Consider the following 288358-nt stretch of genomic DNA (forward strand, 5'->3'; position numbering starts at 1 on the left):
CCAGACCAGTGGACAGACACACCTTCGCTGTAAATCCAGCTCAGAGGACTTGTTTGCTGCACCTAGGTTTTACAGCTGTGGCCGAGCAGAGGAGCCTTTACTTATTGCTGCACACATCACACTGCAATTTATTTCATCGTGTTGTTGAAATATAACCACACCGAGTGTACGCAAAATTTCCAGTTGACCTGATACAGGGAATAGGTCACAGCCCAGTGTGTAAAAAAAAATCAGTATTTATAACGTCTCATATGACTCTGAAGGTTGTCCTGTTGATGTAATTTGGGCTTTGGTTTGAGAGTGGAATTGTAGGCTTTTAAAGAGAGTGGTATCAATGAGTAGAAGGCCAAATACCAGATGATACTGAACTGTTATTGAAAATAAATTATTTTCTAGCTTGTAGGTTTTTTTATATATATATACCAGCCTTGCTTAGATTTTGACCATTCCTTTTAAAGTCTCTTAACTTTATAAAAATTCTAGTACGAAATTGCAAGACAGTTACACTGGGGCCCCACATTCCCAGTACTCTTAAAACCTCAGATTTACTGCATACCAGTGGTTTTGTATTTTTCAGGAAGACATTTGGACAGGACTAATTCCAAAATCCATGATGACTGTTTTTACCTTTTTCTCTCAGGGGCTCGTTGGCTCACTGGCCCATCATAATGACTGGCTGATACCTGTGCATTTACTACTACAAGTCAAAAAAGGCCCATTGCTCAGATGAGGTGAAAGAACAGTGTATACTTAAGTTTAAATGCAAAGATTTAACTGAATTAAACAAACAGAAGTAAATGAATAAAATAAAATGGCCCAGGGATGGTTGCTGGAGCTAGGGCACCCACTTAAATTCTAAACTCATTGTTCCAATACTGATTCTTACAGTAGAATTATATGTTATCAAAGCTACACCCTCTGTGTCTACAGGGACCCATAGCTCCTAGAGACACACCTAAATGCCAGAAAAGTTGAACTCACAACAAGACAAGGCAAGTAAAGTGTTTTAATTGAGCACATATCATTCACAAAGGCACATCACCCTTCTATATAGTCAAATATTGTAAATGTAACACAAAATATTGGACCACAAATTAAATTAATCACTTTCAGATGGATAGGAATTAAAAATATGCAGAAAAAATAAAGTCCAAAGGTTAACACTGGCACAGTGCTTGGTTAAAGGTAATGGATATATACTTCAGAGGGTAGTGGACCTTTTAAATCCAGTCATATATCTTCTGGTGGGGTCTACTAGTTCTTTGGTGCAAAGTAACTAAACCAGAAAAGGGTTTTCATGAAAGGAACACCTCATTGTTATTCCAAAATATCTGAAATCACAGTAGATGTGTCCCATGCGCGTTGGCAAGTGATTGTGGCTCAGTATTCACCCACTTCAGACATAGTGGATCAAGTTTGTCCAAAAATAGGTCACTTTACAAAAATGCGATATTCATACATTTGCCTCTGGCTTTGTGTGGTGTATTGGGATTTTAAAAAATAATATCTAGTTTCTAATATATTATGCCGATATAATGAGATTCAAACAAGTCCACTAAATTGTGAAAGTCAACTGAATAAAACTCTCAAAATGTGATGGATACATTTTTTACTTTTTAAAACTAGGCCCGTGCGTTACTGTGCAAGCTTACTATTCTATTCTAATTTGCACCTACTTTTTCTGCAGATAGAAAAATAAAGATAAGCTGCAGAGATACTCAACATAAGCGTAGTCAAATGTCCTTGATGGCTGAGAACCTACATAGCAGAAATATCATCCAATCACACTGACCTCGGAAACAGAAGACAAATCATGTGGGAGATTATATTGTTTGAACTCCACCTGTGTGGACCCTCTCTCCCCTGAATGTGGCTTTTTGTACAATAACAAATTTGAATTGCTTTAAAATGAAAAATGTAATTGCATATTTATTGGGTTATATTTTTAAAATCCTTTGTGAGGATGACAGACATCTTAATTATAATTGTACATATTTGCAATATTTAATGCATTTTGCTAAATTACACAAAAATACATCTGCAAATAAATACAAGAAGTATTATGTAACAGTAAAATAGGGTAGTAATTATTGATATGTACGAACCAGACTGCAGCAAAAGGCCTAGGCAGATGGTAATCTATTTATCAGGGATTTTTGTAAGCATGGCAATTTCTTTTGGCTGCCTAAAATGTAATACCATCTACATATTTAATTGTACAGAACATGAAATATTGAACCTGCATTTCTAAGACATTTCTCAATGAGAATGTTACTTTCTCTTCTTGATTATCAGTCTTTTATAAACACATTCTAAAACTACTGTAACGTTCTAGGCTACCATGACCGATCACATCAAAGTTGTTAATTTGTGTTTTAAAACATTCAGAGACATCTTTGGAAAATGTCCAGTCCTCAGGCATTTCCTCTGGCGTTATCTGACCTCACATTCCATCTGAGACGTGGTTATCTGATATGTGAGGTTTTATATAGCTTCTTAAGAACACTCAAATGTACATAGTTTAGGTTTGCTCTTGTTTTTATCCAGTATATTATGGCTCTCTGTTCATTATTCTGTTGTCATTTGTTTCATGTTACTCCAAGATTTGGCTGCCATGAGGGCTGGAGCTGTCAGACTAGGAGACGCTTTAGTAGTGCCAATTATGGAGCACACGGTCTTAAACATTTTCTTTGAGTGCTGAAAGAAACCTTCCTCTTTTCCCCCAAAACAAGGAAAGGAAAACTATCCTTGAGCAAACAACTATGTTTTCAGTTACATTTGAACCTTGACATTCAGTATTTTATAATTATATGAAAGTTCTACATACCAGCATGAACAAATATCTCCCATATGAATTTGTGTGTGCCTATGAGGTTTGCATGTGTCCGGGTGTTTACCATTTCTACCTTGCTGGATCAGCTCCTAGCAACTATGGGTCTGAAAAGCCATATATACACAGTAAGTGGGCTTTCTCCCAGGAGGAACACGGCATGTCGTAACCAAGCCAGTGGTCCCTATAGCAACTCTTTAAACAGCAATGAATGAACACAAACCAAATGGAAACAGGAGCAGGTGGAGATATCTGGTGTGAGTAGCCAGTGGAACCTCTTACACAACCCCTCAAATTCAGTCCAATGAGGCACAACTTCTTGCACAAAAACTGCCATGATACTCCTCCTGGAGTTTTTCCTTCTGGTGGAAATATGTCTGATGTAAAAAAAAAAATAAAAAATGTCTTACTAGTGTCTGCCAGGCTGAAACTTTCCAGAATTCAAATTTCTTCTATAGCTTTTGTAATTCTGCAGATAAGTGCTCAATTCCTGAATAATAGGGTCTAAGAGAAGTGATTCAAAAGAAATAAAGAACTACAGTTTGTGTTGACATCCTCACACATTGTGTGCCAGTCTACTGAGAGTTGATGGTATGAAATGCAAAGAGTATGTGTGGTTTGCACTGGGCATGTCCTGGGGTGACCTCAGCCTTGCATCTCCACTATATACCTTAGCTTGGCACGGTTAAGGTACACTTCTTCTAGTTAGACCATCAGTGTCTGTATTTGATCAAAATACCTCAATAGATACAAGTACTCATGCAGACCAATCAACAAACTGTCTGAAACACCATGGCTTTCAAAACAACACCCACAAAATGGAGAAGTATACAATTCTGAGAACATCTTGTTAATGCTAAAAAGCCCAAATATTTTAGGCCTTTTGGTCTCAAACTGTAACCAAAGGGAGCTGCTAAGAGACTCTCCCTACCTTGTTTATAGGAAATGCTTCCATCTTGTGGCAGATAGGAATATGGGATTTTAAATATTGGTGTCAAAAACATCAGATGTTCATTTGCATATCTGTCCCCAAACATCTACAAAATGTCACTCAATTAAATAAAATGAAATCAAAAAACAAATAAAAAGTAATAGTAAAAAAAATAAAATAAAAAATAAAAAGAGCCGAGAAAAAAGTGAAACCCAGTGAGCCCTCTTATTTACAAAGATACATATTTTCTTATTATTTGTAATTTTAAGTGTATGTACACATTTATGAACAACATTAAAAAATAATGTACTGTTGAGTCCTGAACATATTCAACAGGTTATTGAGGCTCTCATTCTCTCTTGTCTGTTTCTATTTCCAGTGAAGACAATCAGATTCACACATCTGGCATTGCACAAAGTTCCACATCCAAGTCTTAAAGAGGTCATTTTACAGGAGTAAATAACAACCCCTTGGGATAAGTTTGGTTTTTGTTTAAACCCATTCAACTGAACAGTGTTAGTGTTTCACATATTGATTATCAAGAAATCCAAAGAAAAGATCTGAAATTATCCTCTAAATATTGTCTGTGTGTTCTGATACATGTAAGATTTGTGTTTGGCTTGATTAAATACATTTTCACATGCCAATTTCCATCAAGATCTGAATGTTGAATTGTATTTAAAAAATGAAAGTGTGAAATACATGTATACATGCAGAATAAATGTGAGATCTGATGCTCCATAAAAACTCACTAGCAGCAAGTACCTGGTTTGGTGGCAAAAATCTATTTTACGCTTTTAAACCATATTATGTCCTTCCTAATCTCAACAATTAAATTGTTGAGTAGAATATTTTTTCAGTTTGATGCAAATGCTAAAAACTTACTGTGAAATTAGTGTTAGTAATGCTTGTTGTTGCTGCTGCAAAGTCGAGGAAAAGACACCAACACTAACTTAGCTGATGGCTGGCAGCTTACCGATAACGTATTTACATTTCTTGCAGTAAGTGGGATTGATAATTTATCATGCTAACTGGATAAGCTTGTTGTGGCCTTATGACAGCTCTCAGTCGAGTTTAGTAAGGCACTGTTGTATTACGCTACACAGGAAGTTCAGAAGTTTTATTGTGAAGGAAACCGGAAGTTGCGTTAGGTTGCCGGTGTGTTAACCGATTTGATTCCCCCCCAAGTTCCGGTTCCCCTTTACGCTGATTTACTGCTGAGTCGTGCGTAGTTGCTATGTTACCGTGCGTACTTAAAGAAGAAACGCAAATAGAAATAGGATTATTTCTCCATAACGATCGGGTCATTCTTCATTATACATCGTGGCCGTATTATTACCTGAACACGCATTAGCTTATGGCCAGAGTTTGGATGTCTTCTTACAACAACACGGTCCAACTCCTCATCACAGAATACAGGTCTGTCTGTCTGCCTGCCTGCCTGCCTGCCTGCACACACATACAAAACATTAACAACGAGTAATGTCCCGGTCCTTGTGTGTGTTGTTGTGTCTGAAGCGGTGGAGTACTTCTTCTACATTTGCGGTCAATATCTTTGTGCAGAAATAAAGCCAACACGTTAAATAAATTCCTCTGGCCCCCATGTCACTTTCTCTGTTACCTGACTGCAGCTGGAGCCCTCTCTGTCTCTTCCTTTCTGATGGAGCTCCCAAACTCAGCTGTGTCTGTCAAAGATAACGTTTTGTGTTGGGCTTTAATACAAGCTAGGCTAATGGACGTTAGCATTAGAGCTGGCCAGTTAGCTTACATTACAAGCTAACTGCGCTGTTTCTTACCTTGCTCCACGTTTCTCGTCCCAGATTCGCCGTCACAACCTTTTTAAAAGACATTTGTATAGAACATTTCTCAACCCTTTATTTTCTTTTCCTTTCTTATCACCGGACTGATGCTGACTGGACATTTTAGTACCAAAGTTCAGACAACGAACAACAGGCTAGCATAGCAACAGTAACCAAGGGGCGGGGCTTAACGAAGGCTCGGTGGCCAAACCATTTTTTGGGGGGTACCCCTAATTGGGGTACAATTAGGAAGAAAACAAGTTAGAAACATCTCAGTGGGTGATTCCTTTGCTCTTTTTACTGGTCTAGTCTGTGGACGCGTCCTGTCGCCGGTCTGGTCTCGGTCCGTTCCTGGAGGGGTGCCGTCACCCGTCTGGTCTGGTTCGGCCTAGGTCCTGGGGGGGGCGCCGTATCTGCATTAGCCCAGTCCATCACTCGCAACCAACTAACTCCGTAGACACGTTCAGGTGCCCACACCGGGAATGGACCTTTACATACATACACATTACATACATTTGCATTCATATTCAACATTACATACATTTAGGTTACAGTTAATCATACAATCACCATTACATCATGTATACATATTAACATTAACATTGTCATCACTTAACCCCGGGGTTACATTACAGCCTTACAACATACATTACATCATATTATATTACCTACCCTAGCCGGGAATCGAACGCCTCCCACCTAGGTGCGGGGCGGCAGCGTTACCGCTGCGCCACAGCGCTGCTCGAGTTGCCGCGTACATTTGCGCTACTTCACCATTTCACATTTACGTCACCTGACCTAACCGTGATGACGTGAAACCCGGAGTGAGCTGGGATTGGCTCCAGCACCCCACGTGACCTCTTCTTCTTAGCTCCGAGTCCACGACTGTTGATTTGTTAATTTTTATGAGTAAATAAAAGGAGGAGCAGAAATATGTCATTCGCAGGCGCTCCGCCCGTTCCGTTTCGAACGATAAGCAATAGTAACGTTATACGTCAAAAATAATGTCATCAGTTCGTCAGTCGAGCATGCTAACCAGTTAGCTAGCAGTCCACTTCAAAGCGACTAACCGGTGAGGTTTACTTAACGTAGGCTACTCTCGCACAGCTATGCTAGCTGACATCCATTTACACAAAGATTGACAAAGAATGGCCGAACAAATGCATTCTCAACTTATTTTGTTATATAACAAATACCATACCAGTAACCTACACATTGGCTTCTTCAATTTGCATGCTGGACTGACAAATTGATGACTTTTGATTTTTCACCTATAACGTTACTATAGCTTACCATTCATTTAGAAACGGGCGGAGCGCCTACGAATGATATTCTGCTCCTTGGAAACACCCACCGGATAATGTCCGTATTTTTCATAATTCACGAACTCGTTTGTCCATTTTACCATAAAGAACATACACTCACATGACAAACGCTAATCCTGGCCACCCGAATATATGAATTTTGCGCCCTTTGGGAAACTGGGTTGGGAATTGGGTTATGTTATTGGGCACGACTCACCGGACACACCGGATCACTTGGACTGCTAGCTAACTGGTTAGCATGCTCGACTGACGAACTGATGACATTATTTTTGACGTATAACGTTACTATTGCTTATCGTTCGAAACGGAACGGGCGGAGCGCCTGCGAATGACATATTTCTGCTCCTCCTTTTATTTACTCATAAAAATTAACAAATCAACAGTCGTGGACTCGGAGCTAAGAAGAAGAGGTCACGTGGGGTGCTGGAGCCAATCCCAGCTCACTCCGGGTTTCACGTCATCACGGTTAGGTCAGGTGACGTAAATGTGAAATGGTGAAGTAGCGCAAATGTACGCGGCAACTCGAGCAGCGCTGTGGCGCAGCGGTAACGCTGCCGCCCCGCACCTAGGTGGGAGGCGTTCGATTCCCGGCTAGGGTAGGTAATATAATATGATGTAATGTATGTTGTAAGGCTGTAATGTAACCCCGGGGTTAAGTGATGACAATGTTAATGTTAATATGTATACATGATGTAATGGTGATTGTATGATTAACTGTAACCTAAATGTATGTAATGTTGAATATGAATGCAAATGTATGTAATGTGTATGTATGTAAAGGTCCATTCCCGGTGTGGGCACCTGAACGTGTCTACGGAGTTAGTTGGTTGCGAGTGATGGACTGGGCTAATGCAGATACGGCGCCCCCCCCAGGACCTAGGCCGAACCAGACCAGACGGGTGACGGCACCCCTCCAGGAACGGACCGAGACCAGACCGGCGACCGGACGCGTCCACAGACTAGACCAGTAAAAAGAGCAAAGGAATCACCCACTGAGATGTTTCTAACTTGTTTTCTTCCTAATTGTACCCCAATTAGGGGTACCCCCCAAAAAATGGTTTGGCCACCGAGCCTTCGTTAAGCCCCGCCCCTTGGTTACTGTTGCTATGCTAGCCTGTTGTTCGTTGTCTGAACTTTGGTACTAAAATGTCCAGTCAGCATCAGTCCGGTGATAAGAAAGGAAAAGAAAATAAAGGGTTGAGAAATGTTCTATACAAATGTCTTTTAAAAAGGTTGTGACGGCGAATCTGGGACGAGAAACGTGGAGCAAGGTAAGAAACAGCGCAGTTAGCTTGTAATGTAAGCTAACTGGCCAGCTCTAATGCTAACGTCCATTAGCCTAGCTTGTATTAAAGCCCAACACAAAACGTTATCTTTGACAGACACAGCTGAGTTTGGGAGCTCCATCAGAAAGGAAGAGACAGAGAGGGCTCCAGCTGCAGTCAGGTAACAGAGAAAGTGACATGGGGGCCAGAGGAATTTATTTAACATGTTGGCTTTATTTCTGCACAAAGATATTGACCGCAAATGTAGAAGAAGTACTCCACCGCTTCAGACAACAACACACACAAGGACCGGGACATTACTCGTTGTTAATGTTTTGTATGTGTGTGCAGGCAGGCAGGCAGGCAGGCAGACAGACAGACCTGTATTCTGTGATGAGGAGTTGGACCGTGTTGTTGTAAGAAGACATCCAAACTCTGGCCATAAGCTAATGCGTGTTCAGGTAATAATACGGCCACGATGTATAATGAAGAATGACCCGATCGTTATGGAGAAATAATCCAGGTAGGATGAGGATTATACATCATGGCCAACTGGAACATACGTGTTCCAGTTAAGAATATGGCCACGATGTATAATCATATATCATGGTCGTATTATTACTTGGTGTGTATCACCACGTTTCTTCTTTAAGTACGCACGGTAACATAGCACCTACGCACGATTCAGCAGTAAATCAGCCTAAAGGGGAACCGGAACTTGGGGGGGGGGGACTGAATCGGTTAACACACCGGGGAAAAGTGGACAGGTGTGTGAAGAAAATAAATAAAAGTGGGCCCTGACGACGGCAATTGTGTTTTGTTATTTTATCATTCACCCAGTATAGGCGCCCTTTGCACTCAAAAAATTAAATCCTTTCATTACTTTTTCATAGGTAAAACCAATTAACAGTCAACAAGTCAAAGTGACAATGTGCTTAATGCATTTAGCTGCTATATACACAAATCCTGAAAGATAATTTTAACAATCTGAATATAACTCAAACGATGAAAAACTTAGCCCTTTAGACCTTTTGAGTATTGTATATTGTATCACAAAAATCCTGCCTTTTCAGATGTTACATTCTAACTTCTTGATGTCACTTCAACCCTGACTGTGATACAGAAAATGCATTTTCATTACAGAGCTAACCCGAACACACCTTTTATTTCAAAGATGTTTTCTCATTTCAGATGTTCTAAGTGGACTCATTTCTAAACATGAATCTCATACATGTTTCTGTTTTGTTACTAAAACATTGTTTTACCTATCTGATTTGCTGTCAGAATTTTGAAACGTGACAGCCTGTTAAACCTTACAATGTGTGTTTGCTCATGAGTTACTTCACAACAAATCAACGCTTGCCATTTTCCAAACAATAATTTAATAATGATATTCAAAATCCATACTATGCTAAGTTATTCCATGCTGCATTAGTAGGTCTTCACATTTTAAAAAATTCAACATATACATTTAACCATAGATCCATGTGAAAAAGGAGCAATGAATTGCTCTTTGTATTGCTCAAGCAGGAGTTTTTGAGAGCACATGGTAGCCTGGAAAGTCTGCAGGTGCCCAGAGCATGGACTAAAAATACCAGATGCAGGAGATGATATTTCCATTTTTCCATATTTGATATTTCCAGAGGGCCAGGAAAAGTCATGGACATGGAGGAAACTGGTTAATAAAGAAAACAAAATAAAAAAAACACACAAGAAAACCGGGTACCTTTGTACTGTAAACATCAAGTACAGCAGGAAGGTGGACAGATCTTCTATAAGAGGGGAAAATGAAACAGAATGCTTGTCGCAGTGTTTTTAACCTCCACCTTTAGATGGAAAAATAAAAACAGTTCCTGAAGGCACAGCTAAGTTAACTGAAGATAACTCATTTCTATCGCTGGCCTGAAGAGAAAGTTTTACTACCTAATGCACACTAGTGCACCTTTTTACTAACAACACACCATTACACATCTTATTTTAACCACGAGCTGATGATCGGAGGATTGGTTATTTCCAGTTTTATATAAACATATAAAGGTTTTTTTTTTTATATTATTATGACTATAAAATGCATTCTCTCTCTCTCTCTTTCTAATCAGTCATCAGGACAGTCTGATGTTTGACTCGATCTACAGATTTTCTCTCCACCTCGCCTCTGCAGAACACTGTTGCCTTTTGTTTATTTTTTATTTTTTGGAAATCTTGTCTGCCTCATTTCCTGTTGATGCCGGGCAGGTGAGCAGCAGCAGAGGACAAGGCGGATGAAGTGTTGGTCCAGCCCCACCTTCCTCCTCCTCCTCCTCCTCAGCCGCAGAGGCAGCAGCAGGATCGAAACATGGTAGCAGCGCACACTTCCTCACATTCATCGGAATCTGCCGAGTGGATTATATGTCTGGATAAAAGGTAATCTCCTCACACAGCATGTCACTGTCGCTGCTTTTGGGCCGGCATGGGCGATGGGATGGTAGCGATTCCTCCACCACAGCCTGGGCGTTGCGCTTCAACACCTGACTAAAAACGCTGATTACGACTGAGTAGTTTTAATTTCCCAGCGGAACAGAAACTCGTTGATCAGAGCACGAACTGGGGCATCCGTCCGACAGATTGTAGCCCTCATACTGCTGTTACCTTGCTGCTGCTGCCGCCTGGAGCTTTGAAACAACATCCGTCTGAACAACTGTAGCTGTGGGCAAAATAAAATGTTGGAGCAGAGCCTGAAAACACGAATCCCTCTGTCGAAGCCGCTACCTTTAGGCAATTTGATTTTCACCCCCTCCTCAATGCGCCCGCCGACATCAGGTAACTCTAGTTATTGTTAAAATCCAGGATAAACACTGTAATGATGTTTTCCCCAAAGCTGTGCAGAGACAGAACTGCCACCACAGCATGAATTAGTAAAGAAGGCTTTTAAACTTAAGTTTAAGAGAAGACAAGCCCCTGTACAGCTGGTAAAATGGTTTTAATGAGCAGTACATACAATCTAATGAAGTTGTACATCATGCAGTCATGGCTTTTGTGCACACTGCCTGGAAGATTGTTGATTAAACATTTTGATGGTTAATAAAAAAAATAAGCATGCAATGCTTTCCTTGGTAAAATTATATGCCAATGACACAAAGCTTACAAGTCCAAACTCTCAATAAGCTATCAAATATTCCAAACAAAGTGAACAAATCCCTGAAGAACAATCAGTTTGAGTAGCAGTCATGTGACACTTTAGTCATGTGATTTTCTTTTTTACTTAAAGTGTTTTAAAGACTTTACATTTGACAAGATATTTCTGAATCCTCATCACCAGACAGATGTTTCAGAGGGGCTACATGGTATACAAATTTCACGCTGAAGATGGTTGCAGGTTTGCAGTGTGTGTCAAGCAGGACACAGCTCCAATGTAATGGCCAACTTTGGGCATGCTGAGTGAACGACGGCCACATCACAAAGGTTCAAAGTACATTATCTTTGAAAAGCAAAGTGACGCTGTGTACTAGATGTGTTTACACAGCAACATTGTCTGGTTAGTCGTAGGTTTCTGGTTACCTAGCAGATATAATTAGTGTGTTGCCTTATTCTGTTTTCTATTTTGAAAATGGTCATGGTGAATAAGAAATACAAAACAAGGGTGAGCACAGAAACTGTGCGTCATTTTTAGCAGCTCATATTATTACATTGAGCTTGGTAGATGCGGAAATATACAAAACCTCTGTCTAGTAACTGAACTGCACTGTAAATTAGAAGCAGTCCATTACTGTCTGTTTGGTACATTGTGTACAAAGCTGCCTCAGGATGGAAACATTGTGTCCTTGCTTGGACTCTATATCAGCTTGTTTGAAAGTTTTTCTTGCTGTTTGACTTGGTTGATTTCCAAAGAAACACCTTGGCTTCATATTTGAAACCCAGGCTCCCACACATCACCCTCTCTCTCCCGCCTTGCTGTCCGCACTTTATATTGTGTGTGTGTGTGTGTGAGTAAGTACACAATGCTGAAATAATGGAGAGCAGACTTATCTTCGTTTCAAAAGGGGCCAGGGGTTGTGACACATAACATTGAGATGTAGGTGTGATTATACGCTCTTTATCAGGAAGGATGCAGGATGGCGATAATATTGTGAGGTGAGGAAGATGATGCACGATAAGGAGTCATTTGCTTGCAAGCTGTTTCTCAGTGAAAAGCCTTTTATTGTACTGTACAATGAATGCTTCTCTGATGCCAAAGGATTGTTGGCAGTGTTGAATGAAAAGTTTGTTTCCCTTTTTGAATTATTGATATTTTTTGGATTCACTTTTAATGCAGCTAGATACGGATTCAAAGTTGATATAAGCTATCGAGCAACGACTCGCAAGTTGCATCAGAGTTTCTGTATTTAGTGTAAAAAGCAGCGAAATACATAAAACACAGGTTCAAAGCAAACTGTGGTGATGTGAATTTGATTTGCAATTACTGATGCAGTGAAAGATCAAACCATTTGATAATGGGATAAAAAGAAGTATAATTTACTATTAGGCTTTGGGTGACTTTTCATTGTTATGTTAATTTTAAACAGACTGAATCTATTTTTCATTTCAATCTGTAGCCCTTTCTGTGTTGCCTGTTATTTGCGGATTAATTTACAGAATTAGTTTGATATTGAGTACAAAATGGATGACAACTCTACCTATTGTGTTGCTTTCATGCAATATTAGAGTCTTTATAATTGTAAATCCAGGGAGTGCAAACAGTGTCATGTCAGTGTTGGAATTGTTGGAGACTGGAGATTTCTCTGAAAGATTTGACTTAGCAGTGGGTTTGAATTTTGCATGTCGTGCATTTAAAATCCAACTTTCATGGATGTGGTGTTGAGTTAGCAATGCACAGTATATTATTCTTTACCAAAAAATAAATAAAAATTGTACAACTTGATGATATGCAGCATGTGTTTGTTAGTTGTCTGACCTCAAGAAATGTGTATCAGATTGTAGTGTGAAGTCTGAATGTGGGGCCACTGAGCAAGTATGAGTGCAACTTAAACCATACTAAACATAAAACTGACTGAAACTGTATAAAGAGATGGACCAAGTCTCCCTGATGTAACCTGTGTATTTCTGAGGAGCAGTTTTGCAGCTGTGAGTGGGCTGACTTAGTCGAACTCGTGGCTGATTCTAAAATGGGAAAAGAGGCCTCTCGGCAGAAATTTCATAACCCATGTACTCATTCTTTGGCAGATACCTGTACATTGACATTGTCTTCTTGTTTCCCCAGACCAGCAGAGCGCTCTGGGGAGGACATTGATATAATACTTGCACGTCTGAAAAATTTGAAGGCCTTTGAGAGATTCCATCCCAGGTTGCTGCAACAGATTTGTCTGTATGGTTTCTATGACTGCTTGGAGAAAGGCATCACCTGTAGGTCCAAACATATGCTCAGAAATGGTCACACATCAAGCACAAAATAGTTCTTTAGAAAATTTCACAATATAAATGGGTTTTTTTTTACTTTCATTGCATATTTTCCTCTTTTCCAAAATGTTTCCAGTGTATCGCCAAGGAGACATTGGCACCAGTTGGTATGCCGTCCTGTCTGGTTCGTTGGATGTTAAAGTATCAGAGACTTCAAGGTATCAGGTATGACTTATATGATTTCACAAGCATTATGATATCCCAGTTTAAACCGTGAAATGGTTAAACAAATGACTGAGCTGTCAGCCTATTAGCATATGACTTATCAGCTTATGCTCATTTCAATAAATGTGCAAATTTTTTCAATTTGAACCGTCTTCCTCCATCTTTCTGTGAAGACTTTAATGGTTTTTTTTTTTCTTTTAACCCCCCATCTGTAATTCATGCAAAACAGTCCATATGCAGCCTAGTTTTGAGTGCAGGCTGTAAAAACCATTTTACTCTTACTTATATTTTTTAATGCTGCAGCTTAATGTGCCTCAGTTTGTCTGTGAGTTGATTGGAGTAATTGTATTGCAGACTGGAGTGTCTGCGTCTATCAAACACAAGTGTTCAGGTGATTGCCTCCAACCTTTGGGAGTGATCGCAGACTTGCTTCTCAAGTGCACTTCACAGCGCTTTACTGTTTGAAAGAATAAGGACATTATGGTAGTAGACCACAGCTGGACGTTTTAATCCAATTATTCATTAGCTGCACTCTCTATGTTTATGTTAAAGGATGCTGTCACTATATGCACTCTGGGAACTGGTACAGCTTTTGGAGAGTCGATCCTGGATAACACCCCCCGACATGCCACCATTGTTACACGGGAAATCAGTGAACTCCTACGCATTGAACAGAGGGAGTTCAGGTCTCTGTGGGAAGTGAGTACCTCTGTCTGCACCATCTGTAGGTGTATCAGACTACACAAATGCTCTGGCTACATTGCAAGTGCTGACGCATCTGAGACATAAACTCAAGGTAAGTGCTTGCGTCAGAACATCTGAAAAGTTTGGGAGTTTGTTTGTAAGAGGACTTAGATTAGAAACCTCACACAAAGTGTGAGTGCACATCCCTGAAAAAGAAAATGTGACTACATTTTTTTTTTCTGTTTTTATGAAGCTATCCTGGCTGATTCAAATCTCAACACTTGAAGGAAAAATTCTGCTCGAAGAGCATAATGAAGAATCCTATCTTTTTAATAGAGTCCAAATCACCCTTCATCTGCTGTATATGTTTCTCATCTACTGTGGAGGAGGCTTTTTTAAAGCCAGGGAACAGACACCTGTCTTAGTCTTCTCCTGCTGGAGATGAAATGCTGAATCTTAAAAACCGTCATGGGCATGTGAGAGTGAGGGGGTGTAGAGCCAAGTGTCATGTGGATTAGTGAATTTATTGTGGGCCTCCTGAAGGATTAAGACTATTATTATAGTCCGTTTATCGTATTGTAATCTGCTCCCAAGTTTAGGTGCACGTAGGTCAAAGATATTGGCTTTATTTAGATGTAGTAAATGTACTGTGTTTGACCACTAGATGGAAGTACAGTGCCAAGGATGAACAGTTTCTCGGACCCAGTGTTTTTAGTCTTAATCGATACATTAGTTCATGTACTGCGTTTCTTGCTGTGCTGGAACAAATATGAAATGCAACTTAATATGCATAAGAGCATCAATAAATCGTTACAAGATACTAAGGAAGCATCTTTGTTTAGGGACAAATTAAAGTAGGTTGCTGTTCTCAGCCTCAGCGCACCATCTTCTGCTCATGTTGGCTTGTAGGTTTCATGCTGTGCAGAAGCCCCTCTCCTCTCTCACCCCCCCCGGTACTAGGTTGGTTTCCTAAGAGAGACAGCCCATTTCCTCTGGGACTGAAAGGCACCACACAAGCGTGTTAAATTATGATGTGCGTGTCTCTGTCTGTACACTGGCCAGCTGCAGTGTGCTGGGGATACTCCTGGTTGGTCAAGGGTTGAGACTCACGTGGAAATACTGCCGAGCTCCACATTTCACTTCTGCCCCGGGGCAACCTCTTCAGTAAGGTTTGTTCCAGATTAGATTTTATGGCTTCTGGCTCTGTTGGCCAAATTGTTTTATGCTGTTCTCAGATCTTCTTTGATTTCCTTGTTATGTAATATAATGACTGTGTGTCAAGTGACTGTGTTAGGATCTAGTTTGCCAACTGCCAACATAATGTGTAAACAGATAAGTCTGGCATGGCTACAATTTTATTTCTGTGTAGGTATGAAGAAGCAAATTCATTTTTGAATGACAAGGGCAGTCTTTGTATGTTGTGCCAATCTTGTATTTTTCGGTTAGATTCAAGAGAAATGGGCAAATAATTTCGGATTCGACCTTTACCACCTCACTCACTGAAGGAACTAAATATCAAACTATTACAGGAAGGTCTTTCTGAAATTGTCCTCTCTCCACTCCTGATACCTTTTGTTTATACAGTAGTTTCTTGGCTGTTTTCATCTGATTTTCATTAGTCAGAATGATGTTTGACATGAAAAGCGATTTTCAGTTCTTTCTACAGTCATTCTGAAAGTTTCTTTTTGTTCCAATGTATCACAGTTTTTTTTACACAAGTCATTTAGGACCCTGAGGAATTCAGTGCGTGAGAATTGACTGATTGTTAAAATATAAATCATATCTAATAACCTATGGATATTAATATAAAATTATTCCAGTATTTTTTAATATGGAAATAAAGTGTTTCCACTTCACCACCTGGTTACCCAGATCAATTTGTCGAACCCAGATGTTTGACAAATTGGCAAAACCGAGACTGACGTGCTGTTGAGTCAAAACTCCCATAATCAGCGTTTGGACAGGTAGTTTGGAACTCACTCATGGCATTTCACAATTTGTTGTCCTTGCAGCACTTTTACCAAATTATTATGTCTGTTAATTGTAATTTTTTATTCCTCTGTTTATGCTGCCATGCAGAACATCTGTTCTGATGTTGGGCTGTTTCAGCGGTGGCATGAAACTTCAGACTGATGTACTGTGGCCACAAACTCCCACAGGTTTCCTTTGGCCCCACCCTTCCCTGCGCAGCTTTTCTGGCTTAGGACGTAAATGACATGCAGCTAATTCACACATGCTTTGTGAAAACTGAACTACATTTTGTGATGCACGGAAACGCATAGTTGAGGGAGGTCAGTGTTCTTGTTGCTGATGGCCCTGAAAACCAGAGATTTCCTTCATACCAGCTGATACACACAGAGACAGTAAAGGAGTGGCGATGAAGGGGAAGGTACCGATTACTGTCTTTTGCTGGAGAGGAAACCTGAGGAAGCAACATCATATCTGTCCTCCTGCCTGAGGCGAAGCACTCTTACAAACTATGCCAGAGTGAGCAGAGCTTTGCTTTATGGAACAGCCTATGGATACTATTTTAATTTATTTTTTATTCTTGGCTGTCCACATCAATTATTCAGTTTATATGTTTCTCCTGTGTGCTTTTGTGCTGTACATAGAGCTTTTCACATGGCTGTGGCCAGTGACAGATACAAAGGCTGTCTGCTTGTATGAACTCTCATCGGACATCATCCGATTTAATATTTATTTTCTTATGTTGCTGACTGCTGCAGCCACCACTAAGAGCTTTCATGCAGCTTTGCACATGACAGAATCTGCGTTCTGTTACTGGGAATGAACAATGTGTGCGCGTTGGTTTAGTGCAAGCTCAGGACACACGGACACACACACACACAGTGACTAAAGCTTAGATGGCTTGATCGTCAATTCACTCTCTGCTCTTCATTTTGTTTCCTGCTTCCGATGGCCACTGCGACTGAATCAACACAATTGTAATTTGTGTTTTTAAGGTTGTAAGCTGGCTCTTTTATAGTCACATCAGCATTCGTGTTGCCTGGACAGGAAGCTGTGCTGTTGTTTACAGATGTGCACAAGCGTGTGTCCTGCACATGCTTTGAGTAACACTGCATTACATTTTTGTAGTTTTATACCTACTGCATGTATGATGAGTACGGGGGGGTTTGTGTGTCACTATCAACAGTCCATAGAAGCAGCCTGGAAAGCTGATGAACAGGAAGTGGCAGGGACGCAGCATGCCCTCTGGTGTCTGAGGATTGGGTGGAGGGGGTTGGAAAAACAAGGCCACATGAATTCTCTGGCTGTTCAACATCCAAGTACCATGTCACATCCAGAGTCAAGAGTACAGCGGATATGTGCACAAAATGAACAGGAAGATTGTATCAAAAACATTAATTCCCTTATCTCTGTTCACAGAGTCCTACATCATCAAAAGTCTGGAAATTGAGCTTCAATCTGTCAAATGAAACCAAGCTGTGTATTTATTGGATGAAATTGGCAATGCTACTAAATGTTATCAGTTCATCTATACTGTGATGTGGCTCTATGGAGGGCTATGCTGTAGATCTTAGATGATTTAAAATCAGCATTACAGTCTTAAAAGGGTGTTGGCATGACTGTAGATTTTAGGTCTTCTTTATTTCTTTTGAGCAGGATTCAGTTTAAACAGCAACACATTATGTGAATCAAAAAAATTCAACCAGCAGTAAAGAACTAGGTTGAACCCATATCTTTCAGTTAAACCACGTCATGAGTTTCAAAATTCAAATCAAATATATGAGTGAGATGAGAAGAGAATAAGGAAGATGGAATATGTTCCTCTGTCCAGTGTGATATCTTCAGTTGCTCCAGTCAAGATGTTAAAATATCATGTAGTTAATTCTGTTCAGTACAAGTCTTTGTTGCAGCAAATTCATGATGGCGACCAATTTCAAATCCAAAAGGAGGCACTACTTTCTGTACAGGTTCCTGAAATTGTAGGAGCTAATCTGTTTTGATGTGTTGGGAGAGTGAAGTGACATTGACTCCGATTCGGCAAAGTGATGCTGTAAACAACATTAACCTTCTTTGTTTCTGCCCCATCACTTTCTTTGTCATTTCTATATATTAAATTTTTTTCTTGTTTTCAAATGAGCCATTTTTTATGCTGTCAAATCTGTTAATTTGATAAGTGCAGAAAGAGAAACTTGGTCCAAACTTATGAAATGCTTCTGGTGTGAAATTGAGGATATAGAGTTGGGTCTGTTGTAAACAACTGACTTCATCAAATCTGATTATTTTCTACTTTCTGTACTCACATGGGCAGTAATCTAATACAGTCGAATTCTCACTAAAGCTCTTCTGTTGTCAGACAGTGGAATAAATAAGAAATAGTGACTGAAGTGTGGCCCATTAAGACTACATGCTAACTTTAAGGCCATTTCCAAGCTGTTGCTCTGCTGCTGATATCCTGATTTTATAACCATAATGACATGCAACAAAATCCCCAAACGCATAAATGTTTTTCCAGAGAAAGGGTTGGAACAGCAGAATATCAGCACTGCTGTTTTCTTTGAGACATGAAACAGCAGAATGTTACAGACAGATATTCCAGGAGTGCATCATTTTAGTGCAAAGCTTTGTTTTGCATCTCTCCTGTTTTGGAAAACTTTACTGCATTATGCTGCAATATTAAATGAATACATTTAATAATTTCAAATTAAGTCCGCCAGCATTTACACAAAAAGAAATCTTTTGTTTCCTAAAAAGACAAATTTTAGTTCATGTTGAAATTGACGAATTGATACTGTGCTTTAGTGGTGTAGAAATTCATAAACAAATCTGCCCTAAATTGAATAAAAATACTGTACATTAGAGTCACACTCTTGGCTAGTTTTTTGCTCAGGAAGTTTAGAGTTTCAGCTGTCTTATGTCTTTGATAAATGACAAGGTCAAAGATAAGACACCATCTGGTATCTGTCCCTGACAGTCAGGGGCTCAGCGACAGCCGCAGGATGCTGGTGCTGCCCGTACATTTGGATCAGTTGATTCTCCCTGCATGTCCACAAAGGGAAATGATGGTTATTATTACTTCTTTATTTCTTTATTTTTCACATTTCTGCTTGTTGATCAGTTAATAGGGAGATAAAGACAGAGAACGCGTGAGAGGGAGGGAAGATTGAGCATGCTCTCCTGTGTGCTCACTGACTGGAGTTAAGTAATCACCTAGCAACTGCTGCTCAGAAGTGAGCAGCTGACTGCCACTCTGCTGGTCTGAGGCGGTGTGCTCGCTCTGCTCTGACTGAAACACAGGCTGTGGATCCACTCCTGGATCAGGGTGACAGTCTGACACCCTGGGAATCTTACAACTGGATATATTTACCTGGATAAGGAGGATTTTGAGCACCATCCAGCCACTAACAGCCATAATAATCTGCATGGGACACCGGTAGCATCTTTAGGTAATCCTGTTTAAACTTTTAAAGAAAGACGTATATTTGATTGATGAGAAAATATTGTTGGATCGAAATTGTGACTGAATTGTGCTTTATGTTGCACTACTGTTTGCAAGTTCAGACTTTGTGTTCAAAATAGTATAATTCTGCTTTTGACAAAAAAGTGATGAAGCTCTGAGTTAATTTCTAACTAACTGAATTCCCCAGAGGACTGAAGAAGCTGTAGAGAAGCTCAAATGAATCAGTGGATGCTTCGAGGACAGTTTGCACTATGTTGCTTATGTAATTTGGGGTGAATTATTCAAAAAAGAAGAGTGCATTCATGCACATTAATCCTTGCTATGCCTAATGTGGTCAAGCATGAACATCTAAAGATGAGCTGGAACTGAAAAAACCTTTTTGTGAATTCTACCACACTTTAAGGAACCATGTGAGACATAGTCAACAGTGTTTCACTCCATGGTGACAGTCTTTACAGCTTTAAAACAAAATATACTGACATGAACAGTGAAGTCAGAGTGCAGTGTTAGTGTATGTTTTATGTAAATAAAAGTTCTTTACATAAAAGATGAAGTCAGTGAGGAATATAAAGGTGAAAAGAACGGAAACCTCATCATGTTACCAAGATTAAACCTGATTGTATGTAGAGATTATGCTTTGCAGAACCTTATAAATACACAGAACAGTTACAGCTGATTCCCTCTCAAATGTTGGGTGAGTTTTGGATTTATTCAGAATTTTCTATCCGGTGATTTGTTCCATCTTCAGATCGGTTTTGGCAGGATCTCATCCACACTTGCAATTTCATCCAACACCAGAAAAATGACAAAAAAAATCAAATATTTATCAGGCTTTAATCATCTTGAAATAGTCTCAAGCAAACAATGGAAAGTACATTTAAATCCACTGATTGATGAACAGACAGATTGCACATCACTTTTCAAAAACAAAACTTTCACTGTGGCATACATTTTTACATTTGTGTGTTAATTTGTCATCTTCCATCATGTTTTTTTTTTCTTAACTATATGAGCTGATAAAGATCTAATAAGATCTGGTATTAGTACATAAAACAACAACAAAGTTATATTGTCTGCTTATCTTTCTTAACTTCTTATCTTTGTCTTATATTTGGAACACATTTCACTGGAAGAAATAGACAAAAAAAAAAAAAAAACACAATAGTTTGGTGGAGATGGGACATTGAGACACTGTAACCTGTCTCACTTTAACATTGTGCTCACTGTCTGCATTTCTTATCCGACGCAGTACAATTATCCTAAAGGTCTATCTCATTAAACGCTCGTGCCACGAATACAAGAGAAGACATTGTGTGCAGAGATGATTGTTTTGTTTTGGACTGTCCATTTGCCAATAAATTATGATGTGTGGTAACAATTTATCAATCTCAAAAAGCTCCTAAAAATGATGTACTACCCAGACTACCCAGACTACACCTGGAGGTAATGGACGATAAGGAAATATGTCAGTTTTACAGTTATAAAGTGACAGACTTTATGGAAATGGATGCACAAATGTCACCCAGTGGTTGTTTTATTGTTACATGAAGTATTGCCAGATATATTTTCCTCCCTGGGAAACATGGGAAGTGCATCTAACTTTTGATGCCTTTATAGACAGAACAAAAGTCAACATGCCTTTATGTGCTTATCATCACACTCTCCCACAAATCATTGTAGTGTAGGACCTACAATAACGAGACTGGTATTATTTTTGCCATTCTGCAACATCCCTCTCAGCATTTGTGGAAAATTGAGGAGCAACCTTTTTCATAGATCAAGACTCCCCCGTCACAAAGAGACCAAACTAAGGTTTACAGAAATCTTCTGTAGTTAGTAATTAACAAGCAGATAAGTCCAACGTTTTGATTAGGAATGTAATTATTTGCTGTTGGGGGGAAGAAGAAAAGCACAAACTGGTACATTTTGAGTACAGTATGATGAACATACTGTCAAATCATTTTTGTGTCAGTTTTTAAAATTTAAAATGTTCACTGGTTCATGTCGCTCTTCTTTATTAGCTGATGCCTTTGTATATCTCTAAAAACCTACATTACAGACTGAAAGGACTTAATCAATTATCAATTACCTATTGATTTTCTAGAAACTGCCAATTAATGTTCTAATGGTTTTGACTCACAATAAGGCAATCAAAAAGGCAACTATAAGATGAAATGCTAATGCTGAAAATAATATACACGTAAAGGGTGAAAAGACAGTGAGCTGGAGGGTGAAAAACAGGTGAATTGTGGCTCTTAAGAGGCAGAGGCATCATGACAAACAAAATGGAAACAGAGTGCTCTGTACACACCTGACGATGGTCCTAATCTTCCTCTAAAACAACACCCCTCCCTGCGTACGGGATTTAAGCCCTCAGGGAGTCTGGCTTTATTGGCTCTGGGGGTTTCAGTTCATTTGTTCATGTGCGGCTCAGTTTAAGTGCTCCTCCCTAATCTTAAATCCATAAAGTGTCAGCAAATACAAATAGACTTGTGTAAGCGACTCCGAAGACTTCACATCTTCTGCACTGATAAATTTAATTTAATTTTTGTGTAGAACAACCCTCTAGAGGGTTAGTACAATCTAAATATAGTGTTGACTTTAATCTTGATCTTTTAGCATCTCATAAAATTCAGTTCCCCTTTTTTGAGTAGACATACATAATTGGCATTGTTTTTAAGGACTGAGTTCGCAGTGACATTTCTGTTTTTTGATTGAGGGGGGAGAAGCTGTGTGCCCATGGGGGGGTTGCTAAATTGATTACCTGACTTCAGAGGGTAGAATTGAATTTAAAATGGGACCTCTGAAAGTACATTACTGTCGAGGAACAAATGGCAAGAGAGTTGTAGCTTTCACTCTGTGTCCTTTGACGAGGAGATAGGAAGGCAGAGTGAATCAGCTGGTCACTAAGAGGCTCTCAATCAGTTTTTTATTGACCTAGAAAATTGCTTCTGTGGCACATAATCATTTTCTCTTTGTTTTCACCCACAAAATATTCTAAAACTATTATTTGACAAATTGATAAAAAGAATCAGCTTCTGTTAGATTTAAATGTGGTGTGTTTAGGGTTTAACAAAATATACCAAAAACCACCAATACTGTTTATTTATTTGTGTGTGTGTGTATATATATATATAGGTGGCTGACAGAGAGAGATATTCTCTGTATAAAGTATACCTTTAATCTGTTTTATAGTGAAATATAACCTGATTGTAATATTTTATTTTCTGCCTTGACAATTTACAACTTAAGTCAAACATTTTCAACACTAAAGCACTGACGAGGACACAGTAGTGAATGACATCGTGGAAAAACACCAAGAATAATTTCTGAACAGCAGGTGAAATCAGTTCATCTATGAACAGATGCAGTTAGTCTTGAAAAAGCAGATTGCTAGGACTTTAATAATAGGAAGATATCGATTTGATCTTGGTGATGATTAAGATTGTGAATTTGCAGATCAAGGTTTTTATTTTTTTGATTTTGAGAATGGCTCCATGTTGGCAGAGAGTGGAATTGTAGTTTCACTTCCCCGCTTTGTCATGAGGTGCATAAGCTTGACATTTCTTTATGGCTCTGGTGCCCTCCTTGTACTGTACACCAGTGTCATGAAAAAACAAAAAAACCTTGACATTCATGAGTCCATGATGATCCTTGCATAACATCTGTGATGCTACTGGGCACAGTCTTGGCATGAGACATGGACAGTTGTACTGCTGCGCTCTGTTTGCTCTGTTGCTTTCTGCAGCTTGCACAACGTGAAGGATTATATTTGTTTGGTAAAGCGAAATGAGTTGCCTGCGTGACGCAGAAAAACAAATGAAAAGGTAGGATGGAAAAACAGAAAAATTAGAGTCTAGCAGGATATTTGATTTGTAATTTTTTATTTAATTGATTTTAGAATTTTGTTCCTAATAGTGATGCATTATTACCTTTTTTTTTTTTTTTTTTTTTTTTTTTCATTTTCCAGTTTTCACGTCATCATGTATTGTCCCCTCTTTGTGATAATTTCTCACTGAACCCGACTTACATTTGCATGTCTGGACTAATGAGGGCAAAATATCAGCAAACACCCCAAACTCTCACTGATTTTCTCTGCCTCCTCACCTCCTGGAGGGAAATGATGACAGAAGGTTTTTTTTTTTCTTCTTCTTCTTCTTCTTGGGAGAGACAGAAGGAAATGACATGCAACATCAACTCCCAGCCAGAAATGAGCCCCAGATGTTTCTGTTCCATGTTATTCACTTCTACATTATTTAAGGTGACAAACCTCTGTGCTTTTCATGTAATAGTGAACAGCTTTTTGGCTGACTTTAATCTGGTTCAGTCAGGAATAAGTGTTGGGGATTTACCGTAACATTGTTAAATGACACACAATGTTGTTGTCTTCTGATTGGATGTGATACTTTAGGCCTCAGAGGTGACAATATTCCTTACTGAATAATCTATGAATTGGTTTCAGATGAAATTTTGTCAAGCATCTGCGTCCTGTTGACACAACGATCTGCTGAGTTCTTTCCTCTGGTGCCACCATCATGTTGACATTTGTGTTTTTGAGTACAATGTATTTAAATTAAAATGCAATTGCACTCAACTGTGTTCAGCCATCGGCCTCAGCTGTAGTTTTTGTTGCCACCATTTAAATTCCTGACAAGCTTGCTGTGTTAGCATTTAGCCTAAAGCACTGCTGTGGCTAATCGAAGCCTAAAAGCCTAAAGACTTGTCGTATGCATGATTGGATTGGTTTAACCAAAGAAATGGCGAAATCGATGTTTACTGGTCAGCTACTAATCTCTATCTTTGATTTGTTCTTTCATTTTCTTTGTCTTTAGAGATATCATCAGTACATGGCTGGGCTCCTCACCCCACCCTATGGAGTGATGGAGAGCAGTTGTAGCGCTGATAGTAAGTAGCCCAAATGTTCACTATGCTAATGTGCAGCGGATCCTCCATTCGGTTGGGGAGTCCTTGCACAACAGACATCCTTCATCTGGGATCCACAGTTTAGTAATGTACCTTAACTCCAGAGGTGTTTGGTGTCAGTGGTTTGTTAGCACAAAAGCCTGTTCTGAGCAGCTCAATCTAACCATTTCTGTTTTCATACTATGTGTATAAAGAGGTTTAATTTTTATCAAATAACTTTGTATAACAGATTCTTATTTTGTGCAATTCTCAATGATATTTTTATTAGATTTTTTTTTTCTGTTACAAACTAACTCAATATTAACTCAGCTTGCTCGAACAGAGCACTTAGCTTGCTTTGAAGTCACATACCATAAACATGATGTACAGCAGTGAGAGCCCAGAGTCTCATAGCTTAGGGGCTCTGTTTATCGTATAGCCTTATCTATTTCTAAGCATATTTCATAAATGATGGACTAAGTTTGAAGAAAAATTCTTTCCCAGTTTATTTCCCCAACAGTTAAACTAAAAGTAGATTTGCCTGCTCTCATCTTCATCACTGTATTGTGCTTTGAAGCAGTGCCGTAACAGCAGCATACTATAAAGTACTCAGGGGATTTACAGTTTTGTGCTCTATATACAAAACTCCAAGACAGAAATCACACAATCATCCAGCGGCTGGAAGCTGATGTACTTTCCTGTACAGTACATCCACAGCAGCTCAGCAGTTTTGTAACTGTAATGGCTGAATCAAATGAATTAAACATTAAATAGTTTTCTTAGGTACAAAACAGCAGGTTTTTCAATGAGAAGCACATTTGTGTCAGTCATACATCTTAAAACACAGGCTCGATTCTTCCTCAGAAGTTATCAACACAAATCAACAACGTAGTTTTGACCTTGAAATATTCAGACCTCAAGTACTTTACTTTCCCTTACTTTTGACTGTTTGGCTGCCAGCCAGGGCCGAAGGCATTATGTGTTTGGGTTGTCTGTCTGTCTCTGTTGTGAGGCTTATCTTGAGGCTTATTTAATTATATCTTGATTGTTAAATTTCAAAGTCTAAGGCCACAGAAACCTCCTGTATTTTTGTGTGAGTGTAATATATTACCAATGCAGGGCATCAGTTACACAAATAACAAATTCATGTTACAATTATGGCAATTTAACAGACATCTAACAGGAAAAAATTATCATGCGGTGATGTTTTACATTTAAATGGTCAACAGTCAACTTCAATGTAATATCACATTGAAAACATTTCTGGAAAAAAATACTAAAACCCTTCTGGCCATTATTTACCACAGGAGGGGAAGATAATGACCATATTTGCTGCAACATGATTGGTTGGAGACAAACAAGTGTGAGGTGCTATTTCGAGGTCTCTCACATGCATTGTGTACAGTACATTCCCACTAATTTAACTGAAATGATGTGACACTTGAACAAATGGCATAATGTCACATGGACCACCATCACAGATAAACAAATACAATTTTTCACAACTGTTATTGTCCCAGTGCTAAATTTAAACAAGCAAAAATTGCATACAGACCCACACAATAAAAAATTTAAGAGCGTGAAAGAAGATGGCTGGCAGCAAAATAACTTGACTCCACTTTCATGTAAATACGACGCCAACAGCTTCATGTCCTCCAGCAAAAAAAAAAACAAACATTTAATGGTACACTTAAACATAAGGGGCCTCTGTTTCATACGTTAGCTTTCTGTGCCTTTCAAAAACACCCATGTGAGCATTTTGTGCTCCAACTGGAACAACAACATTAAGTGGAAAGGTCAGCCAAAATAAATGTTGTTCATAGTCATATTTCTGATATAAACAAATCTTTACCATCAGGAGGAAAGAACGAGTGACCTAGAATTCATTGTTATTTCCAATAGCCCCTGTACCAATCAATCGTTTTGTTTTTTCCTTTGTCTTTTTCTCAGTAGTCTGTATTTCCTCTGTGGTCTGTATTTAGCAAGGTGATTGAAACGCTAACCACAGAAACCACGAGCGCTCTACTAGAATGATGAGATATTAAATGTTAGAATAGTACGGATGTGTGGCTTTTGTTCCTGGGTGTGTAGGCACGAGTGTAACGTTTCCTAGCTGTGCCCTGCTTTCCTCTGTATTGTGTCAATTGTGTATCTGTCTTGTGGTATAAGTAGTCTGAGAGGCACATCTAAGAATAGATGAGATATGCCCCTGCAGATACATTTGTGACTGAGCCGCCTTGACTGATTCTGCTATTTGCCCCAGAGGGGAGGAGTACAGTACACGCTTAAATCTGAGCTCTGAGAAATAGCCACACCCCTCCAACCAATCCTCTGCAACACATTTTGCATAGAGAATACATTCCAGTAAAAGTGATTTTTCACTGGTTTTCAGGGTATCTACGAGAATTTTCTGTGCAGAAAGCAGCAGTCAAACAACATCTTCAGTGAGGGACAAATCTAAATTAGAATATGTAATATTTCAGTATACGGCTGCAGTCATTTTCATCTATTTATGATATTAAGATAACAATTGAAAATGAAACTGGATAGTTGCCCAAATGGAGAAAAATTAAGGGAGATGGCTTGAATAGCAAAAGAAAATAAATATTAGAAGTGAAATGTAGTTTCTGAATATGGTGGGGAAAAAAAACCTGACCAGGAAATAAAATGCAAATTAATAATAAACAGTGCATTTATTTCATTAGTGCAGTGGGAAACGGTAGTGTGGGTGGTACTTAATACATTTTTGTCATTAAATGTAAGAAGAACAAGACAGTATGTACCAAAAGTTTAGGCTAAGTGCTCTTTGGGTATTTCAGGTTTTAGAAGAGTCGTAATGAGATTTTCTAAATTCATATTCAATGATTAAATTGGCTTTTTGTGGTATATTAGCCACAACCTGTTTTGTATTTGCTCAAAGGAACTTTCATCATTGGTATGAAATTTCTGAATTACCTTATCAATTATCTTTAATGATGTCACCCTGCAGGGATCTCTTTGGATATGAGGAAGATTGCAGAGAAATGAGACAAACTTCTGACACAGTTGTAATTGATCCTAAAGTTCTTTTCTTGAAGTCACTTCACATGCGCTGTATAGTTAGATATCCTCTGTCTTTCCCACCCAGAAATGCCGGACAAAGGGAACAGAAGCAACAACTCAGTTGTTCCTCTCTCAAAACATCAGAACAAGGTAATTTCTCTGAAGATAACTCACAAATTTGAGACAATGCTAGGGGATTGGCCTTGTTCATACCGAGGAAAGACTTTTTTTCAGTCACAATAAAGGATGTAACAGCATCCTTTATTGTTGCTGGTCTCGTCAACAGAAATGCAGAAGTGTAAAGTTTGTTCAGAGTTGGTCTAAATATAAACTAGGACTGGAGTTCTTGTCCCCATCCAGAGCAGTTCCTGTCCCACCTTTCCTGGCCTCTGTGTTGATAATGTGGTACCACAGTAGATTTATGGTGCCCTGTGCTTTGTTCCTTCATATAGTTAAGTCAGAGTGTAAATACTAACAGGATTGTTCTGTTAGGTGAAAAACAACTTAAAATGACTTTAACACATGTATAATAATTATGAAAGCCAAGCTTCTCTGGCTGCTGAACGGACAAAATTTTCTTGTGAATAAATGATGAGGCTGTAAAGCCTCCACATAAATGTTTGAGTTAATGCCGCTCTCTGTAACATGCAAACCGCATTTTAAATGTCACATCCCCGCGGCCCACCCTATAGTCCCACTTGAAAAAAACAAAAGGAATATCTGAGTTCCATTTAAAGAGCCAAATGCATCAGCCAGGACTTTGGGAACACACCATTACTTTAACTCAGTAGCAGCATACAAAGCCCAGAAGATCTGTTCATTTTCACAGCTCGTAAACGCAGGATGTCAATCGTGAGTCACATAGGAGCGGTGAGAAAGACGAAATGTTGCTCACAGTGAGAGGATTAATAAATAAATACTCGCTATTTAACTCTATGAAGTCTTTATTTTGCATAAGAACTCTTGTTTAGGAACAGCAAGCATTTAATTTTGCTCAGTGTCTGTGATATTGATTTCGATCAGAAGAACCAGAGTGTCATTGGCATGCATGATGTTTTTTTATGTCAGTTTCACTTATTTTTTGTTTCATTTTATTTCGCAGAAGTCATTCATTGAAAGCCCCGTCACACCCCACCCCAAATACATTTCTCAGGTAGTAAACTCGGTGAACTGTATGTAGGCATCAATCAGGACCTGTTAATGTGGTGCAGGCATTCAGCAGGACTCTGCTGTGCTTTGATCTGATTTGAATTGTACGACGCAGGTGCCCTCAGAAAAGATCTTGAGGGCTGGGAAGATTCTCCGTAACGCCATCCTCTCCAGGGCGCCTCACATGATCAGAGACAGAAAGTACCATCTGAAAACATATCGGTAGGTTGACCGTTTGTAATACGTTTTAATGCAACCAGCGTGTGAAGGACTGGATTACATCAGGTGGGATTTTTTTAAACATAAAAAAACCCCAAACACAATCTAAAATACCAACATACAGTCGCATTACCTTCCATCTGTACTGGGCCAGTCTTTGCATTGATCATCTGTATCATTTTCAGGCGCAGCTGGTAGCTGTTTACAGAAAAACATTTCTAAGAGCTCATTGTACACTACCTCGCCAGAGCAAAACATTTCCATTTGGGAAAACAAAAATAGAACAAAAGGAGAGTGAATGTCTCAATTTCTCAGATGGATATAAACGTGTGTGAACAGGCAACTCTTTGCAAAAATGTTCCTTATATCAATATATTTAAGTCACATTACTGTACTTATAGCTTATTGATTGAATAATTGGATGTGTGTGTGGTCGCTGACAATTGCATGTCCCTTATTGTATGACTACTGTTGTATTACATAATATTTGATTTATTGTTTAGAAATAAGATTACAGATTAGGAGAAGACCAACAATAGCAAAAAAACAAGAACATCGATGATTAGGACCTAATGAAATGAAAAATAAACAGTCAAGCAAAATCACAAAAAAGGCACGTGACATGAGTTATGTGGACTTGTTTTGTTTCCAGGCAGTGCTGCGTGGGGACAGAGTTGGTCGACTGGCAAATGCAACAAAGCTCATGCATTCACTCTCGTATTCAGGCTGTGGGCATGTGGCAGGTGCTGTTAGAAGAAGGTGTCCTCAACCATGGTGAGACGCTGTGTGATGCCTGTGTCTGCACACAGTTGGTTATGTGTGAGGCCGAGATTTTAAATTTATGCCCTGCTGTCTGTGCTGTGTTGTTGTGACGCAGTGGACCAAGAGCTGAGCTTCCAAGACAAGTACCTCTTCTACCGCTTCTTGGACGACGAACAGGAGGATGCCCCTCTGCCCAGCGAGGAGGAGAAGCAGGAGAGCCAAGAGGAACTGCAGGACACCCTGCTCCTCCTCTCGCAGATTGGACCCGATGCCCACATGAGGATGATTCTACGGAAACAGTAGGACTTTAAATCGCTAACCTGCAAAATATTATCAAATGAAGCAATCCACTAGCTCAAGCTCTTATGTGTTTATTTATTTCATGGTTTCCAGCCCATCTGAGAGAACAGCAGATGATTTAGAGATCATTTATGAAGAGCTGCTCCATATAAAGGCCTTATCTCATCTGTCCACTACTGTGAGTAGAAATACTGTCTGAACCAAATCCTGGTATCACTCTGTGGATTCTGAGACAACTGCTGAGAATTTTGTACCTTTTTTTTTTTTTATTGACATTATAACTTACATAAAATTTTAGGAAATTTTACAGAGAAGAATTGAATAGCAGAAAAGTGAACTTTGTATGTTTGCACTTCCTGTTGCACCATGACAAAGTGTCCCCCCTTCCCCGCTGGCCAGGTTAAGCGAGAGTTAGCAGGAGTGCTGATCTTTGAGTCCCATGCAAAGGCAGGAACAGTGTGTAAGTATTGTGATTAAACAGATGAATGGGAATGTGACTCTAGAAGTCAATACAAAGTCACCATTAAACCAAATCCTGTAACTTTATGAGGCTGCCAAAGCTTTCGTCTGTTCCTGATATGATTCATTTTCTTTCTTTCTCAGTGTTCAATCAAGGAGAGGAAGGCACGTCATGGTACATTATACTGAAGGGCTCAGTCAACGTTGTCATCTATGGAAAAGTAGATATTTCCTCAAGTAGGATCAATAAGATTCGGGCAGTTTCAGCCGTCAGTAACTGAGCATCATGCTGTGCTCCTCAGGGTGTTGTTTGCACACTTCATGAAGGTGATGACTTTGGAAAGTTGGCCCTTGTCAACGATGCTCCCCGCGCTGCCTCCATTGTGCTTCGAGAAGACAACTGTCACTTCCTTAGAGTGGACAAGGAGGACTTCAACAGGATTTTGAGGGTGAGTTTCTGACTACTGTCTGACATTTTAATAGTGACAAAGCACTATTGCCCTCTGTTGGCAAAAGCTCAGCAGTGCAGCCTGTGAGAGGCCACAACAGCCTTCAGCAGCCATTAGTTTTTTTTCATCACACTAAAAATGAAATATGTGATTTGTGTTATTTCAAGAAAAAAGAGATAAAATGCAGAGTTGGCCTTAATTATCTGTCAGTATAAACACGTGTCGAGATCCACTGAGATCTTCAGCCATCATAGGTTTCCTGCTCCATCTACAACAACACATCTGCAAGAACTAATTCTCTTGTGCTTTACATTACTTATGACATGACAATGACTACATCATAAATGGCAGCAACATGTGGTTGTTCTGAATTTTAAAATAAAAACATCCCACTGGGAACAGTTCAGTCCATTGTTACACCGTCGGGAGCTTATTTTGAAGTTGGTGTTGTGTGCTGACTGTTCATCTAAGCCAGTGTTCTGCCACTGTTGCTGTGATACAAACAGCCAGATGTCAAGTTTGAACACCTTCATGGCTATTTCATATTCTTCAGCAGACTCGGTTGGCTTGCTTGTATTCATACAATCAAACAGCATTTTGTTTTGAGTCTTTATACACACAGGTTTGAGTCTTAAAAATGCTGTTTTGTTTTGTTTTTGTTTTTTTTTTTTCATTTGTATTATGTGTGTATGTGTGAAGGATGTGGAGGCCAACACGGTGCGTCTGAAGGAGCACGGTCAGGATGTTCTGGTGTTGGAGAAGAGTCTCAGCAGCTGCCGAACATCCGTTCAGGGAGCCTCATCCTCACATTACAAGTAAATGCACCCACCACAGCAATACATACATTAATGCTGAACAGAGCTTTGTCAAAGCGCTTTGAAAACGGTAGAAATCCCTTGTAGGGCACTGGAGCCTATCAGCCCAGTGCGTGAGCAGCGAGGGAAAATGTACCCTGACCATACAAAGGCATCACAAGCGTGAAGCAATCCTGTGCACTGCAGCCAACAAGAGTTATCTTAATAGAGGCATCTGTCACAGCAACGTGGTCTCTGTAATATGGAAAGACACATTAATGGTAATGATGGCCTAGCTCCAAGGGGATGAAGAAGGCCTGGCAAGTCACAATTACTTTCTCAGGGTCGACCTCTAATCAGTTCTGCTCTCCTCACACATGAGAGTGTCAAGACTGTGTTATTCCCCATGAGTGGGGGGAGACACAACGCTGCTCGTGTAGTTCGCTCTTTGCTGCTATCGAGTAATGAAAACAACCAAGGCTGGACTGTGTTGATTCTCCTTCACAGACAAGATGCCCGACATTTTCGTGGCTTCTCTGACAGCTCTTAGCCCAGACTCCCCTCAATCTTCAGCCGGCCAAGAGCTCTGTGATTGTAAATAGGATTGCTATCAAATGAAGCAATCACAGACACACGTTCAAGTAACACAAATCGGTCGAGGGCCATAGCCATGTCATTAAGCATTAAGAGCCAGTGTTTCTTGATTAGAGAAGGGTGTGTTTTATTCTGTGTCGCTCCAGATACAAGGTAATGTCGGGGACGCCGGAGAAAATTTTGGAGCACCTCCTTGAAATGATGCGATTGGATTCTCAATTCACAGAGTCAGGTACTGCTCAGCATAAAAACATTGAGTATGACGGATTATTTCTGCTCTAACCTATCAATATGGTGACCATTTACTGTGAAGGGTTTTCCTACATGCAGTGTATTCATTCTGCCCTCTGTCCTCTGCTTGCTGCTCGGCTCTGACCTGTTTGTTCTCGTCTATAATTAGCCACACATCACAGAGCTGATGTAATTACTGCTGCTTGTGTGGATACATATGGTTTTCAGTTTGCCCGCAGAGGTGACAGAGATGGGGCCATGTGGATCAGCGGCCCGATGGCGCTGGACACTCTTTGATCTGCTCTTTGCTCTCCTCATCACAGGTGCTTAACATAAGGCTCTCTGCTTTTTCTCACAGATTCAGCTTTAGATGACTTTGTGCTCATGCACTGTGTCTTCATCCCAAACAGTCAACTCTGTCCAGTGTTGATGGCCCAATATCCTTTAACCAGAATGATGCCTAATGTGTTTTTCTGGCTGTGTGAGAACAAATGGATTTGATCTTTAACTGCTGTGCACCTACCATGCCCAGGCCTTGCAGGGCACTGAACAGGAGAAACTGGATTACACGCTTAACAACAAGCGCAGAGTGATCCGCCTGGTTATGCAGTGGGCAGCTGTTCACGGAGAGCACCTGCAAGAGGATGACAATTTGGTGGCCTTTCTACAGGTTAGCGGTTAGATATGAATGCTACAATAGCAACAGCAATACAAGTTAATAACCAATGCCCTGTGCAATAATGTCAGGTGATAAATATTGACTGCACCGTTTATCTCCTTTCATTTGTGACTCTAATCTGACTTTTGAATGTTTATGTGGTGCCCGATAAATTGAGGATTTATACAGTGCAATGAACTGATTGGTCATTATAGAGTATAAATAGATAAACAGATTTATTTTTACAATAATAAATATAACTCCAGACCCACAATTCCATCTTAAAGCTTACAAACAAACACAATACAGCAAAAGGATTTTGCAGAGTGTCTTTCCTCAGTGAAAGACAAAAAGATGGTATATCTCCATTAAACAACAAAACACTTTGTGCTACCCACTGCAGCTGCAGAAGAATGAACTGACAAATTATTGCTAAATATAAGTGATTTATTGCATCCTCTGAAATTCTCATCGGTTTCTATTTTTCAGGAGATTGTCATGGCGGTATCTAATGATGCCAAAGCAATTCCAGCCATCAGGGACCAGGTAACGGAGCTGGAGAGAATTGTAAAGTGCAAGTAAGCTATTGTTATTTTTAATTTTCTTAATTGAATCCTCATTGTTTACCCCGCGCGCACACATATACACACACACACACACACACACACACACAGACATTTTATGGACAGATAATAAATTCTCCAGAACTGCAAGTTTAATATATTTTCATGTTGTAGCATTGAAGATGCCAGAGTTTCTCAGAAAAAGGTATAAGGCACATATTTTTACTTTCAAATCAAGATTCACGTGTAGCTTTGTTATGTGGATACTTCTGAACCCAGATTTTTCCTTTATCACAGCACAAAGTCCTGCTGAGACACTTCACAATTGGAGAGGAGAAACTTCAGAAACGTCAGCCTATTAAGAGTTATGATGAAAGTAAGTAGACATGTCTCCACATGGGGTACTGTGTGCCACAGTTTTTTACTGCATCCACAACTTGAAATATTTAACATTATAAACAGGTGCGCCGAGCTTCTGTGTCATTTAAAGGAGCAGCAGAAAATGCCACTGCTATGTGGAGGACTGGGTTCATGACTAGAGATTTTCAGCTCCAGCTCTTAACACTGACTCAGAGACCAACAAATTTAATTTAGTGATAATTAATACTGACTGAAGATTTTTGGGTTTCAGATTATGTACTGAATGAATATTATTGATCTCGCTGTGAAGCACTTTGTGGTGTGTCTGTGCAAAAAAAAGTCCTATATAAATAGTAGAAACATTGCTGACTATCCCATATTTTCTTTCTCCAGTTCTGTTCAAAGTGTACTGCTCTGACCACACCTACACCACAATCCGCGTCCCTATAGCTGCCACAGTCAGGGAGGTCATCGATGCTGTGGCTGACAAACTGGGGTCAACAGAGGACCTGCTCCTGGTCCACCTTACTTCGGCAGGAGGTGAGAGCAGCAGCAGCAGTTGCATGTTAACCACTCGGGTACGAGCAAGGTGTTACACTATTTAATCCTGGCCTTATTTAGTGAGAAATGAGCTGCCTGATGCACTGTGAACGGCTGCAACAGGAGGTGCTAAATAGTTTACAAAGCACCTTGAGAGCTCAGTTTTCCCACAACACTCCAGCTATCACTGTGAACTTCCTATTGCAATGGCAAGTAAACAACAACAGAGCAGAAGCCGATCTCATTTGCTTGAGTGTGCATATATCGCTGATTGTGGAACCATATGCTGTGGATTAATCTTAACAAGGCTGAGACTTTTAACACGTATTACAACATTTTTTGAGATCAAAAGGTTTCAGCCAAAAGCAGAATGTAATAATTGACTGATAATCGATAATGGCACACATTCAAATAGTGACCAAGTGTCGTGGCAACTTGATCTGCAGTATCTCAAGATATTTCACTGGAAGCCATGAATGATCAAATAAATATAAATACATTTCATGATCAACCATAAAAGGTGTAACACAACTTTAGATAAATCTGAAGTGAGCTATTCCAATATTAATAACAAATGTAAATATGTTATTGAACCTCATGTGTTTCTTTTTTTTAATTTACAGAGAAAGTGATCTTCAAGCCTAACGATGTTTCAGTATTCTCCACTCTCAGCATAAACGGACGGCTGTTTGTCTGTCGGAGTGACCAGCTGGATTCTTTGGTGTGTTAATGTTTAGAAAACACACACTGCACAAATAGTTACTGAAGTGTCACAGTCAGTCAGCTGTGTCTTTTGCAACCACCTACATTATAGACTGAGTTGTTTGCATGAGTGTGCAGAGGTTATTATAGCCTTTGAAATGAACTGTTTTTAAAGTTACTTTATGTTGATGTGTTATAAAGAGCACATTTCATATTGTTTTGTGTGTTCATGATAGCAAAATATAAAATACCTAAAATATGGTGATTTCCCTGTGTTCTAGACCCCTTTACCTGAGCAGGAGGGTCCTTATTCAGGGTCACTGGCCAGCTTTGAGTTGATGAGCTCCAAGGATGTGGCTTACCATATGACTTCCTATGACTGGGAGCTTTTCCATTGTGTACATGAGGTATAAAATAGAGAATGTGCTCCTAGCAGAACTCATTTATTGAACAATGTCCTTTTAAAGGTTTTCAAAATGTACAAATAAATGTATTATTCATACCGTGATATGACAGATATTAGAGTTTAATTGGTTTGCTTTTATTACATTTGTCTATTTGATTCACCAGATGGTCTGATATATTTTTCGGTAAATTGCAGCTTGAACTCATCTACCACACGTTTGGAAGGCAAAATGTTAAGAAAACCACTGTAAACCTGGATCTGTTCTTGAGGAGGTTTAATGAAATTCAGCTTTGGGTGATCTCAGAGATTTGCATGTGCTCTCAGCTCAGCAAGCGGGTGCAGCTTCTCAAGAAGTTCATCAAGATTGCTGCCCAGTGAGTAGACCACTGGTGTTGTTTCCACATCCACTCTACGCTATATTTCATTTAACTGTGATTGCAGTGCAGTTCTGTTGGTGTGCTACTCTGTCTGACCTTTTCATGTTTATCATCAAAGCTGTAAGGAGTACAAGAATCTAAATGCCTTCTTTGCTGTCATTATGGGCCTGAGTAACCCAGCGGTGAGCAGGCTGAGTCAGACCTGGGAGGTGTGTATACGTCCAATGTGTCTGTTCAGAATTAGTCTTAATTATGAAATGTGTTAACCTCCCATGTTGTCTGCTTTTGCAGAAACTTCCCAGCAAATTCAAGAAGTTTTACAGTGAATTTGAAAACTTGATGGTAAGTGGAAACTTGCCTTTTCTCTTCAAAATGTCTCCATCTGTGATTAGTTCTGCATTCAGTCCAAACAAATACTGAGCAGAAAATCAGCAGTGCAACTGGGATTACACTGTCAGCTGGTCACTGGAGCTGAGTGTGTGTTTAGCCTCATCTCCCATGGCCAGGACTGCGACGGATCCATTTGACATAGTCGTGATGGCACCTCTCATAAGTGTGACTGTTTCCACAGGACCCGTCCAGGAACCACAGAGCGTACCGGCTGACAGTTGCCAAGCTGGAGCCTCCCATTATTCCCTTCATGCCACTGCTGATCAAAGGTCAGCCGTTTATTTGATGAGTACTTATTTTGTAATACAACATCAATAGTTTTGTAGTTTTAACCACAACACATTAACACATTGTTTGTTTTTCCAGACATGACTTTCACTCATGAGGGCAACAAGACATTTATTGACAATTTGGTCAACTTTGAAAAAATGGTGTGCAGACTTTTGTTTACCTTGTAGTGTAAATTTTTTTATTCATCATTAATTCCTGCTGTTACTGACTATAATTTTTGTCTTTCAGCGAATGATAGCAAACACAGTGAAGATAGTGAGATACTGCAGGAGCCAGCCATTCAGTAAGTGTTAAATGAGCACCTCTTAATGATTAGACGTTATGCTCATCATCAGCACTTTCTGTTTTTATGTCTAATCAGATCCAGTTTCACCTCTGGCAAGCAAGAGCCATCCAGAAGTTCAGTCTTATGTTCGCCAGCTCAACGTGATCGACAACCAAAGGACATTAACTCAGCTCTCTCATGGACTTGAACCTCGAAGGTCTTGAACCCCCTCAGGGACAGAAGTGTTACACTTTGATGCTGCTTTAAGTACATGATGCATTTTTATAGTGGGAGGAATTTAATCCAATACAGGCAATCACATGGAGGCGCTAACAATGTATCATGTAAAGTGATACTGTTTCAGATGCCTTTGCCCAACTTATTAAGCCTTTTATTACAGTAATTTGTGATATTCTGACAACAGTAATTGTCGGTGGGTGACGTACAGTTCTTTTCATTTTGCTGCAGATATCATCATCAACCCAAAAAAGACAGGCAATTGAAGTAATTAAAGATCTTTAGGGGATTCATCATTCATCAGATTATTGTGTAACATTTCCGATGTAAGCATCATGTGATGATACTTTAAAAATGCAAAGTCTCCATCATATTCCTGATATTCAGTTGTTTCATAGCTTTTGTATCAAACAATATTTATATACATATTTAATTTTGTGAGATTCCGATGTGTTGTAAATTGTGTACAAATATTTATTCTGACATCAGCATGCAAAGGATTATGTTTGTTTGACTGTTTGTTCTTGTGAGTAAATTTCTGTGTCTGGACATCTTTAGTGTGCTGTAAATACCAACTATTTTAGATGTATTTGTGTGGTATATTGTTTTTGTCAAATACCTTTATTTCAAAGACGTATAAAGTCATAATTTGTCATACAGTATACTTGGTTCCATCCAGAGAATTTGTTCATGCTGGTATGAACTTTAACAGCTTCAAGTCTTCATCAGAGCTGATTAAGTTCAGCTCTAAGTTTGGTTTGGTTCAGGTTTTGCCTTTGGTCCAATGTCCTTCACAGAAAATATTGATGAGACTTGTCAGTGTGTCTATGACAACCAGGGGTGGACAGTAACAAAGTAAATGTACTTGAGTACAGTTTTTGAATATTTGTACTTTACTTGTGTATTTTTTGGGGGATACTTGGGATTATTTCTCCAAAACGATTGGCTCATTCTACATTATACATCGTGGCCGTTTTATTACCCAGAACATGCACACCTGTTGTATTCAGATGAGCTTGTAGCCAGTGTTTGGATGTCTTCTGTGGACATTACCTAAAACACGGTCCAATTCCTTTTCAGCGGTGGAGTACTTCTTCTACTAAATTTGCAGTCAGTATCTTTGTTTGGAAACAACTGAAATAACTGCAGGACCCTCCCATGTCCCTCTCTCTGTGACCTGACTGCAGCTGCAGCCCTCTTGTTGAGAAAATTTCTTATTTTTCTTTCTTTTCCTTTCTGATCAGACTGATGCTGACCGGACATTTTCCTGCTGAACTTCAGACAACAGAAAACAGCCTGGCATAGCAACAGTAACCAAGGGGGGTGAGGCTTAGCGAAGGCTGTATGGCAAAACCATTTGTGGGGGGGTCAAACTTCGATGGGTGAGTTTGACAGATAAAATAAATTCATGAAGCACTGCAACAGGACAATGAAATAATTCAATAGTGAAATCATTATATATAGTTTTACATTTAATGAACTGGTATATTACAGTCTGTCCCCTTTCCCTCCATAAACAAGTTGCCTCAGCGGGTGATTCGTTCTGTTTTTTTCCCGGTCCATATTCTCTGGTATTCTCTGGTACTAGGCTTGGCCTCTTTTCTGGTCCTGTTTAACAGCATCCTCCATTTGTATTTTTCATTTATCCTGAACTGGGAAACAAATATTAATTTGTTTATTAAAAAAATATGATACTTAGCTTTGTAGCTAGCTAAATTAGCATAAACTGAGCTAGCTAAAGTGCGCAGCCGCGACTCTAACTCACTAATTCTCGCCTCCATTTCCGTCGTCATCCTGAATCTATGACAAGAAGTACTATCATAAAAGGAGGCAGAGGAGGAACTGGACATGGAGCACACGGACTTGACCCCCAGACCCCCCGGAGTTTGAGACTGTTTATTGCGTCCACATTAAATATGTTTTGTACAGAGGAGAGACTAGACTAAACCGCCAAACAAACATGAAAGCAAATCAAATATTTTTCTGCAATGATACGGATAGCTGAAAATAGAAATAAATAAATGAAATAATAGCAAATAACGGATATTTTCCAGTGTATTTTTATGGCTAAATAGGTCAAAGTGTTTGTAAAGCTAAGACGCTAAAGGTCACCAGGATGATCCTGGGGACCTCGACTGGTCCGCCGACCGCAGATTGCACAGCACCTTCCGGGACATTCAGAGACTTTAATCCGTGTTTGTGCCGCTTCCCTCCGGCGGGGGGAGCTGTTGTCTTTGGGATGGAGACCCGGGCCGGACCAGCCCAGCGGCTGCCAGCTGCTGAACGCACAAGTTGTGCAACCAGTAAAAGCACCGCAGCCCGAAGTGGAGAAATCAAAAATCACATGAGTCTTTCCGGAAGCTCCGTCCGTCAGCAGCAGCTCGACCGTCCGGAGCTCAGACCGCCGCGCTTCATGTCGGTACGCATGTTTCTGTTGTCAGACAGCCGGACAGCTTTCAGAGGAGGCATCTTCATCAAAGCTGCTATTTAGGAAATGCTTGAGATGATGTTTGAACGTGTTGACTGTTGTGTTACGGCCGGTTTCTGTTACTTTGCGTAATGAGATAGTACAATTAAAACACAGTGATTGTCATGTTTCCCTCCTTACCTGTTGGTTCAGTAACTTGTGCCCAATGAAACGCCGCGCAGAGCGTCAAGCGTTAACGCACGATGACGGCGTCAGTGAAGGTAACACGGAGGTTAAAGGTTCGGGTCCGGCTAACAACACCCTGTTAGCTAACCACACCGGACAGGGTGGCTCAAGTTATTGGATCTGTCATTTTTTTATAGTACAACTAGAAGAACAACGGTTGTCAAAGCGTAATGTTTCATCCTACAGCATAAACAGGCACTTCTCAACGGTTATTTACATCATGTAAACAGTCGGACTGTGGCCATGGTAACAGCGGCGAGGTAACGACGTCAGGCTCGGCTCGGCTCGGCTCGGCTCGGTCCGGTGTCTCCTGTGATGGAGGCCTGATCTGTGGCTCTGCTCTTGTGTCATTAAATATAAGCTACTGCGAATAAGAGATGGTGAATACCAGTGAGGCTGCTCACTCTGATTGATTACTTTGTCCACCTGCAGTCTGACATGTGTCTGTCAGGACATTGTTGCTGCAGCGCTTAGAGCAGTGTTTGCAATGAGCTGGCAGGAATGAGTGCCTTGAGTGCTACCATATCTCAGTAACCCTGGCTTCTTGAGTGGACCGACAATACCAGGGGGGCCGGTCCACTGAGCAGATTGCTATGAGGCTAAGTATAACATGAATACAAGTAAATCAGCACAAAGCGATGGCTCCCCTCTGTGACAATGGAGGCATTTCCTGCTGGGATGGATAGCAATCCCAATGGAGACCCAGGTAACAGCCTTTTAAAAGCTGTAATTGCTCAGCTGTAAATGGGAAACCTATGAACAATAACAGAGCTACAATTTCCTGTAATGATGGAATTATTTCTTTACAAGAGGCTTTTATGCTGTTACGGACAAACAAAAGGAAATGATAATCAATTTGTGTGGACTGCAGTTTGGGAGCATTATGCTCTTCCTAACCCCGGCTTACACAAATGCTGCATGTATGGCCTTTTCATGGAAAGGAACAGCTCACTTTATAGCTGAAAAGAAAAAGAGAATATGAGGGGTTCTCTAGTTTTTTTTTTTTTTTTTGTTTGTTTTTTGTTTTTAGCTCTCCCTGCTTGTGGCTTTACTTGTACTAAACAGAGGAGACTGTGCTGGAATAGTCTATGACTTTGGCTGTGTGATCACAACATACCGGGCATGCCATCATCCTTATATAAACAGAGCCTGTACCCTGAGCTCATTGCTTACTGGTTCTGATGATGCAGGCAATGCAGAAAAGAGAGGGGATGTTGAGTAAACTGCAGGGCTAAAACCAGGGATATTACATGGACACTACATACAGAATCAGCCAATGGCACTGTGGCCTCTTTCGGGTCTTTTGCATTCATGCTCACAATTGTTGTGGCTGAGAGTGAAGCTATTCTTTGAAAACACGTGCACCACTGGAGCAGGTTTGTTTTACCATAGAGGACTTGCTGAATGATTTAGACTTCCTTTCCTTCCTGTGATTCCCCAGAAGCTGAGTTGGTGCAGATTATCATTATGAGATGTCGTCTCCAAGAGCCTCCTTCGTGCAAATCAAGTTTGATGACATTATCTTCCACGAGAATTGTGGTGGCGGCAGCTTTGGTAGTGTGTACCGAGCCAGGTGGATCTCCCAGGACAAAGAGGTGGCAGTGAAAAAACTGCTCAAGATTGAAAATGAGGTAGGAGTCATAATTGCCTGGGCTTTACATATACTTTTTAATTGTCAGTACAGTAATCATTTTAATTGCTACTCCACTTAGTGGGATGTGATGACTTCTGTACCGATCATTCATGGTCATTATACTCCCCCTCTCTTAGACACACATGCTGCAAAAAAAAAAAAAAAAACATTATTGCAAAATGAAAGCATGTATTTGTCCCAATTATTGTAGAGAATGTTCTTGAAATCCCTTTGAAAGCTCTGTCTCATTGTCTTAAAGACAAAAAAGAATTATTATTACATGTATAGGCTGGTAAAAAGACATTCCAAAAATGAATCATCTTTTCTTTCATAAAAAAACATTACTGATGTCCTTTCAACTTCACTCAAGTGCTGGAGAGATAATTCTTTAGTGAAAATAATAACGTAATCTTTTCATAGTGAACCATTTCTTCCTTTAATTGTAGTGTTTGACTACAACTAAATGAATAGGTTTCTGTTCATTCTTTGAAAAGTGACACATTAGGCTCTCTTGGTCAATATATTACTTAAATAGGTCCCACTCTCTTTATGCTGAAATGTTATGTATTGGAGAGATTGCCATGAGGTTTGGTACAAACAATCTAACTTTTTCATCCATTGCAATCACAAGGTAAAAATATGAAGTAAATTTTTACCTTGTGATGGGAAAACGAATGACATAAAATTTAATACTACATTGTCTTTTTGCACTTTGTGTTTTGTGCTAATGATGAAATGCTGAATAACATAATGAACATTATTCTTCCTCAACAACAACTTACTAGCTCAGTGGTTGTAGGCAATTTGCCCGTTATTCTATTGTTTTCTTAAAGACTTATATCATGATGTATAAGATATAATGGTTTGCAATGGAACCTTCATTATGATGAAGAAGATCCAGTTATGTTTTGTCCTTGTGTGCTCATTGCTCAGGCTGAAATCCTCAGTGTCCTCAGCCACCGTAACATCATTCAATTTTATGGCGCAATCGTTGAGTCGCCCAACTATGGAATCATCACTGGTAAGTTATTTTAAATGATAGAGCATTCATACTCTGTATGTTGTGTAGTCTGTCTCAGCAATCAGTAAGCCTTATACATTGGTGCAGCTGGACTACATCATATTAGAAAAACTGGGAGCTGAACTTGTTTGCATCAGTTGTACAGTTTGCTCAATGGTGAAAGCTGCAGAGGTTTCTATGGAGGCATTAGTGAATGCCAGAGGGTTCAGGAAGTGCAAACATTGATACAATAGTTATGTGCCCATGTTTTTTTTGTCTGATTTAGAGGCTGAGAGGAATAATGCACCCTGTAAAAGTCATGCAGACATGGATTGTAGAAAACACGGGGCCCACAATGCCTCTGTACAAAGTTTCATCTCGCTGGAGTGTAGAAGTTATCCTGTGAAAATGGCATTTCTAATCTTCTCAAATATGTTTTGCTTCTATCAGCATTCTGTGTCTTCACAAGCTTTTATAAGCCGTTAACTGTTATATAACTGACACTAGCACAATGTAGAAGTGTGACAATGTCATACTCAGGCACAATTTGGATGAACTTTTCTGTGAAATCTTGAGTGCAGCAGTCAAAGTAACAATATATACACATTCATAAATTCTTGATTTTTGTTGATTAAAGGGGTGTAAATGTGAGTTTAAAAAAGAAAGGCAGGAAATCAGACTTTTTGTCAAAAGAATTACAAAAACAACTATCAGACACCAATTTTAATTCAAATCAGGGACCATTTGTATCATTCATTCATTCATCTTCTACCACTTATCCGTTTCTGGGTTGCGGGGGATGCTGGAGGCAATCCCAGCTCACTTTGTATGAGGGCGGGGTACACCCTGGACAGGTCCCCAGTCCAGTGCAGGGCCAACATGCAGAGACAGACAATTAACCTAAACATGATGTCTTTGGACGGTGGGAGGAAACCCAGTGTCTGTGTGAGGTTCGTCAGGGTACTTGGGAACTGAACACACACACTTTTTGTTGTCGGGTAACAGTATGCCGCTGTGCTTACACCATTTGTATCATTACATTAAATTGATAAACTGCTGGTGATGCTGCTGTGTTATGGCACATCATATGTAAATGGGAATGAGTGTTTTTACCAATCCTGATTGTAATAACAATTACAAAACAATTAATTATGAAAATTGTTATTAGTACATTATAATAATCAACATTTTGATTAACTCTTAACTCTTAACTTTTGATTAAGTCTTTTTCATTATGCTTAATCTCAGTTGCAACACTATGCTGTATAATTGAAAATTTCATTTTTCTGGTGGCAAAACAAAATGAACCCTTTATTTTAAACAACAGATCATCATTAAAGGTCTGAGCAGCAGCTCAGCAGACCTCAGTCTACATCGGAAGCTGTGTTATGGGTACTTAACATGTTTACTCACTGTACATACAAAGACTGAACCTCTGAGCCTATTGGGTGTGAACTCAGGAAGTTAGTTTCAGTTTGACTCTACCAACCTAAAAAAACACATGACATTTAGGTAATCGTGTTTCAAAAACCTTCTGACTGTCCCACAGGTCATATGTTTTTAATGCCTTGCTCATATGACTGCCAGGAAAACAGTAGAATGAAAATGTTCACAGTCCCCACTGAACAGGAAATATCTCCTCTAATCATGCAGACAATGTACAGCATTCAGAATAAATGAAATGAAACGCACAGATACAAGCCCATGGTGGCCCACATTAACTGAAATGTGTTATTCAATACAATGAACTCTGATTTGTCTCTTTCCTCTCACTATGGCCATTGCTGCATTTAGTTACATTAACTGCACAAGCCTTTCTATGGCTTTATGTCTGCTTTTGTTTTGTGGTTAACAACCCTGGGAGGCTGAAACAGTGGCATGATTGTGGTGAGATTTTACCTTCACGCAGCTGTTAGAGAAACTGCTCTGCAAAGTTTCTACGCCTTTGCCATCTAATTTGGTTTAGTCCAAATAAAGAAACACAGCGTTCGATATACGAAGCGATCACTGAGGTGTGGTGTATATATTGTAGCAAGATTGGAAAACATTTATGCAGAAACATCACTTCCTTGTCCCTTCATGTAATCATTATTTTTGCCTATACTTTTATATAGAGTGTGTTTTGTCTCAAGAAAGCATAAACAGGATAGAGAAATGGTGACTAGAAAGCATTTTGCTGTAGCTCTCTGATTGTTTTCACAAGAGGGTTGAATCTGATTTGAGGGTATTAATTCCAAAACTGGAAATGTGCAAATTGAAAACTAAAATAAAAATAGCAGTTGTAGATAAATAAACAAAACATATAAGGCCAATTCAATTCAATGCAGTTTAATCTAGCTCAGTTCAATTGTTATGATTCCAGTGAATTTATTTAAGTAAGAGAAACAACACAAGATTGTAAGATTGTAAGATTGTAAAGTGAAAGACTTGAAATAGCAATGAAATAATAAGTCAGATGGTGGCAGAAATTTGTGATCTGAAAGTTGCAGTGTCAGGGTTAGATCATGACATATGTAACAAAGACTGTTTAAGTCTTATTTATTATAATTACTGTATTATTATAAGTTTAGAATCACTGAAATGTAATCTGTAACTACAAATCGATTCTCAATACATGTGTTCAAATGTTTTACATATAACTATAGACATATGTAAGACTCTATGATGCAGCATTTCTTTCTTTTAAACATGTGCTTTTAAATCATTTTAGGGTCATTTAAAAAAGAAATTTAATTCGCCTGGAGAAGTCTCACATCCTCTATGTCACGATCACATCTAATGAGACGTTTTCCTGTGTTGACATGACCACATACTTCAGGTTACAGTTGACCTGCACTTGACATGTGTGTTTTAAAGTTTACATCAACATGTTAAATAAGCATCATTTTGCTGATTTTACTGAGTGATAGAAGGCTAATAAGAAGATAGAAGGCTAATGTTATTGGCTGAACTTAAGCGTCACACTATGATGGTACATACCACTAATGTCTAATATCACACTTCCACTTCTATGTGTTGCAGATGCATATCATCCTTTTCTGCTTTAAAATGTTTGGCAATGACTTTACATGTGATTTTGCGCAGAATCCAGCTTTTGAATTATGCTGTGAATAACGCAGTGACATTGAAACAGATGCTTTCAGTGTAACAGATGTGTGAAAAGTTAAAGAGGATTCTATAAACAGAAATGAAAAGAACTGGAATTTCAGGAAAGAGCCAGGAATCATTAACAGTAAAATGAAAGCATTTGAAGCTTCGATCTCTAAATTTGTGGTTTGAAAGTGAGACTTGAAAACTGTACGGACTTGTTGCTCCTGGTTCCTTAGGAGCAGCTGCAGCATTTCGCAGCAGTGTACGAGACAAGTTTTGCCTGCCTTCATTCATCAAAGCAGAATCTAATTAGCGCCTGATACGTGAAAGATGTTTATGGCCACCCTGACCATACCTTGTCCACACTTATCTGAGCAGTTATAAATATGCTTTGTCTGTTGACATATATTATGAGGTCGGGCCGTCCTTCCTTTTCACCAGCCTACCTGTCTGTAACCTGTTTGACAGGCCTGTGTGTTTCTGTTGACAGTCTCTGCTGTCAGTCAGGGCCCTCATAAACTTAATGAATTAAGGTTAGTTATCGGTTTGAAGTAAAGGTACATTTACCTGTTAAATTAATTGCAAGGCTGTTTAATAGAAGCAAATTAAAAATCTGATAGAAAATTGAACTAATACACTCTCTGGGGGTGGATAAGACTAAAATGAAGTTTACGACAGAGCCTCAAGTGATATTATCTGTGGAATGTGTTTGAGTGTATTTAAGTACAAAGTATAGGCAGACAGAGGTGAAGTTAGGTTAACTGTATTATATCTGCATGTTAGTGTATTTGAAACATCTGTCCTACATCTGCTATCATATTATGTCACAGCACAAGTAAACAAAAAGCCCATACGGAATTTAGACTCATTAAACCAAAAATCAGCCGACATGTTTTATGATTGTTAATTAGAGTCCTGTCTTGGTGCCTGCATATGTTTATACTACTATGTTTGGACGTGATTGGGTTATTATGCACAAACAGAAGTTTCCTGCTGTTTTAGTCAGTATGGTTGTGCTTGTTAATCTTCATTCAGCCACTTTACTCTGCAAGGTAGCTTACCAAAAATGTCGTCTCTTGTGATAGTCATGTGAAGAGGATTTTTGGAAATAGCGAGATTGTTGTCAAACGTGTCCCATTAGAAATGTGTGAAGCCTTTGGATACAGAATGCAAAGATTACTCTTTTGTGTGGTAGAAATATGAGCATTTGACAACACAGTCTGTCCTCAAGGAACAGGAAGACACAATTTTCAGTTTTCACAGTGATAAAGCTGTCCATGAGAATTTACACTATATTGTTTTATGCAATGTTGCATTTATGTGAAAAAGAAAGCATTAATCTCTATTTACTTGTTGGTGTCAGTCAGACCTGAATATACAAACTCAATCACATTTCTCCACAGAGTACGCAAGTGGTGGGTCATTGTATGACTACTTGTCCAGTGATATGAGTGAGAACATGGACATGGGACAGATCATGACATGGGCCGCAGACATTGCGAGAGGTAAAGCTGACTGTTATTTATAAACTTATTTATAATAACAGATAAACCGTTTTTCAGAAATAAAGTTAGCAAAGCTGTTTCCTCCTGTCCTTTACAAACTGAAAACATTAAATTCTGTTTCTAGTTATTACAATGTCTTTGTGTCTGATTTTACAGTTGTTTAAACTGAAGATATGTTCGTATGGTGTAGTGTGTGCAGGCAGATGTGGCAGTGTAGGTATACTTACCAGAAACTATAAGTAGGTCATTCAGGCTTTACTTTCCCTTTCAACGTAAGGCGGCAACCTGAGTGTTTCACTGCTCAATGATTCACACATACAAGCATGAAGGGTTCTCTCTTGTTCACGTGCAGCTGAAAGATATATCAATATCCCATATGATTCATCTGAGCTATTGAAATATATATAGATATAACTTGTTGGAGGCAGATCAGACTCTTCAACAGTGTGAGTTTACAGTGAAACATTTCTGTATTTTCTCTATAGGGATGCACTATTTACATTCAGAAGCTCCAATTAATGTGATCCACAGAGACCTGAAGTCCAGGAATGGTAAAAAAAATTGATGTAACTGTATTATTTTACCAAGCCCCAAATGAATATTCACTTGTTTTTACATTCTTCGAGATTCTTCGTGTTTACTAACCCAATTTTCCCTTTCAGTTGTTTTGGCTGCAGACAGTGTTCTCAAGGTAAGTTTTTGCCTGTTCATACTTAGCTCTTAGTCACGGCTGTGGATGTACTGTAAGTGTGTTATTTACCTACAGTATTTGGACACAAGAGGGCAGTGACTATCTAGCATGTGTTAGAAAACACTGACAGTACAGAGATTTTTCATCAAGTCCTGAGACAAAACAATATTTCACTCATTGCTTGCAAGAGCTTCAAAAGTCTTAAAAACTAGTCTTAACATGTACCCCAAACATATTTTGAAGCCTCTTCAGAGACATTCTTTGTGTGGGCCATTCATCATAGAGCCATATTTTCAGAAATCAATGATCATGTGTCAAACACCATTTGCCCATGACACTGCTGTGGTGAAAATAGCAACTGTGGCCAGGCCTGAATGATGTGATTACTGTCAAACCCCATATTTGCAGCATCTTCACACACTAGCATCTCCAAATGGAGATATTTTTCTTTTTCAGTAGAGAAAACTGCTACTTTGATTGGCTATTAAGTATAATAAACATAAAGTGAGTACATCAATCACAGCAGGCCAGGAATGAAAATAAATATTTACATTTAACAGCAATATGTATTCATGTCTCATCCTGTCCTTACTTCGTCAGATTTGTGACTTTGGGGCATCTAAGTTCTTGTCCCACACAACACACATGTCGTTGGTTGGCACTTTTCCCTGGATGGCTCCAGAAGTGATCCAGAGCCTGCCTGTTTCTGAGACCTGTGACACTTTCTCCTATGGCGTTGTGAGTCATGAAAAGGAAAGTGGGGGGTGGGGGGTTCACACTCAACTTGCAACGCTGTTTTTTTAGTTTACATTTTTTCATTTTGCTCCTCCAGTGAAAAAAAACGGGCCTTCATCGGACTGATGATCACTGTATGAGTGCAGGGCCTTGATTCTTACGATGAGCTGCTCTGCACAAATATAAGCTAAGCTATGCATTACGGTGTATCACAGACAGAATTACAACCTGAATTTAACAATTTAGACTCTGTTGTATATGTTACAAACAAATTGTGCTGAAGTCAATATTGGCTTAGAAAAGTTAACCAGCCCCACTCTTCACTTGACAATAGTGATGATTTTGACCTTTGCCGAGGGACAGATTCTGAGAGACCTTCTCACTTTCACATTCTTGAAACTTGTAAAGTGTCTTTCTGAAGACACGGTGAAGTACTTATAAAATTGAAACCATGACTGGTAACCCTCAACCAGCTTAAATCTGTGCTATGAGCGCTTTTTATACTAGATTGCAGATTTAAGTATTCAGTTTCCCACCTCAGACACATTTGTAAGGACCAGATTTCTATAGTAAAATACATACATGTAATGACAGGCAGCTGGCAAGTGCAGAAATGCAAAAATGTCCATATACGGTAAAAACCTGTAAAAAACACATATATGATAAAAACCTTGGGTCTTTGAAAAATGGCTGTTTTTCATCTTTTCATGATCTCATTTTTTTGAGATGTCAGCACAGGTTGTTATTCCCCATGCTGCTGAATACTGATTGAAAAGAAGAGAGCTTTTCAAGAGCGCATTGTTATTGTACTTTGGAGATCATGGCAGCTTTTAATCAATGGTAGAAATCTAAAATGATGGTTTATGCTGCAGCATTTGTTTTCCAAGTTTTATTCGTAGAATATATGACAACATCTCATTTTAAGATATAAAACCTTCTTAACTACTCATCAGTATTTATGTACTCAAGTCACAGAAGCTTATACATTCACGCATGTACAGTATGTGGACTATTTTACTGTTTTACTGGTTAGTGAATTTGTTTATTTCCTGACCTTGACTCTTGACTTGTGTGGCAGGTACTTTGGGAAATGCTCACCCGTGAGATACCTTTCAAAGGTCTGGAAGGTCTACAAGTGGCCTGGCTCGTCGTGGAGAAAAATGAGGTACTTTAGTGTATGATCAAATGCATATATATAACACAGACCATGAGAGCTGGGGGTTTTCACACTGCAGGTAAATAAACATCTCATAACTCACATTTTAGGGATTATCAGCATATTATGAATGATAAATTGCTATTAAAACCCACTTTTTTTATATCAAGGTGTTTTTAAAATGTGGACAGTGTTGTTGGCCTGAAATATCTTAGTTCTAAAGTTAAAGAGACAGTTTTTTGGTTTAGTACAGAGGGATGAATGAGAAGATCAATATCACTTTAATGTCTGAGAATTAAATCTGGAGCTGGCGCTTGTTAGGCCAGCTGATTGTAGACATATGGGGCAACATTGGCAGATACACAGTGCATAATAGCATACAAAGTCAAAGGCAGGATTAGACAGGGATTTTCCAGTGAAGTGAATTTGCCTCCTAAACTTACTGAGATAAGAATCCAAGGTTTCTGGTGTGCACATCCTTGGTGGGGACATTTCTAGCTAATGTTTAAACAATTAGCATGGCTGTGTGGAGTGTAAAAACACTGCATGAATGTTGCTGCAAGCAGGATGATACAAAGAGATCATTTTTTTCTGAATGTGCATGTAAAGCTCTCTGAATATCATGTCATTTATTCAATCCACACAAAAACTGCACTGTCGAAACACCAAGCTGAGGTTTTACTGAGATTTTATGCGGCTTCGGTACTTCTTAACTGGAAACAATGACTACTTTTAAGCTTTATAAGGACCAGGCTAAACTAGACGTTTCCAGCTGTTCCCAATCTTTATGCTAAGATAACCAAACTAAAAGTCTCACATGTAACAGACAGACCTGGGAGAAAAATTGTCTGATCTCACTCTCTGCCTGGAAGAAGCATATCTCTGCCAAAAAGTTTTTTTTTTTTTTTTTTTTTTTTTTTTCGTTTTATCAGCCCTGCTCCAGTTTATTGCTGTTTTCTAACCAGCATCTCATCTTTTGTGTGTTTCAGAGGTTAACCATTCCTAGTGCCTGTCCTGTCAGTTTTGCCAAGCTCATGAAAGCATGCTGGAAAACAGAGCCAAAAGTAAGTTATCCATAAAGTGATATTAACATGTGCCTGTAGAATATGTGTATACTTTCATTCGAACAAATGTTCTCACGTGTATTTAGGAAAGGCCAGTCTTCAAGGAGATCCTCTCTACTTTGGAGTCCATGTCAAATGACAGCCAACTTCCTCAACAGTGCAACTCTTTCCTTCACAACAAGGCTGAATGGAGGTAATGCTCTCATCCATTCTCCAGCACCAGCAAATATATTTATAACCCTTTTTTCACTAATATACTGCCTGAGCTTAAGGAAATGTGCAACTTTTTTCAAAGAATGATGTGGAAATGTAGCTGACAGGGGCCATGAAATACAAAAAAGACTTGAGATTGTGCATATAGATCTTTAATAATTACACTGATAGCTACATAAAGGCATGAAAACCTCCAAAGAATCATCCATCTGGATATACTTCCTCTCTTTACCCATAAGGCCCTAAAAATAATCACCATCTTTTTCAAGTAGAAGTGTTTAATTGGCCTGTATGAGCAGCTGGAGGTTTGGTGGTGTTCAGCACAGCCTGAGTCTCAGCTGTGACTTTATTCTCTGTCTGCCTCTCTGCGGGGCTTGTCTCTGCTCTGAGGTTTTTCTTCAGAAGTTGTGCTGGTTGCAACATGTCCAGGCAGACATCTGCAGGTGGAGCAGGCTGGAGTGAATCTCAGAGCTGGAAAACAGAAAGTGAGAATGTGTGACCCAGATAGAAACGCCTGTCTTAATCCAAATGGCTTTGGACTATAATCTTAACTGACTCAAAGTGCAAGCTGAGCAGCGTGATTGATTGGTGCAGGAGGTGGCTTTATCGGAGGTGGTAGAGAGAAGTTATGTTGAGAGAGAAGAGATTATACAAGCTCAGTTTGCTCAGATAGCTGATGTGCTTGACCAAGAATCAGACAGTATATGCTGGCAATACATATTGGAGCAGTTTGTCATTGTTTGTTGCGACATACTAAAAATGAAACATTGATTATGAGGTCAATGTGCCGACTCATAGCACATTTTAACTGTGAATGTATACCCTCAATAAATACAGCAAAAGTTACAATTTAACGGGAAAACATCACTTTAAGCTCCTAGTTAAAATTTAGTCTGAGATTCCTAATGATACATTGGACCGTACAATTGTCAAATGCCAGTAAAATAAACTCTTATAGTGCGTTGCTGAAAAGCAACCGAGTGCATCGGTTTCAGCATTTTTCAGTGGCTGTGATGTTTTAATTTAATTCTCTTAATATCTTGTTGTGAAATGATTTGGTTGGAAGTTACTGCTAAAGAGGGGCAGATTTCATGTAAAAATAAATAGCAGACTTGAAGTCTGACCACAGCCTTCAAGAGGGAGTTATCATTTCCTTCTTCATCTTGAAATTTGGTCCACAAGATGATGAACGTTTAACAGCACAAGGGGGAAGCGAGCGATCTAATAATTTGAGAGGTCAGGTAAGTGGAAAGTTGCTCCTAGTGGGAAACATCGGGGGTTTGGAAAGAAAGTGGTGACTTATGGATAGGCCTTCCTGCCGTGGCTTCATGTGTTTAATAAAAGAGAGTAAGAGGAGGCAAAGTTTTAGTTGGGCTGAAACTCAGCACAGATTTCCACAAGACACTGTGCAGCCCCACCTGCTGGGCAAAACAAACTTCCTCAGTGTGAAGTGAACATGAGACATTGTCCTGTCCTTGGCATCCAAAGCATCCGACTAACCACTAAGACTAAAACCACCGCCTGCCTGCAAGACATTTTTTATTTGGAGTTTTTTAAGGATTTTTTAAGATTGTTGTGTCACTACTGACTGTCCCAATAACGGTGTAACAAATCTGGTGTTATTCTATATGCCTCTAACTTTCAGCAAATCCCATGAAAACAAAAATAACTTCTGTCTGCGACAGACCCAGACAACTTTTTCAAATCTGGTTTCCAAACATTTATGGAATGATGCAGCCAGAAAACAAAAATGGCTCGTGAGTTTTGATTATTGGGTATGAATATTTCACATCATATAAGCTTCACGCAATTTGATACAGAATATATGCTACATGCATAAAAGATGATTGCAGTGGATAACGCATCCCTTAAATAACGATAATGATGAACGGCAGCTTTATTTTGAGTCATTTAAACGTACAGTAAATACCTACTAGTGCATCTGATGTGTTTTAATCTGTGACTGAAAATAGTCCTGAATAAATGAACATTTAAATTCAGTTGGAGTAACTTTTTAGGACATAAGTCAGACTTTTTTAACTATATACACTTGCAACCTATAAAGATTGAGTCCCATAAACAGCGTGGGGAAGCTGGAAAGTATTGAAAGAAAGACTAACTTTGTATTCTTGGTTTTGGTCTTTCCTGCTGTGATCTGTAGGTGTGAGATTGAAGCTACACTTGAGAGACTCAAGAAGCTGGAGAGGGACCTGAGCACTAAAGAGCAGGAGCTGAAGGAGCGAGAGCGGCGTCTGAAGATGTGGGAGCGCAAACTCATTGAACAGTCCAACAGCCCGGTGAGTTCCTCAGTGTCCCCTCTTCACTTTGGCTCACCTTGTTCCCCACATGGTCACAGCAACAGCACCCCACTTTTAGTTCGCTGTGCACATGAGTATTCTCTGGCTTCCTCACTCGCATTAAGAGAAGGGCAGAATTTTCCTGATCTCTCTCCGGGGTGAAGTGGAAATGGTAGAGCAGTGAAATGAAAATAAAAAGCGTGGAATGAGAACATTACGAGAACATTATGGGTAGTAGATGCCATTGGCAGTACTGCGTTTCTAGGCAGTGTAGTGCATGGTTGAAGAATTTGTATTAGACTGTGAGCATCGATTCTCTTCACAGTTTTGCTCTTTTCTTGCATGTCTGCATTTTGTTTGTTTTTTGCACGCTGAAATGTTTGATGTGCAATAACACAGATAAATCACTCAGAACATCATAGAATGTAATATTACTGATTGAAAAAGACAGAAATACATGGCATTTTGAAACGGCTTGCTTTTGTTTTATCTGACCTAATAAATATTTGTTTAATTGCTCTAAGTAACAAAGCATCAAATCCTCACTCATAATTGGCATTTTTGCTTGAAGAGTGACCAACATGATCAATTTACTATCAGAATATTTGAAGATTAGTGCTGTTCCTTCTTCAGTGGTGGATCTGTGAGCAGTGCACAGTGGTTTGTCACAGAACGCATGACACAATTGGGTACAGTGGAGATGTCTTGGAATATTCCACTCAACAACACACGATGTCTGTAGTTTGAATTTGATATAGTCAACCATAGCTTTACATCAAATACACTGAAATAATTTCCTGGATTTCCTTTCTTGTTCTGTGTTCTGGGCTTTTCTCTGGTAACCTCCCTTTACTGTCCTATTTCCTCAATCACATCTTGTGTTGGAGTTAAAATTTATCCTCTTATCTTATTTATACTTTATTTTATGGGTGGAAACTGATTACTCACTTCCTTTCCTTTTCTATCCTCTCTCTCTCCTTTTTTTTCTTTCCCTGCTCCTCACCTTTCTCTGCCTTTCAGCTCTTCTTACCTGCGGCAAAAAAGATAAGTGCTAAGTCGTTCTATCAGTCAAAGACGGAGGAATCAAACAGTTCAGAGATGTCGTGTCAGATCACAACCTCCAGTAATCAGGAGGCCAATCTGCAGTCCTTGATGAAAGGCTTTGAGGACATGTTTTCAGCGGACTTCAGCCAGCCTGTCCTGCACTCTGGCATGCAGGTGAACATGCAGGCCAAGCAAAACTCCTCCAAATCAAGCTGTGTCAGAGAAGGACACAAAATCAACGTCACTCTGGGAAGCTTCACTTGGTCTGATGACAGTGAATAAAGCTGTCTGATATTTCCTGCTGCAGCAGCTGCATTTGTTAAATACTGGGATGTCACAATATTGGTGTTGTGAAAGCATTTCTTCACAAACTGCCTGTTAAGTCACGTTAGCTATGTTGTCATTTAACATTTAAAAACAAGTTGTATTCGTGTAACTTCAGATCAATATAGCACAGAAGCACATTATAGAATATATTTGAAGCCCTCCACGTATGGATATTATGGACATCATTCATTGTATGCCTAATGTACTGAATGTATAGTGCCATGCTGTGAAGAAAAAGCCTCATGAGCCAGTTGCTTAGAGAAGGCCAGGCTTTTATGATGAAGTGACATTTTGCTGACATTAAGATTGGCCAATTTGTTCTGGATGTGGTGGAGTAGAGTTGTTGAGACACAGGATGAGAAAGTACATGTTTTTTTTTTTCTCTGACTGACCCAGGTTCAAAACAGCAGGAGAGGGACTATGCTGTGCAACTGTCAGTTTCACTCTCTCATTTTACATATTCCCTTTTCTGACAGATTTCATCCTGAGGCCAAAGAAACTTTACAATTATAAAAGAAAAGAATTATAATAAGAGCTCTTCTGCTCTAGTGGCTCAAGCAGGAGTTGCATCTTTACTCAAAAGGCAACATCATTTTTAATTAAATAACTTCCTTCAGTAGATGCACTTTACATGCAGTATCATTCTCTATAGTCTAACTGAATATTAGCCTCAAGACCTTCACTTTATCATAGAGGAAATCACAACAGCATGAGTGTTCAGTTAGGTATTATGCTTCATCTTGGAGAAGGACATGCTTCCCTGAGCATATCCCATTAAATTGTCCCCTTCACTTGTTATCATCGACGAGTCTCATGAGGATGTAATCCTCTGTATTCCTGTGTTGTTGCTTGTTAGCTCCCTGCCACGAGCTAATATTCCTGTTCAAACATTGCCTGTACTCTTGTGCCATCAGGCCCTCGACATATTAGACCAGACATAACAATTAACACACAGTTTCACTAACATTGTGAAAGTGAAATAAAGCCACTTCTATTCAAACCTCACAGATAAACTTCTACTAAACTAACATGACCAGCAGCTTCTGGATTTTTGATTTATTTTCCTGCATCTTTCACTGTTTTGTCAATAAATGTGTTTTTTTCCCCAACTCTCTGCCTACCTGTCTCTCTTAGGTTGGTTGTTTTACTTCCCTTGATAAACGGACAAATGATTTATGATGTTCTGTCACTGTTATTACCAAACTAGGCTGGATCACAAAACCCTGGAACCCTGGTGACTGGAACCCCTTTAATGAGACTGTAAAATGTATTTCTTCACTAGGCCTTCTTTTATCACTTTTTCTAGTAGTGCTAACTTCATACTACATGTCCGTGTCTCCCAGTATTAATGATCTGGTTACTCATTGTCTTTTAGTCCACATGGGGGCAGGATTGTGTGAACTAAACCCAAAGTCTTTTCCTTCTGCAGAATCCGCACACATATCATAAACATGTAAATTTGAGGTTTTGATTCATTTTCTTAACATTTCATGGATTTTAATAAAAGGAGCACAAAAGCATATTTCTGAAAGAGTATAGTCTTCTTCGTCACTTCAATGAGACAGCGGAGTGTTCTTTGAATCTGTTTTCTTCTGCAACTGCAGCAGTGGAGGAGGTGAAAAATGCTGCAGGGCTGAGCTGCTTTACAGGGTAGCAGGCTGCACCCAGATGTATGGCAGCAACCGCGTGTTGAGACCGGCATTCGTTCCCTGATCTGGGCTATTTTCAGATGTCGTGGGAAGAGGAGTGGGAATGGGGATTACTCATTCATTTAGTCGTCTTTCCTTCAATTTTCCATTGCATTATTTCTGCCATTACACACCAGTCTCATGATCACAATGATAAAATCTTTATTTTGGCCGGCAGGTTTCTGCCTGATTGCATTTAATGAGCAGTAAATGACTTATCATTCAAATAGATCACGTTAGATCAGTCAGATGGACATTTCGGTTTAGTATAGACCATTAGAGGCAAGTCTTCTTAATCACACAGCACAATAACCGAAAAAGTAATGGCTTTAAAGACATGAAAAACATGGCTATTTTCCATTTTAATAACATTTACTTAGGGTTTGTGATTTTTTTTTTTTTTGGTGTCAGACACACGAGATGTCTGTGTCCATCCATATCCTATAACTGTTACATCTGTTTGTCTTCTTTTTTTTTTTAATGCAGTTGCTGCCCACGCTTGACATCTATGCTTGGACTGAGGAGAATGTGGTCAGTGTCAGCGTATTTACTGTAGCCACTAACTTGTGTATTAGCAACTCTGCCATCAAAAACTAATCTGTTTTCTGACTGTTTTCTTCATTTAGTATTTCTGGCTGCAGCAAATATTCTCTGCAGGTGTGTGCGTTTACTGTATACTGTAGTTCCAGTTTCCACTATTAGATCATATTTAATCTGACTTTGGCATGTTTAGATACTTTATTTTGCCTTTTTATTGTAAAATGTATGTATGTTTAATTTTCTGTCTTAGGGGAAGGCACACATGACATGCAGCCATATGCCGAACTGTTTAAGGAAAATCACATCACCGGAGAGAGACTGCTGTTGCTCACAGAAAACGACATGCGGGACATGGGGGTCAAGTCCAAAGGTCACGTCATGCACCTTAAGGCAAGGCACAATCAACCATTAACCAAAACTATTATCAGTATCTGTATTTTAAGTCGCATTTGATTGACACTGAGGATTGTGTTCGTTGCTATTTGGAATAACAGCAAGTTTTACATTTTCTCTTTTGCAGGGAGAAATTGAACATCTCACAAATGATTACCTTGGGTTCATCCACTTCCCACCACTATTTAAGGTATGGGGATTCATCTCATTCATCAGAAAATTGTTGCTGCTTTTTAGTATGCCTGTCAGAGCTGTACACATCTCCCTTTCAGGGCGAGCTGGAAAAGGAGGTTGAAAGGACTAAAAAAGTAAATCTGGAGCTGGTGTTTGGGTACCACTGGAAACCAGGGACTGGGAAATCTGTAAGTTCACGCATGCAGACACACACACTGTGACTGCAGAGTCTGCAGCTGTGAGTATCTGTTGAAGCTCATCACTGGCTCTGTGAAATACAACTAAAAGATTAGGAACAGTTTCAAAAAATGTCTTATCCGCTCTGATCGCAGTTGGTATTAAATGCTAACATTTCCGATAAGTTTGGTAATAATTATTTTGCAATGGCTGAATCAACCTCCTCTTGCTGAGGCTCTTTGTACTGAAGATTCATAGTGATGGATGCTACACTGACCACTGACGGCATCACTACACATGAATAGAAAACAGAAAAATAAACATCTCATTCTCAGCCTTGTGCCACGTCCACCTCAACTTGTGCACAGCCCTTTGTTAGGGTCTCAAACTGTGGAAAAAGGGTGGCTCTTCACTTGCTGTTTGAATTTAATCAAAAATAGCCCATTTAGCCAGAAGTCATTTTCTTTTTAAAAGGCAAACGTTATTTATAATCTTTCAGCTGTTCATTGTCCCATCATAAATAGTCCTCTTTCAGTGTGTTCGGCAGGGCTGAAACGAGCCTGCTAATTGCCTCCCATTTCTTCTGACATGTGGTGGTTTAGTGGGTAGAAAACACAGCAGGGAGAAGGAAACAGGAGGCTGAGAAAATGAGAGCTAATTATTTTCCCCTGCCTGGTGTCAGGTTCCGTGTCAGCCTTGTTTTTACAAACTGGAAGGTTTTTTGCACTAAATAAAACAAACCCGCACTGCATTTTTTTCTTCGCCCCTCTTTGCTGGCGATGTCATGGAAGCAGCTGCACTTCTCAAAGACAAAATGAGGGCCTGCGATTGTGCGGCCACCATCTGACAGCCACTGAGGGTCCCCTACTAATGAGGATATCACCGTGCAGCCAAGTGAAAGGTGCTGAATTATGTATGAGTTGTCATTAGACGCACTCGGTTCCTAGGCATCATTACCAGACATTGTTTCTGCTGGAGTGATTAGACTAGCATGGACCTGGGAGGCCCGGTGCGACCGTCCAGGGCCGACACCAGGCCAGCGCGGGGGCTACTGGTGTGTTTCTGAGCCAGAGGCTTGCTGAAGCTTCCCCTTTGAGCCGCTTCCAGTCCCTGAGGACGATGCAGGAGAGGGCGAAGGCTCCACAGATGAGTGTGTTAGTGCCACTCCTCTGATGTCTTTCTCTGTGATCACTACACAATGGATTGGCCTGTGCCGTGAACCCTGTGTGGTTAAGCAGTGACCTGTGGCTCCGTGGCCGGCTTTTGGGGATTGGCACAATCATTACTGCTTCGTCAGCATTGGTTATGCAGGAGAATAGGGACGAAGAATTCAGATTTTTGCTTCCCATTGAGGATTAGATGTGTACCGCATGTAACATCTCACAAGGAAAATAAAACAGTTATCACCCTTATCGCCAAATATCCTGTAACAAAAAAAAAAGAACTGGCCCCATTGAAATTATTTAATAAATAAACATCAAATATTTACAAGTAATTCAAGAATGCCTTTATAAAAAATAATTCATATTACTGTCACTTTTTTTTCTCCTACCATAGATTTTATAAAACACCACAGCTTTCACTAAAATGCAACAACTTCTGAGTAAAGGATGAGCATTTTCTTATCAAATCTCTTTTTTAAATAAAGCGTTACCATCTGCAAATATTGCATAAAAATTGCATGTGAATGTCAAATTTTTTATTTTAATATCCTTGTTATTCATTTTATCTTATTTTCATGTTACTTTCCTCCCCCACCTTCTGATGTACTGGTCATTAACTTGCCACTGCCACTAAACTACCTCTAGGCTGTGCTGTTGGTTTATATACAATAGTAACCAAGTTCTTTATCCAAAATAGAGCAACTATGATATGTGCTATATAATCAGGTGTTGTTTTGTGTGAAGCAGGGAATCTACATCATAACTATTTTCTCTCAAGGACTGCAAATGGAAAATGTACATGGAACTTGATGGAGATGACGTCGCAGTAACCTACATCAAAGACGTCATCTTTAATACCAACCTGCAGGGTACAGAAGTCCTGCGGCTGACTAAGGTGTCAGCAGAAACACAATTCATAAATTGACACTCACAGAACTGCTGTAGTGTGGTTTCTATAGTCAGATTATTAATGAACTCATTTTCATTATTAAGTTTTTATCTATCTATTACGTTGCAGCCTCCCTTTGTGATGGACAAGTGGATCATTGGAATACAAGAGAATCAGAAAGTGGACTACATTGTGAATTATGAGGTGAGTCAATCCAGGAGCTGTCGGATGAGCCTCACAAAACAATGCAAATCTACATCTCATCCAGTTGAAATCGAAATGTGGAAATGGATCAAACACAAACAGTTTGACTACAAATATATCAAACATATCCTTTTGACTTCAGAATGATGTCATGTCACCAAAGTCTACGAGACATAGCTTCCTGATGACGTGGAGTCTCAGTGGTGGACAAGACCAGATCAAGAACGTGGAGCTGGTCATTGAAACGACACCGGTTAACAACGACTGGAACATCACGGACAGGTTTAACTCCGGTAATGTTTGAGTCATAGTTTTGTAAGACATGAGGAATGGATTTATAAACATGAAACATACAATATACTCTTATATTTCTCAATGTTTATTACATGTTTTAGATATTGATCCCACGTGGATGTACAAGGTAAGGTTAAAGCAGAGGATGGCCCAGGAACTGCAGCAGCCGACTGCAGCTCCCCTCAGCAGCCGCAATCTGCCTCAGTTCCTGTCTGCACATGAAAGCCAGAGCTTCTCTTATGCTGCAGCTGTGCGTCGCTCTCCAAACCGCATTGGTGCATCTCCGAGGGTTGACTCACAGAGCTCCTCGCCAACTGCTGGCCTGTCAGCCAAACTCTCGCTGTTCCATCTGGGGTCAAAGGGCAGCAGTCCTTCCAGCACTACATCAGAGAGCACCTCGGAGAGGGAACGAGAGCGCCCACTCAGTGCTGGAGCAGTTTATAACCAGCGCAGAAACAGCTACTTTGGCAGCACACTCACTGCGGGGAGGGAACGGGGCAGGGGGCATGCGTGGACCAACACAAGAGAATACAACTGTCATAGTAAAACCAGCAAAACCTCACGACAGTCAGCGAGACCTCGGTCTAACAGTTACAGTGCCACTTCACAGAACCGCCCACACATGATACCAGGTATGTTGTCTGTGGCAGAAAAGCCTAGTGAGGATAAAGAAGGGACCAAGTCCAGTGAGGGGGGGTGGATCAAAGTTGAGCGACAGAAAAGATCACCACGTCATGACAACAAACAAGTCAGAGGTCGACAGAGGAGAGGTGGCAGAGGAGGGCGCGGTGGTGGGGGAAGAACCTAATGTGGGCTACACATGAACTGACAGCCTCTTGTATGCTGAACATGTCATACATTGAAAAGATTTTGCATATGAATTATGTCTACTGACATGCTTAAGATGAACTGCTTGTAATAAAATCATACAGGCTTATGATATATATGTATGACCTAACACGGTTTTATTTTTAAAACCTGGCTTTTGCCTGGTTAAAAAAAATGACTTATTGAATTTGAGAATGGACAATTGAGTCCCTCTTCTTTCTTTCATTAAATAGCAAATTACATACAATGATAATGTTGCATAAAATATGTCTTTATTTATTACATTTATTAGTTTCCTACAAGTCACTTAATAAACTGTTCCATACAGCTACAACCAAATTTCTTATAATCCATGTTTTGTCTTGCATTATTTCATTTATTTTTTTTTTATTCTACCACTGAATGTATTGGTTCAAGCTGTTCAAGCTTGCTCTGCAGTTTTCTTGAGTTTCCTATCATCCCCCACTCAAACCTTATGGATTTGCTTACCTTGGTGCTTCAAGCAGCGTTCTGTTTTTTTGTTTTTTCATCTCAAATGAGTTGCTGAGCTTCATTGATATTGTTCCTTATTATTTTGTGTATCTGTATTAAATTCACTTTCCACATCTCATTGTTTCAAAGCCTCTTTTATCAATAAGTCCCCCCACGTAATTTAAGTGCTTTAGTACATAAAGCGGAACTGAATTTACATATTTTGACGTTTGATCAGTTTCATGTTTACTGCAGTTTGCCACAAACTGCTGCACGTTTGATCTGAAGCTGGAAAGGACTCAACATTTTACCCGCCTCGTAGGCAAATGAACAATCAAAAAAATTCGCGCCACTCCAAAGTGCCTGGAAGACACACTGCTGCCGTTTATGAAAAAGTGCCCCATTAATTTATTTCTTTACAAAGTTGGACTACAGAAACACACCGGGTCATATTATTGAAAACATTCACATCGACTCATCAGTTTTAATCTGACCTCCAGTTTTCACAGACAGCTTAAAGCTTCTGATGTGTTTTATGCGCCTTTCAGGACTTGGCTGTGGCGCGGGAAACGAACGGGGCGCGTGCAGCTGCAGGAGCTGCATTGTTCAGACTGCAGCTCAGCCTGTTTGTGCGTCCGCGTGCAGCCACGGAGGAAAATGCCCCTGACCCGCTCCAAGGTAAGAGACACCACCAGCTCCATCACACCAAACCGTGGGCTTTTATTTGTGTTGAAATAGTGTGTAGTAAATATTACCTACATTTTTTTTTAAACAGGGGTGTGTTTCATGAGCGCGCACTGAAACGTTTGTCTGCTAAGATTTCATTCAGTTTCAGAAAACTAACCTAAAGTGACAAGTAACTTTTACATAACCGTCTATAAATATACATAAAGCTGAGTTTTATCCTCCTGTTAAACTCGTGGTCTGAGACACTGATGCATCCACACAGTTGAATGGTTGATGTCCTCAGTGTCTCCAGGTCTCTTCATGACAAACTGTCCTCCTTCCTGTTTGGGGGTCACTGGGGACTGACTGTCTAATCTTCGTCCCTGGTTAACATTCATGTTTTCTAAACCTGCCTGATATCGACAGAAACTGGCGGTCCATCCGTCTCCGTCCACCAGGATGAGCCTGAGGAGCTTTCGCAGTGTCCCGCTGGTTCCCATGGAGACGTCCTCTTCTTCCTCTGATGACAGCTGTGATAGCTTTGGCTCCGATGGAGGCTTTGCAAATACGGTAACAATAAAAATACAGAGTCTTAACATAATTATAATCCCATCAAATGGTGGTGAATGTGCAGGATCTTTGCAGCACCATCTGCATCTAATGCCTGTGACTCTGTTTAGAGGAGCAGCTTAAGACAGACGAGGAGGACGGCACAGAAACCGAAGGTGTTTGAAGCCACATCAGAGGAGGACTCATGCAGCGGGTATGAGGAGAGAGAGATCAACAGGCAGATGAAATCCATGGTAATTTTTATTCCCTTTCTCTTAGGAAAAGTTCAATTTCTTGATTTAACTTAGAGACCACAAAACTTTCTATTGAGTTTAAACGGTATTTTCTTCCAGAAAGTGGACTCTGAACCTCCAAAACGAGGCCGCAGATCTGCCATTTTAAAGGTCGCCATGACATTCCCGACCAAGAGGCAGGGCAAGAAGAGGCCTGCGTCTGAGCCACTTCCTCAGCCCAAAGTACAGGACTCAGACTCTGAGGAGGAAGAGAACTTTATGGACAAGAGAGCCCTGAATATCAAGGAGAACAAAGAAATGGTAGAGAGTGATCCCGAATGACATTTTTTTTCTGAAATTTGATTGAAACTGCTTAAATATATTGTATTCTGTATTTATTTGCTCCTTCATTTATGTGTATTTGCAGCTTGCAAAGCTAATGGCAGAGCTGAACAAAGTTCCTGGACTCTTTCCGAGACGGATGGCGTTGTCAGGGTCCGCTATGGTAATTTCACTTGTAAACTAATAAACCATCCAAGTCTTTGTTTCCCACATACTGCTGAAGTGTCAGGTATCTTATCAGGACTTTGGCTAAACTGACAATGTTTTAAACTCTCCAGCCTCGTCAGGCACCTCGTCGCTCCACAGGAACACCTAGATCTTGCCGGAGAAATCCAGAGCGTCTCTCTCGACCCCACACACGTTCCCGAACGCTGGTGGACGGACCCCCCAGCCCGCCACCAGAGGAGGAACCCGAGGATAAGTTTAGCCTGGTTCGCAAAAGCCGCTACTACGAAGATGATGATGAGCGAGTAAGTCATTTCTCATGGTGCTTCCTCATACGTTGGCATAAATTCTGCTGATGTGTGGAGATGAATCACTTTTCTAATTAATGGCATGTATTTCTTGTTCAGCCTCGTCGCCGCTCCTTCAATGGTATCAAGGCCATCCCTCATGTGGTGCGGCCTGTAGAGGACATCACAGAGGCAGAGCTGCAGCGCATCTGCTATGTCGTGCGGGATAAAGTCTACGACAGCGCCACTGTAGGTCCCACATTCATTCTGGGGCTGAGAAGATCTGCAATTTGTTGTAAAGCTACACACCCGAGCATGGTCAAAACTTGCTCTTTTTCCTTCCCCTCAGGGATCCACTTGCCACCAGTGCCGCCAGAAAACAGTCGACACCAAAACTAACTGCCGTAATCCAGAGTGCGTCGGAGTGAGAGGCCAGTTCTGTGGCCCCTGTCTGCGAAACCGCTATGGAGAAGAAGTCCGTGACGCTCTGCTCAATCCGGTAAGATTCTAAACGCACAAGGTTGTGTTGTAATTTCAGAGTGTGTTGGTATGACTCATTTTCCTCTCATTGCTGGCAGGACTGGCAGTGCCCACCATGCAGAGGGATCTGTAACTGCAGCTTCTGCCGTGCCCGAGAAGGCCGCTGTGCTACAGGGGTGTTGGTTTACTTGGCCAAATACCACGGCTACGATAATGTGCATGCCTATCTGAAAAGGTGACTGGAGCAATTAAAACATTTTGTACAGCTTTTTTTTTTTTTTTTTTTTTAATGTCTCAGTGTGAATACTAAAGTTCTTGTTTCATTCTTCCTCTGTAGCTTGAAAAAGGAGATGGAGGAAAATGAGTGAGGAAGAAGCTGCTGCTCCTGGATCTGACTGACGTGACCATTTTGACATGCACACAGTTCAAATACGGTTCATAGTAGTTCTGGCATTATAACACAATACTTGTTGTTCCTGATTGTGTTCCTTGAGAATTGACTGACATCTGGAGGAGGCACATGCATCCAATCCTCCAATTTAAAGCTTTCATTGGCTTTTTCTTCTTCCACATAGTTTATTGTAAGTCTTGAGGGGGAAAAAAATCCTTTTTTTTTTTCTACTTGCATCAACAAGTTCGTTGAAAACCAATTTTAATGTTTTTACTTGAGCATGAGGCCTTAAATACTTTACGATGATTGCAATGTTCTCAAATGTATATACTTCCTATTAAATGTGTTTAAAAAGGAAAAAAAGCCCAACCTGCTGCAGAAATATTTCAGGCTTGTTTGAATGTTCTACTGTATTTTACATTGTTTTAAATGTATAGATTCTACACGGCCCTCTTGGATATGATATCTTTGTGCCTTTTTATATAATTTTTTTTTTTTTTTTTTTGGGGCAAGTGAACTTGTGTTTTTACAAGTTGTTGAGGTTTTTTTTTTTTTCAAATGTGCTGGAAAACAACTAAATATTTGCTTTGCTTGGGATGTCCTGTAGAAATGGCCCAATGATCTGCAGGCTACTCAAGTGGCGCAGGTGGAAAGGGCATAGACTGAGGTCCAACACGAGGAGCTGTGATATACTACAGCGCCTGGTTAAATATCCTTCATTAGATAACTGTCACTAATGGTGTGGAAACAATTAGCACACTCTAATGGGAATTTCATACCTGTAAATCATTTTATCCTGTTAAAGAACATTCTCGCTCTGCTTCAGTCTCTTTGGCTCATTTTCTGCCTTACACTGTTAAGTAGGAATGGGTGACGGTGCCACTGAAGTGGCTATAGAGTTATGGCGTTTTCTGTTCAGAAGTGCGATGCTCTACAGGAAATGACATGGAATTAACCTCTGTGTCTTTTCGTCTTTCAAATGTACTTAATTTCACCCGTAGCAGGCCATTCTCAGATTAGATGATATTGTTTCAAAATAAATGGCTGAGATTTCTTCTGTACTGTGATGACAGGTGGAGTTTGTTTATGAGGTGCTGCATCCCTAACAGAGAGTTATGCTGAACTGTGCAGGAGAATATCTGTTATGTTAATGCTTGCTTTGTGCTTACTGGGTTAACTGTACATTTTCATTAAAGCGTTAATCACTGCACAATCATGTTATCAGTTTCCTTTGACTTGACCATCACTCTATCCAGAACAGTGGCAGCTGTAATTACTGTTATTGAAACATGGAGGAGAAATCCTGAATGCTGCTGGTGATTGAAGATCTTAAGGACTGTGGAGACTGGAGGTTTATTAACATTTCTATCAGTGCGAGGCAGCCACACTCTTTGTTTATAGTGTGTCTGCATTCCTTCACAGACTAAAACTTGGGCTGTTGTAATCTGTTCGGTTGTCGCCGAACTGCCGGCACCAGAAAGAATGACTGAGGTAAGTGCTATTTTTTCCATTTGCCCCAGCTGCTTTAAAGTCAGAATACAAATAAAGGGTGTGCATTATTGTTTCAGGTTTAGATGAAGTGAATATGCGTACATTCACGTTATTTTGGTCAAATTCTCCCTGGTCTGAAACTTTTTTTTTTAATCTGGCAGTTAATTTGCATAATTTGTTATGAGAAAACATTGAAAAATGGCAATGGTAAACAGTACCGATGAAATGGAGAAAAATTTGATGAGGCAAGTAAACCTTTTAGGCATTTTTACACACAAACAATCTTAAAGATGATTATACAATATAATTAGGGATAAATTTAAAATCAGCCCCGATTAGGTTTTAAGGATTTGAAATCTGCAGATAGTATGACCATATCTGTCTGTTATTTGGTCCTTTAAAGGGACAAAAGGACTGAAGTTTCTTCCTGCTTCTCATTCAGGGAAGGTGCTGCTCAGCTTCACTGTTCACTATGATTCATATGTGAGTATACATGTGATTTTAAAAACGTCAGATGATCTCATGAGATGAGATGCAGCACTAAAAACCTGTAAAATGAAACAAAACTCACCTCGCTCCATCGACCAGCAACGATGTCACAGCTTTGGGTTCAACGCGTTGCACCCTCAGAGGAGATGATGTGTCCTCACGAAACTTCAGTCTCACATATTGAATTTCAGGTTAGCAGTCTAACTGAAAGGATCAGCACAGACAATAATATGCATTTAGCAGCAGGTGTCTTTTGTTTTAGTTTTTTGTTTTTTTTTTGTGCAAAATAAAAAGTGATCACTGAAGTCAGGTCAGAAAAAGTCAGGAAATTTTCTTAGCATGTAGAAATCGAATGAGATGAACCTTTAGGATGATGGCAAAACGCTGTGGAAAGTCCTGTTAAAGAACTTTCTGGGTTTATCCCAGATCGCTCTCAGAAAAACAGATGCTAAGCTTGGCAGACCAAAGTGTAATAGCAGTGATACATGGGCTGGAAGAAACCGAGTGAGCTAGCTCCCTTATATTTATTTACCATTTCTACACCAACACTTTGATTTCATGCATTTTATTTGTAGTCATCCATTTTTCATGCATGGATAAAAAGACTATATTTGGGGAAAAGCTGAAATAACATTTAAAAAGCACAGCTACAGCCGATATGCTACCAAGGGAAGGAAAGAAGTATAACTAGGTAATCCTGATCCTACTATTTTATTTACCTGAATTTATTACTAGCACTAAATGTGAACACCATCTGAGATAGAACGATGTCACTTGTCTCAAATGACCTGAAGTATTTATATATCTATATATGTTACAGTGACTGGACTCGGACTCTGTCCTCTTTAAAATGGCTGAATTGGCCATTAACATGGACCAACCACACTCTTGATGATTAATAATCAATGACCTTGACCCTTAGTCACATCTCTGACCCCTGAGTTCTCATTTCTGCTTCTAGCTAAAGATAAAAAGCTTAAAGTCAACCATTGCAGGTCAGCTGGTCACTTTGAATAAATTCTGACTGGAATGAAATTAGTGAAGCATTTTGACAAACAGAGATTTTTTTTTTTTTACATATACTTACAGGCAGCAGCATAATTACTGCAGGGAAATAGATCTACTACTATTACTAGCTCATACAGTTTTGTAATCAAATAATTGAGCCAGTTTGTTAATCCAACAAGTCATCTGCAGGTTCCAAACTGAGCCTGTAAATCTAGTGATTGGTTATTACACAATTATTGACACAACAATAAAACAAAATAATAAAATAAAAATATAATTGAAAGCAATAAACAACAAGAATAGGAAAAAAATTGCCTGGTAATATTTTACCAGGCATACAAAATATACACAGAAATACCATTTGACTGTGTCTGCATCTGTAAAATTTTAAACTGTTACAGCATGACCAGACCCATTTATATAAGGACAACAAAGGACTGAACTGCCTCATATTACAAAATGCTGAAATTCATTTTGGTCAGTGGTTACAGTTGAAATGATGCCTCTTTGGATTTCACATTTAAAAACAGAATCTTTTCCAGAGTTGGACTTAATGTTGTATTGAAACAATGTACCTTATAAAAAAAATTAAATCCTCTTATTCTCATAATTATAGGCTATATCAGTATAAATATAATACTCAACATAACATCTCTTCTTTAGTCCTTCTTTTTTATTTCTCCAAAAGGAACATTTCAAAAACTATTATTAGTATAATAAAGATGCACTTGAAAATACTAGTCCTGTATTAAATACCAATGATCATCCACTTTGGGGTGATGAATATTTAGGGAAGTAATTGTTTACAACGCTCAAGCATTGAGCTGATCTGGTAATCAGGCTATGAAATACAATATTTATTCATTAGAGCAGATTTAATGAGGCCTTGCGGCGCTAATTATGAAAACCAGTGTAGCAGTAAATGAGTAGCGCACGGTAGCGGGCTGCGGGGTACCTGTGAGGAGGGACGGGGGGTTGAAGTGCCCTGAGTGCCATGGCACACTGAGCAGCACCACACAGCCCAGACTGTGGCCGTCCAGCCCACAGCAATACATCACTGGACATGCAGACAGGTCGCAGATGGGCCCCCCATCCCTGCATGCCCTGCTCTCCCTCCTGAAATTAAGGCTGGATTTTCCCCTGAGCATCTTAATGCCCAGATTATCGGTTTTATTGGATGTCAACATTCAACACAGTAGCCAATCTCATCATAGCTGTGCTTCAGGTGGACGTGCTCAGCGCAGCAAGGCTTTAAAAAAAATGGTCTCAGACACTTAAAAGCTGAAAAAGGTTGAGTGCTTATTCTGCAGTTTCTATTTGTATGCAGGTCTGGAGATATGTGGTAGGATTTTGCAGCATAATATGGGTTTTGATTGACTGATATTTTCATTATGGCTGCAGGGTAGCGTGTAGACTGTTAATTTGCTTGAGAGTCCTGCAGGTCTACGGTGATTGTAGCAGAGCCAGAAGAAAAGCTGAATAAATGAAACTAACAGGGCACAATCACAATCTGTGGGTCAAAATCAACTGATTAATTATAATTTAGAATCAATCTGTCAGACTTCTGTAATAAACACCCTTTCAGGCTTGCTGCTTATTAACCAGCGTAACATGGCACACCACGGAAAACCAAGCTGTCACAGTGGATATGTACATGTTAATAAAAAGAGAAGAAACAATGAGACTGAAATTATTGATTGTTCCCACTTTCTGCTGCAGCTCAGCAAGACAACTTTCCACACAAGAATCTCCCTCTGGCTCTGACCTCTACAGCCTGTAAAGTGTGGTGAGGAGAGTGCTGTTAAATGCACAGTGAGTGACTCTGGGTGGCAGGAGGCTTATGACATGCTCCTTTCCTCCTGTTCCAGCCTGCAAAGTGATGGAAACAGCAGTCTGGTCCAGGTGTCAGGGACATTATCAAAGAAAAGGGCTGCCTGCAGTTGCTCCATCTCACAGGAAATTGCCAACTCACCCTAACAAAGGAAGGCATAAGTGCACTTGCTGCTGCCTTCAAGGGGAGTGTGATAAGATGACATTATAAATACAGAATTGTTCATGGAGGTGGAGGGTTAGGCACATCAGCCAGCTGAACTTGACAATTCTGTTTTTCATGTGCACGTCTCAAGCCTGTATGGGTTTATCTAAAACAAAATCTTCTTCTTATCCACTTGAGGTTCATACATTCCGTAAATGTGTTAAACTGTAATTGTGTATGTTTCATCTCAAAACTTCTTGAGGCAGCAGCCACGCATACTTTACAACTTCACTTGCAGGACAAACCCGTAAAGACATCTAAAAGAAACCCTGATGATCCAGAGCAAATTAAATTTATGCAAATAATGCACACTTTACTTGAAGTGAGGGTATAGTATATAATTAGGCTACAGCGGGCTGCAAAAAAAGTAAAAACTGTTCGGGACTGCTCCTACACATTTTGCATAATAAACATGGAAGAGGTTTTAATTGCAGTGTTTTGAAAATTAAATATCTTATTTGTACTTTTCAACAAGAGCTTAGTGCAGTTGCTGTGAAATACCTTTATAAAAATAAATAAAATGCCTTGGAGCATTAAAAATAGACTGTCATTAGTTAACTGTGCTTCTTCTGAATATGTGGCTCCTTCAGTAAAGTGATGCTGCTGCCTCCCATTGTCAGTTTCACGCTTGGTGCTTCCTGACACCTGAAGGGGGAGCTCTAATACAGGCAACTTGGCTGCACTTTTATCGTGCTTCAACTTTTTCAACAAGTCCTCAGGAGTGGAGGAGAAAGTGGAAGCTCTACCTCACACTTTGCTGTACATTCAATCAAATAAAACTGACACTGGGCACAAATAAGCAGCTCCGCAAACCAGAGAAGAGCTGGAGGCTTGTAACGGCGTAACGTTTTGATACACTATGTGTCTCAAAAAGAAAAGAGAGAGATCTGCTTCAATTCTCTAAAGGAGTCCAGCAGCAGACTTTGACTGTAGGAGGAGAAGGTGGGTGGGTGGAATGGGGTGGGGCAGGGGGTGCGGGGTAATTATGACCAGGGGAACACAGGGCTGTAATCTGTAAATCTATTCTTACCCTAAGTGAGAGCTGGTACATTGGATTGATTTTATTGAGATCATACATTATAAATGGGGCATGGAGGAGCTTACAGCCTTGAGATGGTGGTGCTCACGTGCTTCATTAATTTTTACTTCATTAACTCTCTCCTTCAGACCCTTCAACACACAATTCATTGCCGGCCATGAATCCAGGCTACAGGCAAATGGACAAGCGTGGGACGACTTTCAGTGAAGTGGATACACTGAGTAACACTGTCCAAACAAATCAGTAACACATGAATTATACATAACCTCACATCAATCCGTATTAACACACCAGGTCTCTTCTTTTGAACTTAAGACTATATTTAAAAAAAAAAAAAAAACCCACCATGCTCATAAGCACTAATAGCATTTGTTCCAGTCACAATAAAATGAAGTGCAGTATCAATTTAGCTGTCAAAAAGTCATTAGAGTCACAGGAACAAAAAGCATGGAGAGAGCTGACCAGACATCTTACGCATTCAGTGTTTCTGATTAATTCTTCTTTAACAATATCAAATTCTACTTTTGACAGCGGCAGATTTTGGAACAATGTCACAATCACTGTTTACAGAGGCTGATTAAAAAGCAGTGCAATCATTTTTGGTTACACACCCTCGTCCTTAGATGATACTGTACTTTTCCTGCAGTGTCCTTCGCCTGTTATCACTCACAAACCCAGAGGTGCAGCAGCTCAGTCCCTTTTTGGTTCACGGCGTGGATTTTCAAAACTCCCCCGTGGGCCCTTTAGAATGGACCATTTGGTTAATATTATAGCCTTATACCCAACAATATCAATCAGTCATGAAAGCACCTGTGCACGGCGATCTACGTTGCATCACCATTAACTCCAGACAAGTGATGGCCTCCGCTGGTTGTAAGACGAGAGAGGGGTGGATGTTGTGAGTCAAAATATAGGATGAATGGATGGTGTGGATGGTTCGGTTTAGACTTTTTCTTTTACTGATTGGGCTATTCAGTGAGGATGGAAGTGTGTATGCTCACCACAGTGCAAAATCAACAGTGGATACAGAACTCGAGAGAGAAGTTGCGATGAATGTGTCGGGTGTTTTCAGCAGAGCTGAAGGTGAGAAGCTGTGGCTGAACCCCTTCAGTCTGCAGTGAAATGACTTACTAAAATAACCCACAGACTTCCTCTGAGTCATACAAAATGCCTCACCTAAAATAAAATTTGTGTTTTATCTTTGTTTTTTCCCAGCAAAAACTTAAAAAGTCTTAACATCTACGCAGATCATTCCTCTAGTTCCTTCCTTGAAAGATCTGAACGACTGGATTTGCTCCACATCACACTGTCTAAGCTTCACGCTGGAGGATCATTAGCTCGTGTTGTAGTTCCACCAAATACATCCACCTCTTAATCTGAGATTTAATATTAACAGAGAAAATTTCCCATGTTCAGCAGGGGGAAGTGAAAATAGCCTACTAGCATCAAACCTCACGACATACTAAACATCGCTCTGCACTGTTAAGTGCTTTTAAAAATACAGACGTGAGTCACATGAGTTCGGTTCAACATAACAGTATTTTGAGGATAAAATGGCCAATGGAGCTGAATCTAAAGCTTTTCAAATAGACCATTCGTATGTAGTAGAGTGCATCTGTGTTGAATCCCGCGTGGAAGCGGTTCATGATTCAAACCTGTTGTCAGACTCTCACTGAGCATGAGAACAACACATCAGTGAGCAGGCGCTTAAGTGCTTTTCCTCTGAGGCAGCTTAAAATTCTTAACATTTCAAATCTGCTGCGACAGCTGTCCCAGCGCACATTTGCCAGCTCTGTTTCACCACACATGTTGAAATGATGATTCCCTCATTACATTTGCCATCAAACAATGTATCCAAAGCTAACAGTTGACAAAATCCAGTTAAAACATTCGGGGCAAGCTCTTAAAAGAAGAATTAATGGGAGCGAAAGAAAAACAGCTCTTAGACAATTAGCACCAGAGACCACTCTATAATCTTAAGATTATTTTCACCACTTAAAAGCAACACACATGGTTTGTGTTGTGGTGGGGCAGAATGAACAACACTTGAGTGGATTTGATTTGGTCTCCCTAATCTGCATTTCCTTTACATGCCTTTCTTCTGTTCCAAAATGTCAGTGTTGATCAACTCCAGATGGAATAGGCCAGTGTGTCATCCCAGTTGCAAAATCTATGAAAGGATTTTCCCAAGAGGATAAAATGAAAGGATTTGGTCTGAGACGTGTTTTGAGCTGTCGCCTGGGATGTTCGGCAGACTCAATAATCAGCAATGTTTTGTGTGTTTTTGTGAGCAAATCCTCTTGAAATGAAGATGCATATTATTAGCTTCTCTATACACTAAGGAGATTTTTCACGTTATAAACATTGCTACTCAGACAAACTCTTAATTTACTTAAATTAAAATGTATTCTCAATTATTAAAGAGATTATTTAAGTATCAAAAGCCTCAGCAAGATATATAGAGACGTCTTGTTGATGACCCCAAAACAGACACTCTCTTCTCCTTGTATGAAACTGAGTTGAAAAAGAGTGAAATTAATCTACAATTCATTTTTCTGGAGATCCCCCAGGGCGCGCTAACAGGCCCACGGGGGTCCCCAGATCTCACTTTAAGAACTACTATATTGGATCTGGTTACAAGAAACATCCCAAAGCTATGTTCATTTAAATAAAACATTTTATTTTTGTGGATGGGAAAAAAAAAACTGTAATTGCAAAATCTGAAATTTAACCCTGGGGCTGGTTGCTTAACCAAACATGCTCTGGCTGGTTAGACTTAGTCACAGAGGAAATGTCTGGCACACAGATTGAATTTGTTCTCTCTGAAGTCAAAGGCAGAAAAACAATTAAGTGTCTGCCACACATTTGACTGTGTACCACTTGACACAGTTTTTCACATCACTGGGGCAATTGTCTGCAGAGAGCGATGAGACAAAGCCATTACTTCCAATGTCTCAAAAAGATGGCATTGTTATTTTCTGATTTTGAAACATTTCAATTAAGCCACTGATGGAGTTAATAAACATAATGGTGTGAGACTTGCACTGTTTTCTTTTGTGCTGTCGAGTCCATTTTCAGGATGGTTGCTGCTGTTTAACCAGAGGTGCATCTCAGTGTGCTTTGGTCCAAGAGGTAGACACTTCGAAGTATATGTACATGTGTGTGTGTGTGTGTGTGTCGCTATCCTCCAGAGTCCCCTTCCCCTCCTCAACCTTTGTCTTTCATTCAACGCTGAGTCCTTTCAAAACAAGGTGAAGTTCAGCAAAGTTTCTCTGCAGAGATGATCAAACAGTCACATCACTAATGGCGATGGGTGACAGGGCCAGTGAATACAGATCAGCTTTAATTGTGGTGGGTCTTACTGCCACTGTCTGTCAATCTGAGCCTTTGAATTGGTGGAAATTTGCTCTGTTCATTCTGTTAAATGATGTATCCAATTAAATGCTTTAGAATTCATGATCTTCAGTCAAGGTTAAATGAAAGCAGTTACTCCTGTCAGTAAGGTGATTAAAAGCTGCCTACATCAGGCACATTTTGTGCAAAAATTTAAATTTGGGGCTAAAGCATGAATCTTTATTCATTATGTGCAGTCCTGCTATATAAATGTCCAGCACAGTCGCTCTTAATCACCTTGTTCATTTCAAATCTCACTCTAGTCCTTTTTACTAAATGGAATCGCAGAATTCAGATGATAGTGTTTTACATATTCACATTAAACTGTGGCCAATTTAAATAACGTCTAACAGCAACTCAGCTTTAAAAAGCCACTTTTGTTTTGCTCTTTTTTAGAAGAAAAATTCTTATTTATTATGAGAAAAAAAGCAGATCGTGACCTTTCAAAACACTTTCCAATTCTTGATGGCCAAGCAGTTTAATGTAATGCAAAATAATATTTGTCCCACTACCTTTTTAACCGTGATTGAAGGAATACGGCAGTTCATGCTCAGCAAAAGAAAAAAATAAGGTTTTGACAACGGGCTTAAATGAACAAGTGCACTACAGCAAGGAAATTAATTTTCCTCCAACAAGATGAATGTTGTACCAAGTTATTAATGAGCATTTAATGTGCTTGTACAAGTAAGTTCTCCGTGTCGTCGTGATGAATGTGACGATGGAGGTGAAGAGCGTGTTGACTAATGGGTACTGTGTCCAGGGATCAGATCTTGGGGTCCTCAGAGGAGAAAGCCACTGTCTGGATTTCACATATCACATGATGTCAATAACTGGAGATCTGCTAGCCAAGCTGCAGGTTAAAGAATCAGTTGCATCCTTTCTACACACTCTCTGACCCAAACAGGTTTGCTCTGTGAGATATAATCCAAAGTCACGTAATCACAGCTTCTGGTATATTTTGCTTTGAAACAATATAAAGTCCATGTGGTCACATTCAGACCCTTCTCCACCATCAGATTGTGTAACCTTCTTTGTCTAATTCTGACTTTATTTTGGTCCAAAAATTTTTTGCATTTGCCAATGACAAAGTATTTGCCACGTTAAATCAGGATCAGGTTAAGAGATCAGTTCTTGACTTGAAGTTGTATTTTTCAACATATATATTATCAAATATAATCCTACATGCATTTCTAACATTGTAGAACAGTCGCCCAACTTAGTGCGATATGGGACAAATGTTTTATTCCAAAAACTGTCCAAAGGGCAAATGTTTCTGTTTTTAAGACACAAAAACGTCTGAGACAGAACTGCTGTTGTCGTATTGTTGTTAGTGTTAAATTGGTTTATGCATCTGGTCATAAAAAATGACAGAGAAAAAAAGGAGCAGGCGCAACGTACAAACATTTAGGCGAAGAAAATGAAAACTTGATGGATTCTATATTGAGTCCTATAGATACATAATGGGACGCAGGCCTGAGAGCCAAGATGCACATTTGAATGACTGCCAAATACATAAACTCGGCTCACTCAGGGGCTTATGGTGAATAAATAAGGCTGTGGATTACATCAAATCTCTCCTCAAACCACTACTCCTGCCTGCCACTCCCAGTGTAGAGACCATTTAAACTCTAGAAGGGGCCAAACATCAGCAGTTGGTCTCCTTTAAACAAGTCTGACTAAAGTAGAAAAATAAATAAAGCCTCCGGCGCTCTACTTTAATGTATTCAATTAACTGGGGTCCCTCTAGAGAACTCCTGCGCACACTTGGATAAAGAGACAGCATATCGCCTGGAGATGAATACGCTGAATGCACTCATTCTGAAGACCATGATTGGAAATCTTCCTCAACAGGTTCTTACTTAATTAAACTTCCCTTCATCTGACTTTCTGTCGCTTTCGAGGGAAAATTGGGAGAAGCATATTGAAAGCCAGGGAAACTTTGTTCACTATTGCATGTTGTTTACAGGGCAATCGGGGCGACTTGTAGGGCCTGTGATAACCTCCACCATCACTGTGGAAAATCAACTCAGCCTGAAAGAACAGAGAAGTATATAAAATCTCCGATTCAATCATAGACAATTATGTGGTGAAATGAGAGAAATTCAGCAGCCGTCAAGTCTGAGTGGGAGGGATAATTATCTGGCAGTCATTACTGTTCCCATAATAGCATTTAACGACATTCATATACTGTATGAACATATTGCACTTGTTGGAAACATGTAAGTTGAAATTAATCAGGCCAACCGTTTCTGGAAAATATATGAAATCCTCTGTATGCTGAGAAGTGTAACATGTTCATCATGTCCTTGAGTGAATGATGTATGTTAGTGTGAAATTTATCTAATTATCTCAAATGTGTCTCCTGAGAATCCATTCAGCATCCCTTTGTACCTTATTTTCCCTCTACAGCTCCATTGTGTAGCAAAGCCCCAACAGAGTTTCCTATCTATTAAAATCAATCTCTTATCACATCACCTACATTCACCATTCACTGCACTTTTTTCAGAACAAATCAACTTAATCAAGCTCATTAAGTGTTATTATTAGCTATTTATTGTTATCTCCCTCCGTGTAGTGCTGACAGGTTCACCCCACCCACACATGTCCCCCTTGATACCAGGACCTTTGCTTGTCACAGCAGTTCTGCGCGCCGTTTTAATTGGCCTCAATTGTATTATTCTTACAAGAAAGATGGGAAAAAAGTTCCATCATTTTGCCTCATAAGTATCACAACTACATCACACAGAGCTCCTCTTTGCTGCTCTTCAGTCTGCAGAGGTTGCTAAAAGAAACCCGAACTTAGCAGGAACCAACACACTGACATGAAGTGAAGTCCTCCTTAACAGCTGGGAGTTTGGTGGACGGACGTGGACAATGGCCACAGAGAAGGTGCCCCTCATTCCTATTGTGTTTAAGTGTGGTGTTAAATACTGTGGAAGCTTCTTAATGCAGCATGGCAAATGTATTTCCACAGCTGTCAGGGTGATGGACAGAGGGGCGAGTTCCCCTCAGCAGAAGCGTGCTTCTACCTGCACACAATAGACCTGCAGGATGGGAGTGTGGACAGATGAGAGGATGGATGTATGTGTACTGCGGAGGAGGTGACGGTTGGAGGAGGGTGCGGAGAAGTTTGTCCCATCACAGGAGTTATTAAGTTTGTCTCTTGGACACACTTGGTTACACCAGGGTGCTCATCCCTCATTCATAATAGATGCTAATCTGCTCAGGGCTGACTGATGACAGAGCTTCCTGCCCTTCATAGAATTAATCCGCGGTTTTATCAAAGGACCCAAACTGCCTGCTAATTAGACTCATTTCCTCCAGCATGAATTATTTATTTCCATTGTAACTGATCAGAGGCGATTATGATGCATCATGCTGCCGCCAGTTTTCATACAGATGCGCATACCACTACAAGTTCTCAGAGTCTTGGCTCAGTATACAGCAATATATGGCAAACCAGCTTAAATGATACACCAAGAGACACCTTACAGGTAATAAGCAATCTCAAGATTGGCATTAGTATTTCCAGGAGAGGTGGACTCGCACACTCTTCATGCAGCAGTTCTACATCTTTTCAAGTCTGACCTTTAATATTTAAATGCTTATCTGCACCAGTATATGAAAACTATCTGTGGTCGTTTCTAAATATTACTCCTACTCATACCATAGAAACCCCTTCCCATTTCTATATAATAACACAAAGTCCACAAAAGTGCAAACACACTTCCCAAAGTCTAAATAAAGTCAAAATGACACTCTAGCAGTTATAATCAAATCAAGTGTCTTTTACAAAGTCATCATCTTAGCAGAAAATTAACTATTTTTGCAGTTTTGCCTCCCAGTTGTTTGGCAAGACAAGAGGAAGAGAGAATTACATCTAAAATAATCTAACAGGTGTCAGTCAACCTCATGATTTGACCAACTCATAGTAGCTTCAGCTAATCTTTACAGCTCCCTTTTAACACAGAATGATGGGAACAGAAAATACTTCAAATGTATATGTGTTACAAAACACAAACCTATCCTAATGATACACACCAAACAAAGTTACCAACACATGCTTCCTATAGCTGCTGTATGATATTTCTGACTGAAGGTTTATGGATATATTCCATAAGTTCTGTTCTCCTCATCAAAACATTCACTCCCTAATTACATCTACTTAAGCAATTTTGTGGAGGGAAAAAAATGTTGTGCTTAATTGCATTACTATCTGGAAGGCAGAAATATGCAGAGCGAAAAAAAAAAAAAAAAAAACGTATAGCAACGTGAGCGAACTGCTAATTAGTCAGATATTGGTTTGCATTACTAAATAGGATTTTACGCCCCACACAGATAGGAGGCTAAGGAGAGTGAGGCTTCTCTTCTCCAAACTGTAATCAAACAAAGACAGATGTACAGATAAACACTAGAAGGAAAGTTTGGAATAATTATTCATTGTGGTGCTGCATCTTCTGTGCAGGATTAGCTTGTAATAGACACTTCCCTCGCAGTGATTTCACATCTATAGGTGCCTGGTAACGGAAAAAGATTATATAGCTGAGATAAAATATCTCCAACCACAATAGCTGCTGATAAGGTTAATAAAAAGAGTCCAATTATTAGAATGGCAAAAAAAAAAAAATGCATAGCAGCTGAACAATTCATGATGGGCCATTGTGCTCCAAAAGCTTAAATTTACAAATAAGCACAATAGAAGGAGCTCCAGTGAAGACCAATACACAATAAGCTTCAGTTTTATCACACAGTATTAAAGTTTATTCAGACTTTGGAGCGCGATGTGAAAAAAAAGAAAAGAAAAGAAAAAAAGATAGCCTTCTCTTAACGGCAACACTTCAAATGCTCTTTTGGTTGCCATTTTCACACGAACAATGGGAAATTATGTTGAGGCAAGAAAGAAAATTTCTTTTATAATGAATACCACCTTTAGTGATTGCTAATAATTGCGTTAAGTGGCTTAGGTCGGGGAGGGCGACTCCTGTATAACTAATATAAGGATCTGAACCCTCACCCTCACTGATGAGGCCTATTCACAACTCCGCTGCCCTGTGCCCCTTCCAAGCTCCTTATCCTGCAATGTGATGAGGAGTGTGTTGTTAAAGTTTCTGAGCAACGGTTTCACACAACAACATTCATCCCTCTGTTCTGTAGCAGGAAGTAATGGCTCAGTGTCGCTTCTGTCTTAATCACAGAGAAGGACGGTGGGAGCTCAATAACACAGCAGACAGGATTAATGGAGATACACAGTATATATACTGGATTCAAGACCTACAACGTGTTCTGTGCTTAAACTATATTACTAAGAAGAAACATTTTTATATGGCATCCCTCTACTTTTTTGGCCGAGACTACTGTTGTTATTTAAAATGAAAAATTGCTCTGAATTAGCACACATAACACACAGTGTCTTTATATTTAAATTACATCGTGTTATGTGTGCTAATCTTCCATTGTTAAGATATGTGAGTTAATTAGATGTAACTATAAAAGTCAGTGAGTGAATCCAGTAAATATGGCTGGTCCAATCACTCTGATGCATTCCAGAATACTGACGAGTATTTTTTAAATCTGAAATACTTCATACTCCTACTTTTCCTTTATAAAATACAATATTGTTTCAAACTGGGTAAATGTTTTTTAGTTAAGGCTGTACACACAAAATAAAATGTATTTATTAGTCATAGTGACAACTGCCCAACAATATGTGCACTGTAGTCAGAATTATAAGTATTTATCTTGATTTTTTTATTTTTACTGTCATGAATAATGCTGAATATCTTCAAACATTACTCACAGAATCAGTCCTCTTTTGTATTTTCGTTCATTTTATATCAAATTTAACTCTTGCTGGGAGCCCAACTGTCATGAAGAGAAGTGGATACAATTGTTTTCCAGTTTGTTGTACCTCACACTGAGCTATGTGCATCTGTTTGCAAGTGAAATAGAAACTTTGAAATGTAAACTTCATTACCAAATAATGTACTTTAAAAAAACCCAGCTTTTTCATATCCAGTCGACATCTGTTTATCTCATAGAAGCAATTTAGGATGATCTTGGGGCAATCTTTTGAAATAAATGGTGCTGTCTATTATCCATGGAAACACGCCATGAAACACGAAGCCTCAACTAAACACAGTTTCAAAACAAAAAACTTCATCTGTTTTGTTCCAGTGCTGACCCTTCCCATCCCATCTGTGCTCGGTTACAGTTTACCTTTCAGAAAAAGGCTTCATGGATTATTAGCAGTATTCTGGCTGATGATGGAAAACAAAAATATAGAAATGATTGCACACATTGTCCTCCATTTGAAAAGAGATACCCAGGGAAATCATCAAGAGAACAAAAAAACACAAAAATTTGGGGCACTGCAATAATTACTTTAGGGTATCCAGTGCTCTCTCATGGAACATATCAGTGGCCACCATATCTGAGGTTTGACCTGCAGTTGCTGCAGAAACCTCACACAAACAAGGGACAAGGAATGAACCTCCCACTAAACCGTCCCTGGGTAAGACAAGACAACCAAAGAGGAAGTAACCAGCTGGACGATGACCACCAGAGTATCAACAACACCCACTGTCAACTATCCTCTCTTCCAGAAAAAGCTTTATATTTATCTTCTAAACATCCGATGTTTGAACGTAAAATCAGATGTAGTATAAGAGTAATGAGTTGATGGCATAATGTATATAATGGAAGTCTGTCTTCAGGAGAGGAAAATAAAGCTATGGCAGAAGTAGCAGCAGTGCAAGAGTTTATTCTGCTGAAACTATCAGTGAAATTCACAAAACTTAACAGGATACATAAATTTTGCATGCATAATTACATTAATTTAATGTGTTTTGTCATCATCGGTGCGATTAGTGCAATATAGTGAAGTTTTTTTTATCTATTACAAACAAATTAAAAAGGTGATTTTAGATAATGAACTTGGATGAATTTGGGTTTCATCAATTAAAAAATTGCAAATCTATATAAATAACATTCTTTGTTTTAAAAATAAATTTACATTTTCTTATTTTTGATGTAATAATAATAATGTATCTGTGATTTAATTTTTTTAAATAACTATTCTTAGAAGGAGGGTGATATATAGCTTACTTTTTACTTTAAATACCTGAATAAATTTTAGCTTGAAGCTGTGACACATTTACTTGAAATCTCATATATGATAAACATCAGCCATCTTCAGGATTATTTTAACTATATTCAAAGACTCTTTAATTTTACATTTAACTGGGAATACATCATTTTAATTTATAAAATATTGCACAACTCCTTGAAATAATTTGTTGCTTAAATGATTTTCTCTATATTTGTTCATTTAGAGATGATTAGATGAGAATATCTGATTGATGACTGACTGATGAATAATGAGTAGCTGGTGGTCACAGGGAGGAGAAGTTTTGCATTTCATATACAGTTCATGTTGTCACTGTAGTAGCCAGCGCTTAGCCTATTAGGACTACTCCTTCAGCAGCACACACTTAAATGTCTCCATGCAAAATGAGCACTCAGGTCATGTTTAATGACCAGAGAGCTAATAAAGGTTGAGCCGAACGGCAGGAGAGGTGACTTACCCTACTGTAGCAGCACAAAGACGGGAGCAGGTGGGGTCGCTGGTCGCTGTGTGGACTCCACTCAGGTAACCCTATCATCTTCTTGCACAGAGCCACATCACATCACTGCAGCTACAAGCCTGCCATGTAAATCTCTTCTCCTTGAAAAGGAAGCATATCAGACATTTGAGAGTGTATCACAGCATAAAAAGCTCCTTTCTACAAATACAGAAACAAACATATTAGTCATACATGCACTTAGATGTTTCTGCCAGCTGCTCTGAAGTTGTTAATATGACATAAGCTCTGTCGTAGGCATTATTGGTGTTGCCTTTGGTGTTGTGCATCATATTGGATCATGTATGCTCATGGATGTGCAGCTGTGTGGTTCGTAATTTCCCAATATCAGTGGAGACAAAGAGACAAGATGACATATAACAAAACGTTGAGTTGAGGTTTTGCTTTTAATGGAGAAAGATGGGAATATCAATACCTGCTCATTTACAAATGCATTTTGTTGCCCAGTTACTTATAGTTAATTGATTTTAACAGCCACATGGGAGACAAAGCAAGAAATCAATTGCAGGGCCAAGTTCAGTGACTGCTTGATAGCTCACATATTGTAACCAATCCAAAATAGTCTAATGTGAAAAGACAATAATCCAAAGGGGGCAGGCAGGAGGACTGAATATTACAGCAAAGGCTGACACACCACCTCACTCCACAGCAGCAGCACCAAGCTGTCTGGCAAGAAAACATGAGATGAAGTGGAATAAATTCTCCTGGTAAATGTTATTACAAACAATATGCCTTCATGAAAAAGAAAGAGGGAAGAGCAATCTGCACGGGCTGACCATTCTGTGAACCGTTTATCAGCTTGAAATGTTATTTCATGCATTAATACTTCACAAACTGCACCCCACCACCCTCCTCCCTCCCCGCAACCCCCCTCCCCAAACACTTGCAGTACAAAAGCCCACCGATTTATGATTACCAGTCAACTAAGCAATAGTCTGCGGCTCCCGCCGACATACCACTTCCTTTTACTTCCCTCACCGTGAGCTTGTCTCAGGGCCCCTGCAGGTTCAGAGACAAGCCTGTCAGGATAATGTGATCAAGGTGGATGCAGGCTGAGAGAAGCTAAATCGTGGCTGGGGGATGACATTCTTTGATTTTTAACCATTACAGAGTTTTCACAGAGCTGCAGTCAATTTATTTTATTTATTCTAATGAAGAGCATTAGGAGTGCCATAGTGTGCTGCACTGCACATTGATCGCCTCGTTAATCACACTTTGCAGACACTCGCAAATCAAGTTCTAACAGCAAGCACTGAATCAAGTGCAATGAAGCATAAGCTCCTTCACAATTTATGATCTTTCAAATTGCATCTTTTCAACCATTAAATTGCAAGATACCATAAATTTTTATCCTCTCTTCTTCAGTCCTAGTATTGATTCTGTCGCGTGAAAAATAGAAGAGTAGTAAATTCAGGTAGTTAGACAAAATTTAAGCCTTGTCTTCAGAAAGGAAACTGAATGGCACAAGGAGGGCTGTTAATTTGCCATCGAGAACAAATATCAGGAGTGATAAAAATTTAAAAGTCCAACAGGGGTTTCAAAGATGTGGATCAGATGGGTTTCAGTCCTCTGCAACCTTGAGCTCTTTTACTTCACTACCTCTCAAATGCCAGTGCACCTTCAGGGTCTTTTACCTACCATTTTTTAAGATTAGGTACCTGATGTGCTGCAGAATTAGAATTAAGTTATAACCATATATGAAAATGACTAGATCCACTTTTCACAGAGCAGGTGGCCACAGAACCAAAAGTTTAAAGGAAGAAGTTAACTAAAATATATATACATAGAGCCAGTATTTCACTTTCTTTCCTCAACCTGAGCAACAGCAGACATTTTGAATATTTAAAAAAAAAAAAAAACCTTTACAAACTCTGAGAGTGGTCATTACATTTAACCTGTGAAAATCTGAAATGGTCGTTACCTGCCCCATACTGTTCTCAGAAAATGGCATAATTGTTCTCAGATTGCATCTCACTCACACCAAGTTGCAAGGAACACTTGTCAAACAATACAGTCAAATTAGTTCTCTGTGATTGAGCTTGTTGAGGATCTATCCAGTACAATGCAATATCTAGGCAAAGAAAGAGAAGTGCTATGAAAATAGTCTCAATTACTGTGATAAAGTAAAGGAGAGGCAAGACAACTAGTCAACAGCTTGCAAAAGTGCAAAAGGGTTAACCTCTTCACATCTGCACCAACTCTTAACTTTGATGACTGGAAAGAAGGCCTGCTGTTACACGTGGCATGAAAATAATAATACCTGCAACATAAGTAAAGTCTAAAGTTCAGATGGAGGGAAGCAAATTGACGATGGAGGAACATGAATATCTCCCAGCTGCACGAGAATTCACACAATCTCATGACATTTGAAAATGCCTAAACAAATTTTTTATTCCTTCCAGCTACCAAGAGGAAACTCCTCTTCGCTAAGCCCTGCACAGAGCCAAGCGGGGCAGCATTAATCACACAGTGCTGTGCCAGACAACTGCTGAAAAAAGGAAGAGCGAAAACTGCAGCAGCGTGGCAGACAGGCGTGGAAGATAATGCTGCTCCAGTCACTTTCATGGGAGGTGCTGCCCAGCTCAGACAGCACACAATATAACTCCACATCCTGAGAGAAGTAACACTGGTCAGGCAGCAAAAGTATTTTTGACACGGACCCTCCCCAAGGGAAGGCCAATCAACAGAGGAAATAGCACGTAAGGAAAACAAACCATAATAAAAGGCATAAAAGCTCACAAACATTGGATTGATCAGACGATTACAACCCATCTGGCTTGTTAAACTCAATCTGCTATCACACACGCAGGCTGGCAGTTGGGCTTTTTGCAGTTGGTGGTGCACTGGGACTGTTCCCAGACCAGCTAACGACTGAAACTTAGTTTCACCTGGCAAATCACACAGACAGACACAACCACCCCAGAAAATCTGGGAAGTGAGACTTTATCTGACTGCTTCTGAACGGTCATACACAGTAACATAAAGGACCTGTTCGTTCTCCTGTTAGCTCTTTAACTAATCAACATTTTTCTTGATGTTTCCATCAGTAAAAGGTTTATTTTGTTGTCCTGTGCACTATAAATAATTAATCTGAATATCTTATGTCTTCATTTGTTTCACTGTGTTTTTATAGTGTCCATCTGCTAATGTTTTTGATGTTGCTGTAATAATAAATTTTAAGGCACAATAAAAGTATAAACTGAAGTATTTAAACTAATTAAATATTATAGGTGCAGTTAAAGTCTGATTAACCTTAATCCTCCCTGACATACTGTAAAAAACACTAACTGGAGCTCAGTGTATTAATCAACATCTTAGTCCTGTCTGAGTGACCATTCTTAAAAACTGAATCACCAACTATTTTAGGAAATTATTTAGCTTTTTTAAACTATATGTTTGTATTGTAGACTGTTTAAAAATAGAAGTGTTTGTCTAACTGGCCCAGACTAAGAAAGTATAATTAGTGTGAGTGAATTGGATGACCTTTAATGGGATTTATTGAACATGTAAAAAAAAAAAAAAAAAAAAGAATATATATAAATATATAAATAGAATATCTCAAGTCGTGTGATCTAAGATGTAAGAATCCACAGTGAAAGACTGAATTTAAATCTGGGGGCATCGTACACTCAACATCTCTGCCACATTACAACAAAACAAGCATCATTCAGATCTTAATTTGATGATCAATGACTAAGGAATCATCTGCTTTTCTGTCCTGATCTCTATTCTCATCTGAACTGTACACAATACACCACAATGCACACTCCTCTTGTGATGACTCACAGATAACTGGACCAAAACACAGTCTGACTCTATAGACAAGCACATATCAACAAGCACACAATAGTGCACTCAAAAAGACACTTTCACCAGCCCAACAAAGGAAGATGCTACGGGGTATGACAACTTCTTGTGAACGACAAAATGCCGTCTGACAAGCTTTCAAGGGATGGTTGAGCTCTGGCAGATTACAGAGATCTTTATCTTTTCATAAAACGGAGTGCAGCATTTAAGTGCCAATGACTGAGAATACAATCTGAATTGTAAAGTGTGTCACAGTCATTACATGGAGATGTAGGGCCAGTAATGGCGAGAGTAATTGTGTGATGACAGTTTCACTGCACAGTGACATTCTCTAGGGCATTGTCATCATCTCTGACAGGTGATACGGGTCCACTGAGAATTGGGTATGTCTTACAGTTAGAGTTTCTTCTTCATAAACACCCCCCCAACCCCATCTTTACTTACAGCTTTGTCAAACCCCAGAACTCACTGTGGCTTTTTCAATATAGCTGCGGGTCTGAGTGAGGTAATTAGATGTTAATGTGAAATAATGGAATCATGGCGGGTTGTTACATAGGGAGAAATGCAGACCTTGGCATGATCTCAGAGTGAAAAGCACAATTGCTTAAAAATCAAAACATGCTGTCAGCGGCTCACCTAAGCAGCAGAAAATGCCCTGACTTTGGAATACATTACAATGGTAATTGCTCTGACAAAATTACCTTGTCTAAGATGAGCTCCACCAGACATCTGAGATATGCATGTCGATTGGCTCAATTTCATGATCATTGGGAGGCTGAAATCAAGGCCTTTATGTGAGGGAAAATCAACAGGGAAATTGACATAAACATCTCATTTAAGACATAACACTGAATGCTAGAGATAGCTTCATTTTCACGCCGCATTGCTGTGAATCTATTTAACTTTGAAGCTATACTTTAGAAAGAACCATTCTTCAGGTGGAAACTGTTAAGTGTGCGTCAATGCAAGCCGTAAATATAGAATGAATGAAAATGGAAATATCGTGTTTAAATCATTTACTTGCTGTTCTTGATTAGCAACCAGTGTTGCTCCCTCTAGTGGCTAATTCACTTAACCATTAGAGGTGGCTGAATATTTAATAAAATGCATTCAGTGAAATCGTTACTTTGCACAGCTGTCAAACATATGAGTGACTGAAGTCAAACATGCTGCTCTCTTTTTCGCTGCTGCATTTGTTTCCAAATCCGAGCTTCTCCATCTTTGAGAGTAACAAAGGATGCTGAACAGCAGTGAGGTGACTTAATAAACAAAAACACAGCGTCACATGAGGACTCCACCTCTGATTTTTAGTTGTGCCGCCTTCCGTCTGGGCTTTTTCTCACACGTATCAGGACAGGGAGAGTTAAAATGCCTCTCGTGTCTGTGATCTGATGAGGATCACCTTCATCCATTTGAAAGGTGATTTCTGAGCAAAATTGTTTCTCCGAACACATGCTGCTTGAGCCGAGAGCACATTTTTCCAGCATGTTAACAAACATGTAATTTCCATAAACACGTCCAGTAATTGACAGCTTGATTTGGGCTCTGCCAGGAAACTGACAGACAGTTCTTGGCTGCTTTAATGCTGCCAGCACAGGCTTAAGGCCTCACCAGGCTGTAATGAGCTTCTCAGGGCTTTGTCTGGATTAGACCAGCAAACAGACAAAATCGCCCACAAATCCCATCCAACTTTCTTCATCTTGTTAGATGATATCATATACTGTAAATCGAAATTACAGTAAAATTAAAAAAAGAATTGAAGTGCCAAATGCCAGGAGTGAGAAATTTCACATTGAAATCTTCGTAAGTGAGTGAGACAAAGGGCTGACCTACAAATTTAGTTCAGGTACAATTTAACAGCTTGATAACCTTTTAAAGATTAAAAATAAAAAAAAAACAATCTATACTGCCTTATACACACATCTTGGAGGAATATCTTTACCTTTTTTTTCTTTTGAAAAGGAAAATAAATATATTGCAGACTAAAGTGTTTTTGTCTTAATTTGATTAATTAGGTTAGTTAGGTTAATGTAGTGAAAATATTGGACACTTTTGCAAAAAAAAAAAAAAAATAAATAAATTGTCCAAAACCGTTTTGTAAGATTTTCATATATTCAAATATAAGACTATTTAGGAGTGTTGAATGTTATTTGTAACACTGCTTTTAGTACATTTTGAGCATGCAAAGAACATGGTGATAACAGCCTAATTACCATGGCACACTTTTCAGTTTTGCCATGGTCACAAAAAGGAACATTTCTTTTTGGAGGGTAATGAAAAATGTCTTTGAACAAATGAATAATAAACTATGGCAGACTTGGCTGCAGACTCAGTGGGGTCTATATTGAACCCTGCTGAATCTCCAGGCAAAGGTTTTGCTACTCGGACATCGGCAACATATTCAGGTCTGATCTCTTCTAAAAAGCTGGTTGAAGAGCAGCAGAGACGATGGTGAGCACAAGGGGAAAAATAGAGTCTGATAAATCTGTATTGAACAGTGTGTGAAGGATGTTAATACATATTAATGGTGACAGGAATATTTGCAAGTGAATACACTGGCAAAAGGGATTAAACATAACTCTCCATAGAAGGGGAGGTATCATCACTCCCATTCTGGCGTGGGACTCGGCCGTATCAGATTCATCCCCATGCACATTGCCAGCAAACACTAAGCCCTTATCTCTCCACTGGGCCTCTCCGGAGAGTTTACAATTTCTCGCTTCGCTGGAGCCTGAGCTGAGCTTGTTACTGGCACAAAGGCTGAGAGGTGGCCTGGTTGAGAGCACAAAGCCGCCCTCACCTCTGGACGGACACATTTCCCTCAGATAACGGACGACTTGTTGGACAGCGGCACTGAAGTGTCCCTATACATTGGTATGACAGCCACACATCCTCCAAACATTGGGACTCACAACAAAGTTAAAGTGATGAAAAAATACATGACACACTGACATGGCTCGGGTAAAGGATCCTTATTAATGAATTCTGTTGGCGGTAGCAGAGGGACGTGAACCCAGCAGATGTGATCTGGTGTCTGGGAGACACTTACCCGTCCCAACATGGACGTTATTCTCTGAGGGCACAAGCATCCCAGACAATGTCCCATTTGCTCCTCCGCTGATCGCAGTAATTCCTGAGGGGACAGACGATACACACAAATGTAGAATTTAGGGTAAATATGCCACACCAATATCTTTGTCTGATCATTTTTAGACAGATGAATCCATTTGGAGGTTTAACTTATCAGCTTTCTGAAACTTCCTGTTTATTAAGCTTCAATATGTAAACAGCCAAACCTATAAATACCATTAGTTGTGAGTTTTAAAGAACCAAACTCAAAAACAAATTATTTCCTATTATTTCCTAAGCCATAGCCATAGCAATAGCAAACTAATCAACACACAACACTGACTTTGAATTAAAACATAAAGTAGCAAATTACAATTTCACTTCAGTCTGATATTAGTGATGCAAATTGATGCAGTCTAAAGTGAAACATACTTGTGTGCTTAATCAGTAGTTGATTTTACTTGAAAAAACAAACAAACAAACAAACAATACATACAGAAATTAAAATGTGATTTCATTATGTAAACATGGCTTCTTCTATTAAAGCAGGCCTACATTTTTCCCTGAGACATAAACATTGTTTATATCAACTTCTTTGGTAAATAAATAGATCTGAAAATGGTGAATCATTCATATATAGGTGGGTCAGATTACCAGATGCCAATTTGAACTTGAATATGGAGGAACATTTCTCAGTTTACGGCCCATTCAAAATAAGCAATTCTCAAACTTTCTAATGTCCAAAGATATTCTGTATGCATGATCATTCTCCCATTGATTGCCTGAGAAGCAATCCAAAGATTAATGACATCCCAAGTTCAAATGTTGATTCTGTAATTTCAGACTTCGGGAGATTTTTTTTTTAATGTTCATACTGATTGCATTGTCTCAGGCCACAGAAACAGATAACTTGTAAAACTGAGTGATGATAGATGGATGCATTTACCCAAGACAGGACACACAGAGGCCCATTAAAAAAAAAGACTGGGTCATATAACACAACAGTGAGCACATTGATAAAGCTCTAAGTGCTTTGTTGAAAAAAGGTTTGCTGCAGTGAGGACAATGACAGCATGAAAAATGCAAGTTATTTCATTCTCTTCCATAAAAGAAGAGAATGCCAATATGGTTTCAGTAGGTTTTAAGTTGACAAGCAATATTGGATTGCTGCTTGTCGTACAGTAGGTCTCCCAGTCACGGCAATTTCAGCAGACATGTTGCTGAGACAGCTCTGGCATTGTTTTCTGGGACACAGTGAAATTCTATTTTCAGTTTTACTTGGTGCAGTAATTATCTGCATTGTTGGTGAGAATAAAGAAAATAAAGTGCATGAATATGTGCCGGTCAATTGGATTCTGTCAGTTCAAGCAGAATTGGGTACACAAGCGAGCAGCTTGCCAGCTTGTAATAACGATGGTGTTTGCGTGGAACAATTTCCCCTCTAAAACAGCTCATCAACAGCAGAGAGAGTCTGTCACCCAGGGTACGGAGTGACAAGTCTTCTGCATCTCCGTCTGTTATTAACATGTCTCTTACGACAAGCTCAATTATCTGACACTGCCCGTAATTTCCATTCCTTTTTCTGGCACAATGTAAAGTTCCTCTCCTTCATTTTCAAAGCTGGTCGTTTTGGATCCGGCAAATACTGATATAAGACATGTGTGGGAGGAAGAAGGGAAAACTGAGGGAAAAACATCTGCAAGTCACAGAAAAGTTGCCAGAGGCCTTGATCATTTCTGATATTTGTTGTACAAAAAGCATGAATATTGAACATTTTATCTGTAGTCAAGACAAAATAATACAAATTCATAAAATAATCTCGTGTGTGAGAATTATTACCAGAGTTAGAAACCAGATTTTGTTCTCTAAGACCTGTATTTGTTGGAATATTTGTCCAAGTCAGACCTGTGATTAGGAAATTATGTAAATTGGATTTGGAACACTGCTAAATGGACTTTGTGGTAAGATGGGGGAGGGGATCCCTTTTTGTTTGTTTGTTCAGGATAATGCTAGTGAACCTTGACCAGCTTGGTGTTATTATTTAACTACTGTTTAAACTAAAATTTTAGGTGGACATGTTGAGTAGACTTGATTTCAGGCTTTGTTAGCAGTAAGATGTATGTGTGAGCTGTTTGTGACCTTCTCAGTTCAGTACAACAATTTTCTTAGGGATTATTATTATTATTATTATTAAATAAAAAAAAAAAAGCTAATTATATTGAAGGACCTTCCTATAATCATTATTGCTGTTTTTTAATCAGCAATTGAACTGCTGTATTTTATTTGTTTGTTTAGTTTACAGAATAGCCTTACAATTATTTTTAGATTACATGATTGCAATACTTTTGCACAACAAAAATAAAACATTGGATAAATGTCATTGATGAAAAATGTCATATTACTCTAGTCTGACAAAGAGAAAATATATGGACAAGTTTAAGGAAGCGTTTTCCCTAAAATTTCTTTCTTTTTGGTGAGCATGGTTCTCAATCTGAAAAGTTCAAGTCAGAATCATAGCTGGTAACTGGGGGCTATTTTGGAAACATTATGTTTTAGTGCGTACCCCAAAGGCCTGATAGAGGTTACCTTACTACTTTGAATCTTAAAGCTAGATTGCCTCCACTTGCGTACAGAGTGATGCATGATAAAAAGTGAAAATGTTCCACCAAAGTGAAATATCGCCGTAAGTGGGAGTGTCTGGGTTGCTGCGGAGGGAACGTTAGAGGAAGTGGTAATGATGACAGCTCTAACTCAGTGCAGGTGCAGTAAAGCATGGCAGGTTGGTCAATTGCCCAGAACCCATTACTTCTCCCTCGAGACCAACCTTGTAATGTGCAGGGTACCTTCTGTAAAGGATTGACCTATTGTCAACAGAGAAATCTCTCAGGTTTTACTTAAAGACACAAGTGTACCTCACAAGGTTACACAGACAAGTTGAGAGCATGTCGAATGCCTGAGTGTTTGTTAACATTGTATATTATGCAAGAAAAAAACAAAAACAAAACAAACAAAAAAATAAAGCGCTATGTGTCACAGTTAAACTGAACTCTGTTTTTCCGGAGATCACCAGAATATTAGATGCATATATTCTCTGTCTGCATGTCATTGGTTGTGTTGGGAAGGTTTGGCATTGGCCTGTTGAGCTGTACAAGACACTTTTACATTCACCAGCTTTTTACTGGTGTCTGAAAAATTCATTTTACTGTAGATGTTTCACTCTTTGTGAGCACCTTTGCAGCAGCTTTCAGACATTTGTGACTATGCTGAAGATGGGAATAGGACGACCTTGGGTGCCAGATACATCTCTGTTCCTGTGTCATCTTCCGACAGCCACTGTTTGACCACTATCTACCAGATGCATTCTATCCGACACTTGTAACAATAGTGTAAATGGGACGAAAATTGAGCTCACCTTAAAGGTGGACTTCAGTCCTCTTGAAGGCTGAAAGCCCTGGATGAGCCCAGTGCCCAGTGGCAGCTCAGAGCCCTTGTTTTGCTCCCTGAGACGTGTGTAATCAGAGAGAAAGTCCAACACAGATTACAGTCTTCAATCAGTCAGCGAGGAAAATGATATGTACATCATTGTCTCTGCAGCACATCCCAGGCACTGTCAGCCTGCATGCATATTACCTGTGTCAAGCCTGCCAGGGACATCACCAGAGAAACTGAGAGCCATCACAGAGCCGCCACTCAGGGGGGTGTCGAGTCTTCGAACACGGCTGCCAGATTCAGTCTCCATGGGGACTCTATTCTGACCTCCAGGATGTTGTTGACACCATTTAATGTACATTTTCAGATACAAAACGTCTCCTTTCAAATCTGAAATCGTTTTCAATGGTCTGAGTAACGATGAAGGCCAGCTCTTGTCACCAAAAGAAAATATTGAGTGAACACACAGTTTTTCCCAGACTTTAGTCCAAGGAAGCTGTTGTCACATTTGACCTTGAGGTGGAAAGGAAAGACAAAGAGTTATTTCATACGGTGGAAAAACTAGGACTGCTTTAATGAATGGCTAAAATGATCCGTTCTAATCTTCTCATACATGTATAACATCATCTTATGCAATTGTCTCCTCACCAAAGCAGACACACGCTGTGTGAATACAAAGGACAATATAATGTGGGGAATTTGACGGTGGTGTCTCACTGTTGTCAAATTCAATTTTCACAGTATGATCAGAGGAAGAAAGAGGGAGAAAAGTTCGCAATAAAGAAAGCAAAAAATGATTGCACTTGAAATAAGTAAGACCATAATTTCTGCAAAACTAGAGTGTTTAGTTTGAAGCTATAACTGGCACTTTTGCATATAAAAGGATGATGGGAGATGAATTGCAGGCAAACTGACACATATGCACCGTACTTTTCTAATTTGCTGTCCAGCTTTAACTTTAACCAACTGCCCTGACACCATAAATGACAAGTGAAGATACACAATAAACTAAATTCTCAAGCATGCGACTGCTGGCCATATCTATCAGGTTTGCATAATAGCCTCCCAACTCCCCCACCAGGTATGTGTTCACCTTGAGAAGTCCAGGCCTGAATGCAATGTCAACAAAAGCACTTTCTAGCTCAACCATTCTGTTTGTCTCCTCTGATCCTGCTGTGGCTCCAGAGGGAGGTCACCAAATCGTCTCTGGAATAAAAAAAAAAGGCGCTGACCTTTGCTAAATTGGCCACATTCAGTAGACAGAGAATATCAGGTTATTGAGTTGATCCATGCTGTGTTTCCTTGCCTGGGGAAAATGATCTGCTCTATTGTCTGTAGTTCTCCAGTTGATCAAGGGCAACAATGTGTCAGGAATGAAGAAACACAAGACACTTTTTTAAAATGTACTTTCCAATGTCCTAATGGTTTAAGAGAAAAACACCATTAATGCAGTGCTGTAAACAAAATACGAAACAGGATAGTAAGTGCTTTTCACTTATGAAGAAGCTTGCAGTTTATATCCAAAAGGAAATTAAATAAAGGCTTTATGCTCTAAATTGTGTGAGATGCCTCACAGAAAAGACATATTGTAAATGAATGCAGCTGCAGAGACCCAACAATTCATTGCACTGTACTTTGAAGTTGTTGATTCCTTGAGAAAAGCAAATAATAGTCATTTTGTAAAATTGCAGGCCTATCCTTCAACAACTGAGGAAAACTGTTAAAATTGGGCAGGGATAGGGAAGAAGCAGCCCTCTCACTGAAGTATTTTGTATATTTGGGACAGTATAATGAAATAAGTCATTTCTGCCAGCAGTTCACATTACCTCCCAATGCTTAAGAACCATAATCCCAATAGCATTTTGAATTTTATCACACATACAGTCGGAAATGTTATTGCTTGATTATAGTGTTCCTCTCCCTCTGCAAAGTTATTGTATTTATGCATTTTGCACATGAATTGGAAGAGAAGTTGAGCCCTGTGCACAATTACACCACTATTCAAACTGAGCTTCGCAGCAAACCAAAGCTATTTGCCACAATAAAAAAACACAAACAACTCGTAGTGTAAGCACTGTTTGAAATGATACCTGTCTGTCACCAAAAACACAATACTAAAGCGGCATAATTGAAAAAGCTTTCCTTTTACTCTGCAAAATAGGACTCAACTCGAATTGTGTCTCACTCTTTCGCAAGATTTGCTCTGCACAATGTTCAAATAATTCATACGTCTGTTGTAAAGGTGTATTTACCTCAGAAAATCAAAGCCACAAAAAGTTTTACTTGTCTTGCATCAGTGTCTGTGTATTTCTTTTAATGCTATAACAACTGACTGAAGCTACTGAGACCTCTCCAGCTTCATCAAAGCTCAGCTCATTCCTCTATGCTAAGATGATGCTGATAGAGATATTTAAGTGCCACCACAGTTTGTTGACAAAGTCTGCCTGTGAGGCAGGTGGTCATTGTGGACACTGTCATTCATGCAAAGCAGCCGCATCGTCTCTCACTCTCTCTCTCTCATCCCGCTTTAACATGCTGAGCTGCTGGGCAGGATCACCCACTGATGGCAGCTTTTATCTGCCGTGGCCAGGAGATCCATGCCTGTTCCTGTTACAAGGAAATGGCACTTTGTCAAGTGAGTCAAAGTTATCCTCCTGGCTCTGACACCAGCTATCCTCCGTTCCTCCTTACATTTCCATCTGCGCGGTGATTTGCATCATAAAGGCTTAAGGCAAGTTATAAGGGGGGGGGGGGGATCAAGCATAGGGAATACAAGGGGGGGATAAAAGGGGGGGGGGGGGGGGGAATAAAAGTCCTGGCACAGAAACATTCTCGAGTCCCTTACCTAAAGAATATTTCAAGCACTCACATTTTTCAAATCTGCCACACTTCCCAACTGGAAGAACGACGATTCTCAATTCTGATTGTCCCAGAGGTCTGTGTATCATAGATTTCATTCCTGCAGGGGAGCAAAGATTATTATAATATTCAGATTACCGAGCAGGGGAAATTAATTGGACTAATTAACATACAAGTAAATGATGATACCGTTAACACATTTCATTAACTCAAACTGTCATTCTATGTTCCTGCTGCACTTGGTATTGCATTACAATGAATTGGATTCATTAAATTATGCAAATGAAAGGAACGGCAAAATGGACGAATTCTTTTTAACGTTATAGGTAACACTGACTCGTTTTCAACAAATTGACTGCGAGTCAAAAAGTATGTGCTTCTCACTCTGATTTACCAGATAAATCTTTTCATAGATGTCCATTGTATACATGTTCACAGCCACAAATAGGCAGGCTATAATAGATTTCAACAGCCTCGAGTTGATGTCTTGAGGCTTACATCAAAAAACAGCAACAATAACTGATTAATAAAATAACCCATTTAGTGTAAGAGAAAAAACATATCTAATAAGCATGTGTTGTTTCATATGACAAAATATTAAGCAATTGCAATTTTTAGCAATAAGAAATCCAGGTAAGAAGCTTTTAGCTTTCATGCCTCTGCAGGGTTTGTTCAAAGTCACGAGACTACATTTTGTTCTCCAGCAACAGAATATGTTTCTGACATTTCTGTGTGACATTAAGTTGTGGTTAATTGAGGGTCCACACCTCTCGCTGGCCCCAGTGACTTCTGCCTTCATCTGAGCTGCAGCTATAAGGGAAGGTCTTGGGGTCAAACATACCTCTCGTCCTGCTCCCTTGGCTGTAGTGACATCTACTGGGCTACCGACCCGCAGAATAAGTGGGGGTGGGGGTCTCCTCCTGGCTGCATGACATGACTTAAAAAGAAACAATACAAAAGATTTTGAGAGCATGGAAAAATTCTGTGTCTCACATTTAGTCCATTTAGTTTAAAATTTCAATCTGCCCTCAGGAAGTCAAGGTAAAACATAGATACAATAAACAAGGGACTATCAAATAAAACAAACAAAAAAAAAGTAAGGAAATTCAAGTGTAACAGAAAAAGTTTATATTTATGAAGTTATATTGACATATTTATACAGACGATTTGAATGAGGTTATAACTTCAGTGTCTTGTTGTCGGACTTAAAGGCTGAAGGACTATCAGAGGGTGGAAAAATCTTGCACTGCGTCTGTATATCCATGTGACAATTCAACAGCTGAGGGTAGGGATAAAAAAGTTAAAACCGAAAAAAAAAAAAAAATAAAAAAAAAATAATGCAATCAACACTGAAGAGGCAAATGCAACATACAGAAAATGAAAAGAATCAACACAGACAGAAACAATGTACATTTACTGACAGTGCATATAAAGCAGTGTCTTGGAAAGATACAAAACGTTTTTATACAATAGGATTAACAAATAAATGAAAATAATGAGAACATTGTTGATGAAAGAGTACCTCTTTTGGTAATAGACAGAATTCCAACTGCATGACAGGACTGATAGAGCAAGATACTGGTGGAGGATTCTGCAAAGCTGTTTCCACAGCATTGTTTGTCCTTATCACTGAAACTAAACATGATATTAATAGTGGGATTATATAAGCATAGATAACATGGCGACATCTTAATTCATCTCAGCTTTTGGTCCATCAAACTAACATTTCATAACACCGTAACACCTTCCATAGTCCAAAAAGCTACAGGGGTGATTTACTTTACTCACATCACACAGCCACAAGTCATCCTGAGTTTGTAGTCAAATTTGGCAATTACCTTCAAAAAATGGCTTTTCTCTTCACATTACAAGACATGTTTTGTTATGTTTTTGTTTTGAAGTCCCCCAAAACAGGCTTAGCAAAAACACGTTTTAATCACATAAGATGGAGCAATATGAAATATTTTGGATTTTCATATCACAAATGTATTTTCTATGTAAAGTCTGATATAAATAGCAGTTCAGTCAAAATATTTAATAGGCAAATAATGTGTATCATATCAACAGTATATGTTCAAGAGGAATTACAATACAAAATTTTGATTGTTTCTTATTTCCACCTGCAAAATGCAGTCGGTGCGAGCAAAGTTTCAGAAAAATAAACGGAGGAAGCAGGTGTTGCTAATTTGCAAACTGACTGGTTGACTGACTGCAATCAAAACTGAAAAAAAAAAAAAAAAAAAGCATAACATGAAGAAATTTGCATTGACATAAGCAATAACATTAATTCAGATGGATACAGTTATCTGTTGTAAGATTTAGTCTTTGCTTAAAGTAAATATGGAACAAACCTTATTTACCAAGGACATCATCAGATTACACCATCAACAAAAAAGAATTGCTCAACTTACCAATAATTTTTCATGAAAAACACATTATTAACAAATAAGTTGATTTAAAACAAAATGACATCCTACAACTGCAACTACACAGTATTGTACAAAATAAGGCATTTCCTTGTGTATTTACTGCAATGTCTTTTCCATCTTTATCCTTTTTCATTTTCCAACGCTAGTTTTTCCTCAGTAAAAACTGAGTATGGACATGGACTGACTATTTCTGTGTTAAAATATATATATTTATATAGATCTATCATTTTAGTTTTTCTTCAATTTGAATAAAAATGCAGGTAGGAGTATACAGTATGCGAGAGTTTGCCAAAGTTCATAAGTGGAGTAGAATCACTCCATGACTTCACTGGCTGCTACTGTGGTGACGAGCTGGAGAGGGATCTCTGCATTGGCCAGGATGTCCTGGGCGGCGCTGGAGCCCTGCTGGATGTTGGTGAGGATGAGGGTGGTCCCGCCTGCCGTGGTGATGATACTGTCTGAGGACCCCGCAGATTCCATTGAGGCCACCACTGAGCTGCCGGAGTTCACACCTTTTTTGTTCTGATGAGTTTTAATGTGCTTTGCCAGGTGGTCGCTCCGCATGAAGCGCTTGGAACATTCTGGGCAGACAAACTTTTTTTCTCCTGCCAGAGAGAAAATATAGTTTGAAACATAGTTTGAGGTTCAATACATCTAGAAATGGTCAAAAACATGGCATCTATCTGGAGGTTATTCTTCACAGGTAGGGAGACAAGTTTAAAACAGCTTCAATAAACTTTACTAGGTTTGTTTCAAGAATAAAACAAAATAAAAAGAAAAGACTTAATGTAAAATAAACTGTCATGTATGTATAAAATTGTATTTTATACATACATGACATACATTTATACATTGTATTCAGCCAAAGTTAAATCACTGTACAAGGTGCTAAATGCCAACCTGCCCCATGAAGAAATAATACATGAATTTGCTACATGTCTGAAGTCACTGCAATTGTAATTATAGAGATCAGGTGAGTCGGCAGAAAGCTGGGTCCTGACTCAGATGCTGAAAATTATGTGATAAAAATAAAAGAGAAAGCTAAATACTGGAATCTCTTAAAAGGTTTTTGTTATGTAATCTGATGTTAACAAATTTTGTAAATGACAGTGCAGAACAAACAATTTTAAACATTCTGAACTGTAAAATTACCACCAACTCTGTGAAATCTGGATGTTTTTCATAATGAGCGTCAATCCTAACCTGACATTTTACATGGAAATCCAATAGAAATGGGGCAGGGCAAACACTATTATTTCCTTACAGGACTCACTTTGCAGGGCACAAATTAACACATTTTACTGATTTTCCTGATGTTTTCCTGATGTGCAAACACCAAGGGAGAAAAAAAAGGGCACCTGTGTGTGTTCGCCTGTGTCTCTGCAGCTCATCACTGCGTGTAAACCTCTTCCCACAGAACATCCAGCTGCAAACAAAAGGTCGCTCCCCTGAATGCCAGCGCAGGTGTGCTCGCAGGTGCGATGTCTTCCCATATACTTTCCCGCAGCCTGCGATGTGGCAGATGTGCTGCTTCTTTTTCCCCATGCTGGATCCTCTGAAAAACACATGCACTGACAGTTAGGGTCCCCAAGATTTTTTTGCAAAGAGGTCAAATCATGCGTACTCACCTTCCCCCCGACTCTTTACAGTTGGGGCAAGTACATGCTACTCTGCGCAGCCTCTTGCCCTCCTGGCCCAACTGATCCTCCTCATCCACTAGCCTGACACGAAGGTGGGACAAATCGTTGGTGTTTAAAGTGGAGTCGGTGCTCAGCTGCCACTCTCCAGAGTCTGGCTCTTCCTTTATGTGAATGTCTGAAAGTAATGTGTATGTTAATAGCAAAACAAGCACTGGTAATTACATGCCAAAAAGCCTGAACAGTGAGAGGTGTTTCATAATTGTGTGTGACTGACAGCATGGCAGAAAATTTCATGAGTAAGACTCCATTTTAAGCACAGTGATAAAATAATTAGTGGATTGACAGAAAATGTATCAGTGACAATTTTGATAATTAATTAAACGTATCCTGTGGACCTTTCAGGCCATGTGAGTGGCAGAAATTGATAAATGGACTTAGCTACAATCAAAACTTCATTATGTTTTGATAGTTATAATTACACAAAAATAAAAACATAAAAGCCACAATGAAAACTAACTAAAATTAACTAAAAACTATCTGGCCTTTCATTATTTTGGCTTTCTTCCGTTCTGATGACTTCATATCAGCTTTTCATACAACTGTATGTGGGGTTTTGGGTTTTTTTTTTTTTTTTTTTGCTTTTGCCATTACTGTGTTGACTACACTATGGACCATTTTCACTGCAGGCATTCGGATTTGTCATATTAGGAAAAGCACAGGTGTAATTAATAATTAAAGATGTCTCTGCTCTGTTCGAGTGTCTCATTAAGACACGACAGTGTGATTGTCAGCCAGCATGAACGATACCAGAACCCTGAAGCAGGCAAACAGAATTTATTTTATTATTTACACTTGTGCGTTTCCTACTGCGACATGTTAAAATGTCTCCTGGGTGGGTCAATTAATTAATCGTTGAAAATAAAGAATAGAACTTCAGCCCTTAAAACCATGCAAAATAATTTCAGGCAAAAACATACATCAAATAAACTTGATAGACAAAAATCCTTATAGAGTAAACTGATGTCACAAATGATGACTAAATAAAGAACACTTTTGCTAAAGATGCAGCCTTCTTAAAAATGTCAAATTGGCAAAATGTATAATTTAAAATGCAAGATGATAAACATTAAGAAGGCGTGTGCTCAGGTGAGATGCACACATTCCTGAGATGAAACACTGTGTGGGAAAACACCTGTGTGAGTGTCAGTTGGCTTCCTGTGCTTTTTCTGATAGTAAAAAGAGCTACTCTACCACCAGGGGTGTCCGTGTCTCCCTCCTGTTGGGCCACTGAGTTGACCGTCACTGTTTGAAGGTTGGGGATCTGTCCTGTGCTGATGCTGACTGGACTGGACCCCAGGGACAGGGTCTGGACTGGAGCCAGGGTGATCTGCTGTGGTGGAGTGGTGGGCAGCTGAAGGTTCTGCAGGTTCTGCACTCCCTGCACCTGAAATGTCTGCCATTGAATCTGGCCTGATGGTGTGACTGTCTGGGCTTGGATGATGAAGGTTCCCGGGTTGATCAGCTGCACGTTTTGCAGGTTCTGCCCGCTTGTTGCCACCGACTGCATCACCTGACCGTTGGTGGTCTGAACGGGCACCTGCTGTAGCTGGATTATGGGTGTGGCTGAGGACACCTGGACACTCTGCTCCTGATTTTGCTGGATGAAGCCTTCTTGGAGACCAGAACTGGAGTTAGCTTGTTCTGTAGCCACTGATGACAATGAAGACTCTTGCGTCATCAGACCTGATTCATTTCCTGGAACGTGCAGCTGAGAGGAAGAAGTTGGCACAAAAATCTCCGGATTTGTATTGGAGTCACTGACTGGTATTGTCTGTGAGAGGTGAGCATCAGTCTTCACCTGACTCTCTGAGCCCTCAACAGCCTGATTTCCCATAATTAGCTGGCCATCAGCAGTGACCCCTGTTGCTATAGTCTGAGCTCCAGATAAGCCCAGGGAGTCCAAGTCCACACTGTTAATAGGAACAAAAGTAATGTTCCCAGGCAAACCCACAGGCACATTAGCAACAACCTGACCCTGGTTGTTGAAGGTGGGGCTGCCAATAGAAACCCCCTGGATCTGCTGGACACTGCCAGTCTGTGATATGAGGTTCTGGTTGTTATTAAGTATTATGTTATTTGCAGTTGATGTGACATTGAGACTCTGGCTTCCATCTGGCAATATCTGAATCTGTCCTGTGGCATCCTGAGTCAGCGTTGCTCCTTCCACGCCAGACGTGGAGAAACTCAACTGTCCATCTGCTGTTTGGATCTGAGGGATAACTTGGTACTGAATATTAGGCACTGTATTGGCATTGGAGGTGGCCGTTCCTGATGTCACAAAGATTGGCTGACTTTGTAAGTTCTGAAGAGGAAGAACATACTGTCCATTTGATGTTAATATTCCTTGACTTTGGATCTGTATCATTCCAGATTCCTCTTTTGCTGTTGTCGTAGGTGTTAACACCTCCCATTTATCAGTCCCAGTAAGGTGAACAGATGGATCAGATGTCTAAGAAAGAAAATGACTGATGTTAAAAAAAAAAAAAAAAGAAGCAGCTCAAACACTTATTCATAAAATGGATTGAGCAAAGAACAACACTCTATCATGTGTTTACTTACAACCGGCATTTTTAATTGATAGAAAAGTTTAGTTTGTACTTGGACTAATATTTTCAGAAAAATGGCAGCTCAAAGAAGTAGCATCAGAAATAATGGGAAGCAAATAGCAAAATGAGCAAACTTGTTTGAATCAGAAGAGGCTGAAAGAGCAAGAAAAGTATATGACAGTATCTGACAGTAACAGCTCTGCAATTGGACAAAGTCAGAGGCCTGTCATCCTGCACGTGGTCAAGGCTACACAGGCACACAGGGGAAATGTTATGGCCTGTAGCATCCTATGCTGCATCTAAATCCATTGAAAGGTTTTATTTATCTGCTCTGGCTCTCTGAACTGGCTTTCGACCATCTTCAGTGCATTTGTTAGTTTCATACCATTCTTAGCCGTCTAAGTTACCAGAGCAACTGGATGAACATACCAGGGTTTGCGCCAATACCCACACAGAAACCTTGTTTCCTTTTACTTTCAACCAGCATTTTACAACAGTTTTAATGAAGTGTTCATTCACTATAAACTCAACTCCACTGCTGCTCCTTTAAAGTGTAAAATTTTACAATACCAGACACAGCACTTAGACCCTTTTGAAACAGAATCAAAACACAATAGGACAATTTTCTCTCTCAAAAAAAAAAAAAAAAAAATCAAGTTATGTGGTTTACATCTTGACTGACCTCAACTAAATTTTCCCAAATTCAACAGTGGTTCATGGCTAATGCTACCGTTTTAGCAGCACACCTAACACAATAAGCTTAAACTACAGTATTATTTACCTGTCAGGTAAGTCAGGTAATCAAAGCTAAACTGTTCTGCTTTCCCAGTAACTATTTACATTCAATCATTCAGTCTTATCAATTGATCATACCGTCTAGCCATTAGACTGATCCCCAGGAGCCCCGGTAGTCTGTTCAGGACTTGTCACATGAGCACAACTGAATGGATTACCTTAGTGGGTCTGCTTGAATTGTTATAGTGATAAAAACATTTTAGTTGCAGGATTGAGTTATCTTTATGTGTTGATGCCAAAATGCAGTGGCTGCATTACTCTGAAAGCAAGTGCAAGTGCTTGACTACATCCCCACCACCAATTTCGCTCAGCTGTGACTGAAGGCTTCACTTCGGCTGTAGCAGTGTCGGATGCAGCAGAGGTGCCGACTTACCACATCGGTGGCAGCACCTCTGTCCACCTCTGACGACGGTGACCCAACCTTAGTGCAGGTGGTTGCTAGCAGGTCAAGGGGTGACGGCTGAGTGTCCTACCCACAATGAGCGAATTTAAAAAGGAGACAGTGCGTGGCCATTAGTCTGGGGCCACAGAAAGCGTGACTCATTGGTAAAAGGCAGTCTGAAATTTGGATCTGTCTTGTCCCAGGCTGATCCCCCTCAGGCAGCACACACAATAACCGCCTGCTAATGTTTAGGACCTGCTTTTGGGGGGTTTGTACAATGTGTCGCATCAAACCCAGCAGAGGAGGCGGGATTTGAAAGCAGCCTGGGAGGAAGTGTTGCCTGAGAGGATCAAGCCAGGGTACAATACCCCCTGCAAGAGTGAACCGTGTGGACGTCTGAGAGCGCCACACTTAGACAAACTCTGCAACTCCGTGTTGTTGAGTCCTGACCCGGAGGGAGAAACAGTACCTGGCTGCTCCTGCCGTCCTCCTGCTGCAGAAAGCCGCTTTGACCGCCGTCCACTTCCAAGGCAGCCATATCCTCTGGTTTCATCGGCTGTTCAGGAGCTGTGCAGTTAAAAAAAAAACAAAAAAAAAAACACAACTCACACAGTGGTAGCAGCTGAGGCTACCGCTAGCTAAACAAACCAGATGGTAACACAACATTAATACAACTGTTGTAACGCCAGCAACAACAACAGTCACAATCACATAGAGAGAACAGACATTTAGTCAGAATTAGATTAAAATGAACTGACTTATACTGGCGTCCTACACAAGCTAACACACTTAGCCGCGACTGCTAACTTTAGCCGGCGCTGATTAGCATTATCACAGGAGGCTTAGCCTGCTAGCGAGCTAATGTAGCCGGAGAGTCTGAGGAAGCTAGTTGGCCGCCGAGAGTGAGCAGAGACAGATGTTACATACCAGTCATTGCAGGACTTGTCGTGAAACGGAGGGTCCGGATGGTCACAAGCCACCGCACATGGTCGGCAAATTATAGTTATTGTACACGCGTAGCAATAAGTTGCTAGCTGTCAGATTTCTTTGTATTTTGATTGACGGGCGGTGGGAAACACAAAGGGTGGGGCCTGCACCGTTGACCGGGACTGTGTGCGTCACACACAGGAAGTCCCGCCGTCCTCCGCCGGCCCGATTGGTTCCCCGCTCCGTGCGTCGCGGTGCTACTCGTCAGCGGAACTGTCGCTCATCTTTTGTCGGCCTCTTCCTGTTTGTGATGCAGCTTCAGTTTTACAGTATTGGCGTTGGTGGAAATGGAGCTAGCCGGATGATCGGAGCGGCGGTACCTGCAGCCTGCGGACTGGTCGAAGGAATTAAAAAGTAAAAGCCACACGCGGAAAAGATTGAGACGCAGACGCGTTTCGACACTCTGCCAAATGTGTACACAATGCAGCCCAGGAGCAGTGACAAGTCCACTGATCCTCTGACACACAACGGCTGTTGCCAAGAAACACAACTTAAAGGTGCTATATGCAACTTTCCTGTGCCAGTAACAAGGAGTCTTGCTGGGAGCAGGTGGTGGGTCGGATAATGGTGGCTTTCCAAGAGCTTTAACCAATTTAAGGAGAAGAAAAATAAAGCCATAGAAATAGAAATAAAGCACATGATGTCTTGGACAGTGCTTTCCACCTCTGCAGGCACATTTTGTGATTAAAATAATGAAACTTGATTCTGAACTTGCAATATTTCTTCCGGACCAGTATAGTTATTACTGCTAAATAAGTCCTTTAACTTCAGCAGTAAACTATGAATCTGCACCTATTTCCTCCCATGTTGTTTCCATTTACATCACATCTTGCAGTTTATATGTGTCTTTAAAAAAACAACAACTTTGTAAGTATTGATCAATAAAATGCAATACTGCCGAAATGCACATAAGGAAATAACAAGGAACAACATGTTCAACACTTGGTTAAAGGTTTTTGTTGAAGATTGAAGGTGGACAAAAGCACAATGGATCTAATGTTGTTCTAAATTCACCAGTGCTCTTATTTCCAAATCTGTCACCTTATTATGTAGAACTTAGTGGTTTTTACAAACATAGCAGGCATGGGATAGCTGTGGCTTTAAAAGCGGAAACAATGCCTGCTGTGGCTGAATGCATCAGGAAAATTATAAAAATGTATAATTCATAGTGGTTAGCACTGGTGCCCACCAACAAGAAGGTTGCGGGTTCGATTCCCGGGCCAGGGCCTTTGTTTGCATGTTCTCCACTTTTCTGTGTGGGTTTCCTCCCTCCATCCAAAGGCATGCATGTTTGGGTAAATTGATGACTCTAAATTGCCTGTAGGTCTGAGTGTGATTGTGGGTGGTCTCTGTCTGTCTCTGTGTGTTGGCCCTACGATGGACTGGTGACCATTGGCCTTGCCCAGTGCGAGCTGGGATTGGCTACGGCACCCCTTGTGACCTGGAAACAGATAAGCCGTAGAAGATGAATCAATGAATGTTGATCAGTCAAAGCATGACTGATATCAGGCTAATATGTTAAATCAGCATATTCCTTGTTTTTATCTTTACAAAACAAATTTAATCTGACATGGTATCATTTATTCCTGCTGATCTGGTTTTGAGAACTCACAATTGTTAGTTGTTGTAAATTAGAAAGCAATCAGTAGTTTCACTTTTAAGATGTCTTTTGCCAAGATTGCTTGAACAAAAACAGACTATCAAGACACAATCTAAGTTGGCATTCAACTGGATTTTTTCCCTTCCATCTGATTGTGCACATTACAACATTGTGAGAGTGCATTGAAATGAGAACCTGCATGCTATTGTATCTGCTCTGTGCCCCATGATGCTATCAGGACCCCACTTCTGAGTATTATTTGTGGTGTGTCAGTTCCTCACAGTGCGCGACCGCAGTGAGGCTATTTCTCTCAACCTTCAATTCAAACTTGGGCCATTACAGCCAGACTACAAAAGCACTTTCTGTGCACTCAGGAGCTCACGGCAGTGAATGGTGGATATTTCCAATCACTCTGCTGTCAATCCAAGTGTCAGGTAAACACAGGCCAATGGAAACAGCTTTAGAAAAACCTTGCAGCTGTGTCTGTCTTACTCCAGGAGTCCTTGGAAACATATCAACAATTTCTACAAAGACCTCCAAGTTAAAGGAAAAAGTCAAATATCCTAAAAGCAACACAAATGCAACACTCTGGAGGACACAGTGGCCTACATGAGGCATATAAATGCCACGGTGTTTGTCTCCAGCCACAGCTGCAAACAAAGGAAATGAGACCATATTGACAGACCTTGTATTCACTCATAAGAGGAATCTGTAATCTGTTGACCAGTTACGCAGTGGGAGTTTAAGTACACCATTAAAGATTCGGTATGTTAGATATCATTACATAAGGGCGTCCGTGATCCTCTTACTGCATGCTTTCATAATTTCTTTAGGATTATCTCACGGAAATACAACACAAATTTTATTCTCTACTAATGGATCTGCATGGAATCATGGATGGGAAATTTTAAGCAAAAACATTAGGATTCAATTCTCAATATCCTCTTAGAGTAGACATTGTTGTTGCACAGTCCTGAAATATGAATGATAAAAGGAGTAACTGAGTGAGTCCACAATGGTATTTCAGATTAACATACTAACAGTTGTTTTCGTGAAGGCCAGTCCAAGAAAGATTGACCCCACGGAGAGAAACTGCCCTGCTGGAGGCACCTTGTGGGACACTGTAAATGGGACCTGAAAGAGAAAATTGAAACTGGTGCTACATGGGGAAGTGTGGATGGAATATCAAATGTGTGTTAGACAACTCTGAAGCACTTCAGACAGCAACAAGCATACTGTTCTTTGTCTCAGGTACCAAGAATGAACTGCTGTACAAGCAGCTGAAAGTCAAGGGCAGATCTGTTCACTGTTCACTTCATCATCAGGAAACATTCAAACAATGCTTATAACAAAGATGTATTCACATGCACATGCAATGTTACGATGAAATGGGTTGTGGTCTGATTTGTGGGGTGAAGCGTGGCGTTTATTACAAGAATGTGTGGCACTGTCAAAATCACTGAATAAATATATGGGTGAATACACATTATGTGTGTCTGTATGAGGTGTTACACAACATGTGTGATATGCTATGTGACTATAGAACTTGTATTGTGTGTGCATGAGTCAGTGCAACCAAGGTATTGTTGTTTTTGTTTTGTTTTTTTTACAAATTTTACTTTTTTATTAAATAATATGCAGGAAGAAACACTTTGAACAATTCCAATGCTTGAAAGTAATTTTCCTGCACTTAACACATGCCAACAAACAAAACAAAATACCACGGCACAGAGATACCATTTTTCCAGCAATAACAACTACAACAGAGAGACAGCCTGAAGTCACGATTTAAACATGGCTTCAGATGGCGATGAGCTGTTTAAGGCGTTCCTTCTTTCAACATTTTATTGGCAATGTGTTATCACTCTGATGGAGACAGCAACAAATCAAAGCTCAAAGTTGTGTCATGACAGCACAGCACGAATTAGGAGGGGACTGTTGCATAAATCTTCATATATGAAGTGGTATTTTTTGTCAAATCCTGATTCTATATTGATTCCATGTCTATTCTGTGTACAGTACATAGCACAGAGTCGGACAGGAGTTTCACAATGGCAATAATTACAGATTGCAACACATTTATTGTCATCCGAAATAGAGATTGTTTCCTCTCTGTAATAATATGATACAATGTATCTATAATAACCATTATATTTCCCAACACAACGCCTTGCACACATTTAATTCTCTGAAAAATGCCTCAGTTATTTATATGTGTATTGTAAAATCTTCTTCAAAGGCCTTTGGTGTACATGTGATTTAAAGCTACAGGCTGTCATCTTTTTTTGTTGTTTTTTTTTTTTTTTTAAAGGAAGCTTTCCACTCCGTGCCCTTCTTGGTTTGATGCTGCTGTGGTTTGACTCGGGGCAGAGTGGCACCACTTGACTGATGGCGCTGACAGAATATTTGTACCAACAGACAATCTGCCACATCCCCGGACTCGGTTTATTTCTCAGAGAGGATCTACCAATTTTAACAATCCACCTACGTGCCATGGTAATGCTTTTGAATACTTTTATGCTAATTTGTTTTCATCAGTAACTGCCGGTTGTGTCTGAGATTTGTTCCATGATGTTTGGCAGGGAAGGACAACCAATGAGTTTATAAGTCATCTTTTCTCGCTGCTCCTATGACAGAAAAATTATTGGTATCAAACCCCGAAACAGCCCGTTGAGGACGCACTCACAGAAAAAGGGACTTTGTTATGGTGTTTTGTTATACAGCATCTGCGTGATTCTAAATATCTTTATTACTCACCCTGAAAAGATTTATTGTCTCTTTATGAAAAACAAAATACTCCAGGACCCAGACCACTGGGAACAACTTGTCTGTCTCTGAGTTTCGAGACTACAGCAGATAAATAATCTTCAGTGTGGGCTTTAGGTTGGCCAACATCACCACCAGCCAGAGAAGTATGCAAAAACAGTTTGGTCACAAGCTCCTATTGTGCTCTCCAGAGGATTCGTATGGTTTCACTTAGAAAACAGTCGGCTAAAAACAGCCCATTGTTGTACAGAGGACTGCATGTATAAATGTTGGTAGCAAGGGCTTGATCTGTTGCATGAAAATTTGTTCAAGTGATTAAAATCAGTGGTTAATGCTAAAGCTACCAAGCGCAGTACACTTAATGTTATTTGATACACACATCGTTCTGTCTTTCGTTCCATCTAACCACAATAAACACCATCCTATATTTTGCCACTGATCTGAAACCTTAAAGACTATAATCCACCTTATTTCCATGACAAACACTGTGCTTTGTACTGCAAGGACAGACTCAGCACCACAAAACATCCTATCCAAAACTTGGATATGCAATAATATCTCTGTAAAATGACCATTTTTATTCAATTTTTTTGTTCCCATCAAAAGGCCATTTTGTTCTCTGCAGTCTTAATGGTTACAAGATATTCAGCAAAGCACTGTTGATCTAGAGCTCTTTGTTGGGACTCCTACGGAGAATACAATCTTACTTTGGAGCACTGCGGCTGAAGCCATACAATTCCATCAGCATAAACGTTTCAAAAACACTTACACACAAAGTATAGGGGCGAGAAAAACACTACTTCTGACAACAGGAATCGTTTTCTGGTTGTGCTTGTGGATTGTGTCAACTTCTATTTTCATACTACACAGAATATCATGAAATGCGGACAAAAAATGCTCTGGGAATATAATTTGAATGAATATTTCTCTCTTTTTTTGGTAGGTGTGTATTTGCCCTTTTTGTTGAGGTAAACCGTATACATGACGAAATTGCTATTTTAGTAAATTTTTTAAAGGTTATATGGACAATGAAGGTGAACTGAACTGAAAGATCAAGTAAAAAGACAAACAAAAAATAACTTAAACTGACCAAATCTTTTGGCCGAAACACCTGCATGCAGTATGCGCCCTTCAAAAAAATCATCATCACTTAACAGATTTAATTATAATTGTTCCCTCTCTGCTACAGTCAATGTCAGCTGTGTCTTTTAATTCTCTAATCAGTGGTCGGCAGGACTGCTATCACCATCCCCATGCAGCTTCCCCCTCAATACAGACATCCCAAAACACACAGAGACTGTTTTTTTCAAATGTTTTATTGAGTGTAGACATCTGGGCTACTGTAAAACATGCATTATCTGCAGAAGGGGGAGAGGAGCAGGTGGCATTGTCCCCGCTGTCAGCTGTGTCAGGGCTGGCACCCGTGATGGAGATTAATGAAGTATCTGGAGAGTAATATGCTCCTTCAAATGCTGCTACAATTTGGAGTGGGGGCCGATCCTGATCTTAAATAGCAAAGCTGTCAGAGTTTACTGAACCTGTGCTTTGGCACATGAGGGGGGTTTCAATCCTACAGGACAGAAAACAAAATGTGAGCGAGTGGCGGTGTGTATCAGCCCCAAAAATGAGGAACAATACGGTCATTTATGTAAACAAACAGATTGTTCTTGTGTCACTTTTTCTTTGGTGCATTTGGTGTGTTAAATTTGAAAAAGATGATGTCTCCATCCTCAACAGTGTAGTTTCTGCCCTGTTGTCTGTATTTCCCTGCTGCCTGTAACATAATGAAAAACAAATTTAAGTAAAAACTCACAACCAAAAAAACAAACCAAACGTTGTATAAAGTTCAGGTTACATTCTCTTATATAGTCACACTAGCTGTTAAACAATTAGCATCATTCTGAATATAGATTACAACACATATTAGAAAAACTGTAATTACAAATGTCATTTTGTCTCCAGACAGTCACACATTCTCTCTCTCACACACACACACACACACACACACACACAGGGGTTCCTGAATTCCCACTGAGTGAATAATCCTCTCTTCTGCCCATTGCGGTTTCATGTACACAAGCAATAATGTTAATAAGTCTTTGATTACAGCACTATCAAACTTGTCAAGGAAACAAAATAAGTTCTAACATTTCTTTAGTATACAGTAAGTGTTTGTTCTCCTTCCCGGCAAACTCAAAATAATTGACTTGAAGTGCTAATACGGACAGGTTTATGCATTCTGGTTCTGCACAGCGGACAATTAATTAGAAGAATCAATGTCCCTTTAAAGGCTCAGGAGACCATTTAATCCAAGCTCAATACCACCAGAAACACTGGATGGAGAGGGAGACGGGGGGGGAATCAATGGCTATTTGTGATTCCTGAGTATGTATTAAACCAGACATGTCTAACTGGTTCATTTGCACTTGAAAGCAGCCATCTGGAGCAGCAAGCTTGGCTTAAGCAGATATGATTACTAATAATGTGATATCCTCGTACACCAACCCTATTCATACAGCCTATTCCCACAACTGGCATTAAATAGCGTGGACCTTAATGCCACAGTCAGAAACGCTTCATGTTCTTATGAGGCTCAAAAAGGGATTAGTAAAAGAGCATGCAGTAAGGACCTGACACTCAGATCTCAACCTCGGATAACAATAGTGAAACACCCCAGGGACCGTCACATTTCACCCTCTGTTTGCAGCTTATGAGGGGTGGGGACAATACACTGCTGCTGCATTAAATATTAAAGGATTATTAAAAAAAAACCTGAATAGTGAGGAGATTTAAATGTTTTCATGGTGAATCCTTTCCACATTGGTCCCTGCAGGTCCTTGTGTTGTCACCATGATTGCACTCTGAAAGTGGACACATGGAGTTGATGGTGGTGATAGTGGCTTACAGCTGCGACTTACAAACGTCACATACAGCAAGGTTAACTTCAGGTTTAATTCAGACAAGTAGGAATTAAATCTAATAATGTGTGTGGACAGAAAATACATTTTAATTACATTAAATAAAGCCACTCTGTGGTTTTGATTAACTGATTATTAGCTCTGTACCTTTAATTACAGCTGTCACTGAATTGATGGCAATCCTAAAACAATGCTTGTTGCAGGGAAGAAAAGCATTTTGAAACCTTTTGCAAAGTACCTGCAGTAGTTGGTACCCAGTTATTGTCTTCACAAATTCACCATGAAATCAGTTATTACATTTGACAGGAGTATGCACACATCAGCCCCCAGCCCAGTTAAAAGGTCAAAACAAACACTGGCCATCGTCAAAAAATAAGATATGCAAGTCACATTTGTGTGCTACCCATCCATGAAACAGTCCTTATTTGAGGAATTTCACACTTTATTTAACTTGCCGTTTTATATCACTGTCACATGCCTGCAGTGGCTTGTGGATTTGGCAACAGAGAGCACTGAGCTAACAGTGCACTCTATAGATCTGATAAAATGCCTGGAGAGGTGAAGAAGCGCTACCTGTGAGCAACTTTGCAAAGCCCAGAGCAAGAACTACCATCAGCCAGTTAAGACACATTGTGATAAAGATATGCACAGCTGGAGCAGAATGGAAGTGTTTAGAGCCAGAATCAGCTGGCTTGTCAGGAGTGGTGCTGGAGTGTGTGCAGTAATTTCTTCCCCTGAGTAAAGGTGAAGAGCAGTTTGTAGTAGGAGCTGTGTGGTGACTGTCAGCTTCACTGATCACAGGAGACTTCCCCTCATCTCCTCCGGCACCCTGACTGCTCACCTTGACAGCGCTTTCGCTGCCTTCCTCTTTAAAATCCTGGAATTTCATTACTTCCGCCATAATGAAGCCCTTCTCAAAGTCTGTGTGGATCTTCCCCGCAGCCTGTGGAGCCTTAGTTCCTTTCTGTCACAAGGAAGGAAAAGAGAGGACGAATGAATTGTTTTGGAGAAGATGGATTGCAGCATGCGAACGACATCGTGTTTGATAGGGTGATAGTGTTGTGAGCATCACTCTGGGGTGTTTTCAGTCGGGGGTATTCTTGCCTCAGTCCTGATTTCTGGATAGCTTTCCACTCAGCTGTGCCCTGCTAGGGCGGCCTGGACACCGATAAGGACCTAGCAGTGCTATCAATGCCTTCTGATTCCCATTCCGTGGTGGTATTGATTTCTGTCCAAGCAATCTTGCCTCATTGTGGGTCGCTGCTCGGCTCTCTAGTCATGACAGCAAGAAGACCTGGTGTTGCAGTGAGAGGCCAGGGGTGTGCAGACCTCACTGCATCAGGTCTTATTCCTGTGATGCTCCAGAGTTTGGTCATTTATATCCAAACATTTCATTATTTGTAATTGTATATCGATAGATTCAGGGCTGCAGTGACGGACCATGTGAAAATTAAAAAAAAAAAAAAAAAAAAAAGTATAATGATTTTATCTTCAAAATATACATTAAAACACACCCCTGTAGTTATTTCAAACCAATTTAAGAAGCACAAAATAAAAATTTATTGGTTAAACTAATTCTTAGCAGTCTAAATCCTCTTTAACACTTCAAGACACAATTGGTGACTTACAAAATATGCAATTTATATGCACTGAAATAGTGCTGGCCAGAAATGACAAATGACCCAAATAAGTGACATGGCTGCTGTGTATCATTATGACTCCTGCCTGTCGAACCTGCTTGTTCTCTCTCTGCTCTGCAGCGCTGTGCTCAGGAACTGTTGAGCAGTTTTAATTATGTATATAATCAGGTTGGGGTCAACATATTTCATGCCAAAAGAATGATGCGTATTTAATGACTCTAATACATTACCATCTCTTTGCAATCTCATTGACGGAGTGCTTGTGAGTTTAACTACCATTAATCAGCATCAAGGTTTGTCTATCTGGAGAAAAATAGATTAGGGGAGGGATTTTTTTCATATGGTGCATTACAAGAGATCCACATTGTCCTAGTTAAGAGCTATGCAGAGCAGGCTGATAGATAATGGTCACCTCGAGGCTGCCTAATAAAGCATGTTAAAGGACTTAGGAACACGACATTACTGAGTGTAGTTTTTACAATGCAAGATGTATTGGCTTAATATAGTTACTCACTGATGCTTACCTGACTAAATGCCCCTCACACACAATCAAGGCTGGCTGTAATCAGTTATGCCGAGGAGGACAGGCATGTTTTTGTGGATGCCTTTGAAGTGTTGCAAGACTTTTTTTGTAAATAGCGAGCACATCAGTCATGCTGAGACGATGCGGCGTACAAACGCGGTGATGTCATCTGACTATAACTGTAATTTGTCCTGTGTTAAAGCAGAGGGAGTGAGCTCACCGTCCCCTCTGGCCTGCACACAAAATTATTTACCAAAGTCTTTGTTTGCATGTGTTTCCTATCAACCACAGCAATTTTTTTTTTTTTTTTTAAATATTAAGATAAAGTAACGTATAATAAGAGCAGGTTGTGTTTACTTTGAATGAACCAGGACTGTTGCATTTCTGATCAAAGTGTGAACAGTTGTCTAAAGCATCAGCATGGTGTATTCTGTTGGCAGGTGGTCTGAGGCTCAGATTGTATAAGTGCAATATCTTGTGTTCATTTCTGAAAAGAGATTTTGTTGCCTGCAATTCCCTTCACTTGTGCTTCCTTAAATTACTGTCTGTTTTTTTCACCCGTTTTTAAAGCAAAACCAGGTCCAGAAATAGTCTTCCAAAAAAAAAAAAACACTCAAATGTTTGCTAGGTAATTTCTAAATGCAGTTAATATATCTCAGTGGGATTTATACGGAGGAAAAACGTGTTTTAAACTGTGCTTTGTTTTTGTGGCCAATCGAAATTGGTGTCGTATTCTGTCATATTCAAGCTGTAGTTGTTCACCACAGCCTCTATTATACAGCAGTTTATGCCTGGAGAAAAAGAAATGAAATTATTCAGCGTTTAGTTTCGGTGTTGAACTGTTTACCACGCTCTGCAGCTTTTAGCTGAACAGAGTGTGCACATTCATTCGCTGCTAAGCTACATTTATACATATATCATCAGTCTTGTATCTATAGTCATCCATGATTCCCATTCTTACTGCGTCACATATTAAATCAGCATAACAAACTGATTCATACGTGTACTTATTTTAGAAGCTAATGCTAGCTCTTCAGATTCAAATTTTCTTTTGTAGAAAAAAAAAAAATCAGTGTGTCCTGCAACAGTTCATCATGAAGGTCATGATGTTTTTGCTGAAGTAGTTCGCTAGAGGTGTTGAAGTTTTTGGGAAAATGCATTTTGTGGGCTTGTTCAGTTTGTCAACAGCACCACAGCATATGCAGGGACTGCACAGAATAATCAACAGCAGGGTCTACTGCAGAACTATTTTATCAGGCAGTGCTGGTTTTGATTCGCTGTATCTAATAATCTGGCAATTTATTGTAGCTCATTGGACTTGATAAGTCATTTCAGTTTGAGATATTTTTAAGCATTATCTGTAATAGTCGTATGACTGGAAACCCCCTCCAGAAGACGTTTGCCTAGCTCCAAGGAATGCTTCCTGCTTCCAATGAATCGTATGTTAAAAAGAACTCTATTCAACAAAGATACTGAAAATATCTTATCAGAGAATCTGAAAAATGTTCTCACTATTTGTCAGTAAAATGAGAACAGCAAAGAGGCTCGCATTCAGGGAACAAAACGTTATTGATCTGCTTAGCAATAAGTTCGAACTTTGAAATTTGCTTTTGAAAATTGCCCTCCAAGTTATGTTAGGATTGAAATGGTTCTGCATTGTAAAAGTTTGATTTAAAATTTAACACCTTGAAAACTCAAATGGAATGACAGAATAGATGTGATTGAGAACAAGAGGATGCAAAAAAAAAAATATATATATATATATATATATTTTTTTTTTAAAGGTTTTTGAAAAAGTTACTACCCTGCATTAAACTGTCTACATGATTTATAATATATATCACCTGGCTGCTTAAGTACGCTATTATATCTGCACTTAATCCTATCTACAATAACCGCATGCAAAGCCAACATCTGTATTGATGTAAGTCCTACGATCCAAAGCTCTTGGCAGGCCGGGCTCAGTAAACTGAGACACACAGGGAGGGAGGAGCCCCCAGCAAGGCCCACAAACAGTTGAATGAAAAGCGACATCAATTTTGGCACAGACAACCTCCGTCACACAGATTAGGCAGGCACAATGCACAGGCTCCTTATCTCCAGCGGCAGGAGGAGGGCAGGCAGATCTGCACGGGATGGAAACATTCTCATGGACGTAATGGGCAAAATCAATTGTTGCCCTCCTCAATCAATGTAGCCCCCACTTTCACTGTTCAGCAGCTCACCAGTAATTGAAGTTATCCTTGGCCTGTAATGACTAGCTAAAGCACAACCATGACAAGTTGAAACCAAGTTGAAAATGTGTGATATCAGTGAGGGTACCAGCAGAGTGGAACATGGGTGTGTGTGTGTGTGTGTGTGTGTGTGTGTGTGTGTGTGTGTGTGTGTGTGTGTGTGTGTGTGTGTGTGTGTGGTACAGACCCCTAACCCTCATGTATGTGCACAGCAGGCGGCTGCTTCTTACCCGAATGGTCCATGCACGGACCTCATCTGGTCCAGCGGTGAAGAAGTACTCCAGCTGCAGGGCAGCGTAGCCTGTCTTGATGATTTTGATCAGGGAGCTGGTGGAGAGAGATTTCAGTTTAAAACAAAGGAAGGATCTGAATTGTTTAAGTATTCTTTATCGCCAGTGATGCCTAGACAAAGTTCACTTCAGTAGCAAGGCCCCATTCATTCCAATATAAACTCATTAAGTGAATAAGATGGGTCACTTCATTTCACATAAGACATTCAACTCTCCATTGGTTTCTTTGATTAATTAGAAAGCCTGTAGACCCATTTAGCATTTTTAAGAATTCAACTCGATGCCTCGTTCTGCACTGAGAGAAAAAAAAAAAAATCTGCTGTCACAATTTTTCTCTCCATAGAGGTTTTCACACGAGAACAATAAACCCAAAATGCCCAAGTTATAATTATACCTACAGATGACAGATGACAGTTAAAAACTTAATTTAGAGGAAAACCCTTTGACTGAGTTGTTCAGTAAGAAGAGGGATCCTTTGCTTTATAATGGTAATTACTCTGCCATTTATTATTCTATCAGCACATGCAATTAAAGGAGTGCATGGAGGACACAGCTGATAATAAAGTGTGGGGAGACTGAATGCTAATTAACCTCTGCGTCTTGTGCTCCGTGCAGTACTTCTGCCTCTCCTCTTCACTCATGTCCTGTAGCTGGCTCTCCAGGCTGCCACTGAAGGGGATGACCAAGGCTCCGGGGTCATTACTGTCCACCCACTCCTTGATTTTCACCAGCCTGGTATTTAAAAAAGAAAAAAAAAAAAATTGGAAAAAGGAAAAATAAAAGAAACCAAACTTGTTTGAAGACTTGATTAACATAAAAGTATTTGTTATCTACTGGTGCATGCATATTTATGAGAAGAGCTGAACATATTGAGAGTGTTTGCAGGAGACGGCACTCCAACGGTGGCATTTCTTCAACGGAGTTTGACTTGCGTTTCCTAAAAGTTCCCAACTGAATGTTTGATTCCACATGTGCTCTCAGCAGATTCAAAGATTTAATCTGGCTTTGGAAAAAGTATTTAGATCCGTTAGGAAGTGAAAATTATACCACAACAATCACTTATTTAATCTTAAATTCACATTTTGTATTCCTAGACTTATTAAAGTAAACGTATATTATTATTGGAAATTTTAGCAAAAGTATCACAGGTGCAAGGATTATAACTCCCGGTAATTTAATGAGTAAACTAAATTTTAATGATGGTTGGACAAAGAGAAAATAAATGCCACCACCTTATTCGTGGTTTATTTTGCAGATTCTGGCTTATTAGGCTTATTTTCCCAAAAATCTGGAACTGAAGGAAAGATATTAAGTTTTTTTTTTTTTTTAAATCACTTACTTATGACAAATGTTATTGAAAAGGATGCCTGCATCTTGAATCAACAAACAATGACACATTCCTACATACAAAGTATAAAAATATTTGAAAAAGAAAAAAGTTTGAATATTCTTAATGCACTTTTAGATTACAAATAAGGTTTTGAGGACTAGATTTCAGGCTAGATGACTTTATGCCAAGACAATGCTTTGTTTTAGAGGGCAGCTTTATATTTGAATGATAGAAAATCAAGAACTTAATACAAACATGAACTATGGATGCATTAGAATTGCACTCAATGAAACGTACCGAGTTCCTTTGCTCGACAGAACAAACACACTGCTGCTTTGCCAAATTTCAAATATGGAAGAAATAAAAATAAAAATAAAAAAGGCATTCACCTGCTGAGTGTCCGAGGCCTGGAGGGATCAGAACAGTTAAACACTAAGTCTTAACTTAATTATAGTTTTGTTTTGGGTTTTTTGTCTTCTGGTCCAGCAGGACACCGGACATTGCAGGACAAAGATATCCTTACACTTAATGGTGACTCGCAGTCAGAACAATATAAGGGGGTTATGGGCAATTATGAGATTAGCTGCAAAAGCTCTCAGGCTGGGATTGGACAGATCTCAAACAACAGCATCACACAAATCCATTTTCACACAGCGGCCCTGACAGAGCTCCTAGGCTGGATTGATTCCATGGGGTCCCTGTCATTATCTGTAATCCTAGTTTCCTGTTTAAAGCCCATAACAATCAAAGACTGGGAGGAACCTGACCACCTCAATACCACATCTATTCCAATAACAATGTCACTGCTTTATCACCATATCACTGCTCCCACCTAATGATTATCAATATACAATATATGAGAGCAGGAAGAGCACAGTTTTGATTTGATTGGATGTTTTTCCCCAACAAACTGCAATAACACTACAGGGTACATTTTAAATGTCCCATATCCCAGTTTGTCAGTCTGTTCAGACGCACATCTATTAAGAGCCGTAACCTCATATTTCCCTTTCTGCGCGCGCTATATATGCTGAGTTGATGTTTGACTACCGCTGCAATAAGGTGGTAGCCGATGTCTCTCCAACAAAGGACAGAAAAATAAAACACATTTAGGCAAAGCCGCAAACCTGAAAACACTGGAGATGGCAGGCGTGCCGAGAGGGGAAAAAATCCAATCTGAGATAATAACAGCTGTAGTTTGTCACTTTTAGCAGCACAGCTGTCTATTTGGTGGCACGTTATTTGCATTCCTCAGGTATTGCGTTCCCTACAGGCGGCTGAATAATGATTCACAAATCACTCTCTCCACACCAGTCAAGGGCTGTGATCCTTTGAATAGACCATTGTACCTGAGACTGTAATTGGTGAAGACTTGACAGAGCTGAGCCAAGGCAGCCAAGTAACAAAGAGGCTCTTGGTAGATGGCTGAGGGATGATTTTAATAATGTGAAGCCGAGACGGAGAACGTGAGCTGCAAATGAGCACGAGGGTCTCGGGGTCCCTCACTGAGTGACACAGGACCAGACAAACACCTTGCCAAAGGAACATGAAACTCCCCCTTCTCTCAACTCCAGAAACAAAGCACTGTCAATTAAGAGCTTTGATGCTCCATCAACATGACTCCCAAAACCAATTCTGTCAACTTCACCGCTGCCACCGTGCAATTTGTATTTATATCCTTTCCAATTATTTGTGCAAAAGTTTGTGTAAATTGGGTGAAATGTTTATGTAAAAGATGCCACAGACATTTTTTTCATCTTCTTGTTGTCTTCGTCATTTATGAAAGTCTAAATTACAAAAGGGCAATCATTTAAATCTGTATTGAAGTGAAAATAAAAGTGTTTTGTTTTGATAAATCAAGGCCTGTTTACCATAAAGTCTGCTCAATGTCAGAAACAGGCATGACTTTTTTTCTTTTTCTTTTTTTAATGGCACGCGTGTTGGCTGCTGCTTATTAGTGACATCTTAAAAGAAAACTTAAATTTAGAAAATCTATAGTCAAAGCATGCTGATGTTTTTTATGTTTTCCAAATCTGAGATACACAAAAAAATCCAATAAGAAATGTATTGTGTGTGTGTGTGTGTGTGTGTCATGTCAGTCACCCATTGTGTCCCAGCATTGAACGCCATCTCTCAGAACTAAGTTAATAGAAAGATTCAGCACTTTCTGGTCTTGATATCCCTCTCTGAACAAATGATGCCTGAAATTTTTATTCTTTTTATAATGGAATTCCAATGGCCTTTGCCGCAAATCAAGTGGAAATTTTTGCATATCAAGTGGGAAAAATTAAATGTTAACCACGTTTTAATGTGATTAAGGGTGACAGGGACATTATTTCTGCTAATCATTCACCAGCTTGAAGGCTCAAACAAGGCTAAAGAACAAACCATGTTTGTGATTTTCCTGCTGCTCTAAATTCAACGCCAAAAAAACAGCGTTCATTCCAATTCTACAAATATAAAAAAGCGTGCACTATTTATTTTAGTTTATGTTAACTAGTGAAAACAGGCCGATGCAAAAGCAACACAGTGAGTCTGTTAATCTTTCATCTAGAAAAAAAAAAAACATCTGTCATGTTCTTTATTCTAATCTTTAGATCCAATGCCGGTTATATTGACAATACATCAAATTTAAAGAACAAAATAAAAAACAAAACAACTGAAGCTTCCACAACAGACTGACTGTGAATGGAGACGTCCCTCAGGGGGCCACCCTCCGGAGCTAGTCTATTTGTCTTTTTTGTATGGGAATCCTGAGGAGGGGGGGGGGATTCGTGTGTTTCCACTTGCCTGGGGCTTCCCTGGGCTTTGTCAGAGCTTTGATCTGCTTAAATGGCTCAGGAGGAGAAAACAATGGGAGCTTCTATATTACAGGGGCAGCTACCTGAGACAATGACCTGGGCCTGTGTCTGACATACATTCATACAGGCTGGCTTTATTATGAGTGCTTATCCAGTTAAGCCCGTAAAAGGTGGGCCAACACCTCCAGTTGGAGTGTTCCCTTTAGATGTAATTGAACACTGATGGACCTGAAGTGTAATCCACTACATGCACCTTGTGACACACCCACAGAGGGACGCCCCAGCCCCTGAACCGGTCTGTAACAGGCATCCGCGTTACTGAGCTACTTCACATATCTTGGCAGCTGCAGGCTTGCATGCCGTGTACAGACTCATCAAGTAATAAACCTGGGGTCCCCTCTGTTCTGCCGGTCCCAGGTTGCAGGGACAAGCATCCTGGGGGGTTAGGATGCTGCGGCACACAGCCTGCTAACCCCCTCCTCTTTCCTTCCTCTGCGAAGGGAGAGAGAAATGAGAGGTATGAGCTCATGTTGGCGTTTGAGGCTGGGAAGCCGGGGACTCTGTGGGAAGCTTTTCATCCTCTCAGTGGTGAGCTCCTGAGCGACAATCGTGCAGACCCTCTCTGCTCCCTGCGGCCGAGGCCGGATGGAAAGGCATTACACATCAGTCTCTGAGAAGGAAGGAGATCTGACACACACATAGATACACATACACTCACACACTATTGCCAATATTGTCAACTTCTTTCAGCCTTCAAAGCAATCATGAGCTGAAGGAAACAGAACATGGTGCAGGCACAATGGGAGCAGCTTTAATTAAGGGCATCATCTCACATCATACCTCAAACAAACCTCGAGGGTGTGCTGGTAACAAGCTTTTTTGAAGAACTTTCTTTTCTTTGATAACTACACCCATTAAATTTTTAAAGACAATTCTTGTGACTTAAATGTTTGCACATGATAGATAAAAACCCCAAACAGACCATCATTTCCAGTTTTGTCTTTACGATGGTTGTTGAGAACAAACTATCAAAGCTATGTCCTTGTCTATTATTTGTGGGGGGTGGGGGTTGAGGATGAGGATGGGGGGTTGGGTGAAAAAAAAAAAAAAAAGGACGGGGGGGGGGGGGCAAACATCAGAAATTCAAACAGTAACCCAGAGGAGTATATTCTACATCACCCAAAATAATTCTCTATATGGGGTATCCATGCTGTCATTCACAGTAGTTGACTGGGCGAGAGAAAATAAGGGGGCTAGGGGAGAGTAGTGGGGGAGTCATCATGATGTGACAATTGTGACAAGAGCAAGCAAAGTGTAGCGCCGAAGAACGCCACACGGATTTCTCCATCTCTCTTTTTTTCCAGGATGACAGCTTAATGTCTACCACATGCAATATTTATTCTCATCGTGTGTCAGACTGTCTAGCTGTCCTAGGGAGTACAAAGAATGCCACTTATTAGAATAAAAGCAGAAGGAAGGTAATCAAGGACATATGTAACATCAGCCAATCATGCCCCCTTTCAATCCGGCATCTCTTTTTTTTTTTCTCTCTCTCCTCTGTTCACAACAGTTCAACAATAATCCCGATAATAAGCATTCAGGAGCTGTATGTGGTAACACTAAATTCATTTATTTGTCTCATTAGAGCTGCCAAGGCTGCAGGCTACTCACTGTGGCGTGTGTTCAGTCTTAACCTTATCACAAAGATAATAAAAAAAGTACAGCTCAACAAAGCCAAAGCTATCAAAATGTACCATTAGACAGACTTGAAACTCACAGTCATTTCTTTTCATGTCTGCAATGCCAAACTACAGGTTTTACAGCGGAACAATTCCCAGGGCGCCCAGGGAGAAAGCAAGCATGTTTTTCTTCTGCAGAGGTGTCTCCATACATTATGAACTGCAGCCAACTCACTCAGCATCAATGTCCTCAGGCTCAGGCCTGACAAATGAGGAAGAAGTGACAACCTGGATTGCATTTTGTAGCGCAAACAGATTTCTTGCAAGGTCATCAAAGAACAAAGACTGGAAAGAGTGTTTTTAGCCTCAAGTTGTGGGTCGGTTTCATTAGTTGCACCATGACACAACAAAAGACAGCTGGGTGACAAGTGACATGTCAACAGTGTCCTTTCATTACCTGGACTTGGGACAGTCAATAACCAGCCTCACTGTGGTTGACCAACAGGACTGTATTAGCACCATCTGTTTCAGTTTTACCATATAACCTCTCCTGTTGTTTTCTCTCATTGAAAGCTTGCTAAAGGCATCCATTAGTGGGCAGCGAGGTACACATCTTACCATGGGAAAGCGTTTTCTTAGGATCTCACACTGCACAAGGAGAGAGTGGACGGCTGTGCACAAAATAAAAAAGAGCAAGTGATCGTATGTCTCCCACACAGCTTTGAAAAGTGAACTCTAACTCCCTAGATAGTAGTTCCTAAAAACTTGGATGGAGCCAGTGGTTTTTCACTCAATAAAGTTTCAGTTGTGTTTATGGGAATTATGGTTTGGAGTAGCTGAAGTGGGCTGCAGTGACTGCTTTCATGGAGTGGCTTTCAGTGAATCATAATAGTCATTCCTCCCTCCCCTCTTCCTCTCAGTTTTTCTTCTGTGTCTAACTCCTAACGGGAACACAGACATGGCTGGCTGTTTGTCATAATGATCAAAAAGATAAAACATATTCATGCTTAACTTATTACAGGGATTCTTTAAAACCAAAACACAAAGAAAAACATTTAACAAAAGAAAAGGCATCACTAAAGCTGTGCCAATCGGGGAAATTTCCTCCATATTTTCTGAAGCGATCTTGGGAAAGTAGGTGTTAACTCTTAAAACAGAGGGACCGCAGGTGAAATTCTGGTTACTCCTGCCAGGGCACCCTTTACTTTAATTGTCAAAGCTCCTCCTACAGGCCAACTCGAGTAACTATCAGTGGTTTCCTTGCATCTCTCCTCCCTCTTCAAGTGTGGTTCGATTTCCTTTAACTTAGCACCACATATGTCACATTTTCAATGCTACAGTCCCGACAGTGAGACCTTTCCAGAGTTGAAGGATGAGGCTCATTTTCTGTCTAAACTCCAGCAATACTCCTGTAAATGCTTCCAAATGCAAGCATTCTCACTGAGGTAATAAATCTTATATACACACAAACAAAAAGTATATACGTATATAATATAGTGAATCATTTCCAAAAGTTTTAAGCAAAAATTACTAAAGTAGTATTTGCTGGAGACTGTTCCCAGTCTCAGATCGATATCGTCTACTTGCGAATATTTATGGCAGCAAGACAGTGTACGTGGGATTGACTGAAAATAAACTAAAGTGTCCAAGTTCTGTGTGGCTGACTGATGTGTTTTTACCAGTTCTAAAACAACAATGAAGATTTGTGCTACGGAGAAATAAGAGAGTACACACATAATTTTGGTGGATCAATTCATTGCTGGTTTTGGTCTTGTTATAGATCTGTTGACAGCAGGAAAATTGGTGATTATTTCTATCTTTAGCCTTTCACTTTCAGAGAAAACAATAGTATTAGGAGTTCAACAGGATTTGCTGAGATCAAATTGGGACTTATCACACAAAATTCTGTTGAAGCACTGAGACAAGCCTCTTGTACATAAACAAGCTGTTTTTGATTTATACGAACTGGCTAACGAGACTTTCCGAATGCCATCAGGCATATTTGTCTGGAACCGCGTGACATGCCGGACAAATATGCCAGGAATTAAAGTAGAGATCAATTTATGCTTTAGTGCCAAGAAAAAGAAATAATAATGTTGACTTGAAAAGCAGCTGTAGTATGTAAATTTCCCAGAAGTGGTTTTCTTGGCATATGCCAAGGCAGGGGTACCTAATGTCGTACAGGTTACAGGCAAATAATGTTCAAAGAGATTAAGTATCAAATAAGTTTGAATGAAATAACAAGACTCAAGAAAAGTCGATACAGACTAAAGAGGGAAGTATACACATAAATACACACACAGTTAATAAAAGCTTCAAGCAATGGTACCCTGCAGTTCTTCCACTCACCAAGAGAACCCACAGCACAGAGGCACTCACAGACAGGTCACACTTGCTAGTTTCCTTAAAGGTCAACGCATCTACTTAAAAGGCACCAATTTACTTAAATGCATGATGTCCAAAAGAAGAAAAAAATTCATGAGAAGAAAACATAACTGCCTGTCTTGAGTATTCCTAACTGTACCTTTTGCCTTTATAAAGTGTGACTACTCTTAGTTTGCTGAGGAGGATTAAGTGCATATCTGACATATTAAATCTAGCAGAAGAAATGAAGACTTAAAAATTATACAACTGGCTTAATAAAAGTGTGTTAACTGAAAAGTGAAAACACACTGACAGTGTGCAGGCTGCAGCCACCACATCATCATCAACAGTGCTCTAATGACCCTCTCTAACACACAAACTACGGTAAGTGACGCAGAGAAAAAGTCTTCCAGCCAGCTCACTGACGCCGAGCAAAGAGGAGAAAGCCTCTTGATAGACTCTTGTAGATGCCATTCCCTATCACGCAATGCCTCTCAGTCATAAACACATGACAAATGCGGCCTTAATCATTTTTTACGAGCGGGGATGTGCAGGGGGCAGTGCATGGCTAGAGGGGAGAGGGGAGCGGTGAGCAGCAGGCGGCCCCCTTTGCACAGAGGAGAGGGCTGTGTGGTAAAGTCTCCTCTGGAACATCACTCGACCAGCGAGCCTTTGATCTCCACACCGCAATTACGCCAGCATCCAAATGAGCATGGAGTCGCCTCTGAAACAAACTTCAAACATGCACATGTACGCATTCTCATACACATACACTGTATAGGATTGGAGCCATGTGCTCTTCTCAACAGCAAATGATGTACTGTCTCCAGCAGAGAACCTGGGGATGAAAGGAGGCCTTGCTCTTCGTCTGATCCCTCCATTAATGATGGCTTGCTAAAGGTAATACGGTGTATTCTTGTCTAAACAAGGGCAGCTTGGAATGTGGCTCCCATACTCCAAACATGATGATGTTGGTTAACCATGAACTGTTTTTGGAGGCTCAAAAGGTCTGATGAAACTACTGTAATTGTCCATGTGTGCTTAAAAAAAAAAAAACACCAAATAAAAAGGCTGCAATATTAAATATTATTCTCCCAACAGTCTCTACAACCTGCTATTAAATGTCTGTAAGAATACCCAACAGTGAAATAATGTTTGGGCAGAGCACGTTGCTAAAATAAATAACATCAACCTAAAGCTTGACTGGCAGCAAACACACAGCAAATATAAAGTAGTGCTTTAGAAATCACAGGTACTGAATGGGTGTCCTGAGAAACACTGATAAAATTGGCTTATTTGCCTCATTCTGGGAGTCGCCTTCTTTTCCTCCACACATTAAAGCTGAGATTGCAATTTGTCTTGCTGTTTGCTTTGAATAGTCCTTAACCGTGTCATCATCTCAACTGTGCTGGTGGAAAAACACGGGAGCATGGCGACAGCCAAATGGCAGTCTGGCGTCTGTGCAGCAGACTAGCTGCCATTAGGGCTGAGAGCAGCATTTATTGTACAATTAGGGCCAACTAGATCTACCTGTAATCATCTCCATACAGGTGTGAGCTCCTCTCTGGACAAGGGAAGTGACTCATCACCTGTCAAACATCAGCACTTTGATGTCGGCATTGTTCATCGCTGAGCCCCCAGGACACCTGAACACTACAGTTTGCCTGTTTAAAACACACAAAGATTTATTGCATTTCACCCGGTTTAAAAAATACACACACACGCAACATGAGAAAAAGGCTGCCTTCCCACTGATGACGGATGTTTCACATACCATGAATCATTTGATTTATGAGTCCTTCTCCTCCTCCGCCTCCTGCTCCCGTCTGACAGTCATACTTTCGTGTCAGGAACATTTTAACAAACAGTCACAGGTAAACAACTTCCCTTCTAATACAATGCTGCCAAGTAAAACACTAAAAACACATTTTGTAGGAACTGACACCACGAGCCTAGAGGGCAATTGGAAAAGTGCGATAACAATCCACAAGTTGGTTGTTATTGGCAAAATGGCTGTAGTGTGGAAAAGTAGCCCTTTTAACTATAATGGATGTCTAACACTGGCCTTCTAGATCCTCTCTCACTGTGGCCAGATCACAACATTACTATAAAAAGTAGAGGATCATATAGCTGGGAGTTTATGTTAGTGCAAAAAAGGCTATCCTCAGTCAGTTATAGTATAAACAGCGTTGGACCTGCAAAGTAAAATCTACTAAAAGTCCTTGTGTATTATCACAAAAAAAAAAAAAAAATCAAAAACCAGAGTTTGACTTTTTTCTTCTACTTGCCTAAGTCACACAAAAACTCTCATTGTGAGCTGTGGGAATGGGACAGCTGTAAACTGACACTACTTGAGCAACAACAAGTGATGATAAACATTTGCAAAGTTAAGTTCACTCCCTCCAGATGATATTAATTATTTCTTCGGCTGCTTTTTTTTTTTTTTTTCTCATTTAAAGTACTCACCCTCTTTGATATCATAGGGAAATGAGAAATTTGGATAGATAATTGAGACCATGTGTGAGTGTTTGCTTAATGAAGTGGAAGATGGTTGGGGTTTGCAAAGCTGGATGCTGTGTTTGAGTTTTTAGTTTGTGTCACATTCAGGCAGATCGCCTGACAAAGATATGACAGTCTCACAGTTCAACAAGCCAACTAACACATCCACGCGTGCACACACACACACACACACACAATTTTCCATCCCACACCCTGGAACGTGCATGTCCACATGCACGCACGCTTTTCATAGCTGAAATGCAGATTGAATTCAGGTTAGCAGAAATTAGTTTAACCTTGCACATGCATTGAACAAATTCTCTTTGGTGATTATTAATTAGTCCAACGAAATGATTTCAGCCCGTCTTCGAAACACTTACCATTTGTTCTTTCTCCTGATGTAATCTTTCTCAGACAGGTTAACAAGGTAAATCATCGGTTTGGATGTCAAAAACAAGTGTTTGTTCAACACTTCCACCTGTCAAGACAGACAAGACAAATGTTGACATTTTCAACTTTTTAAAGTGTCCTTTGAAGACAGCACAGAAAGTTATCAGTTGAGCCAAAACAAAATGAGGTTCTGGCATATAGCTTCTATCGAGATTTTAAATGAATATCAGCATGAGTGTGCATATAACATAATGCCAAAAAGCAACTAAAAAAGGGCATGCATATTATTACTTGTGATTTGCACAAAAGCCAAATTGCTTGAAAATTTGCAGTTGTACTATTAGGTCAGATTAAAAAGCTTAAAGATTAATCGCATTAATACATTTGACTGTAACATCAAAGGCTTACCTCCTTGTCGTTCCAATCATGATAGTAGCGGACATGTTTCTTTTCATCCACTACCCAGCTCTTGATTTTGCACATAACGTCCTGTTTGGGGTTAAAAGAGAATGAACAAGAAGCCATTAAAGGAGATGAAAAAGAATATAAACCCAGCAGGGTATGGGGTAATTATTTCCTAAATGCAAGGCATCCTGATGCCAAAATGAACAATGGCTGTGCTCGCATTGAGGCAGGAGTGGCCTGGCTTTGACAGGGATGGCATGCACAAGACCCCCTTCCCTCCTTTAAATCATGACAAAATGCCTTCTGGGGCGTCGTGCTCAGAGTCACAGTTTTATACACCAATATTCCAGCGGGACCATTAAATGAAAAGGATTGAGAGGGGAGACAAAATTGGAAAGAGCAGGAAACTAATTGGAAGTTGGTTAGTTAGGTGTAAATTATTGGTCCTTCCTCAGGCACTTTGCAGAATGTAGTCATACTGAATAAGTACTAGTGAGGTACAGAACAAATTATTAACTGTTTCCTCTGGAGAAAATATTGAGCATTTTCCGCTATGTATGCCACATTCATTACTGAGGTACTTGTGGGTTGAGACCACAGGCAAGACTGAGTCTTGACAGGATCTGGAAGCGGAAAAGGGTGGGAAAATGGGAGGGAGGTAGTTATAAAATTTGTAATAAAGAAATTGAGCCTATTATTGTTGATCCAGCCCCACAGAAATTAGCGGAACACATTCTTTTTGTTCCTGTCAACTTGACCTCCCCCTTCATATAAAAACTCCCCCACCCCCTGCAACACTCCCCCTACCTCCTTTTCCCTCCCCAAACCCTTGCAGCACTTCACAATCACACTCCCTTTTGAAAGAACTGAGGAAAAAATCCTGCCAGAGCCTCAATTACACAATGGCAGAAAAAGCTCCACACACTGACCCCCAGCCAGCTGCATTCACTCTCTGCACATCTCTCTCCACAGGAATTCTAAAGGCCTTTTAGTCAGGCAGCCAGAGTGCAGCCAGCGGGAGAGAGCGCAGGAAGAGCTGCATACACTCCGCCCGCGCCGGCCCAAGTCTTCACAGAGAGATTAATCATCTGTGAAATGGAAACAGCAAACGGCCGGTGACACAGGCTGAACCCGCTCCAGGTTTCCCTCATCAGCTCGCAGCCGCCGTGCAGTGTTCCTCTAACAGGCAGGTGTTAATAAAAGGCATATAGGTCCCACAGGGGTCAAACACATACGCCTGCCACCATGAAGCGCCACTGGTGGCCTGGCTTCTTATTATTGTTTTGTAAGGATAGGGATTTTGAGGATTCATATGGACAAAGGCAATGAAACATTGTTCCTGTAAACACAGCGCAGGCAAAAGGGATTTAAATCTTTGGAGCAATGCATAGTTATGAGCAATGTGCTCCTGAATACAAATACATTTGTTGAAAGCCACAATGAAATTATATTAAGTAACTCTTTCTGACTTATAACAGAATTTTGCCATAATTTACAGTTTTGCAGTTAATTGATCATTCTTGATTTGTTTTTGTTTTTTTTAATGATATTTCATTTTCTTTAACAACTCTACTTTCAGCTGGGAGCTCTTTCTGCAGGGGCAACTGAGTGAAAACGCAAACCAATAACATCTAAAAAAGTTTCTTATTTTGCTTTTTATTTTGCCCCATATCTTCCCCAACCAGTCAGATAACATCAGATATCCTTTTAGCTGACAATGTTAATCTTCCCCTTATGTGTTCTGTCTCCTGTTTTACTCTGACGTATATTCAAACAAGCTTCTCTCTAAACACCTCATGTTTCATTTGTGTCTCCAAACACTAATATTCAACATTATTCATGCTCACTATACTGTATAATTGTATACTATAATACACAGCAGCACTCCATTATAAGTATGGATTATTGTTTTTGTATCTTCACACTGTGTTTCGTAACATGATGATGTACAGTTTATTTGCCTCACTGCCCATATTTCTGCACAAACACACACACACACAAAATATGTAACTGAGTTGCATTTATCAAGCGTACTATATTTTTTAGAAAAACAAACCACAATTTGTTTGATTTTGTCATTAAAGTTGTGTTTTAACAGTAACACAATTCCTGATTTTCAGTGTAGCTCAAAGTAAACTACTGCAAACTACCAAATTAGCCCTCTGTGTGTTGGATCATCTCAGGCTAACTAATGTGATAATAGCCAGATATGGTAAAAGAAGTTGCCTTCTCATTTTAGTGCTGTGCACAAAATATACAACAAGCAGGATGAAACCCTTTTTACTGGTAAAATTTCAGATCCACATAAAAACCTGTAGAGCTTATGAGTGTGACAGTGGAAAGAAGATCCGAGTTAAAGCTAGAAAGAAAAATCTGAGAAAGTAATAACCATCTAAATAGTCTGACAGAATTTCCCCTCTATATCACATCATCATGTTGCTCTACAAAAACTGCATGTGCTGTTGTTTCTTTGAAACTGTACGTTTTTAGACATAGGGACGATGCACATGGTTGGCAAATAGATGCTGACATAAATGTGTGTATATCTGTCTGTGTACAGCTGAGCATGTCAAATGCCAGGCTCAGCCTGTGAGACAATCACACCCCCCATCTAAAAGCTTGGTGCAGCCTTTGAGAAGCACCATTCTTTGCCATCTAAAGAGGTCTTCTATAGATTGTCACTTGCCGACGTGTGCACAACCTTTGACAAGTAATGTAGATCATTTTTATTCATTGCCTAAAATTGTTAGCAATTATGTGCGTAAGCGGCCACCTGCCTAGCCTGAATGGCTCCTGTCTGTGGGGCTACAGGGGAGTGGGGAAGTACTGTTGGCTGGGGTGGGGGGGGCTTAGTCTGAGGGGAACCAACCAGGCAAAGGGCCTCTGCAGCAGGTGAAATAGCCCCTCTCGTTAGTGTAATGAGTGGTCAGAGCCTCGGTGTGTTGGGGCCTGAAATTGGGCACGCCGCTTCAAGTGAAAGGCCAGATCCCCTTGTGTGTTGGCCTATCTCATCCTGCTCCGATGATGGAAGGGCATCATGAGACATTTACAGCACAAATCGCTGCTAAAGTTGGGTGCTAAGCCTCATTACCTTAACAATATGACCACCTGAATGCGTGCGCATCCACATGTATTCCAATCTGACATTGAGGATATAGATTTTTTTTTTCTGATCTCACCCTTCAGTTTTGCCCTGCACCTCGCTGCATATAACTGAGGATCCTCTGTCAAAGAATATTCCAAACATTTATGGTATTCATAGCAGGGTATATGGCATACGTGTCACCCACTGTATGGCCTTATACAATTTCCGAGCTGCTGTAGGTGTATAAGCATGAGCAAAAGCTGTGCCATGATTTGAGTATTACTTTAGATAAAAAGAGCTGTGTGGAAACACTTTCATTAGCCCAGTGCTGTGACCCAGGGTCAGCAGCTGAATAAGTAACTCTCTATTAATGATTTCTACAGCAGAAAACCCCTGACCCCTGATCACTTTCAATCTCAGAGAGGGAAAAAAATGGGGCAGGGGGAGGGGGGGAACCTATTGCAGGGAGATTAAAAAAAACATACTTTTTTTTCCTTCTTGGCCATGTGTGTGGGAGGGTTATTATTTGTGCCTTGCTGTGAGGGAGAGCAAAGGGCCTGCTGGGACATTGACTCACATATTCTGGTTTGAGTTTCTTGTCACCGCCTCTAATGGCTGTCTTCTCCAGCTTGTCAATAACAGGCCCGATCATCTCCTCATCCTTCAGCCTCAGCTCTTCATGGATGATCTCCATATCCCTCACTGGGTCCACGATTCCTTCAACATGGATGATATCCTCATCCTCAAAAGCACCTGTGGAAATGGGACAACAGAAAACAATGAGCAAATGTCAGTATAGAATTTTCTTTTCAGCATCACCTGTTCACATGAACACACACACACACACACACACACACACACACATATATATATATATATATATATATATATATATATATATATATATATATATACATACAGCCAGCAGGATCAATATCATTGACTTCTTGAGATCAAATGTGAAACTGGGATTAGATTTTGCCCAAAAAAATCATTAGATTTTGTAGAGAATGTGGAAAAAACATAAGCACGCACATGAAAAATCACAGTAGGAGTCACTGGAAAATCACAAGAAAGACAATAAATGAACAAGAGGGAAAAGATTTTGTCCAAATGTCAGCGCTGTAAAAACCTATACATACATATATACTTACAATGACTAAGTTTCACTAAAACTGGCTTTAATAGCAAAAACCTGAACAAAGGAAGTGAACCACAAAGTGTGTGGTCATGCATTTTCAACCACGCTAACAACAATTTGCTGTTAAGGTAAAAAATATGAGAAAAGTGAGTATAATTCAAATGCAAAATGTTCACAATCATAAAAGAAAGAGGACAGTCTTCTTCTAATCATTTGCATCATAGCGGCGGCTGTGCTGGTGATTAGGTAATGAGGCTCTCAGACCATTTAGCCAGCAGCAGCTCTGAGGACTCCCTCTGATCTTCCAGCAGTGCTCACGGTCGAGGGGGTCGTGTCTGTGGAGGTGGGGGGGGGGGGAGTATTACATCTGTCACATGAGCGTGACAACCATTCACATTACTGTTACCCATGGTGGTGGCCTGTTCCTCTGAATGTTTCTGTAATCCATCCCTTTGCTTTTTTGCTTTATAATATCACTAATAAAAATTGCAGCAGTTACAAAATAAAAATAGTCCAATAAAAACCGCAGTCACACACCCCAATGTTAAAAATGTCACAAAAGTTAAAGTATCTTTTGCACATTCATGCACATTCACATATACAAATACACACAATTCAGAAACAATTACTGCCTCACTCTATTTCGTTATATATTTCTTTGCTATTATAGATTATTAGGTTATTTTTACTGATGCACATAAGTTACTACCGGTAGCAGATTTATGGGGATAGTTTAAATTAGTTAGTTCATCTTCGGCAGCACATCAGTAAACAGTACAATGTTTATGTTTCTATTTTTCTTTAAGGTGTATTGGCCAGATGACTGGGAAAAACACAGTGCTGTATTTGTGTAGTTCTGTGTAGTTTGAGTTGGAATATAGCTACACACTCATAAATCAGTTGGGAACAGTGACTTCACACTGTGGCATAATGGGAATGCCATGTCTTTCAATAAGGTAAGCAGATGTTAGGTGAATGATGATTGGCTTTGAGTATTGCTGTGTTGAGGGACACTGTGTTTGGTATGGTGGAGTTACTAAATGTTATCGACAAACCATATTCATAAGTGTTGACACCTGAGTGTGTGGGGGACTGTTGACAGGTGAGGCCCTGTGAGATAATAACGCCACTGCAGTGATCCGTGTAACTCTTCACGATGCTGTCACGCTGTCTTTCAACAAACTCAGACTGAGAAACATGCAAAAAATGTTGATGACTCCCGTTGAGAAGGGATGATTCAGAAGCTGCAGAAGTTTGTTGAGCCCTTAAGTCAGCCTATACTGCATTAATTAGTCCAGTGCCCTGGTTGTGTGTAAAGACTTCATGCTTGGTGTAAGAAACCCTGGAGTTCAAGAAGAGCAAAAGTGATCTGCCACATTGATCCTAAAAATTACACATCATTATCATTATTCCTGCTAAAGATCAGCATAACAACATTGTCACTGGGAGCAGATTAGGATGCTGGCATGTGCATTTAGCTCAAGACAATGCTATGCTGGAAAGTCCAGTCACATAGTGCAGCTAGCATGTTTGCAGCCTTTTATTCTTGTGCACTCACCGCAGTGCCTCTGTGACAGTCTGGTTGGAACAACAGGAACTCTGTAGTGATTTCTCACATGCTAGGAATATCATTATGTTCATCCTCTTGTTCCACTACAAGGTTAAGGAGGGATAAGTGCCTGATTTTCCATAGCACTAAACTACAAGGCTTTTTATAATCGAGCATCACATATCTAAAATGAAGAATTTCCTTCTGGGGATTGACAAAATGTTTCTGATTCTGACTGGAAACAAAGATAGCTGAACGATGGGAACACAGGAGACAACCAAGAAATCACAACCAGGGGCTTTATCACTCATGTAAGTCAACAGAAGATGTAGAGTTTTGTGCAAGCTGTCATCCAGTGCATTGTCCTCATGGTGAAATGAACTTATCCAATTACTCTTTGCCTAATCAGGCTGTTTTGGTTCCTCTCCTCTTGCAGAGGTACTCCACAGTATAAACAGTTCACTTACGCCACACAGAAAGGGGCTAATCAGTAGAATTATTGTTTTGCTGCTCCAATTTACCAGCTCCCTGTTCAGCACTGATTGGAATAAAAAAATTGCCATTGTGTCTGCATGAACCCAAAAAAAAAAAAAAAAAAAAATTATATATATATATATATATATAATGCTATGTATTAATTTTGTTAACTGCAAGAATATGTATACATTATATACAATAAAGACAATTGATACAATTGATACAATTGATACACTGTGTTGCCAATGGAAAATACATATAACATGTTCAATTTAGTATTCAACTATTTATTAATTAGGAGAGAAAGGGGTTTAAAAAAGGCTCACATGGTTGATAAACCATTCATGATTAGTGTAAATCATGTTTAATGAAAGCATTAGAAATGATTGTATGACAATCAATATTTCTTACTTTCTTAAATAACTAATCAACAGTTGACCTGACCTGACCATTGTTATATAAAGCGCTGATAAATCAAAATTCAAAGAGGCCTTGAAAGAGCAGGAGCAGCTGATCACTCACTATTTAGTCATCAGCTGACACTCAGCTCTGACGACCACATATTCCAAAGTAATTTGCTTTAATTAATTTCGCCTAATTTAACATTCACATCTACTTTAACGCCATCCCATTCAAGGCTTAGAGCTGGAGAACAAATGCATGAGGTGAAAGAGAGGAGAGAAATCTGAGGGGGCAATCTCTACAATTAGTCCCTTAACAACTGGGCCTGAGTAGAGCTCTGTGAAGACAGCTCTTATGAGGCTGCAGCGCCACACAAAGCCACACGCAAGACAGTAAAAACACATAATAAAAAGAAGAAGCAAAAGGTTGAAAAAGGCCCAGTCTCAGGAGTCATGTCTGTCTCACAATTTAAATGTTACTGCTTCATTTAGAATAGCGTATGTTATGAAGGCATTATTAACAGGTGCTCCTTTATTGACAGAACAAAAGGATTAATCTCCAGAGGGTGAGTGGTGTTTAATGGCCTGATTAGGGATCAGGCTAAGCTCTGCTAAATTATGGATTTACAGCAGCTCTGCAGGCTGATGTATCCTGAGGAGATAAACTCCATGAACTGACATTTAAAAATGAAAAACATTTTAGATAAATAAAAGAATATGCATATTTTTGCTTTGTATTTTTTACTTTTTTATTTTTTTACATTAACCTCCCTGTAGCACAGGGAAGAACGTGCAGTATAAACAAAAGAACAAAATGCGTTTTTGTTAATTAACTCTTTTAGTGCAACTTTAACACCTAAAAGCACCAAGTGAGCTCAAGGTAGCTCATATCATTACTTTTCTGTCAGGCACACAGACAAGGTAGTCATCTGAGTCAAGTCAAGATCAATACTGATTGAACTGCTTCCTGTGATGGTGCTACCTGGGAGGATATGTGGTCAACATAATTCAGTTAAATTGCAGTATTCATTGACTTCCAACTTCCTGTGCATGTTTTCACATGCAAGATGGGTAAGAGCACATCTAAAGGACTTGCATTCCTCACACTGCTTTTAAAATGTTCATGCAAACTCAGTGCCGCAATTCTCCTGGTATTCAGAGCAGTAAAAGCTATTTTATGAGTCTGTCAGGAAAAGCACATTATGGATGTCTCCCCAGCATAAAAACACTGGAAATGCACACAAGGGTATTTATGTTCATTCAGGAAATATCTTCGTGACATTCATTTTAGGATACATGAAATTAACAGCTATTTGTAGTGCAGTGCCTCTGTAACAGAGTTTGTAGCATTTTCAGCCTTGTTTCTTTGCATATGTCAATTATGGCAAATACACTGGTTGCTAAAAAGCATTTTCACACCAGAAAATGGTGGGTTTGAACCCTTCAGAGATACACTCATGTTTTCTACATGATCCCATCTTTCATAATAGATCACAGTGAAATCACAGTGCTCGATAGCATGAATCAGTACCTCACACAAAGTGTCTCCAATTCCTGTGTAATCTACTGTCAGATGTAGTGTCTCATACAAACCGAGAATTAAAGGTACATCTTTCCACAATGACTGATACTACTGACCTTGAAAAAACCCCAATATAGCTATCTATCTATATATATATATGCATATAATTATATATAACACATATATGGGAAAGCCGTTTAGACCAGCCAGTTTTGTGTGCAGTTGAAAAGTGATTGGGTTGGGAGGAGGTTTCCGTTTTCATGAACTCTGGCTGAAAACAACAGTGTTAATTCCCTTATCATTAGCTTAACCTCTGTCATTCCATTTATTTTGTTAAATCATGGAGCATGAGAGTGCCTTGATTGAAAGGAACTGTCATATGCACAACACTGTTGTCCCACATCATTCAGCGAACAAACCTTTTTAGATCCTTAACTACTATAGTGCTGCTGATTGCACAGGCACCAGCAATTTCCTAACCAACCGCCACCTGAACAATGATGTGTTCAGCTTTCAGGCCCTCCAGCCTTTCAAAGGTGAATCATTTCACAGTTTGGAACGAGATCTCCATAGCAACTCCTCTTTGAAGGGTTTAGAATCACCATCCAATAATTCTATGATCATCGGGCCTTGCCATTCCCAGTGGTTCTTTTCACAGTGGACAGGCAAGGGGGGCACGAGGAGGAAGCAGGAAGATTCTACAGTCTATTTCAGGCAATTCATCTTGCGGCCCCATTAGAATTCAAAATATTGCGACCTTCAATCACCGAGCATGTTATCTGAAGCTGTGGCGATCTCCAGTCAAGATGGGTAGACATTTTGCTCTAATCATCCACGATGAGTGGAGGCTGACAAAAACGCTTCATTCTCGCTGAAGCAAAATGCTCATTTAAATGCTGCGACAGCACCTCAGCTCAGCCCGAAAACAGACAAAAGGAGGACGATCCCTCCAGCCCAATGAGCTAGATGTAGAATTGCAGTATTGGTTAACCCAACAACTAATATAAACAAAGAGCTGCTTATTTTTCTGACTAATATAGAATGAAACATTACTATTTTTAAAACGTTAAACTACTGAGAACAGGGTGCTGTTTGCTTCCCTACTAGGTCCTATAGACAGCCATGTATTGAGCTATGTAAAAAAAAAAAAAAAAAAAAAGGCCTTTTCATTGACTGCACAGTTTATAAACCTTAGTTATGCTGCTTTGTTGTATTGTGAGCTGAGTGCTGTAATTATGATGCAAGCAAAGGAGGAAGTCGTGGCTGAATAAGAGCATTAAGCAGCGTTGTCTGGTTTCATGGGATTTCACGCCAGTGACAAATAAAAGCACAGCATCACTCTTATCCTTTCAACTGCATTTCAAGAAACGAGAAATGTTATGCAAATATATGAATGGAGCTAGTATCTATCTACTAATGTTAATAACTGACAACTTCTTATTTAAATTTATAAATCAGTGCAGCATCCGATTGTGCAACCAAACTGCTGATAAATTTTCTCTTTGCATGAGTTGTTTAGATAGTCACGCACAGCCAGTGGGCTGGTTGGATGTTTGTCACGTTTGAAAATTTGTGAGTTGCTGAGTGATAAGGAAAATATCCTGGAAAGAGGCCATTGCTGGCGTCAGTGAGGAAGCGGCATGGCCATAAATTTTCATCTGTCTGAATAGTCAAAACTGTAATTGCTCTTAACATCTGTAACTTAACAATCACCTTGATTTGTTTGTTATATGGCATTAACAAAGTGCAGACAGACGTCTGAATGGTGACTCTATCAAACCCAAATAAAATCTGTGGATTGAACTGAGAGAGAGCAATTTATAATGACTCACGCACTGAGGATATGAGCAGTCTTTAAACAGTGAAAGGTTATTTACATCATTGATAACTTGCACAAGGGGCTATGGTTTTGTTTTGGTTTGTTTTTTTAAAGAGGAATTTTTCGATCAATTTTTTGCACATTCGTAAATATTTGCTTTCTTAATGCTAATTATCTTATCTTAGTTTAAAGATTGAAAGGAGAGGGAAACTTCTTCCAGATAGTTGAGCTCTGTCAGAGTTGACAAGCATTTCTGAAGCTTTCTAAAAAGACACCTGATCATTTGTATGTTTAATCCATATAGAAGTTTGGAAATAACAATTTGCTGTTTTATGGCGTTTCAAGGAGGTGACAAGGTGTTTCTCCCATTTTCAGCTAAATGGTTGTTGCTCTTAGCTTTTTACCTCTGGCTTCCCAAATGGCTGTACTATTTTTATTTGGCCACAAATATTAAAAATGTTCACAGAGTGAAAGCTGCTGTCTGCAAATGTTTTGATTTTCCCAACCAACAGGGGTCATGTTTTCAATGATATAACAGGAAAGACAAATCCAAAAAAAAATTGTCCTGTAGCTGGAAATTTCCTTAACAATCAATCTGTTCAATTAATCATATTGACTAAAGGATGTGCTCTACAGAAGGATACAGCTAGCAGACATCTGCGCCGCTCTGCTGCTGAGAGCATATGAGCCTTATTTCCTGGAAAATATGGGGCACTCTTGTATCTAATTCAGGGAATAGAGGGGGAAGAGGGAAGAGCCTCAACTTAACCAGGAGTTCAGGTGGTGAAAGTATGACTATCACAGTGAGAAAAGAGCCTGTGCCAAAAATAACAGCTACTTTCCAGCCGGCTGCCCACAGCCACAGCCAGTCCCTTAAGATTAAATGTAACACAGTATCTTTAGGACAGATTCTTACTGAGTGCTGTGCAACCGTAAATAAGTCTTCATTAGAAGTGAGCAACAGGTTTACTACAATGATGTGGGGGACGCTCTGTGAGCATTCAAACATCTAATTGCTGGAAGCCAAACATCTGGGAATAAGGCCAGGTGAGCTGGCAGAATTGCTGGCGGGGAACAGAAGAGCAGATGAAGTAGAACATGTCAGAGCCTTGTCTCAGAAGCGAGAATTCAGCCACGTTCCAGTCACTGCAGAAGCACTCGTAACACTTTGCTTATGAGACCAATCAACAGAATCAGCTTTCAGGATGTCATCACGCACCCTAATAGATTATGGAGGGTATTGTTGGAAGCAAATCCACTGTTTACACATGCTTTCAAAGACATAAATGACAGAAAAACATTCAGTGTGCACATGGCTTGGGCCAATTTTGTGACCAGACATGAGGAGGAAAATCCCCAGTTAGTCTACTCTGTGTAAAAAGGTTTAATCAATTACTCTGCCATGTCTGTGTAACATTTAAATATTTTTCAAATGAAACAACTTTTTTCTCCATGAGCCAAGATGGTCCCAGTAAACTGTTAGACAGATGAGGTTTGACACTGCAAAAAGACTTGAAACTCAGTTTCAGTAAATTCAGGTCAATTGCTTGTGTCGTCGGTTTGCACAAACAATCTTCTTGAGTTGTTTAATGTTACTAATGTTTTCATTTCTCAGTGTAATCTTTATAAAGCCCACTTATTAACCAAATAAAAAAAACATACAACTCCAGACGGAGAGAAGTGTTTTCCCCCTTCAAACATACAATCAAAGCTATATAAAAGCAGTGGCTTTAGCAGTGCAGCCTGTCTGCCACCAGATAGATATAATTACAAAACAAAACCGGCTATGTTTAATGGTTAACTGGTGAAACATACCACATTGTTTCAGAGGACGTTGCAAGAGTGGAAACAATGCCAGAGCGGACAGACATAAACACACCCAGAGAAGAAGCTTTCGATCATCTTCTCTCCAATTGTTGTGGATGTTTGTCTTCTTTGTGTTAAGAAAAGTAAGAGGTAAGAAAAGAATTGGTTTTGGATGACGATGTGTCATATACATTTGGTCCATATCAAAAGAACTGTGGGTATTTTTAACCAGCTCCTTTCCAAACATACATGCAAATACATACAATTCACATCATTAACAACAATGCGATGTTGAACCACTGCCTAAATTATTGAGCCTTTTATCAGTAAAAGAAATTCTGCTTTTATCACGGTGCTAACACTCAGATCTTATTGAAACTGTTTCAGAGAGTTCATCATTCAGTTGTTTGATCATTTTCGAGGATGCAGTTTGTTGTGCTGTTGAATTGTATTGCATTATACTGACAAGTACATCTATTATATCTTATTCACTCTATTCATATCAATATTTGACATAAAATGCAGCTCAACAGAACCATAAAACTACTAACATAATAACTTTGCAGTGTATATGTGTGATGTATTCTATCTCTTTTATTCTCCCATATTTTCATGTTGTGGGGTTGTATTGCTGCTTGGGACTGAATGTCATAAACAGCTTTCAAAAACCAGGTATTGAGAGGACTGATTGGGACCTTTTTGGGGCTTTTCATTGGAATCGTCCATTATAAGAAAAATATAGAACAATACAAGGCTTATTCGTTTTAACTTGTGTCTTAGCAAACACTGAAGGAGCACCAGAGCCATCTACGGTATCTCTCTTGTCCTCAATAAATCATTAGTAAGTCTGGGTGGTGTTCCACTTCTCACAAACTACAGTCATCATGCAGAAAAGCTATTTGAAAACTGCACTGGAACAAAAGTAGTGCACTTGTCAGTGATACACAGACACAACTTTGGAACAATACAGGAAAATGGCCATAATCTTAACCCTTTCTATCTGGCCGTTCTTTCTGCCACTACCGACTCTCTAATCAGAGCTCCTTTCACACAGAGCGAAAGTCAATAACAGCACACAATCAGTAAACAAATTCAGCTATTTTTAAAAAGGGCCTCTGCATTCATTTCAGTTGCTGCATGTAATTTGAATTATTCTACCGTGTAACACTTTAATTGTATAAGACAACGACCATGTCAGAGACACAGAAGAATGTGGGGCAGAGGGAAACTTCTAAAGTGATTTGAAGGCAGCTTCAGTTCAAATTTAATCAAACGTAGCATGATGAATCATATTACAGTAGCATGTGGTGGTCTACCTCAAACTGATACTGACTGTGTGAATTTTAAACCAAAAGCTAGTTCTCACAGGTATTTGGATCTTGGTGCCTACCACACAATATGTTCTACTGGTACAACGCCTGCAATCTGAAATCCTATTGGCCAAACTAACCCTCCACCTGTGACTCACGTGTCATGTGGAAGATACCATCACAGGCACTGATGTGGGACAAGAAGGCATTTCCCAGGCCTTGGCCGGCATGAGCACCTTTCACAAGGCCAGCGATGTCTACAACATTGAGGAATGCTGGGATTTTGCTGCAAGCCAGAGACATAAAAGGAAAAAGGTCAGCCTTTTTAATGCCCTTTTTAATAAAACACAGACCACTTTGCATTAGCTTGTGCTGCAACTGAATACAGCAGTCCTGATGAAAGAAGGTACCTGGTGAAGAGGTGCCCTTCTGAGGCTTTAGCTTATAAAGCTGTTGAATTGGACTGTGCTATATTGTGAGCTGCTCCAAATCTATTGCTTATCCACAAAATATCAGAAACTCCATTACAATGTAATTCAATATAACATTACTTCAAAGTGTGGTGCTCATTATAAAACAACACATTGGGTGTCTACAGTACAGATTAATTAGCTATACGAGGCTTTCAGTACCGTTTGTTGTTGGTTTTGGCCTTTACTTCTAGATCTGAAGTGTGAATAATACGCGAACGATAAGACCCCATACCTGGCAGGTTTGTGGAATTGGCAGAGGAAATCATAGCGTTCATCTGGAATGGGCACTCTGCTTTCATTTGGGTCAATGGTGCAGAAGGGGAAATTTTCAGCTGCAGCCTGACTCTTTGTCAGCACGTTGAAAAAGGTTGACTTCCTGAAAATAAAAAACAGCAGTGAGGTCAATCCATCTAAAACTGCTTGTGTGTAGAGTCTGATGATTTGATAGAATGATCCAAAATCATTTCAGTACATTATGCAAGATGTCCTGTTTTTATTGTGTGTCTGAGAAGGAAACTGTTATTCTAATGGATTGGACATTTGAGCACTTGAAACAAAACCTTGGAAAAAAAAAAAAAAAAAAAAACTTCTCCCAATTACAAGGTCAGGTAATCCCATAATGGATCAATTGTACATGGAATGGAGGGGCAAATTACACTTCTGATAGATCTCAGCTGTTGAACTGGATCAGCCAAACGTTGCCCCATGTTGTGATCACAGAGAGATTTATTTTCTACCGTGCAAGCAGCTCAAGTGTACTTCAAAATCTACAGACAATGGCAAGTGTCTAAGAGCCAGTCAACTATAATCCAGGACTTTCCGTCTTTATCCCCTCATTCGATGCTTCACATTGAAATGATTGTTTGCTAAGTCCCATAGGCATGAAATTGCTTGGAATTGCTAAAGTGCATGCATTAATTCCATATATAAAACTAGATTGTTTCTCTTACACTCTTGAAGGTTTTTCTTGGGTCACCTTGGGGAAAAAAGAGAAACCATGCAGAGCTAAGCTACAAACAATACCAGATTTTTAAAAAAGACTTTATGATATAAAATGTACAAGGCATAATGTGATTAGTTATCATATTTACTCAGCTATGAATGTGACTATTCTCAACACCTAAAACATGAGCATTACGTTCCATATTTAAGTCCTGAAATGGCATCTGTTTAAACTCCAAATGGTGAGTTTGTAAAATCTCGCAAAGCAGCAAAGGGGGTGAGTTTTCCTCTTTAATGATTGCAAAATCTAAATATACCCAGCTTCACATACTAATACATTTCTTTAAAAAGGACAAAAACAATACAGTAGCTTATTATATTAAATCAGCATGCAAGTTTGCAGTGTCTTAAATGCTTTGGTTTGAATAAATTGCATGACCTTTTTCGTGGTTCGTATTTGTAAGGATGTCATACTCTTGTTCTGCATGAACACCCTGCTAATCGTTTAATCGTTTTGTTTGTCATCATAAAAACTGCTTCTTTCAGTTTCATGACGACACTGTTGCTAAGGTTGTTGTCCTGAGATCACATATATTCATTCTGTGTAAATTAAAACGTTGGCTAGCTCATGTAAGAGTAACATAAAAATTACAACAATTACAACAATTACAACAATTTCAATCAGAATCAGACAACTTTATTTATCCTTAAAAAGCCAATTTAGTTTCATGGTACCCAGAAACTGATCCAACATATGAGGGCTTATGGGCCTTTTAGACTTTTTTTGGGATTTACAAGGAAATAAAGACTAATAGTGTGCTTGTAATTTAGAATTGCTACAGGTACAAAGGTCATATAAATGAAACCTCAGATGGTGCCAGGTGAAAAGGCAGGTACCCTCTCTCTATTGGATTCACTTTGGTGTAGCTAGATAAAGTAGAGGAGAGCTTTCAGAATGACATGACTTGAGGTAATCGGACCCATCGGACCCATGTTTACTGTGTCTGGTATATAGTGTGCAGCATTATGTGTCCCAATAGGGGCTAAATGGAGAAGACTAAAGTTTTTTAGTGTCTATGAGAATGGCAGTGAATGGAATATACACTGGTGTGAGTGCAGAAATAGCTGCAAAGTTGGCTGAATCACACTCTCAAGTCTCCCGTGTGTGTGAAGAATGGTCAGTAACGCCCATCTAACAGCAGGCGGGCATGTGGAGCACATTCATGAAGAAACCATGAGAGGTTGGCAAGTTGTACTTTGACAAAAATGTGGTATGGCAGCCCGCAACCTCAATGAGTTTTTATACCAGGAAGAAATTGTGGTTTTGCTGTGGTTAGGAATGAAAACACTGGACCCTAATCTATCTTTGTAGAATAAGCTCCAACATCTGGCCAAACAGCTCAGGCAAACTACACGTGAAGAAGCATAAACTTCTTTAAAAAACTTAATCTTTGCATCATTATAAGTGTCTCTTCAAAACCTTTTGGGCTGCATGAAAACAACAGTTCTCTTGAAATGTAAGTAGATACAAAAAGATGGGATTCTGTCAGCTCAACAGAAGATGGCCTATTACTGTAACCCTTCCTGTAGCTCTACAGTGGGGATCAAATCTTATCCAACACTCAGGTAGGATCTGTCCAGTGGTAACAACCTGTCACTGATGTTGGTGAAGCTCTTGGTAGATCATGACAAAGTGGATTTTTCTAGCCAGGTCTGACATGGCAGACAATGAGTATACACCACAGCCCTGTCATACACGACTACAGTACGAATTTCCTTTCCACTAGTAAAAATCTCTTGCAACAATGGTCAAACAATCATCATGTCAACACCAATAAATGCGCTGTCTTTTCCTGACGACCTCACTTTCCATCCATTATAATCATTTGAGTACACTCACCTATTGACCGACAATAATTTGAGAACACCTCAGACACTTGTAGACACTCCTCTTTGTGCTCAAGTAACACCTTTTTAATCGAATTTCACACTGTAAACTTCATTTACATGAATTCCTCAAACACACCCTCAGCTCTTACACAACACCAGCATCCTCCATCTGCTTTACAATAATAACATCATACAACTTAGAAGTGAGAGGCGAGATCTGGGACTCTGTTTGGCATCTTGTAACTTAAAAACAAATAGTTTGTGTACAAGAATCTCGTTTGGTTTTAGCTTTTACACTTTTAGTTCATGTAGCTGCAGATTTTTAGCCTGACCAAGAAAAGGCTTGTACAATACCAAAGCACATCTTTCACAGCCTCTTACGCATGAAACTGAATAATGATAATAATAATAATAATAATAAAAGGACATGAAAATCAAGCTCCCCTCCCTTTCCAAAGATACACAAAGAATGCATAATGACACAACAGGATACTTTTATGATGATGTCTGTGTCCATGCTGGACTTTTGTCAGTCATTCAGTTATAACACATTATGTGTGACATGTAATTTACAATTTTATTAAACTGAAAATGTAGAAAGGTTGCCAGACTTGCAAATCATCTCCTACATAATTATGTGCCACAAGCACTGATTGTACCTATGAGGCCGGGAGCTATTTCAAGCAACTATGGGTAAATCGACACATTGAATTCATACAGGAGTAAAGTGTCTGACATAGTGTAAAGCCAAAAGTTATGTTACTTTGAACAAGCACAGTTTCCTCAAAAATGAATTACCTGTATTGCAGTATTGGAGTCATGTCATTTTATCATCAACATGCAGGACATTGGCCTGCATCTTGGCTCAGTGGTATGGTCGGCACTGAAATCCTGTGTTTACGTGTTCAATTTGTGATATGGGTCGCTGCTGGATTCTCAGATTTTTCTCCACAGATCAAAGCCTAAGACCACAGGCTGAGTGAAACAGAAACTCTACATTGCCTGGCATATGAATGTAAAAGTGACTGCGTTGGTGAGTCTGCACTGTGTGTTTTTCCTGTGAATGACTGGAGAGTTGTCTGGGATGCACCGCTGACCGCTGAACAGTGCATGCTGGGACAAGTGATGAATGGGCATTTAAATTGAAAAGGTAGCATGATTTGTTAATGCTTCTCATTCATTTAATGTTCTTTTCTGCAACTGCAGCAAAATGTTAGGGAGAGAATAGCATTGTTTTTTTATTTGTTGCTTGCTGTCATATGGCTCATGACAGTCATATGAATAAGATGCTGCCAAAAGTGAAGAACTGAAAACACACTGCTGCAACAGTAAAAAGTACATGTAGAAATTATATAGCAACAACAATGCAGATTGTAAAAATGATCAAAAATTTAAGTATCAATTATTTGCACAACACCCCCCAAAATAAGTCATGTTTAAAGCATTATGTAAAAGTTGCTCATCCACTTATTTGGGCAATGTGAAAATTAACACACATCAAAGAAGAGTCGTGGGTAAAAGGCTCTTGTGTGATTTGATCTTTAGCAGGTAGGACACATAAGGTCCCACACACTCTAGTAACACTCTACAGGTTGTTAAGGAACACTGAAACATTTTCCTTTTTAAGTACATCTAAGATGCGTTATGCTCTTTGACATTTCGCTTGTTTCAGTGTAAAATGCTGCATGGGCAGCAGGTGTTGAACAACTCCAGTGGAAATTCTGAAGCTTTCTGAGTATTTAAATTCTAAATACTTCATATTTCATCTTGATTCTCTGGTCATGCACTCGGCTTACATTGCACCTTACAGAATCTAAGAATAGTGCATATGAGGCAAGTGTAGTTCTTAAGTGGACAGAGCACATGTTGGACCATGGAGACCACCGTATCAGTGCAAATAAAAATAAAAACCTTTTACTTACCCAACATTGGGCAGGCCGACAATTCCTATTTTCAATGAGGTGCCAAACCTTCCAATCAGTGGTGGCGGCTTTGGTGCTTCATCTCCCTTCCCCTAATAAAGACAATGTGGAGATGTCTGCAGTCAGAACGAGCACTTGCCATTACATAATCTGTAGTGCATTCTCTTTTTTGAATGGTGCTATTCTTCAACAAAACGCACCTTCTTCGGAGCCATTTCTCACACTTAAATTTGTTCTGACTTCCACACCAGCTCACCAGCTCAGAGAAGAAAAAATACTCATTGACAGAAAATGGGCTAAGCAAAGTCCTCAAATGCAACCAGTCAACTGCACTTCAACTAACTCGCTCCCCGCGCTCAAAATAGAATATGCAGCCTCTGGAAATGGAAAGTGACACTGTAAACTGGCAAGCTGACCTATACTTCTATATTTAGCCGTCAATACTATCAATGCGTGTAGATGAGCTGCTATAAGATCAGTCTTACATAGGACTGTTACATGAAAAGCGGGTCTTGAAAGCGTAGTTAATCTTTATCAGACTTTGACAACAGCTGTGTGCTTTCTATTAACATTAGAATTATCTGACAGTTGTCAGACAAGTTGTCTACACTGACAAGTCCAAGCCTTCCCGCCACATCCTCTTGCTTGAGCTCTTATTCACTTGCTAAGATAATAAATCCTTGCTATTTCACACTGCACTTTAAATGTGTTTGGATTTAATTTCCTTGCTGTGGCCTCTGTACACCTGCCACCAAAATAAATACTGACCTGGCAGTCTTAAAGTGCAAGTAATAAAACAAACTCAGGATAAACAGCAGATGACACAGAGACATTGTCATTTAAAGCTACCTACGACAACACAAAGTGGGATAAATGCTGTTTTTATACCAGTGTTTATAGTTTTCCAAGGTATTATCACAAAAGCAAAGTATCGGTAAAAAAAAAAAAAGTGAGACATAAGTGAGAGCATTTTGACGAAATCTTCATATTTATGTTAACTTTTTTTTTAATTCAAAAAGCATCGTTTGATTATCAAGTCTCCAGAAAACATTACACAGCTTCAGCACCAGAGAAATAAAGTGTAACATCCTCGCACTCATGGTTTCCTTCAAACCCCTTTCAGAGAAACAGGTGTAGCCACATGAGCACACTAAATCACTACAATTAGTTAAATGTCCTCAAATAAACTTCCTGCAGCAGAAATACAAATTAAAACACACAGGGACACAACCAAAAACCATCACCCAATCCAACAGCCTGTCTAGTTTAACATGCAGAAAATGAGGCTCTAATAATCTGGATTTGAGGCAAGTGGGGCTGCCTTTGTAGAAAGAATTTAAATGAATAGGTCTGAATTAATCATTTATCTTTTGTTGATGGATGCACCCCCACTTAGACTCATCACAATAGGTGCAGAGCGTTTTGTTCGACCATATAAATCATCCCCATTGTTTAAGCTACATTGATCAATCTAATGGTTTGTAATAGGCTCCTAATTGCCACAGAGAAGTGCTCACGAATGGAGTCCAGAATTACAGATTCAACTCAAAATTCTCATTTGAATAACAGGTAAGATCAAGTTCTCCCCTTTTGTCTCAGGTAAACAGCCTCTGAAAAAAAACACTATTATTTTTTATTATTATATCTTAATGTGACAAATAAATTTCCTTCAAAATAATTTTTTTGTAAGTGTTCATAATAGGACATGTAGTTTATTGTTGCATGAAGATTCTATGATTCCTTTGCAGTTTTCTTTGTTAGGGCTATGCTATGATGCATCATTATTCTAGGATGAACAGGTTACACTGTTACTCATTAAGGCGTAACTCAAATAATAATAATAAATGAATAATGTGCACAAGAATATCAACATCAGAGCAAATGAAACAAAAACAGTAATAGTTGACTAATACTAATTTTAAACTAATTGTGAAATTTTGTTTTCATAAAAAGAAAATATGATTAAATGAACTTGATCAAGGACTAAATTTATTTACCGAAGTCTTACACAGGAAATATATGTATCAAAAAAAAAAAATCTGCATTTTTTTAACGCTATAATTAATTGAACTTTCAGCAACAATCAACTTTGTTTATGTAGAGCAGGCTTTTAATACTGTTAACAGCACTCTGCCAAATTGTCATGATTGCAAAAATGATTCAATTTTCTTGGCAATGCTCAGTATTTGATGAGACTGATTTTTATTCACCCTTCCAAAGGTGGGGTTTTAAAAAAATGTATTTGAACAAATTGCGCCTTTGTTGACTGGCAGCATTCATACTCTATAATGGAGCATTATTTGCCCGTTTTGAATACTGTAATGCACATCTTTCGGTCAAGCCTTTCTCTGGAAAATTGCTTTAACTTTTAAAGGGATGATGATTCACATCAGAGCAGGTCAATTTTACATTGTGCCATTATCCCTGAGCATTTTAACAAGCTATGGAATATGCTGGCTTATTGAATCGTGACAAAAGCAGACCAAAAAATAAAAATAAAATCAAAAATACGCAATAGGAGTTGCGACTTTTAGGAAAATTGGTGATACGCGGCATCCTCTTAATTGTCCTCAATTTAATTAAATGTGTGATTATGTTGCCATTAAATTTTATTTCTCCGGAACAAGACCGGAAGCGTTCGTCCGGTTAAATCATTTTAATGGAGATGAGTGGCGGCCTTGGCTGCTCAAACTTTTTTTCCGCCTATAAAATACTCTTTGAAAAGAGACCTGGAGCACGCGCTGATAAAGCGAGCTGTCATTTTTAATTAACCCCTCACCTGCTCTCCCCCCAACAAGTAAGCACGAGGGGGCGGCGAGGCGCGGCCGCGCGCGTGCGGAGGGGGGGGGGGGGGGCGAACGCGCGCACGTGCACGACCGGGCGCGGATCTCGGCTGGAAGTAAAAGAAACTGTGATACTAATTTATGAATCGCAATCCGCTTTTCTTCAGCTTGACGAGGCGTTTTGTTCGCGGCGAGGGATGTCAGGCCTCTTTCCGGACTTTTAACACTAAACTTCATCCCTCTGGGATTTTTCAAGATAGCCAAGAGTGTGTTCAAAAAATGAAAACGACATGATAGAAAAAAAAAAGATCATTATGACTTATCTAACACGCAGCATGCCCCGGCTGTATGGGCTGTTTGGATAAAGACATCAGCAGCTGCAGCGTCTCCCGCGCTGATCAGGATCCTCCGGACTCACAACAATTTCTCTATGACGTGTCGCGCATGATCTGAATATTGAAAATCAGAAGGAAAAAGCTGGATCTGCACAGACGAGCGTGTCACCGCCATCCACAAACGCTTAGAAATGAGTGAGAAGCTTACCTGGTGGAGAGCTGACTTGTGAACTCAATTCTGCAAAGAAAGGAGACATTCAGTCTTCGAGAGAGAATACATGAAAATAACTGTGCATTACAAAAAAAAAAAACAACAACAAAAAAAAAACATACCAAATCGTGTCTTGTATGACAGTCTGAGCAGTAGCTGCACAACAGATGATTGACGGCGGGGTTTTTGGGGTTTCTGTCTGCGGTCGGGTCTCTCATTGGCTGACTTCATCGCCCGGCCACGAACGCAGCCATTAGATTGGCTGCGCGTCCTCGCCAGCTGTACTTCAAAGAACACGCTCTCTACAACTACGTAGTGTTGAGAGCTGAGAGCCAAGAGAGAAACCGTGTGACCCGAGTCAAACACGGTGAGCCTGACTCAAACTGGAGCCGTAGGCTTACAGCATTGACATCGCGACCGTCCTCACCACAGCGCAGACCCTGGATATGGCTACGTCTATACTTGGGGTGAGTCTGACTTTGGAATTGTGCGCAAAAGTTATGCGAAAAGTTATTGTAAACTACAGCCAAAAAAAAAAAACAAAAAAACAAAACAAAACAAAAAAACTAAACGCTTTCATTTCTGCCTGCATGGGTTGAAGTTAGAGTTAGTTAGTTAAAATCTGTGTCGGAAGTGACCTATTATAAAAAAAAACAAAAACAAAAACAAATGAGATATATAAACGGATAAAGCCTGGTGGTGTCTGAACCAAAACACAGCTGATCAAACTTTGCGGTGTCCTACTGTTTTCTGCTGCCGTTGTTACGGCTCATATCAGGTGGTTTGTTTGAAATGTTCATATCCCTCCCGGTTCAAATTATGGTTTGACTTTGAGGACTTACAGCTGCTTTAATCTAATTGTTTAATTTTATTTTTTTTTTGATCGGTCGTCTGCTGTCCCGTTATCCAGATTCAGCCTCCATCTTTCAGTCACATTCGTCGTCGCCTGTTTTAAGTCAAACTTGTTGTGTGCCTTTCAGGAAGAGCCACGGTTTGGAACTACACCTCTAGCTATGCTGGCTGCAACTTGCAACAAAATCGGTAACACCAGTCCTCTTACAACTTTGCCTGACTCCAGCGCTTTCTCAAAAGGTGGATTTCACCCCTGGAAAAGATCCTCATCCAGCTGCAACTTGGGATCCAGTCTGCCCGGGTTCACGGTGGCAACAAGCCGCGCTTCGACAGGACTAACGCCGACCAGTGGCACCGGTAACAGCGCCTTTTGCTTAGCCTCCACCTCCCCGACCTCGTCTGCGTTTTCCACAGAGTACAGCGGTCTGTTTTCCAACTCCGCCAGCGTCACGTCCCAAGAGTCTGGACAGTCGGCTTTTATCTCCAAAGTCCACACGTCAGCAGAGACTCTGTACCCCCGGGTCGGGATGGCGCACCCGTACGAGTCGTGGTACAAATCCGGATTCCACTCGACCATCTCCGGCGACGTCGCCAACGGAGCGTCCTCGTGGTGGGACGTCCACACCAACCCCGGGTCGTGGCTCGATGTCCAAAATCCGGCCAGCACCCTCCAGACCTCGCTGCACTCCGGGACGCCGCAGGCCATCCACTCCCAGCTGAGTGGCTACAACCCGGACTTCTCCTCGCTGACCCACTCGGCGTTCAGCTCCACTGGGATCAGCCCGTCCGCCTCTCATCTACTGTCCACCAGCCAGCACCTGTTAACGCAGGACGGCTTCAAAACGGTCATCCCCACGTACACAGACGCTTCTGCCGCCAACGCCATGATCTCTGGGGGCAGTTCAGGAATAAGCAGCTCCTCCAGGTCGTCCAGGCGGTACTCCGGCAGAGCAACATGTGACTGTCCGAACTGCCAGGAGGCTGAGCGGCTGGGACCCGCCGGGGCCAGCCTGCGGAGAAAGGGACTCCACAGCTGCCACATTCCCGGCTGCGGTAAAGTGTACGGAAAGACCTCTCACCTCAAGGCGCACTTGAGGTGGCACACCGGCGAGCGGCCTTTTGTCTGCAACTGGCTTTTCTGTGGAAAAAGGTTCACTCGGTCCGATGAGCTCCAGAGACACCTTCGCACCCACACCGGCGAGAAACGGTTTGCTTGCCCGGTGTGTAACAAGCGCTTTATGCGGAGCGATCACTTGAGCAAGCACATCAAAACGCACACGGCCGGTGGAGGAGGCAAAAAGGGCAGCGACAGTGACACCGACACCAGCAACCTGGAGACCCCGAGGTCCGAGTCCCCAGAACTTATTTTGGAGGGGGTAAACCCCAGAATCAGTGTTAAGGATCCCTCTCCACACGACGAGCCCTAATGAGGCTGCAGCCCAAATCAAGCCACATTCAAAACTGCACAGCAATGAAAAAAAAAAACGGGTCTTATCTGACAGACAATACAGGAGAACATATTTCAAGAAGCGATTGCAAAGTCTTAAAAAATATATTCTCCACAGGCGTAACGAGTATTTCATCCGTAAATCCATCTAAAGCAACCGCAGAGAGATTTACTGTAGGGCCTTTGGAAAAGAAATTGAAGGACAACTTGAAAATGAAATGGATGTCTGCTAAAGGGTGTGCGAAACCTGTTGAACTTTGGTTGGACAGTGCGAGTTTCATCGTGTATATTGACGACTAAACTATGTGTTATTTTCCTGTAAATGTTAGGCTATGATTGTTTTATTCGTGTTGGTATCCTGGAAATCAGGGAGTTTACTTTCGACGCACTTTGTGGATATGTATGTACACAGCTTTTTTCAACTTTGGTTAATCATTTTATTTCTTTGCTAAAATATATATATATATATATATATATATAAATGTTTACCTGTAAAAAGTCACACGTATAAGACTTTCATTTTATCGTAATTAAAACATCTTAAAAAAGGCTGCAATTGTGTGATGTAGATTTTATATATATATATTGTTTGATTATGTTAACATTTTAAAATGGAAAAAAATTAGGACACTTATTTCAAACACGTTGTGGGCATTTTTTTGCTTCTTAAAATCACCTATAATACCGTGACTTTCACTATTTCCCCCTATGGAATAAATCAATGTTTAATGCCCCGGAAAAGACATTTCATGCCTAAATGAAAATCTTGTTAAATGGTATTAATTATGACTTGGAGCACATCGCAGCCCCATGTGTCTTGTATTTGCGATTAGGGATTCGTGTCTTATCAAATATCTAATTAATCTCCGAGACATCTTTTGTTCAGTTTCACTTTATCGGGGAGGGGGAGTTTCCAAGGGGGTTTGATGACAAAGGTCCCTGAATATTTATTCTAATTGTCCAAATTGACTGCTTTCATTTGCATACCAATCGATAGACTGAGAATAAGGATATGGCTGCCTCTTTTTTTTTTTTTTTGCCAGAAACCACATAGATTTTATGGAAACAGTTTTTTAAACTTAAGAAAAAGAGGGGGCAAAGAGTCACATGCAAATGGTGAATTTGAAATGGTCCTTGCTCAGCGCAAACAAATGGTGCCTGCGAGTTATTTGAATATCAGTGGCCCCGTATTGAAAGGGTTCAAGGATGCTCTCTGACTTCTTTGTGCTCAGCCAGTGCAGCGTCCGACTGTCAGAGAAAAAGCCGGGGAATAATTACAGCGTGAGTCCAGGACTTGGAATACGTCAGGGAAAAGCATCTCATCCAGACACCCGCTTCTTCCCCCTGTTTTTTTTTTTTTTTGAAGAGGATGTTAAATTAACCAGAAGGCAATGGAGGGAAATTATTTTCATTTCCTTTTGTGCAACAGCGGCTTCAAGGAAATGGCGAGATAGTGAAAACTATCAAATTAGATTGCCAAAACACGAGCAGCAACACTTCAAAAGAAATATGTTTGTAAATGTAGGCTTTTTAACAACTCGTTTAGCAATTCAAATGAATTTGTTTATTGAGATAAAATTTTATTGTATATATAAGCCTATACATAAGCGATAGTGTTTTTTTTTTTTGTTTTGTTAGATTGTTTTTAGTTTTGGTGACAGGACGAGGTAAATAAAAATATATATATCTTATTATTAGGCCTAAAATTGTAGATGACAGGAAGAAAATGGTCAATTTATAGTTAAAATACAGATGGAGATTGAATAATAATACCTTTAAATTCCACATAATTAAGACTATAAATAATATAATTTTAAATACCACCCACCATAAAAAAAAAAAAAACGAAAAACGTACAGCGTTGCTTCATTTCCACACTGTCACTCCTTTGCTTTACTCTTATTTATTCTTGGATATATTATGTATTTACGCTGGCTATTTGGGCAGAATTCGTGGGTTATTTATTTTGTTTGAGTTTGATGCAACGTATCACCTTTGTAGGACGCACATATTATGTAAAAGGTAACCGGTCGGAATTTAAATAAATAAATAACACATACACACATATAAAATATTAGGCCTATGCGCAAGTGTAACAATTCGCCTTCACTAGTCTAGAGAAAGACAATTAAGTGAGTCTACAATCATCATCAGTCAACGGACAGATCCACATCTTCATTTCACTCTCATCCAAGGCGATGACATTTTATTTCATCCATGTCAAATAAACGCATTAAACTGAGAGCGTTATACATTTAATCAGAAAGTAAAAGTCCTGATTTTGCCGCATTACAGCTGACAATGTCGATATATCCTCCCAAAAAGGGCACAGTGAGGGAAGGAGGATAAAAAAAAGCCCGCAGCAACAGAAATGCTCTTTTTTGCAGTCAACTGACCATGAAAATGAGTCCAACATTTTCCCATCAACAGATCATTGCTGCAAATTGCTTCCAATGGTAATCAATTAATTTAGACCCTTTCATACAGTACAAGAAAACACAGGAGAGAAATGAGATGCATCTAGATATTTTCTGTCCACTGCTTCCCTCTACTGGAAGAAAAAGAGACTCATATCCACAATAGCTGGAGTTTGATATTTAAATCAAGGGACTGTGTGATTACCAAGAGAACTTACTTCACAGTAACCACGCAAAAAAAAAAAAAAGCAAGGAAACCGTTCAACGTTATTGTAAGGGGGTAAGAAACTCTTAAAAAAATAGTCAAAAACAGTCAGCGCTGTCTTTTACCTCTGTCTTGGTTTCGCTCTCCTCTCTCCCTACTCCTGCTCCTACTTCTTCCTCTGCCCTCCCTTTCTTTCCCCCTTTCCCTGCTCCTGCTCCTCCCATCTGCTGTTCTGCCTTTCCTTCCATCTGTGCTACTTCTGTTCCTCTCACCATTTCCACTGCGACGCCTGTCTTTACCTCTGTCCTCCCTGCTTCTTTCGCAGCTCCTGCTTCTTTCCAAACCAGACTTGGAGCTGCTAGGTCTCTCTCTGTCCCTGCTGTTGTGCCTCTTTCTCTCTTGACCTCCCCCAGACTTGATCTTGTTCTCCAGGCTACGATTTCGACTCCTGCTCCTTCCCCTCTCTGTCTGTGTTTGCCTATAATCTCGGGACTCCTCTTCAGGCCACCTCTGTCCTGTGTGAGGGCTCGGTGACCTGCTCCTGTGAGAAGAGGCCTTTCTCTGACTCTTGACTTGATGCTCGCTCTCAGAGCTGTTATCCCGACAGGAATCCCTTTTCTTGTTCTTCTTTCTCTTTTGGCTCTTGAACTTGCCATGACGGTTTGACTCTGAGTCACTATCACTGCTGCTACTGCTGGAGGAGTCAGTGGAGCTATCACTACTTTCATGCTTTTTTGTATGTTTTCTTTTGCTTTTCTTCTTTTGTTTTTTGCTCTTCTTTTTCTTGGACGCCTTCTTCTCCTGTCGATCTAGCTTTCTATAAAATAGCATCAAAACATGAATATAAATGTAAGATGGATTAAAAGTATGGCAGCAGAAATATTATATTTACACACATACAAACATACAAGGTTCTCAAATTTTACAATTATTTAAGATTATTTAATAATTCCTAAAACCACCTTGCAGGTATTTAATTTTAGTTTACTGTATCAACATATGAAGCTTCAAAATATTTGTACCATATAAAAAACTACTGGTAAATCTTGGTTCAACGCAGTTCAATGCCAATAAGCTTTAGAGAATTAGTTGCTATATTTTACCTGAGAAGCTTCTGCTTTTCTTTGGTCGATAAAGACTTAAGAAATTCTACCTCAGGATCATCTTCATCATCGCTGGCAACATATTCCTACAAAAGGAAACAGCTAATTAAAAATTGCATTAAAATTAAAACAACAATCTAAAGTGAAACATCTATGTCAAAAGCAAATCTAAGCTGAAGACTTAAATATAATAAGACTTAAAAATATGAGGAGATGAGTATAGTCAAATCTGTTCTCTTGCTCTTAAAACTGTCCACTTTGCAGTATTTATACATGATAGATATAGATACAGTTAGTCTTTCCTCTCTGAAGGGCAGTGTGTGTTTGTGTGTGTGTGTTCCTATGTCATCCTATGTGTACAATGATGGGGGCACGAGACAGACAATTACCCGCGATGGATCACAAACAGTAGCATTCCTACCAAGGACACATTTTTTCAGGGCAAACCCACTGTTTCGCATCTCCGCCATTAACTCTGAGGGGTGCATCGACGGACCTGTTAGCACAAATGACAGCCTCAGAGTCCCATTGATGTCAAACCCATGCCAACCACTATCTCCACAGTGGGAATTTCAGGGGCGGCTTTGTTAACAGAATGGGACATCAAATCAACTCACTCCACTTCCGGCTGAGCAAATCATACAATATCATTCTCTGCCAAAGCAGCAGTTAGAGGAATCAGAATACACAATAATTACATTTTTTTCTTCTGGCGCAGGAGGGGGACCATTACAGTACTCCACCATCAACACCATGCACTGACTGGACTCTCCCAGGGTAAATATTATTACTTTACTACGCAACTCAGTGATTGCAGAACTCAGAATCAGCTCAAGACTGTGAGCTCCAGCTGAAACCTGAGGAGAGGTACAGTAAGTGTACCTGCTGCAATATCTGTGACAGACAAAAGGTAACCTAAAGGCCAGTAATATTAAGCATTAAAGATATTCTGAGTCCTTCTTACTCTGCTCAAATAAAAATATTTAACAGTTTTAACATTGAAAAACAAATGCAGTTACCTATTTACATTGAAAACGTTGCTGCACATAAAACTAAAACTCTGCAGGGGATAAATTTAAAATGATACACAGTTATTGCATGTACTTTACCTGCTGCCTCCTCTGATGCCACAGAGCTGGCATTGATACCCGACAGCCCAAAGAGAGGACACTCTCTGTCTGTGTTCACATGGCCCCATTTGTGGCATTTGATGCATCTCACATTGCGCACCTTTGAAGGTAACAAGAACAGACATCACTTGCTATTATCTCAATACTGGAGAGAAATGCATAATAATTTCACATAAGCACACTTTATATACAGTAATAGCTCTGGATTTATTTTTGACAGCAGGTAAGGTGTAGCTTGTATTGGGCTGTATTTTATAATATACTCTACAAACTTGAGCGATGAAAACATATCTATCAGGGGTTAAGTGTGAATTTGCATTGTAAAAACACTACAGTGTAATTTTTCCTTTTCTAACTGTTTCCCTCACAGAATTTGAAAGACATGAATGTTACAAGAAAGCAATCAGAAAAAACAAAACACAGAATTATTATATATATATATATATATATATATATATATATATATATATATATATATCCGCTCTCAAACATAGTACATTTAATTCTTGTTTCTTATTCTAATATTTTATTCAATTGGTGATCCCCTCAGATCAAAGCCCTGTCTGGGAAGCTCTGGTGGAGTATATATTCTTAAAATAAATATAAATAATAACAGACCTGGATTCCAAATGGTTGATCCCGAATATTCATGTCATCTTTTGCATACCTATGTGACAAAATTAGGGATAAAAATACTACAAATCCCAAAAGAAAATTCAACATGCCAGAAAATTTCATTACGTATTAAATTGAGCACATACTTCTCACGAGGAGCCCCCTTCTGCCACTCAAATTTGTACTCTTCCTCCCCCTCCTGACAAAAAAAGCACATTTCATCGGGAAGTGCAATATGTAACCATTTCTTGTTATAAGTGATCAAAAACCAACATTAACTAAGATTATTGTTTTCACTACTTCACCTCTTTCTTTTCCTCTTCAAGACAGAAGACAGTCATGAAACAAAAACACATTAACATGTTAATCCTTTATTTTTCTTATGGGCAAATGTTGAAACTGGTAATAGTATTTAGCAGTAGTAGTAACCACAGAGTCTTGACTTAAAAGATAATTTACCTTTTGATGCTCCAGGTGGTGCCTCATACATGAAATTGAGACCATTTTTAACACGGTCATCCCCCATCAACAACCTAGAGGTCAAAAACCAATGTGATGAATATCATTGTTATCGTTTTCATAGTGTTTATCAATATTTACAACACATGGAATTAGATGAAGTCTCCAGAAAATGTTCACTGGCTTTCTTTTGAGATAGCTCAGCCTATATTAGCTAAGCATTTAACTGTTCAAATAGACAGGTACAAGGTATCACCCTGTATAGTTATGACCTGTTGTTGTACGTGTCCTGTTCTTTCAGGTATGCCTGCATAAGTTCCTCTTGTTTTTTCTTCTCGAAAGTCAGTTTCTGCTCTGCAATCCATACCTGAAATAAAGCGAAAAGGATTAAACCCCATGTTTTCCCTACTGTTCGAGGCATACTGTAGGAGCCACATTTATTTATTTGTCTGTCTTCCGGTGTTGGGTCAGGTCTTCACAGGTGGCAGTATACCATTTTTCTATATAAGCACGGGTGCTGGTGATGGAGGAGGAGTTTGGAGGTGGAAGGTCATGCCGTTTTTACACGCAGCCGGTTTCTTTTGTTTGGTTTTCATCATTATCCCAACGTTATTTATTTTTGCATCCGTATAATAACTTATCTTTTTTTTTCTGATCAATAAACGGGAACATCACCCAAAAGTGGAAACGTGTGGACATTGTTTCAATAGAGAGCGCGTAGGAAAACAGTCTCCCACCTCACCATGAACGACTAAAGGAGGACAGGATAGTCGCTATACATACTTTATTAGGTTCAGCTGCTCAGGTTGAACAATACAGCTTTAACCTGTGATTTCAGAATCTGCTGTGGACCATTAAAACAACTTTTCCGCTATATATTTTCTAAACCATACAATTATCTGAAGGGTTCACAGCAGCATTCATCGGTAAAGAGTAATAATTATCAGTTGCAAGATGCAAATTAATGATAAAAGAAAACATAAATCTAGGTGATTTCTCATATGAATTATAGCATGCGTTGCAAGCTGTTTACACAATATCGAGCTTGATAAGTGATGAATCAGAGGACCGCAATCCTATTTGCATCTACATCTGGCAGCAAAGAAAGTTACGTGGACATAAACTATTATGTTTAGGCTGAATACTGGCACACACTACATCAACTGCAGGTTATGTAGCACAGAGGCCAGCTCAGGTTTCCGACAATAGAAAATAGGAGGGTAACATTTATAGTACACAAATGTAGGATGTCTAGTTAAGAAAATTGGCAGTGAATTTGTCTCTTCCTCAAAAAAAAAACAAAACAAAAAAAAAAACATAAAAACTTAAGAAAGACGACATGAACGTTGTAACATCAACTTGACAAATTAGCCAACACAGCTTCATTCAAACATGCCGAGACAGACGTCCTCCTTTTCGGTGGTTTATCTAAAATCTGATTTTGGATAAAGCCGTTAGATTGAGGTGAAAATGTATTCATAAAAAAAGTCATGCTAGCTTCTGACGGCTGACAACCTGCGCAACACGAAGTTAGCATAGCTGGTTAGCTAACAGGCTAACCGGCTTTATTTCAGTCCTGAGTGAAACGAGTACTCACTTTCTTGATATTAGACTTCGACGCAGGGTGAAAGTCTTTCTTGCACATGAAATTTGCAAAGGATTTCCCCATGGCTGACCGCCTCTATCGCCCTGTTAATGGAAAACGTAGAGCTAGTTTGAGGTAATGGTTCCGTTAGCGAAGCTACTCCAGCATGTAAACAAATGAACCGGCGTGAAGATGGTTCTCCGTTGGATCTAAGGAGCGGCGCCGGTCGGACACCAGAGAATTTTATTTAAATTAAATTAAATTGGATTTTTATTAATTTTTTTTATTTAAAACAGCATTTAAAACATGTACATAATTTCACAGCGATTTATACATGATTTGGAAAATGTAAATCAAAAACGACATTGTTTAATTATGAAATTGCCAACAATAATTTTAAGGTATTGTATAAAATGACAAATTAATTTTTTAAAGGCTGTAGGAATGGAAGAAATTGAATTAATATCGTACAGAAGTGTGAGGGAAAGGGATTATGAGGCTCTTCTTGACGAATATGAAACGGACTTCAGCGTGATCACGTGACCACAGTGTTTCCGTGTCACAGTGGTGCAACCAGGCGTGAGAATAGAAACTTTGGCTGATTGTGTCCGCTAACACACAGGCAGGTACGATTACCTTTTTAAAAAAAAAAATTGTCACAACATTACTTAATATTGCGCTCTGTCCAAATGGCTTCACGTGTCAAACTGAACATTTTAGCTCTAAATGTGAGCAGCTAGCTCTGAAATGTAATCGGGGAGTTATTGTTGCTTAATGCTAAGCTGACTTTGTTGTTTATTTGTGTCCTGCCATTAGAGCAGGGTTTGTGTATCTGTGAGGTCACTAAACTTTTGAGTCTCTCAGTAGGTTTTTTATTTTTTTTTTACTGGACATGCACCCATCCTCCTGTGACACATTTGTGGCTCTGCCCCCCTCCTCTGAAGGACAGCGCATCATCTTTGGAAAAAACTCGGACAGGCCGTGTGATGAAGTCCAGGAAGTGCTCTATTTCCCTGCCAGGGACTACAGTCCGGAGGAGAAAGTTGAGGTAGGTAGCACAGACAGCTCGCTATTGTCCCCCCCAAATTCCAGTTTCCTACATTGTGCATGCTCCCTGGTGAATGAGTCAGTAAATAATCAGTGACAGACTTTGCCCTTGTGCTTTGTTTTTTCCTGTCAGTGTACCTACATAGAGATTGAGCAGGTTGCCCACACTTATGCAGTTGTGTTGAGCAAACCAGCTTGGCTGTGGGGGGCAGAGATGGGTGCAAATGAGCACCAAGTGTGTATTGGGAATGAGGCGGTGTGGGGCAGAGAGAGTGCAGATGGTGACGAGGCTCTTCTGGGCATGGATCTTGTCAGGTAAACCCCCTGAAAACAAACAAGCACCTGTGACTTGCTCATCTTCTGGTGCAAAGGGAAATTTAATGATATATTGCCAGCCAGAAACAATTTTGTGTAATTTTTTCTTTAGTGTGTTTTTGTCACCTCTGAATACATTTGTGAGAAATACTCATAGACAAAACATGACTCTGTTACCCTGCAATTTCACAGGCTTGGACTCGAGAGAGCAGACACAGCTGAGAAAGCAGTGAATGTTATTACTGAACTGCTGGAGAAATACGGTCAGGGAGGATCTTGCATGGAGGATGAATGTGGCTTCACCTACCACAACAGCTTCTTAATCTCAGACAGGAAGGAGGCATGGCTGCTGGAAACATCAGGGAAATACTGGGCTGCAGAAAGAGTTGAAGGTAAGAAAGGCCTACAGAAAAAAAGCATTAAGAACGGGCAAATATTTATTCTGCCCTGCACTGAAATCAGTTCATTGTTAAGGCTGCGTTTTTGGGGATTGCAAGTGTAAACCATAACAAACCAGAAGCTATATGTACGCACCATGTTAGAAAGTAGAAATTATACTGTATCTGCTCCATTCATGCTGCAACAGTTCTTCAGAAACAATGTTGCCATTACATCGTACGACCACCAGAGAGCACTGCCAAGTTTAGTTTTCACCTTTAAAATGTCCCAAGTCAGTACATGTATTGGTCACAATTCTTTAATAACCAGATTTAAGTCACTTTAATTCTGACTCATTAACACAGTCAGCTTTAAAATTAGATTATCAGTTAAGATACACTAGCCTCTAAGTCTTCCACTTTTCTGCATTTAAGGGCTGCCTTCTTTTTTCTTTATGTTACTGCAGTCATGATTGAGATCACTTAAAATGGCCTCACAAGACTATGTACTGGTAGTTTTCTATTAACACACAACACTGCAACGTTTGCTGTTTTATAATGACATAACAATGTCTGTGGTGGTATGTTTTCATTTTGATGGCTTAAACACGTTCCCTTTTTTTAGCTGGATATCGCAACATCTCCAACCAGTATGGCATAACAACTAAGATAGACAAGGAACATCCTGGGATGAGAGAATATGCACGAAGCAAGGGCTGGTGGAATGGAAAGTCAGAGTTTAACTTTGCTACAGTCTACTCCTTCATGACCACAGCCAGAATAGAAGCCTCTGGGAGCCGATACTGTGAGGGGAAGACGTTATTGGAAAAGAGCAATGGTTAGTTATTGTTCACTTCACTGTGGAAATGCACCAGAAACGAAATGTTTCTTTATGTCTACCAATGTTAATGCACATGTGGATTTTATTTACTCAAGGCCATATCACTGGTGCGACAATGATGGGTATACTGAGGGATAAAAATAGTGGAATCAACATGGAGGGGATGTTCATGACTACAGGAAGCATGGTATCTGTAATCCCAACTAATCCTGCTCTGCCAGGGGTTCACTATTTTACAGCAACGCCAGACCCTGAAAGGTAGAGAACTTCATCTCAATTAAAAGCCAACCTTCATATTTATTTTCACTAGAGTTTATGGTGACATGAAGTAATTTGTTTGACAGGTCTGTTTTCAAGCCGTTCATCTTTGTGGAGCACGCCAACGATCTGAAGGCGACGACTTCACCGAGTTATGGTCCGGATGACCCTGTAAAGAAGAAACCCCGCTTCCAGAGCAAACCTGACCGCAAACACGAATTGTTTGTCAAGCACGAACCGGTGGCTGCCATCATTGACACTTACAAGGTTTAATGGTTTAATTCGATGATGAACTTTACCATAATTTGTAATTTGATTTGGCCTTCAGCAAATGTATTCATAAATTAAAGCTGTTTTGTTTTGGTTGTTTTGTTTGTTACTAGGACAAGGGAAAGGGGATCAAAGAAGGCATGATGAAGCTAGAGAAGGAGTGGATGACAGAGATGGAGAAGATTCTTACTGAAGGTGTTGAAGAGCCTGATTTATTTGCAAATCTGTTCTCAAACTGTGTCCAAGAGGAGATGGCGAAATACAGTAACAGCTGAGATGACTGAACCACAAAAGAGTTCTTCATGGTGAAAGAAGTAAATGGCTCTACAGTTAGTACCTTTTAGTCAGAAGTGCAAATATGCTTGCATAATGAATTAGAGCATATCTTTACATTAATTAACATCATTGTATAAAAAATGATGCAGCCCAAGGTACAAGGATGGACTAAACATTCTAGTTTCATTGATAAATACTAAAATAATAATAATAAAACATTTGCTTTATGTGCTACATGATATTGGGGTTCAATTCGGACCAAGTCATAATAAACACACAGCTTTCAAGAGTTACATATTGTTTTAGAGTGTTTTTTTTATTAAAAAGACAATCAGTTGTTATTTCACATCATTTGTATGACACAAGTAAGCACAAATCTTGTCAAGATTTCTAATTATATCATCACACCTGAGATGATTTTAGAACAGCAGCTTCTACCTCACTGACACTCATTTTGAAAACACTATAAGATACTATGTTTTCCAGAGTCAAGGTGAACATTTTAAACCAAGCATATGTGTTAACACTGAAATCTGACATTTATTCAGTCAGCAACACAGTGGTTCTGACTATTAACAATCATGGCCCTTTTTTTAAAACCAGCCTTGAGTTATTAAGAGAAGTAAAATAATAATAAAAAAAAATCATAAACATGTAGAGGATGCAAACTCTTAGTTTAAAATAGTTTTTCCAAACTGGCCCATTGTCTAGTGAGTAGTGCACACACAGTCCCAGTAATCAGTGTAATCACTTCTGTTTCAAGTCACATTGAGTGGTAACATTTGTGCTTCATGCTATAATACCAGTAACGAACTGGCCACAGTAGTTTAATTATGAATAAAATAGCAAAAAAAAATAAATAAATAAAACACTGAAATGGTTAAAGATACTTTGACAAGCACCTTAGATAGATAGGGAAAATACAACCTATGTATGTATTTATATAGCACTCATCAGATGAGTGGGAGTTTTTACTACTCAAATATATAACTGATTTCTTAGGGCACCTTTTTTTGAGATTGTTGCTCATATAAGGGGATAAAATGATGTATTCCAAGTTTAAGTGAGTATATTTCCAGGATTAAAATTATACGAGTGTAGAATGACCCCCAAGGATTAGAAATGCCTGCTATTCAAAAAAGTATGTTAAAAGAAATCACATCTTTTTTTTCTGGTTTTATCAATGAGTCCTGTCAGTTACGTTGACATTTTTACTGAATAGCCTCATTACCAAATAATAGAGGAAAATCTGATGTCTGTCAGACATGTAAATCAACCATAGGTGTATAAAAAGTAACTGGCTAATCTTTAATTATTGCCGAAACTGTCTGCCTGATCAAATTCTCGAGCTTACCGTATACATCACCATGTGGCAGCTCCAGTACTGCCCTGAAACAATGCTGCAACAAGTGTGCTACATTTCCTTACATCAGTAGTCAAATACGTGAGTGAAATCATAAATGTTAAAAAAGATTTGAAGTCTTAGAAAAAAATCCCTCATACATTGCTTTATGTACATGGTACATAAAGTTTTCTAGTTCCCTTTCACATCAACTCCACACAATAGACAGCATTGTGGCCTTTTTTGTTTAACAATTCTAAGTGTTCCAATATGCAAATGTAATGTTATCTAATGCAACAGCATACTGGGAATTTCTGTACTATACAAGGTGGGGATAAAAATAGATTTAGGAGGAACTTGTTCCTCCTATTACACCACCTCAGGAGGTGCTCTACGGCTTTCAAATAAAGGATTTAAATGTCATTTACCTCAAGGATCGTGTTATGAAATTATAGATAATTTTATGTGGTGAAGCGGTAATAAAGGCGACTGTCTTGAAAGCCATACTCCTGGTTAATGCACTGAAGAACACCGCCCTGCTGTAAACGAATCCCATAGAGTACCGCCTCACCACAGTCCTGAGCCAGGCCCACCTGTTGAAGCCACTCCACAAGTTCACAGCCAAGAAAGCAGTCCACCACCGTCCTCCTTCCACACCTGAAAGTCAAAAGAAGCATTCACCCAAAAGTCTGTTCGATTTTCTTGACAGATAGCTACAAGAAACAGAAAACCAGAGAGAGCCCAAAGACAAGAGTGTTGTTTTAGTATATAGTGGTTTGTGAATTACTCAACAACATACATGTCAAACTTGAGGCCTGTGGGAAACACCCAGCCTGCAAGATCATTTCATATGTCAAACTTTTAGTGACCTGGTGGTATGAGGCAATCATAACACTCATAATACAAATCCCATAATGCAGCACAGCAGCAGCCGTGTTGAAAATTAGGCTACCTGCGAGCACCCTAATTCCCGCTTCCCTGATAGCACATCAATCAGGCATCTGTGGAAGTTTACAAGTAACAGCGCATACAGTTACATTTAAGCTTGCACCTAAAAATGGTCAAATGAAAAGTGGACTTTGACAACATGGGCTTTCAAAACAGGTGGGTGTATATGTTTATTGACATTGCTGGTAGACCTGTGTGTCCTGTTTGTGGAGCTGATGTGGCTGGAATTAAAAAAAAAATAAAATAACAAATCCAATTTACAAGTTTGCATCAGCATGGTCATGTTTTGAAATTTTATCATTTTGGCAGCAGATATTTTTAATGGAAAACAAATTATTTGCAAATTTATTTATTTTACTGGAAAAAGTATAGTTTTGGCCCCTTGAGTGATTGAGTGTGACACCCCGACTCAAAAAGATTTGTAGAAAAATATTTTCGCAGAAACATCTGACTGCAGTAGCAGAGAGTACAAGTAGGTGTTCTCACCTTCTCTTTTTCACAATGTCATGAAAACACTGTTCTTTGTGGTATTTGATAAACTGCATGGTTGTCATTCTAACATCTTCTGGTAAATCACTCGGCAGCTGTTCTTCTTGCTTCTTTCCATACCATAGATTCCGTAACCTAAAGACCATTCACAATAACAAAATTTATAAAAGGCAAGGACACAGTATATGGAATCATTTGTAAGTTTACCAAAGCTTTAAATGTATTTTACCTCTTTTTAAATGGCAATATAATCAAATGCTTGTCCAGCCCAAAGAGAGCAAAAGAGAGTAAACCCTGGGAACAGAAAACATGTCAAAACACTGTATGACAACATATACTTACAATTTCAGTCTGACATTATTTGAGCCTAACCTGTCCATAGTTAGCCACAGCGCAGAAGAACACCAGCTCCAAGTAGAGTCTACCAGGAACGCGGTTGAATAGCAACCACAAGCAACTGGACAAGTTCTGTGAAAACAGCAATTAAGGTTTGAACAGCCTTAAAAGTTGAGTATTAATAATTTCTTCTAAATATTTTTAGACTCACAGAAACCACACCATATCAGAGTTAATGGAATTAACATTACATATTTTAATATGATATTATATACTTTTGTTATTAAATGGGTTTCTTTGGATAAGTCTTCCTCTGACACTGACAGAAGGTAGAAATTACACAGCTCAACCACTTGTGTCTGATTTGGTTTGTGATGCGCTAAATATAATAATGCAGGTAGAAAGAGCGACTTCATGTGTGGTAGTGAAAGGTGGTGGTTTACTCACAGCAAGCAAGCTGACAGTCAGAAGCAGACATAAGAGCACATGACGGGCCACTTGTCTATCTGCAACCTGTTGGAGCTCTTCCACTTGGACAAGCAGACAGTCTGTTGACTCGCATCTATTCTCACACTGACCTGTGGGGTGAGGGGATGGAGGAATTTAAAATACTGATTCAGGAACTTTAGAAAAAAGGTTGCATTTTCCTTGAACAAATCTTCAATTCATGGTTGTTGGGTGCCAATATGAATGACAATCCTTCTCATTTGCTTATCAATACAATACCTGTGAGAGGGGCTGGCGCGTTGTTAATATTTGTACTGATGATCATGTCAGGCATGGGCTGGGGTGGTGCACAGTCACATATGAGGCATTCTGATAACAAAGTGAAAGTCAAAGTGACTGCAACACCAGTGCTGTTCATACCAGATGGAAAGAGATGGTGCATTGCAATGGCAATTAATATGAACTCATTTGCTGAAATGACATTACATGACAAGTAAAAGTCATACTGAATATTTTTGACGGGATCATTTCTAAGAAGTAAATTCTTCTAATTATTATCATCAAGGAACTTAGCTGTTCACTCCAGATAAGTACATCCAGCAAGTTCTCTTTCTCCATGTTTTATCACTCAACTATTGTGGCTGTACTTTCAATATTGGAAGTAGAAACTGTGTCTTTACTCAGTGTCAAGTAAGTGACACCTCTAAACAAACTTACTAGATTTGATTTTTCAAGTGCTTGTTGTAAACTAAAGTACCTCTGTTGAGCTCTGATGGTGTATTGGGCTCAACCAATGTTTGATTCCCTGGTTCAACCTCAGTTATAAAATCCTCTCCAGTGCCAAATGAAGGGTTGTCCTCTTGGATTTCGTCATTCTGGGCCCAGCTTCCTCTACTGAGACACACAAGTGAACCCCCTCCCAGCAACAGGCTGAAGGCAACTATGACTATGGTGCAAATGATCTGTCAATATACATAAACATGGTATTTAGACTTTTAAGCAATTGTCATGTGGGTACTTAACAGATTCTAACCACCAGGAGAACAGGAATACAACTGTCATTCATGTTGTTACCTGCTCTTTGCCGTAAAAGAATGATGAGTCAATAGTGCCAGACATTTTTTTGCCACATATGAGCAATGCTGCAGTTACTAAGGTTGGAACCCTGTTAATAGAGAAGAAAACTTTACACACACACACAAAAGAACATCACCGATAGCATAAAAAAGTCAAACAAAAGTTTTAGGGAGCGAAACCATCCAACACTGAAATCCTGGTCCAACTGTCATTGTAGTTCCACCTCTTAATGAACCAGATAAACGAGTGTGGTTTCATTTCTGTCTACAAAGTGACTCACCCCCAGCCTATTATGACGAACACACCCGGAGAGACTCTTGTATCCTTGCGATTTTTCATGAGCACAAGTGAGAGTGCTATCAAACCTAAAAAAAAAGTATGAAAGAATAGCAATCAAACCTCATAAATGAGAATACTTCTATGTAATACTAAATAGTTTAATGTGAGGTTGATGTGAGCAGATGGGTGTGTGCATTCACAACATACCAGGCCACACATAAGTACTGTAGAGCGAGATACATAATAATGTGAAAGTCAGGACCTGCCCAATGAAGCTATCTCCTTTTACCACGAATTTCCACAGGATCATCCCGATACAAGTTAGAAACTGGAGAGGAAATAAAAATAAAATGATTGATTGGTGTAAGGTTTCACTTACAGCTAGATTTCTTTTGTCAGTTTAATAATGGAATGACAAAACCTATTCAGGTTGATTGTGCATGTGTGTTTACCTGTGCCACGAAAAGGTTGACAGTGAACATATGAGGTAGCTTCTTGAATTTCTTGCTTAAAATCATAACAGCAATTGTCCACACCTGTCAGAGAAAAGAGGCATTTTGAATTCTCCATGTTTACCAACACAAAGACTTGTGTGCTGATGCTAAATCAAACTACTATTTAAGCTTTCAAGAGACGGATTAAATTATTTAACCAAAGGACATCTTTAAGAAGTACAAAATACAAGATACCACAGAAAACAAACAATATAAGTCTGTATAGACTGTGTCATTCTTTATATATACATATTTCATTAGAAATAGGCAGAAGTAAGAAGGAATTAGGAAGTAAGTTTGTGAAACATTCACTTGCACATCCTCCAAGCGATAGCCCCTTTTTAGGTTAAAAGGTGTACCAGTTTCGCTTTATCTGTCTGAAACAATGCAATGATAGAAACCAAACTCAGTGAATTGTGTTAAAAACTATGATTTTTCTGAAAGTGGTCTCTCAACTGATGTGACATGACACGTTTTTGAAAAAATGCTTCATAAAGCTTTTTTAACATCACTCTTCACCTCAGTTCCCACAACATAAAAAAAAAACCAATAAGATGATAGAAAGTCACCTACAACTTATAAAACATTATCCAATATGTGCATAATATATTATAATGAAGTGACTAGTTGGTGCTCACCATTGCAACTACACTGACTATGCTTATATTAAAGCTGACACTCTGCAGTGAGTTCATCAAAAACTGAGGATCCATCCAGCGGCTTGACAGTAACCAAGCAGATACATACATAATCGGCGCTGAGAGAAAAGTGCTGATCACCATCCCAGAGGTTACCTGTTGAAAAGAAGAATACAAAATTAAGTTGCAAAGGAAAAACGCAGTACAGTGGCGAGATGGCAGATAGAAAGCTGGTGGGTAGATTAAAACAACTTACAACTTCTAGCTCTGCATTATAGTAGACTGCATAGATAGCCACACTCGGTGCAGTGGGAAACACTCCATACAAAAAGGCATAATTGGAGAGGCTTGAATGGTTCAAACTACTGGTGTTGGAGTTGTCCAACAGATCCACCATGTCTTTACAAATCAGAGGCATTAGCAACCTGAAAGTCAAATCAGAACGTTTATGTTATGAGACGTTTTTTGAGGGTTTAGGTAAAATTATTCTGTGAAATGCAAAGCTGTGCAAACATTTACACACACAAGCTATTATTATGCTACACCCTGCTGATCCCTCTTAATATGTCATCCATTCAGTAAAAGGTATTTGGTCTCAAAGAGGTCTGAGTCATCCAAGCTATCAGTAGAAAGCACATATTCAGAGAGCTTTTTTAAGCTCTCACTTGCTGACTCTGTCTATGATGTCTCATTATGAAATTGCAAGGTCATCTGATTACACAAGGTCATTTCTTATACAAAATGACCATCAGTTGCAGGGAAGACGTTGGTGTTTCACACTCACAGCTTTGCGGTGATGAGTAATATCAGAGTAACAACTGTGGATCTTGTCAGTTTCCTTAACTGCCCCACCATGGACAGACCCAAATAGAACAGAGCTGCTCCCCCAAAAGAGTTGGCCAAGCCATCAACAAACTCTGCCATGAAGGCAGGAATTGTCTGGTGCAGGACAAAGTGGGCGATGATGCCGATGACAACCATGAATACAATGGGGTTCTTCAAGACTTGTAGCACTACGAGTCCCGCTATCAGAATTTTGGTTTGCTGGTGGTTTCCCTCATCCTTCCACTTCTGGATCTCACAAAAAGCAAAACCGATGGGATTTAGAAGCATCAGGGACACAGGAGCAACCAGATAGATGTACTGCAGGTACTCTGGATACGTGTTCTGGTATAGGGCTTCAACTGGGGATAAAGATATTACAGATGGTTCAGTAAGCTGGAATGTGGCAAGGCTGCAGTCAAGACACTTAATAAACAACAAAACCTGAGTACTCGGATCGATCTGGCTTTTGCTATATTTCACAGTAGAAGGTTGAATACATGCAAAGCTGCTCTAACATACAGTGGGTGAACAATATTCCAAAAAGATTTCTTTAAAATAAACAAAAAAATGTAAAAAAAAAACTGCGCACACATGCTGCAAAAAAACCAAGATGGTTCTTTCACAAACCATGCAGAAGTATGCTGTATATGTAGTATGTAGAATGCTTTTATATCCAATTCAGTAAACTAAGGTTGAAAGTGTAGCAAATGTATGATGATGCATTAGTTTTGACGTGCATGAAGACACTGATTACAGCTACAGCACTGTGGGTGGTGGGCTTTACGGCATCACACTCACCTATAGGATATCCCAAAGCAAAGTCGTTGCTCTGTGTGGCAAATATAGAGAAAAGGCCAGCTTTGCTGTAGCGGCTGTCAGGACTGGCGACTATCAGTGTGAGCACACAGACGATGACAAACACCGACACTTTGGCCACCAGGATGCTCCACAGAAAAGACCAGATGACATCTCCAAAGTCCAGCAGCACCATGTTTTTGAAGAGCAGCGCCGGGAGGGCGAATTTGGACACAAAGTTCCCCAGTCCTTTGGCCTGGGTCGGGGTGATGATGTTTGCCCTCCCGGCGACATATCCGCACAGGATTATCCCAAAACACTCCAGCAGAGCCGGGAAGAGCTTTTCAATGGTCATCGCGGAAGAGAGAGCCGGACCGTCCGGGTCTTCCTCCCCGGAGGAGGAGTAGTTGAACACGGAGGGTCCGTCCGGGGTCTCCATCGCGCCCATCGTCGATCGGTTGGCGGATTACGGTGGCTGGCTGGTCATGTCAGCGCCGAGGTCCTGTGACTGCGGTGGAAAGAGGGAGGACGCGGTTTAAGGAGAGATCTCAGGGAGTTACACCCCCAAAGAGGCCGTAACTTTTACTCCATCTCCGTGTGCGGGCTGTGTGTCTTTCTAAACGACAGATCTGAAGTGTAGAGCTGTGAAGCTGTTAACGCTAATTTTCTTCTTAAATCACAGATTTGAAGTGTCCCTCACCTCTGACAGCTGTGCCCCCTTCATGAACCATGTGCCTCCGACACGGCGCCGGCGGAGGAGCTAACAGTTAGCCGGCCGGAGAGTCACCGTCGACGGGCGGTCCGACTGCTCCGTCAGCCCGCTAACGCTGAGCTGTCGGCGGGACTTCGGTCGTCTTTGTCGGTGTTTCTCCGTCGTGCCCGTGGAAATGCCACTTTAGAGCCCACTCAGCAACTTTCGTAATCCGCGATTCGTCCGTCCAACTGCACCAATGGTGTGTCGAGCTCCCGGGCAGAGGGGCGGGCCCGGGCTCAGCCTCTGACCGACACCGGGGGAAACATGAACTGTATCCATGAGCCCAAAGCTCACATAAATGTCTGAAGAACAAACACAAGTACACAGTGACAACAAACCATGAACTTTGGCCTAACGACCCCCAATCACATACAGTAAGTCAGAGGAAAAAAAACACAAATCCTAGTCCCAATCAAATTTGCATTTCAGTTAAATCAGGAAATTGTGTACATACAAATGTTTGTGTGTATTTAAAATCCCACTCGTATATCAATAAATGTTCCTCCTTCATATTCCTCTGTCAGCATTATATTCTCGGGAGTTGCCTTCATTTATGATTCTTATCTATAATTCTGGACAAATTCGAAATGTACTTTGTTCCTCTTCTCTGAACAGCTGCATGTCTGTCTGGTCCTCCCACTACCATCTTGTCATATGAAAGCTGACTAGAGAGGAAGTGGTTACTAAGAGTCACATCAAGCATAAAGAAATATTATTTTGCAACCTTGAGGCTTTCAAAGGGCATAATTGAGCTTCATTACATCCTGAATACCAAGTTAAACAAAACTGTCAGCATTAAAAAGTAAGGAGTGCTTGGTCAGCAACATTTCTAGATGGTTCTATATATCTTACATGGAAAGAGCTTTGTTGAACTTCTTTGTTCACTGTTTCATATATTTTGTCAAACAACAAGCAAAGCATCAAAATTCATTATCGAATGCTATTATACAAAGTCAGATAAAGTTATATTGTGTTTTTCATGCCGTCATGTTAGCGGCAGGATATATAGACCCTTACATTGTACGATAATGACAGCGTCATGTTTTGCCTTTGATAAGTTAACCAAAGACAGGCCTGTGCCACACAGAGTTGTCAGAGGAACTGGACTCAGAGGGCTTCTGTTGTCAAAATCTTCTTCCTTGATTTTATCACAGGTTGATGATATAAAATAAAAGTAATCAGGTCAAAGCATATGCTAGAACTAAAAATGTGAAGGTGGAAATTCACAGCCATATTTGAATATCAAATATATGGTTGGTAGAAAAATTTACACACACAATATCATGCAAAACAAACAAGTACACAGCGAAGAGAGGCACAATTTGAGCAGCTTCAGGGAGTTGGTTATTGTTTGCCAAAAGATCTATTATGTCCTTCCAAATGACCCACAACTGTGGGAGGATCTGAATCAAAAAATTAGACTTACGCATTAATTTTGTTGTCAGCACTAATTTATCTTTATATTACATAAAATTAAATTTTTGTATTTACCAGTGGGTGGTTTTCATGACACCTAAATGATCTTTTGGTTTAAGTCACATAGAATTTATCAAGAAAAACACAACATACAAAAATCAAGGAAATTGAGAAAACCCCTTTAATTAACTTGTTTCCTATAAACACAATATTATATACAACACATCCCTCTGATATCTTCAGAAGAGTGCAATTCTTCAAAATCCACATGCAAACAAACAGAAGCTTCCATAAGATTTCGCAATATTATAATGCAGAATAATACAGCTCCAGAAACAAAGGAAATAGGTTTCACATTGTTTAACAAAATTATTCAAGGTCAAACTGGTAAAATGTCGGGCATGGGCCTTTAGAGCATGCTTAGCTCAATGAGACGACCTGCAAAAACACCCAGCGTGCCAATGAGACACACAGCCATGAAGATGCAGAGCAGAATGTGATCCAACACCATGGCAACAAACTTCCACTCTTCAGCAGCCTGGAAGGAAAGAGGGACAACATGTCAGGCAAACAAGAGCTCGACTCAAAAAAGAACCACAGCACAGCTATTTTCTGTGTGAGACTGATTACATTGTTGGATTCCTCATCTGATTTCATGGTCTCCGCAATGTACTTCACTCCTTCAATAGCACTGCGGACATCAGGATTCTTGGTGATGGGTGACTGGTAAGGAATAGCAGTACTCTGGTTGCCGGAGATGTCTGAGATATCAAAATCCCCACCATAAGTGTTTTTAGTTGGTTTTTCTTTTCCAGGGCGCTTCATTGTTGAAAAGAACATGATGTTTGGAATAGTTTCAATAAAAACCTGCCGTAAAGGGAGACAGAGGAGAGGTAGGCCTACTGTGAGCAATCATCAGTGTAGCCAGAGTCAAAGAATAAATAATTAAAAATGCATTTTTGTCTCTACACCACTAGATGGCAATGTAAAACTGAGGATAAGGGTAAAGAATAGTTTTCTAGAGTTTGCCAAGCTAGGAATGAGATGGATTCAATTGTGGCTATGAATTACTGCAATCAAAATGATATGAAGCTATCACTCTGTCCGGCCCTCACCGTGCGGACCCAGTCCGGCATTGTGTGAGTGCTTGGTGAGCGGTGGTGGGTGTTGATCACAATGACAGTGATGATGATAGAGGCAATGACAAAGACCATGGTGAACAGCATGTACTTCCCAATGAGAGGCACGGCACTGGAGGTGGAAGGGATCAGCTCCACAATGACGAGCAGGAACACAGTCAGAGAAAGCAGGACAGAGATGCTGAGCGTCATCTTCTCACCTGGAAGACACAAGAAAATATCTTCACTCCTGCTGGTTTGTCAGCTTCCCTGAAAATTTTCACGAGGCACAACATGTCAGACAAGATGCTCTTGTATAACAAATAAGTCACGACAAACCGAAATTTACACTGGTGGTTCCAAGCCTTGATGTCAGAAAGTGATTCGAAATCTGCAGCTGAAAACTTTTGACAAAAGAATCTCATCTGAAGGTCCATTGTGTCACAGATGATCTTCATTAGTAAATACATGCGAAAGAGCTGCTGAAACGACCATGATGTGTGATTATTTTAAGTTGCTTTTGATTGTATTAACTCTCGAAAACCCAGTTTTTGATACACTGCAACTTCCACTTGTTTCTTATTGAATAATATTAAGGGCTCTAAAAATCTTTCAAATAATCATCACCATTGATTAGAGTTTTAGCTTAACTGATCACGGAGTGGCAAGATGACAAAAGGCTTTGAATCTCATTGAATCTCATGAATCAAACAAACAAAAAAAAAGAACTGATAAGATGTTTCTTTAAATGAAAAGTGCAGGCATCATTTCCAGGTTCAATGAAATATTCTGTGTTTCTTAAAGACTCCTCCATTTTAGATGAAGGAAGCAAAAAAATAGAGTTGGAAATACTGAACAGTCACACCAAACATGATTTTGACAGCGTATACCATCATGCAATCATTCATTAGATCCCACAAGAGGGAGCTGTTTGTGTTGGCCTGCTTTTATCGACTCCAATACTTCAACCCATTCCCAGTCATATATTATGGAGCTAAGCTCAAGTGATTATACAACAGCTCAACTACTACACTGTAAACACACACAGGTGAATTGTGTTTTAAAAGTGAGACATTTTTCTCTTGGACTAACAATAGAACAAGGAAACAGACTCTGACTCTGAAAGGCAAGACATGTTTTTGTTGCTCTCTAACAGCAGTTATCCCTGAGAGAGGATCTTTTGGCACCAGCTTCTCTTTCAGCTTCACACTATCCTGTCAGCCGCCATATCAGAAACAGGGATCAAGTGATGTATTATACATTAAAGCTAAGGCCTGCTTTCAGACATGACAGCACAGAGGGACTCTGGGTAATGAGGCAGACCTACACACTGGGAGCACAGCCAGATGTGCACACAAGCAGTTCACTTCCTGTGGAAGGTGTAGAGACACTTCAGAGCGACAAGCAGCATTAAAAACAAAGATTTGTCCAACACCGTGTTCATACCATAAAAACATAGAAAATAAGGAAAATGCTTCTTCCAAAATACAGTTTGCTTCAGTACGAAACCAGAGACAGGGATACACATTATCTTTAGCTAGACACCCTGTATTCATTACATCTGAGCAATAGCTTATCTTTTTATAATATTAATCCTTGCGGCAGCTGTGGAATAAGCAAATAGCACGACAGCTTGAATAATTTGATGGACACTTCAGAAATGATGGTGGCTTCAGCATGGATGCCATTTAGTGTGCGCCATGTTATTGTCATAGACATTTGCTCTCCTGCAGAGGGTGAGATCAGAAATGGCTGTCACCTGAAGACACATCCATTTACTCAACACCTGGCTCACTTTGATTAGCAAAAAATGGAAACAAAACAGTGGCTGACCTAAATCAGTCTGTGTGGGACTGACTTTTGCCTGGACACAGTTACAGGATCACAGATATTCTTGTCATCATATTAAAATTTTCAAGACAGCATATGCTGATACAAGTGAATTGCTTTTAATTGGATTTTGTTTCCCCATTTTTAGTCTTTGTGCCTGCCGCGGGCTACATCTCCATTTTTAACATAAAGACATCAAGCTGGTTAATCCAATCACATTATTCTTGCTTCAGATTTGCTGATTCCTCTGACTTTTCTTTATAACCAACGAAGAGTTCATGCTGTGCTAACAACATAGATAAAATATACAGCGTGATTTTGGAAAGACATATTTCTATATGTACTTCTGAGAAATGAATGAGGAATTTTATTGTCTTTGTGCTGTGTCCTGTGCTTGTCAAGTTCTTTTGTGAGCAGAATTTGTAAAAATACTTTTTCGAAGCAATGAATGCAGGGATCTGCGTAAGGAGACAATGTTGAATGAATAGGTCGACAACATACCAGAGTCTGTGGGAAGATAAAAGACAAGGCCAGTCAGGAAGGAGAAGAGCATGCAGGGGATGATGACGTTGACGATGAAGTACAGTGGGAGCCGCAGCATGAGGAAGTGGTAGGTGATGTCCAAGTACGGGGTGTCTGGGCAGCAGGCGTAGTACACCCAGTGCTTCCAACTGCGGAAATCCTTCATCACCCACTCTCCACTTTCCATAAAGTGACTCAGATCGGGGCGGTCACTGTCCTGGTGAAGTGGAGAAGATCAACAAGGTGAAGAACGAGTGATTTCTTGTTTCTTGTTTATCATTTCCCACGCATCCAATTGTTTTACTATTTATATTTTCTCTGTTTTATTAGTAGTATTTCATCTAAGAAACGCTTCGGTTCACAATAATAACAATAATAAAGCATGTCACACATGACAATTCTAGAGCTGGAAATTAGTTTAAAAATATTGTTAAATAGCACAATGAAATGTAAGTTGAAGCCACTACATCAAAGCTCTGCTGGCCTACACTGATTTACTGCTAAAATTGTGAATTCAGGATCCATGGCAATGACATGCTGTAATGTATGTTAGTATACACTGCATGGATGACAGACCCTAACCCTAACCCTCTTTCCCATGGAATACTGCTTATAATTAATTAATGAGGAATACACAATTTAAATGGTTTGCTGTTTGAGGCGTTTTTGTTAGATTGGTTAAAATTATCTATGGTGTTTTCCATGATGGCAGAGCATCATTCAAAAACAATTGCTATTCACAAGTGAGGATTTTAAAGGAATAGTCTGATATTCAGTCTTTTTCTGAAAGTTATTTCATAACATTGTAACCACATTTGTATTTGCTAGGTAAACATGAAGATACTACCACTGAGTGGTTAGCTTATCTTAGCATAAAAACTGAAATCTCTTAACATTTGTGAATTTTTTAGATAGTTTCAGGTTGACTTTAATGACTTTAACTTTTGGACAGAGCCCGTCTAACTTTATTCTGACGTCATACTAAGCAAAACTAACACTAAGTTTACTTGACAGACATGAGAGTGGTTATGGTTAGGGTTAGGGTTAGGGTTTTAACTCTCAACAAGAATGAGAATATGTCTGTCCCCCTCAAATTTAAATCCCCTTTGATGAGAGAGTGGAATTACAGGATTGACAACCACCAAGTTTCCATCATATGTCCAGGTGCCAAGCTTCATGCTGCAGTTCTGAAGGTCAAAGGGGAAATGCAGCACAATAATTTCACAGTAGCTCTTAAAAATGGCAGGTGGGTTCCATGTGATCATTCCTGTGTACTCCAGCAGCACTTTGGTCTCATGAACAATGGCAAAGTCACCGTCTGCACTGTGGGCAAAGACAAGAACAGACAGCATCAACATGGGGCATAATAAGCTAAATGCTAAATGGAGGATATCAGTGCCGGAGGATGGGTAGCTGCTGCTGTTGCACAGCCCAGCCAACCAGCATTCTGGCTGGCACAAGATGTTTTGGTCGGTGTGCGGTCTTCAGGGAAAAACAGCAGCGTGTAATATGCAGCATATGGTGTGGAGAGAGGCGGGGTTGGAAAGGCCAGATTTAGCCTGATGAAATTCGAGCTTTCACACAACCAATACTGGAGCAAAGGAAGGTGTGATTCAAAACATCTCTGACAGGTGTGCTGATTGTTTCTAGAGGTCTGGATGCTTCAGGTCATGTAAGGTTTCTTGTAATAAAAATGAAGGGATTTTAGAAAGAACAGAAGGGCATGACTTGGATCAAATGCATGCTGATGACATACTTGTTATAGAGAACCAGATCAGGCCGCCAAATGTCAGTGGAGGCAACTCTGATCTTTTTGATGCCACCATAATCCTCAGGGTTCCACTGTAAGTTCACATCTTTCCATTGCTGGAAAAAAAAAACAGATAGGGATAAGCAAGTTTTTGTAATGACAACCATTATAACCATTTAATTATTGTGCATTTTACTGTGTCAAGGAAAGCCGGAATACATGCAGTGTGAAACACGTTTGTAGAGATGATAATTAAAAGCGAAAATACAATTCTAAAATGCTGTATTATTTTCTATATCTGTGAAATTTTCACCGTCAAAGAACAGCAATGTGATTTGGACAATTTCCCAGGTTTAATTTGACTCTGTATGTTAGTCAGAACATGTGTCGACCTGGTCTGAGAGAAATGACAGTTTACTCAAGACAAAACAGACAAATAAGAAAGAAAAATAGTAGAAGACCAGGATATGTGATACTGACTTTGGCCTCTATGGATAAGATGGCTATTGGTGTAAAACTTTTTTTTTTTTCTACTATGATATCACAGTTAAAAAAAATTAACGTTACTCTAATCCAACCTGTTTCAGTCTCACGTTGCTGCTGACAATCTGGTTGACTTCGTCCTGTGGAGATAGTGAGTTTAGTCAATGAATGCCGGTGAATCTTAATGCAGCTTGGGCGGCAGTGTGTGACACGAGATCTCACCACACTGATGAGCTGTATGAGCTGAAGGCCTACAGTGACAACCACCGGTTCCTTAAAGTGATTGACAGGACGGACGACCTTATCATAACCAGTGAAAAGCTTTTTAACCAGTTTTGTCTCATCAGACGACGCCTGGGTAGCACCTAAAACGAGACACCACAGATAGAACTGTGCAGTTGTACACTTGAAATGGCTGTTTCTTTGTTTTGGGGCTGGACTCTTCACTCTTCAATTTCCCTCTTGAGGGTGTTGGAAAGTATACATGCAGAGCCAAAACAGAATATTCCTTTAAGAACATATGATACTGGAGGTGAGTTCATCTAGTATGAGCTGAAAATAGACGTGATAAGTGTCATACTATAGGTGAGAGATATTTGATGTTGTGAAGTTCAATGACCTATATCAGTTAAAACTAACCCTTTAAAAACTGACAAAAAGAAACTAACCCACTTTTCATGGTGCGTGTGTTGTATGTTTGCTTGGTTGAACTTAAAGGCATTCGATACTTTTGAATGTTGTTTATTTTAGAATAATTAATGAATACATTTCTAAGCTACACAAGAGATAATTACAAACAAAAGCGAAATCAAGCATGTTCACACATTTGTTGAAAAATGTTCATGTAGACATATATTCAGTGTGTCAACACAATTTGGGGTCTAAATTTGGCAATCCAGCATTTAAGTGTTTGATGGCAGCCCCCATGTAAGGGTGCGTTAATAGAGATATTCTATTTCCGCAGCATATCTGTCACAAGCCAGAGTCAGATCACCTTTCAGTTTTCAGCTAACCTTGAAATGGAGGTCATTTTCCAATAATGTGTTATCTGATAGGTTGAATGATTCTTGAAGACATTCAATTCAGCAAACTAAGTAATCACCGAAATGTGAAATAAGCACGGAGATGACTTCATGTCGTGGCAAACAGGTAAAGGGATGAAAAGCAGAATAACAACATCACACATGCCCTTGTCAATCAAATTTAAATTTTCCCACTTGTGTTGTTTCAGCTACATCAACATACACTGACCTACAGTAGGAGCACTTTCATTGATAATAATTAATGAAGCGAGCAGTTTCTACTTTTCTTTTTACTTCCCTCTGCTGATATGTGCATATATGTTGAACAAGTACACATTTACTGAAGTTTTCAAACAGTTCTTTAAGATTTGATCTTACCTGCTAGTATGGCTAAATGGAAAAGTAAAAATACAGTATTCATTCTTGTCAATACACCAAGGCATCCAAAACCAAGATCCAACTTCAGCACGCTGCCTGCTGACCACTGGAGGATTAAAAAGGCTTGAGCCACCTAAAACATTTTTTCTGCTCTGGCAATTGACTAACTGTACGACTGTCAGGCTCTCCACTGGCACACTTGTTGTTATTGTCTGACAGTGGATGTGAGTCACTGCCTGCCAATTCTTGTTATTTGAGAGGGCCACATTCCTTGTCATCTGTTATAAGATCAACATGCCAGAGTAATCCACCGCTGAAATATCTCATCTTGAACTTGGTCCCTCACCAGCTGGAGTTGCAGCAACGTGTTCTCTACCTTCATTTTTTTCTATCACTGATAAATTATTTATGTTTTCATATAAGCTACAGGTATATGTGGCAATGCTGTGTGCTGTTTTGTTCAACAGAATAATCTACATATGGTTCATTTTAATTCAGGTGAGGTATGATATAAGAGGTATAATTTCAAGTTTTGGATTGTTGTTTTGTTCCTTCTTGTTTTTTTACCATGTAGCTGACAAATTCTGTCCTAAAGCTTTTCTTCAAACTCCATGGTCCTCATCAGTAAATCCAGTTGCTTTTTATTTACTTTGTGTGTACTCAAGAAAATATAAAATAAAATAAGTGAACATCTCCAATTCACTACAACATAGAATTTGTTATATAAGAAATACTGATTTCGTTCTGAGAATGAGAATGAATGATATATTGAGTAAGAAACTCAGAGTTGCCTACGGCACATAAAAGTTTTTGTGACAAAGAAGATCTTAAGTATTTGGTATGAAAATGGCTCTGGTCATTAAGATATTGCTCAGTGAACTCTCTTGTGCACTGGGGAATAAATAAAGAAGAATCTATTTCTTGAAGATGAATGGTTATTTTAAAAATAAACTGTATATAATGTGCATACCTAATGATATTTATTTTATATTTAAGTCTACTTATTTATACAGGTTTTCAATATTGCAAATCTCTAAATGGTAAATGTCAGTGAAGATGAATGCACAGCTAAGTAAGGATGAGGTAAGTGAGAGGAGCAGGGAAATGTGTTTTAATTTTCTGCTTTGTTTGTCAGGGGTAAAATGATCAGTATTTAGTTTACTTTTGTTTTTCTTTTTTTCTTTTTTTTGCATTATAAACGCTTTCCATATTTGAGATTATAACAATGCATATCTTTTACTATATTGGCATTCATTATCTGTTTATGTACCAGTTCTCACTTAGGGGCACCAACAGAAGAAGTTATTTTAACACTTAAATCTGCTTACAGCTGCATTATAGCGAGCTTATTAAATCTTTCTGATGGTGCAAAGCGAAATATCACTATTTTAGTTTCAGTGGCATTTCCCTGAATGATGAACACTTGTTTATTTTGAGATTATTCTCACAGTGCTTCCCAATCGAGACCCCCCTCTAAAAATAAATGATGAATTCTCTCAGATAATTCAGATTGTCAGACAGCTTTGTGTTTCCTGGGGGCCAGGTGTTTCAGCCATATCTCCTTTCTTTGCTCTGCTCTACTACATCCTATAAGGCCTTCAATGGGTCAGGCAACTCAATTTCCTCACATCCCCACTCCGTTCAATCAGCCAGTCACTCAACCAGAAGCCTCATTCATCTCACTTAGGGACGAATGACCATTTTGGCAATGTCTGAATTAAGAGAGATTTGTTTCAACCCTCCCTTCTTTTCTCTTCACAGTCACACAGGCCACCTGACTTTACACCAAGCTTGTGCTATGTTCCTTCCTCCAAGTCTGTCATGTAACACATGGCATCATTGTACTGGCTCCGTCAATCTTAAATCAGGCAGACACCTTTTGCACTTTGTTCGCTGTTCTTTATAATACTTGTAATTTCCAGCCGCTAGAGGACAGTAAACTGTGCGTTTAGATCTGCACTGTAAGTGATTAAACGTTCAGTGAATTGCATGAAAGTGTCTTTGTGTAATATTCACAGGGTTGGATGAAAACTGGACAACATACTGGATGTTCATGCCTCAATGAAGATTAAGAGGATTAGAGTTTTCATAGAGGAGATTAAGATGTGTGTAGATTAATATATTTTATATGACGTTCAAATATAAATATAGAACATCCAGCAAAATAGTTTGAATCCCACATTGTGATTATCATTATTTATTAATTTATTTTTCGGAGAACAATTAAAAATTCTGCTGATTTAATAAAATGTACTATTGACTGTTTATGTATGTATGCATGAGTTGTATATTGTATTTAAAACTCAAGCACAGCAGCATTCATAATCTACCTTTTGATATCATTAATACTAAGCATTTTTTATGTGAGATGCAAAAATTATGTTTAAATAATACTTCACACGGCTAAACAGCATATTTTCTTTAGATTTCATCATTTAGAAATGTAGTCAGCTGCAGCAATGAAAGCATTAAAATATAGTCAACAGAAAAAGGTCAGCAATCTCACGGATCGCAGTCTTTCAAATATAGTCTCATTACTGCACATTCACTATAAATGGATATCACTCCAGCATGGTGTTATCATGCAGTCTGATGGAGAGATACAAAGTGCAATCTCTTTATTTGTGTGGTTACCTCCTATCATGGTCAATACATCATGCAGATGAAGGTATGATATATTTCAAATTGCTGATAATGGCAGAGGAGGCTAAACGGTTCGAGGAAAATCCAATTTTGCCACACAATAACCACCGTCAGGACTGAATTTGGCTTCCATTAACTAGTGCGATGTGGTCACAAAACCCGAGTGATTAAGTGTCAAACAGTGATTGCTTCTCAGAAGCTTTGACGGGAAAATGGAGGCTCAATGGTTAAAACACAGGGAGTGGCCAAACATGAAGCTGCAGAAAACCTACCACAGAAAAATTAAGCATGGTTACATTAAAAATGGTCTGTCTGTAACACCCCTATGTCCGCATTCACTGCAGAATGTAGGTAAACAAACTACCCAGACCACTTAAACTGTGTGCTGCAGAGATCACACAATAAGGTGCTAATATCTGTGCAAGGCTGGCTCTTGGAAATTGCTCGGAAAGACATAACCTCAAATGCATAAATTTCATTTGACACAATTTGCACATATATGCAGTAATTAACAGTCTCCCTTGCTGTTGGTATAATGTGGTCGGTTTTAATCTCACACTGAATCAGTCTGACTGACATAATGTTGGAGGGGGTTGTGTACAGGCACATGGAATTTGGCTTTTGGGCACAAGTTGTCATTATGAATATGTAGACTAAAGGACAATCAGTCTTATCTACCACAGTCATTTTGTAACCAACATGCACGCTGTTCATGTCATTTTTAATTAATGAAAATTATTTATTCAGAGGATCAGATTGGTGTTCAACGCCTATATAAACAAACTAAAACTAACAATATAGAGTTATGTCTTACTGCTTCCCCACCTAGTCTACATATCCATATATATGTATAAATCTTTAAAATGGGCCACAGATGTCATTTAATGAATAAATCACTTCATGAAATATCTCAGCACTGTAGTTTGAACTGGTGCATTTGTTGGTGTTATTTTTAGTTGTGGATTAACACATATCTGGTAAACTAATGAGTATTCATGGCAGCAGCGTATGTAGGACTGACTTTAAATAAACGATAGTTGATGGTAATCATGGACAGATGACCTAGTGCATAATATGTTAGGTTTGCATGAGAGTGACGTGTGCAGCCTCACAACGGCACCAGCATCTTAAATGGCTGCAATCAGGTTGGCAGCCCAGCAATTAGTTATGAGTTATGCCAGTAGAATAATTAAAAATACTTAATTGTCATTTAGACAGCATTCATCTCCAATATGCACGGCAGAAACATTTTATATATCAAGATTTATCGATGCAGTCAGGCATATTTGTCAAAGCAGCAGCACATTTGGGTCAGCAAGCTATTGAGAGAAATAGACCAGACGTCATCCAGCCATGTTTCAGTCCTCACAACTTGCGAGAAACATCACTGTGGCTGAGAGTCAATAAGAGGAAAAAGCCATGCTTCGGTTCAGAGGGACTACTTGGTTACTTCATTTCAGGATTCAGTAAGTGAATCTTTTAAATGAAATAACATCCCTTGCACAACACTTTGTGACTACCTGGTAAACAAGGTAGTGCTTTAAAAAAAAAAAAAAAAAAAAAAAAAATCGAGATATATCCCTCAGGAGCTGGTGCAGAACAAAAACACAAGTAAATGAAAATGCATATTAAATTAGCATTTGCCAGGTGGCCAGAAACGTGACCTAACCCTGAGAGCCCATAAAACAGTTAATGCGGGTTTAATAATTTGATGGTGATTTTACTATGGCAGGTCGGATGACTCGAAACGCACTTCATCTCTCAGAGTAAGGTTTAATAAATTAAAGTGATCATGCACAAGTCGTGTACAAAAGCATTACAGTAAAAAAATTTAATTCACAACGCTGTTTATAACACAATAAAAATGTTACGGTCAGGCAAAAGCACCAGTGTGTACACTTTAACAGGAAAGGCTCATTCAACTAAGAACTGCAGGTTACATAAAAACTGTTGAGGGGATAAAAAAATACAGCATCATAAAAATTACCCCAGAAAAAAATCAGTAGCTTATTTTTACATCCAGCTATACAATGTTTCACAGGAATGCTGTGCAGCAGGCAGCTGGAAATGTAGACTATGACTTCTACAGAACAAACAAAAAGAAGAATCACAGCGTTACACAATCTTTAACACATGCTAGGTTACCACTACAAAGCAACAAAGACCTCGCACCATGCATACTGGCCTGTCAGCTTCTGAAAATCCCCCGACAAAAATGGGGAGATAGAGAATGTATAAGTGGAACGTTCATCATCCCCGCCCAGCACAGGGGAGGAGAGATGTTAGGTCAGTACTGCTCCATGCACAGGGCATTTAAAAAATGTATCAATAAATATAATACAAACAGTCAATCAAGTCTTTACACAAAAGAAAGATTAGAGAGCTGTTCTATAAAAGTCCTGATCTGTGGTTAGAAGAGCACATCTTCATTTTTAATGAGCACCTCCACCACCTGTCTCTGGTAACGGATGTCATTGAGGGCTGTTATGGCGTCCAAGTTTGGTGCACGCATGAGGGTGGGCCCAAAAACAATGGCGAGGTTCTCTGCGTTCATCAGATTGAATTTTTCATTCTGTGTTACCCTGCAAACATGAGACAGATCAGAGTGACATTAGGGAATAAAGGTTTTACCTACTGTACAAAAATTATGGCCGGGTGCACCTTCCACAGTTATATAGTAATAAATAGTAAGTCTTTGTGACTAAACACAATTAAAATACCTTTCCCAAAATATATCAGTACAATGCAACACAATTGGCTAGAACTATTAATTTAGGCGATAACAGCTAAAAATAAGGCCATCTACAGGTTTTCTGGATGCAAGATATTGCCAGTCGACAAAAACAAATATTCTAGACTAGAGGGGGCACTCTTCAGCAAAGAAATAAAAAAATATATATGTATATACACCATCACCTTTTTAAGTGTGCCATGAGATACTTGAGAGTTTCACTGTGTGATGGCGGCAGCAGAGAAAGAGCCTCGCGGAAAGCTTCCAGTTTCTTTTCTGGCTCTGTGAGCTCTGGAAAACAGAGATGATTGTGCTGATAGAGGGGAAAAAAACACTCTGACCTCAAAGGATGCAATCAGGAATCAATATGGTCATTTCCTGTGCGGTAATAAAAGCCATTAGTCTCTGAGAGGCTGTGGAAGGAGTACAAGAGGCTTGATTTAGTGTGTGCAAATGAACATGATGCTTTTGAGTTTTGGGCTTTTTTGTTGTTGGGTTTGTTTGTTTGGGAACACAAAATTCATACAGAATCAGAATTGAACAGTTTCTCAGGATTTGAGGTCAGAGCCGACTTTAAAAATCAGTGACTGAGACGTTGGCTGTGAAAGGCTGCATTTGAATAACGCCTCTTTGTTAATAATGAATAAAATCAGCATGAGTGAAGTCTTAATAACAGCTGATTATTGTGGTTGTGGTAGGTGGATTTAATAACAACAGAAACTGAATCCTGTATCACTGTAAATTCTGTCCTAGCGTTAGGATTTGCTGGAGGGTTACTGATCCATCGGAAGTCTGATATTTTGCACCGAGCAAAGTATTTCCTGCTTTATTTCTGTAATGCGACTCATTAGAGACCACATGAAAAGAAGAACAAAGTTTAATGACCATTTTTAAATCAAAGAAAAGTGAGAAAGAAAAAAAAATGAAATGAACTAATTTATGTGGTGGAGACTTACTTGCAGCTTCGATGAACCTGGGGTAAGCATCATACGAGATGATGGGAACAGGCAAATCCCTGAGGTACAGTTTGAGTGCACCCGTGATGATATTGATGTCTTCATAGGCGTTCACCGAAATGTCTGCCTTCTCGCCATCTGTCAGGACGTGTGATGGAATAAGGACGACAAGGAGAAGGAAATGGCGCTATGCTTTGAAAATGTCCCACATCAGCACTTTCCCATCACTGTGTGAATTGATGATTAAGGGATTGTATTTCAGTGGGTAAAAAAATACGACTCTCACTCTGGATTTTTGTGAAGTAGCTGCTATCATCTGCCTGGCCTGTTTTATTCCGACTTTCTCCCGGTTATGCATGCGTTCCAGAGCAGGCCATGGCCTACTTGTGCTGGCAGACTGAACATCACTGTGCTGTGAGCTGGAATGACACTCTGTCATGGGTGATCTCCTACATGCGGATCTGGCTAAGAGTTTCGCCCAGTGCTGCGGGGTTTTTCTAACAGTTAAAATTCACACTGCTCTGGGCGAATACAAACTCATTCTCACTAAGTCCACCACTGAATCACAATATGGCAGTAGGGTTTTCTTCACAGCTATGTTTAAAGCAGTGAGAGTTTGTATCCCCATAGGTCCTCCCCGTCTGCCCACACTGAAATCCTGCATGAGAGGGACATGTCAGGATAGGATCTGCTCTCCCAGATGGACACTAATCCTTCAGTAATGTGTCACTTTCTCATTAATCTACAATGTTCTACGTGTCCTGTGCAAACATGTGTAAGTACACATCATTGGTAGTCATGTTGTGAGCTGACAGGAATCTATAAAACATGAAAGACATACCTTTGTCAAATGCCATCTTGACTTCTTCCACTGAATCACTAAATCCAGATATTCTGTAGAGGCCTTCAGACTTCAGTCCTGGAGGAACAAACATGAACAACCTTTCAGAGACCGTCACGGCTGTCAAAGGCGATGTTGAAAAATTCACCTGCACATATCGCCTTGGGTAATTTAGAAAATGCCATTGAACACTGTTAAATATGCATAAAAAGGGATTAAATGTCCTCGGTGTCACACAGTGGAACAACATGGGCAGACGCAAATCATTTTCTGCATCACTGGCTAAAATAATACAGAAATAAATCAAACTTAGCTACAGATGTATATTAAAGGGGAGACAATAAGGGGCGATCGTTTCCTACATAGTTGAATGATTTAACTGAAATGCAATCAGTGTAGGCAGCAGGAAACAGTGATGCATTCCTCATTATAGGTTTACCATTATCAGTATACTCATCAGTCCTCCCAGTCATGAACTCCCCGCCCCATAAAAAATAAATAAACATTAAAAAATATCAACTCTGTCACTAATGAGATCTGACTTTTAAAACCTTAATCTCAATTTCAGTATTTTCCAGATCAATGAGTGTAAAATCAAAGGAAAACTAAGGATCGCATGTAAAATGTGTAATATGGTCTCCATCAATCAAAAAATGCAGTAAGGGGTTGGCTCTTAAATGAGATTTAATGAACTGAGGTGCGCATAAATAAAATTTTATATGCAATATTTTGTGCTGTAATTCTTAGAATACAAACTGTACAGTTCCAGAAACTTAAGTCATTTTTTGGAGATTTCAATTTGGCTTCCAATGAGCGTGCTAAAATTAGATTGGATGCATTCAGATACCAAGCAGCGTGTCATCCTTCAGCAGAAAGTCTCCATTCAACCAAATGCTGTCTAACTTTGAAGCAGTTCGGACTTCAAAGTGATTCCGATGGTATTTAACTAAACTGCATTTATCACATTTACATCTTGGGGCGTATTAGGCTCATTATCAGACAGCAATTCGAAAAAGATCATCCACACATGGACGCACACGTCCTGAACTAACCTCTGGACTCGATCTCTCGTATGCACATGTCCACCACCATGGGTCGGGCTGTATTATAAGCTTTAACCAAGGTTGTGAGGTCGCAGCTGTAGACCTTACGGATGTGTCTCAGGTCTGGTTTACAGTCGTTGGGTACCAGAGAGGAGCATTGTTTGTGGACGCTCAGTCCACAGTCTGCAAAGACAGAAGCAGCTGGTTAATTCATGAATTGAACAATAGTGCACAAAAAAAAAAAAAAAAAAATTAAAAAAACATTTTGATTTAAACATGAAATGTGTCGACCAGAAGAAAGGGCTACTCATTGATTTCTCGTGGTTCAGTCAGTGCAGTCATCCAAACAGATGACTATTATGTAAATTCACGCTCGGCATCAGTTTAAATTTAATGTGATTGGGCCTTTTGTGTGTGTTAGTTTGGACTAAAATGTTAATTCCCTTGATCAATATTTGACGCTGGAATGTCAGTGGAAAGACCACTGAAGGATGTTTTCTATCTTTCTCGTGTGGCGTTGGAATCACCTTGACCACCAAAGTCACCTCAATAGGGCCAGTGGTGAAATTAATTAAAAATTACCCAGAAGATAGGAGGTTTTGTTTTTTTAAGATAAGGTGTTTGCAGACATTAAATGAATCTCTTGGTGTTTAAATAGCACATTCGTCATGATGTCAGTATAAGTATCCCACATTGTGTCTCGTCCTTGGTCACAGTGGACGGGGCCTGAGGCACAGCTGTTTCAGGCCTGGTTTCACCTTGTGAAAGAACAGATGCACACAGAGAGAGAAAGAAGAGAGACTGCAGCACTGATGTAAAAGAGATGCATGGAAAGAATTAGAGGAACAGTGAAATCGCTGTGGCCTGGAGGAGGAACAATCAGCACTGCTGCTGCACTCCATTCTTTTCCATATCCGAGCTCACACACAATGGCTGCGGAAGCAGCAATTGAAGCGCTGTAGGCTACACTAGACCTAGTTTCCCAGACTAAAATGGAGCAGCTCTTCAAGCTCTCAGATCTTTTGAGCTGTCTCCAAGATTTTAAAGGGTTTTTTTCTGACAATTGCCCTGCGCGTTTTGATTCCTGACATATAAAAAGTAACATTTTGAACTGCTGTGTTTAGATTTTTCTAAATCCTCTGACAGACAAACATCTATGCCTGTGCAGGACTACCAAGAATATTTTTGATTAATATGGGTCCCTTGAGAAATTCACCCAGTGTGCATATATATGCATTGATGCAGAAATGTAATTACCTTAAAGGATGATTCTCTTAAGGATGTGAGACAGGCACTATAATAGGAGATTCTGTAATCAGAGACAGGTCTGCTGAGCTCCTGGTGTCTATTTGAGCACACTGATGGCCCCTGGTCCCAGGTGGAGCAGGTCAGGTTGAAGCAAAAGCCCAAGGGACCCCAGGAGACAGGGGACGCTGCTTTACTGCACCATCAGCTCTGTCTGGGTTGCTATGGAGAGGACGCTGCAGCTCAGTTTTGGCTAAAGGGCTCTGCGAGGAGGTTTAATGGTGGCTGGCTGTTAATATCTAATCAGCATGTTATCACGGTGTCTAACCTCACAGTGTTACCAGCTGAAACTGGTCTCCTACTGACTGGATCAGAAAACAAAAAGAGCCACTCGTGTTTTTTATTTTATTTCTTCAGATCTTTTGGGTTTTCTACCACGTGTTTAAGTTAAATAGGGGTTGAGCTGTGTGACCTAGCTCTTTAGTTGAAGCTGCTGAATTTTAATGTGTGTGGAAAAAGAGCTCCTTCCCCACGCTCTGAGCTCTGCTCATTAAAGAGACATGCCAGCTTTGTTTTCCTTCATGGCCATGATGGGATGAGGCTGGGGGGGGGCGTACTCTGATGAGGAAATGTGGCACAACAAGCACAAGCAGAGGCTGGCTTTCTGGCGCTCGGCCAAAAACAGTTCACACATACAAAAGGAAAAGGGGGTGGAAGAACATTTTTGGTATGCAAATTTCACCATCATGTGAGACTTCGCTGCCCTAGATTCGTGTTGCCGTGTTCGAGTCTGAAGGAATGATGATATGTATAAGTCGATAAAGGCTGGCTCCAGTCCTGTGTGTCTTTATTCCAATTGCTCTGGGCTTTCAAAATCAAAACATTAATAGTTAATATCAGCTTCCGTTTCTGTGACACACTTTGTTTCATCAATTAAACATCACAGACTCGCATCAAACTGTGTTCTATTCTGGGATGGGAAAGGAATTCGAGCAACAGTAAAATAGAAATCTCATGCAAATATCTCACAAGTGAAGGCGTAAAGGTTTTCCATCAGTGACAGGGTTGAATGCCCACATGCTAAATCTGAAAATCCTGTAAATAACTTTGTTTCAATATGTGTATGTCATATTGACATAATGCATTCATTGAAATCATAGAAAACTTTTTTTCCTCAGAGGGATGAGAATGTATTTCTTTGTGTGTGCTTTTTAGTTTATAATGCAGCTGATGTTTACCCTTTTAAATCATGAATGTTTGCACTACAGTTCTTGTCAGTAAAAATAATCTAACACAGACAGCGTTCTATTCACTGACCCAGTGAATAAAAAAAGTGGGTCAAACAGATCAACGTAAACATTGTGTAACATGCATCCCTGTTATTCCAGCTATAAAGCCTCAATGACACTGTTATACAACCCATAAGCCGCAAATTACCGTTTTAGATTAAAACTGATTAATCCAGCTCCAGATGCACTAAAAACCAAGTCCCATATGTGGGAATGAAGAATGAAGATGTGTGATCAAGTAGGTTATGTAATGGTTTGCTAATGTAGAGGAAAAGGAAGATGCACCTGCACATTTGACCCCTTGGGCCATCAGTCCCCACATGAAGCTGGCACAGTGTTCACACCAGTGGGGCCCTCGAAAGGTATGGACCTGGAACAGAGAGGAGGACAGGGACAGATATCAGTGATGAAGATCAACAACAAAAACAGAGAGCGCAGCATACAGATTGGTTGTTTACTCCAAAACAGCCTCTCCTAGCTCAGCAGGCAGGAGACCTATAGCTGGTGCCATCTTAAGTGAGGAAGAGGAGGAGGATTATTTGTGTGTTGCTGTTCAAACAGACCAACAGACCCTCGAGCTGACGGTACTGGTGGGTGCAGCAGTGACTCCCAGCAGGGGAGCTTGGTGGGATATACTTCACCACTGCAAGTCATCAAGGGAGTTTGACATAGAAACAGAAACATAGAAACGTTAAAGGGAACCCCCGACTTCCCAACAGGTAACGCTGACTCAGCCAATCAGAGAGTCCTCTGGGAGGCTGGGAAACCTACAGCACTCCCTGTTGCTGTTTTTGATCCCCTGCAGTGATGTTAGGAGTCATTTCCATCAACTTTGCAGAAACAAAGAATTGTAATTTAACAGATACTCCATCAGTTTGTATTTAGTACTCAATGCATTTTATTTTGAGTGATTTCTTTATTATTTATAGGTAAAGTGCTGCTGTTACTGGTATCAGCAACATCATTCCCTCAAAGAATAAAGAATAAAACTATTCTGATTTCATTTGATTTAAAATAAAAAAAAGCATAACTTAACATTAACCAGCATGAATGTTTTTATCTAGACATCTTTTAGCATTAAAAAAAACCTTTATGTCCTTTATGTGAATATACTCAAACTTTACAGTCCTGCTGGGTTGGACACGCTTTAAACAGAACCTGTTAAAATGTTGAAGTATAATATTCAGCATCACCAGGGAACAAAGCAGCAAAAAGACCAGTGAGCATCAGCAGTTTGAAAGCCTTAAAGGCAACATTTCACCCCCTTGCTTTCCATCCTATTAACCAGCCAAACTAGGAGAGAGAGCCTGAGCCAAGCAGGGATACACTCCTCCACTGTTTCCCCTCTCTGTTGGCCTAATCTGTCCATCTGGTGCTCAAACTAACAGCAGTGGTGCGAAGACCACCCAGCAGATTCTCTTTTGATAAGAGCTGAGTGGACAGACCAAAACAGCTCTGTTTTTCTTCCTCTCTCCCACTCAAAAACATCCCCCGCGCCTTTAAAAACTACTCACGATGAAACTAAAAGATATTTTGGAGATACACTCGCTTTTGAAGATTCTCAAAAGCTGATTTGGGCTCACCTTGAAGTTGTGGACTTTTTCAGATCTGGGCGTCCGGTCGTTCTCCTTCAGTGTGGCTCTGCGAACCAGTGATGTGAGCTGTGAATAGGCGAATAGTTTAAGTGGCTGCCAGAAAGTGGCTGGAGGTTTCTGTGGCCCCATCCTCATCCCCAGAGCAGCCGCCAGAATATCCTCCTGATTGGCCTCTCGCTTGGCTTTTTGCACCAGGGACTTCTCTTCCTTGTGAACCTCGTAGGACTCTCTGGATGGCATTTTAGTGCTGCTGTTTCCCCAAATCAGTTGACGGAAGAAGTACAAAAAAAAAAAAAAAAATGAAGGTAAAACTCCTTGATGATCAGAGCAAGTCTGTATCAAACAATATTACTTACATTGTCCCAGTAAACAGAAATCACAGTTAACAAATTTAAATGATAGAATAAATTTAAAATGAGTCCAAAAGAAAAAGAAAAACAAAAAAAATAAACAGTGGTCCTTTTTAAATCCTCTCACAGCACTGACAGTAGATCAAGTGGAGCCTCTGTGATAGGAGTGCCAGGTTTTATACAAAAGAGGTGCAGCCCTGGGTGCTCATGTGGTTCTGTGGGAACGTGTATGCAGATGAGCTGAGTGGCTTCGCTAATCCTCTCCTCCCTGTGCAGTGCTGATATTCTCCCTGGAACAGAGACAGAGCAGCGATGTGTATGGATGCTGTCAGGGCAGTCAGAGCGAGGGGGAGGAGAACAGGGGCGGACCCTGCAGCAGTCACAGCAGATTAAATGGATCCCACCAGCCTATCACAGCATGGACACCCCAGCTCGAGAGTGGCCACTACCCCGCCCCCACGCAACCTCCATCAGATATCAGAGCAGGGGGAGCCTGGGTGTATGAAATGAGAGTGGGATGATAATGAGCAATGAATGAGTCATGGATCAAGAGTGGGCTGCAGGCTGCAGAACTTGTGACAGCAGTGGGCCGTTAGAGAGGGAGCTATTTTCAAAAATCATGTTGCCACAGAAACTGGTCATGACTGGCACCACAAAGAGCACGAACACAAAAGCACTGTCCATGGAAGTAATATATGACATCATCGACGTGAGCACACAATTTCATTCAGATGCGTAAGCACCCACAGAAATAAGACATTTTATATTCAGCAGCATTTGGATGAAAAACAGGAAATGGGGGATCATTTGAGTACACGTTTTTAAATCAAACCACTCATCATGAAACATCTTTGAAATTTTCACTGTTAAAAAAATCCCAGTTCTCTCCTTGAGAAGACATTTCTGTTTTTATTTTTTTAAGTCCTTTAATGCTCAGACTTTTTTTTTCTGGATTGAATGACGTAAACGTTTCATGCTTTTGCTTTACACCTTAACATTAAACAATGGCACGACCCCAAATAAATAAAAATGCTTTTTATGTCTCATATTTACACAGGTAGCTTAATTATTTGCATTTTTAAAATCGATGTTGGATCACCAGTAATTTATTGCATCATTTTTACATGATAAGAAGAATTTAGTACCGGGCGTCAGATTCAGGCGTGTGATCTGAAAGCTGGGTGCTTTCAGTCTGTAGTCTTTGACTGTTGATTTCCTTGAGGTGTATACTGATGCAAGCATTGTGTTGTGTGTATGCAAATGAAGTATCAAATATAGCATTGCTACAGTGATGTGGGAGAAAGCTCCAGCAATTCGCAATGCACGTCAAATGCGATTATGCTCCCACATCTCAGAGCCTAATTCAGACTCAGCTACTTGAAGTGCAATGCTCTCACCTTCATGGAAGACTGCTTGAGAGGAAGTGACTGCACACTCTCCATCAGAAATCAATGAGCTGTTGTAGCTCTAACTCCAACAACAACAAAGGGCCATAAAAGGAACAGTATGAACACTGGTGGGAAGCAGAAAAGGGACTTCAAAAATCAATGTACATATGCAGAATGGCATCCCCAACTGTCATGTCTGACAGGGACATGAAAGACATGAAACAGAGCTTCCAGTACAGCTTTCCCTTCCTCTGCTCAGGAGGGTACCTGAGAGAGGTGCAGATAAAAGACATTATGAGCCTTTTATATGCACCAGTTCATCCTCTCAGACCCTGAGCACTTTGGAGGGTTTTTGCAGTGTAATTGTGTTGCCTGCTGTTAAGTGCAGAATGAATGCCTGCCTCCCAGGATGTGGTTTACTTTGAACATAGCCCTAATTGACACTGATTGATTTGCTTGTTTCACAAACATGTCCAAAGACGGGACTCTCGAGGATGGATGTGCACAGAGCAGTATCTTCTCCATCTCTGTAATGTCCATCTGCGTCCAGACTGGAAACCTGAGCCTGATCTGAGTCTCTGGATCCTGCCACATTCAGGATTTATGCAATAATCTAATCATGCTATTCTGCTTTGTCCCAGAAACTAGACTTCCCCATTCTTTGTTCAAACTTTATTTCCTCACCCCGACTCTTTTAAGCCATTAAGCTGCTGAAGATCGAGCTAAATTTTTCTGTGAGGCAGGAAGGTTGCTACGTTATGAAATGTCCCTCTAATGCATGGCTGACCCAGCACAGACGTAAGAGCCATTAAGAGCACATCCTGTGATCTGACTGAACACTCAGGACTATGATTTCTATAACAGTCTCTCCGATAACACACTTTAAGTTGGGGAGGGGGGGAATATATATATTTATACGCCAACACTGCAAATGTGAAGTTAGATAAAGTTACGTAAGCAGAAACTGCAGCATGGTGATGAGTGTGAGAGGCAGGGATTCATGATTAAGTCCCAGAATATAGAGGAGTGACGTCAGTGAGTGGGATGGCTGCACATTTATATCTTTCATGAATTCTACATGTGACTGAATGTGTGAAATGACCACAGTAAAGTTGAATCTTCTCATGCATTGTGTGTGCTCTGACACAAACACTGTCCCCGTTTCATTGTGTAGCCAAATGCAGCATATAAAATCTACACACACATTCATTATATAACCCTTCAATAAAGGATTATGAGGAAGGAGAATCAGCACAAAGTAAATCAGAAAGAGAGAAAGGCTCCATGTGGCCTACGTCGGCACCACCTCCAGGAAATGCCACATATGCAGAGGACATGGTGCAAATTGTTAGTGTTTTTCTGGTCTTGCACAAAATTACACTGCCGTTACTGGATCAGATAGATTACCTGGATACGGCAAGAGCAGCCTCTGCTCTGACAGTGATGTATGGCTTAGTACAATCAGTGTTTGCTATTCAAGCAGCAATGTCAGAGCATTGCTGCTCGAATAGACACGCTTGTACAGCGCACAGTGCGGAGTTATAGTCACAGCTGCATTTTAAACTGTGGCTTTAACCCAGCCGCTCCTTTTTCCTCTTGGGGAATAGAAACCAACATAAACAGATCTGAGTGGTAAAAATCAGTGACATCTGCTCTCAAAAATCCATTTAGATGGAAGGATTTTCCATCACTGATACAAGCATGGCATGACTGGAACACAACAGCATTTTCTGAAGTGTCAGCCAGGCCAGCACGGAACTGGATGTTAGTGGCTCAGTGGTTCAATGTTGCAGAAGCAAATCGATGATTATGTTACTGCTGCCGGACTCCATGCACATTATGAATAATATCAATTTAACAGGACCTCTTCATGTTCTGCTGGAACAGAGAAATGAAATGATGTGTAAACACCCAACTCCAAAATCTGGGTGATAATAGTCCTAAAGATATTCTGATGTATAGATTTTCATTCATGATTTACTGGTGGAGCTGGAATAAAGCCAACCACAGCGAGAGGCAGTCACGTGTAAATGTGACCATTAATCCCATCTTGAGAGCAAATTTGGTTGCCACAATGCCATCTAAAGGTGAATCACAACGGGGCATTAGAAAGAACAACAAACAGTTGTGAAGAATATTTAAAAAGGTTTGAGTGGCCTTTTATCTCTGTGCGATTCTGTGATGAAAACTTTCCAACAACAATAGCACAAATACTAGTGTGTAATGCTTGATGAATGACTGTGTGCATCAGCTATTTTGGCAACACGGTTCTGATGACAGGATTGGATGAGTTAGTTAATTCCTGCAGTATTTCACGTATATTTTTAAAGGATTAGTCCAACATTTCAGGTAATTTGTCTCTTCCCAAGACTAAAATGAATAAATCTATATCAACCCCATATTACAGCGTGGATGGTGGCCATGGGAAAGATTCCTGTGTTTACAACATATTGTTGTCATCTGTATAATTAAAGAGTTTTATGCAGACAATACAACAGTGCATCCATTATATCTTGGTATAATTACCTTGAGCTACAGATGTTTGTCCCTGTTGAGCACCAGTGCTTGGTTTTCAGGCTGGATACATATCCAGACTTTCAGAGTTTTCCAGTCATAATTATGATGATGATGTTGAGGCAGCAAACCTGTCATCAAGGTAATTCCAGTATGAAATAAACACAGTGAATAATATGTTGTCAGTATTTTTGTGTGCATGTAATAATTAGGGAAAGTCAGGAGTAATAGCTCTGAACAAACTTGTTTCAAATGATATATGTATGAATGATTAAGACAAAGCTGTTGTGGTGATTTTTTTTTTATTATTATTTTTTTTTTATATTGTCATTGGCTGAAATGCAAATAGCTTTTGAAACATAAGGTAACACCTTGTTTCCAATTTTGTTACTCAAGGAAAATAACGAAGAGATTTGAACTATAAGTTTTGAGTGTCCTTGAAACTTGAAGATCTCTCCTGGATTCCCCTAAATTTATTTGGAAGCATAATATTTTCAGTCTGTTTATTTTTATTCATTGGGGATATGCAAAACTATCAATTAAAAAAAAAACATTATGATTTACTAGTTCACATACAGCAGAGAAATGTTCAGTCATGACAAGTGAAGACGCGTCTGAAGGTGTGCTAACGAGGAGCCTCGTGTGTGAGTGTCCACGGTGGAAATATCTGAGTGCAGTTACACCGCCCCCCCCACCATTCTTATGCAACTGTACTTTCCTCCTCCACATCCCCGGAGAGACAAACACTACATCCTGCCTTTTCCTGGAGGATAGGCATGCTTCACAACCAGCTTTTACACAACCAGCTTTGCTCATATCACACACACACACACCTCAAAAAACAAAACTTGTATTATCAGAAAACTGAAACGGGAATAATAATTAAAGCCTTTTACTTTAAATGCCACCATTAGACAGACAGCCACGTGTGTACTCGTCCCAGTACACAGACACTGGAAATGTGTACGTTTGAGGAGAAAAACATACCGTTCTCAGTGTTTGTAGACAGGTGGCCAGAAGTGGCTTGGTAGCAGCAGGGCTTGACTTTGTGGTCGATAATCTGTTCACTGTCTGTTCCGTCTGAAGAGGACACAAACCTGTGGAGTGTTGACCATATTGTGTTTCACTCACTGTAGGAGAACAGCATCTGTTTAGAGCACCATGTTCCCAGGAGAACAATGTTTCTCAGCCAGTGGACTTCTTTTATACATCACCGGTTATCTTACTGGCTGAAATTACCTGACTAGTCCCAGGGGGAGGAAGTGTTAATAGATATTTTAGAGGTGCTGATGTATGAATAATTCGATTAGTGCAACATGTTGCTTTCTGAGGAACCAGTGGAGTTTTATCTTTCAAGAAATCTAACTAAAAATCCATCACCCATTTGTAAGTAGTTCAGGGAGAAGAGAAAACAATCATGAATCATGACTAACACTTATGTAACATTGCAGTACAGAGCGCTTCATAAGTGTGGCAGAGTAGCCTGCAGCCGCAATCATCCTGAAAATGCTCTGAGCTCAGTTCATTAAAATGCCTGACAGTTTTATAATCGGAGCTGTGAACCCCCTAAATGACAGAGTGGGTTTGGGATACTCTCTGTAGTCTCATCATAGACTGTTAGGTTATGTCGGCACAACAGATTATCACCATCAGTAGGAACTTCTATGACAGGTTGAAAATTGAAGCCTGGAATCATTAGCCTGAGTCAATTTCTGCTTTTTCTGAGAAAAAAAAAAAAAACTAAAGGATTTCATAATTTTTCTATTAAACCAGGCTGGGGCTTTCACATTCCTGTCATTTCCCCAATTGTACCATTATTTTTATTGTTAGATGGTCTAATGTTATTGTGTTCCACTTCTTAGCAGGTACTGCAACCCTGAGATCACAATGGATTTGCATCTTCTAGAAACAAGGCAAAACAAATTGTAATTACCTGGAATTATCTTTCTAATTGTAATCAGTTGGCAGTGATACCAAAGGACCATACCAGACCAAGTGGATTTCTTGTACTTAAGGACTGTGGCATTATGGCAGATGGCAAAGGCAGAATTATTGACTGATTGCTGCATAGACACAAGCCAACAGATTTAAATGTATTTGAATTTAAGTTTGTTCAAAAGAAGGCATTCAGCCTGAAGCAGTTTTCAAATCAGCAGGCCATGAATATCAAATCAGTGCAAAATTACACAGAGCACAGTGACTGGTGGACATCTGGTCAAACAGTGTCCTCAGATGTCTCCCTGCGCTGTCTGCGCCTTAGCATATCAAAACCAGCACTGGATTTCTCAGACAGAGAGAGAGGAGAACAGCTTCTAAAAGGAGACGGCGAAAAACAGAAACAGCAGTAAAAACATTGCTTTGTCTGAAAACCCCCTGTAATTTACATAACATCCAGAATAAGACATTACACAAGCAGTGGGCTAATGAGTATAATCTGCCAGGATTTTCAGACAGAGTTGCTCTTTGTTTTGAACTGCTGAGGTTGAACACCCCCCACCGCCACCATTACTATCCAACCTTGTTCATAAGCCCCCTACACAGTGAGAGCACATCACATGCACTGCAGAAAAGAGGGTAGATTGTTGCAAACATTTCATCAGCAAAGATCATCATTCCCCATTCTTCATGTGAAATAGTCAAATGTGTCATCTCTTCCAGCACCATTTAGCAAAGACCATCTTGCTCATTGTTGGCATGATTCTTCTGCTGCCCATTTTCAGCCCTCCCGCCATTTACCTCCGTCAGCCGGCCTCTAGTGTCAGTTTATCTATCATTTGAGCCATCAGATAAATAACTCATGTGTCGGTGGAATATAACCGAGCAAAGGTCTCAATTGTGGTGAAATAAATTTACAGTACAATTAGATTTAATATTATGCTATTGCTCCCACTGTTAGACACCAGTTTTCAAAAATAATTTTAATAATGCTTCAAACCCATTCTGCAGTTTAGCTGCAGTCAAACAAATCATCCAGCAGTTGTTTATAATTTTTCTTTTTTTCTTTTTGAGGACTCAAAGTAAATTATCTTGGCTAATGTCTAACTTTAGGTGCATAGTTTCTATAAAACTTGTGTAACCAGGTTGCTGTCTTAATGACTCCTCTTCATCTGTGCTATCGTCAGCTGTATTAACAGTGACCTGTTCAAACGTTTGCTTTAAAGCTGAGATTCAAACTGTATTCATCCTACCAAACAGCAGCTGGTGACAGAAATCCTGTGAAATGATCAAAATAGCTATTAAATGGATGTCCTTGTCTGTTTCTGAATGACCTTTCAACTGTAACTGAAATTTCATTCTTTGTATAAAAGCACCTATTTCTTACCATCCAATAGTTTGAAATAAATAGACCTATGGACTTGGAAGCACTGACGTGGAAACCGTTTTTCATTTTGTCCTCGCCTTTCTCATTATTCACCCAAGCTTCTCCTGGAAGGCAGCGCGGACTGCCACTGATCACACACTGATTATTTCCCAAACAGCCAATCTGAAAGCTCAGGGACTGAACTGATTATAAATAGGTGCAATTAATTATACAGGGATATAGCACAGGGATTTTTTTTTATTTTTTTTTTTCAAGCTATTGTTTTGCAGGCAAAATGCATTTATATTCCCTTTTCCCCCCCAAACACATCCTTGCTGCTGTGTTCAGTGCAGCCCTTATTCCACCATGTAACAGCAGAGAGCTGGGATTCATAGTGCACAGTTCACTGAGCAGACGGGCCGTCTTTACAAGGTGAGGCTTATGAGGTGGACGAATGATTGTGGTTAAAGGCGCCCTAATTCCCCATTATTGCTTTCCTGATCGGGGAATAGTGGAGGACTGCCATTTGAAATTTGACACACTATACAGAAAAAAGGCATTAGGTCTGCTTGCACTGAGACATAAATGTAATAAAAAAGGGTGAAAACATCAGAATGTGCGGACAGATCAATAGCTGTCATGGCTTACTTGTATCAGAGCTGCATGTTTACACTGGACACTCGAGTGTCAGGCAGCTGCTCAAAAGAATTGATACAATCAAAATCTGCCAAGAAATGAATCTTTCAGTACACATGCTCTGCACTAACTTACTTATGGTTGTGTATTATGTTGTGTGTGTATGATGGGGTGAATGGTGCACAAGAAAATTTTAATTGTAAAAAAAACAAAACAAAACAAAACAAAAACAAAACCTAGTTTCTAAAAACTACAATAGTAATAGTTCCTGTTCATTCTGGATAGTTGGAAGAGTTTAATGTGAATGTGTTTAGCAGTTCAAGTAATTCCAAGAAAGCTAATTTAAAAAACAAAAAAAACAAACTCATTTTAATGGAACAAGGGGGGAAACAAAACAAAACAAAAAACAATAAAAACAAAGAGCCAGACAAACAAGAGCAAAGCTATTGGCAGGTCTTGACACCATTAGAAGGAAGAGGGGACAATGTTAATTTGTTAAATGGGCAAAGTAACAATTCCAAATGCATAATCTGCATATTTCAGATTTGTCCGTATCACTGTACATGCTGTATACACGAGAAATAAAGTTTGAGGACTTTTAGATAAATAGAAAACTGAGTCCACCAGTGAAAGGTTAGAATAAGAGAGCTTTCAGAAATCAATCAAAGTTGATATTTGACTTCAAAGCAATTTAAAATTCCTGAAAGGCCGTTGTAAAGCACAAACAGTAATTAGCCATCACTTCATTTAATGGGTGAATGTTAAAACAGTGATTAGCTTGTCTTTGTTGTCTTGATTAATTCATTCAGTAGAGTGAAAGCAAGCAGCTGCAAGTCTGCTAATCAGTGGCAGCAATCACCACAACACACCAATCTCCATGACGGTCTGGTGTGAGGAAAATATATTATAGTGTGCAGAGAGCTCCATCAGGACAAGAACAGATCTAAAATCCATTTTTCTTAGAGGATAATAGGAAACACTGATTCGAGCGATGTCAATACTGGTGATTATTTCTGTGCCATTTTCAATTTGTTGGTTTTGTATGGTTTTTATTCATACAGATGGATATGCAGTCCAACTTGCATCCAGTTCAACAGTAAACTGTACAAAAAAACCCTTACCTAACAGCTTTGTCATTTATTTTTATTTCATAGATTTGGGACCATCTGAGGGTTGAGTTTCTGTCACTGAAGCATCTAAAATGTTGATGAATTAACCTGCTTCTTCTAAATATTAGATTGCATGTAAAATGTTTTTTTTTTTTTTTAAGTTAGTGGTAAATTGTAGATGACCCGACTAACTAACTTCAATGCTTTTCTACTTCCAAAGTGCAGTTGCAACACATGCTGGCTCATTGTCGCCACTTCCTCGCACTCGAGCCAAATGAGCTTCATCTGTACGTCTCACGTTGCTGCCAACATGCTGCGGTTACTCAGAATCCAACCTCAGAGTCAAAGCTATTAGCTTCACATTGTCCCAGCTAGAGCAGCAGCCAACTGTTTGCAGATAAAATATACACAAGAGTGTATAACTGCTTCATACTAGAAGTGGAGGTGTCAAGCACTAGCAATTTTGACCATGACATGAACTGAATTTTGGTGACCTATATGCTAAATAATGAATTATTTCAAATAAGCGACTCAACAAAAGGCCATTAGTATTCAACCTTTTCCACCCACAAAGAGACTGAAACTGTTCTTTACTTCTGATCTCACACTGAGGCCATTTTTAATTGCTGGAGCTGTAAATTGTAACTTAACTGGTCAAATACATGGCCCCCTTTTTTTTTTGGGGGGGGGGGTTCACTACAGCTGAGCACTTAAGCAAAACAGCAGTAAAGAGTGCATTTGTTGGAAACTATTTGGAGCTGTGGATTAATACACCTTTGGTTTGATACTGAGTATTTACAGGTTTATCAGCACGTCACCTAACCCATCCTTTAAAAAGAAAACATCCCTCACTGTGTTTGGCTCCACAGCTGGCACAGTCGGGCTGAAGAGTATTTTGTCTCAGTAGACCTGATCCTCGTTTCACCTCGATAATTTACGAGCATGAGAAGCATAAGACAGTAAAAGCCGATAAAAGCTGTGACCTCACAGTCCCTGGTGTCATCAGATAAACCACTGTAATCACACTCCCCTCCATGTGTGCCCTCATTTGCTCAGCGCTACTCTTAAACATTTGATAGTTAAATTCTGGGCCTGGAGCCGCCTCTGTAATCCCATTAAGTTCATCAAGCTCAGCCTCGACTTAAATCTCGTGGAAAACACATGAGAGCATGAGGGATCTTGCTGAGCGGGAACTAATTCTGTCAAATTGTGTGCATCTTGAACGTATTTCTTAAAGTTTTTTTTAAAGGATTTCTGAAATCCACCCCAGACCCATTTAGCAGAATTATGGAAATCCCATTAAAGGGTGACTGACTTGGGTTAGTACTGTAGAAATGAGAAAATACAGCTGTTGGGACAAAAACGGACTTAGCTCGTCTTTCGTGTCTCACAATGAATATACAAATTCAGAGGTGAGAATGTATAGATAGATTCTCGCTCATTGTACCCATTAGATTTATTGATGGAAATAATGGAAGATGTTAATTCACAGAAAAACTGGAACGTAAGACAGCAAAGAGAGTCAACATTGATTTCACTCAAACATTTTGCATGAGTTGTATGTAAAATTCCCACCGAGTACTTGTCCCTCAACGTCATTTCAATGGAGCTACGTCCTTAAAGCAGGCCAGCGAGTCAAACATCTAACCAGCCAATCAGAGGTCAATGAATTTCCTTTAGACAATGCCACTAAACTGTTTTTACAGCAGTCTGTTGTGCGATCTTGCATGTTTTGTTGTGCGCGGTGCTGTTGCTTCAATAATGAATTGAGCTGCAGCGGGCACAGATGTTTTTAAAGCTGCTTACTTTGTTGGTCACATCAAATTAGAAACTAAAACCTTCCCCCACTTCATATGAAGCCCCAGTGATTGACTACAGGATTTTGTGAACACTTCCTGACAGGAGCATTTGTCTGGTAAGTGGGTTAGAATCAGCACAAAGAAGGGGACACTGATTTAAAAATAAAGAGGAAAAAAAGCCTCTTATTGTGCATTTAAAGTCAAATTTTTTGACATTCCTTTATCTCAAACAGCAGAAGTAGAACAAGACAGACATGCTGGCTGCTGTGTACGGCCACATACTCACATTAACAACGCTAGCATGTTTGTATAAAGTTGACCGTGTGTTCTTGTGCATTTTCAGACGGGAACTAAACATTTTCATTTTGATGAGATGATGCTACTTTATGAAAAGTCACCTGGACATTACTGACCTGGTGAAAGTGCTGGCTGTGAGGCTCAGAACGGACTGGACCCTCCAGGGAGAGAAACCAGGCTGGGGGGGGGGGGGGGGGGGGGGGGGGGGGGAGCAGACAGGAGGCTGGTCAGTTGTCCCGGGCAGAGACGAGGGACACGGGTCAAAGACAGGGATCATTCGAGTGAAGAGTGCTTGAAAGTCTTGCATGAGGGCTAAGAACAACCTGACAAGGAGAGAGTGAGCAGGAGAGGCTTGTGTACAGACTAATTGGTGATCAGGAGCAGCTGTGTGCAGCAGGTGAGGGGAAGAGTCCTGATGAGGGGGGAGTAACAGTGAGTTTAGGTGAGAGCAATCCAACGGGGACTGTGACAACAAGAGCGTCACGCAGTTATTTCGATTTTAGACAAAATAATCCGACATAAAAACAGCGAGACTAATATACGACACATCATGAATGTTTTGGAAGTATTTTATATTAACCTTACCCAGAACAATAAAGTGTCTGGCCCATGAATATCCCCTGTTGGTCAACGTGCAAACAGAAACTGAAGATCGAAAGTGAGAAAATTAAGAATATATCACAATGACCACAAAACCACAAGAATGTGCTGAGAGCCAGCTTAATAAAACTCTGGACAATCTGTACAATATGGCCCACCATGAAATGATCGACGGCGTAATGAAGGAGCTAATGAGGGGGATCAAGATCGCTGCAGAGCCAATAAATCAACACAAGTGTGCCTGCAATGATACAGGAGCAATCAGTAACACCGGTCAGTGCTCAGGGAGCCGGGGGGGGGGGGGGGGGGGGACAGATACAGGGGTCAGAACTAAAAAGCAAGTCAAAGTCAAGAACACATTCATGTTTTATGTTTTTAAAACGTAAATGTCCTGAGCAGACAACATAAATTGGACTTTTTTGTGTAATGAAAGAGGTAAAAATAGAGTTTCATGATGAATAGGTATGGATATAGTCCCTTCATTTAAAGAATGAAGAATTCCTGTTGACTTTTCTGTGGATAAAAATCCATCCTCACATTCCCACTGACGTGTCTGCCAATCGATACGGCTTTGCACTGATAAGCAGTTAGTGAATAAGATCCCCTTGTGAGAGCACGTTGAAGCGAAAGGTCAATCAACACTTCAGTGAAGAGACACCTGAGGAGGCACCTTGACAGCACACTTTAAAATCCTTTAAAAAATAAATTGTCCTCGCAGTGCGATCAGTAGACAATTCCACTGCTGTTGTCATCCTCGAATCAATATTTATGAAATATGAATTCGAAACAAACAGCAAGACGGTTTTGCCGTCAGATTCTGTCACTGACAAAGAAAGTGAGACGCCAGCGGAGATGACAGCAGCTTTTGTCTCATCTTGAACAAAAGAATAGAAACAACAGCAGAGATTGGTTTAGGTTTAAGTAAGGCTGGCATTTTTCCAAACCTTTCAGTCTTCAAATAGCATGAAAACACCAAAGCCTGCAGCACATCCATCCATCGTCTCAGCACTGAGGATCCTACCACGTCTGACTCTCAGCCCAAAGTCCATCCTGCCTCTTCAAGCTGTAAACACGGTGTGATTCACTGAAATTATTTAATTTGTCAATAGAGGAGGGCAATTTATTGGTGGGATGATGTTGTCGTTTTTTTTTTTTTTGTTGTTGTTGTTGTTTTGTTTTTGGTATCGAGAAAAATTTGATTCTTTATTGTTGTCAACGCTAACAGTGGATCACAAGATTACAGAATTCGTTTTTCAGACTTCTTTTCTTTCACTGTTCACAGCTAAAGAACCTGTGAAAAGGTGAAACTGTTGCTTCATGTTAGAGGTTATAAGGTTAGAAAGATCTAATGTGTCTGTAGGAGGTTGATTCAAAATGAACTAGTGCGGCCATGATCATGGTAATAATCACACACACTGTGTTTTCACCTACAATCAGCCCTCAGATGTAACGTTACACACGGGTCACTTCAAGGAGCTACGAATTGAATGTCATGAGTTTGCTCTTTTTTTTTTCCTTGTAGTTAAAAACCAGGGTGCATTCTACTCAACAAGGTCCAGAGCCGACACATTTACTGGGAGTGACAGACAACAACAATGGGAAAAGTTTGTCATAGAAACTAAAAAGAAACGCGTTACCTTCAAAAGGAGCCAATCAGCCTCGCGTCCACTTTACCGTTGGAGGCAATTTAAAGGAAGCCAGTTGTACAGCTGGAATAACAGAGACTGTCAGAGGAGTGTTGTGTCTCCAGAATGACCTCTTATGCTTTAACTACAGTTTCCCAATGGATCGTGTACCGAAGTCGAATGCAGAATTTAAGGTGGAGTTCTGTTGCATTTGCCCAGTAGAGGATCAGAATACCTGTTAAATCCCAGCCTGTCTATCCTTCTGCCAGCTTGTATAGCTTTGTGTCATGAGTGCACAGACCACCATAAAATATTGACAATAAAATGAGCAAAGTCGCATTGGGAGGCAGGATCAAGTGATGGTGGCGGGACCATCCAGACAGTAATGGGTGAACCATGGACCTTGATGCATGGGGGGAGGACATACTGCAGCCTCTAGTCACACCAGGGGGTCTGCTGCCCAGGGGAAGGATTGGCAGAGTCATGCACGTGGATATGCCCACTGGGGATTTGTCTCCACCCGCGCACTTGGTGATAGCTGATAATGCCATTAAACATGCACATCCCTGGTGGCAGAGGCAGATGCCATGCCCAGCCGCCCTCCAGTCAATAGGAAGAGCAAACAGACTTAGTCTGATAGCACGTAGAGGTTGCCAACTGGAAATAATGAGCAGTTATCAGTATTTGTAGAACGAACATATTATATCTCATCAAGAGTTTAATTAAAAGCAGAGAGCATGTATAAAAGAAATATCTTATTCCTTCGATTTGAATAACAATAGAGGCCATCTTTGCTTGGTGCTGCTGGCAGCTTGCTTTGAGTCCCATGTTGGGTTTGGGACACAACCATTGTATTTACATAATCTGAATTAAATGTAAATCAAGCTGCTTCATCTCTGTCTCCCTGGAATTGAGGGGTTAAAGCACGTGCTCAAAAACAGCACCCCTCAGCAGGGTGAGCGTATCCTCATTGTCAGGAAATCTGGAGTGCAAGGCCTGGAGCGCCGTATTTTCAGCAAACCTCTGCGTTTTGCACATTTAGCCCTGATGCCCCCTGAAGGAAGAAGGGCCAGCCACTTTGTATTTATGATACAATTCACATAAATGAGGCCGCTAGGCTTTAATCTTTGCCTAATTAAGTGGCAGTCTGACGAGGAAGACTGCTGAAGTCCAAAGCAAAATACCTGTCAAATAATGGGAACAGCTGGAGCAGCCTGTCTGTCAGCAGACCAGCTCCACATTATTATCCTGCTCATTTATGGAGACGCTAAAACAGAAAGTCTCACAGCTACTGTGATACGTTTTACCATTTTTACTTCAATGGCCATTCCCTCCTAATTGGACGCTGCTGTGTGTGATGGGTCCACGTGTGCACTTGATAATTTTGTAAGATATGGAGTCCGCTGATGGGGAAAGGCTAATTCATAGACAATATATTTTAATTTCATTTGACTGTGATGATCAACACTGTCTGCTTTCTGTTTGAAAGCTTCTGTTTCCTGCTGCATTAGTTAGAAAATGGGGAAAACATCTCAACACTCTGCATTCATTAATGAAAACCTCAACACACACACAAACACACACACAGGGGAGCTCAATTAATCCAACAGTTAAAATGAAAAGCCTTCATACAGAGGTGCAAGAAAAAAAAAACTGAGGCTCCCCCTTTGATATAAATTCAAAGATGCAAGGGCACACACTCGGCTCCAGCTTTGTAAATATGACCTACATTGTAAACACAAACAATTCTTCCTCTGTGATCAGCAGCTAATCACCAGCGCCTCGGTTAGGGAGCCGTGTGTTGGCAGGGAACCATTTCTGAAACAAACAAAACCAAAATGATAATCACATCGTCTCCAACTCTCACCAACTCTTCATAATTATAACAAGTCATACAGATATTTTGTTTCACATTTAAATGACACAATTAGAATTAGTGACACCGGGGGTGTTGTGGCGCTTTCAGTAAATCTTTTATTTTAAAATAGCTCCTATTCTGTAAACTCTACGGTGAGAAGTCTTCTCAATTTGAAGTGTGTATAAAGCACAGATGCACTGAGGCAGTCTTCAGTTTGGATGTAGCGCCGCCTGCTGGACATTTACAGCTTGTGCTGTGGATTCATCAGAGAGCTGTGACTTAAGCCTTTTTTTTTTTATATTATTATGAGCAGTAGTTTCTATTTGTTTACATAATTTCCTCCAGATAAGGGCTGGTGTGCCAGCATCTAATGTAATGTTGGGTTTATTTCGTAAACCAACTTATTTATATAGTCCATTTTATCATGGTTGGGAATTAACACATTAGCATAAATATCTACTCATTGTTTTATAGTCTTCTGCTATAATAATAAACACTTTCACCATTAAAACACAGAGTAATGTACGGGAGTTGATATTGAAACATTAAAGGTTGTAAAGTCTTAATTTAAAAGAGAGATTTGGAAGCACCTTTCACATTAAAATTCCTTCAGTGCGTTTGAATGGAGAGACAGAGCTGCAGGCTGAGACTGATGTGTTCAGGCACAAACAGCTCAGTGCGTCTCAATCAACGGCTGTAAAAGGCAGCTTTGGATGACAGTGCTGAACTTAATAAATAATCATGAGCAGGTACACGTCACATTTTAAATTCATAACAGTGATCATCACACACAGACACACCTCATCTCCTTGATGCATTTTCTAATAATAGTTTGCAGATGTCGTGTGTTTTTCTTTGGTCAGTTTATTGCTACAGTGATATTCTGGTATCAGCATCACTGGAGGTTCAGCTGACCCATAAAAAAAACAACTTTTAGACCAAACTTAATTATTATTATTATTATTATTATTCATATTTTATAGCTCTCTAAATAAACATATACAGTCTGTTCTAAAGTACACTATTCTTTATTTGCTCTTTTGAGCTTGTACTTAATTAACATTAACATTTTGACTATTTGTCATTAATAGATGCAAACAGTACACAAAGGTGTTTTTATACTGTGATAGCTTTACTTCCACACCAGACACCAACTCTGTTCCTGAAGAGCTACTGACCTGCATGTTTAAGAGGTTTCCCTGCTCTCACACACCGGATTCAAGTGAGCAGTTGCTCATCAAGCTCAGCTGAGGCCTTATAAGGAGCCACTCATTTGAATCAGGTGTCTTGGAGCAGGGAAACCTCGAAAGCATGCCAGACGGTCACCAGGGCCGGAGTTGGTGACACCTGATCTCCACTCTTATACTGTCACCATGAAAATTCAGTCAGTGAAAGATTGAGATGACAACATGAGACAGAACCAATAATTTTTGGTTTTGCTGACTCCATAAATCCACCGCGAGCATCCCCAAGATGGCAATTATTCTTTTTATAGGACAAAAGCCAAAACCACATGCCCATGGCTGTAAATCTCCAGGTCTACATCAGAGATCAGTTCTTCCACAAGGTGGCAGACTGAACCACAGAAAAGGTTTTTGTTCACCAGCAACACGTGATCTGCTCACTTCTGCTCCTTTGGTCAATAGACAGTGGCTTCATGAGAAAGTTCAAATGAAACTACTGTGAACTCTTTCTGGGACTGGATTTATCCATTGATGACATTATTTAAGATCATCTTGTTTAAGAGAGTAAAATGTTATTTTAATTATTTACCAACATGCTGGTTCCAGTTGATGTGGATTAAATATAGACAGTATCAGGCTGGATGTTTTAAAGAGATATTAAAAGGTTTATTACAACAACTTATCAATTCAAATTTTATACAGAACTTTCACAAGTTACAAGTACACTTTTCACTTTCAACACAGTATCACACCCCTTTTTAGCAGTAAAGCCAAGTTTAAAACAAATAACCAAAGTTTTCTTAAGCTTAGAGCCACAACTCAAGTTAAAACAACTTCTTTTTACTGATATTTATCTGGCTGAGACATTATTGTACAAACTGTTAAATTCTCGCAGAGAATCATTATCTCATGCAGATAGCACATGACAGTATAGTTGAAAAAAAAAATCATACTTTAAGAAAACAATGTGTTAGCTCCTTGTAAAACTACACAGTAGTAAGCTGGTACAGACTAAGAGAAAAGGCAAATTGACTGTGATTTGCTCCCTATGATTATTTCACAATCCTTACAAAGCAGTAGTAGCATTACTGTAATATACAGGATGTGATTCCAGTTCACATCTGAATGCTTTAATTTGACATGACAACATCATTGAGTCGGGGAGAGGCCTATCCTAATGGCTGGATAAAGGTCAGTTTTTAACAGCTACCAGAATTAATGTGATCAACAGCTCAGCTACTGAATCCCGACTATCCTATAAAAAACAACAGTACATAACACCTTGAAAGATCACATACAATGTATCATTGATGTTATTTACAATGTCTTCTAAAAACATCATCTAGAATTGAAATCATGAAAACAGCATAATGTCCTTAAGTGTTTTGTATTCGACACTAGAGCCATAAATGGTCAACTATAAAGCAAAGACAGTATATAAAAGCAATACATCTCTACTGAGCAAGTTCATGAGACCCTTCAAATGAGAGGACGGCAATCAACATAATAATCTGCATTAAAAAGGTAAAGAAGTAATTTATACAAAAGCTTTAATGGCACTGAATGAAGTCAACATCACCATGATTGAGTAATGGAAAAGATACTGCAATCCTACAATCACTGCTTCAGGAACAATCTGACTACAGATGGAATGTCAATGAAATAACAAAAATTTCTAACCAACTCACCCCCTTAAGACAATTATTTTACAAGCAGAGGGGAGCTCAAACATTCAAACTGCACAATGTGACCACAGCTAATCTCAAAAAAAAAAAAATCAAAGTCAGATTCTGCTGTTTACATTTGTGTAATGTGACAGTATTCAAATCTACTTTTAAAAAGCTGCCAGTACTTGTGTGGACTGTCAAACTCCAAAAAGGTAAACCCCTCATCTCTCAAAATGTGCAAAATGGAAAAAGCTAATTACAACAAAAAGTGACTACTCCTTATGCAACTATATGTGTAGATAGTTCTTAGAAAAGTCATGAAAACAAACTAATTACAAATGAGCCACAACACACTTTGGTAAGGTTTCTAACAATTCATTAATCAACCTCTCAGGCTGAGCGTCATCAAATAAAAAAATATATAAGATTAATAAATAAGTGACACAAATACAAAAACATTTTTAGAATCACGTGTTTTACATCTTACACCTAAAGTGCCTTTTCTTTTGTCTTCATCAATTCCAGAGAAAACATTGCATTTTCAAAAGCATTGCCTATGGAGGACAAAACGGACCAAACGGAAAATAAAAAACAAACTGAGCAATAATAAATTAAAAACAGTACGTTCCAAACTGAAGCTGAGAGAGAATTGAAATCCTCTGTTTGTCAGAGAGAGAAAAGAGGCTACGGCGCTCCCGTGCTGACACTTGGGCATCGTTGGGGATGATCAACTCCCTGAAGGCTGAGACTCGCCAGCGCCTCGCCCTGGCTGGCTCTCCTCTGTGCTCTGGTTCGATGTGAGGGCGGCGGTGGCGGCGGTGGCGGATACGGCCGGGGTTGTGGAGGAGGAGCTGACCCCGTTGGAGGTGCTGACAGAGCTGTGCTGGATGGCCTCATTTTGGGGACTTCCAGGGACGGACATCTCCTCGCAACTCTCGTCTTTGTCGGAGACTGCAAGGATAATGGAGGGGAATCACAGTTCAAGAAGCTAATATATTGCAATGATGCTTGGATTTTATTATGCCGCTGTTTCATGCTGCTTTAATTGAGAGCATTTACCTGATACAACCCAGAAAGGCTTGGGAAAGCTTTGTCATGAAGGCCTAACCAGATGTAAAAGAGCTATCTGCATGTGGTGTATGCAAACCATTTCATTAATCCCCATAATGCCACTTCTGCACCCTTTCCTTTAATTAAAGCTCCAATGTCAATTTAAACCCACATCATAAGGGTGCATTACATTCTGGGGCATGTGGCAGTGTTTCCCATCCCTAACTGCATTCTCATTTGTTTTTTGTTACCTTGCCAACTACTGCAGCGACAGATGATTACAGCACCTGATTTTAATGATGCTCACACTGGAGAGTAGGGAAGACTTGGAGTTGAAATGCCACCAGCTGTTAGGCAGTTGCATTGAATTAATTGGATCCGGATGGAAAGAAAAAAAAAAAAAAAGAGTCTACTCTCATGCTCTGTTTCATAAAGGAATAAGGCGCACAATGATAATTAATATTGCTAATGATATGAAGTCACTTGTTATGGCATTTGTAATTAATGACTGAGACTCTTATTTGAAATTGTAAAATACTGATTCGATAGCAGAAGGAAGCAATTAAAGTGCAATACGAATATCTTTCCACTGGGAGCTTGATCTGCCCTCTTGACTGGACTTTGACCATGTGACTTGGTGCAAGTGAATGTCAAAGCGCTATAAACTCCTTTGCTGTTTTATTATGCCGAAGGTCAACCTCAAAATAAATCAGTGTGGTGGTTTTGTTCCATGTTCAAGTGAGCATTATTACTCCTAACGACATTAAGGGCTGGCTGGCTGATGTATAATAATACAGAAATGCTGGTTCCCTGGGCAGCCAGAGCTTCTTTCTGCTCTCTCGGTTTCTGAAGTGGGGTTTGCTTTAAGCAGATGGACAGCTTGGTGTGCCAAGTGAAAGCATGTCCTGGCTTGTTTGTGGGGCAGTCTGGGTAATTTCCTCCCACCTGCCACAGTTACGCCTGGTCAGGGCGATGAAGGGTATTACTGGGTTGGGGGGGCAGTGTAGTCTTCTGGGATGTGTATCTCTCAGAAAGTGGAGAGCTTGATGAGGGTTTTATGTGAGTGAGAGTCACGGATCAGTCAGAATTGTGTTTTAATAATTAGTGAGAGTGATTGTTACAGTGATTCCCAACCAGGGGCATTTGAACTCCAGACATTGGTTCAACTGCTGATAAAGATTATGGACTCATTCCAAAAATCCAAAATGTGTGTGTATATACTAAAGCTGCCGTAAAAGCCCTATAATAAATGCTTTGATTGCAGAACTGACCTAATCAACCTAAATGGGCGCTTTATTTGTAATTAAAATATTGTAATCACATAATCAATGGTGTTAAATAACATCCAGTTTAAAACCCATTTGAATAAAGACATTTGGAACAGGAGAGGTGGTGTTGATGGAGGGCTATTAGAGCTCATCTGATAGGGCTATGGGGGTAATTTAAATAAAAGAAGGTCAGTTTATTTCCTTCTTTCCAGGAGTTTTATTGTCACTCAGCCTTTTCTTCTTGGCTTTCATCATGGACCAAACTGAATTGGATGTGGTTTTATTTTCCCAATCTGCAGAAAACGCACTCCAAATGCCATCATTCTCAAAGGAAGAAACACAGGACAGACATGAGAACGATGACCCAATTCATCTGTGGATCCTGATAAAACACAAGCCAGACGACACTAAATGAGACCTGGCTCTCACAGCCCTCTCTAGCCTGTAAACCATCAGTCTGATAATACACATGACGTGTGTCAGTGGGATGGTTAGCAGTAAGGGGTGCATAATGAACAGACTAGCTTGGTGGACATCCCACAACAAGAGCGCTCTGCAGTCTTGTCAAGCTCGCTGCTTTAATGGACTCATTTCAGAGGCAATCATTGTCAATACAAGTCAGCAGAGGTGTTTAGAGCGTCGTGGAGAAGGGGCTCACCGCGCATGTGTTCTTGTTGCATTCTGGCTCGTGTGTGAGGGTGAGTTATGACCATAAAATCAAAATGACACAATTCCCCAGTCTCTTGAAACAAAGAAATATAGGTGATATAACGCTAAATGAGACCATGTGATGCAATTGCACAGCACAGGCTGACAGCAGGAAATTTAAATGAAGAGGCTGTAAATGGAAGCATCTTCCCGAATGCTCAAATATTCATAAAAATCTTAGCATGTAAGCTGGAGATGTAAAAGGCACATGTTTATTCACGTGTGTTAAATGCTTTGGTTTTCATTCCCAGTAGACATTAAGCTTCGTCTGACAAATCTATATTTTGGTGTCAAATGAGGAGATGGATGCTTACTTATGGTTACCACCTGTGGCCTGGAGAGAGGACTCCAATAGGAATCCATCTCAAACAATATTATCCCTGAATATCTCAACTTTCTCAAAGTTTTTTTTTTTTTTTTTTTTTAATATGTCAATAGCTCTTTCCATTGGGTCATAAGTAAGACGTGTCCTTCTTGTGATTCTCTGGAGCTCATTTTAGAAGGTTTCGCTGGAAGCCCCGGGCTGAGAATAATGGAGCATTACTCACTGTGATAGCCAGATTTCTTCTGCATGGCGGTTACAGGGCAATCTTTATGAGCCAGAAGAAGCTGCTTCAGCTGAGCCACTTCGTTTCTCAGCAGGGTGACTTCATTCTGTGGGAGAGTGGAGACATACAACAGTACTCAATAAAATGGTCACTCTGGATCATGCAGTACGCCAGATTTAAAAAATGAAGACAAACAGATGAGCATATGTGCATAGTTTAACTTTTCCAATACAACTTTTCCAAATGACATGGCAGATAGAGTTCAGCCCATCACAGCATTTATTTAAATATAATTCAGAACATAAGTTGTGTACTCAACCTTTTTTTAGGTCGCAAGTACATTTAAAAATTTGTTTCAAATGGGGAGACATCTACTTGATTTTTGTGACTAATAGTAATTTTGATATTTGGACTTTACATAAATCCAAAAATGTATCGGTTGATATTTTATTTTGATCAACTCAGAACATACAGTGCATGTTTGTAAATAATTCTCTAAAGCACTGTGACAAGCACACAATATGTTTTGGGTGAAGATTTTGCACTATCAAAACAAGTCTCAGTGCTCTCTGGTGGACAAATTATGTAATGATGGCTTGATTCCTGCACTATCTGGAAGGCCAGCAGTTAAGCTGATACTGATATAAGTCTAAGAAGAACATGTAAGCAAGTGTCTGTCTGCCTGACTTAAATGTCTAGTTTGACTCGAAACTCAAAATAGACTGAAAATTAAATCACAGCCCGAATGTGAACATCTGCATCTTTTATCCTGTTAATTGCTCATGCTAATTATTAAGGGGATCACGGGGTTAAATTTTCAAGACTTTGTACAGTAATCATGCATGACTGTCACGGTGCTGCAGGTACACTCATATTTCCTCCAACAAGAAAGGAAACACAAGGAAAGGCAGTGGGAATGAATTCAGAATAAAATATGATGTGCTTCTTCATTTATGTTTTTCTTACACAATAATTATGGGCCTTCACTGGCTACCCACCAGCACATTTGTCAGAGGTGAACTGTTCGGTTTGTCAGTGCAACTTGGTGGATGCTGCTGAGATTTACACTCTTGTGTCGTTACAGCTCCCAGGGGAACTGAGGATTTCTGCATGTCATAAAAGAGAGCCACATTACGTTGAAGGTGACTTTAACTGGATTTAGAGCGGCCAGGGGCCTGCAGAACACCCAATGGCAGATTTAAGCTCCTTCTCTTCTCCTTTAACAGGACTATGGGCAGCTTAATCTATTAGTCTAAAAGCAGCCAATTTATTTGATTCCATCTGTTTAGTCTTGCTGGTGTTGGCAGGGCTGAGTTATTGTGAGACAGATTTAAACACAGCTGGATTGAGTGTATGTATCTCATGTAGCCAATGCCATATTCAAGGTTCTTCCACCACGACTGCTCTCATTTATATAAACACAGGCTTTCCGTTCTTCTGTCCCTGACGTCTTGTGACAGAACCACACGAGATAAGCCTGGACGCAAAAGGTACAAAATGCTCTTTCATTAGTTGGATGTGAAGAAGGGGTCCCTAATCATGCTTGCTTGACTTACAAAGGCATTTATAAAATCATTAAGCTTACAAGGTGAAGTCAAATCCATGACAGCAGCTGTGCCACTGATACTCTCAGTACCGCAGCATCAAACTGCATCATGCGGGAGATGCAAATCCTGACTAAGACGGACTTCTGAGAGTTTAACTTGTTTCTAACTTTATGAATTAAATCAAAATTGAGCAAATGGGCCTTGGGTAATGCTGGGAGCCCTGTGAGCTGCCTGGTCTGACACCTCATTAAAAAGCCAGTTAAGGATGATGTTAAAATAATTGTGCATCATTAGAGGCAGTTTCACTGATCAGCTGGGCCATGTCAGCATGGGGGTTTTTACAAAAACTGCACTGCTGATAAATGCCTTCATATGAAACGTCCTTTTATTCTCTGCCACATGTTGTTCCCCTCTTGTAGTTAACAGCAAAGCTCTTAGTGTTTATAACCCTATTTACTCACCTATCCATCCCCTTTTATCTGTCTACATTTATGGAAATTCTCAGCCAGTGCACCCATGACAAGTGCTGATAACTTGTTTTGTGAACCAGATATTAATGACATGAACCAATTTCTTTTCCACTAGTGCCTCTACCCTCCTCCACATCTTACTCCACTTTCACAGAAAAATAAGACAGTAAGCAAATAAACACCACATCTCATTTAATTGTCTGGAACACCGATGTGCTGCACCCCCGGCTCACACTTATCAACAGAGACAGCAGACACATGAACTGTTTCGAACTTGTCAGCATCAGATCCTAATTGCTTCCAGTGAAATGAAGGTTCAAAAAGACACCTTTCCCTAAGAGATTTTTGAGGCCATTCAGTAAACTGCTGAGACAGAAGCGAAGACACGCTTGTGTGCAGCTGACATCTGGAGGATACATCTTTATTGACAGGGACGTATCGATGTAAAGGGCTAACACACTGCTGCTGTCACATGACAGCTCTTATTAATCGGCTTTAATGACTTCATCACCACAGAAGGGAAAAGTCTGTGTGCACACGCTTATTCCAGCAGCAGATGATAAACAGCCATGTACATGCATATGTATATTGACATGCAGTGGGTGAAGGTCAGAGGTAAAGCACACCTGCAGCTGTCCATTCATTGAGCTGAGGTCTTCTGCTTTCTTCTCCAAAGACTGGACCCACACCTTCCTCTTCTGCCTACAGCGAGAGGCAGCAGCCCTGTTACGCTCCAGGAACTTGCGCCGCTTCTCATCAGGGTCTTCACTTGTGGTTCTGCGCCGCCGACCCCCTGTGCTTGGGGGGTTTTGTGGAGGGGGTACTGGAGATGCCTGTACAATAACAAGAATAATGACACAGAACAATAGCAATCATAGCAACCACACTACAACATCTGTAATGTACTTCTGGCATCACCGTAGCCTCTGTGTTGCACAGTGAGATACTGGACTATCTATTCCTCAGCTTAATTGTCTTCAAATGATTAGCAGGAAAGTAATTTCACCTGATTTGACCTCAGTTTAAACACACATCTTCTTCAAACAGCTGCAAACCCACAGTGCATGTAACCAGATCCACAGATAAAGGACACAAAAAAGTCTGCCATTGTTTGCTGATGCAAAGCTGAGCTGGAAGGAGAATTATCCCATACTTACAGGTGTCTCTGTAGTGGAGGTTGCTGGCTGTTGAAGGGAATGGGAAGATGGCTCCTCTGTTGTGGGGAGGTTAGGAGTTGGAGAGGGTGTTAGGACTGCGCTCGGGGCTGGAGTCGGGGTTGGGGTTGGGGTTGTGGTCGGGGCAGGAGATGCAGGAGCAGCAGTGTGGGTTACAGCGCTGCTCTGAACGTCACCACCATCTCCATTGGTTACCTGAGGAAGCTGCTGGCTTAATGTGGCTTTCAATTTCTGTGGAGATAATTCAGCACGGGGAAAAGTCATAAACTGCTAATTAAAGTTAATTATTCTTGCATGAAAAATTACATTCAATAATGCAAATATGCTAAGCAGAAAAAAAATCATGCAGAGGGTATTTGCCTTTTAATATTTTTTGTATTAAAAATTGTCCTTAATGGGTTTAACTTTTGAAGCAGAATGATTGTTTTATATACAAACATCTTATTTTGAGCTGTAGATAAGGAGGCAACTGTTGGTGCTACCCATTGTAAAAGAAAGTTTTTTTTTAAAACCATAAAAAGAATAATTGTAAATTCTAAAAATGCAAAAGGTAAAGCCACAGCGACACATCATAGCACAGGTCTATTCAGTGAAAACAAACAAGTTTAAATTTAAAAACTTTCAGACCAAATTCGTGCTCAAGAATGTAAGGAAGGAAGCTCCGACAGATGACAACACAGGACATTGTATGATCCTTTAGCATAAAGACCAACATCCTAACATCAGGAGAGATACTGAGGTCAGAGCAGTCAACAGAAAACAAAGCAACATAGATTAGTGACAACTTCATTAAGGGCCATTACTAGATTATATGACAAATACCTCTCCTTCAACTACTCTGACATATCATCTGCCTCACAATTAACACTATATTAATCCTGAAATAGCCACGTAGGTTAAAAAGTGGAAATAAAATAATAATGCCACAACAAATATGTCACATATTGCTCAGACTCATCAGAAAAGAAGAGCTGAGGCGCATCCAATATCCACAGCGCAAAATGTAGCAACTACATGGGACACACAAACAGCCCACGGTTCATTCACAGAAACAGTTTCTCTGCAGATTGGTGCCCATGATTCAAAGGCCAATTCCTCCTGCATCAAACACTCAGCAAACAAGGTGAAAGTGAATGAGCCTTTCACAGCAATAACAAAGTGAGAGTGAATACATTTACATGAGAAAACAGAGGAGCACATTATTCTAACAACTACCTTTGCCAGAGCAATCTATCTACCAAATTAGTTTATCGTGTAATACCCTTCCAGAAGCTCTTCTGGCAGAAACAAGATATTATTCTCTTGGAATGGGCCATAGAAAAAGGGAAAAGCCAGTCAGATTCATATTTCATCTCTGCCATGGAAACCTCATCAGTGTAATAACCCTCCATCTCATGGGTGTTATTCAACCATCTGCTACTATATTACTTATCTTTATTTTGCAACTAATTAACAGCATAATCTTCTAAATTCAGCAAGTTAATTATCATTATTGTGGTCTTTGCAGCATCATCAGTCCTTGTAAAGTGCCGTCTCCACGCCCCTTGAGAGCCAGGTGGGGGCGGGTAGCAGGCAGGTTGAGCGGGGGTCTGTTTTCTCGATGTGGGCTCATTAGGTGTTTGCTGATGAGCTGAGTGTGGTGGGAGGCGCCGGGAGTAAGAGGGGGGATGCAGGTCAGGCAGGATTCTGCTGAACAAAAGGTTCCATGCAGGGTGAGGCCGACTTAATGTGCCTTGCTGAGCGTGTGCCAGGATGCCCCCAGCTGGCTTTTGCTGGTAGCCCCCCTCCAGTTGGCCCCGATGACGGCATGCTGAGCACAACGCTGTCTCTGCGTTTGTCATCTTCATACCCCATGATCCCCACCAACTCCCACCACCTCCCCCCTCCTTCTCACCAGTCAGGATCAATCCTTCCCATGAACTGTACACACACACACACACCTCCTCTCTGTAGTTTATCTGCTAATTTCCGCAGGCGGCACACGCTGTGAACACTTACAGGTTCTGTGATCCATGCTTCATCAAATTGCCACTGATCTGGCTTTCAACACTTCATATCTCTGCCCTTCAACTATCTCACAAGTCGAAGGACTTTGGCGCTACACTGTTTTCTCTCAGCTGTTTTTTTTTTTTTAATCAGATGGATTATTCAAAATCATACATTTCATAATCTCAATTCAGATTTAAAATGTAAGAAAATACTTGATGCCTTAATATTTCTTGTTTTGCCATGTTCACGTTACTATCATGTTTGATAAAGATCAGCCACTCAGATCAGATCATCACTGAAATGCTTGTACTGAAACAGTTTTTTCTATATAGGAGTTACTAATCTCTGAGAAGTTGGACATGGCAAATGTTTGAGGCTTTTGCTAAACTAAGTCACTGATTGTTTTCACTTAATTTTCTGTTGATTAACTGATGAGTTTTTATAGAGCTATAAAACTGTAAAAATTTAATAAAAAAAATACTAGATGGTAATTTAATTCATTAATGAGAAAGGGATTGTAATTAAAAATCTTTTGGATACTGCTCTCCCAGGGTTTCTCTAGTGCCCTCATCAGGCCCAAGAAACTGTTTCCCTATTGTCAAGTTCTCTTATTACTTTGGCTGTCGTTATCTCGCTCAGACAGAAAATAACAGATACACACATGGAAATAATATTTTATGTAAAAGATGGAGATAATAAATACCAGTTTTGCTTCTGATTGAGCCTGTGGTTGTGGAGAGGGAGGTCCTGGAATCCCGGGGACGTTAGGCACTACGGTGACAGGTCTGACAAGCTGACAGCAGAGACACAGATCAGCACAGAGAAAATTAGTCTTCGGCAATAAAAAGGCAGGCGGCACTGCCCCGCAACACAAACACACATGCAGTCACGGCAGGCTCATTAGGTTGGATGGCCTGTTATTTTGTGGAGGCAACGCCACATGGAGATGCAGTGTGCACGCTAATGAACCTCTGCCTGGCTGCGTGAGAGCATATGGACAGGGAAACTGAAGAGAGGATGGAGAGACAGACAGTCGGAAGGGCAGAGCCAGGCCTCCTCTAATAGCTGCTGACAATGAGGCAGAGGGAGGTAGGGAGAGCTGGCAAGGGAAAGATAGAAGGGGGGGGAGGAGATGATCAAGTGAAAGGAAGGCCCACTGGTGGCTCATGTTCTCCATTTACTTTTGCCCTCTTTTGCTTGTCAACGGCTTTCCCAATCCCCACAGACTGGGAAGATACAGGTTTTTTCCCTGCTGTGCCACTATCAGGAGATAATCATCTGCTGCTCAATGTTCCACACAGACAATCAGGACTACAGTGAACAACAAGACAAGCTTCCACATGAGGGAGTAAAAAAACAAAACACCAAAAAGACCTGAATTTACAACATATTTCCTATATCAGACAGTGTCATGGGTTGCCATTATAATTGGTTTGCAAAACACATTAGTAGCATCATCTATCTGCTCTGCCAGAAACCATGAGCATTGATTCTAATTGTACAAGGACAAATAGTAAAGTATCCTGGAAAAGCGCCTGCTGTGCCTCAGCCAAAGCCTGTGCCTTTGCAATAGTGACACACAGTTAAGTCTCAAGTCCATTATTTTACTCAACCTCTATTGCAGTGAATTAACTGCCAGATCTGAGGTGCCAAAGTAGTAAATACTCCCTCTGTTCTAAGTAAAGGAGATACGTGGTATTAATGCATTGCTGCAGAATAAAGTGTAATTTGAATGTCACCTAAGAAGGACTTCAGTTTTGCTGATGTAAACAAGTGTTCTTGCACAGTCTAAAATTTAATTTGTGAGCAATAAACAGCAGAAATTTAATACCTATGTGATTGATGCATTGTATCTAAAAATCTCCTGGATGCACAAAGGCAACATTTCACAAGCAAACCTGTGCCCAGCAAAGCATGTTATTCGACACAGGCCAGTGATTTTGTTAGTCTACACACTGGACCCAAATAATAACCCAAAGTTACGGCTGGAGAAAGCGAATGCTTCAGTTCATTAGTTGGTTTATTCTAGTCCCTGGAAAATAGCTGTCAACAAAGCTTGTCTCTAAAAGCAATAGTTGTTCTGTGCTTTGTGAAATGATTGGAAACTGAAGAATGCAAGAAAATGGGCACTGCAGTGAACCGGTTTCAATGGCTACTGTTGAGACATGAAAACACAATGAAACTCAATTACTAAGCTAACATGGACAACACGTCCTGTAAGTGCTCCTCAAGAAAATTAAATGGAACAGACATTTACAATTCAATACAACTGGACAAACTCTGTATCTGCTTATGTCACTTAATTAATCAAAAGGTCCAGGACAGACCCTGAGGTGATAATGCTGTCATTTCTTTGTTGACATTTTTCTTTTGCTTGGGAAATTACTGCATGCTTTAACTTTTAATTCTGTGCTCAGTTTAGTTAAATAATATAAAAGATGGAAAGGGGCTTGTTTGAAATCTCACACAGTTGTAAAGACACACTGAAACACAATATTAACATCACATAACCAGCAGACTCACAGGGATTGTAGTTGGAATATGTACACTTGAGTTCGTAATAGACGCCGGTATAGCAACTGGCATGGTCTGGCCATTAGGCAGCTGTAAGAGCACAGGGAAGGTGCCAGACACCGGGCTGAAGGAGGAGAGAAAAGACATGCCAATGAGAGAGAAAAAAAAAAAACACAACTTGGTGATTAAAAACACAAAACTGTTTCAAGACCAGAGTGGCTACTGATATAAGCTACTAACACAGTCATATTCAGGCAACAATCAATGAGGAAAAAAATGGAACCCAAGACAGAATCCAACTCAAACAGCTCAAAGTGAAAAATACACCTGTTGCATAACAGTCAAGCAATATCAATGGAAAGAACAGCTTTGGCTGCCATATTAGATCCAGTAGGTAACATCAGTTTGCTCATATATTGACTTGTGGTTCTATTTTACTATTATTAAATTAGTGAAGACTTTTCAATTAAATCATCCGTGCCACACTATTTCACTAAATGTATTTATGAATTTATTGTTGCCTGACAGAGGGTGGATCCTCTCAGCACTAGACTGTGACGGTGATGATTAAGTGAAAACCCCCTTTATGATTTTACACTACTCAGAAATTGAACTGAAGCTTTATGTCTATATCTGAACAACACTGATGAAGACCAGACTTTATGATGTCTACAGCCAAAAAATAAACATACCTGTGGAGTGCGAATAAATCAAAAACAAACAAGCACATGCCTCATGAAATATGAGCTCACCAAGACAAAACTGGACAGAAATAATTTCAAAAAAGGAAAGGATGAATTAATAAAACTACGATTTTTAAATATGGACATTTTGAGTTACTTACACTATAGGCCTATTAGTGGATGGGACTTGGGTAATAACAGAGCTAGATGTTGGCGATGGGAGAGCTTGCTGTATAACAACATTAGCCTCTGAGGTTGCTAGAAGTACATTGGGAACTTGGAGGGATGCAGGATGGACTATAGTGGATGTTGGCAGTGAGGCTGGCTGCAAAGATAAGTCCTGAAAACATCATACAACACCTTAGCTGCAGGAGATGTTTAATGACGATCAGATTATTTAAAAAAGTTAATGTAAATATTAACAATAACATTAGACCAGATTGTTCTAAATCTGCCTAAAACTCATTATTGTGTTATTAATTATTTTTGTTCAGCGCTGTATTTCTTCCAGTGTTTACACAACTGTATAGAAATTATATTAAAACAAGCCAAAGTCAGACTAAAATTACAAAAAATCCGATAACTTCTTAGATGAATATCCACACCAGTCTGCCAATTCCAGAGTAAATTACTGGTCACAGAATCAGCAAAACGTGTTTCAGGACAGTCTTGTAAACTCTGACAAGCACAAATTGCAGAGGCAGCTTATTCAGAGCCTTTACCTTGTCGTCACTTGTGGTAGACTCAGGGTGAGGCAGAGGGCTATCTCGATGTGCCTCCATTGCTGTGGGTTCCTCAATTTTGTTGCGTATGATCGGCGTTGCGAGAGGTGACAAATCCAATGGTAACTACAGAGCAGTGGGATGCACAGAACAACAAATAAGCCACAGACATGGAAACACCAACAACAGAACAAACAGGAGTCAGTTAGCCTGCCGGCAAGCTTAATGAGGTAAACCTTTTTAATGTCATCTTCAGTCGCCTTTTTGAAGTCATGGTCAAATGGGCTTGCAAGCTCATTGAAAAGGCCAACCTCCTCGCAGTTCTTCAAAAAACGAGTAGGTGTAGGGGTTTGGTCTGCAATGGAAGGAAACTTTGAGCGCACTGGTTGAAGCATCAGTTATGTCAAAATATATGAACTTCAAGAGCACAAACCAGCAATGATGACACTGTCATTCCTTGCTGGGCCAAACTTGAGGGTCATCTCATGTTTGTGTTTATGGACGGCCAAGTGGTCTTCATTTGTAAATCTCTATTTAATGTTCAAAGAAGAAAACAGACAGGATAATAAGACATGATGGGGGGGGGGGGCAATAATACTGTTGAACAGGCAATATGGCTTCGTTTTTAGTATTAGGTTTTTTTTTTTTTAATTCTTATAGTTATACTTATTAGTTATTACCATGAGGAAATGAATACCAATGAAGTACAATTACACCACCTAATCTATACTCTTATCTTGTTACATTCCATATTAAAAAGCCATGCAAACCTCTTCAAATGAGTAAAAATGTTAAATATGTATGAAGCTGTTAACTTTACACTGATTATTTTACTCCTGTTTCAGGAGGATTGAGGTTTGGTTGCTGCATTTATGACTTCAGGGTATTGAAAATCCTAACTTCAGATGTAAGAAAGTTGAGTAACCAGTCGGGAAGAGTAAACAACTACGCCAGGCCCCATTGAACATTCAGGGGCTTGATGAAACTTTGGTTTGCTTATCAGCAGTTTGGTTGCTTGCTTTGTTTATAATTGGTATGTGTGTGTGTATAGTTGGCTGCCTGGAGAAAGATGGGCAACAATGACCTAATCCATCAGCCCCTAAACGCCCCACAATGGCGAATTTTAAATTTAATTAAATTAAGTTGCATTGTACTCATTCAGTACTACAACAAACAAAAACCAACATGCCAGGCAGTGTTTTTGGTTTCACCTTCTCTGTACATGATGTAATGAAGATGCCTTTTGTTTTTATTTTTATTTGGTTTTTAATTGCTTTTCATTTACTGTGTCCATGATGGGAAGCCTGCATTTTCATCTAGCAGCCTCCCTTTCTGTAAAAAGCCATTTCACATAGTATTCTGTAACATTGTTCATATTCTGTCATTACTGAATTGACTTACCTGTCCACACCCAGGAGCAGTACATTGGAAAGGTTTATCATCACTCATATTAAGGAGTTCCTGATGTGTCGTCCTGAAATAAATCAGAAAAAGTGCAGGCTGGGGTTAGATGAGCTTTAATGTGTATCATGTGGACCATTCATCACGGCTGTGCTGATGTTTAGCCTTCATTTCAGCAGGTGCACGGAGCTCAGACGGTTTGCTGAGTGAGTACCGGAGCACCGTGGAGGTGAAAGACCGGACAGACGGACAAAGCAGGTCGGTGAAGGGCGGCTGCTTTGGTTGTTTACACCTCAGTGTCACCACAAAAGACGCTGAATTCTCGCTCCGTTTATTTTCACCCAAATACACGACCGAGAGGGCATCTTGAGCCGCCCCGGCAGTGAACCGTGCTGTAAATGTGACGAGAAGACATCACAGCTAAAGCTGCTTCTGTTACAACAGAGGGAGCGATCATGTTCCAGTCGCTTCCATGAAATAGCCCGAGCCCTGCGTTAACATAGACCCGTCGCCATGTTTGGACCTAAGTGGCAGTGTAAACAGAGGAGCTGTCAGCGTCCGGCTCCGGCCCGTTTCTGTGTACCGGAGCACAAGCCCGGCTCGGTGTCACAAATTAATCCTCTAACGGGAGCTTTGTGACGAGTCGCTGTCAGTTACTGTGGTCACTTACCCTCAGCCACAACCCTCGACTTCCAAAATCCCACGTCTCTTCAGCAGTATCGCGAGAGTAGATTGAGCGTTTCCGTAAACGTCACGGGAAGCTTCGGGCTTGTATCTCGTCACGACTGACCCTTAATATGAGAGGTTTTATTACGTGTTTTCACTTTCCGAGGGAATTTATTCTCAGTAAAAAAAACGGGACATGCCAATTAAACAGTTCTCCTTTTCGATGGAACATATTGCTTCATGGCAAACTGAAGAGAAAATGCATCACTTCGTTGAACCGTACAAAGCATCAAGACATTCTTGGTGCATTTTTACGGTTCCTTTTGACTGATAGCTTTTCTGTTGTATATTTTTTCAATGAAACAACATACTACTTTGCAAACTTTGACTGACATTGTGAGTAATGCACACTGTAGTTAGCTATCTACTTTGGAATAGCCAATGTTGATTTATTTGATTAAGATCACGTATTTTAGTAAGATTACCATACAGAGCCGTTAAAATGTAGCGGTGCATGTTTGCACTCACCCCAAATGTTTTCCTTAAAGTCACATTATCAGCCACATATTTCTTTTTTTATGGCATTTACCAAATGTGTAATTTCTTATAATCACCAAGGGGCATAACTACTGATTTTCTTCTGCAGTAATAAATGCACACAAATCAATTACTCTATTAAAACATTGACTCTGTCATCAGTTCACAAAGTACAAGGTGACAGCTAAAGTTCTTAAACATAAAACAACTTTACTATAAAAAAGTTCCAGGAATATGAAAATGTGTCCTAAATGACTCAAACCAAGATCCAATACTTAAACTGACTTTCAAATTGATTTAAGTGGTGATTGTAACGAAGTTCAGCCAATTAGCCTAAAAGACAGACTGTCAGTTATTGAAATAACCCAGCAAGGACTTCCATTTATGATATTCAATAAAGTCAAAACCCATTATTATCTGTCTAGATTTATTCAATGCCATTTACAAAAGTAAGCACTCACTTGCTGCCTAAATTACATTTTTATTTGACTTCATCTGGACCAAGTACTCATTATGGTGGACCCTGAAAAGCTTGTATGTAATGTGCTGAATTAAACAAGACTGATGCATGGCAAGTCTATGCTGCTCCAGAGAAGATGACATTCATGAAGGCAGACCACTTTCTGTTGTTCGCATGATATTCCAGGCATAAAAGTTACTGCCATTGTTAAATAGTCAAAAACATGTATTTTAATCACGTAATTTCTTACATTCGTACAATACATGTTTTGCTTATTTTGACAGTGTCTCAAAGACTTGAAAATGTACATTTCCATGACACCAACACGGAACAATTTTGGTAGCCACAATAAAATATGTAGTCACATCTGTAATGAAAGTGTCAGACGACAGATTTTTTTTTTTTTTACATAGCAAACAGGATAAGGAAAGCGACCATCAAACAGAACAGTCCCATAGCTTCAGACAGGGCAAATCCCAAGATAGCATATGAGAACAGCTGCTGCTTCAGAGATGGGTTCCTGCAAACAAGAACAAACTGTCAGTGTATCTTAGAGAACCACCCAAAAAAAAAAAAAAAAAACCACCCAAATGATTACTTATGAAAGTGAATTTTAACTTTTTACAGCTATTCCTGGGTATTGTACATTGTAAAAATTGAAACAAACCTAGCATAGCCGATGATGAGACTGCCAAACACAGTCCCAATTCCAGCACCAGATCCAGCTACTCCAACTGTAGCAGCTCCAGCCCCAATAAACTTAGCAGCAGTGTCGATGTCCCTGCTGACAGCACTGGTCTGGAAGCCCCTCAGTGAGACCTGGGATAGGGGGCTCTGAGGCATCACAGCAACAGTGCTCTGAAGCAAGAGAAGTCAAACTTAACTTACATTCTGAGGTAATGTGGCTTAAGATGTGAAAAGGCAGGCAGCAGATGCAAACCTGCATTTAAACAACATCATCCATTTAATAGAAAGTAAATTTAAAAAACCCGACAATGTTTAACATACATGGTGCAAATAGTTGACCATTCTTCATTTCAAAATGAAAAACTGAAAAGTTTAAGAAGAAAGAACGAGTTGTGAAGTATACTTCTGGTTGTTGGCCAGACTAAAAGAAGGTATATGTTGGGGTCTGAACATTTTGCATCATTTCAGTTAGTGTGGAGAAAAAGGACTAGAATTGACAGATTAAAACTAGAAGCATCCACACAATGAATTCAGCGTTACAAAGAGAGTGTCTGCAGTATCCTGCATTTTGCCTCACCTCTGATTTTGTCTCGGGTCTGGACAGCACAGAGGCAGACAGGGGTCTGTAAAGAGCCCGGGAACCAGCACGGACCTGCAGCACCAGCACAAAAAACAAAACGGTACAGGTTCAGTCACACAACACACATGCATACTCAAAAGACATGAAACATTATTGGTTCAAGTGCCAGGCACACTGGCAGATGGGAGGCACCTTGAATGTCACTTTGCAAGTGTCATTCTCATTCACTACAGCGGACTCTGAGACCTATGGTATTAGAAGCCTTGGAATTGTAACTTGTGGTTATTGGGTTGCGCTGTATAAGGTTGGAAAATCAAAAAATCCTGCAAAGCAAATCTATCCAAAAAAAGGCTTATTGCAATTTGCATTCATTAGCTGTCTGGTGTTACTGGAAACAGAAATGTGACCTTGGGGAACAACTAATACTCCTTTCCACCCATATTTAATCCTTCCAATGTTTAAATGGGCATGGAGAAGATTTCTAAATCAATTGCACAGGTTGGGTGTCAGATTCAGATGGACTATACACTACAGTGAGCTAACACAGGCTCATCATGACCTTAGCTTATAGCCATGATAGATGTCCGCCAAAAAGCTCCGGCAGGATCACAGAGGAGGTTTAAGGAGGATGGCTGTGAAGCACAGTGTGCATAAAGATCAGAGTTATAATCCAAACTACAATGTGTCTGTGTGCTCGGTGCTTTAGCTTTAGCTTAGCCGGCCTAGTCTGCAGATACCCTTCAGTTAGCTCCAGTCAAGTTCATCCGGAGGCCCACCCGGAATTAACAGTGACATTTTAAAGACACCGGGGAGTCACATACACCGAACCGGGCAGAGAAAACTCACCAGTGCCGGCGTGGAGACGAACTTTGCACAGGCATACATTTTGGACTTTGGGTTGTTTTAACCGGTTCGGTCAGATCTGGTTGAAGCCCGGGTCTCTCTGAAAAGAGAAGTAAGGTCAAACGGGTGTAAAAACGGCCCACAGAAAAAATAAACACAGTCACAAAGACATTTTCATCCGCTTTCCATGTTCTCCTCACTTGAGCGCTGCGATGAGGAGTCTGGAGAGAGGATGAAAAGAGATTTGTCACAGATTACGTTCTCATTCAAACTGCCATCACACTTACCGACTGCAGAGGTCGAACCACAGTGGAAGAGTGCGCATGCGCGTCGTGAGGTATGTAGAGCCCCGGATGATGACAATGGAAGGTCATTTCACAGAAACTTTATTTAAATAAACACAGCAGCAATTTTCATTCACAAAGAGAGACGATTGAACCAGGGTTATTATTATCGTTTTTATATTTATGATTATTGTTACTCATTATTCGAAGAGAAAGTTGAAGGAGGAGATAAGACAAACCAGCTGGTATGGAGCTGTTTCCCTCAATTTGCACTGATTCTCATTATGACTAATCTTAAAAAAAAAAAGAAAGAAAGAAAAAGAGCGAGAACAAGGAAAGCATCAAATGAAACTGTTACAAGAATAGATAAAAAATTATAAAAAATAAATAACAAAAAAAGCATTTAAAACATTTTGAAAAATCCTTATGCGGAATCATTAAGAAGCAGTCTGCAGTTCATCCCATTTACAATAAGCAACATATATAAAATTACTTTGGGTGGGTCCTTGAGGAATAACTGTTGTTTGGAGTTGCTGGATCACTTTTTGTAGTTACAAGATATTAATGAAATGTGAAGTAGTTTGGAAACTTTATGAATAAAGTTTGAGAAATCAATGTTATGTGAGGAGCATTCATTAAATGTCAATAATATTAGTGCGTTAAATATTAAGCAGCTGGAAAAAAGGAGCAGGATCCAGGATAGTTCCACAACCCAGAACAGAACAGTTATTACAAAGTCTTGCACAATTAATCTTTTTTAAACCAAAGAGGTAAGAATACAGGACCAGCTTTAAAGGATACATTTTGTGATATTATATATAGATATAGATATAGATATCTATCTATCTATCTATCTATCTATATATATATATATATATTTTTTTTTTTTTTTTTTTTTTTTTTTTTTTACTGTTGGAACAAAATCAACAATGAATTCATCTTACTAACAAGCATTACCTTACAGTCATTGCCTGATAAAATGATTCCTCTGAAGGGCTATGGACCTTTGATTGTCCAAAACACAATTTAAAATACATAAAGAAAAATGTAAATGCACTTAAAGTCAATATGACAAACATTGCTCTGCTTCCACAGATACTCACAATAGCTGAAGCATCCCCAGTAAATACTGTAACTTATTTAACATTTGCTTTAAAAACTGTTTTAAGAAGTCATACATTTTTTTATTTGACACAAACAAGCCAAGAAAAATGAAAAGCACTGCCATTTAGACAACAGATTGTTTCCTTTAATGAAATTTGTTTCACTTTTATGTCCAGGATCATTTAATTTGATACTGTGCTTTTGTGGTACATATTTTTAATCACAGACTGTGAACCTGGGACCTCTTGGGTGTGTGTCTGGGCCTCTAGGGCAGTTGCACACTTTGCCAGAGGTGTAGTTCAGAATACAAGTTTCAATTGTTTCATTGGCATAGAAACCTAAAGGTCTCATGCTTGAAGGAGTCTGACATCACATTTGATTTCCTTATTCATACAGTGAGCCCTTATGAATGAACAGCTTTTATCGGTTTGATTTACGTTACATCATCATTACAATCAAATAATTTCATTTAAAAACGTCATTTTAAAAAACAATAGCACTCAAGATTGCCCGCTGAGGAACTCAAGTCTGCTAAATAAAGAATAACTAAACTATACTGAATCCAGTCAAGGCACGAACATCTACGTCAGAAAATTCCTGTTTAAAACATACTGACTATTGTCATCTGTTACCATAGCAATGCTTTTCTATTCTAGCCAGTATAAGGATTTAAGGAGAAAATACTTCAGGCCCTATTTTTTATATAGTTTTCTCCTTCATATGAGTGCAGGTCCAGGAAAAGCAGTTTTTCTATTAAAACAAAACCTGCCGGCTGCTGTCCACTACCATCACCTGTTGTGTTGTGAATGTAACACTGTGCCCAGAGGGACTGATGGCTCGGGACCTTGTCTGTGCATCTCATAGGCTGATGGTGGAGCTGCAGGCTACGAACGGCGGGCGGATTTGTAATTGTGATGAATGACTCCACAGCAGCTGGTCTGTGATGGAAAGGTAATGAGCACAGGGAGTCTGCCTTTGCTGAACGCTGGCTTTGAGGGAGGAATGTCCCAGTGGCTCCTCAGGTATGATCTTCTCAGTTTTAAAGTGAACATGAAGCTGCAGATTCTTGACCTCATGTGCAATGACTAGAAACAGTCGGGAGATCACGTGTGTCCCAGAAATGCTGAAAGAGTGAGTGAGAGATCTTATGCATTAGAAAAGCACAAAGCAGCTCGATGAATTCTATTCTTTTCTGCTCAAATCTAATTTATTATTCTACTCCGATTCATTCTATTCTGTTCCTCTAGCATGTTCGCCTCTACTCTGATTTATCTGATTCTACTCTTTTGTTCTACTCAGTTCTCATGTCCTTATGTTATATTCCACACTGTACACTCTGTTCTGCTCAATGCTTAATTACTTAGATACAACAGAGGAAAGGGAATAAAATAATAAAAACTATTCTGCTCTATTCTGCTTTATTCAATACTATGCCGAGAATAGCATAGTAGCATAGCAAAATCGTAATTTTTTCTCTTTCATTCTTTACTATTCTATTTAGTTATATTCTGTTCTGCTCTATTTCCACTTTCAGCTCTTGCACTTGTTCAGGATTGCAGTTGTTTCCGTCACAAAAAGCTAATTTGAGCTATTCTTGAAGAATTGAAATGCAATAATCTATTATAACTGCTTGACATTACCAGTTCTTTTAATTAAGTCACAAAACCATTAATGTATCATTACATGCCATGTTCAGTGTGAAACTAAGGGGCTGGATCACGACGAACCAAAAACAAGGCCATTCTTCTAAATGTCCAGCAGAGGGTGCAACTGGGTCTAGTGTGATCATAGCCTTTGTTGTTGGGGTCATGGTAACTGCACACAAGGGAGGAGAACTGTTCCATACACTGTTTTAAAATCCATGATGATTTCAAATAGAATGTTTTTTGTTTCTTGATAAATACACAGCCATATATATATATATATATATATATCTACATACATACAATTTAATTAATTGAATAAAATAACCATTTATATTTTTGGTAGTGGACTAGGTTTGGTCTTAACCCCCCCACTTCCCCCACTATAGTGCTAATTATGAAAGAGCAGAATCATTTCAAAGCAAAATTATGATGTGACAGTTTTCTGATTTTGATACTGTATTTCTGTTAATGCAAATGTGAGATGTAAGAACGTATTGTGGGGCCGAGTGTAATGGAGTCACTTATAGGTCGGAGCAAACTCTATGATAAAACATGGAGATTTACAATATATTAATTGCAAGACAGCACATATCAAAGTGGCCGTTAACTAGCCGAGGTCAATGTCATACTGTCTAATTAACCGGGCAGCGGCTGTGTGGTCCTACATGGCTGTGGAAGGTGGAGAGAGCAGCCAATCTCACGCACCCCCCCCCCACCCCCCGACCACCACCACCCTTTACCCACCTTTTACTTCCTCCCATTCAGAGGCACGCACGCACTCGCTGTCTGAGTTCTTGCATAGAACACTCTGAGACATTCCATTTGCATGCCCGCCCCATCAAGCTGGATGCACTCAGACTGGTAATAAAAGGCATTGACCCCCTTAACCTTTATGAATTACAATTTGTGCCTGCAGCACGTCCTGTCAGAGGCCTCAGAAAAGCAGGCACCTCAGCCGGGGTGTGTGCGTGTTGTTTTGCAGTTGTTAAGGAGAGGGGAAAAGGTTTTTACAGCTCCTCGTCGGAGCTCCTGACAAGCAGGGAGGAGGCGGTCTGACAGCAGAAGCAGGGAGGGACTGCAGCGCTGCTGATGGCTCCATGCTAATCTCCATCTCTGGATGGCGCACAAAACTATTGAGGCTCCTTTCCTTTGTCAAGAGCAAAGATACACTGCCTGTGCAGCTACAATCCACGTGTTTTCAACCTCTGATTTCTTGCTCTTCTGTACATCAACTGCTGCTGCTTATTCTCTTAGAAGTAACTAACTCAACCCAGTAACATATTAAACCAGACTGCCTCTTTCGCAAACATCTGGTTTGCATTTATTCACCAATTCATTGTATTAAAGGCAAAAGCTATTCAAATCTCTCAATCTGCTTATAGCAAAACGAGGGGAAAAATACTAAATGAGAGCATTTGCTGTTGACTGATTGAGGTACTAGAACTGATAAGAGCTGAGATACATAACATTATACTCATCCAGATTAATATTTCACCAAAACAGATTGTGTCTGTCATAAAGTTTTATTTACTGGGGTTGGTGAAACCCAGATTAGCTCAGAGAAAGTTACCCGACCTCTTGAACAAAACAGACCATTTTCAAGCCCACATCTAAAAAGATAAAACCACCTCTGGAATATATCTGGAAAGATACAAATTTTCCTCATTCATCAAACGCATAGATTTTAGAAAAACAAACAGTTGTTCACAAGACAAGAGCAAAAGATTTATTCCATTACAACAATTCTGTCACACAGAATCATGATGACTCACTCCAACTACGCAGTGAAGTGTTCAAAATACAGTATGGTGCCATTTCGCATGGCACGGTCGACAGTGATCAGTGAGTTTTTGTTCCTATGCCATGCTAACACTTGTACATTCATTCCCACGGCCAAATGGAGAACAAGTGGAAAATCAGGTGGAAGCTGAATCCAGGCAGCATGTTCCCTCACAAAAAGCACAGCTCTGCAAGGTCTCAGATTTTTTTTTTCTGTGTGTGTTTTAGTTTGTTTGAGAAAAAACAAGATTCTTTGACCTGTATAGGTCATACTGAGAATTCTATTCACTGATAGTGTGGGCAGCCTTCAAGCTGCTGGTCCAGTAATCCACAGTAAGAATACTCGGGCAAATCTCTGGTACTCCTGGAAATCATCCCACACAAGTGCACTCTTCATCTCTCAAAGATTTAAAGGACAACAGCATTTGCAAAATTGATTTTTCAACGAATCTGGTGAGCATAGCAGTTGAAAGTGGTGTAAGAAATGCTGAGGCTTGCAGTATCACTCTTTATCCCGACTGAAGTCTGTAACACCTCAAAATCCACTCATTTCAGCCGGTTTTGTTAAATTATTCAGAAATAACAGAAATACTATAAAGCCAATGTGGCCTGGGTTTTAAATAAAGTTTAAAACTGACATTCTCACATACACCAGTGTGAACTGAGCTTTATTCCTTCCTCTGTTTAACATCAGGAAATTCAGGCAGTGACTGTGTGAACAAGAGCGTGGCTGACAGGGGCAGCCGTGCGATGATTGGTTTACGGGTTTGTGCTTTCTCTAGCGACTTCAAGGTCACTAAGATTTACAATCAAATGGCTTATGACACTTTAGTAAAAGCCACCCACAGCTGATGACAGGAAAAGAAAAGGAGTATGGCTACTTTAGGGGGATCTGCTTGACCTCATGCTGTGGTCCATTACTGGAATGTGCAGTTGTCTGTTTTTATTACAACACCTACCAAAGATATGCATGTTAGTTTTTGCAGACATAAGGTTGTTAAGGACGGCATATGGAGAATGGATTTGACAGACAGACAGTATATGGTGCACACAGTGTAGTAGATTAGAGGAACGATGCGTTTCAGGCTCCAGTCGAACTGCAGTTACAGTCTACTACACAAAAGAGCAATTAAATATGATTTAAAGGCCAAACTGTAATGGTAGTGTACTGCCCCCTATTGAAATATTATTGCCCTGCTACTTACTGTTTTAGGTGGTGATTTAGTGTGCTGTTCCGTCTAGTTTAGTTTGTTTCAGTCATCACACTGAAACTTAATGGCTGAGTTTTGATTTAAAGACTATTTAACTGCTAAATATGTTAATGCCTGAATATGGAAACTGTCAAGGCTTTGTTGTTTTGTTAAACTGAAAAAAAAAATATGCTTCATAATAATAATAGCTACATCATGCTCAAGCTCTGAGTTTATTCCACATCACGTCACCCTTTTAATTAACTAGCATATCCCCAAAAACAAAGACTGAATGCAGGTTAACAAAAGGACATTGCCAACACTGGATAGGAGACTTGTTACACATTGGCTAATATTCAAGGCATGTTTACTTAGCACTGGAACGCTGTTGATTTTTATGGGATGCATATGGCCACATTTTACTGTGCTCAATTAAATTGCTTTAACTAGGATTAACTTTTTGGAGCAGCAATCAATTATATCACTTTTCCTTACTTAGAACAGTTTGCTGCTGCTGCCGCTGCTGCTGCTGCAAATGTCTCCCAAGCGCTGCTAACAGAGTGGGGTGTCAAATATGAGGCTGTCACAACAATGTTTTGTGAAAGAGCCCTTCCTGCTTTTAATGGCCTGACCTACATCCCAGTTCAGAGAGGCAGTCTGGTGTAGGTCCTGGAGCTGCACAATGTCACTCACAGATGCCCAACTCAGCAAGATCCGGAATGCTCAATTAGTTGCTTTTATAGGCCCCATTAATATGCATTAACTCTTTCCAATGTACAACCACAGACAAACAGCCGCTGCTGCCAACACAACAGCCAGGTAACACTGATTTGTTTTCACTCTTTCTAGAATAATGCATTCTGTCGTCATAAAGCTTGTGTTAGAACTATAAAAGGAGCAGAGCCAAAATGCAATTGCATTTAATTATAGTGTTGGAATGTTTTGTTCTTAGATGATGAAATTGTTTTACTTGAACTATGCTTTTTTTTTTTTTTTTTTTTTGATACTCAGTCAATGTAGCAGTCAATAAATTTTTTTTAATCCTATTTGATTCGGTGGGTCATTTAACAAATCACTTTTCTTGGAGTTTAAGATTGAAATAAAAAATAAAACAACACCAATAATTATAAAACTATTGATCAAAACTAATAATAGATCAATGGAGAATTTTTTAATGATTCACAAAAGTAACTATTGGTTGCTTTTCTCCAGGAACTCTAGCTTCCTAACCGAACCCCCCCCCAAAAAAAAAAAAAAAAACAAACAAACACAGACATTAGGTTAGCTAAATGTGCCATGTGCGCAAATGAGAATGTAAATGGTTGTTGGTCTGTCCAGGTTGGACCCCACCCTCACCCAACATGAGCTGAGATTCAGTCTAGCAAGACTGCACCCTGCACAGATAAGCAGTTAAGAAAATTGTTAGCTACAGACCCAAAGTATTATTCTTTTCAGACAGCTATAATAAACACACAGTTAGCGATAACAATTTTACATACAAAACAGGATGATCATACGAAATATGACAAATAAAGGTGTCATCAACAAAATGCAGAATTTATTGTGAGTGTCATCAATTATTAATTATCTTAAAATGCAAGTATTAAGAACAAAAACTGTTCAAAATGGCAAATTTAACTGACCTTCTCATGGAGGCTATCTGTGTCACACTCTAAAGTCAGCATACATATATGGGATTGCATGTGTATTACTTTTTAACTATTTGAAGGAGTACTTAAAGGAGTATGTTCTGTTATGTGAGTTTTTAAATGTGCAGATCTATTGAAGAACACACACACACACACATAGTATAGGAGTTACAGGTTACAGGAAGCAAGATCATAACATTTACATACAATCATTGCTCCAGCTTCAGCTCAGCTCTTGAACCAAGACAACCACAGAAACCTATACAATCTGGTACCACTCCTCCCACACAATAAACCGATCTGGCACACAGCAAGCTGAATCAATCATGGCACTTTATTATCCTGTCACTAGTCTGCTTCCTGCAAGTGTGTTTACCCTGTCCATGGCACCGCGATTGTGGCTGTTCAGTGTACATTACGACAGATATAAGTGAGATTGTGGGCGGCCGAAAGCACAGGGCTCAACCTGTTGTCGTTAATCTGTCATATTGTCGAATGTCACAGCAGCGGTGACCCATAGGAAGCTCCACCTTGGAGGCACGGCTGATGGTGCTTTGTTGTTCATGGCAGAGGGCCTCACCTATTTTAAGTTTATTGGTTTGCCACCAACAGAGAGCACAGAGAAAGTGCAAGCTGCTGCTCACCCTCTGACTTCCATTCCTCTGTTCTGGTCTTAATCCACGTTAGGTACTCTATGATTAGGAGTGACTCTCTTAAAACTCATCAGCTCTATATAACAGTTAAGTATCGGTGGTTTGAGTGATTAAGACTCAGACCAGGCTTGTTCCTTTGAAGTGTTATGATTAAAAATAAGCCAAAAAACTCAAAAATTAACGATGATGCACAGTATAATGAAAGCTTTATGCTGCTCTTTGTATTATACCACATTATACAAGGAATCAATCTGAATTAATTGGTAAGCCTTCAGATAGCAGCAGTCTCTCTCTTTAAATCAGATTACTGATGGCTGTGCTGAAAATTCTCCTTCACTTTGTATAAATTAAAGCTCTGGAAAAGCACTTACAAAATAACAAGATATAAATGAATGCAATCGTACTGTTGGAAAAGGTGCTTTTCACAATCACACAACATATTAGAAATAATAGCCAAGTCTTGCCTGTGTGGCCTGTTATTAATTACCTGGCAAATAGGACCTGTCTCCTTTGAAACTGAGTTATAGTGGTGGCGAGAGAGCACCAAAGAAAATTAAACAGCAATCAAAGTACATTTCTATCATCATAATTCCGATTGTCAGTATCACCTTTCCCAAGATGGCTCATAACAGCACAACAAATTTAACTTTTTATTAAGTGGTTCAATTTGTTGTTATGCTGCATGACCACAGCATCATACATGTATCCCACATTCTTGTTATTTCTGATTTATTAAACATGGAAATATGAGGACTCCATCATGAAGATGAATTTAATGGAGGTTGAAGCTTCTTTACAGTTAATCTGTGGCATCCTCTGTGCAGAGCAGCATGTCTGTAACATACTACCACAGAAACCGTAGCAAGTCCCTCCAAGGTTTTCATCACATCATGCATGTCCAGACATGATTTTCCACAGAAAAAAATCACAGAGCAATGACTTAAATTTACAGGAGGATGGAAGTATCTGACTCTACGTCTTAAGAACGTGGCTCCTTCTATAATGTGGAGGTTATATCAGCCTGGAGACCCATAACTTATGAAATGTCAGGATCCTATGCATTCTAATTGAGTGTGGAACAGTTAATGGCTGTGGAAATTCAGCCACTTGACGTCTTATTCCCTTGTGTGCTGTTTCACCACCAAGCCCATGAGCCTCAATTAAATGACAAAATGGGCCCATTCTTGAAAATAACAACAATAAAAATACAAGCCTATATGGCAATAATATCAGGTCTCACCTTGAATCAACAATGGTCACAGCTTGCAAATGGCTAAACGGAGGCACAGTGATAAGAGCAGAGACAGCGGGGCCTATGTGATATGTTTCTACACAGCTTGATACAGGACTATACTGTGGTAGCTGTGCAACTATTATTTTCACTATCAAGTACTTGTTTTCTCAATATTCTTCCCGATGTAACATTATTTCAATAAATCAGTGACCATTTAGGTCTATACTATTTGAGAAAATAGCATTAAAATACCAATTTCCCAAAGCCCAAATTGACTGTTTTATCTGACTGGCAATCCAACACCCCAAAATATTAACTTCAGTACCACAGGGGACAGAGAAAATATGCAAATACACAAATTTTTGAAAACATATGAATTGTCAGCTTATTGCTCATCAAAGTAGTCGGCCATTCATTTCACGTCACTCGACTGAGTGACTGAGTGACTATTCTGGGCTGTGTATGTTAACAATGTAATAAAATCTGTTTTAAAAAGAATGAAAAAACGATATTATTACGTGCACTCCAAAGTAACATGCAGCAGGTAAAACTTGGCCTGTCCACTGCACCCACAGGATTAGCAGAAGTTGCTTTCAGACACAGTCCTACTTTTTCTACCAAACTAGATCATGTCCCAAAATATATCATCCCCAAACTTAAAGTTACCTATGTGTTACTGAGCAAAACTTTTCAAATCCAGAATCAATACTGCCTAAACCTAAGCCCATTTTCAGCAGATGTCTGCAATCTATAAATACACATGGAGCATGTCCTATTAAATCCTGTGATATGGCGAGGAGCTAAATATTGACCCAATCCTGATTGGAGTAGATTTTTTTCACACGCTTGCTTATTGTTTTTAAGACTCTTTGACTTTAACCCCTTTACTGCTTCACTGATTTCATGCAACAAACAATAGCTTTTCAATAATTCAATTTATAGTTTGCCATAAATGGAATTCAAAGGACAATGCTGTTGCAAATGAACACAGACGATGCTTTTGGCTCCGGCATCACTCTGGTTGCCAGAGGAAAGAGGAAAGAGGAAATATTTATTTTACGGTTGCCTCACATTCCCATTAAAACAGGGAAAGCAACATTTCCAAGCACGTGGTGTAAATGTAATATACAGAGCTAAAAGAGACAGATGGTAGAGTGAAAGTCTCATGTGGCAATGCTGTGCAATGGTACGACTACAGCCAGTGCCAAAGAAGAAATCCTCCTGACATCATCCAAGGCCAGATTAGATCTATTAATACGCGTTCATGTGCCTGTTCACATCCACGTACATGTGTGCTGTTGGGTCTTGATCCACACGTGGCCACATCTTGTTCATCATTTATTGGTAACGGCAAAAACACTGCTAAGTTATGTGTAGGAAAACATCGAAGACACAAGCATCGAATTACCATGCTATTTATTTATCCAGGCCTTTCTGTCAATCACAGCAATAATCAGAAGTAACTCATTCAAATTTTGAGAAAATGAAGGCTGCATTCCCTCCAATTTTCAATTTGGAAGTGGCAACTATGGCCATGATGAATGTCTGAATAGTCCATCTTCTTTTCCCAATTTCTCCTAACCTTTCCTGACAGCTTAGATATTGCCTACCTGGTAATTTGCTCTACAATAATTGTTACTGTGAGATTTCCCCCCAGCTTTTAACAAGGATTCTTAACACCCTCTGTAGGTGACAAAATGCAATTACAAACACAAGTGCCCCATTGTGACTGGTCATCAGCAGCTGCCACCTCCATTCCCCAGCCCCAACTGGTTCCATTAACCAAAGAAAAAAACAAGACAGATTCGACAAACATTTGCTGCGAATAAAACTTTAATTAAAAGATATGAAGCTGTTTTATTGATTAACAACATCAGTGATTAAAGTGAACGGCTGACATTTTTTCCAGGCTTGCTGTTTTGTTCCCTCTCAGAGATCATTTATCGTTGTGCGGCCCCCTTTATTGATAAGTGTGTTTGATGAATGCAGATGTGGCTGTTTGGAAAGCCTGCTTGCTGATGGAGCGATCATATTGTGTGAAACACCAGGCTCAGGCAAGAACAGCTGTTGCAGCCCTGTCCACTGGGACGCCATGTTTCACCACCACCCCGAGTGCACATGCAGGCACGCTGCTGTAAAGCTGCAACCAACATTTCCACAGGATCCTTACAACTCTATGAATTTTATGACACATCACCAGAGCTCGCTCATCTCTGTCCGGCACTAAAACCTTAATTATTGAACTAATTGCTATGGCTATATTCATCTTTCTGGTAATCCTTTGGTGATTACATTTTGTGTTCAACACCAGACTTATCCTTTAATTAAGAGGATTATTAACCTTTAAAATTGAGTCATGTGGGACTAAGCCCCTGAATATTAGTGTCAGAACCATTTTTATCTAAGACAAGCTGCGAATGAGGTACATCATTTCAATCACAATCAGGAGACTGTGTGGCCGGTCAGATGGCTCAGAGCTGTCTTGTGCGCTCGCTTTTATAAGGCACTAACTTACAACAGCAATAAGCCATTATCCATATCTCCCTCCAATTAAAGTGGGCAGAATGCTGACACATTACACCTGGTGGGATAACAATCAGTGCAAATAGATGGATAACGATACAGCTCTGACCAGAGAGGTTAAATATGGTGAGAACAAGGTGAAAGGGTGGCTGAATCGATGTTAAAAAACTAATTATGACACACAAAGAAAGATTTTTGCCACGGCAACACTTTGAGAGCCTTTCACCTCTTGTGCAGGTGAGGTCAAAGTTCAAAGTCAGCGTAAGTGGAGAGTGATTGAAAATCATTGAGGATGTTGGAAAAACAACAGTTTGTTTGGGACTAAGGGGGTTTGATGACACCTCCCTGATCTACATAAGGATTTCATCATGTGCGCCTAAACTGTAAGAGAAACGCACGCATGAATACATGAATATTAAAATGATAGCATCAGTTTCAGAAACGCTGCTGTTGTCATCTAATGCAGTGCCATCAATACCTGTAGTCATCAATATTGAAGAACTATTTAGTAGCAATGAGGTAAACATGAGCCATGAACAAGAGACCGTGATGCTGAACCTCCCCACCCCCAGCTGAGTCAAGTAGTTAGAATCAAGAGCTGTTTGCCCATGCCAGAGCCACGCTGCATTATCCAGAGCAAGTCTTCATTTGAATGTCCTAATTAGTTAATTAGTTGGTGGTTAAGGATGATATGAGCATCTCATCAATCTCTCTATCTCTAAAAATAAACACCCTGGGACGGCGGCGGTGAGTCATTAGAATACTGATGACTGTGGGAAGTGTCTGTGAGGATGAGAGGTCTGCTTGTGACACTCCATATTTCCAGAAACCAGTCAGCACCATAAAGAAGACTAAAGAGCAATTGCTGTGAGCATTGTATGGATGACAAGCCAAGCGTGAGGTAATGAGTTTACAGAAAGTCTAAGGAGCTCAATTAATGTTGTTTCATGCATAGCTTTTGGGACCCATTTACTTGTTTATCATTGATAGAGGAAAAATTAGCATTAGGCATGAGAACCAAAGCTGTTTTCATACTCACAAATAGAGGAAGTTTGCCTAATGATTTTCTTTTTCTTCTTAATTTCTGTGGGTGCCTTCTTTGAAGTGACTGTTTTTACCTCATCTATGTGGACTTCTACGCGGACTTTGAAGAATTATTTTGGGCAAAGCAGCAGCAGGGAGCACAGAGAGTTTGTTCTTTGCTTCTGCAGTGGAATATACGAAGGGAATGGGGGGAGGTGAGGAGGAAAGAATAGGTTAAAAATAGTTAGCATATGGTAGCATATGATTGAGTTTCCAGGGCTCTGAAAATTCACTCTAATTATTCAATGGTATCCCTCTGTCATCCTTCCCTATATGCACTCCTTTGCCAGAAAGTACAAGTGACTCCAACTAATATACATAATTCTGCTGCTTAATTGGCATGGATCAGGTGAAAGTGGGCTAGGGAAACTCCTTAGAGACTAATAGGGGCACATATCATTGGCTCAATCAGAACAGTAGTCCCACAGGTGATAGAAGTCAGCAAATATTTCATGAGCTGTACTATCAAAGTACCTCACCTCTGGAGTCCTCTGCACTATCCAGCGAACAACACTTCTGAAAGCGTTCTGCTGTCAGGTGTATTTATAGCAGGCGGGCCGATGACTGATGCTAATGCCATGAAAATTATGCAGTGCACTGTTGCTGTCATAACAATATGTTAGACTTAAACAGGAAGGTTAACTAAACTAGTCATTTAAGTTATAAGTGGGCCACTGGCGAATGCCTACGTCCGCAGATATGGATTAAGGCTTGTGCTCCGGTAACTCCATTTGGTTTTCATTGACATGGTCCTAGATTTAGCCCAGTGTTGATTTAAATAATTTGGTGTTAGATGGAAGGATATGCTCCATGGGGGATTAAGTGAAATCTCCACTGAGCTAAAAGGTTAATCCTGTGCACAAGTCGGACAAAATTATTGAAATTGTTCATAAAATAAAAGAGCAAAGGTGTTGGTCTAAGAGATCATTAGTAAATGTGTTTTGAAAACAGCTTTGAACAGTGACATCTCTGTATAACCTGCTCTATAGACGAGAATCATCTGAAGAGCTGTTATCCTTTTTCCAGAGCTAAACGAGACACACACATGGGGAGAGCAACCATTTTGCAGGAGTCATCAGCACTGATAATAAGCTCTGTATGGTTTCATAATAGACAGGGAACATGGTGATATTTTGCAGAGTTAGGTGCACCCTAGGGTGTCAGCAGTGTGCATTAAAAATGCTTCCGTATGTAATTACAAAACATTAATGCCGAGATACGTGCTCAGACACAAAAACACGCTCATGACCGGTTTCAAAACAACCTCAACAGTTCAGTGTACAGTTCAAGGACAACTATCCATAAGTGTTTGACATTCATATTTAACATTAGGTGTTTGCAATATTTGTTGTTAATCTTGCTATGAACATGCATTATTTAATGCATGGTCATGTGCAAATTATTTGCACAGCGCCAACAGTTCTGTCTCTGCTTATCTGTGAGGTGGAATGTTTAGCTACCGCCAACAACGATTCATTTAGGATGGCAATACTCCAGGTTTTGGGGTTAGATTGTTAAAATTTACACGTCAACAATCAGAACAAAGAGACCAAATCTGTCCACCTTCTTTAATTTTTTGCATGTTAACTCTTCAGCCCATGCTCTATTGCGGGCTCTTATTTTGGTTATCATGGTCAACTCATATTGAATAAATAGAAATTTGGCGTTTTTGAACAATGATAGGGAGCACAGTGGCACAGTGGTTAGCGCTGTTGCCCCATAACAAGAAGGTCCACGGGCCTGGGGCCCTTCTGTGGGGAGTTTGCACATTCTCCTCATGCCTGCATTGGTTTCCTCCAGGTACGGTACCACCAAAGACATCATCTTTAGGCTCATTGGTGACTCTAAGTTGTCTGTGGGTCTGAGTGTGAGTGTAAATGGTTGTTTGTCTCTGCCTGTCTCTGTGTGTTGGCCCTGCGATGAACTGCTGGCCTGTCCAGGGTGTACCCCACCTTTGCCCAGTGTGAGCTGGGGTTGGCTCCAAGACTCCCTGCTACCCAGAAATGGATAAACAGTATGACATGAATGAATAAACAAGGATGTCTTTAAACAAATCATTCACATATTTTAGAGACATAATGCAATGAAGTCAAGAAGAAGTGAAGAATTGAAATTTTGCTATGGACGAGTGTTTTCGGTCATTTTTAGTCAATCTGTGGTAAAGTAAGGTAATGCTGTCTAAGGTTTTACCATGAGGCACAAGAATGCATGGATTGCTTCATCAAGCAACCAATCTCCCAAAAAAGTAGACATGCAGGACTAGGCCCCCGGACCTTTCTAAAATGAATGTAGACTACCACAAAAATCAAAACATGATCGGTAACTTCCTGGTTGCACGGGGTCATCAGCAAAGTCAGCAGCTGTTTGGTTGAAACTGCTGCAGAGCCACGACGCTAAATGGTGGGACTGTACAATAATAAAAGGTTCACACTATATCAGAGCAATTGTGGCTGCTAAAGGAATCAATTTTTGACATTTCACCTCTATCTACAGAGAGTTCAGTGACCCTGGCTTTTAAATTTACTGCTTTGTACAGCCGCAATCAAAGTGTTTGTCAGCAACACATTTTGTCGAAAGTTTTAGTGGAGCACATTGCAGATCATGACATGTATGGATTTAATGGGCCCTTGAGCCACTCTTATATATCTCATGTCATTCACACAGGATAAATATCTTAGCTGTTGGTGTAATAACATGGGAGGAGATTTGTGGATGAGACCTCCATTTCTAATCTTAGATCTATTAAAGTGCTTCTGAATGAATCATCAAACCTATTGATGTCACTGTGGACTTGTTAGCTAGATCCTGGAGTCAATAAAAATTTCTGATGGGGTTTGTAGGAACGGTCCAAAACACTAACTTTTTATGAACAATGGTTATGCTGTCTATTGAAAATATATATTAAGTGAAGAAATGTTATTCGTATTTACATTTTGCTCCGTAAAGATTAGGAAACGTCCAGTATTTTAAGCCACATAAGATCAAGACGATGAAATATTCATGTGTCAGTTTGGTATCTCTTCGTGCTTTTGATGAATCGTGCAGAACGTTTAGATGGCATGTCAGCAGTGAGGGAACAGATGAAATACCAGCAAAGAGGAAAACAGAAAATATAATCCCAAATCTTTCTTTTTGCAGAAGCAAACAGATCCCACTAGCTGGGTTTCTTTTGAGAATCCGAGAGAACTACCCAAGCTGAGGATTCCCTCTAAGCAGCAGAGATGACTTCCTCCATCGCAGTGAGAGGCTGTTCTGTTAGCCTGGGGAGAAGGATCATGAGTACAATATTGACTTTAAATTACAGCAATAGCTGCTGCTCATGCTGTCTCAGGACCATGCTGCGGATCAAACACAAAGATCAGGCCAGGATTAGGAGAAAGCCACTGACAAGCGCCACGCCGCCTCTCTGCTGCGGGAGCTCGCACATTCACACAGCACCTCCCAAATCTCACACTAAGCTCTCCCCCGCCTCACCACATGTAACGAACAGACCTTACAGTCATCTCATTTGGATTTCAAAGACCAAAATTGATTACAAATTAAGTAATCCAAACACAGGGGGTAAAGGCGGCTGCTGGTGTGTGTGCAGACTTTGTCAGGACAGACCCGTTCTGAGGATAGCAACATTTCCTCCCTGAAGGTGAAGACTCTCACGTTTGCTTACAGGAAACAGCCGTGCTCTTGCAATGCCTTGTAACTGGGCTTTTATTTCCCTTTTCCTGGCAGTTAAACACAAATAACAGCATGGATGACGTGCTGGGATTCATTGTCTGTGCTCAGGGAGGAGAGCAGGATATGACTGGTGTGATAAATGATCATGCCTTGTCTCTGTCGTGACAAAGGAACTGCGGCACAATCTGCATGTGCTCCATCCTTACGCCATCATTAGGTGTAATTGGGACTCATGGCGAGGCGTGTTCTTTTTCCGCTGTGAAAGTATCAGGAAATGAAGCTGCTACTTGTAATAGGACCTGCTACCTTATAGAGACACGTCCAGGCCACTACAGCAGATCTAAACTACATGCTAATATCTCACCTCTGGCCTAAATGGGAGCTCAACAGATGTGCACCTGTTTCCGATCTACTGAACTCTGATGTCCAACCGATTCTACTGTCATATCAAATAACACTTTTTGATTTTGACCTTCCTCTCACTGAGGAAGTTGGAGCTCTCCTCTTCACGCTCAACCCAATGTAAAGTAACAAACAAAACAAACAAAACACCCAGTTATGCACTGATTACAGTGCTGCTCATTAGCCATAATGGGGATGCATGGGGAATTTAGAGCGTTGTGCAACAAGGTTAAAACAAACTCATGGATTCATGCAACCTTTTTTCCGGCAGCACTGTTATTCATCATTATGAAGAATATCCAAAAAGCATATCTGTGTATGTGCAATACGTCGAGAGTTAATCTTCAGGGAAATAATAAATGTGGAGGGGTAAATGAGCATGCAAGTTACCCCTGTTTGTCAGCAACAGAGCCCGAAACCTCTCACATGAATTTCTTTAAATACAGTGAAGTGAGTTCCAACAGCAACAGAAACACAAAGTCTTTGTTTCATGACCTCAGTCTGTGTATCCTTTCCCCTCCTTTGAATCAAAGCCCCCACACCATCTTCAGCATTTAGAATTAATTGCACAGTTATCCTCAAATTAATTCCTAACTGTTTTACAACACACAGAGAGAAAAGGGCAAACCAATTATTATTCTGTTTTCACCTTACAGAGGGGGATATTATGCAAATGATCCTCTCTACATGAGAAGGAAAAGGGACTTTATTTTCCTCAGCAGATGCTGCCTAGACAGTCTAGCATTCTGTGGGGGACAGGAAGTGGGGATGCTGTGAAGATCTGATCGCTCCACCTGGCTTCCTACTGACTCCATATCCAAGCAATAATAGAAAACACACTGATTAATTATTTATTTCAAAGAATATTTTTTTTCTGTATCTCATGCTGGACAACTAAGGTTAAAAGGAATGTTCCAAGTGTCATCTGGAAGTATTTTACAACTTCTGCACTTACGAGCTTAGAGGTGTTTCATGATGGAAGACAAAGTCCCTTGGCTGGGCAGACCTGCAAAATATTTTATTTGCTACTTTCCCAGGAAGAGAATACATACTAGGAGTGAGCAGTGAGCCTGTGAGCCTGTGAGCCAGACATCAAAATGTGGCTGACAGGATGGCAATGCTGGGTTTCAGAAAAGACAGGGGGCATCTCACCTCCCTCGGCTGCATCGCACTCCTGACCACAGCGAGTGTTTATTAATCTGAGACCTTGAGACCCCGGAGAAGTTGCTAAATGAAAACTAAAACACGGCACAGTGCATCTCCAACTTCTTAACAGTCAAGAGCCACAACGCTTTGCAATGAGCTGACTTAAACTGAGCTTCTTCTTCCAAGGTGGAACAAACAAAAGCTTTAATGAGCTGTGATGATGAGTTAAGGTCAAAGCGCTTATCATCTTTACAAATCAGGAGAAGATATGCTCATGGAAATAAGATCCCATGAGTATCCATCATCACCTCAAAAAACTGCATGCAGCGGCGCAGCTCCAGGTGCACGAGCAAATTGGGCTTTCGATGTGGAATGGATCAGACACTGGCTCAATATTCATTATTCTCTCTGACTGTGATCTGCTGCGGTTCCGCAAATGGGGGAGGGTAAATGTGTGCCTCATTGTGTGTGTGTTTGAACCAAACTTAATCATTATGTCAGTCTGTTAATAAAAGGTTATTAAAGGAACAAAGATCCAGGTTTTACATATGTTAGGCAGGGGAGGTCTTGGGAACTCTTGTCTCTGAGGTAAACAAGGGCCTTCATGACAAATGACGCTCATGCTGAGATCAGATAGTTAACAAGAGATCCCCTTATTAACTAGGTCTGCATAGATAATTGGCACTTGTGCCTCACATTTTGAATCCAGCCTGAGCTGTGTCATTTATCAAGAACCCGAGCATGCTGTCAGGTCTCTATAATAAGACGCAGTAACTGATGAATCAAGATTAAGCAGATAGATTGAGAATGAAGGAGGAGAAAATGGGCCACAGCCACATTGCAGGGGGCTTAGCTTGATATTCATAACATTAAAGTGGCATTATTCCTTGCAGGGAGGGGTCTATTTGTATTAGAGTCTGTGTTTGCAAAGCAGCTCCAGCTCAATAGCATCACGATGAAGAACCCCAGTGTAGATTACAACACTTTTCTCTAATCTGCATATGACACAGTTGTTTGACCTGAACAAAAAGAATCTGTGAATTATAGATTTCGAAGAACGCTTTTGTAAGTCCTACTCACATTTCTTCTCCAAGAATTCAAAAAACAAAGAGAGAGGCTTTTCAGTTACATGGAACTGCTGACAATGCTCAAAAATGTGCCTTTCTAATATTCAGACCTTTTTTTGAGATGTCTGATTTTAGATCAAATTTTAATTTTTTTTTTCATTTGTGGGGGGTGTTATTTGGGGGTGGGGGGTTGTTTTTGTTTTTTTTTTTAGCATTTTTGGATTAACTGATTATAAAGCATTAGCATTTGTTCCAACCATAAATCATGATTCACATGAGACTAATAGATTTCATTGTTGTCATGGGTCCAGAAATCACTACTCAGATTCAGCAAATTGTTGTTGTTATACAATATAATTGGCATCAGCTAAACAATGTAGAAGCTCATTATCGCCATTTCTGCTTACAAGCATATCAATCAAAATAATAATAGCAGATACCATTTCCTCCCCATTGTAACACAAGTAGGCGTGTTCATTCCAAACTCACCAGTAAATGGTTTCTACTTGTTGGTCACTTGTCTGTTTTTACAGCATTTTAATGTAATTAAAAGTGTGTGTGTGTGTGTGTGTGTCCACCTTCCCTCCTTTTATCTCACTGGTATATGTGTAGATAATTACAGATGATGGGCCAGTGATCAGCTGCAGGTATGGGAGCCACCTCAGGCCTCACCCAGACTCGCACTCCCCTGCTCTGTCAGGCATGTTTGGCAGCGTCTCCTTTCCCTAAGTCTCCAGCTGTCCAGTGGGGTGCGCCAAGTCACAGCAGGAGTGCCTGCCTCTCCATCTATGGCCCATCTCATTCTAGGAGTGTGAGATGCGTTTTTGGGTGGTGGGGGTGGAGGGGGGTGGGTCGTCTCTGTACTTGCATTACTCACTAGCAGACGGAGCACGCTGCCAGCACCCAGCATGTCCACCCACACACCCCTGCCCTGCCGGTAAGACCTCACGGTTGGAGGAGATGATGGAGAGAATCTGGGATCCAAGAGGGGGGTGGATCCAGAGGAATCTGAGAGGCAGAGAAAGACAGAAGCGAAAGCCGGTTACTTCCATCCTACAGGCCGACCCTCGGACAGCGCCACCGGACATGGTAGTCTGAAGTCTCCTTGTCGGGGTTGTTTGGGGAAGAAGCAGGAGGGGATGTTTTGGCAAACAGACAGCTAAATGATTACTTTGCTATTGTGTTATCATTTCCCCTTATTAATATCAATTCTACAGGCATCTTTCTCAGCACAACAGCTTTATGTTGATTTTAAAGTTGATGGTTCAATTTATTCAAAAATTAAGTCACCAATCCCACTGATTTCACAAAGTAATAAATAGATTATAATTATAAAGCCAGCAAAGAATTAGGACAGTAAGATTTAAAAAAAAAAAAAATGTTGGTTGAGTGTGACGGAAAGTTTCTCCCGTGCATGGTCTGTCTGGCTCTGTACAGAGTTTATGTGCAGCACTAGCAGAATAACTGACTTCAAGCGTTGGAAGAAAACATGATTACTTTTATATTCCATCTTTTAAATGTAGCAATTAGTGATATGTTAAGATGCAGAGTGATGCTGTATTGTGAAAGATTCTTCTCAACAACTGCTGAGCAACAATAAAAAAAAAAAAAAGAAAAAAAAAAAAAAGATAATGTTCATCATCATCATCATCACTGGGACATATTTTCAACAACAAATCCTCATCCAATTAGAAATAACTAACAGAGGGGCCCATTATTAAGAGCCAGCATTACTTTCATGTGCCCACAGGGGGCTCTAGTGTACCACAGATTTTACAACCCAGTGTCCGTTAGCTGCTGCTCAGAGATGAGGTGCTGATTGTGTGGAGGGTAGACCTTTTGAACTGCTGTGCTGTACAATTGATATAAACATTAACCAAGCTTATGCACAAATCACAACTTAAGCATGCGGCAACCGCACAAATTACATGCAAAATAGGGTAAAAACAGTTAAAACAAAATAGGATCGCACTCACAATTTAATGTAGTGCAGCATCAAAGTGGTTCAAAATAATAGCACCACTCTTGGTATTTCTGATATGTATGTGTGTGTGTGTGTGTGTGTGTGTGTGTGTGTGTCTATGAAATTCCAAGGTGGTGAACAGTACTTGATGAGCTAGCTCTGGAGACCTCTGAATTTTAATGATGTTGGAGATGATATTGTGTGTCCTTCAGCTTGTTATACTGACACAAGCACTCCATAAATCATCATACCTAGCTATCGTAAAATCAATACCAAACTGCTACCTCAGCGCTAACCCGTAATAAGTTTTTCAGCCATCTAACGGCTTAAACTTTGCCGTAATGCCGTTCGACCTATAGGTTAAGATCAGAGCATGCTTAATTTGTTTTGTAATAGGGAGTTTCTAATCCTTAATGAAGCACCTATTAGGGAGGCTTTTGTTGGCACATTGGTGATCAGTTGGTGGAACAGCCACTGCAATTAAGTTTGAATCTTTGTCCTGGAGCAAAAAAGGAAAAAGAAAACCAAAAAAAAAAAAAAATAGAGGGTGAAAAAAAGAGGAAAGCTTGAACGGTCAATAAATGTTAATCCAGTCAGAACTCGTCTGTGCCTTTGAACAGGACTCACGCTGGGTTTTTTTCACATGAACTTGCTTCATCCTTCCCGAAGAGAGGCCATCCCTTAAGGATACTGCTACTGATCCAGAGACCAGACAACCACTCACTAATAAGTGCCCATGTGTAAGCAATATTGTCCACATTAAACACATTATTACCAGGCTTTGTGTAAAACATAAGCCATAAATACATTTAAAGAAATTGCTCTCTAAAAAAATGTGGATTGAGAAATAGTGCAAATGCTGGTGGGTTAACAGGGATACAGTTAAAATAAATCAAAGGTAGCAGTGCAATTAGTTTGTTTTATGGCTCGGCAGATGTAAGATTTCATTGGTACTTCTATTTCTGCCTTCTTTTTGCAGCGCAGTAATACATAGATGCTTTATTCAAAGACCAAACAAGATCCACATAGCAAAAGAACTAAAAATGACAAGCCTCATGTAACCTTGTCGTGGTGTTTTTTTTTTTTGTTTTTTTTTTGTTAGGATGATAGCTATAACTGGGGCAGTATTTCTGAGACACACAACATATGTAAAAGCCTTTGCACAAGAGAGAAGCCATTGCCACAATTTCTGAAGCGTAAACAGCTTATGAAAGTCAAATGGATATGTGGCATAATCTGACACGGCGAGTCGCTGCTTCAAAAACATCCCTAACAAACCACGATGCCCGACAACAGCCACAATAGTTGCATGTTTTTGAACGCTCCACAGGTGATGGAGTTATATCAGCCAGTCGCTGGCAAGCCAACAAATGAAATTAACCAGGTATTATACATGAGAAAAAAAAATCCTTTTGTTTGTCTTTCAAAAACAAAAAAGTGCTAATGAAACAGGATTACAACAAATACTGTTTATTTCATGACCGCCAGCTTTCAGTTTACACTTCAGTGGATGTAGCATTTACAAAAAAATAAAAAGCTGACATGAATCACGACCCAAAAATTTCAGGTTCCAAAGATTAAGCATTAAAGTGACACGGCACCACTATCAGCTTGCAACTCATGTTTTTGGGCAAAGGGAACACCCACATTCCCACGGTTTTTGGGGTTGCTGACGTTGGCTGTGATTTACACGCAGTAAGAGGTGGTGACCAATTGTCAGAGGTCTTGCTGGTTTGACCCCGAAACATCTGTGTTTAGGGTCTGTTGCTGATTACACAGCAGACAGGGCAGCCAACAGGATGATACAATGCTGGCATTGGAGCAGCCTGAAAAATAGTGAATAGCAGCAACAAATAATTAAGATTTTTGATGTCATTTTTAGCAAAGTAGCAGCAGATTTCCAAGGCAGTACGAAAATGTAATTTTTTTAAATCTTACCACTCTGCCCTCAGGTTCCTCTCACTGGACCTGAATTTTGTCTTCTACAAATAATTTTGCCAAAATTAATCATCCCTGATAAATTCTTATGGCTGAAATTGATATTTCTTTCTGACATTGGTCCAGAGATGTAACTCCCTCAGCTGACAACATCAGTTAGTTTCCTGACTTTCAATAATATGAAAAAAAAAAGGTAACAAATTTAAGTAATTAAGGTAATTAAAAGTTAAAAAGGTAAAGTTGAAAAAATCTAACTGGTTTGACTTGTAGACACACACTGATCATTTTAGAAATTTGTCTCAGTTTCAGATAACTCACAATTATGAATGATCAAAATAATTAATGATAATTTAATGCTGAGTTAAGCGTATCAGCCCACCCCACCATCACTCAAAATATATCTTTAAATTTCTCAAACATCTTCATTTATGTTCAAAATAGTTGCCAGTATTCAAAAGTGTTTCTGCTTGAGACTGTGACATTTTTTTTCCTTTATCTTTGTTTTTGTTCAAAGAAAACTCAGCCATTGTGTATTTAGCAAAAATTCTTCTTAACACCTAAAGACTGTAGCCTAGTTGGTTTTAAGAAAAAATAATAATTAAAAAATAAACAAATAAAAATGTTGCACTGGTATATCCTTGATAATAGATTTTAAAAAGGAACCAATGCCACAAAGGTTAACCACATCCTCAGTGAAATTAAGTTTTACTACATTGTGTTTGCTCATTTGAATTGATAAAAGTCATGAACTTACAAAATACAGTTCACATGATGCCTTTGCAGACAAGTCTTTTATTTGAATACAGCGCTAAATTAGAGTAGCTGGTATCTTGTGTCTGTCACTGGCCTCCCATGTGGTTCTGATGAGGCTGTTAAGGACTGGCAAGGCCAGACCGGGGCAGGGATAGAGGGGGAGGGGAGGACTTACACTTAAGGCCAGAACTGGGATCCGTCAGTGTAGGCAGGTCAGGTCGTATTCAACGTGACCTGCCACCTCTGATGGAGCTCTGAAAAGTGCAGTCTGACCCTAATGCTGAGCAGTCGTCCCTCACTGTCACAAGCCTGTGTCATTGAATGGACACGGGTTACTGCAGGGTTTATAATATTTGTGCAATTGAAAAAAAAATGACTATATGAAAGTTTAAAAAAAAAAAAACAAAAACAAAAACAGATAACTATGAAAGCAAAAAGTTGAATTTTGATGTGCAGCAAAATAAAACCACTCCCTAGTCTGCATAGAAACACAGCAATGCCTCTAAAGTAAATCCAAACAGCAGCAGCCACCACGTAAGAACACATAGATGTAGTTTTTCACAATTGTATGATCTGCCAAAAAGTCCAGTCTCGCCCTTTGTTGAGCATCTACAGAGGAAGAAACACAGATAATAAAGGTCTCTTTATGATGAGGCTCCTGCACACAGAGGCACAAAAAACTTAAGAAAAAAGATCTATCAAGAGGTGGGAATTACATTGCCCTGTACTGGGGTGGGAAAAATGAAGCAGGCATTTCTGAGCTAGCTGGCAACATAACCTTCAGAAACATCCTATTTTTCATTAGAGTTGTGTCAGACAGCTATGCCTTTAATAACATTCATCCCTGCGCCAAGGAGAGGATAACTCAAGCTTTAGGCACATAATGAATGGGAGAATAGGCCCTGGCGCTGTTAAGAACAGGACAGCCAAACAGCACAAAACTGCACTGCTGCACTCGTGGCAAGCCTCTCAGAGCACGGCATCCTCCTGTATTAACACCATGCAAATGAACAGTCAGATGCTTCCTGAGGTGGCACTCTAATGTGGCCCTGTTAATTACTGTCATTAGGAGCAGGGGGCTGGGAGAGAAGACTAACAAGCCACCGTCCTCATGATCTCTGCATTTGAAAGTCATCTTCACCAATAAATACATGTCAGAACCCCAGTAAGAAAATTGCAAATTGCCAAATTTGCTGACAGAGTGGAAAAAAATTCTGCTGACTCCAAGCAGCCTACCAGTGATGGATGCGTTCTTGACACAGTCTTGGTGTTTAGACTTAAGAAATAACGAGTATCAATGTCCCAACCGTGGAATATGCAAAGATGAAAGAGCGCTGTGTCGGTTTAATTAAGGGAAGCCGAGGCAGGAGCTGCTTTCAAGCAGAGTGACCCAACATGATCAGGTTCTTATTGCTGTCATTTTATCTCTGAAATATGGCCAGTAATGTACAGGCAGTCCTTTAATAAGACCGACATAATGTCATTGCAAGTGAGTACAAGACTGCGAACGCACTGTAGATGTAGCCCAGAAGTATCACTGTGCAGCATGTCTGGGTTTCAGGAACAGAGGTTAACATGTAGAGCGATGTTTAAATACGGCCAGAGTGAGGATCTCTGAATCATGGCAGCTTTGTTTTAAAATCAGTGGAATTGGTCTTCACTGCATCATTACAACCGCAGGGGGTGTGGGCGCTCATTGTTTACACAGTCAAGTAAAGTATTTTGTTTTACAAATGCCCTCCGGCGGCTCACACTGCCTACATCAGGGGGGAGAAAAAATGTTTCTCATACTTCAGAGAGCAAACCAAAATATCCCCTATTATGTCTGTGATGCATCAAATCCCTGGTGTAGTCTTGAATGTAGTTTCTCCCCAAAAAACTGCAGGGTGACATGGTCAATATATTCAACACACGAGGCCACGTCCAGGCAAATACAGAAGACCCCCTCCTCTTCTTTTCGCTCACATTCCCTTCTCTGTTTTTCCAAACGTCTGTGCTGTTGAGGACAAATCAAAGGCTCTATTTTACTAATGTAACACTGAGCAGACTGTGAGGTGGCTGTGGGGATAATGAGGGACTGCAGAGATGTGAAACAGACAGGCTGAAATGGATAATTAGGACAGAAAGTTTCTGCGATGCCAATGACACTCTACAGGAAATAGGATCATTAAGTTCTATATAAAATCTCTCTATGTACAGTGTATCTATATAACATTGCTCATCCTCGCCATCCTTTTTCATTTCATTACAATGAGCTCTGCTTAATTTAAGGTGCAGCCCTTCTGTTTTAGGGGAATGTCAGAATGAAGCCACTTTAACTATCTTTAAAACTACCTGTGAATATATTTGGTATAATTACAGCTTTGACCGGCCTGAGGAATATCTGAACTCTTTTCGTCCTTTCACATTACTGCCCACTTTTAGTTAGTCTGCAGATCCAACCGTCTGCTTGTGAAATGTGGTTAACGCAGATTAAAGTCGTGGTGTTTGATTGTTAGGACAAGGTGTGAATGAAAAGGACAGCCACACAGGTCTGTAGCGCTCAGGATCATTTCGTACTGTACTAAAAGGTCTGGCGCCGGCAAACTGGATAATGACCTGCGATAGCTGTTAAAAGGCATTTGAGGGAGATATCATGCTATGTTGCTCTATTATGATTAGATTTCTCCTTGGCAATATGAAAAGACCAAATCAATATCTACTGAGATTTTGATGATCCACAAGCCACCCCCATTCAGTTCCCCCTCCCCAGGCTCTATTGAGAGTGCATGATCTGACATCACCACAGTAACATCTAGCTTCTCTCTGCTACTGTGAAAATATGTAACTTCGATTAGTGAAATGCTGAACAAAATGACCTGTGTTTTGGATTTGCTCCCAAATGTTGCTGTTTGGGTACTGACGGCAGGACCTATTGTGTTTCACTTTAAAGCAATTCAATTAGGAGTCATTAGACCTCTGAGTGATTACCAGTGGCCTATCAATACAGAGGAAGGACACACTAATTAAAGGGCATTTAGATGTTTCTCAGCGCAGAGTAATGAGGAGAAACACAGCATTTAAAATGCAGTTTGGAGAAAATATCCTTGCACAGCAAATGACCGACATAAAATGTTCACTTTGCACTCTGCAAATTCCCTTTATAGAGGCATATATGGGAATGGATCCCAGAGGAATAGTAAAATGTGGTCATACAACAGTCACCAAGAAGCCAGCAGCCCTGCTAAAACAGGTTAATATTCAGATGTTATAGTTTTCCGCCTTGGAAAAAAATAAAAAAGACAGATAAATGGCAAAACTGATGTAAAATCATGGCAGGCATTTATAGTGCATATGTGAACCTGAATATAAGGATTCCACTAAAAGCAAGGAGCGGATTATCTTTCATTTTTAATTGACTGTCAGCGCACCTTTGAATTCACTGTATCAGAGATGGATAGGTACTTTCACTGTCTATCATGAAGTTAATTCCACTCTTAGATGAATGGTAGTGATTATGTTGAAGGAAGGGGACTTGCTCTAAATCTGCTTCCCTTTTCTATAATAGGCTCCTGCTTTTTCATGTAATCACACTACATACTGTGGAGATCATCAGAGGTGAAATTAAAGAGATGCTGTGTATCAACAAGATGAATATATATTATTGTTTAAATACATACTGAGAGCAAGTTCATCTTAACCTGAAAAATTATGCACGAGTGAAATTATACAGCGTTTGTACAAGTCGCAAAATCATATTTCATTTTGATGTATATATCCAGAGACTCATCAGCCATAGCACAGGACACAACACCTCTTCAGTGTTGAGAGGACTGCTTTGTGTTAACAAAGTGAGAGAGATATTGATTAAAGTATGATAAGAAGAAGCTCTAGTCCAAGGACAGAGCCTCTGCGGCTATGATTACACACACTGCACTGAGTTAGTACCTACATCAGAGAGAGGCAAAGCTTGAATAAAGCAAATTATCTTTCCCACGAATATAGAATCATGGCTAATAAGAGCTGTAAAATCCTAATTACAGCTGCTCTTTTGATATCAAAGTATATACAGCCCATGACTGTACCCTACTTTTGAGAATAAGAGTTTGTCCCAAATATTTCAGATATAATCTCTGGTTTTGGATCACACCACTACTCAGGCTGTCAGAGTTTTTTAATTTCTGGGCAAAGCAAGTACAAGATGATGAAATGAAATTGCGAAATGATGAAAAACCAAAGTACGCTCATAAATACAGTAGAGAATATAAAAACTAGGCTAGTCTGCACTTAAAACAGAGAATATAACATGATCAATTATTGGATAGGGGTTTTTATACCTGAAGATGATTATTGTCATGTCAGGCCAAATTTAAGTGCTAAAGTAAGCAAATACAATTTCATAAAACCAAGCAGTCCACAGTTTATCCTGTAAATATAAATAACAGCTGCTTAATCACTTGACTAAGATAAAGTCATTCTGCACATGTACTCCAAATGTAAACAAAGTTCAATATTCATTTTAACTCAATTGGCCATGTGTAGTCAACGCTAACATTAAATCTGCCTTAAATTAATATGTTAGTCAGGTGTTTAATTTTAAATTGTGCATTGACAAACACTTTGAGCTGAAAAGTTCAAAGTTCAGGCCCAGCTTTATAATAACAATAATAATAACATGAACATGTTTTTTTTTTATGTTCAAAATTATACTCTTCTATTCAAAAAACAAAACTGAGTAGATGTTTTTTCCCTAATGTTGATAGAATATAAGACATTATGTTGATCTGAAGAGCAAAATGAAAATTATGTGCGGTGAAAAATTTTAAGAGATTTTTGCAGCTCACAACAGTATGGACTTTTATTTTCACAATCGTGTCAATAAAGGATTTAAGTTATTTATCTGTTTGAAAAAAACAAACAAAAACAAAAACACACAAAACATATTTTGTGGTAATACAGCACCTCCAGTGTACAGTGTACAGTAGGTAACATACTGGGAGCAAACATGCTTGGATCACGCCTGTAAGCTTCGAGAGGACAAATGTTTTGTATACAATAAGACACACAAGCTCTGGGCATTCATAGTGCATTAAACTTCCATCTTCTCAGCTCACAGGTTTTTGTGTTGTGTACAGGTGATGTTTTTACAGGAATACCATTTTATTCAAAATCTGAAATCTTAAATCTGAAACCCAAATACAGGCTGTTGGTAAGTCACTGACTACACCGACCAGCGTGACACAAAGACTTATTTTGGTAAAACTTATCACAATATGTTTATCTTAAAACCAAATGACACAATTCTGCAGGGCTCGCTGGATTCTTTGATTTTAGCTGCGCAGCCAAAATAACTGTGAGAAATGTCCCCTTGGTCTGACTTTTATTCCTCACCCTATTCCCAATGTCATTCATTTGCCACCGAAGGTAACAAGCCTTTTCCACTCTGTGCTCTGTAACGGCAGACCTTTAATAGCCATTTCCCGGTGTGGCAAGGGGAGAGAGGGGGAACATGTTTATTTGTGTGTCTGCACATGCCTCTCCAGCGATTCTCTTTGCTCCACTCACCCAGCTGCTGGCTGGAGGAGTGATTCATGGGCCTGACAGATGCCTGGTGCAGCTGGATCTGTCCTTGATCATCCCAAAAGCCTGGACAGCACTGTCATTCACCATTGCCCAAATTATCTCTGTATTGACTGCAGAACCCTCTGTGACAGCGCCGTAATGGCTAATTACCCAGGATGCTTTGGGTACTTTTAAACCCCAGAGTGTTCTCTTGCTGTCTTGCCATGCGGCTGCTGCCGCTGCTACTGCGTGTCGTTGTGAGGGCCAACATTTTCTCAGGCTCCACCTGAGTACCACGACTTAAGGATCCTGGGGAAAAATGTCCATGCAACAGAAAACAAGGCATGATATCCTCTTTTCCAGAAATTATGTTGCGATGCCAAAGTAGCAAAACACTTTTCTTCTGGTCTCTGTGGCGTTTGGTGGGCTGTCGCTTATGACATCTCAGAGAAGTGAAATGTGCACATAAATTACTATTTGCGGTCTCTCTGTTTCTCTATCTTTCTCTGCATATCAAGGGAAATACCTTGTGAAACAAACACACACACACACACAGTTAATTTTCTAAATTGTTCTAATCTTTGGAAAATTGACTGATTGAAATCTTTCTCAGTCAGTAAATATGAAAGTGTATTTAATCATATTTTAGGTCTTGAAAGTTTTTCATTTCAGTCACAATATTCATCATAAGCTCATCTGCAACTCTAAAGCTGCAATGTTACTTTAGACTTTGAGATGCATTTCAGTAGGAAGGTGACAGACTGAAGGAAAGGAAATGAGAGAGACAGAAAGAGGGAAGGAGAGAGTGAGGGAATAGAGGGTACAAAATCCCATCCTGACTGTTAGAGAAGATGATGAGGTCCCCAGAGAATGGACAGAGCAGAGAGGGAGCAGCTTTTCCTCACAAAGACTCCAGTAATTTGCTACATCCTGTCCGCACACCCGGCATGGAAGCCACTCTGTCCTTAATTACCAGGATAACAAACCCATCCCCTCCCTGCTCCTCGCGGTTCTGTTCTCCTCATGTTACTTTCCCCCTCAGCCAACATTGCCACCGCCCAGGCTTCCTGCGCTCCTCCTTCCCATCAGTGTCGGGGTAGAAATGGATTGCCTCTGCTGGTGTCTGCAGACAGTGGAAGGATGGACACCAAATAAAGTGATAAAAGCTGAGAGAATGGCCCTGCTTCTGTTAGCGGCTCTGATCTTGATGGACAGGGGCACCATAATGACACAGAGGCCTCACCTGGATAAACTAGCAGTTCTGACAGCCCTGTTAGCCATATACACAGGGGAAACCCTTCACACAAGCCCACCGCCATTGATGGACTCCAGCTAATGATACTGGCAAAATATCTTGAGTTGTTATTTCATCATATGTTTTCTTAGGGGGAAAAAGCCATTTGCAGTATAATCCATAAATGAATTCCAGTTTGCAGAAATTAAATTAAATACACATTAAAATCTACATCATAAGACGCTGCAAACCTTGTGTCTTGTAATGACATCGCTGACATGAAACAAACAGACTATAGGGGCCGTGGCCTTTTCGTCTGGCCATCGTCTGTCATCTCCAAGATGGCGCCGTGTCTGCCTCAGCTCTATTTGCATTGGCTTTTGCATATATCAGTGTTGCTGCATTCAACCTGACTCCACAGAATTAAAACAAAGGGGGAGAGACCCAGCACTGGCGCTATAGTCCTGCCTAACCACAGTATATCCAAATATGTTCAGGTCCAGGGGAATGACAAGGCTGAATTAGTGCAGTGTTTGCGTGTGTGTGCCTTTTTTTCTGTGAACATAAAGTGGGAGGGTCTGATATTCTTGGGGTTGAATGGGTAAAAGGGGTGTGTCTGTGTTACCAGTCACCTGCTGCTAAATCCTATTAGCAAGGCCTGAGGGTTAAACCAACCATCACCATTAAAGGCCTGTCAGGGGAAAGCCCACAAATAATAGGGCTGATTGCTACAACTCAAAATAATAAGGTGCTTTGATAGAGGATAATCAATTAGTGATAATAGGAAGAGGCATGACATGACAACAAAAAGACAACAAACTAATGAGAGAAATAACCCTAAAGCTAAACCCTTTGGTGAATATCTTAAACTGTACTTGTTTTTTTGTTTGTTTTTTTTTTTGATCAGATAAAAGAAAAATGTACAATTAATTTTAATTCCTACTTTTGTTTAATGGATCTCTCAGGGTCATGATTAATAAAGCACGACATCCGTCGTGATCTTTACATCTAGATTTCCAGCTCTAAATAACTATGGGTTAGGTATAGTCTGAAAAAATTAACTGGGCTTTGCAGGTAACTTGAGTTCAGCTCAGTTATTCTGCAGCAATTTTTCACATTAAATTGCTCATCGCAGTTTCTTTCAGACTGCGTGTCTTTGAACAGGCAGCAACAACTTCCCAACTACACCAAGAACTAAACCATGCTTAGTTCTGAGGCCATATCACCTTAAAGGATGAACTACAAGTGAAAGTCAAAAAGGGGATATTGTTATTCAAGGATTAGAGTGTCAGCCTTAACATTTCCATATGTTTTCCACTGTGAGTAAAATGAGGTGAGAAAAAATTGGCAAAGCAAGTGTTAAATGAGATGAGAAGTGACAGTTTACATCTACAGCCACAATTAACACGTTGATGGCGATTTTCGCTGGGCCCCTCACAGTGATAATGCCTGTTGTCAAATCTGTTTAGCACGCCAAATCTCCTGGAGCCTTCAGCTAGGCAGCAAGCTTTTGACAGATTGAAGGTTCAGAGATAGGCTATCATGACAGATGGAAGCTGGCATCGATGTTCAGCTCTCGCCAATCACAGGGGACCTGCCCCCCTTATTCTGCGGGGCGCAGCTCCGCAACCTTCCCCCCCTCTGATGGGAGCAGGGGATGGCATTGTTAAGCAGTGCATCTGTGAGACTCAGTCTCCTCTGATGGAAGCATAAGGCAAAGAGCTCTCAAGCAAAAGACGGCCACTGCTGTAAGCACATTTCAGATATGATGGGAGGCTAGCTCAAGGGAATTGTGGAAGAGAAAAAGTTTGAAACATTTTGAGAAGCAGAGGAAGACCCAGGAGAGAGAAGAGCATTTGCAGCAGTCCTCAGCTATTCAATGGTGCCATCATTAAATTGATTATTACCTAAATACTGGCAAATGCTCTGTGTAGTCACAGCACAGTGGAGTCAGGCAGAAACACTTACTTGATCACTCTTTATATCTGATTAGCAGAATGACATTTTTCTTCTGACCAACAGAATCTCACCTCTTAAATACTCAATACTGAGAGGGAAAATCAATTTACATAGCCTTAGTTGGTGTATAAAGTCCTCCTTAGAAATCAGACTACAGTATGATTACCCTTAATGAGATCCATCTGAAATGGTGGCACAGGAAAAACTCATTAAACTGAGCTTGTTCTAATCAGACAAGCTTATATGGATTTTGCAGACATCAGAAATTGTTCTGAAAAAGAAAAATACATCAGGGCCTCTGAAACAGAAGAACGGATCTGATGATTAAGTATCTGCCATGTGCTGATGATATCACGAGTGTTAATGATCACTATAATGACAGTTCACACAGCACCCAGTTGATTTACAATACACCTACTGCGAGGTACCACTGCGACAAACACTGCAGCAAACACACCCAAGCGAAAACAGTTTAGTATAGATTAAAAAGCCATGAGTTAGACCCAACAGGCACTTTTAGGGAAAAGAATTAAATGCTTACTTGCACTGTAAGATTTCCACAGGTAGATAACTTTAAGATGCAGAATTGTTGGTTTACTTGCTGGCAGGCAGCCCTCTAAGTTGTTTGGTCTCTCCCTCCCTGTTTAGGCGAACACATTGTTGATTCAGACCCATCATGTTGAGGCTTGAGGTCACCCTGTCTCAGGCTTGGCTAGTTAGCAGCAGCCCACCTGATGGCCCAGAGGAAATCACAGCAGCCGCACTCACAGGAGAGGGCCTGACAGCCAGGCCCCGCACCAAAGCGAGGGGTCCAGCCGGGGGTGGGGGGGGGGGGGGTGGGGGTCAGGATGGGGGGAGGGAGGAGTGAAAGGGAAGAGGGTTCTAGAAAGGAAGGGTTGAGGGTGGGGGGGGGGGGGGGGGGGGGGGGGGGGGGGTCCTTCAAACGCATGGAGGGATGAGAAATGACTAAAGAGGGTGAGTAGCATTAAGATCAATCAAAGTGAGAAAGTCTGGTGAATTAAAAAAGGTAGACAAGCGTCAGTGATGAGAGACAGATGCAAGGAGAGAAACAGGGTTGAAAAGTAAATGATGCTAACCTACTGTGGGGTGGGATACTACAAAAGAAAAAGAGCAATGAGAAACAAGGGCAACAGTTCCTTAGGTTAAGTCATACAAAAAGAGGGAGGAGGGGATGGTCCGGTGAGGGGGAGAGAGTGATGAGCAAATTTATTCACAAAGATGGATGCTTAAAATTTGAGAGCATGGAGAGGTATCTGTTCAGTGCTATATATGGGTTTATATGGGGGGCTTGTCTAGTGGTCTAGTTGTCTAGTTTTTCCAACACATAACAGCAATTTCTGTTCAAGCAGAAGCAAAAGTGCACTGTGTAAATGAAGTGAGGCATCAGTGTAAGTTATCCTGGGGCAGTGATGCTGCTCTTGCAGAGAAAACGTTGGCTGTAAAATGCTGTGATGAACAGCAGACATTTCCAGTTCACAAGACTCCCAGTCTCTCCTGAGAGTCTGCTTCATCCCTATTATAGCCAATAATAGCCCATTGTAGTCAAATGCTCTTTCTCTTCACTGTGACTGAATGAGGGCACATTATTTACTGAGAGGAGACAACATTTACCGCTGCAGAAAACTGCGGACAGGAAGAGGGCGAAAATCATAGGTTTCGCCTCCTAGAGGATATTACACTTATTTATATTGAGAGTTAAGTTTAATAACATCCCAAAATCTGCCAATAGAACCCCAAACAACCTCCACAGTCACTCTGACTGCAGGCTCAAAAACAAGAACAAAAAAACAAGAAAGCAACGTTTTATTTCCACTTGCCACACTCAATATATACTGACACTTACAAGGTCATTTGGTATTTTATCAGATGAAAAGTGCTTCTTTCAGCTAAACGCAACTATTTCACTCATACCTACGTAATTTCCCAACTATATATATTCAGATTCAATGAGGAGGTAAAATTTTAAAGCTACAAAATGATAGTCATAAGATTTCAAATTTCCCTTTCCACATTGCACAAGACACATTTTAATAGATGATTACAGTTTGTACAGATTCTGAGCTATGTACAAATTAAAATTTAACTAAAAAATGAACTAATTAAATTAGTCTTTTAATACTTCTTAGTCTCAATGGATAAAGCCCCTCTCTTGTGGAGAATTTTAACAGGGCAATAACTGCAAAATGGATAAAAACCTCACTGTGTCCATGTGCCATTTAACACAGTTTCTTTAGGCTTCTATTTTGTTCTTATGTCCAAAGGCATCCAGAGACAAATGCCTCACCACAAAGTCATACACCATTAATGCAGTCAGTGGTGCTGCAGACTCAGAATCTTATTATCTTAGTTGGTTCAGCCTCATTAGCTGTTCTATGCATATTAATGGATGGGAAATGGAAAACTATACCCCATTTAAGAACAAAACATGCTCAAAGTACTCGCTGCTTCGAGGTTATAGGACATAACTCACTCTGCAAATTGCTATCATCGGGCTCCTGGCAGAACCCTGCTGTTTTCTTTACCCAAAAGCCCCTGGTACCCTCGCAGAGACAGAGTTTCATTAACCTGCACTGCATTCAGATGCCATTATAGCTCTAATTATGGCACATGCTCTAGCGAGGAACTGCCTGGGTTCTCAAAGACTTTTATGTCCATCTGTCCTGTCACCAAGGCCGGGGTCGTCCCTGTTGCTGCCAAAGTTCTAGATAGAGAAGATGTACTAATCTCAGGTGTATTGAAGCTGGCTTTGTCGACTTATGCAGGCTTATCTATCATGGTCATGCCTGCATTAGACATAAGACCTTAAGTTTGCAGGCACTGAAGTGAAAAGGAGAGCAAATTAAATTCTTCTCATCTACTTCCTCAGCTGTGTGCAGATTGCATCAAAAAAATCTACTCATGAGGATAAAACTAGCAATTTCAGAGGTAAGTCTTTATATTCTGCTTATTCACCTCAACAGGAAGACAACGCTGTCTACTATAGCAGTCTGTGCTTAATGATTAGAAAAACAAGATAATGACAGTGTGTTTGCTGTACTTGAGTTAGACCATCTGCCAACACACCGATGGAGACCTTAGCTTGGGAAACAAATAAAACCTCTGTCCAGTGTCTCATTATCCATGAAAGTATCTCCTCGGCTTCTTCTGTCTAATCAAAGAGAAAGGAAAGACAGGAATGAGCTGAAAAATTCTAGCATGAGGGAGATTGAAACAGTTCCCCCAGCATTGAGAATTGCCCACTCACAGCAGCGAGTGAAGGTAAGAAGATCCTTTGGCAGGTACTGCAGGCTGTCAGAGCTTGAGATGAGCTCTGCTGCTGGATAACATCTTGCCAAATGCTCGAAGCTTGTCAGTTAACAGTCTGCCAGAAAAAGGTGGACAACTACTAACCTCTCAGAGAAAAAGACAAAGACCAACATGAAGTTCTAAGCCATAAAAAGAAAGTTTAGAGTTCCCTAAGTGAAATTACCAAAGATGTTCCACGAATGAAGCTAAACCACCTTGAAGTATAACGTGTTTATAATATTTTAGGTTGAAACTCCACAAAGTATGCATTTCAGTTGCGGCCTGTCTGACACTTAACTGACACAAAAGCACCAAACTAGTTCCAGCATAGTAAGATTTTAAAATAAAATTATGAAAAGATTTTTTTTGTAGTTGCTTACAGTTGGTTTACATCAGACAAGTTTGCAATAAAATACCTATACATTTTTTTATCTACACCATGGCCTTTGATCTTCAAGTACATCGGTGTGTCTGAATTACAGTCAGGCTACTACTTAGGGGCCAAGCTTCAACCAATTCAATTCGTTATTGATAAGCAGATAGCTAGTGAAAAAAGTTAAACATCTATCAAAAGGAAAAAAACAAAAACGCATATTTATCTCTGGAGTTGGTGGACCAAACCAGACAATGGCGGATTTGATATTCTAGAGGTAACAAGACAGGAATTTCCAAAGGGAAGCGCTCACTGTTTGGTTTCTGTTAGATTAAGGCAAAATTAAGGCAAAAGAATTTGATCCAAATATGGTATGGCGGTGCATTGCTTATTTGAATAGTGCTTGCTGTTGTTTAATGCAGTTTTAACAAAAAAACAAAACAAAACAAAACAAAAAAACTGTTGAAGCTGCATTATTACAGGGAAAGTTTAAAACCAAAGGAATATTTAATAATTTTATTCATGTTCCCCTTTGCCCAGTATATTCTAACATCACAAGTTTAATTTCAAATTAAAATCACACCATATATAATCACCCAAGACACCTGGAGACAGGCTGATATCGATTATTTAAAGTTTGGCTCCACACCATATAAATTCCCGGCATATTCACATGAGGGCTGGGTGCTAAATCAATTTAACCGACTAATTAGTAACATCTTGTGTTTATATGTACGTAGTTCTCATCTTTGACAGTTTTGTACAGCAACTCCTGAAGAAAAATGGTGTCATAGTTCATGAGAAAATGCAGAATGAAAAATAAAAAAATTTTTGCAATCCAAAGTGGAAATTTGGTCAGATCCCAGAAGGGAAAAGCAGAACAAAAAAAATTTCTTTAAAAAGAGATTAAAATTATGAATCAAGTGTGGTGTGAAAAAAAGATGAGATTTTATTTTTACCCCTTGATGAAACCATCAAAATGCATACCCTGCTTCAAGTGTACAAGGTGAGAAAACATGACATTGGAGTCTTCAACATTTAATTGTCCTATATTGCAAAAATGTTAATATTCCTCATTAATACTATGAAAAATACAATGAAAGTATCAAAACAATGACAACAGCTGCAGACCGCATTACTATAACATTAATGTTGTTCTATTATGTAAATGATTATGAGATGTAAAACATAAAATTGCCATTCCAGTCCAGTTGAAGCACCAAATGAGATCTTGAATATGACCTCGTGTAAATGAGAAAATCACAACTACAGTAGCTCAAAAGTAACTTATCTACAGACAGAATTAGTCTGTTAAGCAACTTAATACACTATCATGTAAAAGGTATGAAGTTCTCACCATGTTTTGCTTTTTCAGATAAGGAAAATATGAGTGGAGAAATAATATTTGTAACATCAATAGAATTTCTCTGAATCGCTGACCTATGCTAATATGAATGGACCTTAAAGCCTGTCTGAGGGGTGCTAATCCTTTAACATAGGAAGAATGAGTGGCAGAAATCACTCTGGCTGCTTATCTTTGATGGCAAAGCAAACTTCTAGAGATTTAAGAAAGGGTGGGAGAGCTCAGCTAGCCAGATGTCTCTCTTTTCATTCCCCTTATTAATGGAAAAAACATTTGAATTAATGTGACCTCATGAATGAATACACACTTGAAGTGTACACACTTGCAATGCACTAATTCCAATAAACCTCTATCCTATCAAAATAATATTGCTTTAATTATAACCACCATAACAATGAACCACAGAGAGATAAATAAATAACTTCACTGTCCTCCCTGGAATTGTGCTGATGCGGAGGCCTGCCTAGGCATTATAAACCTAATTAGCAGAAGATTACTATGCAGTGTGCAAGGCTGTGGTCCAGAAAGACATCATTAGGTCTTCTGATGGGGATATGCCTTCAGCACATTGATTCTTTTTCGCTCCAAGAACAATGCAGATTGCAGACTTTATAATTGGGCTTTCAGGTCACTTGCAACTTCACTTCCTCTATGTGTGGCTGGCGAGCTTCATTCAAACAAAAGAAGTCTATAACAAAAAGGCTTTCTGGAGGAAAGAAGAGAAGTTCATGGATTATGAGATGCACCAATGAGACACAGATAAATAAAAATGATTTCAGCAACCTCTGTGCACAAAAACATGGTGAGAGCTCAGACTAAAAAAATAAAAAAAAACAACAGAGGGACTGTTTGACTTAATTTATCATAATGGAGCTTAGAATAATAAATCTCTCATGATTATTACATGTCAACAAGGGTGTTAATGAGACCCATCAACACAAACCTTTTCATACATTTTACAATTATGAAGATCCACATTTATTCTAATTATTTGTGTCAAGTAAAAGTTAATTTTGACTACTAACTATTGTGTCACCACAATCAATAGCAATGGTATTACTCCTGTTTGAGTGCCATTATTATTTCATGATTCTATATTGCACAGTTTGCATTGATCCGTCTATACACAAACAAACACAAGATGTGTGTAATCACAGTAAAAACGCCTTATGGTGAGCATTACTATTTACATACTATAACCGTGGCCAATTAATGTGGTAAATCTGGTTAATTTATCATAGACCCAAACACGGCTGTTGCTGGTTTGTTTCAAAATTCCTCTGCATATTTTCCAGCCTCTAACACCCCTTAAAACCCAAAAGTTATAAGCAGGTTTGTTCAACATGAGTAAACCTCGAAAAACAAGAAATTTACTCCTTTCACACTGTCATATGAGTTTACCTTTCTGTTGTGACTGGTGGCATTACATAAGAATTACTAATTACACATACAGAATTCAGCTGCCTCTGCTGAATTCAGTGTGAAACACACTTAATAACTGTGTTTATAAATTTGTTTCCATACTGCAGTTCACTCAGTAGTCATTACATGTATACAATTACACCCATTATTTCATTTTCATAATACATGTATTTGTCCATAACTATATCATATGTCTTATACATACACATACTTAAAAACCAAACCACAGCTTCAGATTTGCCAGTGGTGGTTTGCAGTATGAAGCAGTTGGCCATACTTGGGTTAATCTTCTGCAAAAAGCCAATGTCTAATCCTGACAAAACTTTGCACTGTTTGCACCTTAGTTTCAGCATAAGATTCTGTCCACATCACAAAGAGAATCAGTAACAAGGCACAAATTCCACTAAGCCAAAATCCATGAGTCCATAGGAGATGCCTGCAGTGTGGTGGCTCCACTGACATGTTAGAATGGCGGGTACATGGACAATTGCATTGAGGATTAATCATCAGATTTGGAAATGTATGTGACATGTATCTTAGGAAACCCACATGCATTCATAGACTGCAGAAAATATAAGTAGCTGAACACCCACACAGACAGTAATATTGCAGTAGCCCTGTAATCTTAAATTATTGATACAATGTGGATCAAAGGTCAGGTGAGAAAGAAGATGTGTCACTTTGTTGGTACTAAGGAAGAAGTCACTTAGTTTTGAATCGTGGTTTTACAGAATGGAGGTTCGTCCCTCACAAGTTATGCATGACAATTACTTATGCCGCTGAGCAGAGTTCACACAATCTGACAAAAGCCAAGTTTATCTTAGGCCTGTCCTCAAGTTAGTGACAGAAATAACGTTAATTAGCTGATACGAAATACCTGCGGCAATGTTTGTCATCTCACCCACCAAAAGTGATGGACGGCACACTGGCTATATTGAGACGCAGCAGCTGAAATGTATTCAGAATCAGAAATAGTTTTACTGCCAGGTATGTGTAAACACACCAGGAATTTGACTCCGGTGTTTCTATCTTGGACAAGGGAAGAACAGAAGAAATAAAAGATAAATATATGTATACATTGAAATATTAAGAAATATTTGCAGTTATACACTGCTTTCCTAATGATTATTAGTTTAGTGAACCTGTGTATTTTACCAACCTCAGTGTCTGGAATCTGGTTAGTACCATGAGTGACTGCACAAGCCAGTGAAAATGAGAAGACTGTCTATAACATAATCAAGCTGAGTTGGACAAAACATTAAGGATCTGTTTTTGTCTTATTTGAGTCCACAACTCTAAGAAGCTGCATGTGGAATAAATGTCTGAAATGAGGGTCAAAGTCCATATTCCCAACCCCATCCAGGTTGTGAGGTATGAGCTGAAAAAGCCAACAAGGGTGTCAGCCAGATGTTGGTTGATAAAATAATCCGAATCACCACCAGGCACAGGACATTGACAGCTTTACACCTTTCTTCACCAAGTGACCTACGGCAAAAGATCTGATGCAACAATGACAGAGTCAATCAATCTTTGGGCTATAATGTACTGGCACCTGGTAAACTCACAACAACTCTTATTGCAGCATTACAGCATATAACTAGATAAAATGTTGAGTAAAAGGGAGAGAATAATATTGACGATCATAATAAGAATAGTATTATTATCAGCAGAAACACCGGTGGCCCATTTCACTTTTTAAGATGTTGGCTTCTATTCCCTCACATGCTTTCCAACAAGTCCTGCTGAAGAAATTACCACTGAGTCGTCATAGAGATGATACTTGCGGGCACTACATTGTAGCTCAGGCATTTCTCACATTCTTAATCGTTTCCTCATTGCTCACTGCTGTAGGTCAGTAAGGCATTATTTTTAAAAACACTGTAACTGGGACTGAGGAAGCAGAACAAAAACCTAAAGTTTGTCCTTTATAGTTTGTCCTTTATAGTATTAGAATGAATATAAGCATAACCTTATTTCATCCAAATTTACACTTTAAACATTACAAGACTAAAAAAAAGGCAGCTGGGCAGCATAGTGGTTAGCACTGTTGTCCCACAGCAAGAACGTTGCGGGTTCAGTTCCCGGGCCTGGGGGCCTTTCTGTTTGGAGTTTGCATGTTTTCCCCGTGCTTGTGGGAGTTTCTTTCAGATTCAGGTTGATTGGTGACTTTAAATTGTCTGTAAGTCTCAGTGTGAGTGGTTGTCTGTCTGTCTGTTGGCCCTGCAATGGCCTGACAACCTGTCCAGGGTCTGCTCCGCCCTCACCTGAGCTGGGATTGGCTTCAGCACCCCCCACGACCCAGAAACTGATAAGTGGTAGAAGATGAATGAATGAATGAAGACCGTGGTGGCCATAAATATTATAAATATTCTAATGCTCTCTTCTGCCTCCTGCTTGAGTTGTGTTTTGTTTGCTTACTTTGCATTCCTCAATGTACGCTTAGAAGAGAGCTTGTTTAATCAGCTTTGCTTGCTGCCTTACTATCTGGACTCGTCCGTCCTATGTCTGTCTCAGTACCTCGTTCACTCTAGCTGGCGTTTGTAGCAAAGCACTACAGCCCCATTTGAGGTATGATAATCAGCTGATTAGCCAGCGAAGTCCTTTTCCCAGAGGCTCCTTTGTGTGCAAAATCCTCACACTCAATTGACATGTGGACATCATCAAGCTGATGAAATGCAATTGTAATGAACAAGTGAGGCAGAGCATCTGCAGTGGGACCCTGAACGAAAAGGACCCTTCCCTCCTGACATGCTAATGCTGAAAGCTGCTCTCTTCCTGTACTCCCTGTGGGTCCCTCATGGAAATGTGAAGAGATGCATATTCAAACCACCACCTTCTGAGGGGGCTAGATGTACGAAAGAGAGAGATGGGAGAAAAAAAATTCTGTGTGGACTTGGCCAAATGCTAATTCTGAGACAGATTATATTGCATCACGCGCAGTAATGATCTGACAGTTCATTTGTGAGGAGAGTTCAGGATCTGAGGTTTAATGCTTGGGTGGACGCAGGTGCTGAGCCCCAGCTCCTCAGAGCTGTCAGAGGAAGGCAGGGGGCTGCTGTCAAATTATCCCAGCTAAAAAGGCTGAGGCGCCTGCAAATATGAAAGACATTTAAGAAATTAATGCATTCGTATTCAACACATATTGCAACAGTGTTTCATTAGAGGTGCTCTAGTCATATTAAAACTGACATCTGACCTTTCACATTTCTCCAAAGCTCTCAGGAACATTCTTATTACATACATGCTAAAGTCAAAGAGAAGGTAATTGTTATAACTAACAGTAATTAAACAAACTGACATCTTTGCACCACAATTTTTCCTATTATTTCTGTTCTTTTGGCAACACACTGCAGAATTTTTATAAAAGCCCAATTTGTATGAGTGAGTTTTTTTCTGAGGGAAACTGAAAAACCAGGAGGTTATGTGACTATCACGTACTGCTTAAGTTCACCATCATTTCCTCTCTTAGCTGTTTCATGTTATCAAGGAGACTTACTGTATTACCATTGCTGCTTTGTTACTGCATAATCTTGCTGTAATTATGAGAAGCACGCATAATAGAGACAAATTCCATACAATTTCCCTGATCAACATTTTCTGCTTTCATGCATAAAACATTCATCACAATACACAATGCAAGCAGGAAAGTCATGGAGGCTATGAAAGTCAGGATTTCATAAATTAAAATAAGAGAATTGATCAACTGCATTCCTGCAGCTGTTGGGTCAAACAGCAGCCCGAGAGTTTGTGTGCAAATCTGAATTTTCGTGTGCACACAAATCTTTTTGAAAGTTAATAAAACGTAAGGAGTTGTGCTGCCAAATGTGAGGCCAGTTGGTAGAGGTCAAGCCAAATAAACAGACTGATTATGCCATACATATTGTTCTATATGGATAGATGTAGGTCATTACACTTATGGCCTCCAGCTGAGCTTCTTTGTGATGACAGGACCTCTGGGCTTGGACCTCAGAGACAGAGCAAATGGGCAGTCAGAAGGCCCCCTGCTTTCTGAGTCTTTTGCGTCGCAGAAGTGTCAGGGGCTGAGAGGGTCACAGACCCTGAAATCTAGTTCCACACACCTCAACACTATCCCTAACCCATTGTAAGCACAACTAGACCCTAGGCTCTAAGGTGGGCTCCCTCCCACCAGGTGTTCAGGATGGCATACATGTCTTCAGGGTATGGAGTGCCGCTGGCCATCCAGGACTACACATGGTGCTGGGGGTCAAACATGGAGCCATGCTGGACCAGCTGTCGCTTAGGTGTTTGCTTCAGCTCTGAGCCAGACCCGCAGGAGAGGGCCAGATGCGCACACTCAGTCACTCTTCTACAGCTCACCGCAATACAGGTCTCACTATCTGACCTCACTGCATTATTTAGCCAAGATCATTGCAGCAAAGCAAGCAGACGTGATAATAATAAAAAAATAATAATAATTTAAAAAAAAAAAAAAAAAGAACTTTGGTGCTCCGCACAACAGCACAGGAGTTGTGTTAGCACTTCCTTTGTATTCCCCCAATAATTGGAAGGGTCACTGTGCTATGTTCCCATTCAGCATACAAGGGCAACCATTAATTTGAAAACGCTAAGCTACTATGCTCACACATGTGCACACCCAGATCACAGACTCTGCACTGCTTTGGAAGCAGCAGCACTCCATCTTCTGTCTAACTGCAGCTAAAAGCATGAAAGCAGCAGTGAGATTTCATTTGGCTAGCTGACTGAAGGCACTGAGGGAGTAAAGCTCGCTGGAGAGATTTATACACCCAGCCTGATGCCTCCCGCTCCCGATAATAGAACAAAAGCTTGTTGTCTCTTCCAATTACAGATGTCAAAACGCTTATTTTGAGGGTTGTGATCTTTTCCCTTTTAATCTGCAAAGATAAAAGGTCTCAGCTTCATTAGCATGTGTTCTTCCCCCCAGACTGAAGATTCCTTGCAAGCAACCAGCTCAGCCTTACAGCCTATTACCCACTCTTGGGGCCATTAAGGTCTAACATTAATGATGTGTAATTAGCATATGATGACAAATAATAACAATGCACTCCCATTCAATGTAATGGGGGGTAGGATAATAACATGGAATCCCACTGTTTCAGTCCTACATAAAGCTCACAATATCTATGTTTTATTGCCCACGCTGTTGTTCAAAGGTATAATGGAGTGGAATGTACGATGGGTCCATAAATTATTCAAATTAATATGTTTATAGAGAAAAATTGCAATTACAATGCATCAATAAGTCAAAGTGCTTAATCTGCACAAATCTAACTGTAGTTTAATCATACTTTTTTTGTATTTCTGAGGAGTGCTTGTTTATGTTCATGAGAAAACAATGTGAAAATTGAAATTATATGAGAATATTGCAAACCATTATACTATTTAAAATTCCAACAGTATGCAGAGTAATCTTTATACCTACTCAATAGCCAAATGGGGCAAATGGGCGAATAATTTGACTTGTTTCACAGTCTCAACATTATCCCTATATCCCTAATTTATGAATAATCTATTAAAGTTAATGACGGCAAGAACTCAAGTTAAATTGAGGGGTATTAGTAGACAAGTGATCAATTATGCTGTAGAACAGAGGCAAAGCAATCAGAAGTGACAGACCGTCTTCAAACGGCTCTTCTCATCCATTAAACAGGCTGCCTGTTTGTGTCAGCTGTGGGGCTGGAAGAAACCCATACAATTAAAGCGAACCCGCATGTTTACGCACACACATTCATATGCAGCTCCAACATGGAGCATCTTGTATTGTGTTTTGTGTAATGCAGTCCACACTGCTTTTTTTTTTTTATTTTTCACATCTGTCACAAAACAACCCATCACCAATTATACTGAAGCACAAACACGGCCGATTTCAAATTTGTTGGTTACCTCCTGTAAAGAAGATGGTGGGGCATCTTAGAATCAAACTAATCAAAGCACCTCAAAAGTAGAAACTGAATGAATATATTGACACAAAAAGTGAGGTGCTGTTGAAATAAACAAGTGTGAGATCCCACTGTCTTTGTGTTTCAAACGTGAGTAGTAATTGTGCTAAAAAAGAGTCCTTTGTCAACCATTTAAAAATTCAGCACTTCATTGGCTACGTATACAGATTACTATGAAATAGTAATATTTATTAGGTTGGTAATGATAACTATTTTTTTCTACTGAAAAACTATCAAAAAGCTCACTGAAAATTAGTTAATGTAAAAATATGGATGTGGATGAAGGAAAGAAAAAAAAAAAAACCTACATCGGTTTCAAATTGAATTTGCTCACAAGAAACACAGACATTCTCTTTTTTTCAAGCGAGCAAAGCAGGGCTATTCAAAACCCTGTTTACAGCACCCAGATCTCAAATTGACTTGCTAATGTTAACTTTTATTCCGTTGCCATGGGTTACCGTGTCGTGTGATTTGACACCGAGCTACAGACACTGCTGATTAGTAGCATCCAGTTCTGTCCATCTCTGTGCATCACTGAACCATCTGGTCATTTATTCACTAATAAGCCCCTAATGGCCCAAATATTCAGCGGCCTGTCATTGTGACATGGCAGAAAATGCCTACATCTTTCAACTTGCTTTGACATGTTGCTTGTTTCACATCAGAACTCGTCATTTACAGGAGAGAAACTCAGAGGGGTAAAAACTTGACCTAATCTGCAGTGTTAACACTGAGGCAAGGAGCTTTGTTATCTGCTAGACTGACTGAAAGGATGTTCATGCATTCATCCTTCCCCACTTCAAGATCTTCTTTTCTGCCACAGGGAAAAGGATATGAGTGCTGTCAATAGGAATTTGATTATGCACACATTGATTCTACACTCAAAAAAGGGAAGATTATGCAGAGCCCACACTATCAAATGCTGTGAGAAAATGTTTCATACAGCTCCTGGTTCTGCAATGTGTACACGTTCAACCTGTCATTTGTCGCCAAAACATTGACTTTTTGCCATAAATATTTCCACATGAACAAAGCCAGCTGGGATTGTAATTGGTGACATGCAACGATAAATTTAACCTTTCCTGGGACACTGGTGGCAACCAATTAACTAGCCACTGAATAAAAAATATCCTCAATTATCTGTCTCATTATGGCTATGTTGGCCTGCATGTACAAAGAGCAAAGAGCAAGAGCCAATGAAATAAGCCCCCCACCCCCCAAAAATTGTGATCATATTTTTTTTCTTTTATATTTACATATAAATATTCCCTGTTGGAAAAATTTGTTTTCTTTTATTCATAATAGCCATGGCAAGACACACAGAAATGTCATGCAAGCAATATATAATCCATCTGATCACTTATCTCGTGTTTAAGAAAATGTGAAAACAACCAAATTGTTGTAGAAGGAGAAACACTTTAATACAAAACTCTAAATGAAATCCTGAAACAGCTCTATTCTGTATCATTGGTGTGATTGGAGAGTGAATGAGCTTCATGTTGACCGACTGGTTGCAGAACCTCTCTGTCAACCTAACTAGCAGCCCAAGATGGTGTGAATGTATACTTAACTCCCTGTCACTTAGCAAAGCATGCACCCTGAGCCTCCATCAAGACGAGCTAAGTAAGATGGAAGACGAGCAGGCTTTGGCTGGAAAAGAGACGGGAAATGCCACCTTTGGTGAACTCGCCTGAGACCAAAATCTCTCAGACTTATTTGAATGTTGTGCTAAGGGTTAGAGGATACAGAGCATGTGTCTTTTACACAGTTAATATATTTTCTATTGTAGAAATGTTAGGGTTTGGCTGTTTGAGGGATTTACTTCATACTTCAAACATTCACAGGAAAATCCCTATTCTAGCTTATCTTTTCCCTTTTTAAATCTCCTACCATGTTTTGGCATTGCAAACTACGATGCAAGCAAAAGAGATCAAATCATCTCTGCCTTAAACCATCAAGCTTCATACAAAAATATAGGTGAAACCTTAGGTATTTGATACAGGAAAGCTAGGGGAAAATGTTTTAGGGATGTAGCACAAATTCAGGACTGAATTTAAAGTACAGTATATATTTTCCACTTTTTTTGCACTTCTAATTAGCCAAAGCATTCAAATACAAACACTCTAGCCTGTCTGATGCCACTGCAGCTCTGTGTTCTAATTTATGCAAACTTGTTCCATTATATAGGCTGCTGAGAGTATCATTAAGCTTTGGCTTGGTTTCGGGACTCTTCTAAAGCAAACCTACAATAAAGCACAGCCTGCTCATCTCATTTGCTCTGTGTGTTGGATGTGTATTCTAATGAACGACTTACAACAATGCGACCTGCCAGAGCAAATAATTAACCTTAAGTGAAACCAATTACATACTTTTCTGCCATCGCAAAAGCCTCCAAAAGCAATCATGTATGGCTTTCTCCAAGAATGTTTTGGTGATAAAGAAACTAAGTAGAGGATTCTGGGCTATTCTGTAGCAACAAATGAACACTGAGAAGTCTCTTTATGCTCAGAGAGATATCTAAAGAGGAAGAAGATAAACAACAATTATACTGCTCTCCCTGTCAGCGCAGCATGCCTCGGGTCAGTCCATTAGAGATCACTGTTTGGTGCACTCTTGTGCTAGAATAAGAAGTGCACCCGTTTGCGGCCAGGCTTTTGACTGGCAGTTGGGACCTGGAGACTGTGTGTGTTGTGAGCTGCCTGTGAATGCAGACCCGAGGTGGGAGGGGTGGGGTGTGTGTGTGTGGGGGGGGGGGGTATCCAGACATAAACTTCCACTGTCAGCATGGGCAATCATGGCACTTCATTGTCCAGCAGCATCATTACAATATGGTTATCATCTGAGCTTGAGTCTGACACCTTCTCTAGGACCTCTCCAATCACCCCCATAGTAGGCTTCAGTACCAGGCAGTCAGGGCAAATCTCTGCTTTGTGCTTGTCTGCCTTAATAGACTGGATGTCACTTCTGCCTGTGGAATGTGCCCGGTCTTCAGCTGTCAGTCAGAGGCGCGGGTGTCAGGCCGGAGCGTGGCTGGAGCCGTCTGGATTAGAGGGTAGTTACCATAGCTGTCAGATTACTGACAGCCTGACACCCCCTCTCCCAACTTCCTCTTATTGTTTCTTTGTTTCTCTCAAACATCCTCCAGATGGGAGAATTACCAGCCAGAAGAGAGAGAGGGAGACAGAGAGAGAGAGAGAGATGGAGAGTGTGGGAGAGAGCGCGAGGGGAAAGAAAGATACAAAAGACGAGGCACGTTTTAAAAGTTCTATGCGACGTTAGCTCTGTGATGAAGTAAAGCATGCCGGTAGATTCCCATAGAGAGAGAAGGACGGGAAGAGAGAGGATGAAAGAGAGAGCATTACACCTATTCCCACCTCTCCTTGTTATCTTTGGTATTCATGTCAAGATAGGTGATTGTGTTGGTCATTAGTGTTCCTATACCCAACAGAGTGTCTTAGTTAGTACCTTTGAGGAAAGCTCCATCTTCACTGAATATTCACCTCTATGACTGCACCTGTCTCATTCATCTGGAGAAATGTTAGAAATGTTCTTTAATTTCCTCTTCTTTTAAAGACAAATGAACTGGTTTAATGTAGAGAGGATTAGACAGGCATGATAAAAAAAAATCACTTAGATACCATAAGATATAATGAATTGTGGAATCATCCATGGTTTCTGGAAGTATTTTAATGATTGAAGAAACTGTGGGTAGGCTACGGGTCAGCACTTGTCTTTACATTTTTTCATCACTCTCATTTCAGCGGCCCTGTAGGGGTGACACTGTCATTCTGCCATTTTTAAATGAGCACTGGACGAAAAGCAGACTCTGCATTAGACAGAGGGATGAAGACCGCGGACACAAAAATCCTCATGTCACTGTCTGCTCAGCTTTCCTTTTAAAAGGATAAGCATGGAAATGAGATCTGTTTAATACAAAACAACATTTCCTTTGATAAAGATGAATAGACAAATATTTACATGAAGCTTCACAGCAGTGTATTGAAAAAGATCCAGATTTTGATACAACATAATCTTACCCTGCCCCAACTTCCGACAGCTTAGAGCAACGAACTTCAGAAACAATTACACAGATGTAAAATGAAAGGAAATGAGGTGTTATGTTTGTAAAATACACTGATACTCCACTTCAGCCCCTGGCCGTCGGATTCTACCATAAAAATAACCGAAGGCAGATTACAGTTTGCCCTGACCTCCAATCTCCTCTAACAAGCCCAGCTACTAAAATCAGCTGCGCCGTCATGTACGGGTAAAGATAATGAGGGCGGCTGCCTGAGGAGAGACCGAATGCAAAACAATTATAGTTAGTTACAGGAGCACAGGTTAATATTCTCTCATGTCCCTCTTCTCACACGTTCCCTTTTGTCCTACATCAATCTTAATGAAACTTATGAGACCTGTCTGAAATGATAAGCAGCCACTCAGGCGTACTCTGTGTCAAGGCTCCCACATTATGCCTCCCCTTCAGCCTATGTTTTGCATAGCCTAAAGCATCTATTAAAATCCCCTTGTAAAATTCATAAAACAAAAATGTGGTGGGTCAAGTCTGGAGGGAGCCAAAGTAAGCTGCTTATTAGCAGGGAGTCGAAAACACAGATCCAATTACAGATCCTGAACAAGGAGCACTAAGAATCAGCATTGGGGAATAAGTATTTTCCTTTTCTCTCCCCTTCAATTGGCCTAGGTGTAGAGGAGAGAGAGAGAGGGGTATCAGAGAACAGGATCCAAGAATGGTAATTACAGTGGGAGTGTTTAGTGGATGAGGCTAGAGTTGGAGCCATTCAAGTACAAACTCATGTAAATCTTCACTTTGCCTCAGATAGTAAATTGGTCGGGTTTAAGAGGAATCCCAGAAGGAGTGGAGGAGAGGGGCTATGCCGAGAGGAGCCATGAGCTCCAGAGATATGTAAAGAATCTCTGTCTGGAATTTAAAGGGCTACAAATTAGACCAGACATTAGCCTTTTTCTTTTACAGAGCCAGCAGAATGTGAATGAAACAGAATAAATAACTATAAGACGGCTTTTCCCCCCTTCTTATAAGATGACATTAATCCTTTCATGTGCAATGACAGCTTACAGGGTTTGACCCTCTCCCCAGACAGCCATATAAAGCCAGGAGATTTCTTAAGATCCCACCAAGAACAAGCTTCTGTTAATAAGAGGTCCTGATAGAGGTCTCCACCCCACATTTAATGCTGCAGTTTACGGCAACTTACCCTGTTCAACATGTTCAACAGATGGCTCTTGTTTAACCAATCAACAACATTGTGACATTTGAATCCATTTACACTTTTATTTTTAATTTGAATCTTTCTGTCTATGTACCAAGCAGACGGCACTTTCACTTTTTTTTTCTGGGTAGTGAAGGCTGAAGTGTCTCTCAAGCGTACAATAGCGTGAGCATTTGAGCCCTTTGAAAGAAAAAAGATCAAAGGCGGAAAGTCTTCCTGCTGCTGCTGGGTTTAGGCTGTAACCAGCACAGACCCCTCCACATCTCGGATAGCGCATAGTGGTGGGTGGCGAGCTGACTGATTGCTAGGAGTGTACTGTCAGCATCAGTCTTTCCACAGAGGACCATGATGGGGGACAGTGTGCGGGCAGTCCATGTGGACCCTTACACCACTACCATCAGCTGTGCGTAGAGACAGTGGAAGTACATATCTCCTATAATGACCTCAGTAGGTAATGTGCTACACTAATATGTAGACAGGGTAATTCATTTGCACAAATGGACAATCCATCACATTTTCACAAATAATAAATTATGTACTGGGTTGAATGGATGATGTATTCAGTTTTCAATACATTCCTGAAAAATAATTGGGTATTTTGAAAAAGTAATCAATAGGAATGTAGTGTAATTTCTATAAGTGATATTTAGCAAGATGCCGCATTAATACATTGCCTGAATGTAATTGCATCAATTTAGGCTAGAAAGATTTTAAGGTAAGTGCAAATGACAATATAAATTTATATAAACAGAAAATATTTATTTATATATGATTAATTGGAAATACAAGAAATTATTTGTTTTTGTATGCATATTTAGTTATGGTTATAGCTAAAATATACTGTTCTGAGTCACCACAGAAGTTGCAAGAGGTAACAGAGGTTAAGGATGTTTCTTGTGAAATAACTTGAAATAACATTTGCATGGCTCAGTGAACTATTAGGGGACAGACCATGCGCTGTGTGATGTTGTGGTTTCAGGTCTGGCTTGTGGCCTGTGTTGTGAATCATCCCCCGCTTCTTTCCCTTGAAACCTCATTTTGCTGTAACTGCTATACTGTATGATCAAGTGACAAAAACGATATCTCAGTTTCTATACTGGATTTCATACATTAAAGCTGAATGTGGTGGCGTTATGTCAAGGGCTAACCTTACTGCAAGGCCTTCACATCCTTAAACAAATGTTAACACAGTGGCAGGAGTTAAGAGACATTCCTGTACAATTACCAGCCACTGTTACAACGCTGACATTATCAGGAGGAAACCTACATTACAAATTGTCCTCCTTTTGAAAACAGCAGCAAAGTGGCCACTTTATATTCCATCACCTTAGATTTTTTTTCTCCCACTATCCCTTATTTTCACTCTTTCTAATCAATTTCCTCTGCTGCCAATGGACTGATACAAACACAATTTCTATTTACGCAACAGGATCAGACACAAAACAAATAAAACCTGCAAGATATGCAGTCCACAACAACATCTGCTAGTCAGTGTATGCAGATTAATTGGAAGTCTTTGTGCTGTAATTTCAGTTGAGTGCAGTTTGACTAACATCTTAACCTACTTAGTGCAATTAGTGCTTCATTAGAGAGGCTAACTAACTATTGCTTCTCTCCATAATGATGTGCAAGAGTGTAGACATAAAAGTACATAATCAATGGTTTCCAATTACTCCACAAGTGCAACCACTATTTCAAATAAACTGGATAATAATATAGAGCCATTACAAAGTCTAAGGTAGCAGAACCATTTAATTGCAGTGCAGTTCTTCTCAGCTCCAAGATTTTTTCACACTAATGAAGTGTCATACAAAAAAAGGCTGTATTGATTTTTTCACCACACAGCCTCCACCACAAATATGTAATTATCCTTTTTATATCTGGCAGGGGATTAAAGTAATCTATAGTATCTAGCCTTTGCGCTTCTCTGACAGGGTTGTGTGGGGCTTTTACCCTTTTCAAAATATGCAGCTTTTTGATGAATGAACTTTAGACAAAATGCTGTTCTGTTCTATATTGTTTTGTCTAAAAACCTGTATTCTGAAGACATCATGCAGCATGTACAGCTGCCTGAGCTTTCAGTACACAATCATGGCATTTCAAGCCCTGTCATCTATGAGCCAGGCAGTTAGAGCTAACCATCAGCTAACACACACAAATACACACACAGACAGATAGGCTCCAAGTCAAACACAAACACAAAAATAGAAACAGTCACACCATTTCTCTCTCTCTCTCACACACACACACACACACACACACACAAATTCTTTGGAGATATGTGTGAAGCAGTGAGCTCAATAGAATTCATCACAGCTGGTTAATAAGGTTAATTTAATCCAATAATGTGTCCATGAAAATCACTACTTCCTCCGGAGCACCACACAAAAGCTCCCTGCTGTTGACTGTCAAACACACAACACATCCACACTCATCCTCAAGCTTCACATAATAACAGCCCAGACCATTTAAACTTCAGGCCAGCTACTCTTCTCCTCTCTCTCTCTCCCTCTCTGTCTGTCTTTGCGTCTCCAGACCTGAGATGGACGAGCAACCTTAAGACTACCCCACGCTGGGATGCCCTTCACGATAATAAAAAGCCATTACCTTGACCGCTGACACGAGGCCAAGTGTGAGGGTCAGAGTGATATTTATTGATGAAACTCTGAGCTCCCAATCTGCTGCACTCAGTGCGCATCATACAGCTGTCAGCACAGACAGGGATCAGGCAGCATGATGGCCCTCGACATGGCCCATCTATAATTTATGAACTACACAGAAAACAACCAGGAGACAACAGAGGAGCCCCGGCTGCCCAGGGATTACCCTCCAGCCCAGCTAAAGAGATCTGAACGAGAACCACCTAAGGGCCACTGTGGGCCATGCTGATATGGGGCAGCAGGTAAGCACAATAGCTGGTGTTCCATATTCAGAGGGGCCTCGTCGGGATGCATCCCTCTGGAGGACAGTGTTGTGAATAATATAATAGACAGTGTTTACAGTGGGGATGTAAAGTGAGTGCGATGGTGCATCACACACCCCAGCACACTTCAGCTGAGCCCTGTAAATGAGCTAACAGAAGGGCAGGAGATGTAAAGTTTTGCACTTTATTCTACCAAAAGCTCTGGGACAGCCCAGTGGCAAAGCCAGTCAAGATGACGATGGCAAGGTGTAGACATTTTATTACATTTTGTATTTATTCATTAATACTATTATTATTATTATTCTTATTTATTGTAACTGTCAATTAGGAATTTTATCTCAAAACGACCAACTGATTAGTAATCTGTCATTCATTCAATTTCAACTCTTTGATCTCTTTTTAAAAACATGCTACTTTCACTAACCGGTGGGGGGAAAAAAAGCCACAATATCCAACTTTCCAAAAAATTCTTCAATCAGATCAATTGTTGTTGTGGGCCTTTTTTCCCTTTTCATTTTAAATCCCACTTGACAGTTCTTTGAGGGAAAACTTTAATTGCAAAGACACTTCGGGCCTGTATTTTATTTTATTTTTTTTTTAACACTAGGGTATTCTGTTTCCATTCTTGAATTCCCATCCAGATCAAATGCAATCCTTCATCGGCCAATTTTCTGACACTTTCTTTTTATCCTCCGAATTCATCTTTACATGCTGCAGACAGATATATATTGTTTCTGATCAATAAATAACCATATAATTGAATACTGCTGCATCTCAAATGAGGCCCTCATTTACCAAGCTTCAGTAAACAGCCTAGATTCTTTGCCTATTGAACACTGACATTTCAGAATTCAAACACATTCAGGGCAATGCACACAGATACTGTATCCCACTTAGGCTTTCTTTTCAATAGGGAACTATCTTCAACCAATAAATTATTCTGGGCATCTCCAAAGTCATTACACATTTATTTTGATCTCGCATCATAATTCACAGCTTGGCGCACAATGCATTTTCTCAAAATGCATGGTAATTCCTTGGCGCAGAGCAAAGTTATGATTCATTTATACTGGAGTGACAGCATAATGCAGAGACGTCAAAATCCATTAAACTGTTCAATGCCTTGGGGTTTATTTTTAGATCCAATTGAGATTTAACTGAAGGTGAAAAATATACAGTCAGGTGTGTTTACCTCACCTTTAGAGAGAATGTGTTATGGTTCCAATTAATTTGTTATTCCTGTCACTAAAGGTATTGTCTATGTCAAAGCTGTCACGACGCTTTGAGCTTTGTTTTCTAGAGAATGGCATTTAATTTTACCGTACACTTTCATAACTCTACTCATTTTAAAAGGTGTGCATTTTATTGAGAGCCACTTAAATTAAATGCATGCTGATTTGATTGCTTATCACGATGGCATATTGCAAATTTGCTAGCTGTTGCCTTGACCACTGAGCGAGTTAAATGATCATCCGCAGTTTAAAAGACATTCAATTATCTTTTGGGCACCCCCAGAGATTGGTGTTGAGAGAAGCATTCTACAGTCCGAGTGGATGCTAAATTGCATTACCATGGAAATAATGCCACCATTTAACATTGTTACCTTTGTGAATACTTTCCAATGTAAAAAAGCAAAGGGGCCCCAACTATGTTGCGGCACTGAATACCAACATAATTTAAAATACTTTAAATGGAGTATTACCCAAATATGTAGTAAAAGTATAGTTTAAATTTATGTGTGTACATTTACATATATATTTACATACACACACAGACACCTGTACAAATTAAGCAGAGATTGTAAATCCCACAGTGCTATGGTTCCTCTGTGTGAATGCCCACAGTGCACTGAGTATGGCTAGCTGCTCACTGTCTGAGATGGGAAAAGGCAGACAGAAGGGTTTTTTTTTTTTCTTCTACAAGGATTTTTTTGTGTGCAGTTATGGTCCATGATTATTAAATGTCTCTTGTTGGATGGGAGAGGCGCTTTATCAAAAACAGCCATTCATCAGGCTCTGTGCAAGACAGCTCACATCTGACCTCTGCAGCAATAATGCTGCATCAAGTAGGCCAACTACCTAGTTTAGCGGCAGAGCAGGGAGCAGGGGCCGGCTCCAAGATTAAGTGCGCTGTTTCAGGTTTTCATTCCCAGGGGCTCTGCTGGCTGATGTTGTATTGATTGCAAAAGTTTACCAGTAAGTATCACAAACAACAATAGCCAGGTCAACGATCGGTGATGCCTGAATCGCTATTCCCCGGCGGGGGGCTACACGTTCAGGGCTAAAGCACTGCCATCATCATGGCTGTGTGCAGGGTGCAGAGAGGGCTCTCCTGAGCTGGGGGAAGAGAAGTGCACTAGCTGTTCCTACTGACATTTAGGAAAGCGATATGTCAGTGTGAAATGAACGAGCGTGAGATAATTATAAGCCTTTGCATTATAAAAGGCTGCATCGACAAACTGTCGGATTGGCTTTCCACAGAGGCACCTGGACCTGTTAGGTACTCCAACATAGGTTACTCCTGATCCTACTTAATGGTTTAGTAATTTTTTTTAACGCCCAATGTAAAGATTCCTGTCTTCCTACACAAAAATGTGACAGATCCAAGCTTGGTGAAAGGCTAACGATTCACAGTATAGCCAATTTCTGAGAAAATCACTTTTCATGTTTATGATAGCATGTTCAAGGAAAAAGTGTTACCAACAAGCAATATTTTCTAGAAGGAAACTGCAGTGCAGCTGAGCAGTAAAGAACACGATTCACCCTAAGGCCATCTCCAGTAGGCTGAATGATGGTGCATCCTTGGCCCTGTTTGGAGGACAGCACACAACCCTCCATCACAGTGCCACCAGACCATTACCCGGGGACTGCAACAGGCCACCACACCAAGTAGGACTCCTCCACTGCCCCATGAAGCTAATCATGTGATTTGATGCAATGACAGAGTAATGACACAGATTGGTGGTGTGTTTAGCTTCTCCAGCTGGAGGCTACAGAGGAGGTGATAAACACGCGAGACTGCTGGGCCTGAGCAAGAGTCACAGATACCACATTACAGAGCAAGTTACAGAAGATATCTAAGTACTCTCACAAGTGAAATCAAGATTAATGGTGCTGCTGAGGGATTCCTTTATGTCCTTGAGTAACTGTATTTCACTTAATGAGGGACATTAGCTGTAATAAAACTACTCAGAAGTACAAGCCGTTAATTAATGCCTCCACATTACCACTGAACGAGAATAACCGAGTTGTAGGACCCATTGGACCAAATATTAAAGGTGCAATCTGTGGGCTCATAATTTCCACTGCTTGGTGCCAGTTCATCATTTGGACCTTTAAAAAATAGCCAAGCACTAAATTTCTACATTTGTATTGTGCAACATGGTTACTATACTACACATCATTCCTTTTAAGAATCATGCGGTCTTCCGGAAGGGTTTAAATTTGTGTATTTGTTTAGCTCTTCTTATTATATATGGCAGCAGTAAATTGATTGGATGGTGCACGAAGTTGATGGGAAATAATATAGTTGAAGTAAACAGCTGAAGTAAAAACCCACTCCTGTTTGACTCTGTTTAGTGTTACTGAGTCTGTTTCGGTATCAGACGGTATAAAAATTACTTCCAGATCTTTACCCAGCTCAGCACCGCAGAAATACATCTCACTAACCTCCCTCTAAGAGCACCTTTATCTGAGCTATAATCCTGGCTGTAATGTGGCCTCGTTAGGAAAGCACTGCTGGCCCACACCAGTAGCAACACGGGGAAGGCCTCAGGCACCAATGGAATTAATTACAGACAAAAGCAATGGTGTTTGCAATTGTCATGCCAAATTTATCACTAGCCACTTAATGTGTCTCATCTGAACTCATCCACACTAGCTGAATTGCCCCAGGGCATCTATTCTTCCCCTTTGAGGGGTGGGGTGGAAGAAATAAGAGAGCGTGTGTGTGTGTGTGTGTGTGCACACACACAGGGCAGTCTGCATCTGCTGGGGGCCAGCCTAAATCCTGGGCTGGAGGCGGTGTGTGTGCTAACAATGCCCCCAGCAAATACAGCATGTAGAAGTCTATAACAAATGTTAACACCCTTCCCCACCCCCTCATTCTCAATCCACCCAGCTAATTCTCCAGAGGGAGGTTCAAAGCCAATCTTGACATCTTTAATTCTGTCATTTTTGTGATGATAATCCTTGATGTGCTTGGATGTGGTGTCAGTAGTCATTTGCTCCACACAAAAGCACATCTCTACACAGGTTTACGGCACACAAAAATCAACGGATCAATGAAGTGTTCTCAATACTACATTAATAACGGCATAAAAATACAACATACACTAAAGTAGAGCAGCAATTCATGATTATTTTCATTCAGAACTAATCTGAAGATTAATTTTTTGGGTGAAATGTGAAGAAATAGTGAAAATGTCCAAATCAATTTTCCGGAGCCCAGGGAGATGTCTCTGTATCTGCTTTTGTCCGAACAGTCCAAACACAATGACGCTCATTGTACTATCATAGGGGACTTAGGAGAACAGTTGATATTCACATTCAGGAGGCTGAAATATTTGGCAATAATTTAATTTCAATAAATTAATAAAAAATTAAAAAATGCTGAAGCATATCACTGCACTTATAAATAACTCGAGTAAGCAGTTGAGGTCTACACAAACAAGTTTAAAGGTCTGCGATTTATGTATATTATAAAAGTGAACTACAATGTCATTAATACTGTAAAATAGTGCTCATCATTATACACTTTATTTACAAGTTTGCATCAGTTAGCTTGTTTCTTAAATTCTGTCATTTACATGGTTGTTTATATCAAGAGGACAAAGGCTCTCCCAATTGCACACTTATACATAAGCTGCCATTATCTTTCTGCTTGTGCAGCTGAAAACCTAATACCTTAGTTCAATAATAATGCAGAGGGGACAGCTCATTGGTAGCCCAGTGGTATAACAGAATAATAGCTCCAGAGGAGTCCTGCCTCTTGAAAACAAATATGCAGGTGCTTCAGTTCAACTTAGGAAAAATGCAGCAAAATATTGTATCCACAAGTGCATAATGTCTCATCAACACTGATCGGTTATCAATTAAACAAAACCCTCTCATTAGATTAATGAATGGCCTCAGCTAGTAATAGACTGTCTTATTGATGTTTGAACAAGGTAAGTACAAACCCCCTTACACAGCATTGAGATCCACAGTATCAGCAGCTGAGAGCAGATTTGCAAGAATGAAGAAAACAAACATAAAAAAAAAAAAAAAAAAAAAAAAAAAAAAAAAGGGAAATGCAATGAGAAACTGAAGGACACAGCAGGCTACTCTCAGAGGGACTGCATTTATTCCAGCAATTGTCATGCAAGCCTTGTTGTAAGTAATAATGTGGCCTTTAATGACGGAATGATGGACCTGCCAAACACTGCCTCTGCCATATACTGTCTGCGTGTCCCCGCCGTCCGCTTCTCACATACCCATCTGGGACGTATTAGCATATCCTCGTCAATTCACAGCCCACTTTAACATAATCCATATTTGCTGGGTAAAGTCCAACAGCAAGCCTCCCGTACAGCGGTCATATGATGCTATGACACACTTCAAGAGCCCGGCCCACATAAAGCATGCTTGGGCAGCTAAGCAATGCAGATATGCAAAATAGCAGGGCAGACTGTTCCCTACCTTGTACCTAGAGGGACAAATCCCTTTTGGCCAGACATCTCCAGACTGTTACCTTGGTATTCCTCCACAACAGTATTTGTAATTTTTATTCTAAATGTTCAGGAAAGAGGAGAAAGAGAGCAAAAAGGAGTCTGCTGTCATAGCTGGCAGTGAGTGTGTAGAATACATTGAGTTGCTGAGGCATGTCAAAGTATGTATGCTTCAGCTATCAGGGAATAATGCCATATTTTGATACACATTTGCTTGGTAAATATTCCTATTCTTACTCTCCCCACAAAAAAGGATGGGCTGCAGAAAGACTAAGCTCACATATATCCACTATTTTAAACTTATTGTAAATAATAGTTTTTTTTTTCCTGTATGGACACTAGCTTGCTGTGTTCATGTAATTGGTTCATTCCTGTACACTGCAATGCATAATGCAAAGAAACTGCTCATAAAAATGTCATGAGATAACTACAGGCATGGAAAACAACTGACGTAGTGAATCATCCCTGAAGAGCAGTACAATCATTATTTCAGAGAAGCCACATGCATCCTGAATGTCCTGACATACATTGATACTATAATGTGAGTGTAGATTTTATTGAGCACAGTCTGGAAACAGTTTAAGTGAAAATAAAACACGATTTTAATCAATCAGCCAATACAATCAGATTGGGGTGCAAAAAAATAAACAACAGCAAACCACCTTGGTGATACTAATTCCACATAAGTGAATGTTTCATTGACGCAAGTCTTTGAACGTCTGTGCAGTTAAGATATTCAGCTGAATTCCTCCACCGACTCGAAAGCAATACCTGTCATGAACCATCATCACAAAAGCCTTCTGAGATATAATCTCAGAGAACTTTTAACCCAGGAATTTCAAACCCTCCTGTCAAAGAGAAAGCCGAGATCTTAGGATCATGACACTCAGTCAGCAGCAGTCACACAGCTCTGGGCCGAATGCTTCTCAAGTGCTGGACTGTCTGGCAGTCAGAAGGACCAGAGGCTGAATTTTACAAGCCTATATTGAATATTAGTCCAATGGAGTCCACTTACTGTACACCAGCATACAAATACATCAGGCCTTGCTGCGTACTATTTTTCATCAAATACACAAAAAAAAGAAAAAGAATCCCCACCACTACTGTTGGGAGGTAAACAGAGTGAATCAAATCTTAAACAAGAGGGCTATAAATATTTCAGGCACATCAGTTGTCGACCCACCTAGTGTTCAGGCCCAAGATATCTAGTTACTGCTGAATTCTAACTGTGGTTCACATGATAATGAGATTCACTCACAGCAAGATCCACTGTATGTATACACGACACCTCCTTCATTTCACTAAGTTGTGGAAGTTTGTGGTTTAGTTCCTTCCTGCCGTCAGAACCAGAGCCTGCAAAAATGGGTGTCTGCTGCTACCACATGATTTTGATGAAAACGTACACAAACACGTTCCTCCTGAATCACAGATCAATATGATTTGTTTCCACAGAGGTCAGACAGAGATCCTCGAGGTCAGAGAAAGAACCCCACCACCACCACCAA

General features: G+C 39.9%; 13 protein-coding genes and 1 long non-coding RNA gene across 31 annotated transcripts; 5 read left to right on the forward strand and 9 right to left on the reverse strand.

Moving 5' to 3' along the window:
• Positions 1-10485: 10485 nt before the first annotated feature.
• rapgef4a (Rap guanine nucleotide exchange factor 4a) lies at positions 10486-37534 on the forward strand. Its single transcript, XM_029530482.1, has 31 exons — positions 10486-10553; positions 13387-13529; positions 13660-13748; positions 14301-14447; positions 24690-24762; positions 27887-27951; positions 28904-28954; positions 29066-29172; positions 29822-29943; positions 30047-30230; positions 30325-30409; positions 30631-30691; positions 30835-30911; positions 30993-31139; positions 31839-31954; positions 32674-32759; positions 33117-33195; positions 33278-33428; positions 33906-33994; positions 34154-34184; positions 34277-34355; positions 34733-34879; positions 35503-35600; positions 35863-35988; positions 36183-36361; positions 36483-36573; positions 36656-36706; positions 36936-37023; positions 37121-37185; positions 37274-37328; positions 37407-37534. The coding sequence occupies exons 1-31, from the start codon at positions 10486-10488 to the stop codon at positions 37532-37534; spliced, it is 3078 nt and encodes a 1025-aa protein (XP_029386342.1).
• Positions 37535-39827: 2293 nt separating this feature from the next.
• map3k20a (mitogen-activated protein kinase kinase kinase 20a) lies at positions 39828-61910 on the forward strand. 4 transcript variants are annotated; one of them, XM_029492955.1, is made up of 21 exons: positions 39828-39966; positions 41642-41831; positions 42767-42854; positions 47327-47428; positions 47914-47979; positions 48091-48119; positions 48720-48857; positions 49933-50019; positions 51000-51074; positions 51161-51267; positions 53449-53584; positions 57130-57174; positions 57270-57300; positions 57434-57573; positions 57704-57766; positions 57849-57938; positions 59869-59985; positions 60109-60183; positions 60326-60476; positions 60579-60604; positions 60726-61246. In XM_029492955.1, exons 2-21 carry the CDS (start codon positions 41673-41675, stop codon positions 61101-61103), a joined length of 2103 nt encoding a protein of 700 aa, XP_029348815.1. In that variant the 5' UTR covers positions 39828-39966; positions 41642-41672; the 3' UTR covers positions 61104-61246. The 4 variants fall into 4 exon arrangements, with proteins under 4 accessions (XP_029348815.1, XP_029348813.1, XP_029348814.1 ...); XM_029492953.1 differs by having other exon boundaries at positions 60579-61910; XM_029492954.1 differs by lacking the exon at positions 39828-39966 and adding an exon at positions 40443-40906 and having other exon boundaries at positions 60579-61910.
• Positions 51495-93138, reverse strand: LOC115035231 (uncharacterized). Of its 3 annotated transcripts, none has more exons than XR_003840311.1 (7): positions 92491-93138; positions 92273-92360; positions 88841-88924; positions 86493-86579; positions 81928-82067; positions 66952-67073; positions 51495-51758 (listed from the first exon to the last, which is right to left on the reverse strand). It is a non-coding gene; the product is annotated as an uncharacterized LOC115035231 (long non-coding RNA). The 3 variants fall into 3 exon arrangements; XR_003840309.1 differs by lacking the exon at positions 51495-51758 and adding an exon at positions 60566-60956; XR_003840310.1 differs by lacking the exons at positions 51495-51758; positions 86493-86579 and adding an exon at positions 60566-60956.
• Positions 62354-66093, forward strand: cdca7a (cell division cycle associated 7a). The gene is made up of 10 exons (XM_029492959.1): positions 62354-62454; positions 62869-63012; positions 63123-63245; positions 63345-63545; positions 63652-63729; positions 63845-64036; positions 64139-64267; positions 64368-64517; positions 64597-64733; positions 64836-66093. The coding sequence occupies exons 1-10, from the start codon at positions 62434-62436 to the stop codon at positions 64864-64866; spliced, it is 1206 nt and encodes a 401-aa protein (XP_029348819.1). The 5' UTR covers positions 62354-62433; the 3' UTR covers positions 64867-66093.
• A 3087-nt stretch (positions 93139-96225) lies between the features above and the next one.
• sp3a (sp3a transcription factor) lies at positions 96226-104099 on the reverse strand. 2 transcript variants are annotated; one of them, XM_029492957.1, is made up of 7 exons: positions 103928-104099; positions 103470-103567; positions 102992-103087; positions 100469-101726; positions 99206-99392; positions 98936-99132; positions 96226-98182 (listed from the first exon to the last, which is right to left on the reverse strand). In XM_029492957.1, the coding sequence occupies exons 1-7, from the start codon at positions 103932-103934 to the stop codon at positions 97890-97892; spliced, it is 2136 nt and encodes a 711-aa protein (XP_029348817.1). In that variant the 5' UTR covers positions 103935-104099; the 3' UTR covers positions 96226-97889. The 2 variants fall into 2 exon arrangements, with proteins under 2 accessions (XP_029348817.1, XP_029348818.1); XM_029492958.1 differs by lacking the exon at positions 102992-103087.
• A 5836-nt stretch (positions 104100-109935) lies between these two features.
• Positions 109936-146072, reverse strand: LOC115062037 (obg-like ATPase 1). 4 transcript variants are annotated; one of them, XM_029530644.1, is made up of 11 exons: positions 145964-146072; positions 145764-145855; positions 141242-141385; positions 140695-140822; positions 131089-131264; positions 127430-127510; positions 127012-127109; positions 116550-116690; positions 115899-115995; positions 112113-112235; positions 109936-110127 (listed from the first exon to the last, which is right to left on the reverse strand). In XM_029530644.1, the coding sequence occupies exons 1-11, from the start codon at positions 145976-145978 to the stop codon at positions 110026-110028; spliced, it is 1197 nt and encodes a 398-aa protein (XP_029386504.1). In that variant the 5' UTR covers positions 145979-146072; the 3' UTR covers positions 109936-110025. The 4 variants fall into 4 exon arrangements, with proteins under 4 accessions (XP_029386504.1, XP_029386506.1, XP_029386505.1 ...); XM_029530646.1 differs by having other exon boundaries at positions 145764-145849; positions 145964-145978; XM_029530645.1 differs by having other exon boundaries at positions 145955-145978.
• Positions 146073-149538: 3466 nt separating this feature from the next.
• Positions 149539-151371, forward strand: sp9 (sp9 transcription factor). Its single transcript, XM_029530895.1, has 2 exons — positions 149539-149559; positions 150073-151371. Exons 1-2 carry the CDS (start codon positions 149539-149541, stop codon positions 151369-151371), a joined length of 1320 nt encoding a protein of 439 aa, XP_029386755.1.
• Positions 151372-153580: 2209 nt separating this feature from the next.
• cirsr (corepressor of RBPJ and splicing regulator) lies at positions 153581-159073 on the reverse strand. The gene is made up of 10 exons (XM_029530513.1): positions 158918-159073; positions 157593-157687; positions 157321-157394; positions 157167-157180; positions 157008-157060; positions 156865-156913; positions 156226-156346; positions 155506-155612; positions 155117-155202; positions 153581-154830 (listed from the first exon to the last, which is right to left on the reverse strand). The coding sequence occupies exons 1-10, from the start codon at positions 158987-158989 to the stop codon at positions 154122-154124; spliced, it is 1380 nt and encodes a 459-aa protein (XP_029386373.1). The 5' UTR covers positions 158990-159073; the 3' UTR covers positions 153581-154121.
• Positions 159074-159463: 390 nt separating this feature from the next.
• On the forward strand, positions 159464-162576 carry scrn3 (secernin 3). 2 transcript variants are annotated; one of them, XM_029530351.1, is made up of 8 exons: positions 159464-159531; positions 159773-159953; positions 160086-160267; positions 160460-160659; positions 161270-161482; positions 161581-161743; positions 161830-162010; positions 162127-162576. In XM_029530351.1, exons 2-8 carry the CDS (start codon positions 159798-159800, stop codon positions 162286-162288), a joined length of 1257 nt encoding a protein of 418 aa, XP_029386211.1. In that variant the 5' UTR covers positions 159464-159531; positions 159773-159797; the 3' UTR covers positions 162289-162576. The 2 variants fall into 2 exon arrangements, with proteins under 2 accessions (XP_029386211.1, XP_029386212.1); XM_029530352.1 differs by having other exon boundaries at positions 159465-159527.
• Positions 162577-162579: 3 nt separating this feature from the next.
• Positions 162580-171305, reverse strand: gpr155a (G protein-coupled receptor 155a). Of its 2 annotated transcripts, none has more exons than XM_029530349.1 (17): positions 171168-171304; positions 170660-171015; positions 169963-170467; positions 169124-169523; positions 168596-168764; positions 168340-168495; positions 167660-167743; positions 167415-167535; positions 167209-167293; positions 166926-167016; positions 166609-166813; positions 166131-166220; positions 165852-165982; positions 165441-165536; positions 165298-165362; positions 165066-165203; positions 162580-164288 (listed from the first exon to the last, which is right to left on the reverse strand). In XM_029530349.1, the coding sequence occupies exons 3-17, from the start codon at positions 170405-170407 to the stop codon at positions 164093-164095; spliced, it is 2472 nt and encodes an 823-aa protein (XP_029386209.1). In that variant the 5' UTR covers positions 170408-170467; positions 170660-171015; positions 171168-171304; the 3' UTR covers positions 162580-164092. The 2 variants fall into 2 exon arrangements, with proteins under 2 accessions (XP_029386209.1, XP_029386210.1); XM_029530350.1 differs by having other exon boundaries at positions 164153-164800; positions 171168-171305.
• Positions 171306-172298: 993 nt separating this feature from the next.
• LOC115061741 (acetylcholine receptor subunit alpha) lies at positions 172299-179410 on the reverse strand. Its single transcript, XM_029530232.1, has 9 exons — positions 179233-179410; positions 178055-178197; positions 177928-177972; positions 177356-177465; positions 176727-176922; positions 175579-175816; positions 173245-173468; positions 172760-172996; positions 172299-172667 (listed from the first exon to the last, which is right to left on the reverse strand). The coding sequence occupies exons 1-9, from the start codon at positions 179273-179275 to the stop codon at positions 172539-172541; spliced, it is 1365 nt and encodes a 454-aa protein (XP_029386092.1). The 5' UTR covers positions 179276-179410; the 3' UTR covers positions 172299-172538.
• A 4224-nt stretch (positions 179411-183634) lies between these two features.
• Positions 183635-192092, reverse strand: chn1 (chimerin 1). Of its 5 annotated transcripts, XM_029530265.1 has the most exons (7): positions 191564-192092; positions 190266-190350; positions 187456-187629; positions 186404-186481; positions 185563-185700; positions 184792-184897; positions 183635-184457 (listed from the first exon to the last, which is right to left on the reverse strand). In XM_029530265.1, exons 1-7 carry the CDS (start codon positions 191813-191815, stop codon positions 184286-184288), a joined length of 1005 nt encoding a protein of 334 aa, XP_029386125.1. In that variant the 5' UTR covers positions 191816-192092; the 3' UTR covers positions 183635-184285. The 5 variants fall into 5 exon arrangements, with proteins under 5 accessions (XP_029386125.1, XP_029386127.1, XP_029386126.1 ...); XM_029530267.1 differs by lacking the exon at positions 187456-187629; XM_029530266.1 differs by lacking the exon at positions 185563-185700.
• A 16795-nt stretch (positions 192093-208887) lies between these two features.
• On the reverse strand, positions 208888-224702 carry atf2 (activating transcription factor 2). 2 transcript variants are annotated; one of them, XM_029530988.1, is made up of 12 exons: positions 224649-224702; positions 223979-224051; positions 223011-223107; positions 222814-222932; positions 222578-222703; positions 222017-222195; positions 221182-221296; positions 219362-219451; positions 216652-216900; positions 216121-216327; positions 213478-213583; positions 208888-210854 (listed from the first exon to the last, which is right to left on the reverse strand). In XM_029530988.1, the coding sequence occupies exons 2-12, from the start codon at positions 224024-224026 to the stop codon at positions 210631-210633; spliced, it is 1560 nt and encodes a 519-aa protein (XP_029386848.1). In that variant the 5' UTR covers positions 224027-224051; positions 224649-224702; the 3' UTR covers positions 208888-210630. The 2 variants fall into 2 exon arrangements, with proteins under 2 accessions (XP_029386848.1, XP_029386849.1); XM_029530989.1 differs by lacking the exons at positions 223011-223107; positions 224649-224702 and having other exon boundaries at positions 216652-216705; positions 216805-216900; positions 223979-224636.
• A 1112-nt stretch (positions 224703-225814) lies between these two features.
• On the reverse strand, positions 225815-228093 carry atp5mc3a (ATP synthase membrane subunit c locus 3a). Of its 2 annotated transcripts, none has more exons than XM_029530140.1 (5): positions 228039-228093; positions 227755-227851; positions 226906-226980; positions 226309-226499; positions 225815-226161 (listed from the first exon to the last, which is right to left on the reverse strand). In XM_029530140.1, exons 2-5 carry the CDS (start codon positions 227791-227793, stop codon positions 226047-226049), a joined length of 420 nt encoding a protein of 139 aa, XP_029386000.1. In that variant the 5' UTR covers positions 227794-227851; positions 228039-228093; the 3' UTR covers positions 225815-226046. The 2 variants fall into 2 exon arrangements, with proteins under 2 accessions (XP_029386000.1, XP_029386001.1); XM_029530141.1 differs by lacking the exon at positions 228039-228093 and adding an exon at positions 227952-228005.
• Positions 228094-288358: the final 60265 nt, after the last annotated feature.

This window comes from Echeneis naucrates, chromosome 21 (assembly GCF_900963305.1).
Source record: "Echeneis naucrates chromosome 21, fEcheNa1.1, whole genome shotgun sequence".
NCBI classification, from domain to species: Eukaryota; Metazoa; Chordata; class Actinopteri; order Carangiformes; family Echeneidae; genus Echeneis; species Echeneis naucrates.

Bases quoted from the DNA above. Each gene is read 5' to 3' on its own strand.
- rapgef4a (XM_029530482.1), top strand. From the start codon at position 10,486: ATGGTAGCAGCGCACACTTCCTCACATTCATCGGAATCTGCCGAGTGG. The intron at 31,955-32,673 runs GTAAATGCACCC...GTGTCGCTCCAG, and splicing joins GCCTCATCCTCACATTACAA to ATACAAGGTAATGTCGGGGA. The intron at 36,362-36,482 runs GTGAGTAGACCA...TTATCATCAAAG, and splicing joins TTCATCAAGATTGCTGCCCA to CTGTAAGGAGTACAAGAATC.
- map3k20a (XM_029492953.1), top strand. From the start codon at position 41,673: ATGTCGTCTCCAAGAGCCTCCTTCGTGCAAATCAAGTTTGATGACATT. The intron at 50,020-50,999 runs GTACTTTAGTGT...TGTGTGTTTCAG, and splicing joins TCGTCGTGGAGAAAAATGAG to AGGTTAACCATTCCTAGTGC. The intron at 57,301-57,433 runs GTGTGTGCGTTT...TTTCTGTCTTAG, and splicing joins GCAGCAAATATTCTCTGCAG to GGGAAGGCACACATGACATG.
- cdca7a (XM_029492959.1), top strand. From the start codon at position 62,434: ATGCCCCTGACCCGCTCCAAG. The intron at 63,013-63,122 runs GTAACAATAAAA...GACTCTGTTTAG, and splicing joins ATGGAGGCTTTGCAAATACG to AGGAGCAGCTTAAGACAGAC. The intron at 63,246-63,344 runs GTAATTTTTATT...ATTTTCTTCCAG, and splicing joins ACAGGCAGATGAAATCCATG to AAAGTGGACTCTGAACCTCC.
- sp3a (XM_029492957.1), bottom strand. The intron at 99,393-100,468 runs GTAGAGTAGCTC...CATTACTTTCAG, and splicing joins AGACACGGACACCCCTGGTG to ACATTCACATAAAGGAAGAG. The intron at 98,183-98,935 runs GTGCCCTTTTTT...TCTCTCTGGCAG, and splicing joins ACACAGGCGAACACACACAG to GAGAAAAAAAGTTTGTCTGC.
- LOC115062037 (XM_029530645.1), bottom strand. From the start codon at position 145,978: ATGGCTCCGAAGAAGGTGCGTTTT. The intron at 145,856-145,954 runs GTTGAAGAATAG...TGTCTTTATTAG, and splicing joins CTCCGAAGAAGGTGCGTTTT to GGGAAGGGAGATGAAGCACC. The intron at 115,996-116,549 runs GTTAATTAGCAT...TCTCTCCACCAG, and splicing joins ACGGAGCACAAGACGCAGAG to CTCCCTGATCAAAATCATCA.
- sp9 (XM_029530895.1), top strand. From the start codon at position 149,539: ATGGCTACGTCTATACTTGGG. The intron at 149,560-150,072 runs GTGAGTCTGACT...TGTGCCTTTCAG, and splicing joins TGGCTACGTCTATACTTGGG to GAAGAGCCACGGTTTGGAAC.
- cirsr (XM_029530513.1), bottom strand. From the start codon at position 158,989: ATGGGGAAATCCTTTGCAAATTTCATGTGCAAGAAAGACTTTCACCCT. The intron at 156,914-157,007 runs GTATGTGCTCAA...TTTGTCACATAG, and splicing joins AAGGGGGCTCCTCGTGAGAA to GTATGCAAAAGATGACATGA. The intron at 156,347-156,864 runs GTCTGTTATTAT...TTACCTTCAAAG, and splicing joins ATCAACCATTTGGAATCCAG to GTGCGCAATGTGAGATGCAT.
- scrn3 (XM_029530351.1), top strand. From the start codon at position 159,798: ATGCACCCATCCTCCTGTGACACATTTGTGGCTCTGCCCCCCTCCTCT. The intron at 160,268-160,459 runs GTAAACCCCCTG...GCAATTTCACAG, and splicing joins CTGGGCATGGATCTTGTCAG to GCTTGGACTCGAGAGAGCAG. The intron at 161,744-161,829 runs GTAGAGAACTTC...TTTGTTTGACAG, and splicing joins GCAACGCCAGACCCTGAAAG to GTCTGTTTTCAAGCCGTTCA.
- gpr155a (XM_029530349.1), bottom strand. From the start codon at position 170,407: ATGGGCGCGATGGAGACCCCGGACGGACCCTCCGTGTTCAACTACTCC. The intron at 165,363-165,440 runs GTTAGGCTCAAA...TTCTGTTCCCAG, and splicing joins CTGTGGCTAACTATGGACAG to GGTTTACTCTCTTTTGCTCT. The intron at 165,204-165,297 runs GTAAAATACATT...AATGGTCTTTAG, and splicing joins ATATTGCCATTTAAAAAGAG to GTTACGGAATCTATGGTATG.
- LOC115061741 (XM_029530232.1), bottom strand. From the start codon at position 179,275: ATGAATACTGTATTTTTACTTTTCCATTTAGCCATACTAGCAG. The intron at 177,973-178,054 runs GTGAGATCTCGT...CTATCTCCACAG, and splicing joins TCATACAGCTCATCAGTGTG to GACGAAGTCAACCAGATTGT. The intron at 173,469-175,578 runs GTATGTTGTCGA...TGTGTCTTCCAG, and splicing joins TTATCTTCCCACAGACTCTG to GTGAGAAGATGACGCTCAGC.
- chn1 (XM_029530265.1), bottom strand. From the start codon at position 191,815: ATGCCATCCAGAGAGTCCTACGAGGTTCACAAGGAAGAGAAGTCCCTG. The intron at 187,630-190,265 runs GTGCATCTTCCT...CTGTCTTTGCAG, and splicing joins CCAAGGGGTCAAATGTGCAG to ACTGTGGACTGAGCGTCCAC. The intron at 185,701-186,403 runs GTATGTCTTTCA...ACGTCCTGACAG, and splicing joins CAAGATGGCATTTGACAAAG to ATGGCGAGAAGGCAGACATT.
- atf2 (XM_029530988.1), bottom strand. From the start codon at position 224,026: ATGAGTGATGATAAACCTTTCCAATGTACTGCTCCTGGGTGTGGACAG. The intron at 223,108-223,978 runs GTAAGTCAATTC...AACATTAAATAG, and splicing joins CTGCTCCTGGGTGTGGACAG to AGATTTACAAATGAAGACCA. The intron at 219,452-221,181 runs GTGAGTCTGCTG...CTCTGCTGTCAG, and splicing joins ATATTCCAACTACAATCCCT to CTTGTCAGACCTGTCACCGT.
- atp5mc3a (XM_029530140.1), bottom strand. From the start codon at position 227,793: ATGTATGCCTGTGCAAAGTTCGTCTCCACGCCGGCACTG. The intron at 226,981-227,754 runs GTGAGTTTTCTC...CTGGTGCTGCAG, and splicing joins TCGTCTCCACGCCGGCACTG to GTCCGTGCTGGTTCCCGGGC. The intron at 226,162-226,308 runs GTTTGTTTCAAT...TCTTGTTTGCAG, and splicing joins CTCATCATCGGCTATGCTAG to GAACCCATCTCTGAAGCAGC.